The 263,332-nt window shown below is 37.2% G+C and overlaps 25 protein-coding genes and 1 long non-coding RNA gene across 32 annotated transcripts; 5 read left to right on the forward strand and 21 right to left on the reverse strand.

The window, feature by feature from the left end:
* The first annotated feature begins 453 nt into the window (after positions 1-453).
* rmdn3 (regulator of microtubule dynamics 3) lies at positions 454-17,152 on the forward strand. The gene is made up of 12 exons (XM_007259862.4): positions 454-1,069; positions 3,593-3,761; positions 4,130-4,270; positions 6,390-6,717; positions 8,402-8,504; positions 8,737-8,797; positions 9,677-9,752; positions 10,852-10,929; positions 11,068-11,166; positions 11,870-11,923; positions 12,115-12,195; positions 13,960-17,152. The coding sequence occupies exons 1-12, from the start codon at positions 883-885 to the stop codon at positions 14,029-14,031; spliced, it is 1,449 nt and encodes a 482-aa protein (XP_007259924.3). The 5' UTR covers positions 454-882; the 3' UTR covers positions 14,032-17,152.
* A 2,055-nt stretch (positions 17,153-19,207) lies between these two features.
* On the reverse strand, positions 19,208-26,421 carry rad51 (RAD51 recombinase). 3 transcript variants are annotated; one of them, XM_007259860.4, is made up of 9 exons: positions 26,337-26,421; positions 24,984-25,083; positions 24,337-24,474; positions 23,920-24,037; positions 23,414-23,600; positions 22,841-22,954; positions 21,964-22,093; positions 20,958-21,079; positions 19,208-20,658 (listed from the first exon to the last, which is right to left on the reverse strand). In XM_007259860.4, the coding sequence occupies exons 2-9, from the start codon at positions 25,071-25,073 to the stop codon at positions 20,535-20,537; spliced, it is 1,023 nt and encodes a 340-aa protein (XP_007259922.3). In that variant the 5' UTR covers positions 25,074-25,083; positions 26,337-26,421; the 3' UTR covers positions 19,208-20,534. The 3 variants fall into 3 exon arrangements, with proteins under 3 accessions (XP_007259922.3, XP_049334325.1, XP_007259923.3); XM_049478368.1 differs by lacking the exon at positions 26,337-26,421 and adding an exon at positions 26,303-26,330; XM_007259861.4 differs by lacking the exon at positions 26,337-26,421 and adding an exon at positions 25,832-26,134.
* A 1,276-nt stretch (positions 26,422-27,697) lies between these two features.
* Positions 27,698-44,114, reverse strand: adgrg11 (adhesion G protein-coupled receptor G11). Its single transcript, XM_049478308.1, has 15 exons — positions 44,082-44,114; positions 42,919-43,053; positions 42,730-42,780; positions 41,150-41,215; positions 40,811-40,958; positions 40,554-40,716; positions 37,684-37,818; positions 35,321-35,431; positions 34,468-34,507; positions 34,248-34,351; positions 32,968-33,095; positions 32,529-32,794; positions 31,181-31,271; positions 29,650-29,957; positions 27,698-28,598 (listed from the first exon to the last, which is right to left on the reverse strand). Exons 2-15 carry the CDS (start codon positions 43,016-43,018, stop codon positions 28,468-28,470), a joined length of 1,842 nt encoding a protein of 613 aa, XP_049334265.1. The 5' UTR covers positions 43,019-43,053; positions 44,082-44,114; the 3' UTR covers positions 27,698-28,467.
* Positions 44,115-53,759: 9,645 nt separating this feature from the next.
* On the reverse strand, positions 53,760-61,671 carry LOC111196213 (uncharacterized). The gene is made up of 4 exons (XR_002652028.2): positions 61,596-61,671; positions 54,820-54,923; positions 54,059-54,169; positions 53,760-53,810 (listed from the first exon to the last, which is right to left on the reverse strand). It is a non-coding gene; the product is annotated as an uncharacterized LOC111196213 (long non-coding RNA).
* A 38,025-nt stretch (positions 61,672-99,696) lies between these two features.
* bmf2 (BCL2 modifying factor 2) lies at positions 99,697-108,963 on the forward strand. 2 transcript variants are annotated; one of them, XM_049478401.1, is made up of 3 exons: positions 99,697-99,964; positions 100,441-100,649; positions 104,352-108,963. In XM_049478401.1, exons 1-3 carry the CDS (start codon positions 99,697-99,699, stop codon positions 104,460-104,462), a joined length of 588 nt encoding a protein of 195 aa, XP_049334358.1. In that variant the 3' UTR covers positions 104,463-108,963. The 2 variants fall into 2 exon arrangements, with proteins under 2 accessions (XP_049334358.1, XP_049334359.1); XM_049478402.1 differs by having other exon boundaries at positions 100,462-100,649.
* A 5,369-nt stretch (positions 108,964-114,332) lies between these two features.
* On the reverse strand, positions 114,333-142,329 carry flvcr2b (FLVCR heme transporter 2b). 4 transcript variants are annotated; one of them, XM_007259857.4, is made up of 12 exons: positions 141,871-142,329; positions 141,155-141,765; positions 130,914-131,055; positions 127,572-127,712; positions 126,542-126,609; positions 126,321-126,424; positions 124,102-124,212; positions 122,120-122,225; positions 121,660-121,771; positions 121,291-121,346; positions 117,104-117,219; positions 114,333-114,523 (listed from the first exon to the last, which is right to left on the reverse strand). In XM_007259857.4, the coding sequence occupies exons 2-11, from the start codon at positions 141,731-141,733 to the stop codon at positions 117,151-117,153; spliced, it is 1,488 nt and encodes a 495-aa protein (XP_007259919.2). In that variant the 5' UTR covers positions 141,734-141,765; positions 141,871-142,329; the 3' UTR covers positions 114,333-114,523; positions 117,104-117,150. The 4 variants fall into 4 exon arrangements, with proteins under 4 accessions (XP_007259919.2, XP_007259917.2, XP_022541148.1 ...); XM_007259855.3 differs by having other exon boundaries at positions 141,155-141,768; positions 141,871-142,328; XM_022685427.2 differs by lacking the exons at positions 141,155-141,765; positions 141,871-142,329 and adding an exon at positions 134,267-134,995.
* A 4,787-nt stretch (positions 142,330-147,116) lies between these two features.
* LOC103039151 (trace amine-associated receptor 13c-like) lies at positions 147,117-155,349 on the reverse strand. Its single transcript, XM_049478399.1, has one exon. The coding sequence runs from the start codon at positions 148,570-148,572 to the stop codon at positions 147,601-147,603; it is 972 nt and encodes a 323-aa protein (XP_049334356.1). The 5' UTR covers positions 148,573-155,349; the 3' UTR covers positions 147,117-147,600.
* A 1,193-nt stretch (positions 155,350-156,542) lies between these two features.
* On the reverse strand, positions 156,543-158,069 carry LOC103038841 (trace amine-associated receptor 13c-like). The gene has a single exon (XM_049478394.1). The coding sequence runs from the start codon at positions 157,760-157,762 to the stop codon at positions 156,788-156,790; it is 975 nt and encodes a 324-aa protein (XP_049334351.1). The 5' UTR covers positions 157,763-158,069; the 3' UTR covers positions 156,543-156,787.
* A 1,158-nt stretch (positions 158,070-159,227) lies between these two features.
* LOC125801576 (calphotin-like) lies at positions 159,228-160,289 on the forward strand (the record flags this gene model as incomplete). The annotated part of the gene is made up of 1 exon (XM_049478400.1): positions 159,228-160,289. A coding segment is annotated over exon 1 (630 nt), but the record flags the coding sequence as incomplete, so codon positions are not given.
* Positions 160,290-160,424: 135 nt separating this feature from the next.
* On the forward strand, positions 160,425-166,384 carry LOC125782660 (calphotin-like). The gene is made up of 5 exons (XM_049467399.1): positions 160,425-163,619; positions 165,002-165,074; positions 165,756-165,897; positions 166,028-166,046; positions 166,187-166,384. Exons 1-5 carry the CDS (start codon positions 160,425-160,427, stop codon positions 166,382-166,384), a joined length of 3,627 nt encoding a protein of 1,208 aa, XP_049323356.1.
* A 661-nt stretch (positions 166,385-167,045) lies between these two features.
* LOC103033783 (trace amine-associated receptor 13c-like) lies at positions 167,046-168,199 on the reverse strand. Its single transcript, XM_015608502.3, has one exon. It carries the CDS (start codon positions 168,027-168,029, stop codon positions 167,046-167,048), a length of 984 nt encoding a protein of 327 aa, XP_015463988.2. The 5' UTR covers positions 168,030-168,199.
* A 1,405-nt stretch (positions 168,200-169,604) lies between these two features.
* On the reverse strand, positions 169,605-172,484 carry LOC103033459 (trace amine-associated receptor 13c-like). Its single transcript, XM_049478373.1, has one exon. It carries the CDS (start codon positions 172,419-172,421, stop codon positions 171,435-171,437), a length of 987 nt encoding a protein of 328 aa, XP_049334330.1. The 5' UTR covers positions 172,422-172,484; the 3' UTR covers positions 169,605-171,434.
* Positions 172,485-173,689: 1,205 nt separating this feature from the next.
* LOC111191800 (trace amine-associated receptor 13c-like) lies at positions 173,690-175,090 on the reverse strand. Its single transcript, XM_022667798.2, has one exon. It carries the CDS (start codon positions 175,052-175,054, stop codon positions 174,068-174,070), a length of 987 nt encoding a protein of 328 aa, XP_022523519.2. The 5' UTR covers positions 175,055-175,090; the 3' UTR covers positions 173,690-174,067.
* Positions 175,091-179,776: 4,686 nt separating this feature from the next.
* Positions 179,777-180,779, reverse strand: LOC111191802 (trace amine-associated receptor 6-like). Its single transcript, XM_022667802.2, has one exon. The coding sequence runs from the start codon at positions 180,777-180,779 to the stop codon at positions 179,796-179,798; it is 984 nt and encodes a 327-aa protein (XP_022523523.2). The 3' UTR covers positions 179,777-179,795.
* A 4,263-nt stretch (positions 180,780-185,042) lies between these two features.
* On the reverse strand, positions 185,043-187,625 carry LOC103033136 (trace amine-associated receptor 13c-like). Its single transcript, XM_015608504.3, has one exon. The coding sequence runs from the start codon at positions 187,126-187,128 to the stop codon at positions 186,142-186,144; it is 987 nt and encodes a 328-aa protein (XP_015463990.3). The 5' UTR covers positions 187,129-187,625; the 3' UTR covers positions 185,043-186,141.
* Positions 187,626-191,628: 4,003 nt separating this feature from the next.
* On the reverse strand, positions 191,629-193,122 carry LOC111191805 (trace amine-associated receptor 13c-like). Its single transcript, XM_022667812.2, has one exon. The coding sequence runs from the start codon at positions 193,120-193,122 to the stop codon at positions 192,136-192,138; it is 987 nt and encodes a 328-aa protein (XP_022523533.2). The 3' UTR covers positions 191,629-192,135.
* A 1,844-nt stretch (positions 193,123-194,966) lies between these two features.
* Positions 194,967-196,071, reverse strand: LOC107197466 (trace amine-associated receptor 13c-like). The gene has a single exon (XM_015604389.3). It carries the CDS (start codon positions 196,048-196,050, stop codon positions 195,082-195,084), a length of 969 nt encoding a protein of 322 aa, XP_015459875.3. The 5' UTR covers positions 196,051-196,071; the 3' UTR covers positions 194,967-195,081.
* Positions 196,072-197,932: 1,861 nt separating this feature from the next.
* LOC111191808 (trace amine-associated receptor 13c-like) lies at positions 197,933-198,919 on the reverse strand. Its single transcript, XM_022667828.2, has one exon. It carries the CDS (start codon positions 198,899-198,901, stop codon positions 197,933-197,935), a length of 969 nt encoding a protein of 322 aa, XP_022523549.2. The 5' UTR covers positions 198,902-198,919.
* Positions 198,920-203,479: 4,560 nt separating this feature from the next.
* On the reverse strand, positions 203,480-204,610 carry LOC103038525 (trace amine-associated receptor 13c-like). The gene has a single exon (XM_007259852.3). The coding sequence runs from the start codon at positions 204,570-204,572 to the stop codon at positions 203,583-203,585; it is 990 nt and encodes a 329-aa protein (XP_007259914.3). The 5' UTR covers positions 204,573-204,610; the 3' UTR covers positions 203,480-203,582.
* Positions 204,611-208,705: 4,095 nt separating this feature from the next.
* LOC107197913 (trace amine-associated receptor 13c-like) lies at positions 208,706-211,056 on the reverse strand. The gene has a single exon (XM_049475007.1). It carries the CDS (start codon positions 209,768-209,770, stop codon positions 208,787-208,789), a length of 984 nt encoding a protein of 327 aa, XP_049330964.1. The 5' UTR covers positions 209,771-211,056; the 3' UTR covers positions 208,706-208,786.
* Positions 211,057-211,289: 233 nt separating this feature from the next.
* Positions 211,290-213,224, reverse strand: LOC103038198 (trace amine-associated receptor 13c). The gene has a single exon (XM_007259851.4). It carries the CDS (start codon positions 212,929-212,931, stop codon positions 211,927-211,929), a length of 1,005 nt encoding a protein of 334 aa, XP_007259913.3. The 5' UTR covers positions 212,932-213,224; the 3' UTR covers positions 211,290-211,926.
* Positions 213,225-216,548: 3,324 nt separating this feature from the next.
* Positions 216,549-229,109, reverse strand: stx7l (syntaxin 7-like). Its single transcript, XM_007259850.4, has 10 exons — positions 229,002-229,109; positions 226,001-226,109; positions 224,708-224,777; positions 224,442-224,532; positions 223,531-223,671; positions 223,258-223,307; positions 222,860-222,956; positions 221,826-221,898; positions 220,444-220,526; positions 216,549-218,290 (listed from the first exon to the last, which is right to left on the reverse strand). Exons 2-10 carry the CDS (start codon positions 226,071-226,073, stop codon positions 218,195-218,197), a joined length of 774 nt encoding a protein of 257 aa, XP_007259912.1. The 5' UTR covers positions 226,074-226,109; positions 229,002-229,109; the 3' UTR covers positions 216,549-218,194.
* A 3,045-nt stretch (positions 229,110-232,154) lies between these two features.
* LOC103037243 (trace amine-associated receptor 13c-like) lies at positions 232,155-233,555 on the reverse strand. The gene has a single exon (XM_015608500.3). It carries the CDS (start codon positions 233,517-233,519, stop codon positions 232,446-232,448), a length of 1,074 nt encoding a protein of 357 aa, XP_015463986.3. The 5' UTR covers positions 233,520-233,555; the 3' UTR covers positions 232,155-232,445.
* Positions 233,556-236,508: 2,953 nt separating this feature from the next.
* On the reverse strand, positions 236,509-238,395 carry LOC103037563 (trace amine-associated receptor 4-like). Its single transcript, XM_007259849.4, has one exon. The coding sequence runs from the start codon at positions 238,246-238,248 to the stop codon at positions 237,208-237,210; it is 1,041 nt and encodes a 346-aa protein (XP_007259911.3). The 5' UTR covers positions 238,249-238,395; the 3' UTR covers positions 236,509-237,207.
* A 3,016-nt stretch (positions 238,396-241,411) lies between these two features.
* Positions 241,412-243,188, reverse strand: LOC103032818 (trace amine-associated receptor 4-like). Its single transcript, XM_015608503.3, has one exon. It carries the CDS (start codon positions 243,112-243,114, stop codon positions 242,080-242,082), a length of 1,035 nt encoding a protein of 344 aa, XP_015463989.2. The 5' UTR covers positions 243,115-243,188; the 3' UTR covers positions 241,412-242,079.
* A 1,439-nt stretch (positions 243,189-244,627) lies between these two features.
* LOC103032515 (trace amine-associated receptor 4-like) lies at positions 244,628-246,787 on the forward strand. The gene has a single exon (XM_015608501.3). The coding sequence runs from the start codon at positions 244,798-244,800 to the stop codon at positions 245,821-245,823; it is 1,026 nt and encodes a 341-aa protein (XP_015463987.2). The 5' UTR covers positions 244,628-244,797; the 3' UTR covers positions 245,824-246,787.
* The last annotated feature ends 16,545 nt before the right edge of the window (positions 246,788-263,332 follow it).

Consider the following 263,332-nt stretch of genomic DNA (forward strand, 5'->3'; position numbering starts at 1 on the left):
AAATGATGCACACACAGGACTTTAGTTTTATATTTCAATAGAAAAAAATGTGGCAATTAATGTAATGATTGCCACATTTGATGATGCGTAAAACAACAATTGTGCCCCTTTTAAAAAGTTGGCTCATTTTAAGAGCTGTTTGAAGTAAAAAAAAAAAAAAAAAGTAATAAACATTTACTGTATTTACTGTTGATTTAAATTTCTGAACAAAGTCGAAACTGTAACTTGTTAAACTCTTTTACCATATAAGGACACCAGGCCCTTGTTAGAGTTGTGGTCTAGACAACCCAAAATGTAATATCCACACATGTGGACGCCAGGTCCTAGAAGGTTAAACATTGATATAAAGTGTACTTTTTACATGAGGTGGACTCCCCCTGTACTCTTTAAACTCCTCCAGTACTCTGGGCGGCGCTGTTCCGCAGCTGTTTGTTTACGCCCGTGTCACAGTTTATGATTTCACCCTGTTTTTCCTCCACAGAGTGGAGTAGTGTCCGCTGTGTCATTAAAAGTGAAAGTGAAGAAGCACGTTTTAGAAGAGACGCTCTTTTAGTTTCGTTTAGGTTTTAGTTTTTCACATCATTCAGTCTTAGCCTTTAGCTGGTTCAGTTCTCTGTAACGTTAGCTGAAACACAGAGTCACTGTAGCACGTGCAGTGCGCGCGCTGACAGGAGCTGTAGCGTAGCAACGGAGCATCTATAGCTACCCAGCTAATGTCAGACAGCTATAGCTGATTCTATCAGATAGATCAATAAATAAAGGTATTCAATCAGCGCTGTGCGGAGGATAAGGATCAGTGAAGCCGGTGGCGGATGACCGAAGAGCAGAGCTCCGTGGTGTTTAGCGGACTGACAGTTCCACGCGAAGCCGAGGTTGGGCGCGATGAGCTCGGCCGGGAGGAGCGGGCTGATCGGGCTGGCTGCCGGGGTCACCCTGAGCACCGGGGTGATCGCCTTCCTCATCATTAGAGAAATGCTGAGGCGGAGAAACCAGCGGCTCTTACTGGAGACCGGCGGCCCGGGGCAGCTCGTGGTGGACGGGCGCCTCCCCTTAACGCAGCACGGCCGAGGTGAGGCTGGAACTGTAACGTTACTGATGATATAGCTGGTTACTAACGTTGGTTAGTTTGCTTAACTAAGCTAACGCTAGCTAGATAGTTAGCTAACTAACAAACCAACTAACCTAGCTTAGCTAACTAAATATACGGCTCTAGAAAAAAAAAAAAAAACAATAATCATGTTTTTCCTTAATTTTACCAAATTGAAAACCTCTGGAATATAATCAATATGAATGATCACAAGCCATCAAACCAAACTAACCAGCTTGAATGTTTGCACCAGGAGTGGCATAAAGTTATCCAAAAGCAGTGTGTAAGACTGGTGGAGGAGAACATGCCAAGATGCATGAAAATGCTGTAATTAAAAACAAGGGTTATTCCACCAAATACCTTTTTTTGTTACTTCAGTCATTTCTCATTTTCTGCAAATAAATGCTCTAAATGACATTTTTTAAATGTTAGAAAATGTTGTCTGTAGTTAGACTAAAACAACAATGTTCATTTTACACAAACATATACCTATAAATAGCAAAATCAGAGAAACCTGTTCAGAAACTAAAGTGATCTCTTTATTTTTTCCAGAGCTTTATATAGCTATAGTTATAGGTCTAAAAGTATTCATGCATCTTTTCTACTGAGTGAACTTACCTACTGTAAATAGATCATACTACATCATCCTGATTTGTGTATTTGTGGTAATTTTCGACCCCCAAAATGGCATAATTCTTATTTGATATAGTTTATGTGTCTAGCTAGTTCTCTGGAGTAAAGGGAATCCATCCAATACCTTCGGGATGAGTTAGAGTGGCAGAACCAGCTTATTACCCTACATCAGTACCAGATCCTGGTACCGAATGCAATCAAATGCCTCACAACTATGTTCCAACATCTAGTGTAAAGTGTTCTGGAACAGTTTAGCAGAAAAAGAAGAGGTGAAGGCTAATAAATCAAATAAAAACACAGGACAGGTCACATTTTCATAATGGGTGTAAGAAAAGTGCTGTAGTGTGCATGTCTGTGTCAGTTAACTGTGCAAAGAATATGTAACTTGAACTGAAGCAGAATACAATCAGATCCCTTAAAACAAACTTCTAGTATGTAGCTAGTGATCCCTGAGTATAGCAAAAAAAGAGAAGGAGTGAAGGCTAATAAATACAGTAAAAACACAGGACAGGTCACATTCTCAGGATATGTGTGAAAATGTGAACAGTGCAGTAGACGTAATGTCTGTGCCAGTTAATTGTGCAAAAAATGAGTAAGCTTTAATTGCAGAAGAATACAATCAAATTCCTCACATCAGTTTCTTCAGCATCTAGTGTTAAACTTTCCCAGAATAATATAATAAAGAAGGAATAGTTGCTAATAAATACTATTAAAGCACAGGACAGGACACAGTTTTAAGATGTGTGTAAGGAAAGAGCAGTAGAATGCGTTTCTGTCTCAGTTAACTGTGCAAATTATATGTAAAGTTGAACTGCAGCACAGCAGAGTGCAAGCGATAGGTAGCCCAATTCAGATAACAGCAGCAAAGCTACAGTATCTAATTGTAGTAACTGTAATAAAAATACAAAGTGAAGCAAATTAGCCCAAGGAGTGACGGCAAGTTATGTAAAAATGAATATAAGTACATGGAAATGTACACATGTACAAACTGGGGGTTTCTAATATATGTGAACCAATTGATGTATCCTGTTATGACTGTTGGACTTGCATTGCAAGTCAAAGCAACAAAATGGTTCTATATTGCCAGTGGGGAATAACCTTCTAGGTGTTTAACATATTAAACGAAATCAGCCTAGTTGAGTTTGGTGTTTGAGTTTTATGGCCTAGGTCTGATGATCAAGGTTTGCCACTGTTAAATACATTGCGCAAAACCATTCGAGGATTTTCCAAAGTAAATTATTGATTTATTATGTAGATTATTGGCCAAAGAAAATTAAAGCTGTCCTCCTAATTGAATGCTTGTTATCAGATTGTGGCATGGTGTAATAATATACTACCACAGTACTTACTGTAATGATACACTATTTCTTTCCTGTATTTCAGCACAGATTATTTCCAAGGAAATACACAGTAGGAAAGCACACAGTACAGGACAGTATATTTGTATTTTGCATATGCTGTTCTCTTATCATTATTTCACACCAAATGCTGATAAAGTGTCCAGAATTAACACTGAGCATGTTGCTTTCGTGCTCATGCTTGCTGAACAGAACCGTCTTAAAAGAAGCAGTATGTGATAGAGACATAATGTCTTTATGGAGTTGACTTTAATAACAAGCATCATCTCAGAAAAGATCATTTGAGTTATCAAGCAAACAAGTTTTAAATTTAATTTAAAAAGAAAGTTTCCCAAATGGCATAAATAAATGTAGATGTGCTCCTGTATGCCAATGTGTTGACTAAGTATTATATTTATAGAATATTCTTTATAACAAATACCAAATATACATTACCACTGTATAAAAAAGAGTTCTGAGATGAGAGTGAGAGAGAAATATAACAAACAGATCAAATGTGTTTGCATGTATTTAGACCCGGCCCTGTTGGCATCTGCCCTGCGTGGTTTGACGCCAGAGCAGCACACTGAGCTGAGGAACACTCTGGATGAGGTGATGATGAGTGTGTCCAGCCTGAGGAACGAAGTGGCTGAGCTCCGATCTGGCCTGAGCGAAATCGCTGGCACCATTATTGAGGATGTTCGGTGAGTGACCAGCTGACCACCGCTTTTAATGGGACAGAGACCACTGGCCACAAGACTGGATGCACTCGATGCAGGTCCTATAATAGCCCATAGTGAAGTTAACTCCCTATACACATCTGTATCTCGTCTCAACTTGTCTGTCGTTGTTGATTAATATATAATGCTAGTTAACACTATGCTAATTGATAGTTGATAGAGTGTAGCCATGTAGACATTTTTTTGCTATGTTAGTCTTGTTGCTTCAGTGTAAAACTAAAAAAGTGGATTTTAGAAAGATTTTTCAAACTGATATTTTAAATGAGAACTCTCTCTCTCTCTCTCTCTATTTCTCTCTCTCTCTCTCTCTCTATTTCTCTCTCTCTGAGCAGTAAAGGAGTGGAGGAGAGTCAGAGGTCACGGCGGCGGCGGCACTTTTTGCCGCGGGAGCGCTCTGACTCCATGAGTTCCAGCTCTATCTATTTCACTGCCAGTACCGGCACAGCCAGTGCTTATGATGACAGTGAGGGAGGGTATGTAACAAAGTCAATCCCTATATGAACGGTGATGGAGGTTGTGTAACACTGTTGGTCTTTATGGTGACAGTGAAGGAGGTTGTTTCTTCTCATTTTCACACCACAGAACGTGTTGTCTTGTAATTGTGAATCATTTAGTGGTTGTGGTTTGAACACTACATTAATAAGCAACATAGGGTCACAAAATACAGATCTTTCATCAGGAGGAACACACACAAACTGATGCAGTGTCGTGCACAAGATATTGGCGGAGCAAACAAACAGTAATTTTATGTTTACTGTATTAAATACTAGGGGTGTCACGATTCTCTAAATCCTCGATTCGATTTCATTTTCGATTTGAGGGTCACGATTCGATTCGATTCTCGATTTTCTTGTTTTTTTTTCTTGTTATTATTTTATGCCTCATAAAATTTAAATAATATATTTATTATTATTATTATTATTATTATTATTATAAATATTATAAATATTATTATTATTTATTAAGATATATATGGTAATGCCATCTAGTGACTTTTTTTGGTAGCAACAGTGTGCACTATTAAAACAAGCAGTTTATCAGAGCTGTGTGTGGATGGCTGGTGAAACTGCTCATTACATGAAGCTGCAGTTCTTCATCCAACCACTAGCAGCAGCAGCACAAGCCCCGCTCTCTTCACTCAGTCACTACTTCAGTACAGCCCAGCCACGGGCTACAGAGCTCAGCCAGTCCGTTTTTACTGTTTCTGTAAACAAATAAAGGTTTTAACCCCACTAACCGGATAATACAGCTCACTACAGTTCATCTTTCAGCCCAAGCAGCTAACAGCAGCAGGTTAGAACAGCCGACACGGAGGCACTGCTCGGATTACATTATAAACAGGTCAGTTAGCGCGCTGCTAACCTCAGGATGTTTATAACTACGGAGTTTAGTGGACACACCACGGCCGCCAGGTAAGTCTTTTAAAGGCTACTGAAGACTATTAAAGGCTATTAGAGTGTAACCCCTGGCTCCCAGGGGTTACAAGAGGTTATTGAAAGCATTATTGGGGGGCAGAAATCAGTACAGGCTGGTTAGATAAGTGATGTGGGTATTGTCTTATAAATATTTACACATAACTTATATCTCTCCTGAAAAGCTTTTATTTTAGTCAGAAACACGCTTGTGTTTACTTTATCTGAGAGAAAGATGTTTTTTTAATTCAATGGAAAGCAACAGGTGTAGTCAATTATAAGTTTAAGATTTTTAATCCACCTCACTGTGATCTATAGTCAGTGTTCTCAAGTCACACTGACACACGCATTTCAGCGAGTTCACACGCTCTCACCTGCGCGCACCCACCCCTCCGTTAGATACAGATACAAAACCTGCGCGCCCAACCCCCGCCCCCCCTCCCCCGTTGGACAGATAAAAACAGTGATCACACTCCCGCCGACTGCGCTCATGCAGTGGCTATCTCTATTTAAATGAATAGGATGCGCTGTGTTGGTGCCGCGCCATTTGCGTAGCGCGGGAGGGATCGTCGATCCTCTTTTTGACTTCGATACTCGAGATCGTGACCTCATTTCGATTCGATTTCGATAAAATATCGAGATCGTGACACCCCTATTAAATACCAATAAAGTAAATGTAGTAGAGCATTTAGCATCACTTATCATGCCTTGTATCAGTTTACTGCCTATTCACAAAAAGTGCTGGTTTCCAGCTGAAAGATAGAAGCTGTACAGGATAGCAGCGTTATCTGAGCTAACTTTGCCATAGGTTTAACATATAATCTTTTTATGTTCTATGTAAAAGTTCAATAGAGAGCTTAATAATCTTACTGAACCTTGTTGTTTTTTAGAGAGTGTCTCTGCCGCTAAGTTAGGAAGGTAGAATATTTATTCATTTATCACTCTCACTACCCTTCTTTGTCTCTCATATATGCACACTCACACTTTTCTTTATGTGTGTTAAAAATAATTAACCTGTTAAAGTTTCCAGATGAATAATATGTGTTAAAGTGTTAACAAAGACACCACTAATTAGTAAGTACAGTTTCATTGTTTTTACTGAGCAAGAATATTTATGTGATGTTAATTGATGTGCAGTGTGTGAATATTTGTTGTAAACTTTTGCTCTTGGTTCTTATAGATATTCTACAGCCTACTCCAATGTTGAGTCGGATTACACAGACAGAGAGACGGATAGAGAGTCAGATAAAGAGGGAGAAGCCGATGAAGATAACGATAACTCGGACGATGATGAGGAAAAGAGCTGTGTTACAGTGCTGACACTCAGACAGGACGACTCTCAGCAAGAGGAAGATGAAGGAGATGATGATTATGTAGAAGAGGTTGCAGTAACGGAGGAGCCGAGCCCTGAACTCGCTCTTCTGCTCACCCACAGTGACCTGCTGCACAATGGAGACTCTGACAAGAAAGCAGAGGGGTTTAATCTACTGAGAGAAAACAAACCTCTGGTGAGGATCAACACACACACACAATCTCACCCTCAATCTCAAACATTCAACCAGACAACACATTGATTTCCCTGGAGCTTCGAGGCTAACGTTGCTAACAAGAGGCAGACTGTAAATTTCACCAGCTAGTATGGTGCATGTCCACATGATCACATGTGCAGAAGACCTTGGGTGTGCTCTGTTAGATTACACACTGCAGTGAGCCAAAGCAACTCCTTCTATAACGGCTCAAAAGAAGACTTCTAATAATGATCTGTACCTTTTCAAAGTGTCTCAGGTCTTCACACCAGCCATTACTTTCATTCCAACACAACACCAACTGTTAGTTATAATCATATTTACATTTAATCCGTTTAGCTGACACTCTTTTCTAGAGCGACTTACATGGTTGTTCCTGTTAAAGAGGTGGGCCAATATAGTGTTGCAAGTCTTGCCCAAGGAATCTTATTGGTGTATCACAGTATAGTCACCCAGACCGGGAATTGATCTCAGTCTCCCACATGATGTGGTAGCTCACAAGCAGCCATTGGTGTTATCCACTGCGCCACACCAGCAGTTAGTATTGTTTTCTTTAGTTGGAAGAATCAGGAATGCTATGGCTTATGTATGCATTTGTATTAGTTAATAGATGGGTGTTTACTGTACTATATATAATTTCTTTCGTTTTTTTGTTTAACGTAATTTAATTGATTAATGAACATTCATTCCAGCATTTTAGATTTGCAACACTTTGCAAAAAAAATATTATAATAAGAAATTTACCATTTTTTAATGAGCTATTTCATCTCACAACACTTAAAAGTTGTTTTGGCACTGAGGATTCCAAATGTAAAAGTGTAAGACTTGGAAACAAACCCAGTGATTTTTTTATTACTTAAAAAATCGTCTGCATTGTAAAAAAAAAAAAAGTCATTGAAACTTTAGTAAATTAAAACGTGTTAAACAAACCAGACTTATGTTTTATATTTATATATTTTAGATTCTTTAAAGTAGGCATCTCTTGCTTAGATGTCAGCTTTGCATCTTGGCATTTTCTCAGTTAGCTATATGAGGTTGAGTCACCTGAATTGGCTTTCAGTTAACAGCTGTGCTGAACTTATTTGAGTAATGTTGTAATGCATATTATGGCAAGGACCATTTAAAAAAAGTAAAGAAAAACATGAAGTGAAGGATTGTGGTGCAGTGCAGTCGCAAAGACCATCAAAAAAGTTATTATGAAACTGGCTCTCATCAGGACCACCAGGAGAAAAGGAAAACCAAGAGTTGCCTCTGTTGCACAGGATAAGTTCATCAGAGTTACCAGCCTCAGAAACAGCAAGTTAACAACACTCTAAATGCTTTAGAGTATTTTGGTTTGTTTAACACTAGTACATTTACTGTATGATTCCTTATGTGTTCCTTCATTGTCTGGATGTATTCATTTATAATGTGGGGAAAAACTAAAACCAGTGAATGAAGGTGTGTCCAAACTTTTGACAGGTCCTGTCTTTGTATATTAATACAGACAATACATCTTTCTCTGTCTGCAGTAAAATAAAAATTAAAGTAAATATGAGAAACACTCCATTTTTGCATTTCCCATACATGCTGTCTGAGCTTTTACTAATGTAAAGTTGTATAACTCTTACTTTAGATATTTTATTAACAATTTCTGTATTTCTGTTCTGTGCGTGTTTATGGTCAGTATGGCAATAGCGTAGAGTTTCTCTGGCGACTGGCTCGAGCCTACAATGACATGTGTGAGCATGTGGCAGATCAGGAGGAGAAGCGGAGCTATGCAGAGCAAGGTGAATGCACACTTTACACAATAACTACACTACACTATTTCAGCATATTCTTTAGCACATTTTACACACATTCAATTATATGTACATTTATTGTACTGTATTGTAGATACAGCAGGAGTTGCACACTCACAACTTTACCCCAACCTGAAAAAAAAAATTCTAGCTTTGTTTTATTTCCACAACATCCTGTTGAAATGCTAAATTACTGTAACAAAAACAATATTGATTGTAGGTCGTGATGAGGCAGAAGCAGCACTTCAGCATAATGGACTTAATGCAGAATGCCATAAATGGTGAGTAAAATGAAACACATACAGGTACTACTACTTACTCTGCATTTACACTGCTCCGTCACGTCAACGCACTGAAAACACTGCCCCCCTTCAGCTAGTTGTATGTAGGTGTTACAAAAGCGTTTCCTGCATTAAATCATTTTGATTAAATTGATGTACATGGTTTTATACAAGCTTTATATCCTGTAAACTAATACATATAAATGTGTATTTATAAATACAAATGTTTGCTTGAGCTTCATTACACTGTCTAGTGAGCATCATATAGTCTAAAAAAGCAAACTTGTACAATTAAATGATATATATATGAATGTTTTTAAAACCTTTTTCCACACTGTATGAGTATATACACTGATAAGAGTCTGTTAATCAGCAGGGATTTAAGATAAAGGAAAGGGAAGCCTGAAAATTGTCTTTTTACGCTTCTCTAACTTGCTTGAAAGTGGAGCTAAAATGTTTTCATACACTGCGCTGAGGACACTTATCAGGCAAACACCTGCTCTCTGATTGGATAGAGTGTTTGAGGGAATTATTTGCATAAAGCTTAATAGGATATATCACTGTGCGTTGTGTAGTGTAAATGCATATATATATATATGCAGATATATATGGTGAATATCACCAGAGCCACAATTTGATCAGTAGGTATCTCGACTAACTGTGGGTCTTTGCTAAAAAATCGACAAAAATGGAGATGTGTATTTTATTGGACAACAGCAAAATAATATTGTCACTTTCTTTAAGAAAAAGAAGAGTAAAGTGAGCAGTTGACCTGAGTTAGCTGCTGTATACTGTTTCCTGATGTAGTGCATTTCCATGTTGTTCATATTATAAATGATGTAAATATCACTCTCTCTCTCTCTCTCTGTCTGTGGTCAGGTTTGCTGTTCTGACTGGTCAGTCATCACAGTATGAAAGCATGCATGGTAAACTGAAAAGCAGCCATATTCTGAAGGTGAGAGGTCTGAATGCATTTCTGTAACTTGTTTGGGGTTGAACAATGAAACTGAAACACCTGTCATTTTAGTGTGGGAGCTTTCATGGCAAAATTGGAGCAGCCTGGTGGCCAATCTTCATTAATTGCACATTGCACCAGTAAGAGCAGAGTGTGAAGTTCAATTAGCAAGTAAGAGCACAAATTATTGCAATGCACACAACATTATGGGTGACATACCAGAGTTTAAAAGAGGACAAATTGTTGGTGCACGTCTTGCTGGAGCATCTGTGATCTGTGATCATTTGTGATGTATCAAGAGCCATGATATCCAGGGTGATGTTACCACTAAGAAGGACCAACCACATCCAACAGGATTAACTGTGGACGCTGTAAGAGGAAGCTGTCTGAAAGGGATGTTCGGGTGCTAACCCGGATTGTGTCCAAAAAACATAAAACCACGGCTGCCCAAATCACGGCAGAATTCAATGTGCACCTCAACTCTCCTGTTTCCACCAGAACTGTCCGTCAGGACAATAAATTATTGTGTGTTTCAGTTTCATTGTCCAACCCCTGTACTTGTGATGGGACTAGTGAGTTTACATATCACCAGGATTGTGAAAGGACATTGATACTTGTAAATTATTGTTAAAAGGCTATGTAACAGAAATGTTAGAGTATAAGGTGCGCATGAGTTACTTATCTGTGAGCCTTGTTTTTGTTCTGATCCTTGGGGGAGTCCGGGCACCATCCAGTGCTTCCACTTATACTGGCCGGTAGGGGTGGGCGATAAGCCCTAAAATAGTATCACGATATTTCATGGTATTTTCGCGATAACGATACTCTTGGTAATATGACAAAACACTGAATTTAAAAATATAAATATTTCAAGAATACACTGCAACAAAATGACAATTAAATTCAATAAATATTATTGATATGATATGGTACACCCCTAACTGTGATATTGAAAAAATACATGAATTGTATCAGTTATGTAACAGAAGTCAATGATCCAGAATGATACTAACAATGCACTCCAAATATCTCCATATATCCAGGATTAAAGTAAAATAAATAATTAATAATTTTTTTTTTATTAACCTGTTTCTTTCTTTAGGAGCATCTAGACAGAGCTCTGTCTCTCCGAGATGACGACCCACTCTGTTACTACCTGCTGGGCCGCTGGTGCTTTGAGGTGAGATCTATAAACTCATATACACCAATTACTCTCACCTGGAGTCACGAGTGCTAACTATACAAGTTTACCTAGGACATGTGTATGTAGCATCAATGTGGAGTGTTTGATATTTTTTTTTTCTGATTAAATCTGTAGATAAGCCGACTGAGCTGGGTGGAGAAAAAAACAGCAGCTGCTCTTTTCGAGACTCTGCCTGACTCCTGTCTGAACGACGCTCTAGAGAATTTCCTTAAGGTGCATTTTAGGCTAAGCATGATTCTGCTTTTCTGTTTCTTTAAAACGGAAATTTTCCTGCCTCCTTATTATAAAGTTTTATTTTATTAGTTAACGTGCAACTTTATAATTGTGTACTTTGATAATTAAATGTATTATCTTATTTCTTTCTTTTGTATTTTTGCCAGTTAGTATACAGCCCTAGAAAAAAGGAACCACTTAAAAATGATGAATTTCTTTGATTTTAGTAAATTGAAAACCTCTGGAATATAATCAAGAGGAAGATGGATGATCACAAGACATCAAACCAAACTGAACTGCTTGAATCTTTGCACCAGGAGTGCAGGCATAAAGTTATCCAAAAGCAGTGTGTAAGACTGGTGCCAACACACCAAGATTAATGAAAACTGTGATAAATAACAGAATTATTCCACCGAATATTGATTTCTGAACTTAAAATTTCTCATTTTCTGCAAATAAATCCTCTAAATAACATTTTTTTTATTTGGAATTTGGGAAAAATGTTGTCTGATGTTCATAGAATAAAACAACAATGTTCATTTTTCTTCAAACATATACTTATAAATAGCAAAATCAGAGAAACTGATTCAAAAACTGAAGTGATCTCTTAAATTTTTCCAGGGGTGTATATATAGATGTATATAATCTGTTTACTTCAATGTGTTTTTGAATGCTGTAATATGCTTTTTATTTGTTTATGAAGGCTGAGGAGCTGAACCCAGGTTTCTCCAAAAACGTGAGATTGTACATTGCGAAGGTAATTCACCCTGGAAACACTGTTTAAAAAAACAACAACAATCTGAAACACATTAACTTAATGCACAATTATCAGTTCTGTCACAGGATGATTTGACACATTCAGACTCAGTGCATGGTGTTACACAAATGAATGTGTTCAAGGTTGTTAGTTGAATGATGGTAACAGTGTTTCTGTGTGTGTGTTTGCAGTGTCATAAGGAGCTTGGGAATCACTCAGAAGCTCGAAACTGGGCCCAGCTAGCTCTGAGCATGCCTAGCAACAGCCTCCAGGTATAACTTCCCTAACCCAAGTTCAGAGAATATTGTGTTTACTTTGGTATTAAAGTGAGAGTTTGTTATAAAATTACATTTTTATATTTTGCCTTTTTACCCTTAAATGTGACTGATCAACAACAAGACATGTTAGTTTATTTTGTTTTACACTGGAACTATGAGGCTCAAACTGATTTGTACCTCTACCCTTTGTTTTCAAGTGCAAATTCAAGAGGAAGTGGTTGAAATCCTCTCCCTAAAAAAATGTAACAACCCTTTAAGAACACGATATGCTGCCAAAATAAGTATTTATATTTAGGGCATCATCATATCTTTTTAAACGGTAGACAATGATAAAACTGTTATTTATAATCATCCACCCAGTGCTGGACAGTAATTCAGTATTACATGTCAGTGTTCTGACATTAATAACGGAAGACCAGAGTAACGTACAGATATAATACACACATTACATATTAAACAGCAGAACCACTCTACTTTATGTAGCCCAGTAGTACCATTCTGTTATCAAAAACAGTGCTTAATTTTCCTCAAAAATACAGTTAGCCATCTCCATACAGCAGCAGTCTGTTAAGCCAGCTAGCATTGGGCAGACAGCTGTATTCCGGTGTTGTGAGTTCAATAAATATGGACCTGGGTAAAATTATAACCATAATACACACATTATACCAAACCACAGGATCTACCTACACTATCCAGCACAAAGACAAAAGACAGTTGTGGCTTTTTTTTTAACTTTACATAGTTCAGCACACAATGTAACAGCTGCAATATTTAAGGAAATTTTGGTAGCTATTGAGGTGTACTACTAGCGATAATACATAAAAAAGGGAAATAATACATACTATATTTAACTTTTTTTTTTTATGTCAAGAGTCAGATACAGGTCTACAGATGCTGTAGCGACACCACTCGCCCAAAACACTGGTTGTAGACGTGATGTATTTTAGAAAACCCCATCTATTATCTGCAGACGATGCTCGGTGTCAGCAGCAGCAGCACAATGCAACCATAGTTGGCCAGTGTCCAGCAGAGTGAAAAGCAAAGCGACATACCACTGGCACTGTGAAAACTTAACATTAAAATCACACTCTTCTCAAACCACATAAAATTGTTCTGTGATACAGGGGTTGGACAATGAAACTGAAACACCTGTCATTTTAGTGTGGGAGGTTTCATAGCTAAATTGGAGCCGCCTGGTGGCCAATCTTCATTAATTGCACGTTGCACCAGTAAGAGCAGAATGTGAAGTTTCAAATAGCAGGGTAAGAGCACAGTTTTGCTTAAAATATTGCAATGTACACAACATTATGGGTGACATACCAGAGTTCAAAAGAGGACAAATTGTTGGTGAACATCTTGCTGGCACATCTGTTACCAAGATAGCAAGTCTTTGTGATGTATCAAGAGCCACGGTATCCAGGGTAATGTCACATACCTCCAAAAAGGACCAACCACATCCAACAGGATTAACTGTGGACGCTGTAAGAGGAAGCTGTCTGAAAGGGATGTTCGGGTGCTAACCTGGATTGTATCCAAAAAACATAAAACCACAGCTGCCCAAATCCCGGCAAAATTCAATGTGCACCACAACTCTCCTATTTCCACCAGAACTGTCTGTCGGGAAAATAAATTCATGTGGTCTAAAACCAGATGTTTCAGCTTCATTGTCCAAACCCTGTACACTTGCTCATGTGGTTTTTGATACTTCTGATGGAATGACATGAGCTACAAACTAATGTGACTCCAATGTGCCCACAGGATTCTGGCGTATCTGCTCTGGAGGCAGAGCTACAGATTTTGATTGACCGCACAGCAGACCTATCGGTGTGAAGCTAGAGATGACTGAGTCGGGGCTTGGGTAAATCTCTTTGATCTGCGGGGTCTGGCATTGCAGGAGTACAACATTCAGCAGCTCGCTCTGTTCTACAGGGCTCATCTGTGAGGAATCCTTCAGGAAGTAATGGTTTCATTTATTGAATGAATTCCTGCATATCTGGGGCATTCTCACAGTCATGACAAATACTGTGAATTAACTGACTAAACCTTCTTGGAGGTGTAAACACCTAGTGGAATTAATTTAAGGAAACCTGAATGATTAAATTGGATTTAATTTAACAGAAAATATTTATACACAGATATTGTATTTAAACCTTACGCTGTGGTAAACATGTGTTAAGAACTATTAAATACTAAGAATTCCATATATTTAGTTTTATCTACATTTTCTTCAGAATGGATGTCTGGAACTACGAGCTCCTCAGCAAAAAAGACCAGTGCGCAGTGTTTAGTGTTTAGATTGGGAGTTATAAGGCTTTTTGGCAGTTTTTGGCTGTAGTTTGAGAAGCTACTGTTGTTTTCCAAGTGTTCTATTCTGAAATAAATGACAACAGTGATTGCTTAGCATTTGTTTCTACTGTAGCTCCTAAATACCAAGTGTCACAAAAGTGAGTACAGCCCTCACATTTCTGCTTTTCATGGAACAAACCATGACAAAGTGAAAAGTAGTCTGTGTGCAGCTTATATAACAGTATAAATTTATTCTTCCCTCAAAATAACTCAAAATACAGCCAATAATTCTAAACAACCTGCAACAAAAGTGAGTACACCCCTTAGTGAAATGTACAGACTTCAGAAGAGTCCTCCTTCTGGGGTGACAGACATCTAGACCAATTTGATGTAGTGTGCAGTGTATGGTCTCTGCAGCAATGCTGACAGCACTCCTGCATCAATCTTTTAAAGACTGCACATGCTCAGCGTCACGTTCAAATGCTCTCAGCTTCTTTAGAAGACCAACGCAAGGTCTGTTCTTTGAAAATGCTGGATGATCTTGGCCACTGTGCTGCAGCTCAGTTTCAGGGTGTTGGCAATATTCTTGTATCCTTTGTCATCTTCATGTAGTGCAACAATTTGTCTTTTGAGATCCTCAGAGAGTTCTTCGCCATGAGGTGCCATGTTGGAACTTTCAGTGACTAGTATGGGAGAGTGTGAGAGCTTTACTACAAAATTTGAACACACCTGCTCCTTATGAACACCTGAGACCTAGTAACACTAACGAGTCACATGATATTATGGGGGGAAAATGACATTTAGGGATAAAGTCTCTTAGGGGTGTACTCACTTTTGTTGCCGGTGGTTTAGACATTAATGGTTGTATATTGAGTTATTTTAAGGGAAGAATAAATTTCAACTGTTATATAAACTGCACACAGACTACTTTTCACTGTGTCAAAGTGTAATTTTGTCAGTGTTGTCCCATGAAAATATATATTTAAATATCTGCAGCAATGTAAGAGTGTACTCACTTTTGTCATTCACTGTTTGCTTGCAATACAAAGTTTCTAGAGACATTCGGGAGACAGAATGTATGTTTTTTTTTTCTTTCCTTTCTTAAAGAAAATGTGTGTTTACCACAGTGTGAGACAAGGGACATTTTCTAAAATTCTGAAATCCAGCTCAGACTGACTTGTATACGTATATAAACAAAATAGAAAAACTAATAATATAATATAGAAACATTGTTTATCTGTGGGATGATTGACTGGGACTGACCCATTAAGTGTTACTGGAAGAGACTTTGTGGTTATGGTCACAAATTCATAATGATCTTTAAACCAGGTCAACAGTGTGTATGCATGTGACCTGAATGCATCATTTGTGTGTCTATCTACGGGTTATTTTCACAAATAAGTTTACAACCGAGTGCAAGTGTTTAGGTACCCTTCCTAACTTCTGATTCTGTGTATAATTGAAATTCGGACTGTACATAAACACAGAGAACACATTTCCGCACAATTACTGTTTATTTAATAAATGCATTACACATTAGGTGATAGTAAAACTATACACTTAGTTTTTCTTCCCTGGTGTGTTACATTTAGTAAATAAACAAAACTATTAACTATTCCAACATGGCATTGAAGCAGGGGTGCAAAAACTTTCACATGTATCTATTGGTCCAAAAGGAAGGTCTCACCCATATCTGGTTAAGTGAGAAGTCCTGCTTGGTAGAAAACTGATGCATCATTCCAAACAAAATGCATCGGTGTTATATCAAAGCCACCACCGTTTGAAAGCTCTAGCTGCTCTTTCCATTATGTGAATAGACCAACAGATACTTTGACAAATTTGTGACCAAAATGAACTTCTATTTATTTAGGAAAGCACAGATATGTTAATTGTACACTTCGATAGAGCATTACTCATGTACTTTAACTTCATAAAGCCCAAAATTCTATTCCCATTAGTATAGTATGATTACTTATCAGTTTGGGTAAAACTGTTATATATAGAACTGGAAGATATATCTTCTTTTATCTGAAGCTGAATATTGATTTACAGCCACAGTGTATTCAGATGCCAATATTCACTTGAAGGGATTATCAGCAAATAATTGAAAACACCAAAATTAAATCTTAAATTGTTGTTTAATTTTCCTGTAAAACATTACAAGGAGTTACAAAGGGTTTTATTACAACAGTGATGTAAAATCTAAATGTAAGGGGAGAGTATCAGTAAATTGTACTGCCCAAAAAAAACTCAATTAAACCCAGAATTCTGAACAGCAGCCGCATACGCATACATCATAGAGCTGTATGATTTCTTTTTGTTCTTTTGTCAGAAATTCTGCAGATCAGCATATTTGATTCGTTAAGGTTTATCCTAATGAACACTGTGTATTTATGTTCAAGTGTAACTTATATCAGGACATCCTGAGATCAGCCTTCAGGCAGTGCTAATGTTAAAGCTCAATTAAAAATTTCCTCAGCTTAATTAATTTACTTTTTAAATAAAATGTATTTATTGTTTTTATTTTAAGTTAAGACATTCCTGCCTGATTGGTTCTAATTGTTTGCTGTTTAGTAATGAGTGTGTGCGTTCAGTTATATACAAACTGTTTTAATGTGCTTTTTCACTTGTTTGCCTCATTAAACATTTTCCAGAATGCCTGAAAGTGCCATCTTGACCAGTGGTCATTCTTATAAACATATGAAATGCAAAATTAATGTTTCATTTAAGACAACATAAACTCAAGTTTACTGGTAAAGCATACATTCTATGCACTGTTATTTCTATGCACCGATCATTAGTTCAGTGATGAGCAGGGGCTCTGCAGCCTGTTTTATTTTTTTCTTATATATGAGCTTGATGTTCAGGATTTAACAGTTTAAAATCTGTAAACCTAAACACTGATTGTTCTGTAGTGTTGTTTGTGCTAAACATATACAGTGCCGTGATTCCTTTTGATGTGTCTTTTAATGATCACCTTCTCACTTATCTGCATTACTAATGCAATTAATTTACTTTAAATGTCTTATAGCTTGCTTTGATGTTTTTATTGACTTTGGAAAGGAGTTAATGTTTCTTTTTTTGACTCGACAAATGAGCAGTCAATAATATTAACACTACTAATAGTTTGCTTTCTACGTAACAATCCGTCTTACAGAAAATATTGAGCTGGGGTTCAGCTCACCAGGAACGGCCTTCAGAAACAGTGTCCGCAAGGAAGCATCAGCTTTGTGTTCCTGAATCAAGTCTTCACAAGAGTAAATGTGTAAATAAAGTAGACAGTGAGGTGGACCCATCCCCAGCAGGTTCACACTGCTCATCTACAAAAGTGTCTCCAGACAAATTTCCACCATCATTATCTTTGTTTCCCTGGCAAAGGAGCAGAAGCACCATCTCCCTCCACCTTTAGCAAGACTCCACTCTCCTAAGTCTCATTGTTGGCAATAGAAATACAAATAAAGTGTCCATTAGATCTTCATTATCTAAACTTCTTACTTGTGAGAAATTAACAGTACAGGAAGTGACATAAAGGGTGCATGTCTGTGTCAGTTACCTGTGCAAACTATGTAAACGTGAACAGAAGCAGAATACAATCAAATACCTCACAACAAGCTTCTAGTATCTAGCTAGTGATCCTAGAAGAGTATAGAAGAAAAAGAAGGGGTAAAGGCTAATAAATGCAATATAAACACAGGGCAGGACACATTTTCACTAGATGTGTGAGAATGTGAAAAGTGCAGTATAGACGGCATGTCTGTGTCAGTTAATTGGGCAAAGAATGTATGAGCTTTAACTACTTTCACTGCAGCAGAATGCAATCAAATTTCTCACATCAGTTTCTTCAGCATCTATTGTTAAACTTTCCCAGAATAATATAATAAAGAAGGAATAGTTGCTAATAAATACTATTAAAGCACAGGACAGGACACAGTTTTTAAGATGTGTGGAAGGAAAGAGCAGTAGGGTGCGTGTTTGTCTCAGTTAACTGTGCAAATTATATGTAAAGTTGAACTGCAGCACAGCAGAGTGGTAGGTAGCGATAGGTAGCCCAATCCAGATAACAGCAGCAAAGCTACAGTATCTAATTCCAGTAACTGTAATACAAATACAAAGTGAAGCAAATTAGCCCAAGGAGTGACGGCAAGTTATGTAAAAATGAATATAAGTACATGGAAATGTACACATGTACAAACTGGGGGTTTCTAATATATGTGAACCAATTGATGTATCCTGTTATAACTGTTAGACCTACATTGCAAATCAAAGCAAAAAGACAGTGCTATAATGCCAGTGGGGAATATCCTTCTAGGTGTTCAACATATTCAACAAACTGTTTTTAAAAAGAGGGGGTGATTTTTAACAAACAATATTTTTCAGAGTTTGACTTTTTTTCATATAATTTTTTCCCCCCGGTTACTAGTTGATTTGTTTTCCTAAAAGGCTCAGGCAGTTTGGTGCTAAATTTTGTACATTGAATTTTCTAACATTTCAGGTTTTTGACTGGACCTGCATGCAGAAAACTAAATATTGATGTTAGATTTTTTTTATCCAGTATAAAAAAGACACAGGTCATAATTAGTTAAATCATTTTTGTTTAAATGGCACAGCCCTAAAAAACATAACAGAAATATTTTAAGTTATTTTTTAGCATTTTTATTTGCCCCAAATATACCATCTCCTCTTGGAGGTCTGTTGTACAATAAAAATCACGGACAGCAAATTAGTGTGAGATAGAGGATTTTATGTACAGAAAGGACAGATACAATTTAAACAAACAGCAGTCACACAGAAAGTACAAACAGGAAAAAGAACAAATAATATGGCTAGATTCACCCAATAATTCTAAATATATTTTGCCCCAAAATGCTGTAAGACCAGTGTTTGTTTCAACTGTGGTCCTCGAGGCCCTCTGACCTGCACATTTTTGTGTTTTCTCTGTTCCCAACACACCAGTTTAAACTAATCAGCCCATTACTAACCCATTTTTGAGCAAAACGGCTGTGTTACAGCATGAAAACCCAAACATTTACAGGGAAGTGGGCCTCAAGGACAAGGGTTGAGAAACACTGTGTTTAGACCACAATACACAAACCTGCAGTACTCACTCTCGACCTACAGGTGGCAGAGTGCAGCTTTGCCTGCTCCAACACACCTGACTGGGTAACTTTGTAACTTAAAAGGAACAGTTCCATCAACAATGCTAAGGTTGCTAACAAAGAGTGAAAGCAAATAATGTAAAATGAGCATAATGCAAATATCATGGTAACTTGGCTACTAGTTTCCATCCACTGTTTACCATATTAGCATTAAATTACTTATTCTTGTGAGTCACCCTTTTAAATGTAGAGTAGTACAGGTATAAAATGGGATATTTTATGTGGACATTATTCAAACTTGCACAACTTAAAAAGCACAAGTCTCATCTAACTGCAAACAAAAGAGCTTTGAGGAGAATTTCACAGAGTAGGACTTCAGTTCAGAAAAACAGCTTAACCTCATTCCTGTTGGATGGAATGTAAAGCTACAATAAGTATTTTTTTTTCTGTAAATTACTTGTATAATAATTGTTTAACCAAATTAATATTACCCAACACTTCATACTGCCATATTGTGAGGACACAGGACAACTTAAGAAGTCATAGAGGCTGCAACATGTCAGTAAAACCTAACAATGTATTGTGACCTGTAGAGAAGACTACATATTGTACCTTTAACTTGGAGTTAAACTGGTGTAGCTGTTCTGCTTTGTGAAGTTCTCCTACTGGTTCAAAACAATTAGCTTTTTTTTAGGTTGTGTGTGTGTGTGTGTGTGTGTGTGTGTAGCATGTGAACACAGAACAACTCTGGTTTATGTGCAAAAATCAGGTTGAAACAGGGTCTTGAGCACAGTGCTGTTTCCACATCATTCAGTCATCTTACTCGTCACTTAATAACAGCAGGATTTTTAGCACAAGAGAGAGCAAGTATGTGATGGTATTAGCTACCCTGTATTTCAGGGTCTTCTCTATGAATCCACAGTGCTGTAATCGCTTGCTGTCTCTCTGTTCTCAGTCTTTGGCATCTCCCACTCCATCTGCATTGATTGCAAACATGGCTTCTGCCTCGGGTAAGCAAGGAGAGTCGTAGATTTTACAGATTCTAGTTTCGCCTCTGCCCTTCCTCAAATACAGCCTAGGAAAAAGAGAAGAGGAGAGTGATGTGGCATGTATACGGTAGCAAGAACGTGTCAGCATTGATCTTTTTTGACCATGGAGGGTATATTGCAAAGCTCTAATTAAAGACTTAGCATAAACAAGTTAACAAGGAACACAGGAACAAACAAATGAAAAGAAACCATTACGTGCCTGGGGCATTACCAGGGTGTTATTTAAGCAGATACATGTTATATAGCTGTGAATACAGACACTTGCATTGCTGCAGGGAATAAGAAACACAGCTTATGCTGCTTCTACACACTATTCTCTCTATACCTGGTAGTGGAAGCATGTGCCAAGATGTTTCCTCCAATGGGTTTTTTGGGATCTGCAGAGAACATGGCTGCCCCATCCACCTGAGCTACAACCTGATTTGTGATGACAACAGCAACTCCAAACTACAGAAAAAAAAAAATAAAAAAACATAAGACACTTTACACCTGTTCCCCAGTAATCAGATACACTACAGTCACTACATAAAAAAAGTCTAACTATATTTTATAATTTTTTATTTCTAATTTATCTCATTTTCTCCCCAATTTACACGGCCAATTACCCAACCCACTCATTAGGACTACCCCCATCACTAGTGAGGCCCCAACACACCAGGAGGGTGAAGATTAACACATGCCTCCTCCGGTACATGCGAAGTCAGTCACAACCTTTTCGAGCTGCTGCTGATGCAGCATTGCCGAGGAATTTCCTTGGAGGAAAGCGCAGCGGCTCAGTTCCGGTACATCAGCTCACAGACGCCCTGTGCTGCAGACATCACCCTAGGAGTGATGTGGGGAGAGAGCGCCATCTACCCATCCGGAGGGAGCAGGCCCAATTTTGCTCCCTCTGAGCACCGGCAGCTTGATGGCAAAGCTGCATGAGTGGGGGTTCGAACCTGCGACCTCCCGCTCATAGTGGCAGCACTTTAGATCGTTGGACCACTCGGCACCCTGTCTCACTATATTTAACGATATTTTTATGACAGAACGTTTGTCATGATATTCTGACACCAAGACACCCATTGTTCAGCACTGATATCCACAATATATTAAAAAAATAAACATTTTCTATAATAGAATTTTGTGTGATAAGATAAAAGTGTCACCTTGCCCATCACTAATTTAACTATAAAAGACTGCAATAACAACATAGAATGGATACTAAACTTTTATATAACTAAAACTTCTAATCTAAGAATTTATATATTTGATACACTAAAATAATCTTAAGAACTCAATCATAAGTAATTTTGGGCAAAATAAACAAAACTAGTTTTCCTGTGTTTTACCTCGTCAGCAAGGCGCAATAACATGCGGAGGAAGCGTCCCAGGTGACCCTGCCGGGCAGACAGCTCTCCTCTTCCAGAATAATCTGTTCTGTAGAGCGCAGTTGCGCTGTCCACTATCAGCAGAGCATACCTGTTTGGAAGGCAAGAAGAGAGAGAAATGAACAGATCATAAAAGAAAAACCTTCAGGTTCAGCTTTTGTTTTCCAGTTTCTGCATGTAAATGTACTTGCATTGCAGTTTGAGCTTGATATGGCAAAAGTACAAAAGGTATAAATGAGAATACTGAACATCTGGGAAAACAGTGCAACAAATATTTTGTTTTTATAAACTAGATGCATGGTACCAAGAGGTTCATGTTTATTTCCTCCCAAGAGTCCTGTTCTAATGGAAACACTTCTCTAAAGGAGATAGACAATCATTACCACATCTGTGTCAGAGCTGCCATCCTTGGAAATTGTTTATGAGTACAAATAAGAAAGAGAGAGAGAAAAAGAGAGAGAGAGAGAAAGAAAAAAAAGAGAGTCTTTAGCACAGCAGCGGTGTTGACGATTTGGGTTGACGATGTGTTGTCAATTTGGAGGAAAATGAAGTCTGGATGAAAGTAGCAGGTGGCACGATAGGTAGCTTGTTTTCACACAGCCAGTGTGAAATCGCAAATGACCATGAAAACACACTCACACAGACACACTTGGGACGACATGGCAAAATGCATGATCATACAATATGCTTATTTAAGAACATTGAGTCGTACAAGTCGTACTAAAAGTTCAAACTTCCTACATATTACGCAAAATGCGTACATGTTGGCCGGCCTGCTGTGTCAGCAATGGGTTCCATGTAAATAGTGTTTGTGTGCACAGGTGCACGATTTAGGTACCTGGACTCTGCCATCATAGCTGAAGCCTGGTACAGCAGCTGTGTTTGATGGTCTGTGTTGAAAGCTCGTGCGTATGCTACATTATCCAGGACATCGCTCCCGACAAGCCCATACCTAAAACACATTGGAGAAAAACATTTTAACTGTACAGTTCAACAACACGCCAAACCAACAACTTTAGAAGGACTAATCTGAAGCTTCAAGACACAAAGTAAAAATTGGAGGGTTATCAGCTTTTAGAATATAACTTAAAATACAATGGAAATTAATAAATCAGAAGATCATTCCAATGAATCATAATTCAGTATACACACAGTATATTTTTAGCAGCAAAACTGAACTACCATACAACAAAACCACGGAATTACACTGTACCACCACAACAAGCACTACACGTATTAAAGAACTCAGTGTATGTCTTTATTCCACTCGGTTAGGGCAAACACAGAACAAACACAGACAAACAAGGCTGTGACTAGGAGTTGTCTATCAGACTACAAACACCGCACTCTACATTCATCACCTATCTGCTTATCTAGATATTTTTTCTGCACAATGCTACACTGTTCTCACCTCTCAGCAACAGCCAGAAGTCTCTCTGGACGGAACGTGCCCTCGGTGTCGATGTACATGGCTTTGCCTTCCCCTCCTCCCTGATCGATAGGCAGCTGACATGTGACTGCTAACGTGTGACAAAGCTGAGTCTTTCCTGTACGAAATTCCCCAAACATCTCTGTGATGGAACCTGTCTCAATACCACCTATAGACAGGGAAAACAAGAGAAAGCAAGAAAGTGGCTCTATTAACAAAATACATGTTGGCTACATACAAATGCAACAGACATCACAGTGGTGAGTGGCTGGAGCATTTTTGTGCAAAAGCGTAGTAACATGAAGTAATGAAAAAGGTTTCATTTTATATGTATGCATTTCATCTTAAATTGTGCTCTGCTGTTTTTACTTACTTTTTCTGCCCATTTAATTTGTGATTTATGTAAAGAACCTTGAATTGTGTACTAAAAAAACATTTCAATGTTGTTTTATAAGCTACATTACAACTGAGGTCAAACAATTCCTCACCCTGCAGAAGCTTGTCCAGCTCTTTGGAACCAGTGGAAATCTGAATGATCTCAGCTCTCCGCTGGTGAAATTCTGTTGCTGTTGTGAAGCCCATTGGAACCAGTTTAGCAGCCTCTGCCTGCAGGAAACAATAAAAACATAAATTTAAGGATTTAAATATCAAGGAGATTTTATTGTCATTTCACATCACATGTGGTACATGAGGTGGAACAAATTTGTATTCCCACGGTCCAGTTTACACTCAAAGAGCAATTGTTTAAAATAGAAGAATAAAAAGACAAAGTAAAAAGTATAATCGTAAAATAATAAAATAGAGAAGAAAAATACACAATATATAAAGACGTAGAGAAGTAGCAGCAACACGAGTTCCAAGTTGCTATAGCAAAATGGATGATTATTAAGAAGTGCTGAGCTCACCAAAATCTTGTCAGCTTTGGCCTCACTGATGCCCTTAATGTTGATCAGTTCTTTTTTGGGGGCATATGCTACAGCCTCGATGGTGTGAAATCCCGCATCTTCCAGCTTTTTCAGGTCACTGGCACTGATACCACATTGCTGCAGAACACAGAAACAAGCACTTCATGAACAGAAAGGACTATCGACAGCTTTGTGACACCTATATGTTACAAACAGATCCAACAAGCAAAATTTCACACTCTCTCCATGGGAAGGTAGTATTGCACTAGTAAGAGACTGTTGCACATCTGTTGACAGACTTTATGTAGTGATTCTCTAGTCATTCGTCAGTGATCAGTTCTGACCACAGAGCAGGTTTCAGCTCTTGCCCAAAACTAAAACACACCCATTTCAACCAATTAATGAATTTTGAGATCAATGATTAGTTTGAGCAAAAGTCTGCATAAAAGTAGCTCTCCAAAAGGACAGGCCAGATTGAAGACCACATATTTATTTAGCAGGTGTTTCTGATAAATCGACCAAAGAATAAAGACTCAATTAAAATGTAACAGCTTATGAGAAATCACTGCACTTCACTCTTGCATCTGGCTCTTTAAAAGAAAAGAGGCATTGCTCATGGCTGAATCGCTAGTTGTGTTAAATCATACCTCCAGGCGGTTCAGCGGCTGTGGTCCAAAACTATCCTCTTCTTCAACTTCTGCCTCCACCTCCACTCTGCTTTCACTTCTCATAGCCATCTTCAATTACCTGGACCATATTTACAGACATACAAGCACAAATCAAAGCTAAAACACTAATACTGGGGGTACCATCAACAAATATTTTTTTTTATTTAATTAAAGAATTTAATTTAAAAATGTTACAACTAGTCTGCTCTGTTACACACTACACAAGCTCAATATTATTTATTTTAATAATATCGTAATAAATATTGTATTTTGGTAAAAAGTCGTGATATCCTAAAAAACAAAAGCTGGAAGGTTAGTCACATTCATTTGATTAATTGGATTCTTGTTACATTGCATTTATTTTCAAAATGGGACATGTTTACGTACAGAACCTGCCAGAGGGAATCTCACTAGATAGATTTGTTTTTCGGTCAAAAAGAAACTGTAAAAAAACTCTAACTCTAATGTAACAGTATTTTTAAAGGGAGCTGCTTCATAATCTTATAAGAATGAATGGTTATAATTATGACTTAGATTGAGAGAGAGAGAGAGAAATATATAATTGGTCACAATATCTCCCAGCTCTAGTTACACAATATGTTTACCATATCTGGCACAGCTAACCTAGCTAGCGTTAGCTAACCCATAGAAATGGAATTTATCCACTTGAACATTTGACAACTTTTCTGCCCTGTTTGCCCGCTGTGAGAACATTAAGATAAATTTAAAACTAGCAGAAACTAAGAATAAATCGGTGTTAAAACCAAACACGAGAAAAACAAAGAGAAAACAGTAAAGAGAAAATCACTAATCGTGAACAATCGTACCTAGTTCACCTAACTTAGCTAATCTATAGCTATAGCTAGCGTTAGCTTAGCTACAACAACAGGGCGGTAGTAGCTTTCGCTAGATTTAATTTACAAAGCCAGGAGAGCTTAGTTAAGTTAGCCAAAACCAAAATGACCCGAGACGAGTGTGGTCGAGTGTGTTGCTCTGCTCTGGTGTGCTGCAGTGTTTCTGACCGCAGAGCGTCCAGATAACCCCGCGCTCCTGTTATTGAGTTAACTCAGCTGTATCTGGATCAGTTCAGCTAGCCTGCACTGAATCAGAGCGGCAGCGGCAGCAGCAACAGTAACAGTAACAGTAACAGCTAACGCGCCTCTCCTCTTCTAACACGTTAATGCAGCTGAATCCGCTGAGACCCGCCCCGGACCGGCGCTGTCAGAGGTCGCCTACTGTTGCTGTTTCTGGGGCTGTATTGATATATCATTAATAACTGAATAAATAAACTGAATTACAGATAAATAAACAGAAGTAGAGGAGCTCTCTCACCGACTGGCCTCACAACCGAGTTTCCCGCGCCTGCGTCACCGGTCACGTGACACCGAGCGACGTCACAGCGGGCGTGTTTTTTATCTTTTTGCCAAAAAAATATTATTTCTATAAAAAAAATGCACCCACGTCAGTGTAACCTTTAGCAGTTTAATTGCCTAACTATAGCTGAATTTATAATGAAGAATAAATTGGGTTTCACCCAATTTTCCAATTATCAAGTTTTTAATTTCAGCATTTTGCAAACAGAATTTCAAGAAAAATTAAAAGTTGAAGGTCAATGTAACGTTTATTAATTAAATTTTCTGACCATTTGAGGCTAAATGCAAAAATTGGATGTAAAAATTCATTATTTTTTTATGTTGTTTAATTTTTAATGTAGTGCATTGTACAAGAAAAGGTTTTAATATTTTTTTCCAATTTTAGTTTTTTCATCTCTGCCCTTCACAATCGTAATTTTAGGAAAAAAATTAAATATGAATATTTTATTTTCAGATTTTTTAATTTTGCAAGTTGGATTATACCATCAGATTTGTGTTAAAAGATACAAAAATGGACAAATCTGGAAATCAAGAGATTCAACTTTTAATTGTTCTTGAAATTCCGTTTGCAAAAGGCTGAAATGAAAAAAAAATTGAATGAAAACACATTCTTCTTTATTTCGAATTTAGTTTGATACAGTCATACTTTCATTTTTCAGATTTGTCAATTTTTGTAACTTGTAAACACAAATCTGATGTTATACTCCAACTTAAAATGCAAAAATTGAAAAACCAGAAAATAAAGAAAATATTTTTTTTTTCATTAACGAGCCTTGGGATCTCTTTCCCACGCCTTTATTTTTTTTTTTTTTTTACATAATGTCACCTTAGGGGCTCCGTACGCTTGTGAGGGGCAGAGATGGAAAAAAGTAGATTGGAAAATGGATGAAAACGTATTTCTTGTACACTGCACTACATAAAAAAATAGTTTTTACATTCAGTTTTCTATCTTTGCATTTGTTCTCTAACAGTCAGAAAATGTCATTAATAAACGTTTCACTGAGCACCCACACCTGGCAAAAATGCTTTAATCGCTGCGTCCTATGATAAATATCTCGAGTCGTTCCAGTCATGATCGCTAGGTCTGAAGAGGAGTATAACCGTCTGTTTCCAGGAGGTGGCGCCAGCAGCACCCTGTCCTCTGGCTGTGCCAAAGCAGCTGGTATTTACCACAGACTCGCTCTGGAGGCTCTAAATTTAGTTATAGCAGAGATTTTGCATTGAAAGGAAAATGTAATATGTGTCTAGGCTTAATCTCTGTCTGGGAAACTGACCCATAGTGTAGAGTGGACTGTGTTGGTGGAGTTGTGGTGCAGTAATCTGACTTTATGCCAGTGCCAGTATAAAGCATTTTATTTAATATTTAAACTCAAAATAAAAAAAAATAATAGTTAATTACTAGCACTTAAAGTTACAGCAAGACTAGAGACAATTCATATTCACATAACAGACATTACAACATTAACAGAACAGAAACATTACATCACAAAGTATATTATTTATACATTAATAATCATTTTCTGCTGCATATTTACATCACTGTACTCAATAAGAATTAAACATGCAAAACCTTTTTAATGTAAATCACACATAATTTATATCATGTAGATTTTGTGTAAAAGCAATGCATCTGAGCTTTATGTACAAAACCCCTTACACAGCCAGTCACACATTTCTTTAGATTTAAATATTCACCCATTTTGGTAAAGGTAAGGGGTCTATAAGGAACTCTGACAATAATGACTCAATAATGTTTTGGGTGTGCAAATGATTTTTCTAAACTATGTAAACTGTACAGGGTTCATTACATAACATCTGTGCTTTTACACTGCATGTCCTCTACACTACTTGACTTGACTGAACTCTACCCATTCCGACTCTATTCGACATCATTAAAATGTTTCTGATTTTTGTTGTACTCTGAGACCCCCTTTTAAACTCCATTGTATATAGTCATAAAAATAAAATTTCTTACTGATCAAAGATAAACATGTCAAATATTCATGTTACGCATATTATATACATAATAAAAACAAAGAACTAGAGATAGTACCTAATACAGAAAAAACAACAGATTTAAAACATTTTTTCTAAAAGTTTTTCTGCTTCTCGTAGGGGTTTTCCATCTGCGTGGCCTCTGTGGTGTTGCTGGTTTCGGCTGAGATGGTTGAATCCCCAATGAACTTGCTGGTTTTGTAATAATAAATGAACAGGAAGAATCCTGAGGAGAGACATGAAAAGTTCCTAAATAAGCAAATAATCAAGTAATCACTTAATTGTATTTTTTTTATATGTGTGCCTTGGACAAATATTTTTGAAACTGAGAGGAAGTAAACTTCTCAAACTAAAAATGTATCTAAATCTCAGTCTGTTTCTCAGTCTTTATTAACATAATATAAATCATCAGCGTTACCTGTACAAACACATAGGTGTGATTTGAATCAGTATCCTGTTTGATTTATTTGATGTATGCATCCAGGATTTACTGGTATTTTGTTTAATTCAATCTACTTTCCATATGTGCAGTGTCAGTGCTATGATGGCAACATCTAAATATAATGGGCCCTATTTTCACCTATCTATAGGTGAAGCGTCAAACACGCACCATGCAGCTTGATTTAGTGTAGATTTGGTGTAGATATATTCACAATCACTGTTGCTATATAAATGATGCAGGCAGAAGGCGTGAAAATAGACTGTCGATGGGGTTAATTATGTGTAAGATAGCAATGAGCATCATAACGCACCTTGTGTAGGGTCCAAACAGGCCCAAATAGTTGTGTCAGGAGCATAGACTCATGTCTCATTTTTTACCTGACTTTGTGTAATCTAGTATTGTATAATGGTCAGAGACTCTAAACTGGTCCCCTTAATATCCAACGAAAGCCGAGCACAAAAAGTAAACACAGGAACTAGTTTTCTTTTTGTGCTCAAATGAATTCAAACTGCCACCACATGAAGATGAAGTTTACTTCTTATGTTCTAATGTTTTGGGGCATTTGTTTCAGTTCAGGAGCAGGTTGGAGTTGTAAAGCGTACCTAGTTTTTTTTTTATGTGACAGACATTTTCTATTTCCCCCCAAAAAATCAGAAAACTGTGAGAATCAGGCTCAGTCTTTTATAATCTGTAAAAACAGTTGTTCAAAATGTTGTGTAGTGTGCACAAGTCTCAATAATATCTGGCATTGCAGATACTTTTAGAACATGGCTGTTTCAAAAGCAGTGTTAGTATTGTAAAACTGATTGATACGCTCTTTGCTTTCATGACTTACCTTGGAAGGAATTGAGAATTGTGAAGATGTAGTACGATGGGAGGCGCAGGGCACCATAGGCGAAGAAGGCGAAGCCCCAAGTGACTCCAAGAGTGAAGCACAGGCCCATTATGGTCAGGATGTCCGAGGTGCCTGTCCCTGTGCGCTTACCCGAGCCAGAGGCTGCCTTTTTGTGGCCTGCTGTGGTTCTTTTGAGGAGGACGATCCACCGCAACATGACCACAAAGGTCGTGAAGGTGAAGGCGAAGATTACAGAGTAGTAGCCGATGTTCACAACGTAATGGACAGAAGAGTCTATGATCCAACACCTTTAGAGCAGAAGGCAAAGTTAAGATCAAAAGAGTCATATGGAAACTTCTGACTTACTACTGGCACCCACCCACTATCAGGGCCTAGCTCGAAATCGAATCATGTATTTATTGCCTTGCTATAAGCATGCAGGCAACCTTAATCACAAAATAGCACCTTAATGATCAATTTACAAATTACTGCCATCCCAAGTCTTTTTGTGCCAATAAATATATTCTGACTAACAACTGAGCCGAATTTACTTTTGTCTGTAAATTAACCAGGAAACTCAAAAGGACTCCAAGGAAACACTTTTTTTTTTTTACAAATTAAACTTAAATTTAGGGCCAATATGTTAGCTAACTAAAATAGAAAAATGTAAATTACTTTCCTTTATCATGTTACAGTAGGAACCCCTAAATTTAAAATCTCTCTGACAAAAATAAAAAGCGTTTTAGAAAATTTCTGTCTGTGAACAACAAAGGTTCCAAACCCGAACCGTTAAGGCCTGTGCACATTTTCCCCCAAAATATCTATGGATTGTCTAAATTAGGAGCCCATTAGCTAAAGAGGTGAAAATGTGCAGCAGTGCTAGCTTAGCATGTGGTGGTTTCCATATCTCACCTTCTTTTATAAATGTAACTATGTTAATCCGGAAATTTAATGTACTTTTCTTGACAAAACAAATATAGAGAAAATATGAGGAAAAAAGTAATGGATGTGGCATCCACCACTATGTAAACCAGAGAAAAGTCTTTACTATGTCATTAGTAATAGACAGAGGCCTGCATTTGGTGAGATATTTGGGTGGTGAAGTATTTTGAACCCCAAAAAGAGGCCACAATGCAACAATGATAATGTGTTAAAATATCTACAGATTAATGAGCTACTAGGAAATTCCAGAGACATCCAGATAAATGTAAGTGTGTAGGAAATTAAGCAGGACTAAACAAACAAGGTGTGAAACTTATATGCACATAACTTTACCACAGTGGGAGACTGCAGAGATTTTTTTGCCAGAGACATCTCCAGATTAGGCCTAAAATTGCGTATTATTAGACTCCTAAAATGTGCCTAGTGGTCACTATATATTGAAATGTCGACAGATGTCTATCATCTGAACAGAAGTTAACGTTTTAGCATCAGAAAATACTCAGCTAGGTGTAAATCAGAACTGTACTGAGCTGTATGTAAGTGAGTAAAGGAAAGTAGTCAATGCACATGATGTATAAGGTACACTTACATTGCAACATCCTTTCCTGTATCAGTTTGTATGACAAGCCTGTTGTACTTTTGCATAAAGAAGAGCACAGTCACAACAATGGCAGGAGGTGCTAAAGAGAAAATGTAATATTAATAAAACACTGTACAAGAGAGCACATTAAACACACACATATTTGATATAATTACTTGTTATAAAAATGATCCAGGAGTGCTGTATATTTATTTTAACAGGTTCATTATCACAAGAAACTCTCAGGGTCCTATATTATACCAAGCACAAGGTGCATTGCGATGCTTATTGTCATTCTATTCCCTGCTAACAGTCTATTTTCACGCTTATGTCATTTAAATAGCGATGGAAAATAGCGGCGGAGCTTGTGAATATATTTACGTTGATGGGTGTGGTTTTCTAAAACTGAGGTGTGTTCAGGTAAATACTGCTTTTTGCTATCTTGGAAGCGGAAAAGACAAGTGCAGCACTGACTGATTTAATTCGTCAGACTTTTATTGCTATCTTGGCAATGCAGGTGTACCGCGCAGGCTCAACACACTTACACCCCCGCACCTCACACATGCACAAGGACACAAAGCAGTGGACAGACCTAATTGCTAACTGTGCTAAATGCTAGACTGCAGCCTGCAGCTAACCCCGGCTAGCACTGCTGAAGCAGCATTAGCATTACCCACTAACTGTGCTAAGCGCTAGTTCTTCTGCCATTCAGAGGCGAGTACATTGGACTGTTGCCTGCTGCTAACCCCGGCTAGCACTGTTGGTGCAACATTAGCATTAGCTGGTAATCCTGCTAACTGCTAGTTTGCTCTTTCGCTGTTTAAAGGTGTGTATGTCGGACTGTAGCCTGCTGCTAACAACCGCTAGCACTGGTGGAGCAGCATTAGCATTACCCGCTAACCGTGCTAAGTGCTAGTTAGCTCTTTTGCCGTTCAGAGGAGAGTATGTAGCCAACCCCGGCTAGAAAGTTCTTGTTGTTATGATGGCAAAGACACATCGACATGCCCTAAATCAAGCTGTGAGGGGCCCAGTTGATGGTTAGTTAAGTAGGGCATAATGTACACAATGCTTGATTTTCACAATTCACCATTTATTTCCTTGTCCATATATGGATGCAAAGTCACAATAAATGAATAAACTATATATGTGAAGTCACGAAAACAAATGTTGTCACATATCATCACAGTCAGAACCAAACTTTGTGTCTTGTTTATGATGTTCAGCTTGTGCTCTTATCCAGAGTGACTTTATAACAATATAATCGTTTAAGAATATAAGTTACTAGGAGAGAATATATATATATATATATATTAGCCCTTTGAACAGCATGTCTAAGTGTTTTTACTTTGGAACTCACCCCAGCCGGCAATCTGGACCTTTAAGAGGTAGTGAGTTTTAGGATTGGAGATGGTGGCCAGCTGCAGACAGAGGTGGAGGGCCTCCAGACCGAACCATGTGAAGGTGCATAGCAGGCAGTAGTGCATGAAGCCCGCCATGAGCTTACAGCCTATTATATTCCCCGTGTTCGCCACATACTCATTGGTCAGGAAGGTCAGGTCTAGCAGGACCAGCGCCACCAGCAGGTTTATGAGGATTTGGGCTGCTTCGCTTTTTCTTGCCCTCCTGTGAAGAAATAGTGTAGAATTTTATCCTACTGTTTTTCCCAGTGTTTCTAAAGTCCTGCACATAATTGTTTTAAAATGGGGTTGAGGGAGTATTGCCTCTGAACAGCAAAGGGATTCTCAACCTTTCCCATCATCCACACTCATTCACACTCAGGCCTTTTTACACCATACCTCATCAGGAAGTGCATGAAGAGAGCGACACACAGGAAGAAGACAGACAGTCCGCAGCCAATGGAAGTGATGTAAGTGAGGTTGCTCAAGTCCGCGCTGGAAATTATGGAAGTGTTATCAGTGTTGGGCTGTGGAGACACCAAAAATAATTTAGCACACTTTCTCACACACTTCCTTTTCTGACATCAGAAAAGATCAGTTTTTGTATATATCTCATTCACTAGCGGTTAAAAGTTTTAGAACATCCCCGTTTAAGGTTCAGTCAATAACTGGAAATGGTTCAAAATCCAGTGTACAACATTTTGCATTAAACTGCCAGAGCCGTTAAGGAAAACTGAAAAAAATATTAATGTCCAAAAATATATAGTATATAGTAAAAAAAATCATATATTGTTTTAAAAACGGGAAATTACTTTTAGCAAACAATTAATTGGTTAAAAGCTTATAGCTATAAGGAAACAAACATTTACAAGCTTTTAAAATGGATTTGAATAAATTCCAAATCCAATTTACAATGTCTGTAGTAAAGCAATGCTGGAACATATCATATTACTGCACTCTCTACTGCAGCAGCACTTACATACTTCCATCATCATAACTATAAAAAGGCAGATAAATACTTACTTACTAGTAACTATTAAAAGTATAAGTCTTTTCTTTAGAGAAATTACAGATTAAGCCAGAGAGTGCTGAGTACACAAATGGAGTCAAAAGACTCTTGGCACATAACCATGCCTCAGTTTCAGCAGTGAAGAGAAGAGTTAGAGATACCTGACAGGTTTGTTTTAAATTATTAATCATAAGTCATAACCATAAGTCATTGCTAAGATGAGAAAGTAAGCTTCTCTAGACCATACAGCACTGTTACTGGACAACTAAAAATAGGGGTGTTTTAAACGTTTGTATATTTTTGGTATATTAACTCTACTCACAATCAATGTATTTTCTGACATAATGGCTGTTTATAGGCTCAATAAGTGTAACCAATAGTTCAAGTAAAACACAACCCCACTGCCATATGAGCACCATAAATAAGAAACTATATATATCTATTTTTACTGTTAACGTGTTTGTTGGCCTCAGAAATGTTTGATTCTGGACTGCCATCTAGTGGATATATTTCTTAACATCCACTGAAACATAAAGGATATATAAAACTCTGTGGGTAGTTACAGAAACATTCTTCAAAACAGATATTTTAATGTATACGCCTAAAAACAGTATAAATGACCCTTAATAAAGTCTGGTGTTAATTGTAGGTAAAGAAAAAAAAATCTCACTATCATCAACACGGCAAAGAACGTCAAGTGTTCACATTCACAGGTGACACTTTCACCAGTCCCTGTAGTGTTACAGCCCTCAGTTGTCCAGTTGGGTTTGGACCCTGTTGACAGCAATGGAAATGGTCATTTTTACATAACCAGTTAGTGTGTTCTACTGTAGTGAAAACAACGTTTACACGATTAAACGAACCCTTTTGCAATTGTGAAATGTACTAACCTGATCCACTCCAAGAGAAACAACGAGGTGTGGCAGATTTCTGTAGAAGAAAAAGACCCAAATAAATCAGAGCTGAGTTTTCTTAAAAGCAAACCTGTCAAACTTTGTGGTTTAGAAATTCTCTCATATGGAGAATTATAACAAGCTGCTTTTAATTCTGCTTTCCTCCTGTATAATATGATTTCACTATATTGTTAAATAACTAAATAAATAAGAGTTACAGAAAGTTAAATTATTAGAACATACTGAAGATTCTGCTCTATTTCTAGAAGAATATTCACAATAAATGAATAAAAAGCTGCTGAATAGGTTACAAGAGACTATATCCTTATTTAGTAGACATGGAATAATTTATAGTGAATACTGAATTTATTATGAATAATAATAATAATAATAATAATTAAGAATCAGTAAAAATGAATAATTTATAGGACATTCAAGATAAAATATTAAAATATATATGAAAAATGTTAGCTACTAAATTGTACATTTGATACATCATAGTAGGTAATATTTATATCTTGGTGGATACTGAATTATAAATAGTAGATTTCAATTCATGACAACTTTTGAATAACTGATAGTAGATAATTTAATTGCACTCAATGAATAACATAGTATTTAATGAATACATTCCTTTGAACCTATTAACTAAATAAAACATACTGTAATAGAATATAATTAAATAATGTATACTGAATAATTAGTAGTTACTGAACTGGTCTTAAAATAAAAACTCCACTTTAAATACACTGCTACATGCGTTAATACTATTATAAACATATTAAAAATGAAGCGATATATTGATATATTTTTCCTTTGGGCTTATCATTAGACAAATGTTTTAAATGACCTTGTCAACGCTTTTGAAGGTGATGTTAATGGTGTTGGTCAGGTTGGCTATTTCTGCTCCCATATCAATGGAATACACTTCGTCTTTTAGAACAGTGCTGTTCATCTCATCCTTATATTAAAACACAGAGAGAGAAAGAAAGAGAGAAAGAGTGTTATTGTCTTTGAAAGACTAAACTGCAATGTTAAATTTCTCCAAGCATGTGTATATAATTTTAAACACATCAAAATGAGACAGTGCTTCACAGGAGGTTAATTGCTTTCCATTGCTTCTCCAGTGACAAGTGGAAAGCAGTGCTGGACGGTATGACCAAAAATGTTATTTTTCAGGATTCTGATGGTACTTATTATTATTATTACTATTATTATTATTTTTTGCATGATTGATTGTTAATATAGGTTTGTGACTCTACTGTTAGAAGCACATATAATACAAAACACAAGGCCTTAAATTAAGGCTTTGATTACTATTTGGTTTACTTTGTCCCACAAAATGACACAATATATGAAGAAATTAGACTTCATTAGCAGAAAAACAGTGGAAGAATGTAAACAAAAGGAGATACTCCAACCATTTTATCAAGATTTCCTTTTTAAAACAAAATATTCCTCATAATTCCTTAAACACTATAAACAGACCAAAAATACTCATGACGTAAGTATTCAATGAGATATTTCTATATAAAAAAAAGCTCTATTACACTATTTACACACAAGTTTAATATAAACTTACAATATGTTATTATTGAAGCCATTGAAAAATAAATTCAGTTCAGTGTGTATTAAAATTATCCTTTAAGCTACAGTATTAATATTTCCAAAAGGGTCTCTTTTCTGAATGAATAATTACTGTTTGCTTTTGTTTTTCTATTTTACACATAAAAACACTTATACAATGATGGACAGCAGCAGGAGCCCCTCAGATAAAGTGCTGTTCTCATTTCTCTCCAGGCAGGACAGAGCTAGATGAGCATTTGTTTCCACAGAGCTGAGCTACCATAGACCACTGCAGTCGTGCGTCATTCTGTAGTGCTCGTACGGCTTCTGTGTCTAAGCATTTTTTCCCTATGAGAAAAATGAATGAGCTTTGTCACATTCTGTGGTAAATAAATCTGTTCAGACCCCTGTACGTTTTATTCTGTGTACATTTTACTCCTGAAAAACACTGGATCCTCTGAATGACAAGATCATTTAAGAGTCGTAATGAGAAAAAAAAACTTTAAGCTAATTCTACAGCGGAGTGAACTGACCTCCCGGCGCCGCTGCAGAGATTAGCAGGGGACTCTTTTCTGCGCAACACCAGAGAACTCCGGCCGTAAGTTAGGAGCTTTTTACACACAGCTGATCAAACTAATGAACTAACTGCCTTTACTGAGGAGAACTGAGAGTGTCACAGCCTAAAATCACTAAAAACAGGTCATTGATACTCCAGAACCAGCTGTAACACGTTTTAACATTTACCCTCTTTATTATGCAGTGAAATAAATTAGTGTTTCTGGTTCGTTGTTGCCTCAGTGAGGGTAGGTAGTTAGTTGATTAGTTAATTACTTAGTTGTTAGTTGATTATTTGGGTCAGGTGTTGTAATTAGTATAAACTAATGACCGTAATTAAATACTAAACCCTTCGAGGAAGCGCTGCCGAATTGAGAGCCATTTTCTCTTATTATTTGCCTTTTAAAGCTCTAACACAGACTACACTGCTCAACATTACACTGCTCAACATTACTGAAAGAGTTTTCACCTGTTTAAATGCTTTAATGATCCTCTGTGAAGAAGCATAATAATCCAAAACGCGATCCGACCGGAGTTCACTGGTGTTGTGCAGAATCCATTTTCCAGCCGCAGTGCTGTGACGTCAGTTAAGCATTAGCTTAAAGTTAGCATTTTTCTGATTACTCCCCTTATGATCTCGAAATTCAGAGGATCCAGTGATATTTAGGAGGTAAATGTACACAGAATAAAACGTACAGAGTTCTGAACATATTTATTTACAACAGAATGTGACAGTGGCCAGTTTTTTAAAAGCCCATTCAAATCCCGTATTGACTTGGACGGCTTAGACACGGAACCCCAAAGGAGCCCCAAATATGGGCATAAACAACATGGCGCCGACTACAAAATGACGACACGACTTCAGTGGTCTATTGCTCCAGTGTGTTAGCTTGTTATGCTAACTGGCTAGCGTTAGCTTGCGAACTCAACCACTTGCCAGTGTGCTTCCTTGGTGGTGCTGTTCTACGCAGTGCTCCACAGCACTATAGTGGTATGGCGGTATGTGAAAAATGCATACCGGTTTTAATTTCCCCTCTGGTATACCGGATGAACCGGTAACCGGCCCAGCACTAGTGGAAAGACGATGAGTACCTTTGTGAAACTAGGGATTCGGAACACAGCTGTGAAGACAGTACTGATGTTTTGGCTTTTGGCTTTTTCAAAAGCCTCCTTTGGGACAGAGATCAGCGTTGGATATGTATCCATTTGAGTTTTATCCTGGATGATCTGCAAACGTGAAAACATAACTGTTAACAAATTACTAAAAAAATTTCATAAAATAAAACCAATTGCTTACATTTTGATACACACATTTGATAATGATTTCATTATGAAATAAAATGGTAGTACTGGAAAATGTGTATTTAACTACCATACAACTACCATACTATACAAATAAGTCATTATTATTAATTAGAATATGCAGGACGCTGTTTCTGTAGAGGATGGGAACTTTTTTTACACACAGAAAATCAACAACATAGTATGCTCAAACTTCTGGACATGACTGAATATATCTAGTAATAAGAATCATTGTATCAAATATCAGGTTGTTTTGATGGTTATAAAAGTATTAACAGCGGTGAAAACCACTTTATTGATGACAGGCCTGTGGGTTTAATACCTGTGTATGTGGGTGTGGCACCGTGTGTATGCTCATTAGTGTATATATCGCTGCAATAATGGTAAAGGCAAATAAATGGCTAAAGGCAAAGGCCACTTTTCATTTGTGTTTAAAAATTGGAGTATAGTAAAAATGATTGTCTTGAAAGCTCTTACATGCATAAGTAAGAGTAATTTGAGTTTGAACAATTAGCTGGTCTGTCATAACCAGTGTTGGGCACGTTACTTTGAAAAAGTAATTAGTTATAGTTACTCGTTACTTCTCCAAAAAAGTAACTGAGTTACTAACGGAGTTACTCCACTATAAAAGTAATTAGTTACCAGTAAAAGTAACTATCATGTTACTTTTTATTATTCGCTCGTCAAAAAAAGGAAATCAATTATGCATTTACTATTATTATTAGAAAAATAACAAACGAAAATAAACCCAAAATGTTGACAAAAATATAATCTAACGAATTTCAAAAAAATAAAACGAAATTCTCCACACAACCAAAGAAAATTACTAAAACTTGTAATACTGAAAAACATGAAAAACACGTCGCCACACTCAAAAGAAATATGTATATATAAAACAAAATAATGGACAAAAACAACAATTTAATGCCCGTTAAAATGGTATTAATATAACAGCTTCACCAAAAGGGAATAGAGCTTAGATCGGGCCCAAAAAATCCGATCCGACCCAGCCGGAGCCCGTGCACGTTCTGACCAAGCCCTACCCAACCCGAACCATAAACTGTCATTATGAGCCCGACCCGATCCGCCCCATAAACTGTCTGTTTTCGGGCTGATTGAATGAGCGAAATATAATCAGAATTATGTTAATTAACACTGTAACATAGAAGCATAGAACTATTATTTAATTTAAATGATTTTTAAGAACAGCTACACACAGTGCTGCAAGTCAAACGCGGAGGCGTTCACGTGCGCCCAGAGCTACGTGATTACATTTTTCATTTTTATTATAGTTTAATTTTATTTTGTTTTTATTTTTTCTGTTCAGTAAGTTTTTAGGGTGGGCTTGCTAGCGCGAGCGCTTTACACAAGAACTAAAGGACCACGAGGTGCCGCGCGCTCGGCACAACACCGCCCGCTGTACAACTCCGCTGTACAACAGCGCTTATAAATAAATTAAACACAAAAATGAGGGTATTCTATCAGTAATTTCAGTTCGTTTTAGTTAGTTTTATAAACACCACATACAGTTCGAGATAGTTATGTTTTTTCCTTTTAATTTCCGTTTTTATTAGATTCAGTTAACAAATGTTTTTTCACTTTCAGTTTTCGCTATTTCGTTCGCTTTAGTGAACAATAATAATTGGTTACTTAGCAACATTGTTATTATCACACCAGAGCTTTATATAAAATAAAAATAGGAGCCCGATTTCGGGTCGGTCCTCGGGTCAGGTCGGGTTCGGGCGGAGAATCTAAGCTCTAAAAGAGAAAGCAGCAGCACCACAAAAACCGGAGCAGCTAAAAAGAGCGTAACGTCCTTAATTCGGAACTTGGGCTGTCCACGGCAATCACTGAATTTATTAGAGCACGCAAATCGTCACAATTGTGCCTCACTTCACCACGCCAAACCACAGGCACAGCGGCCAGAAGCTCAAGTTCATCGGACAGAGGAGGGGTTAACCAGGGCAAAGCGAAGTAAAAAAAAAAAAAGTTCATAGAGCGGCTAAAGTAACGTGCAGTAACGGGGTGTCGGAAATGGTAACGGCGTTATAGTTACAGTCATAGTAATTAGTTAGATTACTCGTTACTGAAAAAAAGTAACGGCGTTAGTAACTCCCAACTCCCAACACTGGTCATAACCAACAGGTTGAACCAGTGTGGTCAACAACTGCTACTCACACTGGACTTGCTACAACCACTCGACTGCACTGGCCTGTGTGGTTGTTCAGACATTCAGTCAGTGTTATAAAGTCAGTTCAGTGTGCAGTAACAATGGCTTACATGTTCATTTCATCTCTTCAACAAGCTTATAATTCAGAGAATCCAAACAAATGCCCCTTGGACACAACATATAAGGTTTAAAACAGTTCAGAAAATCCTCTTATAAGTAAATAAGGGGTATATCCATGTGGCCCCAACCACAGAATGATGACAATTAAGACTTCACTGGTCTGTTCTTTTATGTTAAACCAAACCTCCTGTGCCACACTCTGTTCATCCCTGCATTAAACTAACCAGAGCCAGCCTTCTGGAGGAGGTTATTCTACTGTCCTCTTAAGGTCTTGGTTTAAGAAGAACCGCCAATGCTATCACTCACCTGCTCCTTCATGATTTTGCCAACAAAGAGCTAATAGTAAAACTAACTCATACGATTTACTTACACTGAGCTTTGTGTCAGAGGAATAGACAAATGAGGCGGTTTCCGGATTATTCTTATCCTTAGGCTTCACAAAAATACCTTGCACCTCCCCTAAAGACACAGATGCTGTGGTCTTGTTGCCCATCTGTGCCAGGACATCAGAGGTTAAATTCTTCATCACCTCCCTGATGGGTTGAAAATCAAAGAAAAAAAAGGGTGAGTTTGCAAGAGTTAGATAACCATGAAGTAATAAAAGCTCATTATAAAATGAGTTCTTACGCCTTATCAGTATTCGAGTCCTTCCCAAAACTGATAGTTGTATTTGAGAGCTTAATCTCTAGTTCTACTTTTTGGACAGGAGTTCCACACTTTGAACAGTTTGGTTTTTGACCTTGAAACTCAATGAAGTCATCATTGGTAGTTATATCTGCTATGGAAACAGAAGTACATTTCAGTGCAATTACTTTTTCCAACAAAGCAGCTGTCTTATACTAGGTTGGAGCTGTTACACAATGTCACTGTGATTCTGTATCTGCTGAGGACCTAAAATATCTGCATCATTGTCTGTATTTAGATGTATTAATGTGGTGTTAAAATTAAATGAAAACATTTTCTTACATGAACAATTCTCGTATTGGGCATTGGTGCAAGCACTTTCTGTATTTAGGCAGGTAATATTACAATCTGCAAAATATGAAACAGAAATTTTCACCATTAACAAGGGAACAAGGTCTTGAGGGATTTTTTTTACATTCATCCTTTCATGTGTAACAATTAATATATTATATATAGTATAAAACAATTTAAAGAGTATTTGCACATTATGTTGAAATTACACCACTTTTTTAAAGTCACTCTCATTGAAGGGCACCATAATGTTTGGGACATAGCAATGATGCAGTATGAAACAGTCCTGTTTACTACTTTGTTGCATCTCTCTTGCATGCAGTGATGAGTTGGAATCTCCAATTCATAGACATGACCAGGTTTTGAGTGTTAAATCCCTGAACACAGTACATGGCAAATTAGCACAATCTTAGAATGAATTTAATAATTTCATTTAACACTGCAAAATTCACTGTGTATCTTATCTGGTGGAGCCATTAGTGCAGCCATCTTCAATTTTTGCTTGTTTTGGGCCTTTGGATTTCCTTTAAGTTTTCTCCTCAGCATTTAGTAAATGCACAAATCAATTTGGATGACAGACAAAATCCTTTTTTCTACTTACTTAAAATGCCTGTTACTGTTTGTGCAACAGTTTGGACACCCTAAGCAAGCCTAAAGACTTACTTTATTTTTGACAATTAGCAAATTAGGCCCTAGCCATGTGACCAATTATAATTATGAACAAAGCAAATGTTGAATTTCTGATTTTTCAGAACTTTAACACTCTATTAAGACAGACAGTTGTGCTTGAGGAAAATGTGAGACCATCTTTCCAAAACTTGAAGCTGAAGCAGAGGTGGACCATGCAACATGACAATGTCTCAAAACATTCCAGAGAATCTTTTAATGAATGGCTTCAAATAAAAACATGGACATTTCTGAAATGGCCATGTGAAAGCCCAGATTTTAAATCTATTTAGATGCTGTGGGGTGATTTGTAACAGGCTGTGCATTTAAGGAGGTTTAAAATAATTATGCATGGGGTGAAATATTTACACATGGGGGAGTTAGAAACTTTCTCCCAGTCAATTTTAGGCAAAAGGGCAAATACCAGCAATTAGGTCATAGGGTGTCTCAATTCCTAACATAAAACATGTACATTTTTGTCCATTACACTTTACAACCTATGATTAAAGTTATTCATTTTTAATTTGTTTTAATGGGGTGCCCAAATCAAATTGCTCCAGAGAATGAAGGTAAATAAAAAAATGGGGGCTATGTTTCCACACTGGTTTTATGTCAAACAATTAATTAATTCAATTTATTAACATATGAATGAAATAGAAAAAACTCTGGTTGTCGGATGTGGTAAAATGGGAGATTTCCAGCATCACAGTGATTGTAGAAACATCTACAGGAAATATGTCATGCTATCATGTCAACATTGATCAGTCAACACCTTGTGGAATCCATGCTATGAAGAAGTAAGACCAAGCTAGAATTAGTATAGTCTTTTTATAATAATAAAAAGAAAGAACTTGGTGAGTGTAAAGAATAATGCAATGGTTTACAGGTGGTTGAGTTTTAAATACCTCCATCCTGGTAGACTTCAATCAGATCGCTTTCACACTTTGAAACATTCACTGAAAAAAAAAAAAAACATGCTTCTAAAAATGTTCTATTTAATCTTATTTTTTGCCTACTAAACATCAACATTAAGGACTCAAAACAGTCTATTTAAAACTAACTAATGGATGAAATGCCATATATTCTTAACTTACCTTTAGTCATGTTGCATTTACCAGTCACAAAGAAAATCTTTGCTTTGGGTCTAATGTCATTTCTGGTTATATTCAGTTGGTATTGGACATTGTCATTCATAATTAGCCAAAAACCTAGAGTTTCATATGTACACTCTAAAGGAAAACAAGAACAAATAGGTCAATTCAGTGCTGTACGATATTATAACATTCAAGAAAAACAAATAATAAAATTATTCAGAGAAAGATGAGGAAGCTTTTTTCGCATCATCACATCGTTAAAGAGGATGGTTTGGAGGAGTCTGTTTTATTTAAACCTTCAACATTTGTTTGTTTTGCTGTTGACTGTTAATAAGAGTGTTAGCATCAGCCCCAGACCCAAAGAGAGTTGTAGATGTATGTACATCATTTAAAAAAATCTCAGAACAATTAAAAATCAACCATTACACTGTCCAATAAATAGAGTGAAACAACTGCCAACATGGCCAGGCCAGGCGATCCTGGTTTGGTCTCTTTCTGATAGTAAATACTGTACTTTGACACAACTTGTGGAAAGAGCTTCCTGTAGGTCCTGTGATGAAATTTTAGGACTGTTTGCTATACTAAATGACTATCATCTTAATCTTTTCATAACGAATGACAAAAATGGATCTTGTGATTAAAAATTATTCACAGATGCATTGGAAGACATAAGGTTTTGCTATTATAATGGCTGATTCATCATGCACTGAAAGGTCAGATGATGCTCACATTTTTAATTTAATTTAATTTAGGTTAATCTACTGTTGACACACAGGGCTCAGTAGCATATTAGATTTAATACATTGAATTTGATTTTTTGTTTTTCCTAATTGTCCTAAATTTCCTAAGATGCACATCCAAATTAGTTGCTGCAAAAGCGTTTTTCCACAGTACATTGGAATGGGAATTGGAACTGTTCATGCATTTTAGATTGCAACACATTCCAAAATAAATTGTGACAAACAATAATGAAGTGACTTCAAATAGTAGTTATGATCATGAAATTTACAGAAAAGCAGTATTCACAAAAGATCACAAAATCTTAAAGTTGGGAAGAGGATCTCCAGTTTGTACCAAATGTATAAGTAAATTATTAAAATACTTGAAAACAATGGATATGCACAGTTCTTGGGAAAGTGAGAGGGAAGATCTTGGATACCCACTGTATTTGTAAGTCGTGTTTTCTGGTAACCTCTGGATGTCTGTATAAGAGAAAAAAATATATACAGTGATCAGTTATGGACATTTATGATTAATTGGAAGTTTGTTGTTGTGCTACAGTACTGTTTTCCAGTCTCTCTATGGTATCTTATTTTTGATCTTTACTTGCCCTCAACATAATTTTAAAGGGACTGTGTAAGTTATTATCCTCACAAATATCTTGCTGCTCTCTGTAACTGATGACTCCCATATCACTTAATGCTCCTACCACTGAGAGGGTTTAATGTAGCATGTTCTTCTTCTGAGACATGGAAAGCTCAATTTCATTTGCATTTACATTATTTTTAAATTACGTTTGAAATGATGTGCCTGCCCCAGGGAAAGTGGTGTGGTTTCCACTTTGCTACATAAACATCATGGCACCTTTTCAAACTGTACTGTACATCTTTTCATCCATTGCACCACATAATCAAATTGAAATTTCTGTGTTAAAATTTCACTAGTTACAATAATACTAGATGCACTTTTGTTTTTTACCATTGAATTGTAAGTGTAGAAGGACTTGTTTACAAAAACCTTGAATATTTCACATTTATTCATATTGTTGCTGTATAAAAACCTTTAGGTGTTAAATTTAAGTGGCCAGTACCCCCAAAAACAGTGGAGTAGAAAAGGACCCTGGATTCAACATGATTTACATAAAAAAAAAATGTTGACCTGAAGAGGTTGAAGAGAGAGAATGAGAGAGAGAGAGAGAGAGAGAGAGAGAGAGAGTAAACACATTTTATTTTCAAAGCATTCATCATAGCAAGATAAAGGGAAAATAAATACTTACTCAAGGCACTATAGATCTTTTGTTTTTCCGTCTTATTGTATGCTATGGAAAAAGAAGAAATAGAAATAGGCATTAAATAAGTGTAAACTATTATTTTCATTTAATATTTGATGTGAAGTATGTATTACATTTGGGGGCACATAAATAAAAGAATCACGTATAACAAGCGTCTACAAGCAAGTGTCTCCAAACAGTTTGTACTGGGTGGTGCCAGCTATTTTATTTGTTAACAATCCAAAACATTACAATCGCATGTCTTATACACTATTGCACTGTTTTTCCTAAATTCAGCTCAAAATGCAAGAGTTATTTGTTATTTGTTATTTAAGTGCCTTTCACAGGTAAACAGCACATTTTTACCTGGTTGTCCACACATCTCCATACACAACAGGGGGCACTACACTGTGTATTGTGACTTAGTACTCACTTAACGTTCATTAAACATTTCACATATGTTATACAGTCTCCTCCAAAAGTATTGGAACAGTGAGTCCAATCCTGTTACTTCTGCTGTGGATTAAAAACAGCTTTGCCATTGAAAGTTTTGCCATTAAAAGATAAATATGAGAAAAAATATTATTATCAACATTTCAGCTGTTATTTCCAGGTATTTACATCTTAATATGATGCACATATTAAAATATAGCACCTTTCACATGAACCCATACATTTTTCTTGTGAGCAAATTATTGAAACTTAAAATAGATTAAAGTGAAAGTGAGTATTTAGTTACACATCCTTAGCTTGCAATAACCATCAAATCTGTGACCCACTGACATCACTGAACTTTTGCTTTCTTTTTTTTGTGATCCCTTTTTGGGCTTTCACTGCAGCCTGTTTCACTTCTTTTTCTCATTTGCCTCCTTTATCAGCTTTTTTAGCTTGCCAGTGTGTTGGGTCATTATCTTGCTGCATAATGAATGATCTCCCAGTCAGTTTGGTTGCATCTTTTATCTAATTGACATACTTCTGAGTTAATTGTACATCCACGGATATTACTAAACCAGTGAAAGTGCTGTTAGAAAGTGCCTTGCAAAATTCAGCCCCCTTGAACTTTTTAACCTTTTGCCACATTTCAGGCTTTAAACATAAAGATATAAAATATTTTTTTTTGTATATTTTGTAAAGAATCAACAACAAGTGGGACACAATTGTGAAGTGGAACGAAATTTATTGGATATTTAAAACTTTTTTTAAGAAATAAAAAACTGTGGGGCGTGCAATATTATTCGTCCCCTTGCGATTAATACTTTGTAACGCCACCTTTTGCTGTGATTACAGCTGCAAGTCGCGTGGGGTATGTTTTGCGGTAGTTTTGCACATCAAGAGACTAAAATTTTTACCCATTCTTCCTTGCAAAAAAGTTTTCAGCTCTTTCCACAGATTCTCGATTGGATTTAGGTCTGGACTTTGACTTGGCCATTCTAACACCTGGATACATTTATTTGTGAACCATTCCATTGTAGATTTTGCTTTATGTTTTGGATCATTGTCTTGTTGGAAGATAAATCTCCGTCCCAGTCTCAGGTCTTTTACAAACTCCAACAGGTTTTCTTCCAGAATGCTCCTGCATTTGGCTCCATCCATCTTTCCATCATTTTTAACCATCTTCCCTGTCCTTGCTGAAGAAAAGCAGTCCCAAACCATAAAGCTGCCACCACCACGTTTGACAGTGGGGATGGTATGTTCAGGTTGATGAGCTGTGTTGCTTTTACACCAAACATAATGTTTTGCACTGTGGCCAAAAAGTTAGATTTTGGTTTCATCTGACCAGAGCACCTTTTTTCACGTTTGGTGTGTCTACCAGGTGGCTTTTGGCAAACTTTAAACAGGCTTTCTTCTTGCCACTCTTCCATAAAGGCCAGATTTATGCAGTGTACGACTGATTGACAGAGTCTCCCACCTCAACTCTAGATCGCTGCAGTTCATGCAGAGTGATCTTGGGCCTCTTGGCTGCATCTCTGATCAGTCTTCTCCTTGTGTGAGCTAAAAGTTTAGAACAAGGGTATTTAATTAGAATTCAGTATGGTCCAGTTAGAGAAAATTTCGACAGGCCAAGGTCCGGACCGATTGTTAACTTGTGTTATAATTTAGTGCTATATCCTGTAAGGTTGCTTGAACTGAATAATAATAATAATAATAATAAATGCCTCTCTGGTCAGATTTTGTATACATTCCTCGCCTGTCTCTCTGTCCGCCCGTTCTCCTTTTTCCGCCCGTTCTCGGGCTCACTATCTCTTTATAAAGGCGTTTTTTCATGGCCGCGTCCCAATTCAACCGCAGGAGCAGCGGGACCGCGAAACTGACAACACGGTTTCGATCCCGCGCGAGGAGTGGTGTGTTTATTTATTTATTTTGTCACACTACAGGAGCGAGGTGAGCCGCCTGGCCTCCTGGTGCAAACACAACAATCTCTCTCTGAACGCAGGGAAGACCAAGGAGATTGTTGTGGACTTCAGGAGAACTCACACACAGCACACTCCTCTGTCCATCAACGGAACTGCTGTGGAGAGGGTGAGCAGCACCAAGTTCCTGGGTGTGCACGTCACAGAGGACATCTACTGGAGCACCAACTCAGCACCACTGGCCAGGAAGGCAAATCAGCGTCTCTACTTTCTCCGCAAGCTGAGAAGAGCTGGAGCCCCCACCCCCATCATGACCACCTTCTACAGAGGGGCCATCGAGAGCATCCTGGCCTGCTGTTTCACCGTGTGGTATTGGGCCTGCACAGCATCCTGCCGCAGGACCCTCCAGGACCCTGTATCGTGAGAGCAGCTGAGAAGATTGTTGGCACCTCTCTCCCCTCCCTTCAGGACTTGTACAGCTCCCGCCTCACACGGAAAGCCCTCTGTCTGGCAGGAGATCCCTCCCACCCACTACACAGCTTCTTCATCCTGCTGCCATCAGGGAGGAGACTGCGGAGTCTCGGGGCAAGGACCAGCAGACTGCAAGACAGCCTCATCCATCAGGCTGTGAGGATGCTGAACTCTCGCCCTGCTCTACCCCCCATCCCAATCCTGCTCCCAGCATACACTCACTCAGCATCCTGACCCCCCACCCCCCCACCAATACAGTACTGAACTCTGTACTAAAATACACAAAGCACTGGACCCTTTCCAACGGACTCGCACTAAACACCCAATACCTGCAATACTGCTATACTTGCACTGTCAATACACACTTTAATTCCCCAAAAACTGTGAACTTTAAGAACTTTACACACTCATTCACTTTACCAGCCTTAAGCTATATACCATATACCATATTTTCACTACTGTTATATACTATTTATACTGTCATTCCATCTCAATCACCATCAATATTGCACTATTGTCTTCCGTCTCCCGTATGTTTATTGTGTCTTGTTGTATTGTACATATAGTGTCTCCCACTCTTTTATATTATATATCTATTTCTTTTTTTACTTATATTTATATATCTATTTCTCCCCCACCACTACTGCACCTTGTTTCTGTCTCATGTATGTCTGTTTGTGTCCCTGCTGTATTGTACACATAGTGTCTCACATTCTCTTTTATTATATCTATTATCTGTACTTGCTGTAATATTGGGAAGGAGAGTAACGTAATTTCAATTCTCTGTATGTCCTGTACATATGCAGTATTGACAATAAAACTACTTGACTTGACTCTTATTGCACAGGTGTACCTTGGGCTATAGTTCCAGTTCCTGAAACTTCGCACAGCCATTGAAGAGGAGTGGACAAAAATTCCACAAGACACAATCAACTCTATGTGATGGTAGTTTACTGAACCCCCCCAGATTCTCACAATACTGTAAAACAGCACATTTAGGCGTGGCCTTTTATTGTGGCCAGCCTAATTCAGCATCTTGATATGCTACACCTATGCATATCTCAGCAAAAATGCACCATTGCTGTTTAAACAATGCAGGTGTAAAGCGTGAAAATACTGTTGGTGGTGTGCAAGATAGCAATGAGCATCATGACATGCCTTTCACAGGGTGTAAGATAGGGCCCTAAGTCACAATGTCAAGAAAATGAACATGATTTAAAATTTGCAAAAACATGGCAAACAACAGTTACAATGTACTGAATGGCAGCTTTCATAAGGCTGCATTTTATGTACAGTCATCTAAATTCTACAAATACACAGTAACTGAAGTAAATTTTCAGCTTATATATTCTCTTTATTTTTCTTCACTAATGTATGTAACGATTCTTTTGGAAGACTCCTCCTATGGATGTTTAGAGTGTGTGTTTTAATATTTCCAGATGTATACCATAACACCCTATATAAGCAGATCCCCAAGTTCGGGGAGGGGAGAAAGAGAAGGTACATAAAATTTGGGCAACATCTCTCTCCATGGCTGCCCTAGGACCGCAGCCTAAGAAGATTTTGTCTTAGTCTTTGTAATAAATAATTGTAGTACACCTAAGGCAGTGTTTGCAGTGTCTTCTTTCTCATCTTCAAGCATCTTGGCAGCAAAGAGACAGCGATAAACAACACAACAATTATAAAGGGTTGAATAAGAGAGAAAAGCACTAAATACTTACATTTTCCACGGAAGAATTCTCTCAATTCTTTAAGTGTCTTTGCTTAAAAAAAAAAAAAAAAAGAATATTAAATGAATGTAATACGTCATTGTGTTCAAAATATCACTGGGTGTAATGTATGTTTTGTTCCCTTTAATATAAGCCTTATAACAATACTTATAACTTATAACAATGCTCTTAATAAGCCTTATCAAACCTTCTACTAATTATTATATCCTAAAGTTGGGTATTACATTAACATTTTTAATTGTATTAGGTGTATTAAACATCTTATCTTATACACAGGATTTATCTGTGCATTGGTCCTATAAATGTTGTTCATACATCACCAGTAAGCTCTAAATAAAGACAGTCTGGAATAATTATATCATAATTATGATGTCATGAAGTAATACAGGGTAGCTGGTTATCAAACAGAATTTGGCTTGATAAGTCATAAAAGGAGCACTATTAGGTGTATAATGATGTCCCCTGTTACTGATATTTTACAACGATAGTGTTGTGCCCAACTGAAAAAGCGAAATTATATATATTCTATATATAATATATAGTTCTATATATTCTATATATATATTTTTTAATTCTATCCAATTTCTATTCCAATTTACCCAACCTAAAATTAGGATTCATCCCAATCACTAGTGATCCCCAAAACTAGAAGGGTGAAGACTTTGTGGCTCACATGTGAAGGGAGTCACCGCCTCTTTTCCAGCTGCCACCGTTGCAGCATCTAAGGGACATGGGCGTGGTAGCCAGGGAAGAAAGGGGCCCCGAGTAGTGAAAGGGGCCCATTCAAATTCTGATTTTAATTTTTTTTTGTGATGTTTTTGTTTCGAATGAATTGGGCCCTCCAATTAATTATTTATTAATTAATACTTCAAATACATTGATAAAATCAGCTGAGGGAATGAACTTTAGTCACAGTCAGGCACATAGCAGCAGATTCTGGGCACTGTACACTCTCAATGTCAGTGGGCCCCTATCCATGCCAGTACACAAGAAAAATGCAAGCAATATGGTTTAGTCTGCCCGACAGCGACCAGTGCCACATGTAACATCAGTGAGCCCAGATTGAATGACTTGGGGGCTAGAGACATCATGCTGCCCAAAAAGCAGAAATCAGGTTATCAAAAGAAGAAAGAAAAAAAATAGAAGGCAGAATGAGGGGAGGCAGCTGTTTCGGCTTTCTTTCCCAAAGGTCAACCAAGTTTGTTTGTTATGCAAAGTCCAATTAAAGTTAACGTAGTGCACTCCAGAAAGTTGTTGCTGAGGTTTGTATGCTCACATGAAATTGTTAGCTTAGCTAATAGAGATGAGCAAATCGAGGTAAGATCGAAGGCTGCTGACTGGTAGAATTGCTACCTAAATTCGAGTTGTTTACCTTAAGTTTAAAGTAAGTTATTCTTTTGGTTCAGTGCGTGCGCTGTAGCCTATTGTCTACTAACCACTGAAAGTGAAACAATATTTTTCTGATAATTTCTACTGTACCTTCTCATTACAAAAGTAATGTAACTTATTTGATTTGATTCTGAATGTACAGTTGTCTCCTGTTTAAGAGTAAATGTTTTTATCATTTATCATGGATGGTTTTGTCATGGATCAAACCATTAGTACACAAAGCCAAATGTTTTAGGTATTTAAGGCCAAATGCATAAATACAGGTGGTAAATATAAATTACCACTCATCAATATAATCTGATCTGATGATATCTTAAAACCTGAGAGTGTACAGGGCCCAGAATTTGCTGCTACGCCCCTGCTCAGGGAACTACGACTGCTGATGATCTGGGATTTAAACTGGAGAACTTCGAATTGTTGATCTTCGTCACAGTGCCTTAGACTGCTAGACCACTCAAAGCCCAAAAATGATATTTATAATGCTAATGAGAGGTCTCTCCTCTAAAGTGTGATAAGGGGATTATGAGATTTCAAACAGCTGCATTAAGGAACTGCATGACTGTTTTAAATTAAAGCACTTGTAAACATCAAGGTTTTCAATTCAACTGATTATTTACACTAAATAAGGTGATATTATTTGTCTGTTCCTAGCCATTCTTTTACACTTTACAATGGTATTCATACCCCTTAAACTTTTTCATATTTTGTCACCTTACAACCACAACCTTACATGTATTTTATTGACATTTTAAATGATAGAACCACACAAAGTAGCACATAATTGTGAAGTAAAAGAAAATTATACATTTGAAAAGACATGCAAAAGTATTAAATATCCCTTAAATAAAAAAAAACCTAAATAAAATCAAGTGCAACCAATTGCCCTCAGAAGCCCTTAATTAGTTTAATTAGGCAATAGAGTCTAGGTGTAATCTCATCTCAATATAAATACAACTGTTCTGTGAAGGATTCAGCGGTTTGTTAGAGAACACTAGTGAAAAAAAAACAGCATTATAAAAGACCCCAGGTTAGGCTAGGTTATATTACAGCATTTTCATTCATCATTCATCATTCAAAAATGGAAAAAGAATTCTACAACTACAAACCTAGCAAGTCATTGCCGCCTACCCAAACTGACAGATCGAACAAGGAGAGCACTGATCAGAGAATGAGCCAAGAGCCCCATGGTCACTCCTGAGGAGCTGCAGAAATCCACAGCTCAGGTAGGAGAATCTGTCCATAGAACAATTATAAATCATGCACTCCACAAATCTGGCCTTTATGGAAGAGTGGCAAGTAAGAAAATGTGGCCACTGTTGAAATAAAGACTTAAGAAGTGCTGTTTGCAGTTTGCCACAAGCCATGTAGGAGACACAGCAAACATGTAGAAGAAGGTGCTGTGGTTAATTGAGACCAAAGTTGAATGAACACTGCTCATCACCCTGAATACATCATCCCCACTGTGAAACATGGTGGTGGCAGCATCATGATGTGGGGATGCTTTTCTTCAGAAGGGACATGGAAGCTGGTCAGAGTTGATAGGAAGATGTATGGAGCTTTACAGGTCAATCGTGAAAGAAAACTTGTTGGAGGCTGTAAAAAACTTGAGACTGGGAAGGAGATTCACCTTCCAGCAAGACAATGACCCTAAACATACAGCCAGAGCTACAGTCAAATTTGTTTAGATCAGAGAATATTCATGTATTAGAATGACCCAGTTATAGTCCTGACATAAATCCCATCGAGCTTCTGTGGCATGACATAAAAAATTGCTGTTCACAGAAGCTCTCAATCCAACCTGGCTGATCAAGTTAATTTACAAAGAAGAATGAGCAAAAATTTGAGCCTCACAAAGCTATGCAGATGCACAAAGCTAGTAGGGACACCCTAATTGCAGCAAAAAGTGGCTCTATTAAAAAAAAAAAAAATCACATAGGGGGGCTAAAAACTTTACCATCTCACACCTTTTAGATTTATTTTTGATTAACATTTTGAAAACCATGTATCCAATTCACTATTATGCTCTAATTTGTGTTGGTCTGTCCCTTAATCTCAATAAAATATATTTAAAATTTGTATTGTAAGGTGACAAAATTTAAAAAGTTCAAGGGGTTTGAATACTTTTGCAAGACACTGTATTCCTTTGCTTCATGTATGGTATAAAACTTTAATACTCAAGTTTTGAACTGTTTATAAAGGTTTCCAAGTCGCCTAGATCTGTTCGTTGAAGGAGTATTGGAGGAGCAGAAAGAGTGTGTTGTTTGTCTAATAGGTTGAGTAAACAAATAAAAAAAATTGAATATTGATAAATCTACTAATGATAAATGTTCAAACTTATTTACTCATTCCTGTGCTTCATAAATGAAATGAAATTGTGGTCATGCACCAAAAATATAAATGTAACATTTAAGAACCAATAATATTAGCTTATTTATTAACATGTATCTTCTATTAAAATAATTGTCAATATCAAACTATATGTGTTGTTTACAGAGTTGAGATGATAGTCTGAGCTCAGTGTTTAACTATGTTAGTCTTTTTTCTCTTGTAAACTAATCAACATTGAATTGAATGAAAATATTCATAAATATTTAACCTAAATGTTAAGTCAGTATGATAATGTGATTTTAAATAATATTTTAGAATTTTGTGGTTGGTATTTATTGTATAAGTGCTAGAACCTTACAAAGACAGAATACATTTTTTAACTACAGAAGACACACCTTTTAGTAGATCTAGAGACGTAAAATTGGCGGTGACTGAAAGGAAAGGAGACACACAAAACATGATTTAACCACTGAACAGTTGTATAAATATGATCATTTGTACTGATAGATTTAAGAAGTAGAAAGTAAGAAAGTGTGAAGTGACCCATAAAAGTGATCAATTCCCAAAAAAAGGCAAACTTACTCAGTTCATCTGTTTCAAAGGAGAAAGCACAGGTGTTTGATTCTGATACACCTGAAAGAAAATAATATTTTCACTTTGACTGCTCAGCTTAAGTTTAATATCACAAGTCAACAAAAAGAAATTCATACTTCTTACATTTCTTTATTTAGTCAAAAAATAACTTCCTAACTTCCTCATAACTTTCTAGTTTCCTATTATTTATTATTTTTTTGTAATAATTTAATATTTAGCTGAGAACATGAATGTAATGTTTTGATTGGCTGAAAGGTTAAAAAAATGATTACAACTATTTTACTTACGTGACTGATTACTACAGGTAGAATTTGGCAGTGGTACCGGTCCAGTATAGTCACCATCAAACAACACAATGATAGTGCAGTTTTCATTTAATTTACAGTTGGTACAAAAACCTAGAAAGAGAATACAAATGTTTTACAGAGCACAGTGATGCCTCCCATTGTACACATTCACCTGTCCTAAAAACACTGGAAGAACTGTCATTTGAAAAGAGTTTTTCAAATACAGTATATGGTTACTTTGACCCAGCATTGGGTTGTTTTAACTTTTTTTTGTTCACAGTCTAGGTTCAGTGTTTGTTAGCAATGTTAACCTAGCAATTCCTCTTGTAAAGTAAAAAAGGGACACATCATTTACATTGACTGCATCCAGGGTCAGTGAAAAAAAATCTTAATATATCTGTGAAAAATCTTTTTTTTCAAACAAATAGGTACTGTAACACAAAAAACCCAGTTGGCAAATGAACTGTCATATAAAAGCATTTACTTACTATAGATTAACTGTAAATTTAGATTATTTCAATGTTATATTAAAAACAATCATTTATAATAAAATAAAATAATAAAATATGTTTAAATACTACTACAGTACTAAAGAAAAATAAAATGACCACAAAGAAATTTTAACAGCAAAGACTTAAACAACACAATTTACAAAAATAACAATGTTTTCCTGTTTTCCTCTATATACCCAAGTTATATATAAGCAATAATTGTACATATGTGCATATTAAACAGCTACATAGTGACAAAAAACAACTCACCCAGTGGAGTCAGTCCCGAGAGAATAGTCATGACCACTAAAAGTCCAAACTGCATTCCTGGTATCCAGTTCATTTTTGACTTTACAGACTTTTACTTCTTAACACTAAAAATGAAAAAGAAAAAACACTGTTATGATGATGATTCGATTGAACTTTCAAGAATTAGAGTTATATAATTACTTTTTAAAATTATATAGTATTATAATCTATTTGGAAATAACTAAGCCAATATCTTTTAGTCTGTGCAATTATCAGAATCACATCTATATCTGTACTGGACTTATGATTAGACTGTTGTTCACAACAGTTTATATGCAGTTTACAGTATAAATGTTTGTGCATGTAAGTACATGAAAATATCAGCAATGGCTCACGGTTTCTGTATCAGTGCATCTCTGTGTCAAAAGCTTTTTGAGTCCTAAGAACGCCCCCTTAAAGAGGATCTTTAGACTGCTAAACATGAGTGGGTGAATGAATGAGTGTATGTGGAAGTTACAAACCAAGTCCAAAAAGACATTTTCACCTTATTATACTACAGGAGGGGGCGGCACAGTGGCGCAGTGGGTAGCACTTCCGCCTCACAGCAAGACGGCCTGGGTTCGATTCCCGGCTGGGGCGACCCGGGTCCCTCTGTGTGGAGTTTGCACGTTCTCCCTGTGTCTGCGTGGGTTTCCTCCGGTTTCCTCCCACAGTCCAAAGACGGCACGTTCAGGCTGATTGGAACTTGACTGAAATTGCCCCTTAGGTGTGAGTGTGTGAGTGAATGTGTCTGTTTGTCTGTCTGTGTCCGTCTGCCCTGCGATGGATTGGCGGCCTGTCCAGGGTGTATCCTGCCTTCCGCCCGATGCCTGCTGGGATAGGCTCCAGCCCCCCCGCGACCCTTCACGGATTAAGCGGTTGACAATGAGATGAGATGAGATGAGATGAGATACTACAGGAGAACAGGACTGGTTCAAAATTGGGGTGGTCTCACAAATATAAAACATTTAATTTATTGTGTATTAAATGGGGTGGGGTTGGATTGTTTTTACAAGCAATTTATTATCACTGTCATTAAGCCTTAAATCTTATTTTGATGTAATTTGTACCCGATTCAATATTTCAGTATTTAAGTCATGTAATGAAACAAACTAAAAAAATACAAGTGTATGGCAGGATGGCAGTCAATTTTTCACATAATTGACATAAATGATCACATAAAGGAAGACCAAGAGTTACCTCTGTTACACAGGAAAAGTGTTCCTTCACAGTCTAAATTATTTCAGTGTTCATTTATAATGTAGGAAAAAAAATTAAGCTACCACAGATTTTTCAAGGGTGACCAGTGATCTGAGTTATGTGCATTCAAGGCTCACTAATGCAAACAATGGAGGCCCTTACTTGCATTTAAGATTTACTGCTTTTATTTTGATATCAGACACAGGATACCTTCAGAGGTCTTGTGGAGTTCATGCCAAAAAGGGTCAGAGCTTATTAGCTGGCACAATGGAGACCTACATCTTATTAGGCATATTATGGTTTTAATGTTATGGCTAATTGGAAGTAGGTGTGATTCAGAAATGTTTTTGAGGAACTGCTTTTGACAGTCTTAACAATTTGCAAGTGATTTGCTTAGACGGCTGTAGATGACTCAGGCTTTGCTTATCAAAACATAGGATATCAGATGAGACCAGCTTTAAAAAAAACCCACCAGAAAATAGAAAACCTGTTTATTGGATGTAATTCCTTGCAACAAGCTTCTATGCAAATCCTTTCAGTGTGGGACCTGCTAATTTACTGGTTCCACAAAGATAACACTGTGTCTATGGAAACATAAGCTGTTTTGTTTTATTGTAACTAGGAAACATCCCACTAAGGCTAAAGATACTTTATAAGAGACATTCTTCCTGACAAACAGAGTGGCATTTACAAATATGATCTGCAAACGCAAAGTACTACATACAGTAATTATTGTGGGTGTCATGATGGTAAAATCCAAAATTAAACAACAAATTAACTTTTTTCTACACATTAACTAGTTCAGTTAACTAGTTTCAGAGATGCAAGCTCAGTCCTAGCTAATTATATTGTGTATAATGATATGATCAACCAGAATATAACAATATTACACTGAAATATCTTGAACGGTTTGAGTTATTAACCTGCTAAAAACTCCAGGTTCTAGATGATGATAGAAAGGTATGTGTAATGATTAGGGTGGGTGATAAGCCCTAAAATAACCCTTTCAGGCCTGAATTATGTGCCCAGTGACGGAAAAATATAAAAAATAATAATTATGTGTTTTTATCTGTAATGCACACAAAGGAAGACTCTAATATTCTAATATAAAATATCCTATATTCCTAATATTAAATCATTAATAATTAAAGCTGTTTATTTATTTTTTTACGTCTATTGGATTAGAAGCAAGTCCTTAACATTTTTATTTTAGATTTGATATTGCCCTTTTTGTTCACAAGCCATCCTTAAACATTAAAATAAATACACAGGGTAAAAAAACGTGTTCTAAAATCACACACAGTTAGTAAAATAATAGCTATTGTAATTTGACTCTTTGGCTCTGGTGCTGTTTTTATCTAAAGCAGTGGCCAGGGCTAAGCTACTGTTTCATTGGCTCGTTAATCAGTGTTTTATTTTAGGGGTAGGGGTGTCCAAACTACGACCCGCGGGCCATTTGAGGTTTTGGAAATAAAATGAAAGTTGTCCCGCTATTTTTTTTAATAATGTGAGATTCAAAGTTTGAACGCTAGGTGTCACTATCACATAAACCCAATCTAAAACGCTCCTTATCTCCTTTCCTTCCTTCATTTTGCCTTTATTAAAGTTCCTGAGCTATTGGGAGAAAATAAATCAAAGAAATGGAAAATAGACAGTGGAAAATAGGAGTTTAGGCACGTTTGGGCAAGTTCAGAGGGAAGTGTGTATGTTTAATTTGTCAGGAATTAGTTGCCGTAATGAAGGAGTATAATATTAAGAAACATTAATTTGGAAAATCTTAGTTTACATAACACTGTCAAAGATAGATAAAGATAGTAACTCAAGTAAAATGATATGTTGATGAAAGTAATTAAGAAAATGTATTATTATAGTAAGTAGTATATTTCATTGTTTATTCTGTTTTCTTTGTTTAGTCTGTGGCCCATGTCTGCACATATATTTCTCCTTCTGGCCTCCAACAAGAAAAGTTTGGAGACCCCTGCTCTAGGGTGTCCTATATCCTGGGATAAATTATGATGATGAGCCTCTAAAGCAAGAAAATCTGATAAAAAGTTGTAGTAAGTGACACATATATTGTTGCTCTTTCAATAGAGATGCATTATTAAGTGTCCTCTATTTTGCCCTACTATAGATAGTGTCTCACAATGAGTCCATTCCAATAATTGTGCAGGGTTCTCCTACAGTTTTGCTTGATAAAGTGCCTGGGGCCTTTCTGATAAAAAAAACTAATGGCAAAATGCACATTTAGGTGAATAAATTAATAGTACTTATGACAGAATGTCTCAATTAAGTATTTATTGACTTTAGTTTAAGGAACAAATAGTAATTAATGTGAGTGAATGTGTGAAGTGTCCCGCCCGCTCATCCCCAGAGGTAAATTTTACACAGGTTGCAAGATTGACACACAGTGGCAAGAGACAACGAGTTTTAGTCTGTAGCTGATCAGAAAAAAAAAAAAAAAAAAAATATATATATATATATATATACACACACACATACATACATACATATACATTTCAGTGTCCAATATGCTCGTCTCAATTACTCTAGTGGTGGTGGTGGTAAATTCCCCAGCTATGGTTAGCAACCTTACTGAAGCTCATGATTACCTGTTCAGCAGAAACATAGCTAGCTTACCCTTTTCCATAGCTGCTGCGCACTGTTTGCGTGCTGCTGTCTATACCTGGCAACCCTGAGTGTACTTAACAACATCCTAACAACCATCTAGAACACCTTAGCAACTGCCTAGAAACAACTTATCAGCAATATCAGGTTTGATAGAAACTGCTTAGCAACCAGTTATTAACACCGTAGCAACCACCTGTAATACCTTAGCAGCTTCCTAGCAACACCTCAACAACAATCAGCAACATCTTAGCAACCACCTAACAACACCTTAGCAACCACTGTTTTAGCCAAAATATAGCCAAACATTTTTGGACTTTTGCATTTAGCCAAAAGTCAACAGCATAGAAACCCCTCTTCACATTCTTCAGACAGAAACAGCTTTTCCCGAACCAATTTAAGTTCGTTCATGTTCACTTTCCCTTTCTAGATAATCATTACAGTTTTAAACTCATTATTGTCTCATTATTCATTATTATTTACAACGTTCTTAAGCATTACAATTTAGTAATGTTAATTATACCACAGTTAGTTCCGGCCCTGCAATGTGATTGGCTGAGAGGAGATTAATGAGTGACAATATTAGCTGATAATGTACTGTAACCGAAGCTCTCCATATATTACTCCGCCGCATACAGGTAACCTAGCAACGATGCAGCGCTTAAAACCCAAATGCAATATTATTAAACACCACTGGGAGGCGCTAGATGCTATAGGCACAGTACAGAAATGCCATGTCTCCAATAGGGGGCGCTGGCAAAGACGCGGTCCTACAAATAAATAAGCCCAGCAATTAAAAAATATGCATATTACACACATTATCAGCCTCCAGTATCAGTTTAAGAGTTATTATTAAAATTAAAGCTTAAGTGTATGTATATTCCAGTTAATATAAGGTATTTTAAGCAGAATGTAAGGTGGACTCTGGTGGGCGCCGAAGTAAACAAAACTTTAATTCTTAAAAAAACATTTTCTTTTAGTCAAACGAGCACTGGGCTTTAACCTACACAGATTTCTCTGCTGAAACCGTTTATTTGGTTGAGTAAAGCGCTTCTGTTTATTTACAGTAAACTTAGATTTCAAATTTTTGATAATACAGCTTACAGTGCAGCTAAAGCAGAGCAGCTATGGAACTATTTTAACACGCCGAGTTTTTTATAACCAAACTGATCGCATTTTCTCGTCCTGTTTAACTTAAAATCTTTCAATAAACAATGATAATTGAACTGTGGTATAATAGCAATAATACACTCGAGGTTCATGCTATAACCTGTCATATTGGCACTGCTGTGCTGATCTTCGGCACTCTTCAGCCGCTTCGACGTGATCAACTCAGCAACCAAAATAAAAAAGCCATCTGATCCATTCAAAGAACATCTTAGACACATCAAACAAAAACAAGGATGATATGAAGTATAGAACAAGTGTGTTTTGGAGCTTAAATAAATTTTCACATTGTCAATTTCCAGTTATTGATCTAAAAGTCCAAACCATCTAGAGAAGTGCTTTCACACTGGAAACACCTAGCAACATCCAAGCTACTATTCAGTAAGGGCACATTAACAACTATCTACTAACACCTCTGACAGTAACCAGAAATAATACATTAACCAATTTGCAACATCTTAGCAATCCCCAGAGTTTGCCCCCCTCTACTGACAGTAACAGCCTCCACTCTACTATAAAGGCTTTACACTGGATTTATATAAAACTTACTGTTAAGATGATTTGATTGCATTCAGCCCTGAGAGCCAATAAAATCAGTAAGGTCACGTTCTGATGTTGGATGATTGGCCACTCCAACTCATTTCAAAGGAACTGGATGAAGCTTTATCTCTCCATGGAAATCATTTCCACTGTACACAACCCACTGCTTGGGGAACGCATGTTTTTTTTTTAAACTTATGGGTTGCGTCAGAGTGTCCTGTTCTCTTGGCAATTCTTTACATACTGATTATTCAAGCTGCAACTGAACACATGCACCAGCAGCTAAACCCCTTCAACGAATAATTATATATGGACCTTTTTCTCACTTTGGGGAGGAATTAGTTGTTTTCTCTACTATTATAAGGCATTGTTATTAGATTAGATAGATAGATTAGTTTACTTTAGTTTTGTACAATGTTTAATAAAAACAGATCACATGAATTTAGCTTACATCCAAGCCAAATCTATCAGTAAACAAAAAAAATCATTCAAGCCAACTAGTTTGCAGGCTTTCTCATTACCTAAATAATCCAAGGATGGGGCTTTTTTAAAAAGCAAGTCATTAGCTAAGTATTCAAGAGCATTCAATAATAACTTCAAGTGATACAGGACCCAAGTCAACATCCGCCACCTAACCAACAGCAAGAGCAGACAAACACAAAAAACTACAAAAAAAACCAAAATGAGAACAAGAAAAACAAACAAAATAGCAAAGAAGGAATGGAAATGCATGCTGTATTTACAGTATTCAGTGTAGTTCATAGTGATAGACCATGCTGCCTTGAATACCTAATTTTATTGGGGCTCATGTTTTAAATAATAAAAAGGTTGGTCTTTTAGATCAGATGAGAATGCCTCCAAAAGAATGATACTTGTTACAGATTGGTGCCAATGAATTACTGAAGGAACTTTGTCTGTTATCCAGATACTCAAAATACAATTCTTAGCATAATACAGAAGAAGTTATTTTAAGAATCATCAGTCTAAATAAAGCACATTTTAGTTTTTAAATGTATAAAGTTGTCAATATAAAATTCTCGTAAAAGAGAAATGGTCTATATATATTTTTGCTGGAAGGGCTCAACTGACACGCACCTTAAACTACCTTAAATTAACATTTCATGCCTCTTAGATTTGATTTGGATCATACAGTTTACTTCTGTTAAATTAACTCAAACCCCTGTATGTCAAAATTAATTTTTATGTTATTAGGATATGCCTCTTACCTGTTTAGGTGGAGTTTAGTTTTCAGTGACACAAGCAGATTTCAGCCAAGCCTGCTGTAGCCCGCAGATTCTGACCAGGATAGCTTACACTGTTAGCGATAAGTAAGTACATAATTTGCATGTGTGACATATTTCCTATAAGCAAACACACATAAGCAGGGAGTCTGATCTCTGGATGCAAATGATCCTGAAAAAGGACAGTTGATCCATTGGCTCAGCGGATTAAACAGGAGTTACAGTGGTACATTTACCTGAAAACATTCTCCTTCTTTCTTTTTGTTCAGTTCTTATTCTTAGACTCTTTATACAGGCCAAAATAACAGGAACACTGTATGAAAGCAACTGGTATATGAATTCCTCAAAACTATCACACATTCACACATTAGAGCACACTTACCTTACTGGTCTGATGTTTTTATATATTATTCTCACTTAAAAAGAACAGTCTATCCTGTATCTGTGAATATTCACTGCTGCTATATTTGTATTCTATATATTCTTATATTGCAAAGAATACACGTTTATATTAATTTAGAAAGAACAATGGTAGTGTTAACTTCAGAAATCAGTATTTGGTAAAATAGCTTTGAAATAACTTTGATGCACAACATATACACACCCTCTAAAATGACCCGCAATCCTTTTCTATGTTACTTCATGAGCGTTTCTATGATATATTTTAGCAATAAATTTAATTAACTTGTTTTTATTATAGAAATCCTCAGCTATACATGAAGTTATATAGAAAATCAGTGTGACAATGGGTCATTTTTGACCCATGTTGCGCATTAGAGTTGTAGTGATACAAAAAGGGCTTTTACTCAAAAACTAAGACAGGAACAAATAAAATTAGGATGTATGATGATCAAAAACTAGTTCATTGTGAAATACCTTAAATTCCGGATGACTGAAATAATTTATTGCTAAGATATATCATGAAAACACTCAGTCATACATTAAGTTACATAAAAATTAATGGGTAATTTTTAACCCATGTTGCACAATAAAGTCAAAAAAGACTTTTATTCACAAAGTAAGAAAAAATAAAATAAAGATGTACTAGGATAAAAACGAGTTAGTTGAGGAATACCTAGAATACTAAAAGATTAATTTTTTTTAATGTATTAATTTATTTATAAATCTCAGTGTTCCCCAACTCTGAGGACAGTTTTATGCCAGCAGGAGAATGTTTCATACCACATAGCTAGATCAATGAAGGACCACCAGATCAAGACCCTGTAATGGCCAGCCCAATCTCCAGACCAGAACTCAATTTAAAATGTAATTAAGAGGAAGATTGATGGACATAAGCCATTATACAAAGCTGAACTGCGAGCCAGGAGTGGCATAAGGTCACCCAGAAGTAGTGTGAAAGACTGGTGGAAAGCATGCCAAGACACAAGAGAATTTTGATTAGTATTTCACAAAATACTGATTCTTTTGGTTTAGATTTTTTTTATAATAAAATAATATAATAATAATATCATTATTTTATTATTATATTTTTTGTTATTATTTTGACCATTTCTCATTTTCTGTAAAAAAAACGCTGTAAATGACTAAAATATTTTACTACAAATTTGAGAAAAATGATGTCAGTATTGTATAGAATAAAGCAACATTTCTTTTCATAAATATACCTATAAATAGTAAAATTAGAGAAACTGCTCTCTTAAGTGGTCTCTGTTTTTTCCGGAGCTGTACACATGACTCCACAGGGGGCTGCTGACTCTTTTTAGTAAAATTTTTGTACATTTATTTAAAAATAAGTTAGTTAAATATTTATACAATACATTCTTTTTTTTAACCAGGTAATCCATGTAAGCATTCTCATTTGTTTATTCATGTTTTTACAGTTCTGTGTTTGACCACTGCCAAGTCCCTTTAAACATTTTGGCTGAAAAGGTTCTGTGTATCATTAGAAAAGGTTGTTTAAGTGGATCTCTTTTAGGAACTACACAATTATTTTTAGAAAAGTTCTTAATGTCACAGAGACATTATAGGAAAACAAGTCAGGTCAAGAGGCTTATATTGTTGTGTCATCTGTCATTTTGTTTATTACATACCCCTAGGAACATGAGCAACATAGAGCAGCACTACACAAGGCTATATAATGTGCTCATGCAAACTTTCATGCAAACAAATATTTGCATGCAAAACAGAACTCGAGCAAGTCAATAACGTACTATAAATACAATGCATATAGCAAACTTTAATAGATGGTAAATAGACAGAAGAGTGCAGAAGCAACACTGTTGTACCTGGAGTAATACAGTGGTGTGAAAAAGTACAACCCCCCTACAGATTTATTTTGTTTTTGCTTTTTTGTCATCCTGATATTTTTCCGATTATTAAACAAACTTATCAAAAACTAATTAGCAAAGCAGGCCCAGACCATCCCACTACCACCACCATTTAACGTTCAGTATGATGTTCTTTTTCTGAAATTATGTGTTAGTTTAACGCCAGATGTGACGGGACACATACCTTCCAAAATGTTCCACTTTTGTCACGTCAGTCCAAAGAATATTTACTCAGTCTTGGTGATGATCAAGTTGTTTTTTTTGGCAAATTTGAGATGGCTCGTTGTGTCCTTTTTGGTTAGCAGTGTTTTTGCCTTGGAACTTTCCCCAGAGAAGTAAAGTAAGGCAAGTGATACCTGCAGTTCTTTAAACATTATTCTGGTTCTTTTGTGACCTCCTGGATGAGTTATCCATGCCCTTTTGGAATAATTATGGTCGGCCGCCCACTCCTGGGAAGGTTCATCAGTGTTCCATGTTTTCTCCATTTATGAATAATAGCTCTCACTGTGGTTCATTGGAGTCCGAAAGCTTTAGAAATGACTTTGTAACCTTTTCCAGACTGAGATTTCAATGACTTTGTTTTCTCATCTGTTTTTAAGTTTCTTCAGATTGCGGCATAATGTGCTACTTTTTTGTTGCTTTTCTTTTAGCTGCTTCATGTTGTCAGACAGGTTCTATTTAATTGATTTCTTGATTCTACAGGTCTGGAAGTAATCAGGCATGGTTAGGTTAGTAGTAAAATTGAACTCAGCTTTCCAAAAAGTGTGATTCATCACAGTTCATTTATGGTGGGGCAACACTTTTTCACAAAGCGCTAGATTGGTTTGGATGGTTCCTAGTTTATAAAGTGCTTTTTATACTTACTCAGTTTATGTTTGTCTGACATTAAAGTTTGTTTGATAAAAAAAGAATTACATGACAAAAATGCAAAATCAATAGAAATCTGGAAGGGGCCAAATACTTTTTCACACCACTGTAGGTATGTAACACAGGTATGTAAGTATAATGTATTGGTGATTTCAGCTGTCAATTACATAAGAACATATGAAAACAGCAGTTACTGAGGTAGAAGAATTTAGTACTTTTGTGAATACAGAAACAAATCAGCAATATGGATGAAAAAGTGAGCAAAGATGTCGTAGCAAGTGTAATTGTAGTGTGAAGACGTCAGTTCTTTTCATGTATTGAGGGATCTAAACACTTTTTACTGTAGTTCTTTGGTTTGCATATCAGCAGTGATAATTCACATTTTTGCTGACTGCATATTGAATGTGCGGTTTACCTTGGAACATCTCTTACTGTTAAGGTCAAAAATAACCGACGCAAGAGTGACCACTGATCTGACAGAGTGCTATTCTTTCACACAGCGTACGGGTTCAGTGTAGATTTTCATATAGACCGCAAAAAGATTCATATCTAGTGTTAGGCAGGAACAGCAAAGGGATAGTACAGTCTTTAATAAATAAAGTTGTATCAAAAAATTGTATGGCAAACCAAATTTAATACGACATTTTTTGGCACAAAATGTAACATATTTGAAAAATATGCATGTTCCATAATATTTGTGTACCAATTCAGTAACTAAAAACATATGTCTATTTAAATGTAAAGAAGATGTTGTGCTGTTATATCAGGCACAGCCGTGCTGCTTCAGTTTTCACATCCCTCAGTAGGGTTGGGCGGTATTGAAGTTTTTCATACCGTCGTTAGATTATATGGCGATATACGGTATTACCGGGGGGGAGGGGGGTGGGGTTATTTTTGTACCTGAGCGTTTTGATATTTTCTCACTATATGGAGAAGATGGAAGGCGATGGAGTGGGAAGACGGGGGCCGCCCTACGAGTTTGCAGGGAGGCGGAGCCACAGCCCGCCAGCGCAAGTATGTATTGCTGCAGACTGGAGCACCTCCAAAGGGGAGGGGCTTACCTCCAAATGGGAAGTCCACAGCTCCAAAGGGGAGGGGCTTACATCCAAGTGGGAAGTCCACCAACAGTATACGCTCGAGACCTCTCTCACCACGGCTCCGGCGAATGTCATAATAAAAGTCTTCCGTGATTATTATTAATACTTTTATTCTATTACATCAAATTTAATGTTACATAGAATGTACTATCACATTATATTATATTATATTATATTATATTATATAAAAGTCTACATCGTAAGGCAGGGAGACCTCACTCAACACAGCTCCATTTCTCTGCCGAATGCCACAAAAAAGTCCTCCGTGATTAAAAAGCTCATGGATGTCAATAAATATATTAGTCAACAATTATTGATTATTTATATTTCTTAAATGTCAATATAATAAAATACGTGTAGTGTGTATGTATTTATAATATTATTGGCTATGAATAAACAACTGCCTTTATTATTTAGATCTTTACTATTTTATGATTTGAAATATTCACAGCATGGCAAATGTTTAAATGTTTTAAATAAATAAAATGTGGTTGCAATGTGCACAACATGCTTTTAGACTCTTAGAAAATGCATTTTAAAATAAATAAACATTTAATAAACGAAATAGATTAATTAATTAACCTTTGGGGTTATTTACAAGCACAAAACGTCGTGAAAAACACCATACCGCGTAACACCAAGCCCCATCAAGCACCATCCTACTTGGAGGTAGGCTCCGCCTGTTTGGAGGTATGTTCCTCCCCTTTGGAGGTGCTCCAGGCTGCAGCTATACCCTTCTCCGCCAGCGGGCCGGGTGGAAGAACGCAGGTTTGAAGGGGAAACAGGGAAAAAACGGGCAGCGGCGTGGGCGCTGGTAGCGGTAACGGCGCCGGGAGCGGCAGAGGTGAGAGAGAGAAAGAAGTCGCCGAGAGAGAGTCCGGAGGGAACCTTTCGGTAGCGGCCAGACCGGGCTGAGGAGCCCGACCAGGCCGAGGAGCCAGGAGAGCAGACACCAGCCGCGGCGGTTGGGGAAAGACGCACCGTAATCAGGGCAGGTAGCCGGCAGCAGTGGCGGTGGAGGAGTAGGTGTGGACGAAAACAGCTGGCCGTGCGAGGTCGGACGCCAGCCGCAGGAGACATAGAGGTGGAGTACCATTGTGGACCGCAGGCGAGGTTGTTCAATCGCGGGGTCATTCAACTGCGAGGTTGTTCAACGAGCAGGTAGAGAGGAAGTGACGGTTTAAATAGGGAAGAAAGTGGGAGGAGTGAGGCCGTGGACCAACTCCCAAAACTAAGCTTTAGCAAAATACATAGCTCCACTTTGTAGAGAAACAGAGAAAAAGTGCTCATAAATGGAGAGTAGAGCTGATACAAATGCATAATGTGTGTAAAACAAGTATAATAGCATAATATTATGCTTGATCAGTGTATATTATGGTGCACACAAGTTAACAGACCATTGTCCATGAATATTATGGCACTAACATGTCTTGTCATGGCTTTTTTTATTTCTTAAACTTAAAATTATGTGGTGGAAAATGAGGGAATATTTTAATAATAGAAAAACAACAGAGAATTGCACATATTTTAATGTGCAGTGTTCAAACATAGATTATTAAATTATTGGTCTTGAAAGTTACAAAATGGAGTGAGCGCCATTGATAAATATCAATTATTTGAACATACAGTCAGATTTGTTTTTTAAATAAAGACTTTCTTGAGAAAAAAATCAAAAGAATAAGTGGACATGCTTTTTAAATGTCATATGAGTTTTATAACCATCTTTGGCTTTGAAACAATGTACAACATAAATAAAGCTGCTTGAGATTGACCAGTACATGTTTTGGAAAGTTAAATGTATGTGTTATTAGCTTTAGAGCTGAAATAATATATATTTTTTAAGTTTAATTTGTTAGAGTTACAACAAGCAAATGGCACGCATTCGGTGAATGGCCCTTTAATGATATCATGGCACTTCCGATTTTAAGTTACCTTTTATGCACTACTTCCTTTAAAAGCAGTAGTCTCTCTGCTAGATATGAGCATTTAGCTGTGTTGACGTTAGCTGTTAGCATCAGACACAGCAACTAATGTCACTTTATGACCAGTAGATGGCACCAAAAGTCCAGTACAGTCGGTCAATAATAATTTCAGCCTTTAGTGTTAAAAGTAAATCAATCTGTGTTTAAAAACCAGGACTGTTTAAAACTAACAGACAGATTGCCACTGAACGAATCTACAACATACAGAAATCTCCTTCAACCAAAACCCACTGAATGTGTTGTTTCTATTAGACTATAACAACTTCTGTCTGCTGTATATATTATTAGAAACTCATATATGTGCTTCCACTCACTAAATCCCTTTATTTAAAACACTTATCCCGTGCTTCCACTCACTGGCCACTTTACTAAACACGTGCCACTGGCCACTTTATTAGAAACACCTAAATCATGGCCACTTTACTAAAAACACCTACAGTTCATTGTTTATTGTGCTTTCACTCTCTGGACACTTTAGTAGGAACACCTACACCTTGTGCTTTCCACTCTCTGGCCACTTTAACAAAAAACACCTTCCCTTTGAGCTTCCACTTACAGTCCACTTTATTAGCAACAACTACAGTACCTTGTAATTCCACCCACTGGCCACTGTATTGGACACACCTGCATTTTATATTTTCACTCACTGGCCACTTTGACAGAAACACCTTCCCTTTAAGCTTCCACCAACTGGCCACTTTATTAGAAACACCTACAGAAAATTGAAAAAAGAGACCTGGACATATGCCTGACATTTTTTACTTTCTCCTAGCTATTTGGGATTACTAGGACCTAAGAAGTATAAAAACTAAACTTTGTCCTTGTACAGGAAATCATTTTTGCAAAAAATCATCCAAAAATCATGTGGGGACGGTGGTTTATTTTAACATTTTAAAAAGACCCTTTCCATTTAGGATCAGAAGGACAAAATTAGTGCAACAACTAAATGTTAGCTTTGTACGAAAATAAAATTAACTAATTTCAAACATAAACGTGGAGAATCATTTTTACCTGGCCCATGTTTCTGGCTGGAATGGCTGTAAAACCTTTTAACTGGGCTTCCCACCAATTGGTTTTCAACCAATTTAGTGTTAAGTTGTCATGTTGTGACCACTAGATGGTACGGGCAGTGTCTCCATATGAGGCCAAAGGGTCAATGTTTTAAAAAATTAAGTATCTTGGTGCAGAGAAATGTAATGTCCCCATATGAGGACACTGAGTCTCAAGAGGATATTCATTTCAATCTCTTGACACTTTACTAGAAACACTTACATTTTGTGCTTTACCTACTTGCCACTCTATTAGAAAATATATGCACCACTGCCCAGTGCAATCAGTATAAATCCAATGATGATAATGTTTCTAATAAAATGGCCAGTGAGAATAACCAGCACCTACGCAATAAACACTTAAAGGGCCCAACATTGGCAGCTCTGTGGCATGATCTTAAACAGGACGTTCATACTGGGAAATCCTCCAATGTGTCTGAACTAAAACAATTCTGTAAATAAGAGTGGAGCAAAATTCTTCCACAGAGATGTGGATCATGACCAGTTATCAGTAAAGCTTTTTCACACAGGGTTTTTAGATTAGTTATTTCCTTTAATAAATAAAATTACTAATTTCCATTTATTTAATTTTATTAGTTATTTCTTGTTAACAACATATGGGCAACGACATTAGATATTTTGACGAGTCCTATTGGAACTGTAACAACCATACCAAATGTGGTGTGGTATTTACAATATAGTGTTTAAGCACTCTCTATTTTATGTAAATCTTTCTATATCGTGCCTAGAAAATCAATTAAACAATGTTTTAGCCCTGCACTTGAACCCATGTCCTGACAGAACTCAGTATACTGAAGCATCTCTTGATTCTCCTTCTCTTAATATCATTCTCTCTGTACAAATTTCCTGTCACAGCTGACTGGTTTATAAATCTACATCACTATCAGATCAGGCAGCATCTAGACTGGGAGATTTTAGTGAATGATTTGTATGCAGCTGGATTGCAGAACTTCAGTCCTGTAGCGTGTGCTAAAAATGCCTCATTGATTTCAGTAGAACCAACCAGAAACTATCCTAATTCAAAATTTTGAAAATATTAATTGAAAAGACAAAAAAACGGTTAAACTTTTTAACATTTAAACAGCAACAAATTGTAAAACATTTCTAGCTAGCTTTAGGGACTTATTTAGGGAGCTATTTTGCTGACTGAAATACAGACTGAAAAAAACACAAAAATACTTAATATTTACAGTTGCAAGAAAAAGTATGTGAACCCTCTGGGATTACTTGGATTTCTGCATAAATTAAATAAAAATACATCCTGGCTCCAATCAGCTTTTAGAAAAAGTCATTAGACTAGGGATTTACATACTTTTTCCACTCTCACTTTGAATGTTAACATGTTGTTTAATAAAACCATGCAAACATGTAAATTTTTTGTGTGGTATTAGTTTAAACAGACTGTGTTTGTCTGTTGTTGTGACTTAGATGAAGATCAGAACACATTTAATGACCAATTTATGCAGAAATCCAAGTAGTTCACATACTTATTCTTGCAACTGTCTAACCTTTAGCCTTTATTATTATGAAATAAACTTTATATTATAGGCAAAATCTCATCACTTACCAAATGTGGACAGGCCCCGAATCATGGAGATTAGTTCAGTGAAGGTAGTAGCTCTTGGAAAGCGATTAAAATAGTCACAGTTGATTTCGACTTAAACATAATAAATTTAATCAAATGAACTGATCAGCTGAAGGTGTAGGTGATTTTTCACAGATGGCCAACAGCATCACGAGGAAATGATTTAAGCAAAAAATCAGTTTAGCAAAAAAAAGAGATTATTTTAGGTGAAAATATTTCCATTCAAACTGGCCTCAATCCTGAAAAGAATACACACCCATCTGGCAACCTGGAGAAACATCTGTCTGACAAAATTGGCAGTCAGCTTTGCAAAGTAATTAAAAATATATTTTAACTTAACCCACATAGCTACATCAAAATAAGGTGTGTCATTTGACCTCACATTAGTTTGTTCTGCTTTGTGTAATTCCACGCTTGTTTTCATATTTTCCATGAGTTCAGGAAGGAAGTCTTACTGGCTTTGTTTTTTTTTTCCTCTCTTTCAGTTTCGCCTCTGCCTCAGCATGTGTGGAATTAAATTTAGCTCAGTCAGCTCAAGTTTAAGAACTTTCGCTGCATATTCCACACACACACACACACACACACACACACACACACAAGGCAATTGCGGCTGTATCCGGGCAAAACTGTTACTGCAAAACCACTAGCATCAGTGTTGTCAGCCAATCATGTAAGACACCCACTAACCTGCCCCACAGCTAAAATATAGCATATCACCACTTACTCCACTCACACCCATCACAGAGCAGATGAGCACATGATCGAGTACAAAAAAACACACACACATGAAAATTAGAGCAGTGGAATAAGAGTGCAGTGAGACTTCTGCTTTAACACCACCACTAACAGATCTGTATCTGTTTAGAAATAAAAGCCTGACAGGATCTTTTTTCCAGTTCTGTGGTCAGAAACTATTGCTTGTCTTTCCATTCTTACTGTACATACAGATTCCATGGAAGACTGATTTAAGGGGCAAATATGTGCATTAAAAGGCAGATCTGTATCTGTAATTTGCCTTTAAAGCGATAGTTTGAGAAGTAACATTCACAGTCCCTTGGTTATTTAATTCTCCCATATAATGATTATCACTACCTGACATCACTATATAAACTAAATCTGGATAGTGTAAATTGCTTATAGGTATTGTATTGTGCGTTGGATAAACAATCTTAAGTTGGTGCAGTTAGACTTCTGCTTTAACACCACCACTAACTGATCTGTATCTATTTGGAAATGAAAGCCTGACAGGATCTTTTTTCCGGTTCTGTGGTCAGAAACTATTAGTTTTCCTTTCCATTCTTACCACACATACAGATTCCATGGAAGACTGATTAAAGATGCAAATATGTGCATTGCCTTGCCTTTAAAGTGATAGTTTGAGAAGTAACATTCACAGTCCCTCGGTTACCCCATAATAAACATTTCAGTCAAGAAATGTTTGGTGCCTTGATAGTTTTACCACTGAAGCTACAATCTAATGTAGGTAAATTAGTAAAGTTTATGTACACAATTACCATAATTTTACCTGGAGGGTAACTGTGGAAAAAAGTGTATGTCATAAAACGCTGGTCACAAAACATCCCACCTCTGCTGGAAGCTGCATGATTCTCCCATATAATGATTATCACTCCCTGACACCTGCAAAATGTAAACTATATCATCTAAATCTGAATATTGTACATTGCATATTGGTATTGTATACTGTGTATTTTATATAGGGCTTGTGCGTCGAATAAACAATCTGAACGTCGGTGCAGTCAGACTTCTGCTTTAACGCCACCACTAACAGATCTGAATCTATTTCGAAATCAAAGCCTGACAGGATCTTTTTTTCAGTTCAGTGGTCAGAAACTATTGCTTTGTGTTTAACAGCCTTTTTCATTCTTACTACACATACAGATTTCATCCAAGACTGATTTAAGGGGCAAATATGTGCATTAAATGGCACAACTGTCATTGTAATATGCCTTTAAAGCTATAGTTTGAGAAGTTATATTTACAGTCCCTCCTAGTGCTGGGCGATAAAACGATATCGATAGTTATCGAGGAAACTATATATCGCGATAAGTCGGGGCGAGAAATTCGATAAACTAAATTTTCTATTTCCCGTTTAAGTAGCGTTGTGAAAAGGCGCAGCACGAGATCAGGCAGCACGCTGAACTGCTGCTCAGCCCAGTACAACCCCTCCCCTCCCCTCTCCACCATCCCCCTCCGCCCCACCCCCCGAGCCCCTCCACTCTGAACTCCTCACATAGCGGCTCCTTCTCTCCCATTTACTGGATAAACTTCATTTATACTATTCAGCGGCGCTACACTGGAAAACTCACCTTTTAAATATGAGGCATGCGTCTCCAAGATATTTAGAGAGGTGAGCTTGTTCAGATTTCTGAAGGCAGGTAAACGCTGCTCTGTTTGCTGCTAGTTAGATTAGCTTGTCTCCAGTTTAAAGTTAGCGATGTTTAGGTGTAAAAGGGATCTGTGCAATCTGTCATCATTAGCTAAGATGCTTTCACTGCTTTTTACATTCTAATAAACTAATGGGTAACGCACGTTAGCCGTGTTAATCCACGTTTCGTGTAAATTAAGGTTAACTTCAGCACGAGTGAGGGGTTAGTATATAAACACACAGAAAGGAAGCACTTTCCATCTTTTTTCCTAACTCTCACTGTTTCTGTTAGAAAACCCTGAGGGCAGCATTCTCCTCTGTCTTTGTGTTTTATAGTTTTTAACAGATAGAGAGTCTGTTATGCTGGATATTTTACTAAATACAGAAGATTATATAATCTGTCTAGCTGTATTTGAACTGAGCTAAACATTGCTGTTACTGAACTGGAGTTTTAAATACACTTAAGTAATGTAAGTCTAGTCTACTGAAAGCCAGTAATGTTAGTATAAATCTGTACTGCAGTAGAAGTGGATCATTTCAGAAACTTGACTTTATTCCTCCCACCTCCATTATAGGCCACTTTTTTTTTTTAAATATTTAAATGTTAGCTTAATTTAAATGAAAAAAAAACTAAAGGCTCTTATTTAAAAAAAAACATAAGCAGTAAATTATCTAAAATTACAACAAATAGAAAATAGAAAAACAGTAAAACATATGTAATACATACTTTTTATATGACCAAAATTAAACTAGACTGAAATCTGACTAAAACTAATAATATCCGATAGACTAAAATGTAACTAAAACTATTATACATTTTAGTGAAAAGACTAAGACTGTATCAAAATCACCTGTCAAAATGAACACTGTGATATACTCTTGTATTTTGCTTTATGTAGTTGCCTGCATTCAGGGAGGGGAATGATCTTTTGATTAAATATAATTTTATAAAAATAAATAAAGTGTTATTGCAATTTAAATTAAACAGACATATAATGTAAAGGGTCTTACATATTTTTTAGTTTATATATTTGTCCCCTTTTTAAAATTAATTTAAAAGCTGTACCCACCTGGCAAGATGTTAACATCCTAGTGTCTGTCCACAAGGCTCTGAGCCTGCTAGTGATTTTGTCCATAACTCCCTTATTCTGTCACTTCTGAGTAAAAATAGAAACCTTTAAGTGTAACAGAAAGTGATTTGATTTATATCGTGATACATATCGATATCGGCTGATATGAAAAACTATATCGTAATAAGATTTTTTTCCATATCGCCCAGCCCTAGTCCCTCCTTTACTATTTCAGTCAAGAAATGTTTGGTGCCACATTAGTTCTACCACTGAAGCTACAAGGCTAATGTAGGCAAAAAAAAGTTTTATGTACACTAATTATAGCACAGTTAGTTCCGACCCTGCAATGTGGTTGGCTGAGAGGCGTTTTATGAGTGACATTATCAGCCGGTAATGCACTGTAACCAAAGCTCTCCGTGTATTACTCTGCCACATACAGGTAACCTAGCAGCAATGCAGCGCTTACAAACCAAATGCCTTGTCATTATAACACCACTGGGAGCCAATGGATCCAATAGGAACAGTGCAGAAACGTCATGTCTCCATGCGCAGACTAAGATGCGGTCCACACAAATAAATAAGCCCAGCGATTCATAAATCAAGTTAAATGTTGTTATCATTAAAATACAAGCTTGTAAAAAAAAAGTAACAATTAAAAAAGTGTGATTTTTGTCTGAAATATTTTTCAGTTAATATAGGGTATTTTAAGCTGAATGTAAAGTGGCTCTTGTAATTCCACAGGTCTTGCCGCTGGGGGGCGTCGAAGTAAACAAATGTTTAACTATTAAATAAACTTATAATGATTTATTACTACCTGAAACCTGAAAATTAAACACTATATACACTAAATCTGAATATTGTACATTGCATATGGATATCGAATACTGTATACAGTATACAGGGTGAGTGTGTCGCATAAATGATCTGCACCTCTGTCTTTCTCAGAGAAGCTGCATGCAAATCTTAATACCAAGCAATGCAATTAATTATTTTGGGTATTCCATATCTAGTACTAGTGTACATTATTTTTTCACTAGACTGTATATGGATTGGGATTCTTATAGTGCACAGAAAATTATGCACTGTGCTTTAGGACATTAGTACAAAATGAAAGTAGTGAACAAAGTAGTGAACAAAATAGTAAGTAAGTAACAGTTTTAAACACAGCTATGCTACCCTATTAAGGTTTTTTTTTGCATCATAAAAAAGCCCTTTCATATAAATCTCTTCATCTTTATAAATTGCAGTTGGATGAAAAGTATAAACACATACCAGTCTGACATTTGCATTGCAATAAACTGCTTTCTTTTTTTTAATTGACATATATGCAACTAAATCACAAAGCCTACTGCATCACAAATTTATCAACATTAACATTTTAATAAAACATTATAGTCATTGTGGCTTTAAAAAAATATATATATATTCTTAATGACATTTTTCTTCTTACATTACTTTTACTTTTATACATTAAGTAGTTCTAAAACCAGTACTTTTACACATTTACTCGAGTAAAAAACACTTTCATTTGAGTAGAGTTGATACACTAACTTCTATAAAAGTATTTTAAATCCCTATGATCTATACTTTTACCTGAGTAATGAATGTTAATCCTTTTGACACCTTTGGATAAGATAAAACTAGTTATTAGTCCCACACTGGTGACAGTTACAGAGTTACAGCAGCAAAGACATAGAATGCAAACACAAGTAGAAAGAGGCAATAAACTAATTATTAACATTTACATTATAACATAACATAACATTTAAAATAATGATGTTATGCTTATTTGAAGACTATATAATAAAAAAAAACTTAAATCTAAATTTTGTAAATCAGTACACTACTATAAGCTTTGTTAATCTAGTGACACGCCTGTGTGAATTTCCACACAAATATTTTATTTAATTTTGTGTTCCATTTTGACATACAAAATAAAACCTTTAGTCGGAAATGGAACCAAGATTTGGAGGAAAAACTTACGTCCAGGGTCCTTATTTAGACATTGAGAAATCTCCCACCTCTGGAATGTGTGACATCATACTTTTGTGTTAATTTTGGGGCTTAGAGGAGCACAAGCTGGTGGGTGGAGATATGTTTACAGGGTCTCATGTGCGCGCACACACACGCACGCACGCACACACACACACACACACACACCGATGCATGCAGACTCCTGGTCTAAGAGCAGGTGGCAGGGTGGGTTCCCGTGGGGATGCTATTGGATGCCAGTGTGATGACATCACCAGTCTCTATCCTTAACTGGGGGGCTTTTAGTAATGAAGCGAGAAGAATTTCCTTTGATCTGCACATGTGCTGAAACACACACTTACACACACACAGACATACCAGTCCCTGGGTTTTCCACATTCTTACTACCCAAGTAGAACCAGTCTAATAGGGAGGGGGAATCTGGGGTGTTTTTGCTGCTATTTTAGGGCTTCCTTCCCACATAACTCACACCAAACATCCACCCACACCCTTAAAAACAGGGTTACACCTTCCAGAGCAAGAAATATGCCCCAGTAAACCCCAAAACTAGCTATTTTCAGTTTCTGTGTCAGCAGAGTGTCAGTCATAGGCCTGTGAAGTCTTTGCAGTCTTTGCACTGTGTGAAAATGTGGATTTTTTTGTTGCATATTCTGCTACTTTTGACAGCCTTGCGGATCTAAAAAGTAGGCCAACATCTACTGTAACAGTTTCAAGTTTGTACACACCTCTTCTCATTCATATGTTTTTTTATTTCTTTATTTTTTACATTGTACACAATATTAAAGACATGAAAACAGTTTAGGGACACATAAGGAATTACGTAGTAAACAAAAAAGAGTTTGTCTTCCACAGTCCTCTGACCTAAACCCATCTGAGATGGATGATTTGGTGATTTAGAATGAGCTGGATCACAGCATAAAGAAAAAGCAGCAACTACTGTTCAGCACCTCTAGGAACTCCTATAAGACTGATGAAGCAAATGCCAAGAGTGTGCATATCCAGTGTGGTACTGTGATAGGATGCCACCTGTTATTCCTAGCTATTAAAGATTTCATAGTCAAATGTCAGTGATGTTAAGAGGGGGTCAGTGGATGCTGAAATTCATAGTGCTCAGATATCACCAATTTTCTGCAGAGTCAATCTCTACAGACCTCCAAATTCAGTAGAGCATAGAGAGCTTCATGGAATAGGTTTCCGTAGTGGAGCAGCCTTACATCAGTAACAAAAGGCGAGGGAGCAGATACTTTAGGCATTATAGTGTATATTGAGTAATATAAGCAGTGCTGGGCACGTTATTTTGAAAAAGTAATTAGTTACAGTTACTAGTTACTTCTCCAAAAAAGTTACTAACTGAGTTACTGCACTATAAAAGAAACTAGTTACCAGTAAAAGTAACTATTGCGTTACTTTTGTGTTACTCCGCCCCCCTAACCCCCCCCCCCCACACACACACACACACCCCCCAGCCCCCACCTTCTCAGAGCATGTTTCATAAGCCAGATGAATAGAGCGCATGACAGCAAAGACAAGTACCTGCATAGAGGTTTGTCCATGAAACAATTTTTCATTCGGTGTCATAATGTGCTCTCGACATGCACATTTTCACCTTTGACCTCAGTGAGTTTGAAATCGTGTCGGTATTTCCATCTGGAAAAGGCTGTTTTGCTACTGGAGTCCTCCTCACTCGCCATCTCTCGCTATACGCTGTAAACACCCCCCACTATGCATGCGCTCTAAACACCCACCCACCTATTTTCTCTGATTGGCTGAAGACGTAATCTTAGCCAATCATTGCTTAGGCGGTTATCTCATCCTCCCCTCCCTTGTGACTCACAAACACAACGCACACACTTGCACCTTTGTTTGTATGCGCAAAGTAAAAAAATAAGTTAATTGAGCGGCTAAAGTAATGTGCAGTAACGGGGTGTCGGAAATGGTAACAGCGTTAGTTACAGTCAGAGTAATTAGTTAGAGTACTCGTTACTATAAAAAGTAACAACGTTAGTAACGCCGTTTATTTCAATCACTTTCTTGTTCTCATCACTGAATATAAGACCCTAATTTCTAGCAATAAAAAATATATTTGATTGGCACAGTCATCTAACAATGCCAATATCCTATTTTAGAAACTGTAGGAAAATACTACATAATTTAAATTTTAGTGAAATAAAATATGGTACTTATTTAAATATTTTTAGATGGTGTCTGATATGATAACTTTACACTTCTCTTGTTTGATAAAATATAATATATATTAACAATACATCCTACCCAAAAATGTTTAAAAGCTCTATAGGTTATTAAAAAAAACATTTTGAATGGCAAATAACCTGTTTTACCATAAAAATACAGTGCCCTCCATAATTATTGGCACCCCTGGTTAAGATGTGTTCTTTAGCTTCTCATAAATTGAGTTTTGTTCAAAATAATATAGGACCACGATGGGAAAAAAAAGTAAAGTCCAACCTTTAACTCAAGTAAATTTTAAGGGGGAAATAAAATCCCTGACTAAGAAATAATTATTCTTCATAAAATCACCTGTTCCACAATTATTGGCACCCCTAACAATTCTTAGGAAATAAATTTAATAAAAGTATTTCTGTCACTTCTACAGTAGTTTACGAAGTTGATCAGAGTATGTAGGAACATTTAATTAGTAATTCACAACTTCCTGTTTCCCTGGGGTATAAATATGACGTGACACAGAGGCCATTTATCTTCAACATGGGAAAGACAAAGGAACATACCATTCAAGTGAGGCAGATGTGTGTTGACCTTCACAAGTCAGGCAATGGCTACAAGAAAATCGCTACTCGCCTACACCTGTCCATATCTACTGTCAGAGGAATTATTAAGAAGTTTAAAACAACTGGAACAGTGGTAAACAAGCCTGGACGAGGACGCAAGTTTATTTTGCCACCACGCACAGTGAGGAGGATGATAAGAGAAATAAAAAGTTCTCCAAAGCTCACTGTTACAGAATTGCATCAAATGGTAGCTTCTTGGGGTCACAAAGTCTCCAAAACAACCATCAGGCGCTATCTACATGCCAACAAGCTGTTTGGGAGGCATGCACGGAAGAAACCATTTCTCACTCACAATCATAAACGCAAACGTTTGGAGTTTTCTAAGCGGTACTATGACTTCAACTGGGACCGTGTGCTTTGGTCAGATGAAACAAAGATAGAGCTTTTTGGCAACAAATGCTCTAAGTGGGTCTGGCGTAACACAAGAGCTGAGTATGCAGAAAAGCACCTCATGCCCACTGTGAAATACGGCGGGGGTTCAGTGATGCTGTGGGCCTGTTTCTCTTCTAAAGGCCCTGGGAAACTTGTTAGGGTGCATGGCATCATGAATGCTCTAAAATACCAGGACATTTTAAAACAAAATCTGGTGGCTTCTGCCCGAAAGCTGAAGATGGGTCGTCACTGGGTCTTTCAGCAAGATAATGACCCTAAACATGTGGCCAAATCTACACAGAAATGGTTCACCGCACACAGAATCAAGCTCCTCCCATGGCCATCTCAGTCCCCAGACCTCAACCCCATTGAAAACCTGTGGGGTGAGCTGAAGAGGAGAGTGCAGAGGAGAGGACCCAGGTCGTTGGATGATTTAGAGAGAATGTGCAAAGAGGAATGATCAAAGATCCCTCTTTCTGTATTCTCCCATCTTGTGAAACATTACAGGAGAAGATTAGGTGCTGTTTTGTTGGCAAAAGGGGGTTGTACAAAGTATTAACATCAGGGGTGCTAATAATTGTGGCACACATGATTTGATGTTAAATAATTATTTCTTAATGTGGGATTTTTTTCCTACTGAATAAATTCACTTGAGTTGGTTGTATTTTACTCTTTATTTTGAACAAAGCTCAATTTATGAGAAGCTAAAGAACACATCTTAACCAGGGGTGCCAATAATTATGGAGGGCACTGTATATATATAAAAATGTCCCCTTGTATGCAAAAAGCCAATCAAAATTGTTGTTGAAGTTGTCATGATTCTGTATGGAACCACTGGCTTTACTAAAGAACCTTTAAATAACGTACATTTTTTTTAAGCACTGTTACATTACACACTGAAAAAAAGCAGAAGGACACATTCGAGCAGAGGTCAAACCAATACTGCAGAGCACAATCTGTTCATAATGGAGACTTAACAGCGGACATCAGTCTTAGAATGTACCTGTGTGTGTGTGTGTGTATGTGTGTCTGCATTTGTGTGTGGTTTTCACCTTCATTAAATTGCTGTAGGTTAATTGAGACTAATGTTCCTGTCACAGAGGTTTGCTAAGGTCAAGAAAAGTAACAAACACCATTAAAGAGAACTTCTACAACAGTGGTAAAGAAAGTTATACTCTACTCTGGAATGTATGACATCAGCCTTTTGATAATTTGGGGGGCTTATAGGAGCACAAGCTAGTGGGTAGAGACATGTTTGGTCTTACGCGCACACATACACATACACACACACACACACACACAAACACACACACACACACACACACATTCAGGCTACTGAAATGTTGCCTTCTTATCTGAATGCAGGATATTGCAGGCAGCACTATATTGCTATTCACTGGCTTCTTTTTCCACTTCTTAGGATCAATAATGCAAAAACAACTAACGTTTACTTTTTTCTATGGTGTACTTAAGTCTATGGTGTAGCCTGCTCACTGTGCACTTTAAATTATGAGGGTGGGAAGGGGGTCTATAGTGTAAACACTAAGAAACATAAGTAAAGATTTTGTCCTTAAAAGAGTACAAAGCTTGTCGCTGGGTCTGTACCTTATATTGAGGTACAATAAAGTACCTTTCAGTAAAAGTCTTTTTTTTGTACCTATGTTTTTATACCAGTAAAGATTATAAACATTATCATCAGCTAGATGTGTCAAGAACTTGATGATCCAAAATAGTCTGGCTTTCAAATGAAAAATGTATAATTAAAATATATTTTTTTATAAACACAGTGATACAGAATATTGAATGTAACTTTTGGCTGGTTACATGGTTCAAATTTTGACTTCCTGCTGTTAGGAAAGACTTTGTACTTCAGAGAAAACACATCCAACCCTGTAAGACCCTTTGAGTACAAGAAAGTACTTATATCGTACCTGTTATTTTTAGTGTGTAGGGGATAGCGTAGGGTACATGCAGGGTACACATAGGCTACAGCGAAGGTTCAACCTGAAAGTATGCATTGGCCTTAATATTACTTTAATAACATGGTTAGTACACAATAGTAATTACTATGTAGTATCATTGTAATTACACAGCAGTAATAACATGGTGATTGTGTTGTAATTGTGTGAATGTGGTCATAATATTTTAATACCATGACAGCCTTGAGATGCAGACACTGCACAGAGAATCTCTGGCTGCGATTTTTAGATTTTTTTTTTTGCTTAGATTCCAATGCCTTTAAAAACAAATAAAACATGTAAAAAGTCTTCTTTGTGTCCAGAATTGTCTGATATAATCCGGATCTTGATCCTGTTTTTAAAGTCTAGTATTATTCTTAAACATACGTTATGGTTCAGCACTTATTTCACAGTCTATATTTTGTAGTGGAGGAAGAGTAAAGCAGCCCATGATCCATTATAAGTAGTTTAAAAGTTACTTACAATCGACTCAATGTCGATCTCAGTATGTGAGCTGGTCAGATAGCTGGGTGCCTGATCACCACTGAAAACAGAGTACTGTATGTGATGCTAGAGAAGCGTGTGTCATGGTTGTAACTGAACTGCAGGCCTACTATTATTATGTCAGAGACACTTGCCCCTGAATCTCCCTCAGTTTCCGAACAGGAAATTATCTCATCGTTCTCGTGATAGCTTTGAAAACCACTATGCACAAACACACTCACACATGACTTTACTGTTCTTCCTCTTTCCTCTCTCGCTCTCTACTGTCAGATGTGAGCTCAGTGTTCACACTAAGTAGGAAGCCAGCTAATGTGAGAATTCAGTAAAAAAAGGAAACAAAAGAGTCAAATACTGAAACACTGAATCACATCCAATAACAGACATTCAGAGCAACTCACTCACCAGTAATTAAATTTATGCCATAAACTACAGGCGTTTTAGATGATTAGACTACAAATCATTCAGTATCTGCTATGTGTTATTCAATATCCACTACAAATCATGCAGTATCTGCTATGTGTTATTCAGTATCCACTACAAATCATTCAGTATCTGCTACGAGTTATTCAGTATCCACTACAAATCATTCAGTATCTGCTATGTGTTATTCAGTATCCACTACAAATCATTCAGTATCTGAAATGTGTTATTCAGTATCCACTACAAATCATTCAGTATCTGCTATGTGTTATTCAGTATCCACTACAAATCATTCAGTATCTGCTATGTGTTATTCAGTATCCACTACAAATCATTCAGTATCTGAAATGTGTTATTCAGTATCCACTACAAATCATTCAGTATCTGCTATGTGTTATTCAGTATCCACTACAAATCATTCAGTATCTGCTATGTGTTATTCAGTATCCACTACAAATCATTCAGTATCTGAAATGTGTTATTCAGTATCCACTACAAATCATTCAGTATCTGAAATGTGTTATTCAGTATCCACTACAAATCATTAAGTATCTGCTATGTGTTATTCAGTATCCACTACAAATCATTCAGTATCTGCTATGTGTTATTCAGTATCCACTACAAATCATTCAGTATCTGCTATGTGTTATTCAGTATCCACTACAAATCATTCAGTATCTGCTATGTGTTATTCAGTATCCACTACAAATCATTCAGTATCTGCTATGTGTTATTCAGTATCCACTACAAATCATTCAGTATCTGCTATGTGTTATTCAGTATCCACTACAAATCATTCAGTATCTGAAATTAAGTGTTCAATATCTACTGTGGTTGTTCTATGAGATATTTGGAATGAATTGCTAATTTTTCATTATCTACATAAATATAATGTTTTAGTGATCTTTTACCTCAACAGCTGTTGTGACTATTCAATTCAATTCAATTCAATTTTATTTATATAGTGATTTTTACTACAGAAGTTGTCACAAAGCAGCTTTACAGAGAAAAACAGGTCCACGCCTCCACAGAGATGCCTATTATTGTGGTGACACAGTGGCAGGGAAAAACTCCCTTTACACAATTTACAACTATTGCAAAACAATATTTATGTTATATTACATTACATTACATTACATTTAGAGGACGCTTTTATCCAAATCGACCTAAAAAATAATACAGTGTTGATTTAGTTCATAAATGTGTTGATTATGTGATTAATTACATTATTTAAAAAGTTCCAGAGCAGATGAAGTTATAAAGTTGTGTGTGGGGTCAACATGCTGACTTGGTGGGATATTTTATAAAACTTGAGCTAAATATGGAGTGTTTGCTCAGGTTGCCGCCCGGCCTGGGATTCTCAGCCACACCTGGGCTAGGTACCTGTGGTCTCTGTGATGACTACCTTTAGGAATGCTGGGGTTTTGAGTGAGGTGGACATGCCCAAATCTATGCTTGGGTTTAAAGTGACCTTTTAGGTACATTTCAAATTTAAACAAATTCCTCCTCTAACAGGAAGTTAGTGTATTAAGATAATGTATCTACTAAAATATTTCTTTTTTAGGCGTGGACTAAATGAGCAAACGTAATGACAAGTGTCAGACTTATAGACTGCTACTCTGATTTTTAGCTCCGCTAGCATCCTTCAGGTCATGGAAAATAGTGAGTCATACAGTGTCAGTATGTGATTATTTAGATATGCAGTTAGCATCATGTAAACTGGTGGGGTATAAGCTTCCATTACAGCTTAGCCACATTTTGTTTCCAGTTCTTTGCCAGTTTTTGCATTTTATTTTAACATGCTGATGTTTATCAGCAGTCTGATACATAAAAAGCAGCATGGACAACGGAGGTTTAGGAAACACATGTGCAGTAACAGATAAAAACAGTGTTGTGATAAATGTATCAGTCTAAAATCCAGTTCATAATATCATACTTTGTAGTTGATCAGCCAATAATAGTCAGAGTTAGACAAAGTCGTTGGCCATAGAAACAAACAGGATGAGAAGCCTGATAAGAAATCAAACCAAACAATGAATTCAAAAAGGGGCACCAAGGGATGACAAAATGCTTAATATGTTTAGACTGGTAGGCAATACTTTGCAAAGGGAGGAGGTAAATAGTCAGGTTGTCATGTCTGGTGCTGAAAGCGCTCCTGTGCATCCCACATTCAGCCCTGTCTGTGATTCTCACATCTACAACTACAATACCCAGAACGCACCACACCATGACATCTCACACACACCTGTCCACCTGACACCCCACATGACTCCTCCAGAAAGTCAGGAACATTAATCTCCGGCAGTATTTAAGGAGCACGCTCACTCCTCGCCGAGTAATTGTTTGGTTTACCTGCATTACAAAGCGTTTCCTTGCCATTGTTTGATTATTCTGTGTATGATCCTTTTTCTGTGTTTTTCCGACCTCGATTTTTGCCTTCGCCCTCTGATTGGATTTATCTTGTGTATGACCTGGACTGTGCTTATCACTCTGCCTTTTGCCTTTGCCCTGTGTGTTGGATTTACTCTCGTGTATTACCTGGACTGTATTATCAACTCTGATTTTTGCCTGCTCCCTTTCACCGCCTGCCTGTGTATGAACTCTGGACTGTTCCCCGTTGATGGTATGGTTTCTCCCTGTTATCCTTCTGTGGTTTTGTACCTGCTTGTGCTCATAACCCTTGTTACTTCTAAGCCTTTTAATAAAAGCTGTAAACTGTGTCCGCACCTGTCTGATTCCTGTCTGGCCCTGACACAGGTATACATACACAAATTTCATTACTCATAAAAGGGGCCAGGTCTGTTCTGGGAAGCCCACTAGACTAGTGCAGGTGGTAAGAGACAGGAGGATGTTATCCAGCATTATCCATGCTGGATAATGACTCCCACCCCGTGCATAAGACTCTGGCATCACCTGGGCAGCTCCTTCAGCGACAGGCTGCTTCACCCGAAGTTTGTGAAGGAGCGGTGTCGCAGGTCCTTCCTTCCTGCTGCTGTTAAACTCTACAACCAGCACTGCTCGCAGCTGACCACATATACACAGCGGACTTCATAAACACACACTTAAACGCTACACACTTACAGAAAAAAAAAATTCAACTGCAACTAAGAGGCAATGTGCAATTATTTGTAAAAAAAAAAACTAAAAGTCTTTATCTTATCTAGGTATTTCCATGTTGGGGTTCCAGAGTTGCGGGACTCAAAATTCTAATATCATTATAATTAAGCAGATAGACAGTTGTGCCACTCTAAAGCTACAAAAACATGTACATTATAATGTTAAAGAAGGAATACAAATGTAAAGGGCCCCTGAACAGGTTCAAATCTTAGTAATGCTTCAGCACTTCATGATCAGATCTGGAGATTGGGAGTTCTTTGTTGATTGAGCTCAATCTCAATTTTATTGTTGTTGTGACTGTGTTGCAGAATAAACCCGAGTGAGTTAGGAGAACTTTAAATGGAGTTAAGAGCATTGAAATATGTAATTAATTGTCATGGTGAGCACAGAATGCAGACACGTGCAGATACTGATAAAAACGTGTTTATTATAAAATAAACAGATGTAAGACGTAGTCAATACAGAAAAATGGGTAATCACCAATAACCAGAGCAATGAAGACAAAACCATACCATAAACGAGTGACAGTCCAGAGTTCATACACGAGAGGTCCAATGTCAGAGGTAATCCAAGAGGCAGTAGTGAAAACACAGTCCAGGTAATACACAAGCAATCCAATATCAGAGGCAAAGGCAATAATCGGTGTCGAGAAAACAAAGGCAAGGTCATACACAAGATAAACTGAGACAAGAGATATAGAAAGCTTTGTAATGAGGAGAACCTACAATACGCGGCGTGGGTGTTTGTGTGGAGTGCTCTTTTATAGTGCCAGTAATCAGTATTCGGGGCTTCCTGGAGGAAGCAGGTGAGGTGTCACGTGATCAGGTGAGTGTGTGATGTCAGCGGGTGGTGCATTCTGGGTAATGTAGTTGTTGACCTGAGAACCTCCGTTAGAGCTGGGTGTGGAAGGGACAGAGGAGCTAACAGCACCAGACGTGACATTAATCAGTTATTATCATGTGTACAATATTTTGTACAGTGTATTTTTCATAATAAAAGTTATTCATATAAGCAGAAAGTGCATTTCTCTATTGAGCACTTTGGACAAAACACATAAAAAATTACCTTTCATGCTTTTAATAAACAGAATTAAAATCTATGAAAAAAAGGGCAGTATAATAATGAGACTGGTTACTATGACAGTGCTCCTGGGGATGCTGAATTACATGTTAATTCATTACAGGGTGATGTCATGCAGTCTCAAGTCATGATGTAATCTCTTCCTCTTGAGATTTGGGGAGCCTCTCTCTGTGACTGTGTGTTTGTATTTGAGTGTGTGTGTGTGTCTGTGTGTGTGTGTGTGTGTGTGTGTGTGTGTGTGTGCGTGCGCGCTCAGTCATGTGCCATTCATTCGAAAGAATCATTCAGGGACCGAGTGACTCACCTGCAGTGGTACATGCATATGTGTGTGTGTGTGCATGTGTGTGTGTGTGTGCCTACATGTGTGTTGTTAGGGGATTTCTGCCAGTGGAACTTTACCTAAAATTTTAAGTCTCTTACTGAATGTATAGCTGAACTATGGGTGAACTCTTTAAACTGTCAGAAAAGAAAACTTTTGAAAAGTCAAATACTAAACCTGAACTAATGTTGAGTGTTTTGGCAATTAACTAATTGCATAAAGGAATATTTTAGAAGGAAAACAGAAAATATGCTGCACACGTATGCAAGTAATTACCTTAGCATCTGCATTTCACCACCGTCCTCCTCATAGAAACTACAGGTGTGTGCTGAAAATGTCCCTTGCTTATGGCCTGCAGATAGCTAGCCTAAAATAATGTATATTTTTAAAATAATCAATTAAATTGGTATAAAGTTGATGTCATAGCAAATGGGACCACACTCATACTGTATAAACATGACCTATAAATTTAGTTAATATAATAATGGAGTTTAGGTTTACAGCTAAGATGCCGAAAACAAAAACAGAGAGCACAGAGGGACCCAGGAAATAGATGAACAGAAAAACAAAACTGAACACTAACCACAGAACACCTAATGAGAGAACTGAGAGAACTGACAAAAAATACATGACTTAAGAACCCATGCATGGCATCAACCATTTGGAGGTATCAGACAATCAAACTGTCACATGCAGAACATAATGACAAATACAAGAACCGCTAGCAAGCAGACTGAAAAGAGAATGGGATCAGTGACATGGGGTTAAGAGGTAATTCTGCATAAAAGAATGAGGCAGGGCCAGGCATGGGCTATCCAGGGCCTTCCAGGGCAATACCAGGGCCTTCAAGGGCCAGTGCAAAAAATGCTGTTTTGAAATACTTTTGAGATAAACAGTTGGCCTAAAATAGTGGCAAATCTAATACATCAGTAAGACATATGAAATCAATATGAAAAAAAAAAATGAAACCCACAGGTGATTTTTGAATAATAAATAAAGTGGTTACATGTTTGTTGTACTCTTAAAATATCCAAGGGCCCAATTTTAACTACCTGTGAGCCGTCAACCACCGCACAACCCTGGTTTAGGGCGTGTCAGTGTGTGTTTGGTTTTATAAAGGCAGGAAAAGTGTGCCTTTCATGGCTTGAAACATGCAATTTTCTTAATTAGTAATGGGTGTGTTTTGGGCATAACATGAAATAAATAAATCAGTGTGTCACTTGCCATACCAATGATGCTGCTCTTCTCAGCAGAGAAAACTGACCTGTATGTGCGATCATGCTGTGAATGTACACTGACCAGCCACTTTATTAGGTACATCCGCCCAACTGCCCATTAACGCAAATATTGAATCAGCCAATTACATGGCAGCAACTTAATGCATTTAGGCATGTAGACATGGCCAAGATGATCTGCTGCAGTTCTAACCGAGCATTAGAATAGGGAAGAAATGTGATTTAAGTAACTTTAAATGTGGCATGGTTGTTGGTGCCAGATGAGCTGGTCTGAGTTTTTTAGAAACTGCTGATCTACAGAGAATGATCTGAAAAAAAGAAAATATCCAGTGAGCACCAGTTCCATGGGCGCAAATGCCTTGTTGATGCCAGAGGTCAGAAGAGAATGGCCAGACTGGTTCGAGCTGATAAAACGGCAACAAAAACTCAATGACCACTCATTACAACCGAGGTATAAAGAAGAGCGTCTCCGAACACACAACATGTCCAACCTTGAGGCGGATGGGCTACAGCAGCAGAAGACCACACCGGGTGCCACTCCTGTCAGCTAAGAACAGGAAACTGAGGCTACAATTTGCATAGGCTCACCAAAATTGGACAATGGAAGATTGGAAAAAACATTACCTGGTCTGATGAGTCTCGATTTTTGCTGCGACATTTAGATGGTAGGGTCAGAATTTGGCATCAACAAAATGAAAGCGTGGCTCCATGCAGCCTTGTATCAACGGTTCAGGCTGCAGGTGGTGGTGCAATGGCGTGGTAGAGATTTTCCTGGCACACTTTGGGCCCATTTGTACCAATTGAGCATCGTGTCAACGCCACAGCCTACCTGAGTATTGTTGCTGACCATGTCCATCCCTTTATGACCACAATGTACCATCTTCTGATGCTACTTCCAGCAGGATAATGTGCCATTTCATAAAACGTGAATCATCTGTTCTCACTGTACTCGAATTCACTGTACTCGAATGGCCTCCACAGTCACCAGATCTCAACCCAATAGAGCAACTTTGGCATGTGGTTCAAAGGGAGATTTGCATCACTGCTGCGTCTCGTTGTTTGTGTGTAACGAGCAGGGTTGTGTACATGTTAAGCGTCTGTCGGTTGAAGTCCATCTAGGCTTCTTTCAAACAGTGGCGCACCTGTGTTTACCATTACCAAGATAGTAATACCCCAGAACTTTACCTGAACTCTCCTCACTTCCAGACCACCATGCCCTTTAGAATTGATGTGTTCGTAAGCATTCTTTCTATTTAAACAACGCAGGTGCAAGGCGTAAAAATAGACTTATCGCATAGTTTAAGATAGCAATGATCATCGTGACGCGCATTGCACAGGGTGTAAGACACTTTAACATTTTCCTACACTACAAAGACCAATCGTTCTATCCTACTTCTATATTTTTCTCTTTGATGCTTGTGCTCACAGCTGGGATAAAATCACTCTTTCTTTTGATCGTACAGTGTGACAGGGTCAAGAGCAAACAGTAAATTACTGCAGGAGCTCTCTGACATTCTGACAAAAGACTCTCAGGGCCAAGTAGTGTGAAGGACTGGTCACAGAGTGTGACACAAAGTAATAGCCGGCAATCTGTTGTTTTGATATTTAGGTTGATGTCCATGAAATAGAACAGACTTCACCAACTTTAGTTTGACTTCATTGACAAGCTTTAGATGATACTGTCTTTTACTAGTAAATATAACAAATTAAATCGTTAACTATTAAATACAGTTACAGTAGTCATTTACCATCTCAGTCATGCAGTAATGTGTGAGAGCTTCTGTGTGTTGGTTTGCATTGTCTGCTTAACTCCTTATGCAACATTTTGCAGCATGTTTACATTAAAGTAGCAGTTTCTTAAAATAATAATTACTTAATTTTAAAAGGGAGAACAGCATCTCTACCTTTGCTGCTCCAGGCTCGGTATATCGGCCACTGCACTGTGTGCAGTAACATAGTGGGACACCAATCAGGATAACTGCATTATGCTGCATAACTCATATTTTCAGTAATGTTTTCAATGGTAGTGGCTTTGAAATCGATAGAAACATTAGTGACCTACTATGATCTTGCATTAAAGAAACTATTTGGACCCAAAAAATCAATTTAACCTGATTTTACACTTATCTCATATGTCGTAGATCACAGAAGTTATGCATCGCTACTTAAGACGGAATCTGAAAGAGTGAAATTGAGCAACAGATGTTGGCTTGATAGCCAAAATCCAACCTGTTTTATGATGCCTGGAGTAGTGGCTAGTAGTAGCTAGTAGCCTATTGTTACTTAGTTAGCTATGCTTTTCTTAGCTTAGTTATTGAGCCAAAAGTGCCATGAACCTCTGAAGCCAATTAATGCTTAAATGACATGTTTAAAGAACTAATTACTAAACCTAAGGAAGGTTTCACACCTAAAAGTGCAGACCAGGGTACGTAACAAGGTTTGTGTCTTTGTTATATTGTGTATATTCAGTGCGGATTTTGGTTCACACTGCAGTTTAGTAAGCAGAATAAGAACTTTACTACATGCTGTCTTCATCGGTTATATGAGCTGCATCTCTGTTTACTTCATATTTATTGGTTTGTAGAATGCTAGTTATGAGTTTGGCGAGTTGCTTTGCCGGGTGTGGTGTAAAATTCTAGCTCTATCAGAATCCGACTCTCCTTTGCGCACATGCGCCCCACAGCAAAATAAGTGTAAAAGATTTTCCTCAGATTAATTTTTTTTATGTTCATACATAAGAATAAATCTACTTCTACAATAAATAAATTAATTCCCAGTCTAAGCATTTGTATCCAAACTGCTTTGTGGTGCACCTGCTTGCAAAGGGGAGTCTGATTTTGGCACAACACCAATTCTTTTTTCCTTTGGTTTGTTTTAAGACTGTCTCAACTTCTTAAAGTTGGTCTGAAAGTCTGAACCATCTAAAAAAATGTTTTTACACTGCAGATGAACTGGACCAGGGTTCAGTAGATCCAGACCGAGATCCAGGCTACTTTGTTTCGGACCTAACAGAAAAGTCTGAAAGTTTGGACTAAACAAGGCAGGTATGAAAGCACCCTCTCTGAAAAAAATAGAATGTAATTGTGCTCTGCGATGTGTGTAGCTGTGTCATGTCAGGTTATATATCAAATAAATTTAGAAATACATCCCAAGTGTAATGCATAATGCATCAGCTTTTAGCAGTCAACTATTTATTTTTACTAGGCTATTTGGGGGAATTTACATCATTCTGCAAGTTGCTATTTACTATTTATTTTATGTTGTATAGCTGCACCACCACATATTCAAATGCCCATTACAGTATGGGATCCTGCACAATGCACGATTACAGTTCAATTGATGTTAAAATTTGATCTCATGGCATTGCAATATTCATTCATTAACCAGAGTTTTACTAGTTTGTAATGTATCTCTCTGTAAGTTATGTCCTTCCTTGGCAAAAGCTTTGGAAATGACCAAACTAGCAGTTTATCAGTTGTGTCCTTGCTTTTTCTTAAAATATCCTGAAGTTTTTGCACAAGTTGGCTTTAAAACGTCAACAGATTTACATCTTTCTTTACAATTTTCTCAGATGCTTAAATGCCATTTACAGTACTTTACTAAAAAGAGCAGCCATAACACTCCTCTATCTTGTCTTGTTTTTTTTCCACGTCTTGTTTAAAAACGCCCTCCCCATCATTTATTTATGCCTTGAACTGCGCCTGAATGAGCAGCAACAACTCCACGTTTGGCCGGCTTCAGGATGATTGACAGCAGCTGACCCCGCCCACTCTCGACAGCTTGGGTTTGTTACTAGGAGTACACGCCGATTCTCAGCCAACCAGAACGAGGCCTTGTGCGGTGGGCGTGTCCCTCAGTAGATCCGAGCGGCAAAATGTATGAATGACCAGGAGATTGTAAAGAACAGCCAATAAGAAGTCGAGCCTAGTTCTTCAGCCAATCAGAGCGCGGCCTACCGATCTGCCGGGCAGTTACCGGGTCGCTGTTACTGCCTCGTTCCGACCGCGCCGCCTCTGATTGGTCCAAAGTGACGCGCACCCCGAGCTTAACTGGCTGAGTAAGCAGAAGCCGTTGCTAGGGGGCTGGACCAATCAGAGCAAGGCGGGAGACGGCTCGCACGGTTTCTAGGCAGGATTCACGTGCTGAGATGTTTTGGCGGGACAGAGCTGGCGGGAAAGAGGGGGAAGTGAAGTGGAGCGTGTGATGAGTGTGTGTGAATGTGTTCGTATTTGCCACGTTATGGCGACCCCAGATTGTTGAAAATAAGATATAGGACGCTGCGGGGACACTTTTATTTGTCAACTAGACTTGATTGTTTGTTTAGATTAATTTATATGACTATAGCCTATTAACAACAGATAAAGGAGCCAAAGCTGACACAGTGGCATATGGAGATGTCCCACAAACACAGGAATACAAACACGTGTGTAAGCGAGACCATGCTTGTTTGTGTACTTAGCTCTTCCTCTTGTTCGATCTTTCTGATGCAACAGTGTTGTTTGGGGGGGGGGGGGGGGGGGGGCGTCTCCTGGGCTGCTTGTTTTGGTTTTCTTTTTCTTTTTTCATGTCTTTGCTGGAGCCAATGATGGGGCTGTTGCCACGGAAGCAGCGCCAGGATTTGTTTTGCCTCCACTCTCATCCCTTGTTCCTACCCATCCTCAGTTACCGTAGAAACAGAGTCACTGTGAGTCTATTTCAATCTGTCCGCTTGCTTTGGTCCGCTCTCTCCTGTTGCCGAAATCATCACAACACTGTGCTTTCCACCAAAGTGACAGTTCTGCCAGCCCTGGATCCGTGCGCTGCCTACCTAACTTACTGCAGCTTTGTGCGAGTCAGTCAGACAACCACAGCTCTGTCAGCTTAAACACGGCTCAATATTACAACAGAACACCATTTCAATTTCAACAGGACTAAAGAGTGTAACACCTTTTGAGATTTATTGATATAATAAGAATTGTCTAAAAATGAGCCTTTAATAGCCTTAAATGTTTCAGTTTTCAGTTCATTAGTGTCTAACACTCTAAAAGTGCAATATCTTTAAAAAAAAAATAAGAAACTAGAGTTTTAGGGTCTCTAGTCGCTAAAGGTACACTTTAATTCAAAACAACATGACATCTCATAAAAAAAACTGTATAACTGTATAAGGCTGTATAAAGTTTGTATGATTCACAAAGTCATTGTGGCAGACTGTAATACACTACAGGAAGTGTAGGGGGAGCCCTATAATGCTAATATGGGCCGCACTGTTATTCTGACAGAATGCAATACAATACAGAAAGTGTAGGGGGCACCCTATCATTCTCAGTAAAGTTCATATAATCCATATAGTCATTCTGACAGACTGAAGTGTAAGTGGGTGCACTAAAATGCTCTGTATTATCCAAATGGCACAGGAAAAATCTTGATTTTTTTTTAAATGGGTATTTGGTAAATTAATTTGGGACAATAATGTCACTGGTTCAATCCCCTGGACAGGCAGGGGAGAAAGATTTTCCTCTCTCAACATTCATGGCCTGTCCCTGAAAACAAAACCTAATTTCTTTCCAGGCATTAAGGTTGCTGCCCACTGCTCCAGGTGTATGGTATTATTGTCCCAATTTAACAAACCTTAGTGTGCGTATGTTTACTTTAACAGATGGGTTGAGTGCAATTGCTAAATTCTGTTGTATTGCTGTGCAATGTAAATAAAAGGTGATAGTAAATAATGGCAATTTTTCAATTGGTAACATGTTCTCTTTAGAAAAGTCGAACATACCAAGGGAGGTACAGTGAAGAGAGACTGAAACTGAGAGAGAGAGAGAGAGAGAGAGAGTGCAAGAGAGAGAGAGCGAGAGAATGTAGTAATGCTGGCCATCAGAAAGATGATGTCATCACAGAAGTGTTGGAAAGAAGAACATGATGTGCCTGTTGCTCAGGTAAAGGGGGGATTAATGTGTGTGTGTGAATCCTCCAGGGTGGGGGAGCCCTGCTGTAAAGATTAAGAAATCTTGAAGAAGAATATGGGAAAACCTGACAGCTGACAAGCGTGAAATTGGCCTGGTGGGGTGCCGAACTCATTATGAAATTCAGGATCGTCTACACATCTGGAAGTAACTCCACAGCCACTCTGAGGAGTCCAATTGAACAAAGAAAAAAAAAAATTCTCCCAACAAAAACAATTGAGTGCTGCTTATTCCCTCTTTATCCAGCACACAAAATAGGAAAAGTGCTTTAAGCATAGTCTTAGAAAGAAAGAAAAAAGAAAGAACATTTAAGGGAGGGTGTCGAATCTGTTTCTTAAAAGCCTGTTTTAGTGCCTTCATGGTTGGCTTGCTCAATGGGAGAGATGGTGGATTAGCAAAACACCATGCCAGCTTTTTTTCTTTCTGCAAAAATCTCATTTGCATTCGTGTATCATTTGGAAATGCATCAAATTTACAATTAAATGCCTTTTGAACATGGTTTATCAAATTCTTACTGAGGGGGATCCCAAATGTGTCAGCTTTACCTTTAGATGAACTCAGAGAAACTCCACTGGGAGACTTCCTCATTGTATTGAATGCACTATGGAACTGTTTCACTATTTGTTCAGTAGATCTACATATTTTGTCTAATATAGTTAACTAATTTTGTTTTAATAATTGTCAATTAGTTACTACTTCACAAGAAAATACTAGATTTATTTGAATTTTTAAGAAGAAAGAAAGTAAGAAACAAAAAAGTAAAAAGCAAAAAAACAACCACAATCTTTTTTGCTTTTTGAGTTTTGTTTTTAGGACTCAATAAAGAACAACGAGGAAGATTATATTAAAAAGAACACAATAATTGCTAATTATTGGTATAAAACTCCACTCACAATAAATATTTAAGCCAAAGAAAAATAAACTTATCAGCTGCCGAATCCCTGAGAGTTTCCTCTGAGTACGCTGTGATGCTACTCGGCAATCAGTTGGAAAAGAGGCGGAGGCTAATTTCACATGTGTCGGAAAAGGCATGTGCTAGTCTGCAACCTTTGGTGTTGTGGCATTACTAGTGATGGGGGATATACAGCTTTACAGAGACAGAGTAGCAGCTGAGTGGGTGAAACAAGATAAACTGGAGAGAATAATGTGAGAAATTTTGAAATTAACCTTTAGACCTTCATTTTTAAGTGATCAAAACCTCAGTTGCATTATGTATGTGAATCTTAGTTGTAAAGGTCCTTTACATACAAAAATAAATATGTCTGTTTCTTATAATGTATCCATCACTGCCCACATACATCTGTCTGTGATTCCGTCTTGTGATTATTTAATTCACTAGCTAATTATTGTGTGCTCCTTGTGTTAAAAAGCAAATAAGACAGATGGCAGGACAACAAAAAATCTTAACTAGCTGTAGTTGTAGTTGTTGTACATCTTCTTTCTATAATCCAGTTTGAACTTGTGTTGGGAAGTACATTGGGATAAGGCATTTGAACCTGTTCTGTTGACTAGTGTGTTAAGGAAGGGCATTTGAACCTGTGCTGGGGTGGAGAGTTTGAACCTGTGTTGCGGTGGAGAATTTGAGTCCGTGTTTGGTGTTGGGTAGTTTACTGGAGTCAAATATTTGAATCTGTGTTGTGGTGGAGAGTTTGAGTTTGTGTTGGGTAGTGCACTGGGGTGAGATATTTGAACCTGTGTTGGGGTGGAGAGTTTGAACCTGTGTTGTGGTGGAGTATTTGAGTTTGTGTTGGGTAGTTCACTGGGGTGATATATTTGAACCTGTGTTGTAGTAAAGAGTTTTAGCCTGTGTTGGGTAGTCCACTGGGGTGAGATATTTCAACCTGTGTTGTGGTGGAGAGTTTGAGTTTGTGTTGAGTGCTGGGTAGTTTACTAGAGTCAGGTATTTGAATCTGTATTGTGGTGGAGAGTTTGAGTTTGTGTTAGGTAGTGCACTGGGGTAAGATATTTCAACCTGTGTTGGGGTGGAGAATTTGAATTTGTGTTGAGTGTTGGGTAGTTCACTGGGGTGATATATTTGAACCTGTGTTGTAGTGGAGAGTTTTAGCCTGTGTTGGGTAGTCCACTGGAGTGAGATATTTAAGTTTGTGTTTGGTAGTGCAGTGGGGTGAGATAATTGAATATGTGTTGTGGTAGAGAGTTTGAGTCTGTGTTGGGTGTTTGGTAGTGCACTGTGGTAAAAGATTTGAACCTATGTTGTGGTGTGAGCATGTGCTCGGCAGTTAGTTGGTGTGAGATATTTTGAACCTGTGTTGTGGTGGAGAGTTTGAACCTGTGTTGTGTTGGAGAGTTTGAACCTGTGTTGTGTTGGAGAGTTTGAGCCTGTGTTGAGCAGTGCACGGGGGTGAGGCATTTTAATCTGTTGTGTTGGGTAGAGTGTGTTGGAACAGAGTGTTTAGTGAATGTTGAGATCTGTGTGGAACACACACACACACACACACACACACACACACACACACACACACACACACACACACACACACACACACACACACACACACACACACACACACAGAGGAGTAACGACTCCTCTGGTAAATTAGCATATCATGTGATCAGGGGCGTGTCTTGTGCTGAACTCGTGTCCAGGCAAAACACGCTCAGCTTCTTCCAGACAAGCTGAAGCTGAGTAAAGTGAAGAGCAGTGCCGCAGGAAATTACGCCCCAAACTGGAGATAAGGGTGGACATTACGGGTCTGTCAGCACTGGGAGAGATTTAATAAAAGGAGGAGAAGAGGGGAAAACCTGGCGGTAAGTCTGTGCGCGTGTTTTTGGCGTTTTCAGTGGGCCGGTGGGGTTTGTTTACATCAGGAATGTGAGAGTAACTGCTCTTAGAAGTGGAGTGTGAGGGTGACCGGGGCTGTGATATTAGCTGGGGAATTGTTTATTAGTGTTTACAGTGTTTAATGAGAGTTGTGGGGGCTAATGTGATGTTAACAGGGGTTTTGACATGGTTTATTAGTGTTTACAGTGTTTAAGTAAGAATTGTGGGGTTGGTGCTGCTGGTGGTGTTTTGTATTGTTGTGTTTTGGAGAGCTGGGGTGAGGGGGAGGGTGTCCAGTCTAGTGTTGCTGTATGATCCGCTGTATAAACTCCACTGTGGGCTATAATGCTTAATATAATGAAGTCTCGTGCACTTCACAACAAGCCCAGGAGGAAGGAGAGCTCATCTCGCCTCTACACGCGGGGGGATAGTTTACTTCAGGGCGGTCCAAACCCAAATACAGCCCCCTATAAGAAGCCGCTCACTCCCCCAGCCGGACTGGCCCGGGTCCATGCAGACAGCCGGGCTGTGGGTGTGGGATGCAGCAGGTCCGCGAGGGTCTTTGAGCTGAAGCTGTGTGTGCAGGTCCAGCTGCGAGGTGTGGATGGAGATAAGGACGGGTTTCAGACAGTGAAGCGGGTGCAGTGACCTCAGATACACATGATTAAAAGCTTTTATGAGCGTGTAACCTAATCTGTTACAGTGAAACAGTGAATGAATCTGTGTTTGCAAACTGTAGTGTGTAGGTTAACAGTCGTTTGTGTATGTGTGTGTGTGTGGGTTTGTTTATATACATAAACCAAACCATATAATGTTTATATACAGATTTAACATTTGTGATATCATTTAATTTAAAGTGTTAGTTGTCCTTTGCACTGTGTGAACAATTCATGTATTTAACTTTAAAATGCATATGTTTTACCACTGACAAGATTAATATGGGTTTTTAAGATGTGGTAACTATATCTTTGATATATGTTTAAGATTCACTGGAATAAGTCAGCAACATATGTGTATTAGCACTGTCCAGCGAAAAACATTATCTCAATGTCAATTTTTAGTATGTCCCTTTAGATTTCTTAATGAGTGGACCAATAGAAATTCCCTAAAATGACCTAAGATAAACTTTATTTTATTTTAAGGGTTTTAAAGGTTTAAAGTCCCCTGTAAAGTTGCTGTTTTGGGGATACATGTGTTTCATTGGACAATGACCATGTGCTTTAGAAATGTGCAGAAGTGTGTCTCTTCTAGAGGATGTGAAATTGTTAATACTCACAACTATGCATGGACTCTGACCAGGGTGTATCCTAGAAAAGGTGGAGGTTTGTGTCATGCTTAAACATGTATTAGTTCACTGTGCCAATTGTCAATACATGCTGTATTTATTATTACCACACTGTTCCAAGACTGTCCCTGCTTCTATTCCTTTTTGACAGAGGGAACACTGTTCTTATCAATGAAAACAAGCTGGAGGACAGCCAGCTTTAGACTCTAAGAAAAAAAAAGTATAGAAGTCAGAAAACCAAAGTTAACAAAACCAAAACAATGAAATATTTGTCCAAAGAAATGTTTTAACCATGTCTTGCTTTTCAAAAAAGAGAAACAAAAAATGTTTGGTATGAATCATACAGTCTTTTTCCTTATTTGGCCAAACACTGGAAGTGCAATTTTGGCTGAATGATTTTAATAGCTTAATAAATATAAATATTCACTGTGTCCTTAATAATGGTGCAAGAAATAAACAAGTGCTAATAATGTAATTACCCCATGTAAAATGCTGCTAAGCGTAAGAATGTCTTTTGACTCTTTAGATATTAATCTAGGTCAGTTTTAGACTGTTGCTATCCGCCATCTCGTAGTTTTATTGCATTTGGTAATGGTTTTGCTCTAATATCATTCATACAGCTAACAGGCCTGTAATAGCTGAGAGTGGGTTGTAAATCTCACATGCTCTGTAGAAGCTGCAAACTATTGAGGTGTTAATGTGTGAAACCTGAAGCAGCCAAACGAGCAGTTTAGTCATTTCTCCCACTCATGTCTTCATTCAGACACTCAACCCATTCAGCATTCAGTGCATCCTGTCATGCTTTCATCTTTCTTGTTTTGTACAGAGAGAGAGAAAGAAAGAGAGATTTGGTTGATGTTTATTTCCTGTTTTGGACATATTAATGTACCAGTTTTGTTTATTAAGAGGTCTCAGCTCATAAGATTCCTAGACTTCCTTTCAAAGTTTTGCCACCTGGGTCTAACTCTCTTGTGAGTAGACCAAGTTAAAATTGATTCTTCTTTGTCTTCTGGGACATGTTGGAACTTTCCCTCATTTGAAAATGACTTCTGTGAAATTCTGTGAAGTTCTGTGGTTGCACTGATGCTGGTGGCTGATTTCGGATAAGAGATACCATCAATTTTAGTGGGTTTCGCTCAGAACAGCAGAGGCTCATTTATAGGAACTTTTCACTTCATGAAATATGGCTTGTTGGCACCAGTTACAACATTCTCCTTAGCACTATCTGGGCCTTTATGTGAAGTTTCTCTCCTGTAGGTGACTAGAAGATATGTTATTGAACATGCTATTTTTAAAAATTATAATTAGTAAAAAATAAAGTTTTATTAACCCAACCTCTATTTATAGACGTTACCACTGTACGAGTGCACCGTTTTGACTCAGATGGACACGGTATCTACATTAAAAGTCTTTTTATATTACATTATATTATTTATATTATATAATATTTTTATATTATATTCACCCTAATTGATTTGGGTGAAATATGATTCATGAAAACGCATATAGCAGCAGGTTCTTTAAGTCCTGTGAGTTGGAGCCTCCATGGATCACATCAATGTCTTGGGTGCCCATGACCTTGTTGCCAGGTCACCAGTTGTCTTTACTTGAAGCACTTTTGGTAGGAACTATCCTCTGCATACTCTTACCCTGTTTTGTAGTGCTTACCATATGGTCCTTATGCTTGCCCATTTTTCTTTTTTCCAACACATCAAATTGAAGAATTGCCTAAAATGCATATCTCGCCTTTTGACAGGTGCCACTGCAACCAGATAATCAGTGTTATTTATTATTATGTATAACAACTTAAATTACATGAAAGAGAAAATAAATTAAATGAACAGAATAGGTGTAGCTGTACACTTCTATTTGTAAAAGTCATTTTTGGCCGTTTTGGTCTCCTTTGTGTTCCAGGGCGATTTCCGCTGATGGAGGATGAGGAGGAGGACTTGCCTGTGGTGTCTCAATTGGGAAAGCCGACTGAAGACAGAGGAACGTACAACAGAGCTACAGTGAATGATAACATGCCAGTGGTTCAGACTGTTCCACGCTACAGGGCCACAGGCTCTGGCCCGGATGCATCACCCTCTTGTGGGACAACTGGGCCACTCAACCGGCCTCTGCACAGTACAGTGGGGTTGGGGTTGGTGTCAAGTCCGACTGGATCTGCAGAAGAGACCAGAGCACTTCTTCAAAGTAAGAAGAATTATAAAGATCTTAACAGATTTTCTCTATGTGGCTTGAGTGCACTTATAGAATAAAGAATTTCAGTAGAAATGGCTGGTCTTTGGTTGGGCTGCTGTTAGCAAATAAGTGTATAATTGACCATTCAGTTTAGCAAATATTATTAAATTCAACATTTAGCCATTACTGCTTATTTGGTTATCCCCAATTGACCTGTCACAGTGATACCAGTTTTTAAAGATTTAAATACACAGTCATATTGGAACATTAAACTTAATTTCTTCCTGTAATGTATTATAGTCTGTCACAAAGTGCGTGGATCATATAAACATTATAGAGCATTAAAGTCCAAGGTTTGGGTCCAGTGTATTGATCCATAGTCAAACAATGGGACAATTACTTATTCTGTCAACTTAAATTAGTGATGATGATGATGATGATGATGGTGATGGCAAGGATTATAATGAATGGTCTTAACATGCACACAGGTTTGCTCTTCTTCCCTGAAGACTTCCCAGCCATGTCTGAGCCAAATCTACCTGCAGCAAGAGAAGAAGAGCAGGAGGAAGAGGTGGAAGATGGAGGCAGGCCAGACAGAAAGGAGGAAGATGCTCAGGAGGGGATGAGTGTGGAGGTGCAGATTGGACGAAAGCTACGTGAGATAGGAGACCAGTTTCAGCAGGAGCACCTGGAGATGGTGAGAAAGTGTGATTTCTTTTGTTATGAGATGAATACACACACATGATTTTATACACACATCACTTTCCTAAATTCCTCAGAAACATCTTCAAAAACAGAAAGCGAAAAAAAAAAACACCCCACCAGTGTAACAATCCTTGCTGGGAGATATCTATGTAAGTTTACTTAGCATGTGATTAACTGTATTTTTACAGTTTGTAATTATTGGCTTGTTTTACTTGTAGGGATTATCTTACTTTTACTAAGCGTAGATATTAACCTTTTTACTTTACTAGTAACTGTAGTGAACTGTTAGCCAGTTTACTCAGTGTAGTTATAGTAATAGTAATAGCCTGTAACAATATTTTTAAGTGTTAATCAGCCTCTTATACTTAGTGTTGTGATTGACCTGGTTTATTGAGTGTGGTGGTTAACCTGTTTTTTAATGTGATCTTCTGAAAATTGGACTGTTTTATTTGTGCAGTTACTCACATTATATTACCTTGTAGTGTTTTCTTATTTATTTTACTTTCTTTTAAATTTAGAGATTAGCCTGCTTTAGTCAATAGGACAACTAGTTTGGTTAACTGAGTGTAGTGAATAGTCTGATAATGAATGGTTTTTTTTTGTGATTATCTGATTGCAGAATGAAGTGTTATATTCACTGTAACAGTTAACCTGTTATGCTGTGTTCCATTTGGATGTTGGAATTCCATTTTTTCAAGAAGGAATTTTAATCTGGAAGAGCCTCATGAGTTAGATTTTCTACTCACAAATTTAGGAGAGCCACACCAACCCTAGTTCAGAATCCAAGATGGATGCGCCTCATATCAACAGCAGTTGTGGTAAACTCCAAAGTCTTACATTAAATTTAACATTCAATGATCCCATGAACAAGGCAAATATTTATTCTGTTAGTAAAAGCCAGTACATTTAGCTCAGGGTTAAACATAATGCTGTAATACCTCTTCCTAATTTTTGTACCTAATGTAAAGTGAAAATACATATGTAGTCCAGAAGACAGGGAAATCAGAGTCTGTTTCGTGACTGTGCTAGATAGGATGTTTTTTGTCTGTTAGTAGCGGAAACGCCTACAGTGCCGCTTTGAGTGCAGTTGACCTTGCACTTCATTCGTTTTGTAAAGATGAGTCACAGACTGCCTTGAGGTTGAGTGTCGGTTGTGAGGAAGTGTCGTATCACTGTTAGCATTACTACACTATAATATAGTAAACCAATTTTACATAAAAAGGCAGATGTGTAATGCAGGGTGTGCATTAGGTTAACATTAGAAGACTGAACAAACTCACTCATGTTATGCAGCTTTGAGCAGGAGCTGTGCAGAATCTACTATGGTACATTTTTTACTGCTTTGTTTGGAACACTTTTTTTGTTTTGTTTTCTTGTGTACCTTTTTGTACAGGAGATGTGACGTGTAAATATACAAACATGTAAAGAACAAAGCCACGAGAACAGCCACACTGCACACTTACTTTCGGTTCAACATGACTGATGATGATTCGCTGAACGCTGTCTGTGTCAGTAGGTTTACTGTATATCATATCAAGTTTGTTTTGTCTGATGAGGTTTGGCATATCAGGTTTGTGGTCTGATCAGGGCTTTATTAATTTACCCTTTTCACCGTTATTTGTACTGGTGACCCAGCTGAGACTCTTTTATCTTGTCTGCAGTTGGAACTCCAAGTACATGATGTGAAGCATAAAAAAACACACTCATACAAGGAACAAAGAAAAAGAACATCACGTTTCTACACAGAACGTTCAGTCCTTAGTGAGCTGGTGAACACGCTAACCCAGCAGAGTGTAAAATAAAGTAATGGATGTAAATAATGTGTTAGTGGTCTTCCATATGTTAAGTTTAGGGGACCGTTTCCTAAGAAAGTTAGCTGATGAAGGATTTTAAATGAGGTCTTGTATTATGAAGAGTTTGAAATTGTAAGGAAGTCTTGACAAAGTTTCTTTTTATAAGTTTGTGCATGTGTAGGTTTAATTGTTTAATACCTGTGTTATATTTAGTAAAGTGTAAAGTAGGTCTTTTATAAAGGGTTAAGAAGAATGGTAGTGTAACAAGTGTAAATATTTGGTAATAGAGCTAATAGATGGTAATAGGGCTAAGATTGTGGATTAAAGGTTGCTGTAATGGTACAGTAGCAGTAATAATGGTGTGGTAGGAAGTTGAGGAGGGCTGGGTGTAATAGCTGTACTGTGCTTGTGGACGGTGTTGCAGCTGCTAGTGAAGCCGGAGGTTGCTGGGGACAGACTGGAGATCTGAATCGGCTGTATGTGTTTATACTGCAGACTAAATTTAGACTATGAGTCACCCGTGACATCACCAGCAACATGACTGCCCAGTTCAATGTAGACTAACATGAACTTGCTTTGTGTGTGTGTGTATGTGTACATCAGATACACATAACATTACGTATTATTTCTGTGTAACACTACTTACACTACTGTGTGTGTGTGTGTATATATATATATATATATATATATATATATATATATATATATATATATATATATATACACACACACACACACACACACACACACGTGAAAACATGGCTGCGTGGTTTCTCTGTTGTGTGTGTATGTGTATGATGTGGCAGAGAGGAGGGGCCGTAGCTTATGCAATACACTGCAATTCTCATCCGCTCCTCTAACAGATATTTCAGAGACCCTGCGCCTGATTGGACAGATCAGACGTTAATCTCTAGGCTCCACCCCTTTCGCCACAAACTGGGCAGTTAAATAGGGGCGGAGTTAAGCCGTAAAGCAAGTACTGCGAGGAAACAGCGCCATCTAGTGGCCGTTTCTGTCTTTTTAGTTAAGGTCAGGAGTCTTTTTATTTGTTTTGGTTGGTTTTGAATGATAAAATTTTATTCATTTTTAATTTTATTGTTATCTATTGTTGTCTTACCGTGTGACTTTTGTGATTATATGTCATTGTCGTGTATTATTTAGATTTTAAATTGGGATTTTGTTTATAATTTTAATACATAAGAATTAGAAGTCTTTTTAATAAAGGCGAAATTGAATGATACAAGTTAACATTTTTTTTTTCAGAAATATTTTTATTTGGATTTCCAAATACACCCCAAAGACATTGTGTTATAATTAAGCACATGTTGTGATACACATACAAAGAAAAACACACAATAAGACATTGTAACACACAGTTATAAGGGAATAGTAAAAAACCTTGAACTAAAGACTGACACATACACAGCAACATTCTTTGCCTACAAAGGCAGTGAACGTAACACTTAACGTTGCATTTTTTGATAGGGTGGAATAGGTGGAAACATCACATTTATCTATATGGCCACGAAATAACATTTTTAGCTGTATGAAATCAAATGTGATTTTTCTTTCTCAGTTTCTATTCTCATAGTAATCACAGTGTTCTTTTGTTGCCTCTAAAAGTCTAAAAAAAATGTTCAGTTGCATTTTATTATCTATATTAACCAACAATGACATCATGTTTTACCTCCTCCGCCAATCATAAAGAGATAACACTAATACTACACTCTCACAAATAGAGTAACCCATTTTGTTTTCCCACAGAAACATTGATGTGCATAACTGTGAAAACACTTCACAAAATGTTTACATGCCATGAACAGTGACGTTCATTTTAAAGGAAATGTTCATGATTTTAAGAGGAATAAAGACATTTACCTTCTGTTTTTCTTTATTTCCAGTTCAGGCAGTATCAGCGAGCCCAGATGCCAGGTTGGTGGCGTTTAGCATCAACACTCTTCAACGCCCTGTTTCCGAGAGAAGCCGCGGGACCTGGTGGAGCGCTGAGATGAGGAAGCACTTTCGCTGTGGGGGCTAGCGCAGAACAAACTGATTGAAAATGGAGAGAAATAGAGAATATTAAGCGAGTCGCCGCTGGACGGTGACTCCTTTTGAACTCGCCTTTTTTTCTCTCTTTGTGGAAAAGCCATCCTCAGAATGGGGGCCGAAAAATTATTGTTTTTCTTTTTGCCTTATTTTCTTTCCGATTTTTCACAAACGAACGGACCTCGTCTAAAATCTGTGAATGCCTTACTTGAACCTAAAACATCACAGTGGAAAGATTTTATCCTGATAAAAAGGCAAAGGACTATTATGAATTGTTCCATAATCTTAAAGCCAGAGTCAAGACACTGGACACATTTCTCAAAAATTCACATGTTCGTTTTCTCTTCACTGGCATGGTTATTTTTTTCTCTGTGCTGTGCTCGTTCAGTTCCGTTTTTCCTCCTCAGTTGCTGGTTTGGATTCCTGCGTTATGTCCTTGAGACTTCACTCAGTGCTCTCAATGCCATCAGGAGATTCACTTTGACAAACTTGCATATTGTGAGAATCTGCAGACAACTCTTTCTCTAAAGATGATCCATCTGAATGTGGTCAGGGATGGAGCTTTGTCGCCTTAAGCCTGCAGTCTAAGCCTTTAAGATCCGATGCTGATTTGTCCCTGAGAGACTGAGAAACCATCTCTTTCTCAGAAGAGGCGGAAAAGTCGACTAAGCGAGGTCTCCGCGGTTCACAGAGACGTTTCTTCTAAACTGTTTCTCAGTCTAAGCTGCACGATTTTTAAAAGTGATGTTTACTTAAAAATGACTGAATTTTTACATTGCATTCGCTTTTGTAACGTATTTAGTCCTTCTTGAACTTTTTATCATCATTTGGGCTGTGACTTTAAAACTGAAGGTGCTAAGGTGTGAAGAATGGCCACATTTAGCAAGTATTTGCTTGGAAAGGCACAAAACAAAGAATGTACTACTTGATTAAATTTAAGGAATCAAATTAGGATTGACAGTAGTGCGCCTTTTTTGAGTGTATACCTTAAATACTTGGTTAATGTGGCCTTGTTGAAAAGGTTAAACCATGCATTCAGACACTCTGCTGCAATCTTATAAGACACAACTTCAAATGGTTTAAAATATTGCTATTTAATATATATCATCATTGTCATTATAAGACCACCAAATTTCTCAAAATGACCTCATGAAATGTTAACATGACATACATTAAACATAGGAAAGTTTTTTTTACTTCTCCTATGAAAATGAAGGCTTCTTTATGACAGCAATGATATATATGTTGTTACTGGTAACATAATGGGGTTGTATCCCTCTCAGGCAGTCAGACAAAGGGTTTAGGTGATATCTGACTGCAACAATCATCTGGTAGGTGTGACGTGGAGCTGTAAAAGCAATACTGTTGCCACTGAAGTTCTAGAACCAGCGCCTGCAGCAGATAATCTACAGCAGTTAGCGACCACACTGCAAATACAATGTCATGGCAAGTAAATTACTTAATTTTGAGTATAATATGAAATTAATTTAACTTATTGCTAGATGATATTTTATGTGCTTAAGTCATTTTATGTAGTACAGTTGCCTTATTCTTTTGATAATTACATATCATTTATAGAAGTGGGCAGAAATACCTGCCAACAAAATGACAATTTCTCTACAAAAAGTGACTTAATCCAAGTAAAATCATTAGGAATAAGCTGAATTAAAAATATTTTTAATTTATGGTGTTTTTACTTGCCAAGATATAATTTGTTGCAGTGCAATCAGAGCGAGACAAGCAATCACTGTCAAAGTGCTTAGAATCCTACGCTTACTCAGATCTACAAGTTTGTGGTTCTAATGACGACTCAGTTGAAGAGGTTTGAGGAACTGTGTTTCAGTGTATATAAGCGCCACTGCATTTCTTAGAATGGATTGTAAATGTCTAAGGCTTTATTAGAGACCCCCAAACAAGGCCAGTACAGTGTAAGGAATTTTCTTACATCACAAGGTTGTGCCGTTGCCATTAAAATCCGGCGTAATCTGAGGATTTGTGGAAAAAAGGAGGGAAAGCGTGCACTAGAGAATCTTCCTCAAAGTATCCAAAGCCATTATCAGAAGATCTCTAATGCATTTCTACTTCTCTTTTTTTAAACAACTCGAAAATGTACTATTGCTCTTCCTGGTATAAATTTTCTTTGTTGTGACTGTACAAGAGGCCATTTGTGACTGAAGTTTCAGCCTTTGTGTTATAAATTCTGTCAGGACGTGACTAAGATTTCATCAGTGTCCAATGAGAAGGCCAGTTGTATGTCGCATGACTGGCTCATGATTTGGGCCTGATTTATATTTGTGTAGTAAAGAAGGATGGCTGTGCAGGAAGGGGGAGGGGGGCTATAATAGATGAATAGTATTTATTTATTTTCTAAATATACATATAAATAAATATATATATATACCTTTGGAAAAGTGAAAGAAATTGATTGAGATGAATTCTGATAACGATGGATATAAATGTCAATGAAATCTGCAAATCAGCACCATTCCATTTTTGGGACCACTTGCTTTGTTCAAGAGGCTGTTTCTGACAGTTAAAACTGTCCTTTTCACCATTAAGACTTGTTGACAAAAATGTTGAATATATTAGTAATATTTCACATCAAAGTGTAACTATTGGTGATGGTTTTTTTATTGCACTGTTTATTAAGACCTTAAATTAATCATTTTATGTTGAACCAGGGGCTAAAGATACAGATCACAGTAAATCCATGTTACACTCTAAAAAAAGGCAATTTTTGCTACAAAAGTACCTATGAAAACTGTAGCCTTAATTATTAGTGCTGTTAAATGTAACATTTAATTAAAATTTAATAAGGTTTATTAAAAGGTTTATTACACAGTCCCAGCAAAAAAACGCTAAATGTAACACTGATTCTAAACAATGTCCTGAACAAAGCATTAGGATTCTCTTCCTCCTCTCAATCAGGTGGTTTTAGCTTCTCTCCTCAGGCCCATTTGCTTAGGTTGTGCTTTTCCTTCTCTTACTAGCTTTAATGGAGAAGTTAATTGCGATATTTGGAGACTCTGCTCTTAGCCATGTAAGTGTACATGGTAAAACTTTGGAAAAAAATATGTATGTATTATTTACAATTATTGAGTCCTTTTTTACTACAGGATACTACACAAGTATTGAATATAACTGTAATTATACAGCGCTATATCTTAAATATTACATATAGATTTTTTGATTTTTAAAGAACAGAAGTGTGCAAAGTATTGTAATCCTCCAGTAATGATGAGATAAAGAAAGGTAGCTATCCTAAAACCCAATATATTTTGTTCATATGTCTGTAAGCACAGTTAGACCATGAAGCTGTAGATGATGGTGGCCCTCAGGACTGAAGCTAAAAAGACCCCCTTTCAGATAACTGTATTTCCATTCCATTCATAATCCTCCTCCATCCGACTGATCTAACTTCAGTGCTACACTGCATTACTGTTGTTGTCCGAGCTGAGCTAGCTTGCGCTAGGCGTGCCTCTGTACTCGTGAATCGCTCTAAATGATCTACTTTCAGACAATCAGACTGCTACGCGTGCCTTAGGGCCAGCACACCAGCTCAGAAACCAGGCAAACTGACCTTAACACACACACACACACAAATAAAAAACAGAAATAGATGCTATTAAAGTCAGCTTTAAGCGTGAGCACATGCTGGTTTGCCACAGATCATATTGCTGTGAACCGTCCTCTAAGGGTCCAAGCAAAAGGCTATTTCACTGTGGCTAACTTTAATATAGTCTCATTATTAGGGGGAATTATTAATATCTGAGAGGCACATTTGTGTCACTCACTTCTTTATCTTTTACAGAATCTTTATGAAAACAAAACATACGCAAAACCAAATGCTAATATTTAAAATTCACATGCAGAAATGCTAGCTGGCTAGCATCATCAGTTAGCTAGCAATGCAGAGGAAATTCTGCACAAAGGAGAGAAAAACAACTACAATAAGGTATTTTAAAGCTGTTTTGAAAAAAAAAAAAAAAAAACCTTAAATGTGCAAATATCGGGGGATCTGTGTACCAATGAAAAGCACCCACCAACAAACCTCTGGGGTTTAGATAGCTAAAGTATCTAATAGTCAGACTGAATTCAGTGTTTTGCTTGGACCAGGAAAGAGCTGCCTATGTCTGTTTTCAAACATTATAATGCCCTTTTAAAATGCACTCTTTTAAAGAAAAAGTCTTGGTGAAGAAGTGTTTCATACGGTGTATACAACCCCTATTTTCCTTTTCTTTTTGAATGTGTTAAATATGAGGTACATTCTCCAAACTAATTTGCTTTTGTAACTTATGTTTTTTTTTAAATAAATGATTATAAAATCCTAATGGACAAACTCTGCTATAAAATGTGAAGAATATGTTCTTTTTTATAGATTAAATGCTATCATAAATGCTGTCATATCACAAATGCTGTCAATCCTTTTCTATAAGAATCACTGCATTAAAGATGTTAACAAACTCACTTGTTTTGACTGTGCTTAAGACTTGACACCGCCTGCAGGTCAGTGGTGGTGCTGCAGTTGCAGTTCAGTCCATGATTTAAAAAATGCAAAGTCAAATAAAAACAGAATTTATAAACGAACGAAATCTACACTTGACTTTTATGTAAGAGGTTAGCATTTCAGTAATCTCAGAAATATGATAACACCAGGTTCTCCTAATGTATGTAATTTAGCTCTGTTCTACTGATATTTAATTTATATTTTATTATTTACACCAACAACTTTATTCATACAGAAAAGAGAGTTTGAGCAGGTGTGCACATTTTAGACATGTTACCAAAGAAAGCAAATTTGCAAAATAAATAAATGAATAAAAATAAATTATGTTAATGTCATAGTTAGGATTCCATGTAACAGCATTACATAATCAGGATATGAAAACATTAAAAATAGGGTTATTATTAGCAAAGGTCATCATATGGAGCCAAATCAGGGACAAAAGAAAAACTGAAAGTTTGACCTTTTGTCCCCCTTGACCTTTGAAAAATACTAAAATATATTCAAGATAAGTGTATCAAATGTTTTAGCCTATGTATATTTTTGTTTTAATTGGGAAATTATTTTTTTTTTCTTGTGTATTTTGATTTTTGAGATATATTTTTCTGGTGCAGATTTTATCTTTTTGCAATCTTGCATCTTTTTTTCACTTTCAGATCACAGTTTTGGCCTTAATCTTGCGTGGGGGGGCGTGGTATCTTAGGAAAGGAGCGTGCTGTACGGTTGAGGACCTACTTCGGAGGACCCTGTTAATGTGCCTGAGTGAAATATGTAGGTAACCCGCTCCCCCGTGAGAGACCACAGTAAAATTAGATTTATTTTTGATATTCAACTTTTCGGCGCTAATAACATTTAAACGGAGGATGATATCCGGCATACTTAATGATACTTAGTTGTATCATACACATTTGTTTTTAGTTTTTTTGTGATATAGTTTACATTCTATTGATTTTTAAAATATCTGATCAGAGTTCATCTCCCCGTTATAAGAGGCTCCTTCCCGGCCCGGTAATCGTGTTAATCCCTAGGGCCAAAATAATCTCAATAAGTAACAGCGCTTCATGGAGAACACAATAATAATTCCATGATTTACACATTAAATCACTCAGTTACAGGTTAATCTACAGTTATTCCGTTTACGTTTGAAACTTTTACACTGTGCGACCGCCTGATGCTGCTAGTGCACTAGCACGTTTAGCTTAGCATACTAGCGGGGTTAGCTTAGTGTGCCAGCCGTGTTTGGTATTCGGAAATCCGGCTAGCATTTTAGCTTCCCCTGTAAACCGGCTAACCCGCTAAGCTACCGGTAGCTTTTTAATACTATGTTTTTGTTTTAACTCAGAAATAAATAAAACTGACCTGAGTATGAAGTGATGAAAAGAGTAAATCATAAATATTTAAGTGTAATATTTGGATGAGTAAATTGCTGCAGAAGTGCATTAAAAAGAGAAATAGCTTCCACTGTTTGAGATTTATCCTGAGGTAAGTTAGTAAACTTAGTAAACAGAGCTCACGAGCACAGCGTAACGACTACCTAGGCAACTGCCTTTAGAATGGACTGCAGATATAGTCTCATTATAAGGGAGGTTAATATCTGAGTGGCACATTTGAGTCATTCACTTCTTGACCTTTTCCGGAATCAATATGGAAACTAAATGGCTAGCATCAATAGTTAGCTAGCAATATAAAGGTAACTCTGAATAGCTTGTTTGCATTAGATTATTTTACTTTAAAAATAGTAATACATTAGATTATGTTACAATTACATTGTTGAACAGGTAATCAGTATCAGATTACATGTATAAAGTAAGCCAACCAAATAATTATAAATGGAATCAAACTCTTAAGATTAATATTTTTTTATTTAAAATTGTACCCATATGTTCGTGTGGCTTTACAGCTGGTAACATCAACATAACAGTACAAACATATTTTACAAAAGCTCCAGTTTGATCACAGTTTCATTATTTTATCACAAAAAGAGCTTAGAGTTCAACATCACAAAAAAACACACATTTTATGGCACCAGTTGAAAACAACAAAACATGGCTAAACAAAAGAACGTTAAGAAGAAGAACAAAAATTCACATTTAAAGTACACAAGTACATATAAGAAGTGATTCTCTGAGACATTAAATCCTGAAAAATACTCAAAACTGTGCAAAAGTCTTCGGACATCAAAGAATATTATATATAAAGCTATTTATATGGGCAGCATACATTTAATCACATCTGGGGAAAAAACTTTAAAGTTCAATAAATACAAAACATATGATATGACATTTTTACAAATGTAACTGTTTGTCTGATTTAAAAGGCAAATAATTATGTTCAGAGAACATACAGCGCAAAACTTGTTTTTGTTCCAAATCATTTTAATTCAACCATATCTGATCACCTCAAAGTGTGATTTGTCTTTACTGCATAGTGAATTACACTTTCTTCACTTGGGCCCATGAGCACCAAATACCAATTCCCTGTAATAGATTAATGTTTGTCTGAATAAATGGTTCTTAACACACAAAAAAACTACACTAAACAATACCAAACAACCTCCACTCACTTCCACTATCATAACAAACGCCTTTTAATTCTTGGTGGCCTTAGACTTTTGCACAGCACTAAATACAGAGGAGGTAAACTACACCGACACAATGGGGTTAGAACATGATAATCAGGGCGATGATCATTACTGTATTCCAGTCTTCTAGCCACGATAATACTGATTGTCTCTATTTTTTTTATTAATTCTATATGTTACAGAAATGATACTGAATTGGTTTGTCAGATCAGACAGAATTTACATCAAAAAGAGTCTGCAGTTAAACAGTCTTTAACATATTATTCTCCCATGGCTCATGTTGCCTTTTCAAAAGCAGCTTAAAAAAACACACACATTTTTATTTACATTTAGCTTTGTGAAAAACATGTGAAAACAGTTTTTCAACCTAATGTCTCTCTGTATTGCTTATTTACATGCTTAAAAAAAGTCAAAAGAACCTTTCAGATTAATTACATTTTGCCCAACGTGAACATTTTTGTAGAATGTCCCATATTCTACATTTAAATGGCTGCACAACATTATAAATGGAATGTACCATTTATCTTGCTCCCACCATCAGGCCTGGCTCGGCTCGAACTCCAATAATTCACGTACCCTTGCCATATACATGTGTGGGCTAAGGTCCCATGAGGTAACAGCTAATTATCTATTTACATCAGAGGCCAATTTTAAGTCTCAGATCCTTTTCAAATAAAATAAACTTATTGCCCTCTATATCTACTCAATTGGCAAAATCGATGCCTCAAAGTTTTTTTATTTTTATTATCTCCATCTATTGATCTGTCCTGTTATGACAGGTGTGTTGTTTTCGATTCAGACCCTCACTCAGTAAGCAGCTTGGAAGCTAGTAACTAACTTAAATTACAATTAGGTTAACTATGGAGATAGGAGAGTTTTTCATGAGGAGACAACCACAGTCCTCAATCCCTGAAACACATTCAACTTCAGCAGAATCAACATCTGCAGATGAACAGCGGAAAGATGTTTCAGGTAAGTCAACAACAATGGGGCTGTGGTTAGCATAATTAAACAGTAGCTGCGGTTAGCTCACTGGCTAATATCAGAACCTTTGTTAGAGAGCTCTGGTTAACGCTAGTTTTGTTTTACCATGCACACGCTGGACATGAACATATTCTAAAAATTAGTTATTTACCACTGTTATTTAAACTGAACCTAAAATGAAACCTAATCATATTTAACATTTGCTGTGTCAGGACATGAAAATGACAGACAGACAATGTATAAATCTAAACTAGTAAGTCAATCTCTACAGAATGATTAGTTTGTTTAGGCTTTTTACTGTGAAAATATTTAATATAGCTGCAGTGAAAGAGAAAAATAAATCTTTGGGCTAAGCCCTGGATGTTTAAAATGTTTGGCTCTGCCTGTGATTTACATAAAGTTATCCCATAACTTTGGCATGCATGTTTGCATCATTAGCTAAAATGAGTCTGCATTAAACTGGCTGTCTCTGTGTTTTCCCCTCCTCTTTCATTAAGAAAATTACAGGTTCAATCAATTCAGGGAGACACAACATATTAAGTGGAGAATGGTCATATGACCACATGAAGAAACCATATGGATTATGTGATTTGATGATTTTATTGATTTCCACATATTTGTTTTATCACAGAGGAGAACCCAGTAAGACTATTAACACAGATGAGAGAGATTAGGCTTAAAAGTTTTGACCTGCTCATTTAGTGCTGAGAGTTTGATATCTGCAGCGGGTCAGTACTTTGTTGAGATTTTGGAGTAAAAGGAATAAAGCGCCTTTTTTTATTATAATTCCGCATTTACAAATCCCAGACACTGTCTGTTAAAAAATAAGAAACACTATGCAACTATGAATCAGGACGAGTTTGTATAAAGGTGACTTTATACCAACTCATCATTTCTTTTCGTGTTGTTTGGGTTACAGGGCTAAACTGTCCTGTAAAATTCTAGCGACTAGATTTTGTAACCTGTGCAGTATAAGTATAAGTCATTCTTGATTTTACAAGGATTTTCATGAAGCTCCTGTCAATTTAAGTAGAGTTGGATTGGAACAACACAACACAGAGCTTCAGCTAAACTACACCAACTAAAAGTCACTATTATACGAGCGTATAGGTTTTAGGAAGAGCACCGACTGTATCTCCTGATGTTTTAAGTATGGTTGTGTGAGATACTACCAACAAATCACTACTGAGACACTTTAACCAGCCTTGGTTAACACTGCTACCAAGTTTCAGGCACTGTAAATTATTAATGGCATCCAAAGAAATATGCCACTGTCAACTTCAAGGTCCACTAGTAAAAGACATGGTAGTTGTGGTGATTTCATAATCAGATACTTTACACTACTGGTCTGTAAAGTATCTGATTATATCATATCAAATTATATATATCATTATAGCATATCAAACCCACCTGATCTAACTTAAAACCGCCTTTAAAAGTAATTACTGGGCTAAAATGTGTTAGGCTTGGGTTCAAGTTGATAAATCAAAGAGGATGTTTAAAAAACACTGCTTTACACAGTCTATGGATCAATTTCAGTTATTTGACCATTTATCACTGGGAAAATAGAATTAGAAAAAAATACAGTGCATTTGCTGTAAGGCACAATTGTGTAATACCATTGTGGAAAATTAAAACATAGGTTTAGTATTATCAAGAAACATAATTTAGCCCATAGAAATATTATATAAATATCAATATAAACAACTCTTTTAATAAAACATGGTGCTCTGGAGCTCTGAAGCCTAGGGTCACCTAGCCTAGGGTTTAATCTATTAAAAAGCAGGAATTTTGTTCAAAATTCATCTTTAAGTAAAATTCTAAATGAAGGCCTTCCAGGAGTGCAGGAACATAATGATCACTGTGCTTTCAGTTCATGTGTGTGTGTGCTTTTTTTACAGTTTGGTAGCAGGCACATTGTGAGCAGGAGTGTTCACTGTTGAGCCATTTGCATTGTCCTGTAAACACAAACAAACTTATTAACACAGCTGGTTGTACACTATAAAAGATTTTTCAATTACAGTGTTCTCATTAGGGACCTGGGAAAACAAAAAACAAACCAACAAAAAATACAAACAGAAGTATTAATGCATGTATGTATTAATATGTATTAATAGCAACTCTCAGAGTTGCTATTTCAATACATTTCAGTAAATAGAATTAAAGAGTGTACACAGAAATGTAAAATCATAATTCAATATTAACAAAAAGAGATATACATGTACATTATTTAGCACTTTTATCAAGCAAAATATTAATAAAAACAGTACTGAATCTTTAACTTTAGTATTATAAATGATTAAAACCTGAAAACAGGAGCACTGTTATATTCATAGTGTGCATGCATGTAAACAAAAAAGGGGAAGCTGGGGAAGAGGAGGTTGTTAAGGGATTTTTTTTAGGCAGAAAATGTACCTTTTACCTGTTATTCTCTAATTATATTGATATGCCTACTTTTCTACTACTACAGAATGTTTGCCCAAAGTTCTGTTTAAAGCTTTATACAATGCTGGTACAGAAATCCTGTTTACACCTAAGGAGATTTGTATTTGGTGATGTGAGGCTTGGATGCACCTACACGGCCATGGAATACCATTCCATGAAGCTCTTTTTGCTCTACTGAGCTATTCTAAAGGCTACATAAAGTTTGGAGGTCAGTAGGGATTGACTTTGAGGAAAATAGTGACCTCTGGAATTCACTGAGCTTCTGAGAGCGACCCGTCGTTTCACTGTTTGTAGAAGCAGTCTGCATGACTAGATGTTTTTTACACTTGTGAGCAAATATTTTCGTCAATATATTGTATTAAAATTCACCTCTTAGAATTTTAATAAAGCAGGTAATAATTCCAGTAAATGATTGATAACTGTGATATTCAAAAACCATGGTAATTCAGTGCAATGCAAACTATTAAATAAATTTCAGGCATGCATGTGGGTCTCATTGGATTTAAATCACAACAAATTTAATATGAATTTATATCTATTTATTATTTTTTACGTAACTATGCATGGGAATTTCCTGAAAATATTCTGATTAACATTTGATTTGCTACAGACTTTGTGGTTAATGTTCTAAACACTTGCATAAGTCTGCATCTGTACATATAGAGTTGTGTTCAAAATTATTCAACCCCTGCAGCATTAAAGTGTTTTTGGAAGTTTAACATTTATTTTGTATCTTGTTCCTGTTCAGACCAAATACCGACTTTTATAAGGATTTTTTATATACCAACAAATGTCATTTTTTTGTGATTTCCTCATTGACAAAATTATTCAACCTCTTAAAAACCACCACTCTAAAGAATAGAAATTTCAGACAGGTGTTTTCAATCAGGCAATAAAAGCAACTGTAGATGTGAACAAAATCATAACGAGCAGTAATGCAGATTTAAAATTTTAGATAAAGATTTAGATACTCAGCTGCTTCTAGACTGTTAATAGTGTCTTTGCAACATGGTGAAGTCCAGGGGATGGTAAAACATCTTTAAAATCTATAGAGGAGGTAATTGCTCTTTGTAAGCAAGGATATGGATATAGACTTTAAACATATTAAGAGACACAGCCTGAAGCATAATTCGCAAGTGGAAACGCTACCTGGGATGCTGTTGGCGACTGCTGTCTGGTACCTGAAACAAAAGGTGGAGAACAATCCCTGATTGACAGCTGAGGAACTGCGACAGGACTTGTCAGAGGGGGATTCTCAATTTTGGACCCAGACAATAAGGCGCACACCGCGGACTATAGACAAACCACAAAGGTTTTGGGATACTGTTCTCTGGATCGGCGAAACAAAATTGAAACTATTCGGGACTATGGCTCAGCGATATGTCTGGAGGAGGAAGAAAAGGCTTATGCAGAAAATAACACCTTGCCTACTGTGAAGCATGGTGGTGGGTCAGTCATGCTCTGGGGCTGTTTCACTTCTTCAGGTACAGCTAAAGATGTAGCTTGGGAGACATTGGGCCTTCCAACAGGACAACAATCTCTAATCCCATAGAAAATCTCTGGTGGGACTTGAAGAAGTCAAAGAATGACAAAGAATTTGAGGCCTTTGCCCATGAGGAAAAGGCTAAAATATATGTTGATGGCTGTCAAGCTATGTTTTACGTCTGAATGACGTCATTACTGCCAAAGGGAGTTGCACTAAGTACTAATGTTGCATGTGATTATAAGGTTGAATAATTTTGTCAATGAGGAAATCACAAAAAGGACATTTGTTGGTATAACAGAAAAAATATTGTAATTTAAATGGCATTTGTTATTGGATCTGATTGTGAACAAGATAAAAAATAAATGTTAAACTTGATAAAACTCTACTGCAGTGAGGGCTGAATAATTCTGAACACAACTGTACATGTCCCTTTCACTCTTTTTTTCGCTTGCTGACCAGAAAAAAAAACAACCTTAAAGCAGTGCAATACAATAGTCAAACAATTTGAAGCATGTGCAGTAGGTGCATCTTATACAATCAGTGTCTCACTACACAGTGAGTGCCCTGCATGCGTGTGTGATTGGGTGCAAAGCGGTGGCTGTGGTACCTGTCTTAACGTGCAGTGGTAAAAGCAGAATTAGCAGTGATTACTGATCAGGGCTGTGAGCTGTTAAAAAGAGCCGTAGAGCCGTAATCCTTAGCCTCATGAAGACCGGCTGCAGCCTGGTGGTGGTGGTGGGGGGTAAAGAGTATTAGATGGGGTGTGAGGGGTGGAAGAGGTAACAGACATTAAGCTTCACACATCAACACAAAGAGCACATGCAACTTCTGGGTGACAAAATGTTTAAGATGTTCAATGCATGTTTGAGGTTCTTTAATTAAATAATTATGGTGAAATGATCCTCATTCTGATTCAAGCAGCAAAAGCCCTAACTTGAATTGAGATGATGTTACTGCTGAACACTAGGGGGTGCTGTATGTTTCTGGTCACAGAGAAGTCATTTACCCATCCACCTATGACAAGAACTCACTACTGGAGAGGACTGCAGACCAAGTACTCTAAATTTGCAGAATTAACTAGTGTTGGCTTATCATTGGCTACTTTTGTTTTCAACAAAGCAGGCTAGATATTCTCTGATACTGGTAATAAAAAGTCTTAAATTACTCTAAAAACAGTACCAATAGTAAACTGTTCATTTGGGTTCATGATTTATACAAAGGCCCAAAGCATTTCACCCACTGCCCTACCACTTAGTGCTACCCTCAATTTCACTCTTTAACATTCTCTCTTTTTTTTAATGGCTAATAGTACATCTTGGTAGCTACCTAGCTAGCTACATTTCCTGTTCCACCTTAAATGGTGCAGCACTTACATTCTGTTACCTGAGACTGCTGTATAATGTATGGTGGAAAATTATTACAAGAAGCTAGCAAATTGCTAATTTAATCTCCGTATCAGAGAAATTAGGGATGGACAATGATAAATAATAGGCACGACCAGGGGCGTAGCAGCAAATTCTGGGCCCTGTACACTCTCAATGTCAGTGGGCCCCTGTCCATGCCAGTACACAATGAACGTGGATTTTCATGGGCCCCTCTTTTTACTCGGGCCCTGTGTAGTCAGGTCCACTTTTCCCCCCACTACCACGCCCATGGGCACGACACACCACACTCCCCTAACTTTTTTAAAGAGCTAAAATTCAGCATCAAGGTTTCTGAATTCTGCTCCTCTGCTACCTCAACAGACTGGCAAGGACACCTACAGTTGTGGTCAAAAGTTTACATACACTTGTAAAAAAACATAATGTTATGGCTGTCTTGAGTTTTCAATAAGTTCTACAACTCTTATTTTTCTGTGATAGAGTGATCGGAACACATACATGTTTGTCACAAAAAACAGTCATAAAATTTGGTTCTTTCATAAATTTATTATGGGTCTGCTGAAAATGTCACCAAATCTGCTGGGTCAAAAATATACATACAGCAACAAAATTTGTCAATTTTGGTGATGTAGCGAGTTGTGTCAATCAAATTAGCTTCATGTCATGGCCTCTTCACTTCTTGTAAGTGATTCTGATTGACTACAGCTGTTGACTTCTCATGAGCCCATTTAAATAGGGCTCATTTGACCCAGTGATTAGACTCAGCTACAAAAGCTACAATGGGAAAGTCAAAGGAACTCAGTGTGGATCTGAAAAAGCGAATTATTGACTTGAACAAGTCAGGGAAGTCACTTGGAGCCATTTCAAAGCAGCTACAGGTCCCAAGAGCAACTGTGCAGACAATTATACGCAAGTATAAAGTGCATGGAACAGTTGTGTCACTGCCACGATCAGGAAGAAAACGCAAGCTATCACATGCTGCCGAGAGGAGATTGGTCAGGATGGTCAAGAGTCAACCAAGAATCACCAAGAAGCAGGTCTGCAAGGATTTGGAAGCTGATGGAACACAGGTGTCAGTCTCCACAGTCAAGCGTGTTTTACATCGCCATGGACTGAGAGGCTGCCGTGCAAGAAAGAAGCCCTTGCTCCAGAAAAGGCACCTTAAGACTCGGCTGAAGTTTGCTGCTGATCACATGGACAAAGATAAAACCTTCTGGAGGAAAGTTCTCTGGTCAGACGAAACAAAAATTGAGCTGTTTGGCCACAACACCCAGCAATATGTTTGGAGGAGAAAAGGTGAGGCCTTTAATCCCAGGAACACCATGCCTACTGTCAAGCATGGTGGTGGTAGTATTATGCTCTGGAGATGTTTTGCTGCCAGTGGAACTGGTTCTTTGCAGAAAGTAAATGGGATAATGAAGAAGGAGGATTACCTCCAAATTCTGCAGGAAAACTTAAAACCATCAGCCCGAAGGTTGGGTCTTGGGCGCAGTTGGGTGTTCCAACAAGACAATGACCCAAAACACACATCAAAAGTGGTAAAGGAATGGCTAAACCAGGCTAGAATTAAGGTTTTAGAATGGCCTTCCCAAAGTCCTGACTTAAACCCCATTGAGAACATGTGGACAGTGCTAAAGAAACGGGTTCATGCAAGAAAACCATCACATTTAGCTGAACTGCACCAATTCTGTCAAGAAGAGTGGTCAAACATTCGACCTGAAGCTTGCCAGGAGCTTGTGGATGGCTACCAAAAGCGCCTAGTTGCCGTGAAAATGGCCAAGGGACATGTAACCAAATACTAATGTTGCTGTATGTATATTTTTGACCCAGCAGATTTGGTGACATTTTCAGCAGACCCATAATAAATTTATGAAAGAACCAAATTTTATGACTGTTTTTTGTGACAAACATGTATGTGTTCCGATCACTCTATCACAGAAAAATAAGAGTTGTAGAACTTATTGAAAACTCAAGACAGCCATAACATTATGTTTTTTTACAAGTGTATGTAAACTTTTGACCACAACTGTACATAGCATAGCTCTTGTAGTCCACATAAGAAGCAGTGATATTTTCTTTCTATTTATTTTGATAATGAATATCAGTTTTTGAAGAGTTGTTCTATTTCCTAGATGGAGAATTTCAAATCACTTCCTTTTGTAACTCAGTTTCAAGGGGAAGAGAGACACTCCAAAACAATGGGTAGAGGTACAAAAGAGAAATGGAATTGGGCCTAAATGATAAATACTGTATGATAAAAAATATTTGATATTTTTTTAAATCAAGAGTGAATGATAAGATGGTAAAGCCAGGCTGATAAAATGCTGGAGCAGACAGACTGACATAAAATATTATTCTAAATGAGCAGACAGCAAAGTCAAATATGAAAACATTCAAGCATAACACACACATACTGTATATCAACAGAGCACTAAGAGCATAAAAAAACCTCAACCAAAAAAAAACACACAAATGAACTAGTAAATTAAATCTTATTTTATTTAAAAAAAAAATTCAATATTCATGAATAATTATCTTATTCAGTCTCACTTTTTGAGAAAAAAAATTGCCATTGCTTATTTTAAGAAATAATATATAAGAAGACAAATTTGCTTACCCAAATGGCAAGATTTTTTAAATAAAAAAAATATATATGTCTCAATCTACATATACTTTGTCTAGTTTTTGGCAACAAATTTTGTTACACTGCAAATGTTCACAAATGTACAAACGTGCCTCCAGTTACTATTCATACAGACAAAGGCAGTTTTTGTCTTTGGCAAGCACAAATAGAACACACAAAAACCCCAACACACACTGTATAAAATTGATCTGACAATTGATCTCTGTGTGCGTGTTTGTGGGTATATCTGAGGGCAATATCCTACATAAAGCTTTTTTCCACTTACAACTATGTGATCAAGAGTAATTATGTACATTCTAAAGTCTAAAGCTAAATTTCTTAGTAGTAACACAAAAAAAAAAAAACAATCCGGGAGAATAAAGTAATGTATGCAATACATCAGCACAAAGATGATGTTTTTGTTTTAATGTCAAGCTGTTTTTGTTCCGTCATTTATTACTAAAATTCTTCTTACTTTATTCTACATGTTGCTGTAAATATTTTGGCTAAACTTATTAATAAAGATTTTGATGATAATAAACTACCCCTGACCCCCACAAAATTCTCTCTTTTACAATCCTCAAAAGTCTTTAACCACGTGATAAACCACACACCAACACTTGTACACATGACAAACACACAAATACACAAACACTTAACGGATCTGTGTTGTGTGTAACATCAAACGTTAGTTTACACTCAAAACATGATGTGGTAAATATAAACAAACCACATGGGAAACTAATATTAATAGTTGATATTTGACTTTATAATATTTTAAGTACTTACGGCTGTCTTGGCTAACTGGTTTGCCCTCTGTCTGCGTAAGTCAGACTTGATCAATCCTAAGAAAAGGGGTTAGATGAAAATGAAACTCCTTCTTCCAATGGCTTTAATTAGAACAGAGCAAAAGATCTTCAATGTAAAATTGTCAAATTTGCGAGTTTTCATGCAAATGGTGTAAGATTAACTACACTTTAAAGTAAGTCAATTGAAGCACAAAAAAACATCAAATATCTGACTCTTTAACACGTTCTTATTTGACACGTTCCACCACTAGAGGGCATGCATGAATAGGCAACTCTAGCAATAAACTTCTCACTGGAAGACTTAAAGCCAAATTGAGACAGACAGACTGGGATTGAATAAAGGATGTACCTGTTATAATAGTCCCTACCAGCAGGAATACACACAGAAAGAGGTTTCCAGCCAGTGTTCCAAATTGATCAATGATTTTCCCCTGACAGATGGTAAAAATTATTCCAAACACCTATGATAAAAGGTGTTAGCACAAACAGAGAAATATTAACATAAAAAGTATGGATTTTAACATTCATATAAACTTTAATGCAGGATGTGCAAAACGAAGGAAGCAGATAAAACCAGTTATTTTTATTTAGTTTGAATGTCACTACTGTTCAAGTATACAAATGTTGAGGTATTTAAATAATTCCACCTCAAAAAATCCCCAGATTTAAAAAGGCTTTAAAAAGTCAGGTGTAGCCAAAGGCTTTACTAGGTATAGGCCTTTGAGGCATGCTTACACCCACACCCACCCACCCTCACACCCACACACTTACGCACGCGCACGCACATGCACACGCACACTCACAAATACCTGAGCAGAGCAGTTCAGTAGGCCAGAGGATGTTCCCTCAGATTCTGGATAGGTCAGCTCTACTGCAAACTCAAAGCCTAGAGGCAGATACCCAGTCATAAAGAACCTGAAAATCACACACAACCACACACACACACAGATTATAAATGTGTATTTATAATGTAGTGGTATTTTTCTAATTCATTAATGTACACATCTGTTGATGGTATATGTTTATGGTAGATGAAGCTCATATGCTGATGGTGATTGTTCAATTATTTACACACTGTGAATGTCTTTACTTTGACTTTTATCAAAATCTTTAAAACACAGTAACTGTACACAGGGGTTGCTCTATCATGGGGTAAGTTGGGGTTGAGTCCAAGAGAGCATGTTTCGGCAGCACTGTCAGATTTAGGGAGCCCTAACTAGCAGGCTTTAGGAATTAGCCATGACTAATATGGGATGAAAGCTTATTAAAGCAGTAAACAATAGAATATTAAGGATTTCCACTGTGAATTAACAGTTATTTATTGGTTTTCTATAGCCACTGTGCTGCCAGACTTTGCAGTGCAGTGCCAGTGCATGTGAGTAAACACAAATCCAACAGTTCAGGGGTCAAACAAGAGAAACAGCAATTTTTATGATATACAATTTTCCCCATTAACATGCTAAAAAAGGATTCTATTTAGGAGTTAACATGATTATCTGACTTTCAGTAATAAGGACACTCTTCTTTTACATACCATATTTTTTGCACTGTAAGGCGCATCTAAAATCCTTTATTTTTTTCCAAAAATCATCAAGAAGCAGTAAAGCCACTCCGCTGAAGTACAGAGTTATACAGGAGTTTCAGTTTAGTTCTCCAGCACCAAGACTGGTTCAGTATTAGCATTAGCTGCTAACCTTGCTAAGCGCTAGCTCTTTGGCCATTCAGAGGCGAGTATTATCGGCCTGTGCCCTGCTGCTAACGTAGCTAGCGCAGCTGGGGCAATATTATACATTAACCACAGAGCTAGCTCTTTTGCTGTTCAGAGGTGTGTATATCGGACTGTAGTCTGCGTGTCAACTGTGTTAAAACAAGCTATGTGGGACAAACCTCTAACAAATACTGCCCTGGCTTACAGGAAAATTAATTTAGGGATCCTCAGTGTAGCACTGATGGGTGGCATTAGCCGCTAACCGTTCTAGCGGTTAGCCGCTAATGATAATACTCCAGCTTTAGTTGAAATTTGGAAAGCTAAGCCTACTGTAAATAAATGGTAGCACTTTACTCACCCACATGAACAGTTTTCAGGAGATAAATCTGTGTAGGTTAACATCCAGCGCTCGTTAAGACTTGTCTGACTCGTCTGAAATGTTTTTTTTTTTTTAACTACAGTTTTGTTTACTAACTTACTTTAGCTTTACAGGTCTCGCCACCCAGCATTAAGACCTGCTGAATTTAGAAGGAAAACATGGCGACACACCTGTTTCTACTGCTAGTTAACTATAGTTCTTAGTGTATTAATAATCCACCTTATAATCTAATGTGCCTTACATATAAAAATAGACGTTTATTGACGGTGCGCCTTATAGTGTGAAAAATAAGGTTTTTCCTTGTATGTGAACAACCAGGCAAAGTTGAAAATGTTTTTTAAATAGTCATGGTTCAAAATAGAATGTGTAATATTTGTAGAATATTTCACGTCTTCCTGTTTCTACTCTTAAATTATATTTAAAATGAGTATTTAATGTATGTATGTCATTTCCAGTGCATCCCATTAGCTAGGCCTCCTCTTATTACATGTGCCTGGAAGGAAAATTTGAGCTTGTGCTTCATCATGCGACTCAACACATTTGGAGGACTACATATATGGCTAATTCTCTGACGTCAAAACAGTTCACTATTACTAGCACAAACTGATTTGAGGGATCAGTTATGCTCTCTGATTCCTACCTATGTAATGTAAACAGCATGTATAGCAACACTGAAAAATGTGAAAAAGCTGAGGGTTATTCACCCAAGTGCTCCAGCAGTGATGAAGACAACCCAGAGATGACCCAGGTTCAGGGTGAAGGCGTACACCACCATGCCGACCAAAGACATCACATATACCGCCAGAGTTGTCTGCCTGGGAGTGTGAAGGGGAGAAAAAGATAATGAAATGACCGACATTCTTACTGAGGAGCACCTCTGAACCTGTTCCAACCTGCACTGCAACCCTTCTGTACTAATCTGTTTGAACAGCTTGTTTGAGGTTTATCTAAAAACCAAGATCTTTCTGATAACAATAAGCACAAATAGCATATTACTGTACAGTCTCTCGTCTTTTAAAAATACATCTGGCTTTAGAATAAACACCTCTGGGGGACACTGGGTGTTCTAAAATTTGACCTTTTATGTAGTTGCTATAAATGAAATAAATAAATCTCCCTGTTGTGCTTTTGTAAGGTGATTTTAAAGCAGCACTATTTAAGGCTTCGGGTGTGTTTAAGGTTATCTCACAGCTTCAGGCTCTTTCAGCCTAAAGGTGTTACAAATACCTGAAAGGTCTGATTGCTGAAGAGAGCAAAATTACAACAATAGGAGAAAAAGGGTGTGGTACTGTGACTTATATAATTATTATGCCTTTGATTATTTTTTTTTCATAAATAAGCCTGAATAAATGTTGAGTATATATATATATATATATATTAAAAATATATATTTGACGTTCACAACCCTCCAAAAATAATGTCTCGTTGGAGCATAGTCACATTATCCTAGTCTGTCAAATCATGTTTGTAGGGTGTAATTATAATCATGCTTTAAAATTGCATAGTTTTTCTGATTCTGGACTTTTTCTGATTCTGGACTGGGCATTTTCACGGCCCGGAAAAAAAGATTTGTTTAGTAGGTGAGGTGTGAGAATATGGAATGTAATTCGGAATAATCCGGATTTACTACCTGGACATCCCATTGAAAACCCTGCGTTTTAAACACAGCAACAATATTTACTAAAGTTCATTGTTAAAACAGCTTCATACTGTACAAAAATATGCGCTGGTCTAGAACACAGAACCTTCTTGCCATAGTTACTTTCTTGCACCATATCAGACAGCTCTGACCAATCAGAGGAGACAACGTGCTTGTGTGGTTTGTTTTGATGTTTAGGTTTGTGCCTGTGTAAAGGCAAACCAAACTGCAGGGGAAAAATGCTCCAACTAAACAAAACCATCAACTGATTTGGACCAGATAAAAAGTACATGTGTGAAAATGCCTAGAGATTACATCCACAATTTAATTTATGTGCCCTCACTTTGTTCTACATTTAAATAAAGGTTCTCCTGCAAGGACTGTTATTTTCTCAGCACTTGTGTATGTATATGTGTGGAAATATACTGTAAACATGTGATCTTGCCCTCATTTCACAAGAATTCCTAAACAAAGGTCATCTGTTAAAAATGTCAAATTTCAGCAGTAAGACTTCTGATAGTGCTGCCATCTGGACAAACAAAGCTGAACACAGCAACATGCTGAGATTTACTAGTGGCAGATGTGTGTGTGGGGGGTGTTCATGCACACACATTCTGTCACCACACACTCCGACTCATACCATGATACCAGCAATGGAGTTCCTAAGATCTGTTTCCAGTTTCCCTAAAACATCTTGGTGTTATGTGACCTTAACTAGCAGACGCTACTCAGACTCATCTCTGCTAAGATGCTTAAATGAAACTGAGTCCAGTGTTAATCCACTATGAATCTGAAGTGTATGCAGATTTTACATGTAGACTTAAACGTCCTGAGATTTTGCATGGTGTGCATTTTCAATTTCTTAGCTATTTGGGATTAGAAGGACCTAACAAGTAAAAAACTAAACTTTGTCTTTGTACAGGAAGTCGTTTTTCCTTAAAACAGTGTCCTCATATGGGGACAAAAGAGTATTTTAAAAATTATCCTTGCAATTTGGGATCAGAAGGACCCAATTACTCCAAAAACAAAATGTTAGCTTTTTATAAACAAATAAATAAACAAATTTTAAACAAAAAACTGAAGAATAATTTTGACCTTGCCCATGTTTCTGTCCGGTCTGGCAGTAGAAACCTTTGACTGGGATTCTTGTTTTCAATCGAGTGTAATGTTATCATGTGACCACTAGATAGTACGGGTCTCCATATGAGCCCATGGGTCAATGTTAAAAAAAATAAGCATCATGGTGCAAAGAAGCAAAAATGTAATGTTCCCATTTTATCTTACTTGTATGTCTTGGTCTTGTCCAGCCAGATGCCACAGATAAGTGAGCCGACCATGCCGGCAATGACGATGGTCAGGCCAATCCTGCCAGCATTTACCTCTTCACCCTAATACAGCAAATACACTTTAGCAAACACACTGTAACACACACCTCAGTTTATAAAAGCACAATACCTACATGCTAACCAGTGTGAAAAAACTGTGATTTGGGAGGATGGACTTACTGGATAGTGCTCGATGATCATGCGGTTGAGTAGTGTACTGACAGCATAAAAACAACCAACATTTAACCCTGAAGAGGCAAATCATAGCAAGAAGCCAATCAGCAGGCAGGAACTAAAAGAGTGTTGCATATTTCACAGAAATAAAAGATTATATTTTAAAACATTAAAGCTCACAATTGAAAGAGTGTTTAATTTTCTAAATGTATTCTTACTTATTTTCAGCCTCAAGATCACAGAAACAATGCTGACATTTGTTTGTAAGTGTGTCCTCCAAACATACAGTACTAGTCAAAAGCCAGTCAAACCCTTAAATTATAATAGTATAGTAAATATATAATAGTGTTTTATCATTATCAAAAATGTTTGTTTTTTTGAGTTGGTATACAATGAAGAGCCATATTTGAATAATGTTCTAATCCTTATTATGGCAACTCAACTAAGTAAAAAATAAAACTCCTTAAAAAAATGAAGGCCAGTCATTCTGGGGGAAAAAAAAAAAAATCTTTGAAAGGTTGCTAAAGTGGAGTCCAGGGCCACCACAGGAAAGGAACAGTTACCCTTGTTACACAGCATAAGCTCATCAGAGTTACCAGCCTTAGAAACCACAAGTTTAAACCTAAATGTTACACAGAGTATCTTGGTTTGTTCAACACTTTTGAGTTTAATACATGATTCATTTTGTGTTCCTTCATAGTCTGAATGACTTCAGTATTTATTTACAATGTAGGGGAAAAAAAAACACTAAATGAGAAGGCGTGTCCAAATTTTTGACTGGTACTGTATATGACATGTGTGTGTGTGTGAAGTCAGGAGTAACTTAAACAGACTTCAACAGAAACTCAAATCCAGGGAACAAATTTCCATGTATGTTTCATTAATATATTTTTCCAGTGTGGCACTGGCTTAGGTTAGGACAAAATGTCAAGATGACCTTTAATAACTGTGTTTTACTGTAGATCTCTGAAGTAGAAACAGATTAATGCTGTAAATGAGCATCAGTGTGTAAAATCATCCATGTTCAAAATGCTACCGTAGCTGATGATGAGGAGGATGAAGGGTCTGTTGCGGAGGAGGCAGAGGATGGAGGCTGTGTAGGAGTAATTTTCTGCTGGGATCAGACGAGCTGCTGCCTGAGCCTGAGTGGGGGGAATATCTGGCCTTTCCTGGAACACTGAGAGAGAGAGAGAGAGAGAGAGAGAGAGAAAGAGAAAGAGAGAGAGAGAGAAAGAGAGTGAGAGATGAACCTGGCTCTTTTAGTACACCATGGCTCCACAGATGCGTATGTTTATTTGGCCACAGAGCTCGGCAGGGAGAGAGCTTTCCTGCAGGCACACTCACTGCCATCCACTGATGGACTCAGCTGTCCCATCAACAGCTTCAAACAAACACTTGGAGTCAAAAGAAGACACAGTCCAAATGAACTGCCTTTTGAAGTCCAAACCCCCAAAGCTATTAGCAATGGGAGCACCAGACAACCCAACACCATTCAGCAGGTCTCCTCTTAAAAAAAAAATCTCTACATATTGAAAGTGTTGGTAGATAAACAAAATGTAAACATACTCTAATTACTTTGATGGGAGTAAGGTTTAAAAATATGATTAAGAAATCCGATAAAGAGAGCTAGACTTTAGTTCAGCAATCATTTTTCTTGGTGGATGTATAACCTTAACCAGAATATTATCAGATTTCTCAGTTTGTGCATTTGTGAAAACATATCCTACTACCGAATATAAGCAAGTAGCATTTATCACAGCAGCCACTGATGGAATCCACAATATACTCAAGAATGATGCATATCATTTATCACAACAAAAAAATTATCATGACACAATAAAATCTTGTCCTATTGCCCAGCTTTTTTTCCTTGCACAAACAATGAAACCTGCTGAAATAATTGTGGGATTGTTCTGACAATGCTTGAATGACGTTACTACTGCAGTATGCGAAGAACCTGTTTCACTAGGTTCCATCCCACATCTTAATATAATCTCCACCTTTCTCTTTAAAGTTTCGTTTTAGTTTATTGTTTTCTTTAACATGCACAGTAATGTGCAAAAATATTTGGACAGTTCCACAATCTTAATCATTTGGGATCTGCATGCCATTACACTTTCAGAGAGCTCCTTTGACTGCATGTTGTGGGTTCACAGAAACAGCTCCTTAATGCCAACGACACACCTGAAATCAGCTCTAGACCTTTAACCTGGTGATGAACTGATGTATTTAATGAGTAGCTTTTGAGTTATGTTGTCCATGTTATTAGACAAATTAGTTATTGTGTCACTATCCAAATATATTTGGGCCTATGTATGTTCTTGGAGGTTTAAAGGATTGATTCGGTTCTGTTTATTCCGTGCTTTGATTAATTTTCAGTTAAAACTATGCTGGCTAAGGTCTTATTTCTTCTTTTTTTTGTTGATTAAACCCTGCTTTAGTGTCTTTGTACCTTGCTATCAGCCACCTTACTACACAAACAAAAGTAATCCTGTGATTTATTGTAGTTTAGTTTACATATTTTATTTGGATGAATATGAAAAATTGATTTGTGTTACATTATTACAGTTATCTTTACTTTAATAAATGGTTAAATAAGAACAGTAATAAATACTTTTAGATGACCACGCAAAACTGCTGTATCCGCATTTCTACATGTTTACATTTTAACATGTCAAATAAAATATCAGAAGACATTTTTTTAGTCATTGAATTTTGAGGTGTTAGAAGTTCATTGCAACTGACCACATTTAATTAATCTTAAAAAGAAATATAAAACAACAGATGCTAAACAGACTACATGCATATGTGCAGTCAGTGTTTAAACTCCTCTAATCTTGATCACAACTTCGTAATCTCAGTTGCACATCTTGTGGGTTCTTGTTACCGTGGAGGTTCTTGAGAAGAACTGTAGCTCTTCTCTGCTACAGCTTTTGTTTTTGTTTTTTTTGTGACTGTTTGATTTGTCCTCAGGTGCAGAGGAACACTATCTAAAAGCCATTGAAACTGTGTTTGAATGAGAGAAGCTACAATCTCAAGCACTATCAGATTGACATACAGAAGGGCATGAGAAGCTGGGCTTCATTGTGCACTGCTACGGATGGGATAGAGGGTAAAAGTAAGAGAATGCACTGTTACACCATGAGTGCAGTTAATGATTTATGCTCACAGCCCTCCACTCAGTTTACACTAATTTTCTTTACAGCTTCTATAAAGTGCTTCTGCACATTTTTTTAACTAATGTAAAGGAGCATCGTGAGAATTATGTGGATCTTCTTGAGACATTTTGTACCACCTTCCCTTTTTTTCGAGTAATGTACATGCAAAGTAATGCATGGGTAAAGTACAGTTGAATGCATGCATATGCAAAGGGTAGCTTCAGTGGAATGTGTGTGTGTGTACTATTTGTCTTCTAAGTAAAAGATTATTTACACAGCTGCCTTTGGGGACAATAGTCTTCCATTCATGTGATTCCTCCTCGAGACGTGACTTGGGTGTTTCACAAGTGCTATGTGGCTGTGTGTCTGCTGCTGTGTCTGGAGGAATGTGTTGTATGCATCTTGTAGCTGTTAGCATTCTTTGACAAATGGGAATGAGGAAGAAAGAGAGAAACTGCTGATTGAGAGAGAGAGTCCTTGGTTCTCAAAGTTTCTGTAGCCAGGAACAACCTATCCAGACATTAGAATGTTCTCTTTAGAGTTAGATTTAGGTTTAAAACAAGTTAAGTTGCTGGTGTATTCAGGGTGCTTCTGTAAACAGATATAACTCGATTCACAGCCTTGTTTGCTTGAGTCTTGGGACAAAAAAGCTTGGTCTTCTCTTTGTGTTCTCACTAAAACCAGACTAGAGAATGTCATCATTTTACAAAATTCAAGTTAATTTACTAAGTGATGAGCGTAGTAATTATTTGTTATCTCATTTATCCTAAGTATGTCAAGGACCCTACTTCATGTAAACAGTTTTCGAGACTAAACTTGGTCAACAAAGCCCAATAACTCAAACTAAAAAGAACTGTGTAAAAAGAAACAGAGAAAGACACACAATTAGTGAGAAATGGAAGAGTGGAATTAAGAGATACCTGCATTTAAAGGAGAGATTATATCTTTCACATTAAAAAGAGAATTAAGCATTGCCAATTCCACTCAATTCAGAGAGAATTGATATATCCATGCTCTGCCCAAAACACATTAAGTCCCTTGTAAAAAAGGATAGTACCTAAATTTAGAACCTATAATGTACATATTGTGATATAAACAGAGCTGTGTTTTACAGTCTCTCATAAGAGCTGAATGGGATATTTACCAGCATCCTGTAAATCTTGCAAAACATTACATATGTAAGACAACTGGAAAAGAAATTAAACAAGGTTCCATCTTACCAATCACCACCAGGATGAAGAGTAATGTGGCCACCCCGGCTGTGATGTAGAACATTACTCTGATGTGGCCGGCCAGCTCATCCATGTCTTCAACATTTGGTACCAGTATGGGCGGGACGAGGAACCCAATGGCAATTCCAAGCTTTGGAGGAAACAACGAAAAAAATAACAATATAAAAAAGATGTAAAGTGAGACATGCAGAGTGAAATGTGCTATTGGGTTACGCAGACACTTAGGACCATATTGAAGTGCAATGCATTTACATGATTATTAAGAAATAAACTAAATTCATGTATTGCATTATTTCATATAGACACTGATACAGTGTATGGATATTACATTTAATAACTGCAATAAAACTAGTTATGTAAGTAGTGTTCTCATTTGTGGACCACAGTCACTCGTGTATGAGGCCATATATCTTAAACGTTACTAGCTGTTCAACAGTGGACATCACAATCTAGGATCCTGCAGGGTGTGTCCAGCTCTGCTGCTCCAAAATAAGACAAGCAATCAATGTAAGAGTTAACTTCAGAGTGTATTTGAGGATTAGCTGTTTTTCTGAGTCATTGGTAGGTGTGGAAGGACATGGAAAGCCCTCTAGGTTGGTTTTAGGGGATTATTTAACCTATCTAACATACTTCATTCTGTTAGAGAGTTTATGCCCAAGAATAGCTAGATGTGTAGGGTAGAATTAAACAAATGAAGAATAAAGAAGGCAAGGAAGCTACATATCAAATATAAAACAGAAAGATACAAGTTATTAGCACCACAACTGGTGAGTATGTAGGCCTGTAACCATATCTAATCTTATTGTCCTAGAAATAAATAAATAAATTATATGTTGATAATGATTTAAGATATAATGATACTAAAATAGCAAATATTAAATGAAACTAGCAAAAAACTGTCATGCCCATATATTGTACTTAGACTGTCAATCGATTTAGAAAAAATATAAACTAATTGCACAATTTAGATAATGAATTTTAAACACAAAATAAAAGAATCGATGTAAATAAAATAGTCATAGTAAATAAAAAGTAATCTACCTTTGTAATTCTACAGTAGTTGCATTGTGTAATTAGCAAAAATTACCAGATTAATCACATGCGTTAACACGTTACATTCCTAAAAGTATTGCAAATGTAGATAAATAAAAAAAATACGATTTTTCCATGGGTCTTTATTGCTCAATGTTTCTTATCCTCCACTTACTTATGTTGAGTAATTCAATGGGTGGCACCTAATGGAATTTCCTGAATTTTGCAGACTTGCAAAAGTACATTGAGTCATCTTAGATAATAAAGAATGGTTTATTGATGATGGTGCTGGTATCTTGAGATCAGAGAGAAGGACAGGTCAGGGCCTAGACCTGGACCTGGGAGAGAAGGTTTTCTGCTGCGTGCACCTCTGCCATTTAGGTCTTGCTCTCACCGGCCTTGTGTGTGTGTGTCTCGAATACAAAATTAGCCCCTCCCAAAGAGACATCTGTTAAAGGTATTTTCCATGGACCTGTCGTGCAAACTAAAAGACCAGATAAAGATCAAGATTACTCAACAAACTCAACACAAGTTCCTTCCATAAAACCTGTCGTAAAACAATCACATTCCCATAAACCAGAAGTGAAACTTAGGCCACCATGCCCAATATCAGGACTTGGGTAGAGGGGTGTAAACCCCCCCAGCATTGGGCTGAATGAGGAGATCCACCCAGTATCTTTCATATGAGCTGAAGTGGCAAAACGAATCATCCAACCAGTCAAGACCTGACACCACTGATGCCCTTGTAGGGCAATCAAACCCCTCATCAGAGCAATGTTTCAACATATAGTGAGAAATGTTTCTACACGTTAAGTCTTCACAGAAGCTTAGATGCTGTAAAATGGGTACAAACTCCTTATGAATGCTCTTAACTTGAGAAGAAATGCTGGAGTCTACAATAGTATGGATGTTAATTGTATTTTTCAGCTGTTACAATAATTATATTTGTCCGTATCAGTTAATAAGTATCTGCTCACACAAACTATTATTTAATATCTTGCTGTAAAAACTGCTAACAGTCAGCAGGAAAGTGGGCTATTGTTTTCATGAACAAGCAGTCACACCTCATCAAATTAAAGGTTGTAGCTGAGTAACACACTGTGTGGGAAGTGAATGGGGAAATGGCAAGGAGCCTAATATTTTGATAGGGTCAGCAAATATGTCAGCAAATGATTCGGAGAAACAGAAAATCTCTTTGCTGCAACAGTTTCACAAATTCAGTGAGCCTTGCAAATTATTGTCTTACTTTTAAAATCTACTTTAATTTACACTAACATGCAAAAGTCATAGGTTCAGAACTAGCATTACACTCAATGTGTTTTGCCATGGGAGAAAGTCACTGCTCTGTTTGCATGGACACTTCTAACCAGATGCCACCAGTCATGATCATTACCACCCACTGTGCTATCCAATATGGGTGGTAATGCTTTTAATGATGTATTTCTAGTTCAAACAATGCATGTGAAAAAGTGACAAATGCCAACACTGCACAAATTTGGAAATGGAATATCCCATTCATTTGGCACCCACTATCAGGATGTGATGTGCCATAAGCATGCTGGCCAGTGTTCAACTTATTCTTAAGTCTTCTCTGAGGTTCCTCTTCATGAATAATTTACATGATTACACTGCAAAATCTAAATTCAAATGAGTGTAAAGCAGCAATACACCAACTAACTAAATGACTGAGTAAATAAATGAATGAAATGAATGAATAAGTGGTGTTGTGTTAGCAGTAGTTTGTCAGGAGGTTTAGAAACTAAGACATGTAATAACCAACTATTACTAAAAAACAAAAACAAAAAAACAGGAAAACACACTAACATCACCACAATTTACCAATACAATCACAACCATGGTTGTAATGGTAGAAGTACATAGTGATGGTAATATCATGCTTGGCGATTGATGGGTGGATGATTTGGTATAAGCCGTTGTTTAGTTGGCTCAGCTTTTGAGTTCTCTTCTATGTTGCTTCCACATCGCCAACTGGACAAGTTAGAGACACCCAACTACACACCTGGTAGTAGTATGTTTTTAAAGAAATAATACTACATGAAAACACACAGTGAATAAAGTATGAATTTAGCTAAACAGAAAAATAACTAAATGGGTTAGAGCTTCTAAATGTCCATTTCAATTCATTCTCAATAATTTGTTCAACAATACAGTGAGGACAATGTCGGTAATGCTCGGTATTCTAAAAAACAATGTTCCTTAATTTCTACATTTCATAAGTGATTGACTATCAGTATCATCACTCAGCCAACACTGAATATGCCCTAGACTAAAGCGTTAACCAAACATACCTGATTGCCCAGCACCCCAATGGAGCAGGCGGTGGACACTTCTCTCTCTCCGAACCACAGCGATGCAAGACGCGGTGGAACCCCAAGGATAAACACCATGGCTACTGAACACACAAACTGACCAAAGAAGGCAACAGGAAACAGGTCCGGTTCCACTCCTCCAAGTCTGATCCACGCACCCAGGCAGTTAAATGCAGCGCCAATCAGCACAGCCTCCCGGAGCCCGCGAGAATCCATCAACCACATCCCTGGCACAATCAGTGGCACGTACGTCAGCATGTAGATCATGGAGAGCCAGTCGATGGCCATGGAATCAACACTGTAGAAGCGCATGAAGACGTTGCTGATGATGCCATACTGCAGCCACATCATAGCGTTGCTGGTTGAGCAGAAGCTGAAGATCAACAGCATGACCCAACGCTGGCTGTACAGCTTGGTATCTGTTTTGGGCATCAGCTCAACAGTGTCTAGCTCCATGGGACTCAGCGAAGGGATGCTAGGTGGAGGTCCATCATTCCAGCATTGACCTTGAGTAGGTTTGGAAGAACACGGACATGGAAGAAGCCCTGGAGCACTGCTGGCGATGCCATTGTCAGCTGCATTTGGGAGATGCTTAAGTCCAGAGTAAGAACCTTGGACCGCCAGGTCTTTGCTTTGAAGCATAGTTTGCACCTGGGGCTGAAAAACAAGCTGTTTAATGTTAGTGCTGGTCTTCCACGTCTCTGAGCTCTGGCCACATTTTCAGCTATTTATCACTCCAAATTCTTGTCACTTGATTCCTCTCAGAATGTCCCACCTCCTCCAAAGAGAGCAAATATTCACACACCCAGACAAAAGATCATATCCAAACATAATTGTGGACAAGGAGTCCTCTATAAAGCATGCAAATATCTATACTTCTTCGGATGTAGTCAGACTTCGAGAGATCAGTTTACACATTATGCTATTTTTCATTGTCAACACTGTTGCTGTTGATTCTTCTCATGAAGTCCCACCCTACTATATTGAGAAAAGGCCTTCATGCTTACAGCCAAATTTACAGAAGCAACAGAGGCATATAGCTGTTCTTACTTCTTAAAGGATGTGCACAGATAAGTGTGGAAAAAAATTGTCTAATATATCTCCAAAGTCAAACTGATTAAGGATGGGTTAAGATGTCATTTAAATCTAAAAGCAAGAGAAAAGGCTACAGCATTATCAGACAAAAAAAAAAAAGGAAAGTGCAAACTAGACACAAGGGAACATTAAACATGCTCTCTAGAGCCGCTCTCCAGCTGAGTGGAACAATACTGGCGCAGGTTCATATCAACAACAGTGCTCCAACACAGCAGGTCAGCGGAGACCCCATTGAGCCTGAAACACCATGAAAGACCAGGTGGCCAAATTTGAACCCAAACACACAATAAACTCGATCTGAACACAAGATCTATGATAAAATTATATAATGTACAATTAATGAATTATTGCAGATAATAAAAAACATATTTCTGACACTTTCTGCTTTTAATTTATTGCGTAATTTTGTGTTGCTACAAATGTGGATAAAAGTTATGTACTTTAATTCTGTCTGTCTGCTAAATAAGCCAATTCTGTAAAAAATAGTCTGTACGTACATACTTTATCTATGTGTGCACAATATCAATTTCCTGGCTTTTCTGTCACAAATTAGCATTAACGCAGCCAACATGGGTGGAATATGGGCTAGATGAGTCCCAGATGGGCATGAGCCAAATCTGACTGGGTTTGTAGTTTTTTGGTAGCTGTGTCCATCATTACAGCCCACCTTAATCTCACATGGGTCCCACCTAGGCGCCAGATGGGGCTCATGTTTAACCCCTACTCGTCCCATCACTGAAAACAAAACATTCTGAGACTCAGTTGGGCACACATACAGGCCCCACATGGTCATGTTATCTGGGAATGTTTTGATGGATGACTTTGACAAACCATTTTTGTCCATATAAAAAAAAATCAACAGTATTGCCAGTGAGAACCATTTCTGTCAACTTCTTATTTTTGAGCATCTCCAAACATTTCCTGGCTCTTTACAAATCAGTTAAAACCAAAGAGCTGCACATTGCCAAAAAGCTGGATTTGTGGTGTAACAGTTTAAGGATTTAATTTAATCTTATCTCTGTTTGTACACTTTGAGTCTAAACAGATGACCAACCACACTGTGAAAACTGTACCACACTTCAGATAATAAATTAACAGAATGCTATTCTCCATCTAAATGTTACAGCCCGAGGGAAGCACTGCACTAGGTTACAGATTAACAAAGCAGGTGGATGAGAATTTAGTAGAAGGGAAAACATTTACCCCACAGCTTTCATTTTTTAATTACGATTTGTTAAAATGAAATCATTACTATTGCTAATAAAGTTCAAAGTATGGCTAGGTGATACTGAAAGTTAAAAATATTGATATTTTTTTAAATACATGACTCTCGATTACATTTTTTTGTTTTTACATAACTTTATTTGTCAACAGTCACCAAGCTATTATTCCTTTAAATTCAATTTCCTTTTTAAGAATAGTAACCAACCCTCATCAACCTTATATGCAGCTTTTATATTTATATGAAAACATAACGTCCATATAGTTTAGTTAAGGAAAAGTTTGAAATATGTTAATCACTGCCACAGAAAATAGTCCTTTACAGGTTTCTGACAGAAGAAAATGACTATCTGCTGAGATTCACTCTGGCAGCTTCTATATCTAAAGATCCCATTTTGTAAAAGATTTGATTAATCAAAGTATTTACTTAACCTTCCAGCACTGGTTAAACGTATTCTTTAAAAAGTGTTACATAAATAAAAAAACTCTACAGTGTTACAGTGTAAAAGTGTGACACACTAGTGACACTTTCAACTGTGAAGTTTCCATTGCTTACTAATGTCACTAAAATTTAACATTTAAATGCTAATGAGGTGTTTTACACTTGTTTAAATACAGCCCTGTCTATATATACTGAAATCCTTTTTCTTTCAGGAAATGCACCACTTTTCCCAGAAGACTGATGGAATTGCATATGCTTGTATTCACATCTTTATTTAGCACTTTGTCTTTATTTATTTTGTTTACATTAAAACAACAGGAAATTTAGAGACGTCAACTCTGACATTATTCCAGACAGAACTCTAGAAATGGACTGAACAAAATGAAGAGCCTGGCTTTATACCTGTCCACAGGATGTGAGGCCTGTTGGCTTCTCCAGTCAAAGTGCAACAAGTGGATTTTAAAAAGATGAAAAACATTTTGTGTAGTCCGTTCTGTGTGAAATGATATATGATTTGACTTTTTCTTGTTTATGTTGTTTAAGATGTGAATTTAGAAGCATTTGTATTTGTATTTGTAACTGTCTTCCGGGAGCCAAGTGGCCATATTTACTTTACTTTACATTACATAATTTACTATTTATTCAGAACTACACATGCTAACTATATTTAAATAAGCACACTAGACACACAACTTGTACAGCTAACCCTAATAAAACAGAGATAGCATTGCTATAATAGTGGACATTTTATTGAGCTGATATCAGCGGAATCAAATATCAGCATAAAACCAGAATCCGATGACACAAACAGTAGTACAGAATTGCTAGTCAAAAAAGCGTTCAAGATAATTAAGGGACATAAAGAAATGAAACTGATAATTGTTCAGCATATAAATGATATGCCAGTATCTACGCAATTTTAATACATAATATTCACAGTACATAAGTATATTTAGAATGTTAGAGAGGAATGTTTATTGTAGTTAATGTAGAGACTGATTAAAAAAAAGTATTTTTTTACTATATATAAGCTGGTCAATTAAGATCTAAGGAGAAATACACTGTAAATTTGCCTTACAATGTTATTACTCAGCTGAAGGGTCACGCTGTTCTTTAATTCACATGATTCCCACTGCACATGAAGGCATTCCGGCAAAAGTTCAAACCACAAACATATATCTGTCCCACTAAACATGTGATCTCTGAACTGAATGCACCGAAAAACATCCGAACCCCATCGTTCCTCAAGCCCTACACTTTCGAAACTTCCCGTAAGGATAAATGAATTTCCAAGCTCGTAAAAAACACACACTTACTATCCTACTGCTATAAACAGCTCTGCCAAAACAGATTGTTCTTAATGAACTCATCAAGGATACAGTTATTGGTAATGTTTAACTTGCAATGTTTGTAAAAATCACATTCCTCAAACTTAAGGAACCCCTCACTGAAATGCTGAATGATTAATTCAAGCTACTAGGTACAAATACAATCTGGCCTGATGAAACCTACAATAGCAGATAAGCCCCAGATAACCGCTGGACTGGTGATGCTAACAGTATTTCCAAGCTGGATTAATTGATATTTTGTCCCTGATAACATAGAGAATGTTTAGCTGTTTGTGTGTTTTGTGAATCAAGCCTGTATCAACCTGTATCTTTATGAAGCTCAGAACACCGGCATGCAGATTGCAGCTCACACAGGCCTATAATAATGGGGTAGCTGTAATACTAGCTAACATCCAGACTTTTTAACTGGAGGTTTAAACTGTCATGTGAACAGACACAGCAGTCGACCTCAACAATGTTGTGGACGATTAGCCACAATGCACTCAGCCTGGAGTGTGTAAGGCTAGATGCAAACATTTTTTTCTGAGCTGGATTATTCACTGAATGTTGATACAGGTTGATGTCAGTGTACGATTAGATACCCTATGATTAGGGTATGTTGTCCTGTTTTATATAATATCTTATGTGTATAATGTCTGTAGTTGGGCTGCATGATATTGGAAAATTGACATTGCAATGTTTTTTTTTTTTTTCCCGGCGATATATATCTTGCTATCCGGTGTCAGAGATCAGTGCTTTAGAGTTAGCTTATCACTCAAAACCAGAGGAAAAAAGCAAAACAAAAATAATCATCCCTTTAATCAGGCATTTAAATGGCCTTTTTAAAAGGTAAATAAGGGCATATTTCTCGGATTAAAAGCATGATTTTCGCTGTAACTGAAAATACCTGCGCAAAACTGTGAACTGAGGTCCACGGCTTTCAACAGGCTGTCATCAGTTGCTTTACAAGCACGTGCCCAGCCATGTGGAGGCCATGCGGTTACCTTGTGTTTAAGCCCCACTCCCCCTCACACTTCTCAAGCAGTAGCCTGTCACTTACACAGAAACAGACACACAACACTGTGTATCTACTTCTTGTGTCAAGAATTCAAACACTGCAACATGACGTGTTTGATTTAATTGCCTTAGGTGACGTCACATGTTCTGAGATGTGACTATTGCGCATGCGCACATCGCGATGACGATGCTTAAATGATATATCGTGCAGCCTGTCTGTAATTAACTGTGGTCATTAGTTATGAAGCTTACTGAGATATTAAACTGTGTTCAAATATCATCCATTATTACTGTTACTAAAACATTTTCTATTGTGACTAATTCTGATATCAAATTACTGTCCAGCTCTCCCATCAGAAATTCCAATGTATGTTCTTCTTACAAAGACTAATCTTCAAGGCCACAGTCAGATATCAGTGTTGAGTATTGCTGCATTTGTGGTGGTCCTTGTAGATACCAAAAATCCTTAAACACAGCTTTGTGTTTAGGGTTACTCCTCAGCCTTCATGCGCTGATTCAATCGATTTAATTACTGTTCCCATGCACGTCTATATCTAGATTTCAGCAAGAGGAGTTTGTCCTGCTTTGCTGCATTAACAGCATCTACTATACTGTAAACGGTTTGCACAAGATGATGGAATATTACTATGAAGACAATTTAATGGCGTTTGAATAACGGCAAAAGTATTGAATGGAGCTTAATCATCACTCCAGAGAACACTGTACTCCACAGCCAAATCAGAGGGAATTTTATACCCCTCTGGTCCACCCTCAGTTTGGGTCATGGTGACCTTATGCTCATGTGCAGCTGCTCTAGAGTGTCCCTTTCTACTGGTCAGTGCTTTCAGAAGAGATTATACAGGCTCTGTGCCTGTGCGTCTGAACACCTGCGTCACCTGTTTTTTTTTTATTAGGGATCATAATCGAAATTATTTGTTTTAGGCTGAAATCCAAACAAAACTAATACTTTTATGCAGCTTTTTAAAATACATATTGCTCTGTATTACTATCGCATAACCTAAGACAGTACCAGTCTAATGTTTGGACATACCTCTTCTCACTTAACGTGTTTTCTGTCTTTCTATGAAGCTATACAGAAACACTTGTAAAATTATTTTGTAAACAAGAAGTGTTAAACACACCAGAATATGTTTCACTTATTCTTCATAATTCTGGTTGTAGGATGTCTTGTAAATCCCTCTATTTTGTATATATTTGTAGTGCTTTAATTTTGCTTGTGCTTCACTGTGGTAGTTTTCAAAAAGCACTCGGGGCTGAAACCCTCCTTATAAGTAGGCTTAGTAGGTGGACGTACAAATGATTTAATGTATTGGACGTTTTTGACATCACAAAAACAATGAATGTGATTTTTTTTTTTCATGGTTATAAAATTGGTCTGTGATTTGTTTTAATGGAGATTACTCTGGCTGTTTGTACACAATGGGTGCAAATTGAAGAAAATAATTTGAAGTGGTGGACACACTTCAGGTTTGTACAGTACAAAGTAAATTAGATGACGTTATACAGTATATACAGAAACTATTAGTGATTTCCTGCTCTAATACACTTCTCAGCTCAAGAAGAGCTTGTTGATCAGTTGAAAAGCTTTATTAAATGTGAAATTTTGATTAGGGTCAACACTAAATTTTGCAGGGCAGTAAAGTCCATCAGGACCAATTTTTGTCGTTGGGAACCACTGCTATGGGCGGGTGGGAGGGTTTTGTGAAGTTTTACACACTTGTTTGACTTGATTTTCTGACATACCTGATTTCCAAACACGCCAATGGAGCACGCAGTGGACACCTCCTTGGACCCGAACCACACGGACGCGATGCGAGAGGGCATACCCAGGATGAACACCTGGGCCACTGAACAGATGACCTGTCCGAAGAAGGTCACGCCAAAGAGGTCGGGCCTGCCACTGGCCACCTTGACCCATGTTCCGGCACAGTTCATGGCTGTGGCAACCAGTGCGATGACCCTCAGTCCCTTTTTGTCCAGGAGCCATGTCACAGGGAAGATGAGCGGAATGTAGGTCAGCATGTAGATCATGGACATCCAGTCTATGGTGAAGGAGTCTACATTGTAGAACTTCATGAAAATGTTGTTGATGATCCCGTACTGTATCCACTGGTAGGAGTTGCAGAGGGAATAGGAGCTGAACAGGCACACTATCAGCCATCTCCTCTTGTACAGGTGAGTGGTGGCCGTGGTTAGATCCCTCTGGAGAGGGGCACTGTGTTCAGTCTGAACTTGGCTGTTGTTTGCTATGGGGACCTTTAAGTGACCATCAACAAAACACTGGTTGTCATTCACCTCTCCCGGACTGGACTCGTCCCCCATATTCTCCAGTCAAACATACACAGTGGAAGCTTCTTCTGAGGAAAAAAAGAGGAAGTTGTGACATTTTAACCACTTTATGTTCAACATAAAATGATTTATAGAATAAAATAGAATTCAGTAGTTAACCCTTTACCCACCTGTTAATGGTAAAAGTGTCACTCTTGCTGGCAAAACCGCGGTTAAAAGTACATACACTGAAAGACTGTCCCTCTATTCTCAAACAACACACACAAACCTTACAGCAATGTTACTGAAAAACTAATGAAACCAGTGTTATCCAAATAAAGAGAGCAGCACTGCTGAAACTCTCCATACAACCAAAGCAAGCCTGAACACTTAAAACACTACAAACTTTAACTCAAACCCTAAAAGCTTCCCAAAATATAAAACTACACACTGCTGCGTGAGTGTGAGCAGCGCCGCTCCTCTCTCAGTCCTGCCGGCAGGTTTCCACGCTGTAGTTCTGCTGAAAGTCAGCTGGACAGTCACGTTAAACCCGGTAAACTGAACTTCCGCCGCTGACCAAAAGTCTTTCACACCGGACTCGCGTGGGCGGGGCATACAGCAGGGAAGCTGTCAATCACCTACATCAACCAATCACGTCGCTTCTATCACCGTTCAAACGACATCTCCTATTGGCCATTCGCGGATTCCTTTACTCCCAGTTGCACATGTTGTACGAGTTCGCGCCAAAGGTCTTATATCATTAATTAACATTTTCCCAAACAGATGAACCGTTTTTAATTTATCTGTTACTATTGAATTTTATTTTATTTCAATTTTACTTAGTGTACGAATCTGTTTTTAGATCGCTAATAGAGAGAACACCCACTTAAGCATCTATTCCGGGTTTGTTTGACCACTAGAGGGCGATCCCAAATGAGTCCAAAATGAATGGGTTCCTATCGAGCATTTGCGCAAAATCAGTGTTTATTAATGTTTTAAATGTTTACTATTTTTCATAACAAAAACAATACATATTTTCTCTTTTAAAAGCTTTTAGACTCCAGTTATAAGCCTCTGGCTGTAATTCCAGCCTCACCTCACCTGCCAGTCAGCATCGACTGACGCCACCATATTGGAGGAGTCAACCATGTGCCCCCAGTGCATTTTTAGTACTGAGTAAGGTGTAAAATACAACTGTAATATTCACAACTTCACCAATTTGTGTATGTGTGTATTTATGTATATATGTACATGTGTATGTATGTACATATAAATATAGAATTTATTTATTTATACACTTAATATGCCATACCATATGTCTGTCTTTGTTAAAGAGCATAATATTAAGTATTTCAGCATGAAATCACATATATGTAATGTGTGACAGCGTCCTGAATCATTAATACATCTCTGCTGTTTGTAACAAACAAACCAACAAAAGTTGGTAGAGTTGAGATTATTATAGGTGTATTAAACACCTTCCTCAATGTAAATAAATGCACTGGGAGCGCATGGTTGACTCCTCCAATATGGCGGCCGGCTGATAAGCCAGAAGGCAGGCTATCAGGGCACAGTAGCAGGAATGATAGCACCTTTACTGCATAAAACCCGTTTACTGAAGAAACACTAAAATATATGAGTATATATTTTGTCTTTTTAGCAAAGTACGTCATCATACCTTCCAATATTAAATGAATATTCTGGGAGAGTGATGATTTACTATTTTTAATTTCAGTTTTTAGCCGTTTAGCTCCATTCACCCCCATAAATTTTGGACTCACTCGCGGGCTCCCTCTACCGGTTCACAGTCACTTTCTGATAAACGGAGGAGATGAGGAAGGTGGGTAGACTCTCCATAAATCAGCTCTGTTTTTTAGGAAGTGTCACTCCCCGATCTGTACCCCCTGCCCGATTTGTGCCGCGCATGCGCACTGCACACTGAGCAGGGGGCGCAGATCGGGCAGCCACGGCTGTCAACAGTTGTCGGCGCTGTGAGATCGCTGATCAAGCTTAACTTCCGTTTTCTGAATTCTAGATAGACAGATAGGTGTTTAAAAATAATTAAAAATCGAAAATAATCTGTTAAAATGTGTGAGCCTACGGTGTTTTTATTTATTTTTTGTTACATATACCAAGTCTGTAAATTACTTCACATTTAAAAATTCTTTTTATTCTTAAAATACACAGAAAATTATTATAAATAACACATTCATCAAAATATCAGTTTATTTTACTCTCAGAAAAAGCATGAGAGCAAACCCATATCTCTCTCAACACACACAGTGTGGGCGGAAGTACACCTTGGCATTACCTACCCGATCTGTGCCCCTGCTCATCTCGCTCAGTTTGCAGTGCGCATGCGTGCGCATGCGCGGCACAAATCGGGCAGGGGGTACAGATCGGGGAGTGACAGGCAGCACACAGCACGCCGGAGGAGGAAGTCCTCTTAAGCCACGCCCCAAGCGGGTATATCCAGTTTAACGTAATGACAGTCGTACCCTACTCCCTAGATAGTGCCCTAGGTCATAATATCATTAAATTTTCAATGAACAAAATAAAAAAAATGTCAACTAAAACCACATTCGTGCTGCTAATGTAACAGTATGAAGACTTGTATTATTTTTTTTCTTAAAACATACATTCATTTTATATGAAATTGCAATTTCAACGTTTTTTCATCCCTATCACACCATTTAATTTACCCCTATAAAAAGAATGATCAGTTCTTGTGACATCATTATTGAGGAAATAACACATATCTTCTGCACATGTCTCCTAAAAGACAGGCTACAAAAAATAGCAAGTGTCACTTTTTGCTTAAACTAAACTCCATGTTTTTTAATGTCAGATTGTCAGGCTCAACATTTCAACTCTGTTATATTGATAAATTATAGTAACAATTGTCTAGGAACAAAAAAAAAAAACAATAATGAGGCAAAATATAAAATTATGCTAAAATAGAATATATAGAATATATATATAGAATAATAGCTAAAAACCCCGTCACATTTAACCCTGTGACATTCAACCACATCACACTGGGAATGTCCATACATTTGTTATCCAGGAATAATCATTGTAAATGTTTGTTGAACTGTATGCATAATTTACAGGACCTTCATAAAAATATTAAAGCCAAATAAAATCATAACGTTAATACATTTTACAGGTATATAGATAAAGTATACACTTTAGTAAAATGTTGATTGTACCTTGAACCCTGTTATATTTTCAACCCTGTTATGCTGTTATTTAATAGTTTTATTAATATTTTTTGAAGATAAGAAGAAATATGAGGTTAATGTTTATTTGACTGTATGTATTATTTACAGGACAGCCATAAATATACCGAAGCATGCTGTATTAAATATGAAGGAGCTTGTGAAAATTGTAATCATGCCTGAGGTGGGAAGATGTATGAAATTATCAAAAATTGCATTGGTATTATTTTCATAAAAATATGCTCTAAAACACTTGTCTTAAAGAAACACCTAGAAATAGAAGAATAATCCCCTAAACAAAAAAATTATACTGTTAGATATAAATAGCAGCCATTATCGGCTATGACCTTCAGGATTCTTTGAAAGCTCATTAGGCTGAATCTAGCAGGTAAACAAAAGTGCTAAACATGAATATTTCTAATTTAATATACTTTTTTATGATATACATTTTAAATGATTCAAAATACAAAAGCAAAATTAGCCTTTTTTAACAGAGACAATCAATTATCACATATTTAGGGACACAGTAAAATGTTAAACTGGATAGATCTGCGCCTACCTTGAACTCACACTGATATTCATATGACAACAGCACACTCTGCTGGTAATATTTGTAATGACAAAAATCTAGCAAAATAGAGGCCTACACAAGCTATGAAAGCTGTGTCATAAGTGAACAAAAATCTTTAAAATGGATAGACAGATGTCAGAATATACAGTACCAGTCAAAAAGTTTGGACACATGTCCTCTCATTTAATGTTTGTTTTTTTTATTTTGATTATTTTCTACATTGAATATTATATTGTTTATAATATAATATTATATTGTTTACATGAAGTAAACAAAAAGATTTAGACGTAGCACATTGCCCAATTTTTTGCAATATTCTCTCAGTCAGCTTCATAACGTAGAACCTAAAATGGTTCTACTACTGGGTTCAAGAGGTGCAAAGCTCTTGTTAAATGCTTTTCCTTCACTCTGTGCTCCAACTCGTTCCAAACCACCCAGGGCTGGGTTTTTATATCAGGTATTTGCATGTTCCTAAAGACTTTTAATATTTAATATTTATCAACAATATAGTAAATAATACAAATAAAGAAAAAATCTTAATAAGAATGTGTGTCCAAACTTTTGGTACTATATATTGTGCAATTTTATCTGCAGTTTTTTTGAAGAAACAAGAAAATCAAAAGGATTTTTTAAAACAGGAAACAAAATGTTAATAATGGTCTACACCACATGGCACACTGGTTTACTTACACTGAGCATCAGAATAAACTATTCCTCCTAAAACACTCCTCTTTAAGAACTAATCATTTATATCATATTTATATACATTCATACATGTGTTCAATAAAGCGGCGCATTAGCATTACCGCTAGAAGTTAGCCGCTAATGCTCCATCTTTAGTGGAAATCTGAAAATCTAAGCTTACTGTAAAAAAGGGAGGCACTTTACTCACCCAAATAAACAGTCTTCAGGAGAGAAATCTTTGTAGTTTAACATCCAGCGCTCGTTTGACTTGTCTGACTATGTTTACCTAAGTTAGCTTTACAGGTTACCAGCTGAATTAGAAGAAAAAATGGCGACACTCCTGTTTCTTACTAAAATGGTATAAAATGCGTCTTATAATCTGATGCATTTTATGTATAAAAATAAACCAGAAAATAGTCACTTATGATAGTTCACCTTATAATCCGGTGTGCCTTATAGTGAGAAAAATACAGTATCTTAATAATGTATGTATAGTAAGTTGTGTGTAAATTCTATATTTCTATTTGTATTTTTTGTGATTATTTGATTTGATTTGACAGAAAATCTAAGTTTGATTGCATATATAGAACCATGTTTGTAATGAATTTGGGGATGTGAAGAGCCGAAAAGCTTTCCCTGGATATATATTCTTTACTTATTTTAAATGATTCCAATATCTATTACTGTACATGCTTATTTATAGAATCAAACACTTTTTTATTATTTCAGAAAGAATCTTAATTGGTGCACTGTCATGTTAAGACTGTGGACAAAGACAAACTGTAACAAGTGTAAAGCAGTTGTGCCTCTTAATAATATTACTAGAAGCTCAGATGTATGACTCACAGAATAGAAAGACTGTATTAAGTCTGAGGTTTATTATTTATAAGACAAAATCAGTGTCAGGAAGTCTCAGTAAGTCATTCCAAGTGACAGTAAATAATAAACAACAGTGCATCAGTTTTAAGTGTAAGAAATTTAATAAAATGATACTGTTAGGACAAATCCCACAAAAAAAAAATTGCAGTTGCTTAAAGGTAAGACATGACCTTTGAACTTATTCAGTTAAAATATTGGGAAAAAAGAGCGATTCCTTCATCTTGTGGCTAAATATTTAAATACACAGATATTATTAAATATTAAAATATTAAAACACAGCAGGACAGATTCAATACATACTACAACAATACAAGGAGGATGTGCAGCAGCAAGAAAAAGGGGGGGGGGTGAGGAAATAAGAATTAATGGTTTACATTTACCTCAAATAATCACATTAAATCATTCAATAGTTTCACAGAGGTTAAATTCTGCTAGGTTCAGTCTGTTCTGTTGGTATTTAATGCCACTTAAAATGAGCCACATGTATAGTAAATGCAAATAATCAAGGTTCTGTCAACCTGTATGTGTAAAAACATTCACAAGTCAGTGTTCTCCAACTTCATTCATTAAAGTACTTTCATTAGTGCTGAATCTGTTCTACATATTTGAAGAGTTAAAATGACTTTAGTACACTTTCTAAACCATGGATAAAATAAAGCATAAATCACAGGATTGATTGTAGAGTTTAGATATAAAAGAATCACTAAGTGATGGAATGAAATTGTTTCTATGGCGCTACTAAATAAAGTGTTTATAAAGTATGGAAATAAACATGCCAAAAACACAGCCACTAAAATGCTGAGCACTTTCGCTGCTTTTCGCTCAGATTTCATTGAGTCTGCCATGTTCTTTGAGCCATGAGCTGTAGCTTGTACATTAAGGTCCCTGATAGCATTTGCATGTTTCTTGGCAATAACAAAAACCAAAACATAAAATATAATGATCATAGAACAAGGAATTACAAAAACAAATACAAGATCAACCAGAGACCAGACCTCATTTAACACAATGAGGCACTGATCGGGACACATTATCAGACCGGCAGAGTTTCCGTTGAAATAAAGAAGTGCAGAGTTATAAGAAAATAGCACAAACCAGTTACACAAAACTACAATGCAAACATTACCGACAGATACCTTCTCCATGTAGAGGAAAGGGCTAGAGATGGCAAAATATCGATCAACAGCAATAAGAGCAACATTGTAAATTGAAATGCTTGTGACAAAAAAGGAGATCAGAACAAAAAACATACAGATTGTCGGCCCAAAAATCCAACATGATTCAGTCAGTCTGTTTAAATGGAACGGCATCACAAAGACTCCAACCAGAAAGTCTGATACAGCCAGAGAGAGGATGAGCATGTTAGTTGGAGTGTGGAGCTGCTTGAAGTGACAAACAGAGATAATGATGAGCAGATTTCCAAACACTGTTAACAGAACAGCAGCAGCTGCACACACACACAGAAACACATACAAAGCAGATACAGATCTCTCTGGACAGGAAAACTGCAGGCATTGATCAGTGAGGTTAACCTCCATTAAGGTCAAGTATCCTGTTCAATTGTGCTTGAATTAATAATTTTGTAGATACTAAAAAATATGGAATTTTACTGATAACAGTTCAGCTTCATAGTTAAAGGAACTGTAGAGTAAGAAGACAAAGGCTCGGTTATTTATAATGATTAGAACATGCTCACTCCCACTTGATAAAAAAAAAAAAAAACCAGAGAGCAAGAAATTACATCACTATGGTACAAACCTGAATCAAAGGATTTACACATACACTTGTCATGGACAAAAGTGTCATGGGATCATTAGATTTTTTTTTTATTATATTTAAACTATTGGAAAACCTACACATTATACCCACAGCTGCTTTTATGACATCCTATTGTAGATACATGAATTCTGGGAGCTGTAATGAGCCTGATGTAGTAGTTAGCTGCCGCAGACTTAAGCAGCATGTAAACTTCCCTCTTGTTTTTTTACATGACGACATGATTTTATTTTTATTATGACAAAACTGTCGGCACAAAAAGCCCAGCAGCTTTTTTAAATCCTGTTTTGACTCCAAAGTGAATTTTAGCATGCTAGGGTCAATACCTTTTTAAGGTTTTGGGGGAACCTAGATCAACATCAATTCTGTCTAAAAAAGGCCTAAACTACAGGGTCTTGTTTTGAAGATACACTTCTCAAAAAATAAAGGGAACACTTCTGTGAAATCAACCTGCTGTTGTGCACATGGACCAGTCAACAGGTAGAAATTTTAGGCAATTAGCAAGACAACCCCTGTAGAGGAATGGTTCTGCAGGTGGTGAGACCTTTTCTCTGTTCTCATCCTTTCTGGTTGATGTTTTAGTCACTTTTGCATTTTGTCAGCTCTCACACAATAGAGGTAGCATTCTACAACCCATAGAAGTTGCTTAGGTAGTGCAGCTCATCCAGGAAGCCACATCAATGCGAGAAATTTGGCTGTGTCTCTTAGCACAGAGCATGGAGCAGATACCAGGAGACAGGCCAGTACACCAGGAGACATGAAGGGGGCCGAAGGACAACAACCCAGCAGCAGGACCGCTACCTCCCTCTTTGTGCAAGGAGGAACAGGAGGAGTAGTAGCAAGAGCTCCAAAATGACCTCCAGCAGGCCACCAATATCCATGTTCCTGCTCAAACTGTCAGAAACAGACTCCACGAGGGTGGTACGAGGGCTCAACGTCCACAAGGGGGGACTTGTGCTTATAGCCCAACACCGTTCAGGGCAATTGGCATTTGCCAGAGAACACCAAAATTGGCAGATTCACCATTGATGCCCTGTGCTCTTTACAGATGAGAGCAGGTTCACACTGAGAACATGTGACAGAGTCTGGAGATGGCATTAAGAACGTTCTGCTGCTGCAGCATCCTCCAGCATGACCGGTTTGGCAGTGGGTCAGTAATGGTGTGGGGAAGCATTTCTTTGGAGAGACGCACAGACCTACATGTGCTTGCCAGAGGTAGCCTGACTGCCATTAGGTACCGAGATAGGATCCTCAGACCCATTGTGAGACCATATGCTGGTGCAGTGGGCCCTGGGTTCCTTCTGATGCAGGACAATGCTAGACCTCATGTGGCTGAAGTGTGTCAGCAGTTCCTGCATGATGGAGGCACTGTAGCTATGGACTGGTCCGCCCGTTACCCAGACCTGAATCAAATCGAGCACATCTGGGACATCATGTCTCATTCCATCCACCAATGGCACTTTGCAGCACTGACTGTCCAGGAGTTGACTGATGATTTGTGAACAAGGGGAACTGCAGGAGGATGACAGTAATAATTGGTGTGGTTCATTGTCCAGAACTCCCATCCACCAAGTCACAATGTAACACAACACAGAGTTTTAAGCAGCTGATTGAGCTTCGATCACAGGTTGATGCACCTTGCTCATCATCACACCCTTAGTGTCCACCTGGCCTTTGAGCCTCCTTCAGTCATATCCATTTCTACTGGCTGAGGTGAAAAATTACTACCAGTGCGAACTCACCACTCTGTGTAAACCTCCCCTACCTCAGCTTCCCATAATCGGCACCCCATTTGAGCGGACAGGAATAGAGTTCAATGAGTATATTCTAACTATACTGGACTAAAGAAATTCTCATATTCGCTTTCTATATGCCACCCTTGTCCATATCCCACCCTCAAACCGACAGTCTCTTTAAGCGTTTCAACCAAACGCCGGACGGTGGAAAAAGATGGCCATGGGATCTTCTCTGCTACCACATTCTATTTGCAGAAGGGGACATTACACACGTTCCACAGGAGAAATTCCAGCCAGGTGCGGATGGCAAAGTAAGACAAAGGAGACATTTAAACAGAGACTGGACATTTGAACTGGAAAACACAGGCAGCTGTAATACATGCTGCAAGTGAGCATAAATGAGTGTTTGATGCAGGGAATGCTCACCCATTTCACATGTATAAACACCATCCTTTGGTGCAGGGGTCGGCAATAAGCATGAAACATCTGGCTCGTGAGGTTGTTATAAATAAAATGCGTTTTGGGCCAGATTTTGTGTACATTACTCCACTGTCTCTCTGTCGCGTTCTGCATGACTTTAGTTTCCAGCCGTTTTCGTTTTTTCGGGGGTTACGAGGGCAAGTAACACAAAAGTAACGCAATAGTTACTTTTACTGGTAACTAGTAACTTTTATAGTGGAGTAACTTTTTTGGAGAAGTAACTAGTAACTATAACCAACTACTTTTTTAAAGTCACGTGCCCAACAAGTGCCCACTGCCTCAGCTACATAGCTGAAGCAGCGCCCACCTCCAGCCTTCTGAAAGACTGCGCCAAACCAGGTTTTCCAAACCACTGCCTTTGCTACAGTGTATCACAAAAGTGAGTACACCCCTAACATTTCTGCAGATATTTAAGTACATCTTTTAATGGTACAACACTGACAAAATGACACTTTGACACAATCAAAAGTAGACTGTGTGCAGATTATATAACAGTGTAAATTTATTCTTTCATCAAAATAACTCAATATACAGCCATTAATGTCCAAACCACCCACAAGAAATGTAAGTACACTCCTTAGTGAAAGTTCCTGATGTCAATATTTTGTGTGGCCACCACTATTTTTCAGAAGTGCCTTTTCATGGAGTTTACCAGAGCTCCACAGGTTGCCACTAGAATGCTTTTCCACTCCTCCATGATGGCATCATGGAGCTGGCAGATTTTTGGGACTATGCGCTCCTCCACCTTCCGCTTAAGGATGCCCCAAAGATGTTCTATTGGGTTTAGGTCTGGAGACATGCTTGGCTAGTGTTGGGAAAATCCGCACTACCCCTTACAGCGCCATTTCCAGTGCGTTCCCCCTGAATTCTTTTAAATGGTTGAGATGAGTAGAGAAGTCAAGAGGAGTCAGGATACCAAAGTCTTCAGCAAACTTAACAGTTTATTTCAGAAGATCTTCCGGGAACAATGCTCCGCTCAGAGAGTCAAGGAGAATGTTTGAAAACCCAAAGACATACACAAGATTATATAGATCATCCCACTATGGTGTGAGTGAAGAAGGCTGGACAGTCCCCCAAACCTTTTTTGGGATTTGTCCTTGGTCCCATGAACTGTATCTTATCTTAACATGACGCCATGTCTCCCCACCACCTGCATCTCCAGTATAATAAATCTATTGTCCCCCCGTCTGGTTCTTGCAACATAATTTCAGTTGAAGTTCCCTGGTTATCTTGGTCTGAGGGCACAGGTCAGCCATCCTCACTCACTCTCAAGGTCTAACCGCGGGTGGCTACACACGTGTTATGAAACAATCCTGTGCAGACTTAATTAAACTACATTTGTTATATGATTCTAAAGAGTACTGTGTCTGTTAACATATGATCACCAACATGAATAAAGATTACAAGGGGCTAAATAATTCCCTTTTGAATACAGATAACATATTGATTGATTAACATATTGATTCAACCTTATTAAAATCACTAATGGATTATACTGATTGGTTTTTCATTAAGTATTTTGTATGATTATAGGGCAACAATGTTTTAACCCTTAATTGATAGTTTTCATGATTATAAGACAATGTTTTAACCTTTTCATTCTCAACACTAGTCCATCACCTTTACCTTCAGCCTCTTCAAAAAAGCAGTGGTCGTCTTGGAGGTGTGTTTGGGGTCATAATCATGCTGGAACACTGCCCTGCGACCCAGTTTCGGGAGGGAGGGGATCATGCTCTACTTCAGTATTTCACAGTACATATTGGAGTTCATGTGTCGCTCAATTAAATATAACTCCCCAACACCTGCTGCACTCATGCAGCCCTAGACCATGGCGTTCCCACCACCATGCTTGACTGAAGGCATGACACACTTATCTTTGTACTTCTCACCTGATTACCGCCACACATGCTTGAGACCATCTAAACCAAACAAATGAATCTTGGTCTCATCAGATCATAGGACATGGTTCCAGTAATACATGTCCTTTGTTGACTTGTTTTCACATGGCTTTCTTGTATACAGACTTCAGAAGAGGCTGATCTTCTAAGGTGACAGCCATGTAGACCAATTTGATGTAGTGTATGGTCTGAGCACTGACAGGCTGACCCCCCACCTGTTTAATCTCTGCAGGATTGCTGACAGCACTCCTGCACCTATCTTTTAAAGAGAGCATTTGGACGTGACACGGAACACATACACTCATTGTTGGACAACCAATGCGAGGTCTGTTCTGAGTGGACTCTTCTCTTTTAAAATGCTGAATGATCTTTGCCACTGTGCTGCAGCTTAGTTTCAAGGTGTTGGCAATATTCTTGTATCCTTGGCCATCTTCATGTAGCACAACAGTTCGTCTTTTGAGATCCTCAGAGTGTTCTTTGCCATGAGGTGCCATGTTGGAACTTTCAGTGACCAGTATGAGAAAGTGCGAGAGCTGTACTACAAAATTGAACACACCTGCTCCCTATGCACAGCTGAGACCTAGCAAGACCTACTACCGTCACCTGCCACCTCAGCTCCAGTGCCAACGCCACCACCACCTTAGTTCTAGCCTCAGCTCCAGCCTCAGCTCCAACTGCCTCAGCTCCAGTGCCAGTGGCACCAATGCCTCAGCTTTAGCCTTCTCAGCTCCAGCCACCTCAGCTTCAGTGCCAGCGGCGCACGCCCCCATAGCTTCAGCCTTCTCAGCTTCAGCCGCCCCAGGGTTGGGTTTTTTAAACTGCTCCAACCAGGTTTTCCCAAACCACTGCCTCAGCTCCACTGTCACTGCCACCTTAGCTTCAGCCACATCAGCTCCAGCCACTTCAATTTGAGTGCCCTCTACTGCCAGTGCCCCCTCCAGTGCCAATGGGGCCCACTACCTCAGCTTCAGTCTGCTCAATTCCAGTGCCAGTGGTGTGCGCTGCCTTGTGCCCACAGTTCCTGTCACCATGTTCCTGTGCCGCCTCTATGGCATCACATCAATGTCAAAAGTCCGGGGCGAAAAAATAACAGGTAAAAAAAAAATAACCAGCATGTTTTAACAATTTGCATGTGTAAATTAACTTCTTGTGAGCACAAATGTGAAACTCGCAAGCAAAAAAAAGGGGATCAGGTGCGCACTGAACAGAATATCGCTCTCCAGCTTAATTTTCTCCTCTTTGTTTTTTTTTTCCTCTCAAATTTACAGTTCTCCTCGTGCCCCATGCAAATTACCTGTGGCAGCAGTTTGTGCTCAAGTGAGTTTTTTGTGCTCAAGTTTTGAAAGGAGTGGTTTTGACAGTTTGGGGGTGGGGTCAGGTTTGCCTCCCACAGCGAAGGCTACTGGCTGATATCTCCAGGGTTAGCGCCTGGAGAGACTGCCTCTCACCTGGAGCGACCGCACTGAACCCGGACAGACAGAGGCGGTGAGCCGATCACTCCAGGCACTGAACCCGGACAAACAGAGCCGATCACTCCAGACACTTAACTCGGGCTAAAGAGCCAGCGCACCGGAGAGCAGGTTGTTTGGATGTTAGCGTAGCCAGCTAGCTAACTCATTTGCTGTCCTTCTTTGTCTGCCTTCCTCCGGCTCTTAGGAGAAGGTGGTCCGTCACAAACCCTGTATATCAGCCAATAGCCTTCACTGAGGGAGAGGACCCTGCTTCACCCACCACCTCATCTCCCACCACCGTAGCTCCAGCGGCCAACAATGCACACCTTTTCAGCTCCAGTGCTAGTGGTGCCTGCTGCCTCAGTTCCAGTGCCAGTGGCATAGACTGCCACACTGCCTCACTTTAACATGGACCGTCACATTTTTTTTTTAACACTTTTCCAAACCACCACCTCAGCTCCACTGCCAGCAGCACTTGGTGCCTCAGATTAAGCCACCTCAACTCCAGTGCCAGCGTTGCTCGCTGCCTGCGGCTCCTGCTGCCCCTGTGCCTGCGGCTGTCCCTGTCCCTGGCTCCTAATGCCCCTGTTCCTGTGTTTGTTGGTGTTTTTTTTATAATTTTATTTCAGATTTTTCCCCATTTTCTCCCAATTTGGATATCCAATTGTCCCACCCCTTTGTGCGTCCCCATCACCGGTGACGCCCATGACTCTTGGAGGATGCGGACAAGAGTCCGACTCGTGTGAAGTCAATCGCCCCTTTTTTCAAGCTGCTGCGGACGAATCATTGCCTGAGCAGCTAGCGCGCTTGGAGGAAAGCACGGCGGCTAGGTTCCGATTCATCCGCTCACAGACGCCTCGTGCCGCCCAGCGCCACCTTAAGTGTGATGGGGAGAGAGCGCCATCTACCCACCCCAGAGGGAGCAGAGCCAATTTTGCTCCCTCTGAGCACTGGCAGCTGATGGCAAAGCTGCCTGAGCGCATTAGAACGCTGGACCACTCGTATGTTGGTGGTTTGGCTTCTGCGTTTTTAGGCTTACTATTTTGTTTGTTTTCGATATAGCTAATAACAGCCTTGCATTGATATTCTGCCTCCAAATCTGAGAGGTTACATCTGCAATGTTTTTATTTTTGCATTTGTTTTAAGTTCATATAACGTTGTATAGTTTGAACATAATTAAGCTCTCAAATTTTACTCTTAAAGGAAAGCCCTAAAGGAATTACATTCTGCTTTCAGTAAACTTGTATATGGGTGACATGACTTTAAGCAGTAAGCAGCGGTGCAGTTATTTTACTGTGTTTGGCCTTTGCCATGATCATGCAGCCTTTTTTTCATCCAGTGACCTCCATCCTAATTTATTTATCCCCCAAAACACAAAATGGGTTTGATTAAATATACACTTCTCTGCATTCTAGAAAAGTTTGAGCTGTGGAATAATAACATTGTGGAAGAATGACACTACCCTCCTCTGACACTGAATATGTCTCTTGTAGAGAGCAAAATATTGTCGCTTTCATCCTAAACCTCTAAACAGCTATTTCAAAATGACAAAAATTAGAGAATAACTGACAGATTCAAAATTGCACACTTTAACACTAGAGGCATTTTTAAATCTGAAAAAAAAAACACTGTGATTTCTATTGCCTCCCTTTTACACAACAGAATATATGTGCCTTTTTATTTTTTATTTAATAAACTGGAAACTAAATATTTACTATATAATACCACAAGGTAAACATTTTTTCAGAATTATGGACATCACAATTTAATTAGGAATCCACTAAATATTCAGCAACAGATATTATTTTGGTTAAAAAGAAAAACAAAGCAAAATAAATGAAAAGATTTAATAATTTAAACAGAAGAATTATGTTTTTACTGATTAGCAACATAAAAAAAAACACAAAAAGTGATGACATTTATGCAATGGGTAAAAAGTTGGAAAAATGTATGAAAACTTGCAAAAAAGGTTTAATTTTGTTCATTTTGAGGCAGAAAATAATATTTTGGTGCATCCCTAATCATCATAGATTAAGGCAAAATTCCTTTTTTTGTCAAAAGATTGAGGATGTTGTAAGTGCATCAGTTCTTTTTTTGCCTTATGTCATTACTACAGATTAAGAACTGAGCAACAATTGTTGTTCAGTAATAGTATTGTATTTACTAAATGAAGATGAAATACATTTTTTTTTTACGTTTATAGGTTTATCGAGGTGTAAAATATTTCAGCCACTAAAACATATTTCATGTGTGTGATTTCTGCACAAACAGATGTATCTTATTATTTAAGAACAAAACCAAATTAGTGTTATCTGGATCACAATGACATTTTTATTGATGAAATAACTAAACATTGCAGTTTAGCTCAAGCCTAGCTTTTAGCAATGTTAAACCAGCATTTAATTGTTTAAATCAGCGGACATTTATGAATACAGAATCATTACTGAGTATTTGAAGGGTTAAAATGACTTTAGTACACTTTCTAAACCATGGGTAAAATAAAGCGTAAATGACTGGGTTGATTGAAGAATTTAGATATAGAAGAAGCATTAAATACTCTGCTAATATTGTGCCAGTACCTACTAAAACATAAACAAAGTACGGAAATAAACATGCCAGAAACACAACCACTAAAATGCTGAGCACTTTTGCTGCTTTTCTCTCTGATTTCATTGAATCTACAGCGCTGTTTGAGGCTTGATGTTTAGTTTGAGTATTAAGGTCTCTGATAGCAGTTGCATGTTTCTTAGCAATACAAAAAACTAAAGCATAAAACAGGATTATTAGAGAACACGGAATAACAAAAACAAATAGAAGGTCAACCAGAGACCAGACCTCATTTATCACAAAAAGACACTGTTCAGGACACATTATCAGACCTGTAGAGGATCCATTAAAATAAAGAAGTGAAGAGTTGTAACATATTAATAAAAACCAGTTACTCAAAGCCACAATACAAGCTGTGTTTACAGACACCTTTTCTGTGTACACAAATGGGTGTGAAATGGCAAAATAACGATCAACAGCAATAATAGCAACATTATATATTGATGAGCTGGTGCTGAAAAAGGAGATCAACATATAACATGTACACAGGACTGATCCAAAAATCCAACAGGATTCAGTCAGCCGACTTAACTGAAACGGGAGCACGAATACTCCAACCAGAATGTCTGATACAGCCAGAGAGAGGATGAGCATGTTAGTTGGAGTGTGGAGCTGCTTAAAGTGACAAACAGAGATAATGACAAGCAGATTTCCAAACACTGTTAACAGAACGACAGCAGCTCCGCACACATAAAGAAACACATATAAAGCAGATACAGATCTCTCTGGACAGGAAAACTGTGAGCAGAGATCAGTGTGATTAACCTCTGTAAGATTCATTGATCCAGCATTTAAACTGTGCACAAAGAAACACTTCAGATCCTAGTCTCTGTCACTAGTGTCAGTCCAGATTATGACAAAAAAAACTGCAGACTGAACAGACTAAAGCTCTTGTATTTATATTGTTCAGAATCTGTTCACACCCACTTGTTTCATATGATGTAATGGACTTGTTGTATCTACTTAGGGAATTATAACAGTGTTTCTCATTCGAGTGAAAATGGCCTTATGATAAATATAAATATTACCTACATCTTTTTAACATAATATGAGCAGTGTTAAATTGTTATTACAATTGTGTCTTTCTGGCTGGATGTGCACCAAATAAAGTAAAATATATCTTTCCTTTACCCATTTTTACATACATTTTAGAATTTGTTTATATGCATTACAAATGTAAACACATTTTTTGAAATGGTAAGAAAAAATAATCCGCTGTACAGAAACAGTTGGCTGTAGGGAATGGGACTGGCAGGAGGTTACATGTACAGTGATGTTTTACGACATCAGTAAATCAAGCAAAAATCAAAAATGTACTTGCCATTCTACACATAGTGCCTACTCGAGTGCTGTTTGTGATATATTCTGTCTGCTTTTTATTATGTGTTCACTACAGAAATATTTTAATAACAATACCTTTTGTGCAGCCCTAAGGCAGAGTACATATTACTATTAAATTTTAAGAGTTGAAATTAAATCAATTACAGTTACATTTGGGTCCAGAAGTATTTGGATCGTGATAAATGTAATTTTGCTGTCGCGTCCTTGTCCTGTCCCTTGTCAGCCTCCATGTTTTTTCCTCTCCTTTGTTTGTTGAAAAAAAAAAAAAAAAAATCATCAGAGTCTCTCTTCCCTCCATCACTGAGATCTACACCACACGCTGCATCCGCAAAGCCACCAGCATTGTGGACGACCCCACCCATCCCTCACACGGACTCTTCGCTCTGATGCCGTCCGGCAGAAGATACAGGAGCATCCGAGCCTCCACTACTAGACTCTGCAACAGCTTCATCCACCAGGCAGTCAGACTTCTCAATGCACAGAGACAGAACTGAACCCCCACCCCACCCACCACTCACCCAACACACTCGCACAAAACTAAACTGTACACCCCCCCCCCTTTACACAAAACTAAACTGTACACCCCCCCCTTTACACTCACAAAGAACTGAACTTCACCCACACACACCCAGTCAGCACACAGAGGCTGACATGACTTTATTTGCTGCACTCTTAAAAACTATAAACTCTACCTCAGTAACTGCTGTGATTATATATGTTCTATATGTTACAGTATGTCACACATCTCTGCACCTTATCCCCACTATACACTTTATTATACCGTATCGGTACTGCACTGTCCTGTCTTTAAATTGTCTCGTCTTTTGTATTTATTGTATTTATTGTTATTTAGTATAGTATAATAGTATAATTTTATAATTTTATGTTGCACTGTCGTCACTCCTGCACTTTATGTTGTCTATTGCTTGTTGTTCTATGTTGCACCATGGTTCCGGAGGAACGTAATTTCATCACACTGTGTACCTGTACTCAGATGTAATGACAATAAAAGCCTCTTGACTTGACTTGATTTGTTGCTTATAGCACATGGCTCCCCGTGTCTCTTTGTCTCCGCCCATGTCTTCAGTGCTCCCACCTGTGTTAATTTGTAGTTCTGCCCCCTCATTAGCAACCCCAGGTGTTTCCTCCATGTGTATTTAAGCCCCTGTGTTTTCAGTGTTAGGTTTTCTGGTCTTGTGCTTGTTTCACGTCAGTCAGGTTGCTGTTTATTTGTTTGTTTTCTTGTAAATAAATTACCTGCGGTACATCTACCTCATGTCGTTCCTGCTGCATTACCTGACAGAAGACAAAACCTTACCATGCCGCTTCAGCTCCCATGCCTGCGGTACCTGCTGCTCCCAGCTCCTGTCGTTTAATCTGTTTCTGTGCCATCACCGCTCCTGCTCCAGTGATCGCGGCTCCTGTCACCGCTCCTGCTCCAGTGACCGCGGCTCCTGTCACCGCTCCTGTTCCAGTGATCGTGGCTCCTATTGCCGCTCCTGCTCTGGTGATAGTGGCTCCTGTTACCATTCCTGCTCCGGTGATCGCGGCTCCTGTTGCCACTCCTGCGCCAGTGCTAGCAGCTCCTGTCACCGATCTTGCTCCAGTGATAGTGGCTCCTGTTACCGCTCCTGCTCCAGTGATAGTGGCTCCTGTTACCATTCCAGCTCCGGTGATCGCGGCTCCTGTTGCCACTCCTGCTCCAGTGCTAGCAGCTGCTGTCACCGATCTTGCTCCAGTGATAGTGGCTCCTGTTACCGCTCCTGCTCCAGTGATAGTGGCTCCTGTTTACAATCCAGCTCCGGTGATCGCGGCTCCTGTTGCCGCTCCTGCTCCAGTGCTAGCAGCTCCCGTTACTGTTCCTGCTCCAGTGGTAGTGGTTCCTGTTACCACTCCTGCTCCAGTGGTCGCGGCACCTGTCATCACTCCTGCTCCAGTGATCGCGGCTCCTGTCACCGCTCCTGCTCCAGTGATCGTGGCTCCTGTCACCGCTCCTGCTCCAGTGATCGCAAATCCTGTTACTGCTCCTGCTCCAGTGATAGTGGCTCCTGTTACCATTCCAGCTCCGGTGATCGTGGCTCCTGTTGCCACTCCTGCTCCAATGATTGTGGCTCCTGTTGCCGCTTCTGCTCCAGTGATCGCGGCTCCTGTTGCCACTCCTGCTCCAGTGCTAGCAGCTCCTGTTACCATTTCTGCTCCAGTGATAGTGGCCCCTGTCACCGCTCCTGCTCCAGTGATCGTGGCTCCTGTCACCGCTCCTGCTCCAGTGATAGTGGCTCCTGTCACCGCTCCTGCTCCAGTGATCGTGGCTCCTGTCACCGCTCCTGCTCCAGTGATCGCGGCTCCTGTCACCGCTCCTGCTCCAGTAATCACGGCTCCTGTCACCTCTCCTGCTCCAGTGATCGCGGCTTTTGTGACCGCTCCTGCTCCAGTGATCGCGGCTTTTGTGACCACTCCTGCTCCAGTAATAACGGCTCCTGTCACCGCTCCTGCTCCAGTGATCACGGCTTTTGTGACCGCTCCTGCTCCAGTGATAACGGCTCCTGTCACCGCTCCTGCTCCAGTGATCGCGGCTCCTGTCACCGCTCCTGCTCCAGTGATCGCGGCTTCTGTCACCGCTCCTGCTCCAGTGATCGCGGTTCCTGTTGCCACTCCTACTCCAGTGATCGCAGCTCCTGTCACCGCTCCTGCTCCACTGATCGCAGCTTCTGTCACCGCTCCTGCTCCAGTGATCGCGGCTCCTGACACCGCTCCTGCCCCAGTGATCGCGGCTCCTGTCACTGCTCCTGCTCCAGTGATCACGGCTTCTGTCGCCGCTCCTGCTCCAGTGATAGCGACTCCTGTTGCTGCTCCTGCTCCATTGAAAGTGGCTCCTGTTGCCGCTCCTGCTCCAGTGCTAGCAGCTCCTGTCACCACTCCTGCTCCAGTTATAGTGGCTCCTGTTGCCGCTCCTGCTCCAGTGATGGCGGCTCCTGTTGCCACTCCTGCTCCAGTGCTAGCAGCTCCTGTCACCGCTCCTGCTTCAGTGATCGTGGCTCCTGTCACCACTCCTGCTCCAGTGATAGCAGCTCCTATTGCCACTCCTGCTCCAGTGCTAGCGGCTCCTTTTGCCGCTCCTGCTCCAGTGATTGCGGCTCCTGTTGCCGCTTCTGCTCCAGTGATAGAGGCTCCTGTCACCGCTTCTGCTCCAGTGATCGCAGCTCCTGTTGCCACTCCTGCTCCAGTGCTAGCAGCTCCTGTCAACGCTCCTGCTCTAGTGGTAGTGGCTCCTGTTACCACTCCTGCTCCAGTAATAGTGGCTCCTGTTACCATTCCTGCTCCAGTGATCGTGGCTCTTGATACCATTCCTGCTCTGGTGATCGTGGCTCCTGTTGCCACTCCTGCTCCAGTGCTCGCAGCTCCTGTCACCGCTCCTGCTCCAGTGATTGCGGCTCCTGTTACCGCTCCTTTTCCAGTGATAGCAGCTCCTGTTACCGTTCCTGCTCCAGTCATCGTGGCTCCTGTTACCACTCCTGCTCCAGTGATCGTGGCTCCTGTCACCGCTCCTGCTCCAGCAATAGTGGCTCCTGTCACCACTCCTGCTCCAGTGATCGTGGCTCATGTTGCTGCTCCTGCTCCAGTGATAGTGGCTCCTGTCACCACTCTTGCTCCAGTGATAGTGGCTCCTGTTACCGCTCCTGCTCCAGTGATCACGGCTTTTGTGACTGCTCCTGCTCCAGTGATAACGGCTCCTGTCACAGCTCCTGCTCCAGTGATCGCGGCTCCTGTCACCACTCCTGCTCCAGTGATCGCGGCTTCTGTCACCGCTCCTGCTCCAGTGATCGCGGTTCCTGTTGCCACTCCTGCTCCAGTGATTGCGGCTCCTGTTGCCGCTCCTGCTCCAGTGCTAGCAGCTCCCATTACTGTTCCTGCTCCAGTGATCGCGGATCCTGTCACCGCTCCTGCTCCAGTGATCGCGGCTCCTGTCACCACTCCTGCTCCAGTGATCGCGGCTTCTGTCACCGCTCCTGCTCCAGTGATCGCGGTTCCTGTTGCCACTCCTGCTCCAATGATCGCAGCTCCTGTCACCGCTCCTGGTCCACTGATCGCGGCTTCTGTCACCGCTCCTGCTCCTGTGATCGCGGCTCCTGTCACCGCTCCTGCCCCAGTGATTGCGGCTCCTGTCACTGCTCCTGCGATCACGGCTTCTGTCGTCGCTCCTGCTCCAGTGATAGCGGCTCCTGTTGCTGCTCCTGCTCCATTGAAAGTGGCTCCTGTTACCATTCCTGCTCCAGAGATCGTGGCTCCTGATACCATTCCTGCTCCGGTGATCTTGGCTCCTGTTGCCACTCCTGCTCCAGTGCTCGCAGCTCCTGTCACCACTCCTGCTCCAGTGATTGCGGCTCCTGTTACCGCTCCTTTTCCAGTGATAGCAGCTCCTGTTACCGTTCCTGCTCCAGTGATAGTGGCTCCTGTTACCACTCCTGCTCCAGAGATCGTGGCTCCTGTGACCGTTCCTGCTCCAGTGATAGTGGCTCCTGTTGCCACTCCAGCTCCAGTGATAGTGGCTCCTTTTACCACTCCTGCTCCAGTGATCGCAGCACCTGTCATTACTCCTGCTCCAGTGATCGCGGCTCCTGTTGCTGCTCCTGCTCCATTGATAGTGGCTCCATTTGCCACTCCTGCTCCAGTGATAGTGGCTCCATTTGCCACTCCTGCTCCAGTGATAGCGGCTCCTATTGCCACTCCTGCTCCAGTGCTAGCAGCTCCTGTCACCACTCCTACTCCAGTGATCGCGGCTCCTGTTGCCACTCCTGCTCCAGTGCTAGCAGCTCCTGTCACCGCTCCTGCTTCAGTGATTGCAGCTCCTGTCACCGCTCCTGCTCCAGTGATAGTGGCTCCTATTGCCACTCCTGCTCCAGTGCTAGCGGCTCCTTTTGCCGCTCCTGCTCCAGTGATTGCGGCTCCTGTTGCCGCTTCTGCTCCAGTGATAGTGGCTCCTGTCACCACTTCTGCTCCAGTGATCGCAGCTCCTGTTGCCACTCCTGCTCCAGTGCTAGCAGCTCCTGTCACCGCTCCTGCTCCAGTGGTAGTGGCTCCTGTTACCGCTCCTGCTCCAGTAATAGTGGCTCCTGTTACCATTCCTGCTCCAGTGATCGTGGCTCCTGTTACCACTCCTGCTCCAGTGATCGTGGCTCCTGTCACCGCTCCTGCTCCAGCAATATTGGCTCCTGTCACCACTTCTGCTCCAGTGATCGTGGCTCATGTTGCTGCTCCTGCTCCAGTGATAGTGGCTCCTGTTACCACTCCTGCTCCAGTGATCGTGGCTCCTGTCACCGCTCCTGCTCCAGTGATTGCGGCTCCTGTTACCGCTGCTTTTCCAGTGATAGCAGCTCCTGTTACCGTTCCTGCTCCAGTGATAGTGGCTCCTGTTACCACTCCTGCTCCAGTGATCGTGGCTCCTGTCACCGCTCCTGCTCCAGCAATATTGGCTCCTGTCACCACTCCTGCTCCAGTGATCGTGGCTCATGTTGCTGCTCCTGCTCCAGTAAGTCACCTCCAGTGATAGTGGCTCCTGTCACCACTCCTGCTGCAGTGATCGTGGCTCCTGTTGCTGCTCCTGCTCCAGTGATAGTGGCTCCTGTTACCGCTCCTGCTACAGTGATAGCGGCTCCAGTTACCGCTGCAGTGCCAGCTTGTTCTATCTATGTCATCTATGTCTTCGTCCTATGTCCAGTCTCATGTCCAGTGAAGTTGCTGTTTCTTTGTTTTCTGTTTTGTTAGTTCATTCCATGTTTATTCTAGCAGTCCTGTTGTAACCTTCAGTTGTAAATAAATTACCAGCGTTACATCTGCCTCGTGTCCTCCTTGCTGCACATCCTGACATTGTAGTAAATATAATCAAGTAATTGTCCAATTAGTAGACTGGGGAAGAAAAGCGTGACAGAGTCACATGCTCAGCAGAGTCATTGTAGTTCATGGATGGAGCATGCTGGGAATTAGTCTTTGGGGCAAACAGGGACTAGAGCTAGCAGACTCACAGCGTCAGGCATGACACTACACCAAAAATGGATGTCTGGCCCCTTTGATCCAGTGCGCTTATTCTTCACCACCCGACTTCACCACCCGAAGCTCTGTTAGGGTAAAACACACAGAGGTGTAGCCACTGTGCTAAACTGACGCACAAAGCGGCAAACCCCAAGAAAGACTGGACCTGGGCACAGCCAGTCTTTGACAGCCTTGATCTTGGCTGGATCCATGCAAAGGGTGTCTTTGGAAACATTGAAAATTGAGGCCTGCTGCAGTTCCACAAAAGCTGTCTGCATTAATGAAAGGGGGTAACAATCCTTCACAGTGATAGTGTTCAGTCCCCTGTAATTAATGCAGGGACGCAGTCGATCATATTTTTTCCCAACAAAAAACTCCAGCCCTGGCTGGAGCATGGACTGTTTTGTTCGGAACAGCTCACAGAGGTCCCGGGACTCTAAATGTGGTATGGGTGACTCCTTTGGTGGAATCACCTGAGCGTTTGCTTCTTTGTGCTTTAACCAACAAAATGGGCCCAGCGTAGGCTGAGCGAGTTGATTAATCTATCCATGGGTTGTGGAGTTCCATCCAGGGGTACCCGAGCATCAGCTTCAGGTGGGTAGCTTGGGTGAAGTATAGTTTCACCTGTTCTCTGTGGACCCCCACCTGCAGGATTATTGGTCAAGTACAATGGGTCACCATGCTGGAGCCCACAACCCTTTGGGAGGCCCTCCCAAAGCCGAGGGTGCAACAAAAAGCTCAACCCTGTGCTAACTACACACACGCTGAACACAACTTTAGCATTGTGGACAGGGAGCTACTGGTTGTTATATACCCTACTTCTAGAGAAGTAGAGACATTGGTTGGAGGAGGCCAAGTAACTATTTGTGGTGTGGACTGACCACAAGAACCTGGCCTATATGCACCAGGCTAAGCAACTCAACTCTTGAAAATCCATGCTAAGTTTGTTCCAGTTTTGGAGAGAGAGGTGGTACAGTTCCCATACAGGTGCTGACAATGCTGGATTCCTGGCAAAAGACTCATTCCAACTTGCCGACTGGTCAGGAATGTCCCAGTCTTTTTAGAGCCTTGCCACACCAGCTGTTTGGGATAGGATCATTTATAAATATACAAATAATATGCGATCCACCAATGTGCCTTAAAGTTCATTAAGTTGGCTTGGAAAAGCCAGGTTACTGTTGTTCGTAATATACTGGTTGTTTTGCGCTTAACATTTATTCACTCCCTCCCCCCTTTTGACATAGAAACACAGAATTTTCCTAAATTGTGTGACCTATACCTGATTAGTCTGCTTGTGCTTTTTGAGATGATACATCATATGTTTTTGTATAATGGACGTTTTTAGGCTTGGACATTTCCCCATAGGAATCCATTCAAAAGTGTCCATAAACGTTTCACATTTCAGTGGACTTTGTAATGGGTTTGTCCCCAACTAAGGGCAACACTGTCATCGTGGTCATTGTAGACCACTTCTCCAAGGACTGTAAGTTTATGGCACTGCCCAAACGTCTGCCAAGAAGACAGCAGACACTCTTCTCCAACATGAGGTATGGGTTCATGGGGTGCCAAATGACATGGTGTCTGACCACATTCAGACCCAGTTTATCAGCAGATTCTGAAAGGCTTTCTGCCAGCTCATGGGGGCCATCATAAATGTATCTTCTGGCTTTTATCTAGAATTGAACAGTCAGACTATGTGAGTCAACTGCCTGCACTTGCAACAGAATATGTGGATGCGCCTAAACTTGGGTTTGAAACCATTCCTGTGTGGTGCTCATGCCCCAGGAGCAGGGCCCCTACTTCCACCACTCATAATTATTGCCTCTGTGTACACAGTTCACTGCTTGCTGGATAATCATTGAGTACAGGGAAGTACCCAGTACCTCATTGACTGGGAAGGCTACAGGCCTGAAGAAGGGTCATGGGTTCCTGCCTGCCACATCTAGGATCCTGCCACATTGTCACCGTGCTGCAGGCTTAAGGACTTCTGGAGACACCCCTAGAGGACACAGGCCACCATCATGGCGCTTATAGCGCGTGCCCGCGCCACCCCCCCTGCACATTTAAGGTTATGCTTTTTGTCCTGCCTCCACTCAGACAGAAGGCTGCAGAGCATCAAGTGCAAAACAACAAGACAATAAACTTCATTTTTAGAAGCTGTAAGACTCTCAAACCCCACCTAGGGAACACACCGCACTAACACTTTACAAGAACAATACATATTAAAAACACTAATATAAATGAGACTTGAAGCTGTCTGACCATGAATGTTTGTGACAACATCAGTTGTAAAAAGTGCCATACAAATAATTTTGATTGGATATACACTCATATAGAAAATACATTTTTGAAAATTCTTTGATTGTTCTAACATGTCACACAATATGTTATGAATGATAAATAAGTCAGACTCTATAATCTTGAATTAACCAGCAATAACCTTGCTTGGGACATCACCTCCATAGTTTATCAAAGATGTTTGTGGCATTGCATGCCATGCCAACAACATAATAAGTGAAGGTTTGAGTTAGATAAATACCTGAGACTTCAAGCTCATACCAATACTTGATTTCATTTATTGTTTGTAGATGCATAATTACTTTAATAATAAAACAATATTTAAGTAAAATTTACATATTTAATGTTCAATGTAAACATTTAATAAAGTCAAAAGCGTTAAGAAATAATATTGATGTTACATAACTTTAATTAAAGTACAATCTTGTTTAAAGATTTGAAGTGTTAAAACAAGTTTGACACACTTCCTAAACCATGGGTAAAACAAAGCATAAATAATTGGATTGACAGTAGAATTCAAATAAACAAGGATCAGCACTTTCTGAAATAATTCTACTTTAACTTCAATGGCCTTGCCCAATGAACTGTAAATAGAGTATGGAAATAAACAAGCCAAAAACACAGACACAACTATTCCCAGTACTTTTGCAGCTTTTCTTTCAGATTGCATTGAGATAGTTTTATGTGATGTTTGAGTCTTTGTGTTCACATTAAGCTCTCTGATAGCAACAGCATGTTTTCTTACGAGAACAAAAACTAGACTATACAGAATGATAATTAGAGAACATGGGATGACAAAAATAATTAGATTATCAACCAAAGACCAATTCTCATCCAAAGCAAGGTAGCAGTCTCCAGGACACATTACTAAACTTTTGAAGTTTCTGCTGAAATAGTGAGCTACTAAATTATAGAAGAACATCACACACCAATCGCATACAACCACAATGCATAATGTTCTCACAGACACTTTGTTAGTGTACAGAAATGGATTAGAGAGAGCAAAATACCGATCAACAGCGATCAGAGCGACATTATGTATCGATATGCTTGTAAGAAAATAAGAGCTTAACATGTAACAGAGACAAAATTCTGCATTAAAAATCCAACATGTTTCAATTGTCCATATTAATAACATTGGGATCACTAGAGCTCCAACCAGAAAGTCTGATACAGCCAGAGAGAGGATGAGCATGTTAGTTGGAGTGTGGAGCTGCTTAAAGTGACAAACAGAGATAATGATGAGCAGATTTCCAAACACTGTTAACAGAACTACAGCAGCAGCAGAGACATACAGTAATACATACACAGCGGATACAGATCTCTCTGGACAGGCAAACTGCAGGCATTGATCAGTTTGGTTAACCTCTGTATAATTCATTAATCCAGATGTTAAAATGTTCTTAAACAAATTATTTCAATCATATAATCTCTCTACTCCATCCCCTTAATCAAAACATTTACGAGATAAGCAGCTGGCAGCTCTTTCATTTATAAAGCTCAGAGGTGGTCCATGTTAATGTATTAATGACAACGTGATGTATATTCAATAGTGGGTGGAGCATGGAAAAACTGGCATGTATGTGCTTGAAATGCATTTTATATGATTTCACATAATGCAGCACTTATGAAAAGTAATATTGTTATTTACAAGATTATTTATAGATTTTTCCCCTCAAATCTAATGCTGTAATTGAGCAAAAAACATAAGATATTTTATTAATGTAGTGTCTTTCAGATTTTCCAGACAATGAGATAACTTACTATTGATCTATTAATATGTTGCACTATGGAGCTGTGATGATGTTGTAAAGGACAATGAGGATCTTGTGGACTGCACAAGTAGAACACTTTTTATGGAATATTACACTGTGCCTATCACTTTTGTCCAATGTATAAATATCCACTGAGAACCAAGATGTAAGGTCACCTGTGCAGTGTTACCTTAGCAATTTATGCATTTATTTTCCTCTTTAAAAGTGTAGCCACAGAAGCACTGAATGTGGACATTTAATTAATGTTTAGCTGTTATCTGGAATATGATTTGACATATTTGTTGTGGTTTTCAATCAGCATTAGTCTGCACTAATAAAAAAGAGCAAAACATTGTAACCTCCAAAGTTTCTTTTTGCTGTAGGATTTGCTATTTGCTATAGAAGTTATGACAAAATGACTAGTTTTTAGAAAAACTAGTAAAAATGACAGATAGCGCAGCTCCTAGTACACAGTATACAGTATTTATACAGTGACAGAAGCAAATTAATGGAAGATGTTTAGTAGGGCTCATAAATATCAATCCTCTTGATTTGGGCTCTGCATGACAACACTGGATTTGAAATTTTAAAAAAGAAATGGAACTGAAGTGTTGATTTTTAGGTTTAATTCAAGGGGTTGAACAAAAATATTCTATAAAGGATTATGATTTGATTAGGAATTCTACAAAGCCTTCTCATTTTAGGGGCTCAAAAGTATTTGAACAAATTAACTTTACCATACATTTTTTTATTTTTTTTATATTTTGGCAGGCAACCCATGGACATCACCAAACACTGGGGTCTTCCTTTATGACAGACCCTGGCTTTTGCATTTGTTGCTGAGAACAGTCTGGATGGTCCTTTACATATTTGATTCGAAACACATCTCATCCAGTTCTGCAATACTGAAAGGACTTACTGAATGACAGACCTTTATGCAGTGCTGTCTGAGGGAGCTTTTGCTCTTGCCCTTTTACACAATGACATTCCTCATGATTCTTGAAATGTTTTAATGATATGATGCACTGGGGAAGAAAGAAATATGCAAAGGCTTTATATCTGTTATTGAGACTCATTGTTTTTAAACATTCCATTAATGTTTTGCCCATCTTTGCTCTTTAAGGACTCTTAATGGAAACTGCTTTAGTACCAAATCGTTTTAAGACCTGTTGACGTCATCTGTTTGAAATCACTTTTTTTTTTTTTACCTCGTAACAAGCCCTACAGTGCCCCATACTAAATCTTCTTTGGAATGTGGTTTAGGTGTGAAATACAGTAATGGACGTTTATTAATAAATAAAAAGTTGACAAAAGCAGACAAAACATGAAATATATTGGGTTAATACTGTCTGCAAAAAAATTCCATACTGTCCATACTGTTTTTAAGATTGTGGTTGTAATAAAAGTTTTCCTGAATGGTAACCTCCGAGTAACTGAGTGCCCTCCTGTTCAGTCCGATACCGATGGATGTTGGACCCTCAGGTCCTCCTGTCTCCTGTCCGGCCAGACCGGTGGAAGTTTCTGGAACTCAGCCTTCCCATCACCCACCACAGATCAGCTGCCCATCATCCAGTTTTGCAACAGACCTCGGACTAGTTGCCACTCTCCACTACAAATAACATTCAAATTTACTCTAACTGCTTTCATCTGAATATAACTTTTTAAATTTAATTTAAAGCTGTTTGACCAGTGGTAGGATGTTTCCCCCCTTATATATGTAAGCCTAGGTTTCTTCCTCTTTCAGAGAATTGTTCCTTTCCCTCTGTGCTCACTGGGGATTCTGAATGTATTTTTTATGTTTAATGTTTTGCCTGATTCTCTGTCCTGTGATCACATTTCTGTAAAGCTACTTTGTGACAACATCAGTAGTAAAAAGTGCTATACAAATAAATTTGATTTGATAACCAAAGGCAAACTGGGCAATTGGAATTACTTTCAGGCATTTTACTTCTTTAATTTGTCAAGTAATGAAAAGGGAATATATCACATGTAGACACATAATTACTCTTGAGCTTGTAAAAATTTATGTTAAAAATGCTGTTCAGGTGTGAAATAATGTGTTATTTAAAAATGTTAGAAACTGGACTGTATATACTGATATATAACTCATGTCTGTGCTTACATTTTCTGTTCTAAAGTTTAGAGTTCATTCTATTTATTTAAGTTCTCAAATAGCAGTGACTGTTTTTTTTTTAATAACAAAAACTAGAACACTTAGTATGAGTAGGACACCAGACTCCACACAGCAATAGAAAGCACTGAATCTACAGAACATGAATTGTAATGCAGTGCTCAGCTATTATATTGTCACCTTTTGTAGCAACACAGAATGCATGATTGTTTAACCCCTTAAAATGCCTTGTCCTGTATACAGGCTTTGGGTTTAGGTGATATGAAACCCTTATTTTGTGCAGTAAAATAATTTATTTACATTCTGAAAATGTTGAGGGTTTTAAAATCTGCTACAGGACACTTGGAAAAGCTGTCTGTTTTCTCTCTACTTCACTTAATAATTCCAGATCAGTAACAGGAATCAACCAAAATTCTGCATGTTTGAAAATAGACGCAAAAACCAGACAAACATAACAAAACTAAAGGTCTGGAGGACATGAACTGTTTGATTTGTATTTAGGAAAATATTGATTTTAAAATTAAGTTCATGAAAGGGACAATTTTATGATTTTTTTCATTATGTTTTGACATTGAGAGCAGATTTACTTATTCACTTAAACATTTTTTTATATATTCTATTACAATTACAATTATGCTTGACATTAATGTTCCTTATCAGGCATGAAAGCTTTTTATGTAATGCTTGAATAGAAATCCTCAAGATTTAGTGGTGTAATGTCAGGCAGACAAAAATCCTGGTCTGTTAAGGGGTTAAGTTGCCTGGTATGTGACAGTGCAGCAAACTATATGTGTATAGTTGATTTCATACAGACATTAATATGACATACACCAACAAATTTTTGTTACATTTGCAACTTTACCTGCAAGCCTCAAAACAGAAAACAGTGTACAAATATGTATTAAACAACTTTTATCAATGCAGAATTTCTTTTGAATATTTGAAATGTTAACACCAGTTTGACACACTTTCTAAACCAAGGGTAAAACAAAGCGTAAATAACTGGATTAATAGTAGAATTTAAATAAACAAGGATCAGCACTTTCTGAAATGATTCTACTTCAACTGCAATGGCTTTGCCCAAAAGACTGTAAATAAAATATGGGAATAAACAAGCCAAAAAACCACAAACTACTATTCCAAGTGATTTTGCTGCTTTTCTCTCAGATTTCATGGACTCTGTTGCATTCTTTGATGTCTGAGTCTTAGTATGAACATTGAGATCTCTGATAGCGGTGGCATGTTTCCTTACAAGAACAAAAACTAAACCATACAGTATAATTATAACAGAACAGGGAAAAACAAAAATGAATAGAAGATCAACCAGAGACCAAATTTCATCCAAAACAAGAAAGCAGTCTCCAGGACACATCACTAAACTTTTAAAGTTTCTATTAAAATAATGCACGCCTAAATTATAGAAGAACAATACACACCAATCACAAACAACCACAAAGCATATTTTGTTCACAGAGGCTTTGTTAGTGTAGAGAAATGGGTTAGAAAGAGCAAAATACCGATCAACAGCGATCAGAGCGACATTATATATAGATGTGCTTGTAAGGAAATACGAGGTTAGTATTAAATAAATACAAAACTCTCTACTAAATATCCAACATGTTTCAATTGTCCATATTAATGATATTGGGATCACTAGAGCTCCAACCAGAAAGTCTGATACAGCCAGAGAGAGGATGAGCATGTTAGTTGGAGTGTGGAGCTGCTTGAAGTGACAAACAGAGATAATGATGAGCAGATTTCCAAACACTGTTAACAGAACTACAGCAGCTGCAGATACATACAGTAACACATACACAGCAGATACAGATCTCTCTGGACAGGCAAACTGCAGGCAGTAGTCAGTTTGGTTAACCTCTGTATAATTCATGAATCCAGCTGTTAAAGTGTTCTTAAATAAACAATGTAATAAATCTCTATATAATCTATCCCCGCAAACAAAACAATCACAAGATGAACAGCCAGCAGCTCTGACATTTAAAAAGCTCAGAGGCACCACATGTTAATTAGTTTCAGTTACAACATAATACATATGCAGTTATGGGTGGAGCATGGAAAAGCCTCCACCCACCATATTATTCATATTCAGAAAGAATTTAACTTAGCATGTAATTACAAACATTATAATCATGGCTATACATATTTATAAACATGTATAACACATTAAAGATATGCTTATTTTGCATTATTAATTGTGATTATAATGCATCATGCGCTGTGCTTGTAAATTTACACATCTGGGTTAAATTATCATATATCTGGGGGCCGAGAGGTCCAGCGGTCTAAAGCTCTGGCACTATGAGTGGGAGGTTGCAGGTTTGAACCCCCGCTCATACAGCTTTTCCATTAAGCTGCCGGCACTCAGAGGGAGCAACATTGGCCCTGCTCCCTCTGGGTTGGTGGGTGGTGCTCTCTCTTCCCACATCACTCCTAGGGTGATGTCCACATCACAAAAATCATTAATGATCTGTCAGTTTGGAAAAGTAAAAAAAAAAAAAAAGGGCATTTCTAAGGTTTTGGGAATCCAGTGGACCACAGTGAGAGCTTTTATTCACAAATGGAAAAAAAAAACATGGAACACTGGTGAACCTTCCCAGGAGTGATTTTCTACAGACAATCCTGAAGGACAATGTTTTGTCACCGGTTTGTGATCTTAAGTTTAGGTGTAGTTGGGTTCTGCAGCAGGACAATGATCCAAAGCACAACAGCAGGTCCACCTCTGACTGTTCATGTTCAAAAACTGTCCAATTCTCTGGACCAAAACAAAGAGTGGACCAAAATTCCTTAAGATGTAAAAGACTCATTGCCAAATATCAGTAAAATTTGATTGTAAATGATGCCGCTAAGGGTGGAAAAACCTAGTTATTAGGTTTAGGGGGCAAATATTTTTCACAAAGGGCCAACATGGTCTGAATAGATTTTGCCCTTAATAAATGAAGTAATTAAAAAAAATAATAATGCTTTGTATATTCACTCATATTCTCTCTGTCTAATATTAAAATGTGTTTGTTGATCTGAAAAATGTAAATCTGATAATATATATAAAAAAAAAAAGAAATCTGTAGGATGGCAAATATCTTTTCACAGCACAGTGTATTAAAATATATTTGCATGTGTAAAAAGAATACTTTATTTTCCAGTTTCTTTACAATTCACTCAGTTTTGTAATGATGTTCAGGATTATGACAAACATTCTAAATGGCTTAATAACACTGTATTTTCTCATGCAATCTGCCAGTTTTGGATGTTTAAAATACAGTAAGTTCTGTGCACAAAAAAAAAACAATAATTTTTTTTTATTAATTAAATAAAGTTAAATAAGGTCTTTTTATTATACATTTAAAGATTTGTTAGTGTGGAAGTTTAATAACCATACTGGGATTTTACTTAAAAGCTGAATCCTCTGGTTAAAATGTCATGCATATATTTTAAATGCTATGTAATATAACCACATAAAAATGATTTGAAAAATAAAATGAAATGAAAATGTCCCAATAATAAAATGTTCACGGTTAATTAAAGGACATGCATCAGTGCAGAATCTGTGTTGAATATTTGAAGAGTTAATGTTATTTTAACACATTTTCTAAACCAAGGATAAAACAAAGCATAAATAACTGGATTAATAGTAGAATTAAGATAAACCAACATCAAGACTTTCTGAAAGTTTCCTACTTCGATTTCTATTACATTACCCAACACAGTATAAATAAAGTATGGAAATAAACAAGCTAAAAACACTGACACTAAGATGCCCAGTACTTTTGCAGCTTTTCTCTCTGATTTCATCGAGTCTGTCACGTTTTTTGTCTGAGTCCTGGTCACAGTATTAAGCTCTCTGATAGCGGTGGCATGTTTCTTTACAATAACAAAAACTAAACCATACAGTATTATAATAACAGAACAGGGGAGAGCAAATGTCAATAGAAGATCAACTAGAGACCAAATTTCATCCAGCACCAGAAAACAGTGACCAGGACACATCACTAGATCCGCAAAGTGTCCATTGAAATACTGAAGTGCTACATTATACGCCAACAATATAAACCAGTTACATAACACTACAATACACATGGTTCTCACAGAGACAGTATCAGTGTAGAGAAATGGATTAGAGAGAGCAAAATACCGATCAGCTGAAATAAGTGCAACATTAAATATAGATGTGGTGGTGAGAAAATAGGAGGCCACTATAGAACATTTACAGAAAAGTGCATTAAACATCCAACATGATTCAATCATCCATATTAACGATACAGGAATCACGAGAGCTCCAACCAGAAAGTCTGATACAGCCAGAGAGAGGATGAGCATGTTAGTTGGAGTGTGGAGCTGCTTAAAGTGACAAACACAGATAATGATGAGCAGATTTCCAAACACTGTTAACAGAACTACAGCAGCTGCACAGATATACAGAAACACATAAACTGCAGTAGATACAGATCTCTCTGGACAGACAAACTGCAGGCATTGATCGGTTTGGTTAACCTCTGTATGATTCATTAATCCTGATTTAATCCTTTGTACAGTCTGAAAAAGAGTAACACATACGACCCGTTATACTGTGAATAGTTAAAGGTATTGTGGCCTGATTCAACAACTCTGCTATTTATAGGATTCTAAAACTGCACACGCCACCCTACTTGAATCACAGCTCATTACATGATGTCATACACTGCTGGGTAGACCACAAAGGGGTTTGGACATACAGAACTGTTCAAAATTAAATTAATTTTGGCTGCTCTAACAGTAAAGAAAAGCTACTGTATCAGTGACAGCTATGCCTAGCACGGCAAACGTTAGTGTTTTAAAAAATATCTGGATACCTAATCACTTAAATAGAACCTTCCCAGGAGTGACCGGCTGACCAAACTTTTACAAAAGGGCATGGGCAACTCATCCAGGAGGTCAAAAAGGAACCTAGAACGACTTTAAATTTGAAGAACTTAATAATGCAATAATAAGAAAGAGACTGGTAAAATGGTCTCATTGGCAGAGTTGTAAGGCAAAAACACTGCTGTCAAAAAAAGAACACAACGGCCCATCTCACATTTGCCAAAAATATCTTGATAATCCATAGCTAAAGGCTGTCTCCACATAATTTTAGAAAAGGAACATCATACTCAATGTAAAACATGGTGGTGGTAGTGTGATGGTCTGGGGCTGCTTTGCTGATTCATGGCCTGGACAAAAAATGGAATCAGGGATTTTGCTGTTTACCAGACAATCCTGTAGGAAAACGTCAGGCTACGTGTTTGTGTTTGTGACCTCAAGCTCAGGCGTACTTGGGTTCTGCAGCAGGACAATGATCCAAAGCGAAAAAGATGCATTTTACATTTACACAATGTTCTATGTCGTAGGTGAAGGAACTCTTCACGTTTAACTGCATGTTTGTATATAAGAGGCTGTGGGATTTTTTGTATTTGTATTGAATTATGATTCATATAGGGATATCAAGGAATTATAGAGATAGAACTTCGAAAATCAAAGAACCACACACCAAAATGCCATACACCTTTTGTCATGCCTGACTTAACAGGCAAAAAAGGAAATAAGAGACACTGCTGAGATGTAAAAACGAAGCAGTAGAATTTAATTAAAAATAAACAACAAAACTACAATAATAAAGCTGAATAGAGCAACACACTAAAGTTGGGCAAAATAGGAAACAAATATAAAAACTGACAAAGCAATCTGGACTGGGCCAAAAGAAACAAGAACTAAAGAAACAAGGAATAAGTGAAACTGCCAAAACAATATAACCAGGAAGTAGTATGGGGAATGGGGAAAAACAATGGGGCACTAGACTAGAAAATGGCAAACAGAAAACTGCTAAGCAGAGCTTAGGAAAACGGCTAGACTAAAAAGTAAACTGGGCAAACAAACACAATCAATTAAACAGGGATACTTTAGCAGGGAGGAGTCCAGGGAAACACCAGGAACTAGGGCGAAACAGGCTTGGGAACATACCTGTCAAGTCTCCCGTTTTGGCCGGGAAACTACCGGATTTTACTCCTCTTTCCCGCCGTCCTCCCGTTTTAGTATTTTCCCGTAAATTTCCCGTATTATATTAAAATAAAAAGATATAGAGACAGGGCACTGACCGCTCTGTGTCTCCTAAGCAATCGTGGAGCCGGATCAAAGAGAAAGTCCCGCCTTTCAGGAGAAACAGCCAATCAGCTTGCAAAGGGGGGTCAGTGTGGGGAAGCCCCTCGTCGCTGTGAGTTCAGGCAGCTAGTTGGAGCAGCTGATGTTAAAACAGATCTGGATATACAGCGATTTTTCTAAAAGAAATGTAACGGTAGGCTAATCATGTAAACTGTGATGAGATTTGTCTGATAGCTGCTTAAAATACCTGTCTTAAAATGGAAGGGATACTGAACCTTCGTTGGGCTGGTGGGACGACTTTAAGCGGACAGAGGAAAATATCCCTTATTTTTAAATCTAAAAATTGACAGGTATGCTTGGGAATAAGAACGCTTTGTAGACATGCAAACAGGCTGGAACCACAAGGAACCACAGACCATGTGAGCGACCAATACTCGGCGACAGCAGAGAGAAACAGCGTGCTTTTAAGCAACTCTGCCCAGGTGAATCTGATCTCTAATCAGGGCTGGATGGCTGTATGTGCATGCCCTGATTAGAGAAAGTCCTTATTTGGGCATGGAGTGCTTCTCAGAGTGTGTGTGTGCATGCTCTAATTAGGGGAATGTCCTTATTTGAGAGGGGTCTGTGTACAACAGGGGCTTCACAGTGCACATGCACTGTCAAGCCCCGGAAATGCACTCTCAAGCGCTACACTCACAATGCTTTTAGACAAACTCCCTTCAAATAATATATAATTTATGATTTTTGTTTAGATTCCCCTTTATAGACCAGAATGTCAGTACAAGGTATAATAAAATACGAAGATGTACATGTTTAATACAAATACATTTTAGTACAAACAATATAAAACATATAAAACCATAATGTTGACGCTATACCATGTTGTTCCCCCAGTGGTGGAAAAGACTGTAGCGGAGGCTGTACAACAAAACAGTTTGTGTCCACTAGAGGGCATAATAAGTGCTTGGTAATGTCATATGGCCTGGCCTGTACTCTTCCTATTTTACAAGCATTTGTGAATGAAGCACCCAGAGACATGACAGACCAATGTTAGATTGTTTATGGGTCATTCCACCGACTCAGTGGCATTTGCTTATTGAAGCTCTACCAAATTAAACTTATATATAAAAAATATTTTTTTAAATCTTTTTTTCAACTCTGAATCTAATAACACATGCATCTAACTATTCAAAACATGCACTGGACAAACTCAGGCAGCTTTACGTAAGTACAGTCTTTATTTAAAAAAAAAAAAAAAAAGGTTGACCAAATGGTCAAATAATTAATATTTATGACAAAAAAATCACTATAGTTAATGACACTCACTCCTGTTACTGGCACTCATTCCTTTTCCTTTTTATGTTTTGAATAACAGGAATTGGCATCGAATGAGCAAAAACATGAAAAACAGCTAAATGCCGGCTATGCTAATAGCATGAGGACACTAAGTACGTTCTAGTGATTTTCCCAAAAAATTGTATTTTAAAAATAAACAAATAAGATCAAAGAATTAATTCATGTGTGAGGACAGAGCATTGAGATTGACCTCCTCAGTCATAGTTACAATAAGATCAAATATAGAAAAAAAAAAAAATGAGGGAACTTAATTTTAGTTTCGCATGATCTTCAGAAGAACCTGCTGATGTCACTTCCTGTTGTAAATGTGACATGTAAAATGTTCCAGATGTTTCAGATGGGGTAATGTGTTACGGTAACAGGACTGAGTGAAACCCAGGGACACAACTAAAATGTGTATATTAACTTAAATATTATAAAGTTATTATGAAAAAAATAATCTTAAAGCATAGATGAGATTTGGAATCACACAACAATGCAAAACAATAACATCTCTGAAGGATTTTAGAGAGTGAGGACAGGTAACTAATGCTATTGTTCCAAGTAGTTTTTATCAATGTTTCTAATTACATATAATACTTTAGCAATTATGTCAATGTACAAGGCACTGTGCCTAATAGTAAACTATTTAAATATTTTAAAGTTATTTTGTGTGCACATTTATACACCTAATTCCCTGGGGACAGAAACTGCACCCATTCGGTGGAATGAGTTCTGAGGAGACTCTCAGATCATCAGTTATTTTTCAAAGCCAGAAAAGTGAATTTTATGTTCAGGAAATTTAATTTATAGGAGTGAGTATGAACCCTGGCAAAGTATGTATGGTAATAAACTGGAACACATATATACTGATAATGAGATCCAGTGAGAACAGGTCATCACCCCCAAGAACTGTCTTTCTGGAAAAACCTAAGTTACACATCCTTATTATGGTGCATTCTATCACAAATACTGGTGGCCCACTTCCATGGAGGATACTTCACGATTTGTACAGGATTTAGAGATATATGCTTAATGCTATGCTCAATGCAAACATCTTGTTCACCACCACTAGGTGTACTGGTTGGTAACTTTTGAAATCCCAAGATGCTGATTGCCAAATTTGGGCATTGCCTGTATTACTGACCATCAGTAACTGCAGTTTTACAACAATCCTGGTCATCATTGACAGGTAGGCTGGTTCACCTAAAGAAATTGTTCACTATTTGGGGGGAAAAAACAGCTAAATTCAAATAAGGAACAGTTCAGGTACAGGGCAGTGTTACATGGCTCACTGTGTTCATTCTGTAATAACAAGATTCAAACATTGCTTATCCATTAAGCAAAATATGTACAAAACTCTTTGAGCAGTTCATCTATTTGACTTATGCCTATTCGGTGCAGTTTAGGCCTTCCCCTCTTCTTCCTTTAGACAGTGAATCCAGCAACATACTGGCAGTTGATAAGTGGATAAGTCATGGGTTCCAGCATGTGATATCCTTAACCACTGCAGTTTTATTTGTGATTAAATTATGTTTATATAAATTAAAATAAAGATTTTAAAATAGCAATCTACAAAAATAGACATTAATTTGCCTTTACCTCCAGGAAGTGTGGTAATGTAATACTTTTACAATTTAATTGCACTATTGAAGACATTTTAGTGTAAATGTCAGAGAATTAATGTATTCATTTCAGAGTTTATGTCAAGCAGTACAAAATCTTTGCAATTCTTTTAGAGCTAAAACCCATCATCTAGTGCTCATATAAAGTGCTGTAATATATAAACACCCATTTCTTTTCATGAAAGCACATTCATCAGTGCAGAATCTGTTTTCAATATTTGTAGTGTTAAAGTTAATTTAACACACTTCCTAAACCATGGATAAAACAAAGCGTAAACAACAGGATTAATAGCAGAATTAATATAAAGAAAGATTGTGACATCTTGAAGTGATTCAAATGCAACAGAATCTCCTAACAATGTGTAAACAAAATAAGGAAATAAACAAGCCATAAACACAAATATTAAAGTAGTAACAGCTCTCGCTGCTTTTCTCTCTGATACTGACTCTGATGTATTTCCTGATGTCTGAGTCCGTGTTTGAGCATTAAGCTCTCTGATAGCAGTGGCATGTTTTTTGGCAATAATAAAAATGAGAACATACAGTACAATTATAACAGTAAAAGGAAAGACAAATGTTACCACAAGGTCAACTAGAGACCAGATCTCATCTAATAATAAAAAGCAGTCTCCAGGACACATCAATAATTTTACAACTGGTATATTGAAGTATAAGAGTGCTAAAATATATACCAGCAATATAAACCAGCTACATAAAACCACAACACACATTGTGTTCACAGAAACTGATTCAGTGTAAATAAATGGATTAGAAAGAGCAAAGTAACGATCAGCAGCAATCAGAGCGATGCTATAAATGGATGTGCTTGTAAAAAAGTAGGACGTCAGAAGAAAAAAAATACAATAAACTCTCTTAAAAATCCAACACGATTCAATCGTCCAGATTAATAACATCGGCATCACAAAAGATCCAACCAGAAAGTCTGATACAGCCAGAGAGAGGATGAGCATGTTAGTTGGAGTGTGGAGCTGCTTAAAGTGACAAACAGAGATAATGATGAGCAGATTTCCAAACACTGTTAGCAGAACTACAGCAGCTGCACAGATATACAGTAACACATAAACTGCAGTAGATACAGATCTCTCTGAACAGACATAAGGAAGACACCCATCAGTTTGGTTAAACCCAGTAATATTCATCCTTCTATAAGGATAATTTAAAGTAATAAAAATCTGTAATATATAATTTAGATCAGATTTCTTTGCAACACTATGACTATAATAGGATCCAGCTTCATGACCAAAGGAAGTTTGGTTGAGCAGAGCGAGCAGATCAGAGGTTTATATAATTTCATAATGTTCACACCCCCTAGTAACAGAACAGTATACAGATACAGATGTTTGTCTGTAGGAGTGTATGTTAAGCTGTGATGTCTCTGATTAAATCAAATGTTCACTAGAAACGAATATATAGCTTTTTTTTTTCATACATAACGTGTATTGGTCTGGTCTTTATAGTTTTGAATGTCCATTGCACATTGGACATAATGCATTACTTTCTAAAAGAGCCAAAGTAACACAATTGTTTAGGCTGGAAGTCTTGCTACACAGATAAATAGTGGTAATTATAGGATTTTAAAAATGCACATTTTTTCATAATTTTAATTTCATACTTCACATATGAAAATACACATTAAATATCTCTTTATCTACATACACCTATGTATGTATATTTAAGCAATATGTATTAAATTACACTTTAGTGTATTGATAGAAAATATATGTACTTCTAAACAGTGGCGTGCTCAGGGGGGGAAAAGGGCACTTTTTAGCGCACATGGAACACTTCATTATAAAAAAAAAAGTTATCTATCATTGATTTGGGCTAGAGCGGCTAGTTTACCTGGGGACCAGTCGGCTAAAGATGCTTAGTAGTTTGGTGCTGTATGAGACATTTTACTGCACAACAAAATGATTTCACGTTGGGCTTAGAGGGCAAACAGTAGGATTTTACTTGATGTGTATGTTACCTGGCTGGTGGGACACAGGGGAGAAGAAGCCTATCTGTTGCTGTGCGTGCTGTGCTGAAGACTCCCTGAACTGAACTGCTGCTGCAGCAAATCTAGTGTGCCTTGCGCGCGACCACGCGGGGTCATGTGACAGAGGAAGAGAGAGGTCGGGTGTGTGTGAGCTGATTTCAGGGCATTCTGTTTTCACTCGTTTTTAATCACTCAGGTTTTCAAAAAATAATTTCAAACCGGCCTCAGTAAAATCTTAATAATAATAATTTTCAGTTTCAAAAGGGCACTTTGGTTGATAAAGGGCAGAGTTGTCTATGATGTCTGTGTCTGCACACCTCTGCTTCTAAACATATATAAAACCATTTTTAACATTTTAATAAGAATTAAAATGTATTATTTGAAAGAATGTTAAAAAAAATAAACCTTAAAGTGTGCTTTAGTAGAACTTAGGAAGTACACTTAAATGAATGTATTCCTTCCATATATATATATATATATATATATATATATATATATATGGCCAAAAAAGTACGTTCTTTTCATGTAATCTGAGTTGTTTCAGCATAAAATAGTGACATTTAGGTTGTGCCAAATATTTGGCCAATCTAGTGTTAGTGAGTAACTTACACTGTTCCCATTGGCTCCTGGCACCATATATTTGCATACTGGGCGTGACTTTCCCTCCTGTACTTACCATCCAGTGTTGCCAATTTAGCAACTTTGTCGCTATATTTAGCGACTTTTCAGACCCTCTAGAAACTTTTTTGTATAAAAGCGACTAGCGACAAATCTAGCAAGTTTTTGTGGTGTTATTGCAGACTTTTGGAGACTCTGAGATGAACACACATGCTCTTCACTTGCTGCCGTGAGCCCCGCCCCACAACACTCACACACCGCTGCACGAACACACTGCAAATGAACTGCACATCCACAAAGCCACCGCTGACTGACCCCTCCCCCTATTTACAGAGCAGGATATAAATATAAATAAAATGTTTCTTCAGTGTGACACGAAAATAAATTACTGAATTTAATTTACATGGTATCAGTCAGTCACTCCCCTCATTCACCACATAGCCTGCCACTCACCTCCCCCACAGGGTCTGCCTCTTTGTAAAAAGCTAAACATCTAGCAGTTAGTGGCTAGTGCCACCTGACAGAGCTACACTGAGGAACCCTGAGTGTTCCGGTAAGCCAGGGTGATATTAGCTACCGCCCCACATAGCTTGTTTTAACATGGTAAATGCGCAGACCACAGTCTGATCTACTTATCTTTGAACAGCAAAAGAGCTAGCACATAGCGCGGTTAGCGGCTAATGCTGCTCCAGCAGTACTAACTGGGGTTAGCAGCAGGGTACCGGCCGATAACACTCATCCCTGAATGGCCAGAGAGCTAGCGCTTAGTGCAGTTAGCAGCTAATGCTAATGCTGCTGGAGAAATAAACTAAAACTTCTGTATAAAGCTGTACTTTAGCAGAGTGGCTTTACTGCTCCTTACAACCTGACTGATAAAATTCATACACTGCGCACTGGATTAAAAGGCGCACTGAAGATTTTTAGGAAAAGGATTTAAGTGTGTCTTATAGTGCGAAAAATATGAAACTGTTGGTGAGAGTGAATGATGAGTTTTATTATTGTCATTTGGGAAAATAGGATTTATCAATATGTGAGTAAATAAAAATGGCATTAAATACTGCTTAAAGGGGACATGAAACACTTCAATTATTTAGTATAATTCACAAGATGTATTTTCACTCAGATTTTATAAGTTTAACAGTTGTCAGTGAAACTGAATTAAAATAATAAGCAATCTAAATGTCATTTTCTTAAGTAAGCCCAGCGCCATCTTGTCCCAGCGCTGAAAGTGACCTCACGAGGTTGGTTCTCCAACGCCTCACTAACATAAACTATGAGCCTACAGTAATTTAGTTCCTCAACAGATAATAAAATCCAAACCAAAAATCAATGCAAAGCGGGGGGCACTTTTGTATTGCCCCTGGGTGTAGTAATACTGGGTATAGTAGACTTTTATAGGCTGAAGAATGAGAAAAAGATTCACTTTCACTTTCATACCTCGCCTCTTAAGCAGACAGCTGTTCTTCAGCGGTGGCTAGCTGCGCTGAAGCGCGACAATCCTCCGGTTAGCTGCAGTGCTAGGGGTTAGGAGCGAGCACTTTCTAGACCAGGACTGTGTGGAGGAGAGGGTTTTTGGGTCGGGAGCATTAGTGCCGGACAAATAAACTGAAGTCCGAGGCTTTTTCATCCGTTTTAATTTTTCCTCTGAACAACTGGGATGTACAGACCGTCCGACTGGAGGTACTGTAACAGCAGCAGCTGTGAGCCGCAAGGAACCAGCCAAACGACGCGCTCACCCAGCAGAGCACCGAGAGGTAACTTACCGGAAGTCTAGATAAGCTGACAGTTAAAAGATAACATAGCTAGCGTTAGCTACTTATCTAGCTATCTTACCATAGCTATCCAACGCTAGCTAACTAACTAACACTAAGTAGATGAAGCTAAGTACCCAGTAAGCCTTCTAACTTCCAAACTGAACGGTTTATCAACCAAACAGCACCTGTGTTTCAATATCCACTTAAATCATGTACGTTTCATTCAGTCTTAATGGACTCTGGACTTTACATGTTAAATAGCTAAATGTAAGTTATATAAACAAGCTAGTTAACTGGATGGCAGTACCTGCTGTGGACGCGCTGCAGGATTTCTGCACGGCTCCACGTAGAGAGAAAATATACACCTCCAAAACCTCTCGCTCTCAGAAAAGCATCTAAAAAGTTCTGGTCAGGTTTCTGCAGGAAAGGTCTCTGAGTAAATGCTCCATGTTAGCCTAGTTCAGCTTCGTCTTCATCCATAATCTCCACAAACAACAAGCTCTTTTACGCTAGTTATGTACCTGGGCTCTTCACTAAACAAACTCGTGACGTCACCAGTGCTGCACGGGCAACATGGCGGCGCCCTAGCGCAAACGTAACAAACATAAATATACTATAATTTAGTGTGTAAACATTTTATATAAAAATTACCCCCCAAATAAATTCTATTATATTTAATCCCTTAGAAAACTTGTACAAACTGAAATGTTTCATGTCCTCTTTAAAGTGCACTTAAAGGTGTACACAATATGTGCATCAATACACAATGTAGCACATTTACAATATACCACAAGTGTATTAACAAATATGTTTAAAAAAACACATACTTAAATCTACTTAAGATCACAGAAGTTGTACGAAAAAAGCACTCTAAAGCACAACTTTTAATAAACCTTTAATATTGAATCATATGGACATTTAAGCTTTATTTAAACAATATTTAGAAATGTAGCTTATTTAACTAAAAAATAGAATAGATTACTTTTTAAATTGTTGTAAAATGTAATAAAAATTTTTTTGAGATGAAATAAGGACCCCATTATGTTATTCAAAAATTGAAGAATGAATATTTTTGTATGACTCTATGTTTAAGGCAATACAAAATAGGCATTCAATAATTAACAGTTCAATTATGTAAAATGTTCCAGATTCTTACACACACACACACACACACACACACACTTTATTTTAGACATAATTTTGATCACTCACTTGAAATACTTGAATACATCAGGTCTTGAAGCTCTGTAAGAACCCAACATTTAACAAGTTCATAGATATTTGTACATATGTGCAAGTAAACAAACAAAACAGTGATTCCACTGCCTTACCTTAAAGAACATACAGAAGTAAAGATCCATTAATAACTTAATCTGTAATTATATTTAATAATGTGTGACTTTCATTTTTATTGCTTAAATGGGAGACTGCATTGGATCACAAAGTTAACAGACACTCACCAGACATCTTCTAAATAATCTTCTGAGGTCTGAATGATCAAACTGATATGTACTGATTGGCAAAACATCCATGTATCTTAAATTTAGTCTGCACAATAAAGCATTAAATTATTGAAAAATGGAGTGAATGAAAAAAAACATTTTCATTACTGGACTTTATGAGTATGCTGTCCTGCATTTAGACTAAGTAATGCTCCTAATGTTTTCCAAGCATCTATCAATTGTATGTCTTTAGGGACTTGCTTTGTCATTGCCTACACTGATAACAATCATCGGTAACACTTTAAAATAAAGGAAGATTAATTAACAGTACTTACAACAGAAAGTCTAAACAAGTTATTAATTGACAATAGTTGAGGCATTATTCAACATTACATGTAGCTAATGTCTCAATTCATTATTATTTACAGCACTGTTAAGTATTAAAATTTAGTAACATTTAATCAAGTCTTTACTAGTGCCAATTAATAATTAATTAAGATGTTACTTAACCATTTAACAGTGTTTTTTTACTGTCTTAAGAACTATAACTTGTGACGCTTATTATTAACTTATTAACTTTACTCACCCAGTTTAGTGACATGCTTAACATGTTCACCAGGTCCTTTCCAGGTTAAAAAAAAAAAACATTTAATAATTTAAAAAAGTGTTCTCCTGATTCTCCTTCAAACTATAATAGCCTTGTAATTCTTCAGAGCACGTTCATTAGTGCAGAATCTGTTTTAAATATTTTAAAAGTTAGAAGCAGTTTAACACACTTCCTAAACCATGGGTAAAACAAAGCATAAATAACTGGATTAATAGCAGAATTTAGATAAAGCAGGATAAATACATTTTGAAACGAATTAAATTCTATTTGATCAGTATCTCCTGACAATGTGTAAACAAAATAAGGAAATAAACAAGCCATAAACACAAATATTAAAGTAGTAACAGCTCTCGCTGCTTTTCTCTCTGATACTGACTCTGATGTATTTCCTGATGTCTGAGTCCGTGTTTGAGCATTAAGCTCTCTGATAGCAGTGGCATGTTTTTTGGCAATAATAAAAATGAGAACATACAGTACAATTATAACAGTAAAAGGAAAGACAAATGTTACCACAAGGTCAACTAAAGACCAGATCTCATCTAATAATAAAAAGCAGTCTCCAGGACACATCAATAATTTTACAACTGGTATATTGAAGTATAAGAGTGCTAAAATATATACCAGCAATATAAACCAGCTACATAAAACCACAACACACATTGTGTTCACAGAAACTGATTCAGTGTAAATAAATGGATTAGAAAGAGCAAAGTAACGATCAGCAGCAATCAGAGCGATGCTATAAATAGATGTGCTTGTAAAAAAGTAGGACGTCAGAAGAAAAAAAATACAATAAACTCTCTCAAAAATCCAACAGGATTCAATCATCCAGATTAATAACATCGGCATCACAAAAGATCCAACCAGAAAGTCTGATACAGCCAGAGAGAGGATGAGCATGTTAGTTGGAGTGTGGAGCTGCTTGAAGTGACAAATAGAGATAATGATGAGCAGATTTCCAAACACTGTTAACAGAACTACAGCAGCTGCACAGATATACAGTAACACATAAACTGCAGTAGATACAGATCTCTCTGAACAGACATAAGGAAGACACCCATCAGTTTGGTTAAACCCGGTAACATTCATCCTTCTATAAGGATAATTTAAAGTAATATAAAACTGTAATGTAAAATTCAGATCTTCTTTTGCAACACTATGATAATAATATTATCCAGATTCATGACTTCATTAAGAAAGTTTGGTTAAGCAGAGCGAGCAGATCAGAGGTTTATATAATTTCATAACGTTCACACCCCCTAGTAACAGTGTGGTGAGCAATTGGGTACCTGATGCAATCACATTATCCTTAAATAATCATACAGCCCTCGTTTATGCATATTGATTGTTTTGTGTCCTATAGTCTGCTGTGAATGTCCTTTGCTTATTATTCATTTTTTTATTATTTTAATTTGATCTGCTCTTATAAAGCTGCTCATCATTGAGTTAATCAAGCGATCAAGCTGATCTTTTTAAAAACATTCAGTTCTTGATTAGAACATTTTAGAATAAACTACTTGCAATACTTAAGTTCAAAAATGTTTGTTTTAATGTGTAAAACTCAAAGAACACTTCTACTCAGAACTTCTACTCAGGACACTTTTTCCAATAGAGTACTTGTATTTTTACTCAAGTCTGGGTCTCTAGTACTTTATACATATCTGATTGTGTTTGGATATATCCAGATAAGATACGTACCACATGCATTTACACTTCAAATGCATCTTTGGTTAGTCAGAGTGAAAAATCTACTTGTTACAGTTTTTTCTGTGCTGTGCTAAAGATGGAAGGCAATAGCTTCAGTATTCAATCAGGAGAAAACAGCTGTTTAGATTTGAGTGCAGCCATTGCAAACACATTTTACTGCTGTTGTTCTTGGTTTAGGTTCCTTATCCTAATATAATTCTGATACTCAAGTGACCAGGTGTAAACAGGGTCTTGCCGACCTGTCTTTTTAAAGTCACACTTAAAAAAACTGGTAAGTGCTTAACATGTGAATTCAGAGTTTAATAAACTCTTAACTGAGTATCAGTAACATATTAACAACATAATGCAGTAGTAGTAGTGAAGCATCTAAATACACTGATGTAAATATTGTAAATATGTGCTGTTGATGCCTTACTTACATTAAGTACTGTTGATTTGTTACATGAAATAGCCTTAATGCAGTATGCTACTTCCACTAATGTGCTCCATCCACTTACCTAAAACATAACCCTAACCTTAACCTTAGTCCAAAACCGAACCTTAACTCAGTACAAAACCTAAGTGTGATCCTAATCATAGTAGCAGGTCTGTAAAAGTTTGTTGGGAAAGTGTAGATGGTCTTTATTTGAACTGCTACATGATCTCTGATTACTCAGGTAAACATCTACAGATATTAATTTTTTCACTCCAAAAAGTAAAAAAAAAAAAAAAAAAAACCAAAGAATTGCGTTTTAGTCTTCTGATCGTTTCTAAGTCTGTTGATGATCTAGCGAATGTTCAGAAGTTGCTACAACTGTCCTGGCAACAAAATGGGCAATACAAGGCGTAGTCAAAATGAGCAGGGCAAAACCAGTGAACAGCAGCAAGAGAAAGAGAACATACCATAAACTAGAAACAGTCTGAGGGGTCATACTCAGGCAAGGAGGTATCAGAGGGCAGGCAAGAAACAGCGTGAAGAAACAAGGTCATACACAAATGGAAATGACAGGCAAAGAAACAAAACTTGTTGTAGAGTGAAAAATCCGACAATACTCAGCAATGAGTAAAGTGGAGTAAAGTGGGTTAGTTAGGCCAGTGAGCAGGTGTTCAGAATTCAGGTGATTGACTTCCTGGAGGTGTGCAGTGTCATGTGGAGGTGTGCAGTGTCATGTGATTGTGAGTCAGAGTAAGTGTGTGGTGCATCCTGGGTAGGGGTGGGCGATATGGCCCTAAAATAATATCACGATATTTCATGGTATTTTCGCGATAACGACACTCTTGGCGATTTAAAAAATACACTATTCACTGCAAGAAAAAATATATATTATTACATATAATATAATTTTGCACACCCCTAACTGAGATATTAAAAAATACAAGAATTTTATGAGATTTGTAATAGCATTAAAAATGTAATAGCCTGTAATAATGCACTCCAAATATCTCCATATATCCAGGATTAAAGTAAAATAAATGATACTGGACAGATATAATATGTCTCTAGTAGATCTATAATGGGAAAATGGGATGGGTGATGTGGCACGATTTTTTAGGGTGTAATATCGTTTACGATATAAAAAAATTGTGATGATATTATCGTATACGATATGATGGCACACCCCTAATCCTGGGTATCGTAGTCTGGAGACTGGAGATCACTCCCGGTGATGTGATGATAGAGCTGAACGGGCCCACACAATGAGTCTGTCAGGTGGATGACCCGAGTTACTGAGAGTCTTATGATTATTCATTTCATTTAAAAAGGAGAACCCCAAAGAAAACCTGTAACCTAAATGTCTCTGGCTCAGTACAAAAACACATTTAAGAAATGAATGCAGTTCATATTGCCAACAATAAAAGCACCGTTAAATAGTACCCACATCTAAAATATCCTTGTAAATATTCTACAATTTATGTGTACTATAAATTAAGTTAGGTATTAGTGTGTGACTTCTTTCCCAGGCAGTGTTTAGTATCCTCACATAACATCTAGCTGGATAAATAACATATAGGCAGCTATTAAGGAGTTTTTCTAGCTTGTGGCATTGCTAACTAAGTTCTTGAACATGCTTAATTTATGCTATGATGAATTTGTAACTAATAAGCAGATTTTTTAAAATGCATTTTTATAAAAAATGTATTTTTTCCTACTTATACTATTACTACTACTATATTGAATATAATAGAAGAGAATCTACCGTATTTTTCGGACTATAAGGCGCACTTAAAAACTTTTAATTTTCACAAAAATTGACAGTGCGTCTTATAATACGGTGCGCCTTTTGTATGGATTTTACTCGTCAGGTTGTAAGGAGCAGTAAACACACACTCCGTGCAGCGTTATACAGAGTTTCAGTGCTATACAGAGTCCAGAGCCGTGCAGCTCCGAGGCTGGAGCAGCAAATAGCATTAGCTAGCTTATTCACTGTTCAGAGATCAGTATTATCTAAATTTTACCCGTCAGGTGTAAGGAGCAGTAAACACACACTCCGTGCAGAGCCGTGCCGCTCCGAGGCTGGAGCAGCAATAGCATTAGCTAGATGCTAACCGCTTAGCTAGCTAGCTTTTTCACTGTTCAGAGATCAGTATTTTCTAAATTTAGCACTTTTAATACTGCTGGAGCAGTATTATTAGAGTTAGATGCTAATCGCTAAGCGTTCACCGTTCAGAGGTGAGTTATCGGCCTGTAAGTCTGTGCTGCTTTGCCTGGCTAGCATTAGCTAGATGCTAAGCGCTAACTCTCTCAGAGGTGAGTTTTATCAGCCTGTAATCTGCTTGTTTACCGTGTTAAAACAAGCTACGGGGGACGAATCGCTAGCTAATATCTCACTGTCTTACCAGAACACGCAGGATTACTCAGTGTAACGCTGTCGTTTAAGTTTGGGTTAACTTTACTAGTTTAGGTGACTAGCTAGCGTGCTAGCGGATAGCTATGCTAACGCTGGTGCAGCAAGCCTTAGTGGACATCTGGAAATCTAAGCTTACTGTAAATAAACTGAAGCACGTTACTCACCCAAATAAACAGTTTTCAGGAGAGGAATCTGTGTAGATTAATATCCAGCACTCGTTTGACTTTGAAAGAGCTAACGTTAGATTTGTATACTGAGACGCTCCACCGGCAAGCGACCACCCCCGGTGGGGGAAGGGAAACATGGCGCCACCCCTGTTCACTTTGATATAGGCACCCTTTCTAGTGTCACTTAACGCGCCTTATAATGCGATGCGCCCTATGTATGGAAAAATAGCAGAAAATAGGCGTTCTTTGATAGTGCGTCTTATAATACGGTGCGCCTTATAGTCCGAAAAATACGGTATGTTAATAATGAAAATAAAGGAGGTGTATTTTTAAATAGCATTTCTTTTTGGACATAGGCTAATATCTTTTCTAAATTGAGGTTACTTGTGGTTTGGTTCTCTTGGTCTGGACCGAAGCATTAACAATATTTGTTTTATTTATATATTTATTTTTTTATTAATTTGACATTCACAGTACATTCTGTAACACACAATGATGCTCAAAACCAGAAGCACTGTACATAGTATTATATTTATAAAAATAAATTATCCATTGATGGCAATAACAAGGCAATAATAATAAGTAATAGTTTTCGAAGATGTTCCATCTTTAACATGGCTCTGAAAGGTCATCAGAAGAACACTCCTCAAGGATGTGAAAAGGGACACCAATATTAACATATAATAAAAAAAAAAAAAGTTTAACCGACCTAAAAAGCTGCTGGTTCTCTAAAGTTTCTGTTCACTACTGATTTCTTTTTTCATTTGCCAAAATGATTTTTTAAAACTTATTTTAACCGTGTTTTAGTGCTGTGTAAACAACTACAAATACTAATTTGGGTCCGTCTGTAGTTGTAGATGCTGAAAATTCACTCTTTTGGAGGCCCATCTGCTTAAAAGTTGCTTTCTTGGTTATGTACATACATTTTATTATACTTCATAAACCGTGAAAAAAAAAAAATACTTGAGCTCGTTTTGCACATAGCCCTTCCATGTTATGAGTAACTTGTATATAACTGGACAACCAGTTACGCAGCATGTTTGTTTCTACATGTAGAAGGGTATAGAAGAGCTGCTTAGCATTTATAGATCTCTATAGGTGGTGCAGGCAGAGATGTTTATAAAGGTTTTAGAAACATTTATAAAAGACAAAAGGTTGTTTGTCTGTGAAAAGTCTTGGGCTGTATATGATTTCCAGCAAAGAAATTAACATTGCAATGCTACTTGATATACGTTTAGATTTATATCATATATATATAAAATTAAATTAAAATTGGCATTTTTGGAATTGAACCTGAGAATACAGGGCCCAAAGCAATAAGAATTGTTTTTTTTTTTCATACTTGTTTTCTCCTTTAGAGTCAATACTTAGAGTACAAATAGCTTTTTTTCTTTTCAGAGAATGTTTATCAGTGCAGAATCTGTTTTGAATATTTGAAAAGTGAGAATTAGTTTAACACATTTCCTAAACCATGGGTAAAACAAAGCATAAATAATTGGATTAATAGCAGAGTTTAGATAAAGCAGGATCAAGACATTCCGAAAAGATTCAAATTCCATTTTAACTACACTTCCTAACAATGTGTACATGAAATAAGGAAATAAACAAGCCATAAACACAAATATTAAAATACTGACAGCTCTCGCTGCTTTTCTCTCTGATACTGACTCTGATGTATTTCCTGATGTCTGAGTCCGTGTTTGAGCATTAAGCTCTCTGATAGCAGTGGCATGTTTTTTGGCAATAATAAAAATGAGAACATACAGTACAATTATAACAGTAAAAGGAAAGACAAATGTTACCACAAGATCAACTAAAGACCAGATCTCATCTAATAATAAAAAGCAGTCTCCAGGACACTTTATAAAATTTACATAGGGGAAGTTTAAGTACAGGAGTGCTAAAATATATGAAAGCAGAATAAGCCATTCACATAAAACCACAACACACATTGTGTTCACAGAGACTGCTTCAGTGTAGAAAAATGGATTAGAAAGAGCAAAATAACGATCAGCAGCAATCAGAGCGATGCTATATATAGACATGCTTGTAAGAAAATAAGCACCTGAGAGAAAAAACATGCAATAAACCCTCTTAAAAATCCAACACGATTCAATCGTCCAGATTAATACTATTGGAGTCACAAAAGCTCCAACCAGAAAGTCTGACACAGCCAGAGAGAGGATGAGCATGTTAGTTGGAGTGTGGAGCTGCTTGAAGTGACAAACAGAGATAATGATGAGCAGATTTCCAAACACTGTTAGCAGAACTACAGCAGCAGCACAGATATACAGTAACACATAAACTGCAGTAGATACAGATCTCTCTGGACAGGCATAAGGAAGACACCCATCAGTTTGGTTAAACCCAGTAATATTCATCCTTCTATAGCTTTGAAAAGTTCACTGTAATATATATAATATAATAGTATCCAGCTTCATGGTCACATAAACTAAATTGAACTGAAGGGCTGAAATGCTCAGCTCAGAAATTTATACTCTTTAATTGGTGTTCACACCCCCTTTGTAAAATGTTTAGCTAAATGAATCATGTTCTGATGTGATAAAAAAAATTAACTCTCATCTGATGTAATCCACTTTAGGATTCTTAATCTGGCATATGAAATCAGACAATACATTTTTAATTTAACTAAAGGAGTCAACTAAAGGAGTGGTGAGTCAAAGCAAAATAACTATTCAACAAGACCAGGTCTTGTCCCCATATAGAATATGGTTATGCTATAGACTTAGTATACAATCAATTACACATGCAGATAAATCAGATAGGGATGAATATGTACATGAGGCTCTAGTACAAGCCCTAATCTGTTCCTACAAGTCATACACTGGAGCTGATTTTACAATCTTTGTCCATGTAAAGATTACTGTGGTCTAAATAAAAAAAAGAAAGCTTATTCATACATATTACTCTTAGTACCAATAACACCTTGACCAGCTCTGATACACCTCCATAGCACTTACAACCTCATTTAAATTTAGGAAGGAAACTAAAGGATGAAACTGATTTTTCTCAAGTCTTGACGATTTTTTTTATATGATTCGAATAGCAAAACTTATCAACAACATCCTCCAAGACCATGTTAGGCAACGTCATAATTGCTTAACTTAACATAATGGCTTAATCCTCATTTATTCACCTGGTTTAGAACTTCATGTCATTTAAGAAAAAAAATGATTGTGGAAGTTGAAGTATAAATGTGCTAAAATATATGAAAGCAAAACAAGCCAGTCACATAAAACCACTACATGTAGGCCTACTGTGTTTACAGAGACTGCTTTAGAGTAGAGAAATGGGTTGGAAAGAGCAAAATAGAAATCTCATATATAGACATGCTTATAAGAAAAAAAAAAATAAGCACCTGAAAAAGTAAAACATACAATATACTCTCCTAGAAATCCAGCATGCTTCATTCATTCGGATTAATAACACTGGCATTTCAAAAGCTCCAATGAGAAAGTCTGAAACAGCCAGAGAGAGGATGAGCATGTTAGTTGGAGTGTGGAGCTGGATAGCAAGCTTAACTACAAATATCCACACATTTAAAAAAGCTACTGCAATACAGCTAAATACAATGAAATGCAATTAAACACCATAACTATAACTATGATGAGGGCTTAAAAAATGCTAATAAGCTTATATCCAAGTTCAAGTTCATGCATCACTTTATATTACGTATACACTATTTAATCACTGTGCTGAGTAAAACAATCTAAAGCTTAAACAATATTAATTTTATAATTTCTGGTAAACGTTTCTTGACAGACACATATCTCAAACTAGTCTTTTTTTTCTTAAACAACATAGTGGCAGAAAAAGGTTCTAAGATTTCCAGTAAAGCAGATTGTAAATTGCTCATATAGCACTTGTTGCTTTTTTCCTCTGGTTTGTTTAAAGACTATCTCTGCTTCTACTAATTAATCTGAAAGTCTGAGCCATCTAGAAAATAGTTTTTACTCTGCAGGTGATCTGAACCACGATTCAGTAGATCCGGACTGAGATCTCTTTTGGTTGGACCAAATTCTGATCCTTCGTTCCGTTGTCATGGTTTGCGGCCCCTTTCACACCTGCTACTGTGGTACTGTGGACTCAAACTGCAAAGTCTGAAAGTCCAGACCAAAAAAAAGGCATTTGTGAAAGCAGCAAAATATTTTTTCCCCTGACACAGTGATACTACACTTTATATGCACATCAGAATATTACTAAACATATTTGACCATTTTTAGAGCACAAACAACAGTCAGACTGAACAAATTCCCAAGCATTTATTTAAAATAATGCATAAACATAATCAAAGGGTGAACTGTTTGTTTGTTATTTGTTCATGAAAGAACATTTATCAGTGCAGAATCTGTGTTTAATATTTGAAGTGTTAATGTTATTTTAACACATTTTCTAAACCAAGGATAAAACAAAGCATAAATAACTGGATTAATGGCAGAATTAAGATAAACCAACATCAAGACTTTCTGAAAGTTTCCTACTTCGATTTCTATTACATTACCCAACACAGTATAAATAAAGTATGGAAATAAACAAGCTAAAAACACTGACACTAAGATGCCAAGATTTTTTGCAGCTTTTCTCTCTGATTTCATCGAGTCTGTCATGTGAGTCCTGGTCACAGTATTAAGCTCTCTGATAGCGGTGGCATGTTTCTTTACAATAACAAAAACTAAACCATACAGTATTATAATAACAGAACAGGGGAGAGCAAATGTCAATAGAAGATCAACTAGAGACCAAATTTCATCCAACATAAAAAAACAGTCTCCAGGACACATTGTCATTTTTGCATAATATCCGTTGAAGTACTGAAGGGTTATGTTATACAACAACAATATAAACCAGTTACATAAAACTACAATACACATGGTGCTCAGAGTGGCAATTTTAGTGTAAAGAAACGGGTTAGAGAGAGCAAAATACCGATCAACTGCAATGAGAGCAACAGTATTTATCGATATGTTTGTTAGAAAATAAGAGATTAATATATAAAACAAACAGTAACCTGCACTAAACATCCAACAGGATTCAATCGTCCATACTAATGCAGTCGGCATCACAAAGACTCCAACCAGAAAGTCTGATACAGCCAGAGAGAGGATGAGCATGTTAGTTGGAGTGTGGAGCTGCTTAAAGTGACAAACAGAGATAATGATGAGCAGATTTCCAAACACTGTTAACAGAACTACAGCAGCAGCACAGATATACAGAAACACAGACACAGCAGATACAGATCTCTCAGCGCAGGAAAACCTGTCACACTGACCAGACTGATTAAGTTCCATAAGATTTGTGAATCCAACATTTAAACTTGGCAAAAATAATTAAGGAAATATATTTTTTTTTTAGGAGCTTAGGTTCAAGGTACTGCAGATTAAAATACAGTATGAGGTCTGCTATTTGTATTGGCTCTAAACCTGCTCACTCCCCCTTGTTTGAATGACAACTCAATTCCTGATGTCACAGCTCATTCCTTGTGTAGTTAACAGAAATGGTTACTGAAAGGGTTATTGGGGCAGAAATCAGTAACGTTAAAGGCTGGTTAGATAAGTGATTCACGTCCTCCTCCTTTGCTGAGGTGAAACTGCGACTAGCGCTGTCACAGTGATGTTTATTAACGTCATTAAAACAGATTTTGTCAGGTATTGTCTTATACATATATACACATAGTGCTGAGCACTAAGCCAACAACCACTCCATTAGATGTTATGCCCCCACAGCTGATGAAGGCCACGTTTGATATCCTAGGACCAGCTCTCTAGCCACGGGTATGGTTCCTGCAGTTTTTAAACATGCTGTAGTTTCTCCTTTGCTTAAAAAGCAGAATCTTGATGCTACAATTGTTAGTAACTATCGCCCAATCTCCATATTGCCATTTTTAGCTAAATTACTTGAAAAGGTTGTGTACTCTCAGCTTCTACCATTCTTAAAACATAATAGTGTTTTTGAGACTTTTCAGTCTGGTTTTAAGGCTATGCACAGCACTGAAACTGCGCATTTTAAGGTGACAAATGACCTCTTACTAACTGTCAATTCAGGAAATGGCGCCATCCTTATGTTATTTGATCTAAGCTCTGCGTTTGACACGGTTAATCATAATATACTTAGTGGCCGATTAAAAGAGTGGGTGGGGGCTAGAGGGTGTGGCCCTGAAGTGGTTTAATCCTACCTTGAAGATAGGATTTTTTCAGACTTTTTTCATTTGGCCAACTGCTATTCCTCTTCTGCTGATGTGAGGTGTGGTGTTCCACAAGGGTCTATTCTAGGGCCCATCCTCTTTTCGCTATACATGCTACCTTTAGGTCAAATTATTAGGAAGCATAATGTTAATTTTCATTTTTATGCTGATGACATACAGCTGTATCTTCCTATTAGACCCAATGACAATGGTTCCTTTATGTCACTCAAGAATTGTCTTGAGGACATCAAGACGTGGATGGCTGTCAATTTCCTGCAGCTAAATGAAAGCAAAACAGAGCTTATTATTTTTGGTACCTCTCATCTCTGTAACAATGTTTCTAATAACCCTGGTCACATGTCATCATATGTTAAGTCTTCAGTGAGAAATCTGGGTGTTGTTTTCGACACAGACCTCAGATTTGATAAACAAATCAACTCTGTGGGAAAAAGAAGTTTCTTCCAGCTCAGAAACATTTCAAAACTAAAGCCTTTTCTCAGTTTTTCTGACCTTATGAAAGTTATCCATGCATTTATCTCTTCACGAATAGACTACTGTAATTCTTTATTCATTGGGATTAACCAGTCCCTTCTGCATCGCTTACAGTTAGTCCAGAATGCTGCATGCAGATTATTGACAAGAACCAAATAAAGAGAACATATAACACCAGTTCTCGCCTCACTTCATTGGCTACCTGTCGAATACAGAATTCAGTTTAAAGTGCTTTTAGTTGTTTTTAAAGCATTAAATTGTCTGGCACCCTCTTATATTCAGATTTGTTGGCATTTGTGAAAGCAGCCTTAATCAAAACAAAATAATTTTTCCCCTGACACAGTGATACTACACTTTATATGCACATCAGAATATTACTAAACATATTTGACCATTTTTAGAGCACAAACAACAGTCAGACTGAACAAATTCCCAAGCATTTATTTAAAATAATGCATAAACATAATCAAAGGGTGAAATGTTTGTTTGTTATTTGTTCATGAAAGAACATTTATCAGTGCAGAATCTGTGTTTAATATTTGAAGTGTTAATGTTATTTTAACACATTTTCTAAACCAAGGATAAAACAAAGCATAAATAACTGGATTAATGGCAGAATTAAGATAAACCAACATCAAGACTTTCTGAAAGTTTCCTACTTCGATTTCTATTAAATTACCCAACACAGTATAAATAAAGTATGGAAATAAACAAGCTAAAAACACTGACACTAAGATGCCAAGATTTTTTGCAGCTTTTCTCTCTGATTTCATCGAGTCTGTCATGTGAGTCCTGGTCACAGTATTAAGCTCTCTGATAGCGGTGGCATGTTTCTTTACAATAACAAAAACTAAACCATACAGTATTATAATAACAGAACAGGGGAGAGCAAACGTAAACAGAGGATCAACTAGAGACCAAATTTTATCCATCATAAAAAAACAGTCTCCAGGACACATTGTCAGGTTTGCATAATATCCGTTGAAGTACTGAAGGGTTATGTTATACAACAACAATATAAACCAGTTACATAAAACTACAATACACATGGTGCTCAGAGTGGCAATTTTAGTGTAAAGAAACGGGTTAGAGAGAGCAAAATACCGATCAACTGCAATGAGAGCAACAGTATTTATCGATATGTTTGTTAGAAAATAAGAGATTAATATATAAAACAAACAGTAACCTGCACTAAACATCCAACAGGATTCAATCATCCATACTAATGCAGTCGGCATCACAAAGACTCCAACCAGAAAGTCTGATACAGCCAGAGAGAGGATGAGCATGTTAGTTGGAGTGTGGAGCTGCTTAAAGTGACAGACAGAGATAATGATGAGCAGATTTCCAAACACTGTTAACAGAACTACAGCAGCTGCACAGATATACAGAAACACAGACACAGCAGATACAGATCTCTCAGCGCAGGAAAACCTGTCACACTGACCAGACTGATTAAGTTCCATAAGATTTGTGAATCCAACATTTAAACTTGGCAAAAATAAGTAAATAAAATTTAAAAAATAAATAAATAAATAAATAAATAAATAAACGTTTTCATGAGCATAGGTTAAAGGTACTGCAGATTAAAATACAGTATGAGGTCTGCTATTTGTATTGGCTCTAAACCTGGTCACGCCCCCTTGTTTGAATGACAATTAAATTCCTGATGTCACAGCTCATTCCTTGTGTAGTTAACAGAAATAGAAAATCTTGAAACACATCCACTCTTTTAGTTATGTACTTGATCATGTTTACTTTAGTATGGTAATATACATGAAATTATGGTGGGGTAGAGTTGCTGTGTGTACTGTGCTCTCTATAATTATTGGCACCCCTAATTAAAAAGTGTTAAACGCCTTACAATAAATATATATTTTTATTGCAGAAGCATAAACTCACTCTGAAAAAAAAAAAGCAAACTTCAACTCAAGTGAATAAAAAAAAAATATTAAATTATAAAATTACCTGTTCAACAATTATTGGCACCCTTAACAATTTCTTGAAAATAAATGTTTTTAACCATTTAATTTATTTCTACTGTAGTTCATAAACTGGACCAAAGTATTGAGGAACCTTTAATTAGCAATTCATCACTTTCTGTTTCCCTGGGCATAAATATGGTGTTACACAGAGGCCTATTTCCATTACTCAATCTTAAACATGGGAAAGACAAGAGAACACACTAATCAAGCAAGACTTATGTGTGTCAACCTTCATAAATCAGGAAGTGGCTACAAGAAAATCACCTGCAGATACACTTATCTACAGTCAGAGCAATCATCAAAAAATTGAAAACATCTGGAACAGTGACACTGAACTGGAAGAGGACACAAGAGTATGTTGCCACCACACAAAGTGAGAAAGATGGTAAGAGAAATAAAAAGTTCTCCAAAGCTCACTGTAAGGCGCATCAGCCGCTATCTACATACCAACGAGCTCTTTGGGAGACATGCAGCACAGAAAAATCCTTTTCTGAGTTATAATCAGAAGTGTATATAATCAGAACTGCTGCTGGATGTCTAGAATTTCCCCTCGGGGATCAATAAAGAATCTATCTATCTAAGCTGGTGGAGTTTAAGAAGCGGTATTTGGATTTTAATTGGGACCGTCTGCTTTAGTCAGAGGAGACCAAGACAGACCTTTTTGGCAACAAAAGATGAAAGTCTGTTGCAACACTAAGGATGAGTACGCAGAAAAAACACCTTATGCCCACTGTTAAGCAGGGGAGGATCTAGCCATTTTGGGGCCCTAGGCAAAATAAAAACAAGGGGCCCTCATTCTTGAAACACACACATAAACCAAATAACTAGAGATGGAACGATTGATCGGCAGTGTATCGGTATCGGCGATCGGCAGATATTCTTCCTATTTTAGCCGATCTGATTCAGTAGTTTAGGGTTAAACAGTTTATCAGGGCTGTGTGTGGATGGCCAGTGAAACTGCTCGTTTACAGGAAGCTGCAGTTCCTCATCCAACCACTAGTCGGAGCTGCAGCAGCAGCACAAGCCACGCTGTCTTTACTCAGTCAGAGCTACAGCCCAGCCACGGGCTACAGGCTCAGCTCAGCCAGTCCGGAGCCTTTATTACAGTTTTTAAAGTTAATCTGTGTAGAAAATAAAGGTTTTAACCCCACTAAACGGATAATACAGCTCTCTACAGTTCATCTTTCAGCCCAAGCAGCTAACAGCAGCAGTTTAGAGCAGCCGTCACGGAGTCACTGCTGGGATTACATTATAAACAGGTCAGTTAGCGCTGCTAACCTCAGGATGTTTATAACTACGGAGTTTAGTGGACACACCACGGCTGCAAGGTTAGACTGTTGAAGGCTACTGAAGACTATTAAAGGCTATTGGAGGTTATTGAAAGGGTTATTGGGGCAGAAATCAGTAACGTTAAAGGCTGGTTAGATAAGTGATTCACGTCCTCCTCCTTTGCTGAGGTGAAACTGTGACTAGCGCTGTCACATTGATGTTTATTAACATCATTAAAACAGATTTTGTCAGGTATTGTCTTATAAATATTTACAAATAACATTTCTCTCCTAAAAAGCGTTTATTTTGGTCAGTAACACTATTACCAGTAAATTACCAGTGTTTGCTTAGGCGTGGATGTAATTAGGGGAATCTGTACCAGGTTCGTCTGGCACCTGTATGGCATAAATGTGGCATTTGGCCCCGCCCAATATCGGTATCGGCGATTGGCCGATCGTGGTGAAAGACGATCGGAAACTGCCCCAAAACCCTGATCGGTCCAGGAGGTGTAAAAAGGAGGTGAATTTTGGCAGTGCATCTGCGATTCTTTCGCTCTCTGCCCGTTTCTTTCGTTTAGCAGAACCACTATCATAACTCCGCTTCATTTTCACGTGACAGCTCTCACTTTAGTCGCGTACAGTTCCCGCTGTTTTGGTTTGAAGTCACGTCGTGTGGCACATTGCTACGTCACCATATTATGGACTAGTTCAATGCAAGTAACGGAGGGGGGTATGTGTGTTTGGACAATTAGTATTTAGACATTAATTCTGTATTCTACTGATATTTCTGTTGTTTTTTTAATAGACATATGTTTTTTCTTTACTTTACATAAATAACAAATTAACATTGTTTTAGGTGTATTTACTGGAGCTGGGATGGTCTGATTTGGGGGCCCCTATGAAGGACAGATTTGGTCGAGGCCCTAGGCAAATGCCTAATTTGAACCGCCTGAACTGCCTGATTAAAGAACCGCCTCTGCTGTTAAGCATGGGGGAGGATCAGTGATGCTGTGGGTCTGTTTCTCCTCCAAAGGACCTGGGAATCTTGTAAGGATAAATAAGATCATGAACTCTGAAATATCAGGATATTTTGAATCAGAACCTGGTGGCCTCTGCCCAAAAGCCGGAGAGCGGGTTGTTAGCATAGCCAGCTAGCTAACTCTCCAGCTGTCTATCTTTCTCTGTCCTCCTCTGTCTCTTGGGGCTAGGCGGTCCATCACAATCCCTGGAGATATCGGCGTTCCCTGAGGGAGGCAACACTGACCCCGCCCCCAAACTGTCAAAAGCACCCCTTTCAAAACTCGAGTGCAAAAAAAATCACTAGAGCGAAAACTGCAGCCCCAGGTAATTCGCATGGCACACAAGAAGAGCTGTGAATTTGAGAGGAAAATAAACACCTGAGAGGAGAAAAATGAAGCTAGCGAATGATAAATATTAAAACACGCTGGTTAATTTTTTTCACCTGTTATTTTGAGCTCCCAACTTTTGACATTGATGTGACGCCATACCATAGACTGTGTAAAGCTGGACAGATCATCGTATCTCAAAATGAAGCCACGACAGGCTGTTCAGTTGCTGAAAGTTGTGTAACCCCACCATCCCCATAGGTTTCAATGGCAAAACAGACAACTTTCAATCACGTTTTTTTTCCAATATACTGTAATTCTACCTTCATTATTTAAATGCAACAGCTAGTGTAACCTCTGCTTATATTGTCAAATTTTTATATCCCCACAGAATTTGTTTTTTAAAACCCTATTCAGCTCTATTCTAAAGAGGTGTGGTTATTGTAAAAGGGCTGGTTATGGGCGGGACCAATAACAGACCGTCAGCTCTGCTTCGCTCTGCAGCCTGTGACCGCGAGACAGCCCTTAGGGGTGGGTTTATTTAAATGAGTAGGCTGTCTCTCCACAGTCTTTCTCCCTCCTCTGGTACTGCGCAGACTCGGGTATCAGGATCGCCAACATGGTGGAAGATTTTGGCTTCATTTTCATTGAATGAATAAAAAGGCGACACGGCGTCCATCTTTTTTTACAGTCTCTGCGCCATACTGTGACACCATCTGCATCTCCACTTCGGACCTTAACTAGAACTGTGCCTGTGTTTGTTCCATTTCCTCACTATGTTCCTCACAGTGGAAACTGACAGCTGAAATCTCTGAGATAACTTCTTGTATCCTTACCCATGATGCTGAACAATCTTTGCCAAATCTTTGACAAAAAAAAATGAGTATTTGAATTAGGAACACGGTCCCATTATCATCTGTGATTCCAGTTTGATTTCAAACTTTAAATTTTAGCATTTGTTGGCTAGTTACCACAACGATGGGACGTGATGTTTTTCAGAAACTATATTTTGTTAAATAATGTAATCATTAGCTGACTAACAAGCTGAAACAAGTTAATTTTTTTTAAACTAACTCAGTAACACCGTAATATTCAACTGCAGCTCTATTACTACTACTAGCTGTAAATACTGCTATGGTTCACTTTGAGGAGAGAGAAGGATGTGATTTGTGATAGATCTGTAAATGTTAGTGAGCGAGGAGCAGTGCTAAACAAACTGCACACTTTTCTAACAAGCAGATAAAATAAACGTAACATAAGAGTGGTGGCTTTGCTTTAAACATTTAGACTCATTCAGTAATGTTTGGGGCTATACGTCCGGAAGGGAAGCCCAGGCCAGACGATGCCCCTGGCATGGTGTGATGTGCTAAATAAAAAATGTCTTCTACCCCAAAATAGCTGTCTAGACAATAAAAATGTACACTAAGTTTTTTTGAGTGCCCATTGCTGTGGTATTTAGGGAATCATGTTGATTTTTCCCCCCATTCATTAGGTGTCTAGAGATTTGACATACTGTGCCCGTTATTGTAGATAAATCTATTTTATTCATCAAAGAACATTTATCAGTGCAGAATCTGTATTGAATATTTGTAAAGTTAATGTTATTTTAACACATCTCCTAAACCAAGGGTAAAACAAAGCATAAATAACTGGATTGAAGGCAGAATTAAGATAAACCAACATCAAGACTGTCTGAAATGATCCTACTTTGATGTCCACAGCATTTACTAAAACAGTATACATGAAGTACGGCAACAAACAAGCTAAAAACACTGACACTAAGATGCCGAGTACTTTTGCAGCTTTTCTCTCTGACTTCATCGAGTCTGTTGTATTAGCTGATGTATGATCTCTAGTATGAACTTTAAGATCTCTGATAGCGGTGGCATGTTTCCTTACAAGAACAAAAACTAAACCATACAGTATTATTATAACTGCACATGGAAAGACAAAAGTTAAAAGGAAATCAACCAAAGACCAGATCTCATCCAACAGCAAAAAGCAGACTCCTGGACACATATCCAGATTTTTGAAATGTCCATTAAAATACTGCAAGGATATATTGTAAAAAAGCAACATAACCCAGTTACATAACACTACAATACACATGGTGCTCACAGAGACAGTATCAGTGTAGAGAAATGGATTAGAGAGAGCAAAATACCGATCAGCTGAAATAAGCGCAACATTAAATATAGATGTGGTGGTGAGAAAATAAGAGGTTAATATGTAAATCAAACAGTAACATGTATCAAATATCCAACATGATTCAATCATCCATGCTAAAGCAGTCGGCATCACTAGAGCTCCAACCAGAAAGTCTGATACAGCCAGAGAGAGGATGAGCATGTTAGTTGGAGTGTGGAGCTGCTTAAAGTGACAAACAGAGATAATAATGAGCAGATTTCCAAACACTGTTAACAGAACTACAGCAGCTGCACAGATATACAGAAACACATAAACTGCAGTAGATACAGATCTCTCTGGACAGGCAAACCCAAGGCATTGATCTGTTTGGTTAACCTCTGAAAGATTCATGAATACAAAATTTAAAATATACACAGAAAATAAAGCAGATATTGGCTTTGCCTGACAAAAAAGTAGGTTAAACAATAGTATGATACCAGTTCAATTCATGATCAACAGCATTATAGTTTCAGGCAGCAGGTCTGCTATTTGTATCATTTTTCCTCTGGCCATGCCCCCTAGTTTGACTGACAGTTAGATGTGTAGAGAATGAATTGTGTTTGCACTAGAAAGGCACATACTGTTATTAATCTTGTTTAATGATTGTAACCTTGTTTGATGACTTTTTTATATAAAATACGCTTTATAACATAATTGTTGTAACATAATTTTATATTCCAATACATGTTTAAGGCATTATGTCATAAGTAATTAAGCAGACTCGTCTCAGATAAAACTTACATGTAAAAGCAGATACAGGGACGTTTTTCCCCCGCTTGTGCTTTGTATCTTTGTCCTACTAAAAATAAATATTTCCCCAAGCTTTAGTTTTTGCAGTTTCTGCCTTTTTTGTGCCACCTATCCTGGTGATGATGCAAAAGTCACAATGGCGAAAGAAAGGTGATATGGTAAAATTTTGCACACCAGTATCCCAAAGCCACAACATATATAATAAAAGTAGCTAGAAATAAAATGTATTCATTTTGCTTTTCTTTTTAAAATGAGACCAATGTTAGACCTAACTGCTCACTGTTTCTTCATTCCATGCTGAATCCCCCAGAAACAAATTCATGTTTAGACCTTTAGTTTCCTGCAAGTAATGAATGTGTTGAAGTATTAAACAGCTTTGGTCAGCAAAAACCCAAAATACAGTCATTTATATGTGCAAAAAAGAAATGTATTCAATAACATTTTGTTTTTATCCCATTCCATTCATGTTTAGGCAAATTTTATAACTAAGGTCTAATTTTTAATCTGTTCCTTTCTTAACAAACTCTATTTGTTTTTATTACATTTCCAGTCACCACTCAGAAAAAACAATGAACAAAAACATGTCACCCCCATACAAGTCTCATTTAATGTTTAAATTTTGGGCAAAAAGCTCAGATTATCTTATAAAAGCACAAAACGTCCTCCAACATGGTAGTCAGGTTAATGAAATGCTTTCTAGAAAATCACAGATGAGCTTTAATGTGTTTTTTCAATTATGGTTTCTTTGTAGTCACCCTCAAATACAGAGCAGTTGTATGCAGAGCTCTTAATATTGTTTACCGATGTACATTCAGTCCTGCCTTAAAGGAAAAATCTGGTGTGAAATGGACTTGGGAAATGTTTATTTTTTATGAAACATTTAAAAAATGTTAAATATGTTAAATATTATATACAGGGCTCTAAACGACCTGACTGACTTAACACTGCATTTTTACAGGTTTACTTTTTTAGTACTGTTCATCTAGGCAATATTGACTTGTAAATAATGAACTAATAATCTGTTTAGCACTTTAGTTCTTATAATTCTTTATTTGAAGCACAATTCTACAAGAAAGGTAACATACTGAAAATGTGTTGGTGCTTAAAGGAGAAGTCTGGTGTAAAATTTACTTTGGGTGTAGTAAAACTTGATAAAAAGTACTTACCACTGTTTACATCCCGTGCCGCTAGCTTTCAGCTCCTGGTGCCCAATGCATTTATTTACACTGAGGAAGGTGTAAATAAATGCACTGTGTGCTGGGAGGCAGGCTATGCAGAGTCTATGTATATATGCCTGTCATTATCAGTACAGTGATGGCAGCTCCCTGAGCTGAAGCTAGCGTTATGGTATGTAAACAGTGGTTTTTAATTAGTTTCTTGTGCACTTTTTAAGTTATTAATGCCTAGATTTAAATGTCAGGGCTCTCCGGATTCTAGCAAAGAAGGGTGGAGCTACTTTGAGCCTGGATAACAGTGTAAAAAGCAATTTATCAGGGCAAAATATGCCCTGATATGGCTGTTGTAAAGAGTGCTGGGCAAAAAGCACAAAATGACTGTATCTCAGGAAGCTGTAGTAGAGCGGAAGTGGGCTATTCAACAAGTTTAATCCTTTTTTATCATGTTTTACTACACCCAAAGTCAATTTTACTGTTCTCCTTTAAAGTGCTTGACTGAGCTTAAATTTAAGCTTAAATCTCTCAAGATAAATAAAATAAAATAAAATAAAAGTATTTAAGAGCTTTTAACTGAACATCTAATAGCTCAATATCTTATAAATTTATCCTCCATGACCCAAGACCAATTTTATATAGTTTGATGCACCTTTATTCATCTAAATGACAAGAATATTTGGTCAACAGAATATATATTTTGACAGAAATGTATTTTGACACGTAGCATAGTAAATTACCTGCAATGGCTAACCAGCTAACTGTATTTCCTAGCTGAATTATTCACTGTTTTTAATGACAGATTTTTTTTAGTGCTGGTTAGAGTGGGTAGGATCTGGTGTTTGTTATTCAATGTGGATTATGGCTGTAGTTCACTTGAGTTAGTTTGCCGGACTGCAGCTGACGGCTCAACGCTAGTTAGGCTAACAGAATGCAGATTTTACTGAAGATGGCTAACAGCTAACTAGCAATGCTAACTGTATTTCCGAGCAACACTAATCACTGTGTTTAATAACAGATAGGTGTGTTTGTGCTGCAGCTGCTGTCAGTCCAGTGCTAGCTAGGCTTACAGACTGCTGGTGTTAATCTGTTCACCTCTCTGACGCTGACTTATATTATAGTTTCAATTATGCTTATAGTTATACAGTTATAATTATACTTACAAATATTACATGTAGCCGTTCTGCTGTTCGGCGTTTCCAAAATGAAAACTCTTCAGACAATTTGCATTTTTTAGTAAAACCTGGGGGTTCAGGGTAAACTGTGGAACTGGAATTCGGATCAGAGATGCGTATCATGTTAATCTTACAGTGGGTTTATTGTCCAGCTCAAGTTGCGGACTGGAATATGGATTGGTAAATGGATCGGCCGTGCTCGCCCGGTATCTGATACGTTAAATTATGTCTATGATTATGTCTCTTCCCCGATACCGATATTGTATCGGATCGGCCCCATCTCTTCCCCATTCCCCCTATTAAGAAATAATGCCCCAATTTCCCCATGAACAAATAGCAGCAAGATCTTCTCCCCAGTCAACAAATAGCACAGCAATTTCCCCCCTTAAAAAATAACAAATCAACAAATAATGCCGCGATCACTCCCGTTAATAATTAGAGCTGCTATTTCCCCGTCAAAAAATAGCACCCCAAACTCCCCTTGTTAAGAAATAGCACAGCAGTCTTCCCCACAAACAAATAGTGCTGCAATCTGCCCCCAATAAGAAAAGCTTAATGTGCATGATATTATAATAAGAAAGACACTAGGTAAGAGTTGCCTCCATCAGAGGGTTGCAATTGCAAATCACCCCCGACTAAATGCCTCACCACATCTTTGAGCTTTTGACTAAGACAAACCTAAAGGATTTCTACAAGATTTTTGAGATACTGTAGACTAATGTGTCAAATTCCAAAATTTCCTGTCAAAGGTGAAACATTTTAAAATATGTGCGTCTTGCTACATCTGGCATAAAGCTAATATAATTGATGCAACCATGAATTCTGCTCTATATTAAAAAATAATGAAAGAGAATGTCAGTTTGTCAGTATATTTGAAGTTCCAGGTTTTGGAGTGGCCAAGACAAGGACCTAAATTGCTAATAATCCGATCATCAAGATGCTGAAAAACACTTAAATGGACTGTTTGCTCAAAACCCCTTCAATGTAAGCAAATTAAAGTAAATGTAAATGACTCAGTGTAAATGACTTATTATTGGTAAGTTAGGACAAATGCTTAAATACAGTTGCCTGCATTGATTCTGCCATGGTTGGGAAATACTGTTGAAAACATGTGATATAGATTTTTAAAACATACATTTATCTGCAATAATTACATTGCTCACTTAAAAGCTACATTGTTTGTTTACTCATATTTTCACAGTAGATTAAAACCGATACATATGCAAAAAATAAAATGAAATTAAGAAGGGGCAAATACTTTTTTCACAGCACGGTACTCATTGACAAAAATACAATTCTCTGCACTCACATAAAGATATTCTGACAAACGGCACTAAGGATGTGTTTGTTCCAGAGGCCTAATAAATGTTATGGCCTAATAATTATTGTTTAATAGAGATAGAAAACTTCCAGTCGTTCATCAGAACTCCAGTGCAAATACATCATTTATTTTTTTACATACATATTTTATTTATGAAAGAACATTTATCAGTGCAGAATCTGTGTTGAATATTTGAAGAGTTAATGTTATTTTAACACATCTCCTAAACCAAGGATAAAACAAAGCATAAATAACTGGATTAATGGCAGAATTAAGATAAACCAACATCAAGACTTTCTGAAATGGCCCTATTTCAATTTCAATTATGTTACCCAACACAGTATAAATAAAGTATGGAAATAAACAAGCTAAAAACACTGACACTAAGATGCCAAGATTTTTTGCAGCTTTTCTCTCTGATTTCATCGAGTCTGTCATGTGTTTAGTTGTCTGAGTGTTGGTCACAGTATTAAGCTCTCTGATAGCGGTGGCATGTTTCTTTACAATAACAAAAACTAAACCATACAGTATTATAATAACAGAACAGGGGAGAGCAAATATCAATAGAAGATCAACTAGAGACCAAATTTCATCCAGCACCAGAAAACAGTGACCAGGACACACTGTCAGGTTTGCATAATATCCATTGAAGTACTGAAGGGTTATGTTATACAACAACAATATAAACCAGTTACATAAAACTACAATACACATGGTGCTCACAGAGACTCTATCAGTGTAGAGAAATGGATTAGAGAGAGCAAAATACCGATCAAAGGCAATAAGCGCAACATTAAATATAGATGTGTTTGTTAGGAAATAGGACACCAATATAAAACATACACAAAAAACTGCACTAAAAATCCAACATGATTCAATCATCCAAGTCAATGATACTGGTATCACTATAGCTCCGACCAGAAAGTCTGATACAGCCAGAGAGAGAATGAGCATGTTAGTTGGAGTGTGGAGCTGCTTAAAGTGGCAAATAGAGATAATGATGAGCAGATTTCCAAACACTGTTAACAGAACTACAGCAGCAGCACAGATATACAGAAACACATAAACTGCAGTAGATACAGATCTCTCTGGACAGACAAACTGCAGGCATTGATCGGTTTGGTTAACCTCCATAACATTAAGGGATCTGGTGCTAAAATAAATAAATAAATAAATAAATACAAATTCAGATGTCAGCTTTACATTAAAAAGAGTAGAAAGAATGAATAGTTCAATTTTGTGGTGAAAAGCATAATGGGATGAAGTTCAGCATTTATATGCTTTTGACACTGATCCCTCCCTCCCTAGTGTGAATGTCGGCCCATTTGAAACAAGACGCGTCTCTCTTTAAACAAAAATAGAAATATAAATAATTCAAAATAAAAGCACAAACTAAAAAAAAAACAAACACACCAAATGAGTTATTACTACCAGTAAGTTAAACCTAAGTATTTTAAAATTAAAGTTTTTTTTTAAAGCAGATTTACCCCTACATAGGTTCTGTGATCATGAGAGGACCATCATCAACAGCATCAACACTTTGATTGACTAGCATGGCAAACATGTTCAGCTTGATCAGACAAGAAAAAGAAGCATTGGGCAGCCATCGCTGCAGCACCTGGGGAGCATCGGGGGTTAAGGGCATTTCTCCAGGGCCAAACAGTGACAGCTTGCTGACCCTATGAATTGAACCAACAGTAACACTTTACTTGATGGATGGTCCATTTGATGGCCTTGTTGATGCTCAACTGACATTCAACTAACATTTAACTGAGTTAAACTATTAACTGCAACTTAACCATATGTTGAATTTAAATTATTCAACATAGAACATAACTCTACACCTAACCCTGACCCTTAATCAACCCTAAAATCTAACCCTACACATAACCCTAACCTTAACCCTTAATCAACCCTAAAATCTAACCCTACACCTAACCCTAACCCTAACCCCAACCTAAACTTTAAACCCAATGCTAAAATGTTAAGATTAGAGTTTGGAGTTGAGAGTTGGATGTAGAGTTACATTCAATAGAGAATCATTTACTTTTACCTTTCAGTTCAATTGCATTTAATAGACATGCTGTTGAGTGTCAGTTGAGGATCATCAAATGAACCATCCAAGTAAAGTGTTACCAAACCATCAAGCATCAATAACCTGGTGCTTTAACCCTTGAGCCACCACTGCTCTAAGGCTTTTGCACATCACAGCTCAGAAATCTAGGGCAAAAGTACAGGATCAGTTATGCTACAGTGCTGCTGGAGCTGGGAGCTTGAGAAGGCCCAACAATGGGAGCTTGAGTGTTGAACCTACTAGATTGAAGGACAATTTATAGGCCTAGGAAACATTTAAAGGTGTTCTGTGTTGAACAGCTGTGATGCCATAAGTGTACAATATTTAACCTTTTTTCCAATATTGTAATTTTCTGAGATACTGATGGTTGGGTTTTACCATCTGTAAGCCATAATCATCAACATTACACTAAACTCTGTTTCAAATCTATTAATAATAATAATAATAGTAAAAGTTTCACTTAATTGTGGGACATAAACTTTTTAATGATATACTTATTTACTGAGATGCACCTGTATGCAATTACTTTCAACAGTTAAATGCAGTAAAGCGCACCAGAAACACAAGAACAAAAAAAACCACAAGCAAAAATAGACATTTTTATTTGGCTTATTTAACTTTTGTCATGAATTGGCCTCATTAAGTTTAATTACAAATGCAGGAAATCATATCAAATGTGAACAAATTATTCTTATTATGTATACCCTAATAACAATACAAAAAAAAGACCCACTGCTAAATACACATCAAGGTATCACAAACATGATGGGGTGAAATTAGATAAGGGAATATCCGAAGGCATGACATTAAATAATGTAATACACTGTCCCTTATAAAAGGAAAATGAGGTATAAATAATTTCCACAACTCTGCTCTTGCACAAAACTGATGCTTCTTATGAACATAAAACATTACAATTGTGAAAAGGCCTTTTAATGTGATGCATTTACTTTTTTTTTAAAGATTCTTTAGCCATGATGCACAGAATCACAACAAATTCTTAACTGTACACCTGCATTTTAACAAATAACATGATAAGATTAAAAAGTTGTAATAAGTATAGTGTTTTGTACACTTTAATTATATATTCCCTAAATGAAACCAACATAGTGTAAATTTTAATTGTAAATTCATAAAAAAAAAACAGAAAAAAAGTTATTTTTTCTTATTAAAGAGTATAAAAGGACAACTTTCGCCTGCACTGGTTTTGATGTAATCAGCTTTTTATTCCGACCACATTTACAAAAGTGCAATCTGATTGCAGTATTTTACAACTCAAGATCATTTTGGTGCAGTTCTGGAACCACGAATAAAACAAGGCGTAAATGACAGGATTTAGAGACGAATTCAGGTAGAAGAGAATTAAAACGTTGTTTACTATAAAGTGAGAAGAATCAATTGTGGTCGTAGAAGTCATCAAACTACAGGCATAGTATGGCACTAAACACACCAGAAACACAATCACCAGAATCCCAAGAACTTTGGCAGCTTTTCTCTCAGATTTCATGGAAACAGGGTTGACTTTGGAAATGGTTTGGATATTTTGATTAAGTTCTCTAATAGCATTGGCATGTCTCCTTGCAATGACGAAGATCTGCACATAAAGAACTACCATTAGAGTGCACGGAACAATAACTACAAAAAGCAGGTCAATCCATGAATCTGTTTCACCAAGAAAATAGAGGCATTCTCCAGGACACATAACTAAATCAGTGAAATTTCCACCTACATAAAACATTGCAAAGTTGTATAACAAGGAAAAGAACCATGCCAGTACTATGACTGTATGAATAACGGTTGATGTAATGCCCTGTGAGTAGAGAAAAGGGTGACTAAGAGCAACATAACGATCCAGAGCAATGAGAGCGACACTGCCCACAGAGACACTGGTTAACTGAAAACTAACAAAATTAAACAGAACACAGAAAATGTGCCCGAAAAGCCAACAAGATTCAATCAGCCATATAAAATGGAACGGCATCACAAAAAGCCCGACCAGAAAGTCTGATACAGCCAGAGAGAGGATGAGCATGTTAGTTGGAGTGTGGAGCTGCTTGAAGTGACAAACAGAGATAATGACAAGCAGATTTCCAAACACTGTTAACAGAACTACAGCAGAGGCACACACACAGAGTAACACATACACAGCGTTAGGTGCAGATCTCTCTGGACAGGAAAACTGCAGGCAGTAGTCAGTCTGATTAAGCTCTGTTGCATTCATTATTCCACCATAAACATAAACACAGAGGATTAAAAAGTGTGTTGGTCTTAATTATGCAAGGTTTCCTGTACGGCAGAACAAAAAGATAATTATCAACCAGTAATACTTCCCTTGCTACTCCTAATGGCCTCTCACACTTATACATTTTTGTCACTTCTTCTCCAACCCCCAGTGATTTGGGCTCCTCCCACCCCAACCCAAACCCCCCAACCTGGTTAGAAGTCTAACTTCACAGCTATGAAAACAGCTATGATGAAAAATCCCAAGACTTTTCAGAGATTTTCATTTTTTTTTTTTTTACAGCTTTCTCACAGAAGCAAATGTCCATCTACTGAGATTCACTCTGGCATCTTCTATATGTAAAATTATCCATTTCTCCATTATCCCATTTTGAAAATGGCATTTAAACAATAATTTGAATAATTTAACTAATTCACCCTAACACATACACTGTATTAGACCAGTGCCAGTTGAATCAATCAAAGTTAATAGGATATCCTTGCAAGCTCAGAGTACACAACAGATCCTGGTTTTGAGGTCATGAACTGGATCATATTAACCATATACTGAAAGACCAGTCATTGTAGACAAAAATGTCACCCACTTCTCTGAAGAAGTTACACTTAGAAAAGCCACCTCAAATGCGATGGCCCTGCATATATGGACATGTTTTAAATGATAAAGATTATAAAGTCACTATAGACCTGCAATGTTTGACCTGCAAAATGGAGACATCCACTTTTTTACACATATATTTTTTCACATTTGTTGAAATGACAGGAGATTTGAAATGAAAACATTGAATATCATTTATTAAAGCATGGACTATGGAACTATAATTTGATTCAAATACAAGGTGTTTTCAAGGCTGGATATATTTTCAAAGAGTTACAAAGTGAATTGCTATAAAAATATATACACTGCTCAAAAAAATAAAGGGAACACTCAAATAACACAATATAACTCCAAGTAAATCAAACTTCTGTGAAATTAAACTGTCCACTTAGGAAGCAACACTGATTGACAATCAATTTCACCTGCTGTTGTGCAAATGGAATAGACAACAGGTGGAAATTATTGGCAATTAGCAAGACACACTCAATAAAGGAGTGGTTCTGCAGGTGAGGACCACAGACCACTTCTCAGAACCTATGCTGTCTGGCTGATGTTTTGGTCAGTTTTGAATGTTGGTGGTGCTTTCACACTCGTGGTAGCATGAGACGGACTCTACAACCCACACAAGTGGCTCAGGTAGTGCAGCTCATCCAGGATGGCACATCAATGCGAGCTGTGGCAAGAAGGTTTGCTGTGTCTGTCAGCGTAGTGTCCAGAGGCTGGAGGCGCTACCAGGGGACAGGCCAGTACACCAGGAGACGTGGAGGAGGCCGTAGGAGGGCAACAACCCAGCAGCAGGACCGCTACCTCCGCCTTTGTGCAAGAAGGAACAGGAGGAGCACTGCCAGAGCCCTGCAAAATGACCTCCAGCAGGCCACAAATGTGCATGTGTCTGCACAAACGGTTAGAAACCGACTCCATGAGGATGGTATGAGGGCCCGACATCCACAGATGGGGGTTGTGCTCACAGCCCAACACCGTGCAGGACGCTTGGCATTTGCCAGAGAACACCAGGATTGGCATATTCGCCACTGGCGCCTTGTGCTCTTCACAGATGAAAGCAGGTTCACACTGAGCACATGACAGACGTGACAGAGTCTGGAGACACCGTGGAGAGCGGTCTGCTGCCTGCAACATCCTTCAGCATGACCGGTTTGGCAGTGGGTCAGTAATGGTGTGGGGTGGCATTTCTTTGGAGGGCCGCACAGCCCTCCATGTGCTCACCAGAGGTAGCCTGACTGCCATTAGGTACCGAGATGAGATCCTCAGACCCCTTGTGAGACCGTATGCTGGTGCGGTTGGCCCTGGGTTCCTCCTAATGCAGGACAATGCTAGACCTCATGTGGCTGGAGTGTGTCAGCAGTTCCTGCAAGATGAAGGCATTGAAGCTATGGACTGGCCCGCCCGTTCCCCAGACCTGAATCTGATTGAGCACATCTGGGACATCATGTCTCGCTCCATCCACCAACGTCACGTTGCACCACAGACTGTCCAGGAGTTGGCGGATGCTTTAGTCCAGGTCTGGGAGGAGATCCCTCAGGAGACCATCCGCCACCTCATCAGGAGCATGCCCAGGCGTTGTAGGGAGGTCATACAGGCACGTGGAGGCCACACACAATACTGAGCCTCATTTTGACTTGTTTTAAGGACATTACATTAAAGTTGGATCAGCCTGTAGTGTGTTTTTTCACTTTAATTTTGTGTGTGGCTCCAAATCCAGGCCTCCATTGGTTAATAAATTTGATTTCCATTGATTATTTTTGTGTGATTTTGTTGTCAGCACATTCAACTTTGTACAGAACAAAGTATTCAATGAGAATATTTCATTCATTCAGATCTAGGATGTGTTATTTGAGTGTTCCCTTTATTTTTTTGAGCAGTGTATATATATAAAATAGTAAAAATAAAGTAATCATTTTAATTTAAAAACTGAAGTTCGATGGCAGAGATATAATATGGAAAAAAGTAGCAACAAAGGACAAATCTGCATGTATATTTTAATTTGTTGACTTTAGACTACAATCTGTCAGAGACAAGACTGACTAAGAAAGTGTGGACTTGTGGCTTGTGATCAACAATAAATACACATAATACAATAAGTGTGCATACACTGATCAGCCATGACATTAATATTTTGTTGGTCCCTTTTGTTGTGCAACTACAGCAGTTCTGATCCATTAATAAACAGACTCAGGGAGAGATAGCCAGCATTAACCGTTTCACACATTCGTGATGCAGATTGCTCTTGGTCTGGGTGAGATCAGACCAAACAGGCTAGCCATTTCCCCACAAGTGCATCAGTCGTGCAAACTATTACTGCTGGAGACTGTTCCTTTTTAAGCCACTTTTGTAGATACTGATTACATACTCAAATACCACATGACTTTCCATACTGTACATGCTTTTAGTCTTTTAAGGACTTGTTTTCCTCTACTTTTGGCCTTAATGTTGTCATTATACTGTCATTTTTTTATTTTAAACTTTGATTTAAAATCAAACATTAAATACGATTTTTGATATGAAAGGCAGATAATATGTTTATTTGGATATAAAACATGCATTTTATATGAATAGTTTGTAATGGGTATAAAAATAATATTTTTTTTTCATATAAACATTGCTCAACAGCATGTTTTTTTATTACAGTGGTACACAATCAGACAATATAGCAACTTTATTAAGTTGTTTTTTTACTGACCATAAATGTAAAATACTAAATATATTAAAGTCTGGACAACTTGGCAGTATTAATGTAAAATAATAGCCTCAGAGTAGCTTTCAGATTCACATATTAACTTTTTTGGGACAAATTATGGGAGCATACAATTATTGACAGAGACAAGAGACAAGAGTCATATCTTTACTGACAAGGGAGCATGCAGTTCTTAAAAATGCCTGACTTATAGAATGCAGTGTGGGTGGTTAAAAAAAAAAGGCAAAACAGGAAGCAAGAAGGCATGTTTTTTGTCAATAGTTAGTGTAGATAATGTATATTGTACAGATTCAGTATTGATTCAGTTTTTATTTTAATTTATTTTTACAATACTACAATACAGTTTATCCCAGCCCCTGACATGTGTCCCTGTAATCAACATTATTCACTTCATCCAGTGGTTTTAAATGTTAAGACTTAGGTTGTATAATTACAAACTCTGCATATTGTGGTAAAAATGCTCTTTTAAATGGCACTTACATAAGCTTTGGCAAAACAGTTCATCTTTTTTAAACAAGCTACTTGTTTACAGTTTCAGGAATTAAACAGTGTGATTAAACAGGTGTTTAGACACGATTAAACAAACAATGTAAATTTAGTTAGAGAAGTTCAGACAGATTTGGCATTAAAGTTAGTCATTATTTAAATTTCTGCTGAAATGCTACATTATGTGTAGTGTTGCATAGTGTATGTATGCCTGAATCATTTGCTGCAGTTCGACTGTTCATAAACTACATTAATTGATAACAGATGAGTAACAGTATAAAAAATTAAGTTAATATAGATCACATGTATATAATAAGCTTGCATGCTTTGTACAGCCAAAATGAATTCACTTCACTAGGCAATGCTCTCCAGCGACACTGCATTATTAGTTTACCCTTAATGAAAACTGTACATAAAAGCTAGCTAGGGGTAATTCCCTTTAGTATAAAGGTTGGCTTTAGTATAAATGCAGGTTTCGTTAAGACTGGATGATTTGGACCAGTTTACAGAGAAGTTAATGTAATAAGAGTTATATCTGCAGCTTGAGCTTGTTGGTCAATTCTGACAAGATCCAAGACCTTGTCTGTGAGTGCAATCTAAAACTAGAGATGGAATTTCAATATTAGCTGAAAAACAGAACTAGAGGAACTAGCAAAAACATCTATAAACCCAATAGTCCTTTTCCATTTAAAATTAACAATAAGAGGAAATTCAGTCTCACATTCAGGTACTCAAAACAGAGCATAGCCAGTTCACACCTAAAATTCAAAGCATACATAACTGTTACTTCAATTCACAAAGTTACTGTTATTTGACACAAGGAAGATCTGTGAAATTATAAAGTCACATTCTTGATGAATCTCTTTAAGGCCCCCTTCAAGTTAATTATAAAACTGGTCCAAATAAAGTTTTGACTTTTGGCACAGAAAAGAGAAAGTGGAATTCATAATGATCCTACATTCAGACGTGTATCTTCAACAGGAGTGCAGTACTAAATCTGTGATTTTAAATACTTATTAAATAAAAAAATGGTCCATTAAAATATGAACAAACCTAATTAAAGATTTATTCTAAACTTTCATCCATTTAGAGATCCATGCATGAAACAGAACCTTACATTGCCCTTCCTCAATAAAGATATTAGATGTAATGAGCATGAAATCTTTGACTTTTCTGCTTCAAAACTTAAAATACCTAAACTGCTTCATATAAAGCTGTTGTGTTTGTACTTTTTTTTTGTGGTGTTTCAATGGCACACATAAATCGTGACTTGAAATGGCAGAGAATGACAGACAATTTATAATGACAGTGTAATTTAGTCCAAGATTAGGTTTTAGGAAAAAAGGCCCTTAATCTTTGGGGCAAATCTCATATAGTGCGTTTCTCCTCTTCCTCCCACTGGAAGTCATGTCAGTAGTCACCTGTTTGGATCCAGGTGAATGAAGAGTTTTATTTCTTGACTGAGCCCCAGATGATCAGGCCCACGATCACAGCCACCACCACCAGCACAACGATCAGAATGCAGATTTTCTTGCGAGATTTTTGCTGCAGGAATGAGGAAAAATTATAAACATGACTCTTCTTAGAATTATTTTTTAATAGTAACCAAATTAAGCGTAGTAATCCATATTCTCAACATGAGATGCTTGGGCAAAGCTGCTCCATTACAGGTTGTTTTTGGTTAGTGGACCACTCTTAACTCAAACACACAAAAACCTGAGCAGCACTGCTTTAGTAAAGGAACACCAACACCATATGTGGTCATTGGTCTTGTGTTAAAGAAAAATTGTCCATCGCCAAATAATTTATGGTCAGCAGTGGTCGTGTGTTTAGAATCTGCCCAATAACGTATGGTGTAGAGCAGCGATCCGATTCTCTGCCCGCGTCTGACGCTGACCCGATGTCCAACCTGAACTCGGCCAAACACTTTCCTCCTCCCTTTCCAGTAAGGCTCAAGAAAATGGACTGTGACGTAGGCCTACAATTTTAATGCTATTTTTATTTTATATAAAGCTACGGCATGATAGTCATAATAGAGCAGGGTAACAAATCACACTGTGATAAGAAAAAAGTTAGAATGTTATAATCACGCAGCACTGGACTGCGCAGTGCACACACACCAGCTTCTCTACTTGTTTGCAGCAGCAGCCTTTTGGCGATTAACATTAACTTTAACATTGGCATGTTGGCCAATCGCGCACCTCAAAATTTTGCACTGGGCTACTAACTATGCGGGGCTGTGGACGAGGCTGACAGGCAAGACAATGGAAAATATTGGTGGCGGAAATTACTAAGTACAGGCACCTACTACTTAGAACTGTAGTTAAAAAGGTCCATTTATTAAATAAAGCTCAACTTACTAAGAAAATGTAGGTTTTAAAAGCAAGAAGATGCCAGGCAAAACAATACAAACTTTTGGAGCAGAGATGAGGAAGTACAGACATCTACTATTTGGAATTGTTTTTAAATATGTTTTAAGGCTGTACTTAATAAACAAAATTGTGGGGTTTAAAAGCAAGAAAATGCCAGCCAAGACAATGGAAACTTCTGGGTGCAGAAATTAGGAAGTACGGGCGCCTACTACTCAGAACTGAAGTTAAAAAGCTCCATACTTAAGCTCTACAAAAAATGTGGGGTTTAAAAGCAAGAAGATGCCAGGCAAAACAATACAAACTTTTGGGGCAGAGATGAGGAAGTACAGACATCTACTATTTGGAATTGTACTTAAAACTGTTTTAATGCTCTACTTAATAAAAAACTGTGGGGTTTAAAACCAAGAAGATGCCAGACAATGGAAACCTTTGGGTGCAGAAATGAGGAAGTAAGGGCACCTACTACTTGAAATTAAAGTAAAAAGCTCAGTTTTAATGACCTACTGTGGGGTTTCAAAAGCAAGAAGATGCAAGGCAAAACAGAAACGTTTGGGGCAGAAATGAGGAAGTACAGGCACCTTCTATTTGGAATTGTATTTAAAAAACTGTTTTAATGCTCTATTTAATGAAAATATTGTGGGTTTTAAAAGCAAGATGCCAGATAAGACAATGGATACTATTGGTGGAAGAAATTACAGGCACCTACTACTTTTTACTAATTGTTAGTAAAAAGCTCAGTTTTAATTTTCTACTGTGGGGTTTCAAAAGCAATAAGAAGCCAGGCAAGACAATAGAAACTTTTGGGGCAAAAATGAGGAGGTACTGGCACCTACTACTCAGAACTGAAGTTAAAAAGCTCATAATAAATAATGCTCTACTTACTAAACAAATGTGGGGTTTAAAAGCAAGACAATGCCAGCCAAGGCAGTGGCAACTATTGGCAGCAGAAATGAAGTACAGGCACCTACTATTTGGAATTGTAATAAAAAGCTCAGTTTTACTGCTCTACTTAGACTTATAAAAAACTGTGGGGTTTATATCGGGCTTGGGATCATACTGACAGTTTATGGGGCAAGACGGTATGGGGCAGAACAGAACAGAACGTGCACAGGCTCGGGTAGAGTCGGGCTGGACTTTTGGGCCCGATCTAAACTCTAGTATAGAGGGGTTATAAAAAAACTGAGCACAGATGGGTTTAAAAAAAGGGGCCACTGAGTGAAAATACCATGTACAGGAAAGTAAAATAATGAGCCTGTCAGTGATGTAAATAATGTGCATAGGTAAAATAAGTGATATAATCTGTGTTTTGAAAGACAAGTGGTTTACCTGGTATTCAGAAGCCCTGCTCAGCTGCTGTGTGGCAGACTGCACGTTCACCTCAGCGCTTTCTACGTTGGCCTCTATGCTGTCTGTGAAAAACAACAGGGAAGAGAAGCTTTAAATGTTAAATGTTAATCTTCTCTAAGTAGGGTCTAAGAGACAATACCTAGGGTTTTGTTCAAACAGGTTAGTGCATAACTGACCTCTCTCTTTAACCTAAAATCAACATTAATTCGATTTTAGATCATATTAACATATTAAATGTGCATTTGATTGGGTTTTTATTATTTATTTTGAAAACCATGACTCAGCCCTTGCTAATAAAGATTGTCATTTAATGTTGCAAACAGAGATTGTCTGTCTGCAAGATTCTCTTCTGTCTTTGAATTACTGTTACAGTATATCACTGTTAGCAATCATAACATTATATTAAATATTTAATTGTACACCTAAACAGCAACACATTTATTATGCATGTATTTATTATTATGTATGTAATTATTATTTTATAAATGTACAGCAACATGAAATAAGACCTTTTTATTTACTTTAGCTCATATTACTAGGCTTTTACGAGGCCTCTGCTGCTTTGCCATTCAAAGTTTACTAGATAAACAAAGTGAAGATGTCCACTGTGTTTCCCTGAGCTGCTCTCAGAAGACTTCATTAAGGGTGTTGAGTTCCCTTTTAACACCTCTGATTGCTCTCATCCATCTGTGGAGTTGCATCAGTTTAACGGTCATAACAGACAGCTTAAATGGTTGCATGCTTTTTGTTTGTGTACAACTTCCTTGGGCTTTCTGCCTTCATTAAATGAACACACTATAATACCTCTGGGCTTAAAGTGTGAAAGTTTAACAAAGGCAAATCACTGGAGATGCTACTAGGTTTAGAGTGTCACTGTGTGTGTGTGTGTGTGTGTGTGTGTGGTAGTTATTAAAATGTAAAACAAAAAGGCCTTCTGTTAAATGATTCTCAAAATACGCTAAACAAACCCAAAGTTTGTGGTCATTTTATTGAAACTACTAGGTTTAAAAAAAAATAAGACCATTAAATGCCAGCATGCTTTTAAATCTCTGTGCCCTACTTAAAAAGGTCCTTATCATCGGACTTTGACTTCACATCGCAGGCCTGTCCACCTTCTAGTTTGTGCTGCTACTTGTGCATATCAGGTTGGGCCCAGGGGCCTTATCATACATTTCTTAATAGACCCATAATGCTGAAGTGCTGTTTACTCTGGGGTTATGCAGTAAAGCTATGAGCATAATGTGAACTCATGTTTATATCAGGCCTGACATCAGGTTCCTAGATTGTGAGAGAGTATGCATTAGGTCAGATACATTCTAACATCTTGGAAGTTCAAATAAAAAAGCTTTAATAGTTCTTACCAATCATGTCTCCCTGCTCGTGCACCATTACTGCTAGATCTTTGAAGATTTCATTGATGTCTGTGATATCCGACTAGAAAAAAAAATCATACAATTCCTTTTTAAGCTCAGTTTATGAAATGAGCTGGAAAAACACACAGTCTTACTTTTCGAACATGTATAAACAATATGATTCCGTTGTAGGTTCCTGAACCCTTCCAACTTCAATTCAGAAAAAAATTGGGGCAATATTGAAAATGGTAAAATACAAACTAACAAAAAAAAAAAACGTTTTTCTTATTTTTTTGCTTTTATTTGATTTTAGACAGTATGAACCCAAAACAATGCTTGTTTTCGCTGGTCAACTTTATAACATTTGTTAATAGACATCTATTCCTGCCTTCCAGACCTGTAACACATTGTACACATTGAGACTGGGGCAATTTGTCCATGATTTAGCACAAAATCTTTGATGAGAAAACAGGAATGTTGAAAGGTTTAAAATCAATGTTACTCAAATACAGACAATGATGTATTAGTGTATTTTACTGGCTACAGTGCAAAATATAATGAAATGATTCAAAGAATTGGCATAGTTACAGTCTGAAGGGCAAGGCCACAAGCTTAAGCTGAACATCTGTGACCTCTGATCCCCCCCTATTCACATTTTATATTCTGCCCCAATTTAATTTCTGATTTTGGTTGTATATGATTGTCCACAGTATGAATGGACATAAAAATTGATTGCGATTCTTCAATCAACCTCTTAAAATGTGGGTTTTTCCACCTTTTAGGTCCTTAATAACTACAGAACCTACATATTAGATTTGAAGTACTGACTGAATAATGTATACTTACAGATTTAGTCTTAAGACTAAGATATTAAAAACAAAGCCTATGATTCAAGTGAAAGGGTGAAAAGCTCCAGGCCAATTCCTGCCCAGTTTGGGTTTTTTTCATGCTCATCAGTTGGTTCTGTAATATTGTCTAATGTGGCACATTCAAGCTTTAAAAAGCCTCTTTGTCTACTTCACACACTGGTATAAATGTCTTACCTCCAGGTTCTTAATTGCTCTCTCTCTTTCGTGAATGAGATGCAAATCCTCCTCAGTGATGCCATCCTCAAAACTCTGTTTCTGACTCTGGTTTTCACTAAGCGAAGAGACAGAGAGGCAGAAAATTACAAAAAAAGTAACTGCTATAACATGCACCCAAAAAGAGAAAAAAGGCATAAAAGAATATCAAGTGTAAAAACAACTTGTAATTTGTATGTGTAATACCATCACAATGAAAAAATCTTGCAGTTCTCCAAATGTGTGTAAATGTAAAAAAAAAAAAAAAAAAATATATATATATATATATATATATATATATATATATATATATATATATATATAATCTGCAATTCTGTGATGTGTTGACTGTATGACATAAATCTGACGGAATCTCTAACCTCTCAAAAGGTGAAGGACTTCCTGCAAATGCGTCGTCAGCAAAGCCACCCTGTGGACAAGATGAGTACTGCATTTAAAGACAGGTCACGTGATATCAACAACCACACCATACATGTGGTGTGTAATGTGGTGTGTTGACAGATTACACCAAATTATGTTTCTAAAAACTAATTTACTATAATAAAGTCATCATTTTCACCAGTTAAAAGGACAAGCACAACATTTTAATTTATTTTTTAACCACAGCTCCCAAAAATCTCGACTCTACTTACCGAGACTCTTGAGTTGGCTCGAACTCTGGCCACAAATTCTTTTTCTTTCTCTGCTGCCTTTCTCTGGGCCTTCTGGAATATGGCCAGTGCGTTGGAGAAGTCGTTGACAAGCCGTTCTCTCTGTATCTTTCTTTGGCGTTGCTGGTAAAAAGGAGTACAGATAAAGTAAATACTGTATATCTGCACCACTACAATTTGTGTCAATTACAATGTTAGAGTCTTGTGTAAACAGCTTTCCATGTAACTCTAGCATGTTTTAAGCATTACTGGTAGTCAGTAATACAACAGCCTATTAATATAAACAAATTGTCTAAATAAATTGTAGTGCCATTGGAATTGCTTCTAGTCTAGGTCTAGCTGTAATGTAGGTCTAAAAAAAGGGGCCTGCTTATAAAATGTAATAACCAACACTGCTTAACCTATAAGAGCCCAAACCCAGAACTGAATCAGATTAATTTATAATGACTTTATATTTTAAGGTTAAAATCCAGATTTAGCATAAATGTTACAAAAATAACCTATATTTTAACATTTTGTTTTGGAAATCGTGTCAGAACTAGTTATATGGAGAGTAAAACATTAAATTAAAGCATGTGAGTGGTTAAATGGTTAATACAGATCTGTATATGCTAAAGGCAATATTTAAAAGAGCTAGATTTATCTCAAACACACCTATATTCTGTAAATAAGGCCAGGTGAAAGAACACACATTCACACTGTCCTGTGATGCTCTCAGTATGTTCAGTGGGACTTCATAAGTTAAAGTAAAGGACAGAGGGTATAAGGAACTTTACACACCGTTTAAAGGCTCTGTGACACATACGTCACCATGGGCTCTTTTGGGTTAAAACAAGGGAAATAGTTTTGAAAAGAAAACTGAAATTGTAGAAAAGCTGAACTGAATTTAGCACCTGATCAGTGGTCACCGGTAAAGATGTGAACTCCTTCATGCACTTATCTGTTTCTTTAGCCAGCTGGTTGACTTGCCGCTGTTTCTGCTGCCTGTATGTTTGTGTATGATAACAGACAGAGTCAAAGGGTCACACACTGTACAATTCACTTTATTACTTGAGTCATTTAGCTGATTTATGTAAAAAATCTTCTAATGTTTGTACAGTGTAGTTTGTATTTTGGGTGATGTGTGTTTGTGTGGAAAGAGGACAGTGACATGACTTACAGTCTCTGTCTGAGATCCGGCGTATCCTTGTCTGTTCCCAGTTGAGTCACTATTCTCTGGATTTCAGATGCTGGTGGAAATAAAGGCACAATATTATGACAAGCAACACAGACACAGCAATCACTGCTGGAGTTCTTCATTTACTCCAGTCAGACATAGTACATATTAGGGCTAAATAATGAATCAGCAGAAGCAGATTTTTTTTGGCTTTTGCTGGTTTCATACTGCAATGCTTAAAGTTTACAATTTACACAAACAGTTCATGACCTATTATAGTAGGAAATCCAGAAGCAGTCCCATTCTTACACTAGACAAATATTAGTAAGTAGATTAAGTAGAGATCCTTAAACTGCACATTTAATCACAGGTAAGACATAAACCACAGCATGTGACAAATTCTGACACTTCGCTATTGGACAGTTGTTTAATAAGTCAAATATGTGGACAGTAGGGGTGAGCGATATGGCCCTAAAATAATATAGCAATATTTTATGGTATTTCTGCTATAACAATCCTCTTGGCGATATGACAAAACACTGAATTAAAAAAAAAAAAATACATTTTATTATTGAATATGATATGATATGGTACCCCCTTAACTGAGATATTACAAAATGCAGGAAATTTTTTCAGATATGTAACAAAAGTCAATAATACAGAATGTCATAAAAATAATAATAATAATTCACTCCATATATTTCCATATATCCATAATTTAAGTAAAATAAATGATACTGGACAAATATGATCTTTCTCTAGTAGATATATAATGGGAAATGAGAACAGTGTGATTTTTTCTTTTGCTAAAAACAGCAAAAAGTATTACCCTGAGGTGGTAATTAGGGGTGGGTGATATGGCACGATATAACATCATTAGAAATATTAAAAAATGTTGGAAATATTATTGCGTATGATACGATATGGCAGACTCCTAGTGGACAGCAATGAAAAAGAAAGCAAGCTCTGATATTAAATTTAGTGTGATGTGGAACACTGTAAATATGTGTTTTAAAAGCAGCACACTGAATCACAGTTCATACAAAACTGGACAGAGACAAAAAAAATCAGGTGGTAGGAGTTTTCACACCTGTCAAAATAATTTGAATCAAAGAAAACTGATTGGCACTCAAGCATCAGGGCCATTGAGGTTTACTCTATGCATGTCATGCAATTAAAATGTGAATAAGGTGAATAAGGAGAGTATGACCATTTCAATTATTATTACATACTAGAAACTGCATTAAAAAATAACTAGTAGTTCACAGTCAGCGCTAATCAATCTATTCCACTCACTCTGCTGTGTGATACTCTGGATGTTTGCGCCGATTGTCTGAGCAAGTAGATTCGGGTCTTTGAATCCAGACATGGTGAAGATTAAACCAGCCTTTCAGTTCCTCCAACTCTAGAATTTGGTAGAGGATACATAAGTAACAACACATTAAGAAGCTCACAAGCCACAACTGACAAATACTTGTATTTTTCACAGCAAGAGGAACAAAAAAAGACAAGATCACGGCATGATTTTTCAGTATATGTATATGTTTTCTGTTTAGTCTACTAGAAACTTTTCTCAGCACTTTTATTTTAGTCCCTCATGTTTAGTTCCCAGTTCCTTTTTGACTTTAGTTTCATTCGATTTTGTTTATTCAGCAACTGGACTGCTCTACACAAAATAAATACTGAAATTGAAAAACAATACATTTTACTGCTTACATTTTTCTTTAAACATTTAAAGTACTAAGTGTGACATGATACTGATAAAGCCTATGTTATTGTGTGTTATACCAAATAGGGGTGGGAATCACAGGGCAGATCCCAATATGGTATCACGTTACGTTGCCCATGGTATCGATAATATCATAATACTGTGACTCAATATAATGCAAGACAATTCTGTACAATAGAGGATGAAGAGAATAAAATACAAATATCAGGAATGATGGATCAGTTTTACAGAATTTTACAAACAATATTATTTGTCACAGGTATACCCTTTTTATTTGATTAGCGCCCCCACCTAAAAAAACAGTGACTTTTGTAAGTCAAATTGAGGGCCGAGTCTTCTTAGAGCCCCTATGTTTCAATAAAATATAAGAAAAATAATGATAATTGACGCCACATCAGCATATGTTACAGTCAAAGCGATATGATAATGTATTGTCCCACCACTTGTACCAAACAGTTCCACACATGAATCAACACATCATGTAACACCAAAGAAAGTATATACTTTATTGATTTATAGTTGTCTATATAACATTGTCAATATAACATAACTACATTATAGTTTATATTGTGGATGTCATCAATTCTTTTAAAGTGTGCCAACACATGCTTTTATTTATTTCATCTGCAATGTTTGCCACTATTGTGATACATCAAATATTGTGAAATTGTCTTGACATATCATATGGCATTTATGCCACATTTCCTACCTTAAAAAAACAATACTTCACTGTCTTGCTGTTGACGGAAAAGGGATACCTGATAGCATAAATAATACACAATCCATTAAATTGCCATCCGTAATTTACATACAGGTCTGGAAAAAAACGCGAGACCACTTAAAAATTATGAGTTTCTTTGATTTTACCAAATTGAAAACCTCTTGAATATAAACAAGAGGAAGATGATCACAGTCATCAAACCAAGCTGAACTGCTTGAATTTTTGCCCTAGTAGTGGCATAAAATAATCCAAAAGCAGTGTGTAAGACTGGTGGAGGAGAACATGCCAAGATGCATGAAAACTGTGATTAAAAACCTGGGTTATTCCACCAAATATTGATTTCTAAACCCCTAAAACTTTATGAATATAAACTTGTTTTCTTTGCATTATTTGTGGTAAGAAAGCTCTGCATCTTTTTTTTTGCAATTTCAGTCATTTCTTTTTTTTTTTTTTTTTTAAATAAATGCACTAAATGACAATTGGTAGAAATATTGTCCGTAGTTTATGGAATAAAACAACAATGTTCATTTTACTTGTACCTATAAATAGCAAAATTGGAGAAACTAATTTAGAAACTAAAGTGGTCTTTTAATTTTTTTCCAGAGCTGCATTTGTTCATATTATTTTAGTAGTTGTGCTGCTTCATGATTGATCTCTTTTGATAGCTACTCACAGTAAATGAAACTACCGACAACTACCTCCCCCTGAGGATGGACCTGCAGACAAGAGGGTCCTTCCTATAAGTAAATACAGAGCCAAAATATACCAATACTCTGTACTAAATAAAAAGTAAGTAGGTTATATACTTTTATTTAATTGCAGTTTCTCATAATTAATAAAGGGACACTCTTATGGAGTTCGTAAATCTCAATACTTTTTTGATGACCACTAATCCTTTTTATGCAGGTCTTTGACACACTTTAGTGTGTTTTAGTTTGAGCATGGTACAAGGTATAAAAAGTTTGATAAGCACCGGTTTAGAGTTTGTCCTTCTCCCAACTCATCTGTTAAAGGAGGAAAACACTACAATATAAAGAGCAGAATGTATCACATTATTTAAAATCACATGCATGTGTGTTTTAGTTTGATTATGGGTGGTACAAGGTGTTTTAGAGATTGTCCTGCTCCCAAAACATCTGTTCCAGCTACTCAGCAACTAACCAAGCTCCTCCTGACATGAACTTGGTGTGTAAAGGAGGAAAACACTATGATATGTACAGCAGAAGTTCTCCAGGCCACACTGCAGTCCTGTAGGAGAAGACTGAACCCGGGCCTGAGAGCTGTTTCTGACAGCTGTTCTTACTCTTGTCTCTAAAATACTTTTACTGGAGGATTTGGGAGATTGTACTTATGTCATTAGACAACCTGCTGAGCTTCACAGTCTCCTCTAAAACTCACCTGCTGAACTTAGACAACAGCAAAAATGCGGAAACTAACAAACACACCCAGAAGCAGCTGTCACCAGGTTCAGCTCTCAGACCAGCCTTACACATGTGTGTATATATACAGTATACATACACAGTATATATAGGCTTTATAGGATCTAAATATCAATGTAAGTTTCGCAGAAGTCCCTATAAAGACCGAAACTCACTTATTTAAGCTCTAAAGTCACAAAAAGAAACGAAACCACACTGGCAGCGAAAGTGTTCACGCACCAGAAACCTCCAGCGTCAGTTAACCTAGAGTTAGTTACTGACGCGACACCTAATATACAATACTCTGCACTATTTAACACATTTCCGGATATTTTCACACCACTGTACGTCTCTTAAAGCCGCTCCACATTAAACACAGTCAGTCTCCGGGTTTATCAGCTGTATTAAACGCGTCTTTTTTAGCTTTACCTCGGTTTCCTCGGCTTTGGTGAAAGTATTCTCCACAGCAGACTTCCTCACAGCTGAAGTCCAGCCTGTCACGTGAGAGTCTGTCGGGCGGTGATTGGAGGATTTCACGGTTGTTTTTCCGCACCCGTTTTCGGACAAGGCCCGCCCTCTCCTGCGCTGAGATTGAATAGAATTGTCACTTAAATTAATAAATTAAACTACTTTTTTGCAGTTTAGATATTTTTAAATGTCAAGACAAAATCTTCAACGATAAACTAAACACTAAAAACTAAAAAAGACACCAAGCCCAGTTATCATTGCTTATGTCAAAGGTTCTCAAACATTTTACAACCAACCTGTTTATAACCAAAGGTGTCAAGACAGTATTCAAATGAATGTGATTATTTACAATAATATGTTAATTCAGAAGCCCAGAAAGAAACTGGACAAAATTAACACCCTTTTAAAATGGCAAGAAACAACTGGATTATTGTCATACAGTGCTTCTGTAATTAGCATTTGTGGCACATAACAAATGCAATATACACTGATAAAAAAAAAGGTCACACACTCTTATATTTTGTTGGACTGCATTTAGCTTTGATCGCGGCACACATTTGCTGTGGCATTGTTTCTGTAATGTCTTAAGATTTATTTCAATCCAGTGTTGCATTATGTATATTTATTTATTATAAGTTTCTCATTGGAGCAAAGTTCTGGACTCTGGTGAACAATCCATGTGTGAAAATGATGATCTCATGTTCCCTGAACCGCTCTTTCACAATTCCAGCACCCTGAATCCATGCATTGTCATTTTTGAATATGCCCGTTTCATCAGGGAAGAAAAAATCCATTGATGGAATAATCTGGTCTATATTCTGTATGTTCAGGTAGTCAGCTGACCTCATTCTTTCAGCACATACTGTTGCTGAACCTAAACCTGACCAACTGCAGCAACCCCAGATCTTTTGCTTAGTTAAATCCAGGGGACGACTTGTAGAAAAAAGATCACATGTTCAGCCAGTTTTAAATAGAACAATTTTGAGTGCTTGTATTTTGTTTTAAGACATTATCTGCCCATGGCACTATACAAAAATATGTGGACAGTGAGACAATCTTTAGTAATTGGGCTCTGCATGCCACCACACTGTATTTGAAATGAAACAAATGAGATGCAACTGAAGTAGACTTTCAGGTTTGATTTAAGGTGTTGAACAAAAACATCCAATGAAGTGTTTAGGAATTAAAACTATTTTCTAAAATGACTGCCTGGATTTTGGAACCCATCAACATCCTATATGATGCTTTACCAGACTGCTACTGCAGCTGTTTTCAGTTGTTGTTTGCTTGTGGGTTTTGCCTTAAGCAAGTGAAAGGCACCTTGATCGGGTTGAGATCTGGTGACTGACTCGGCCACAGCAGAATATTCTACTTCTTCACCTCAAAAACTCCATGTTTTGGCTCCATCTGTACAGTTTAGCCCTGTTTAACTAACCTTTCTGCATTTGGTTGAATCTAAGCATAAAGTAAATCTCTGTACACTTCAGAATTCATCCTTTTGCTTCTGTCTTATCTTCAATAAACACTAGTGAACCAGTGCCACTGGAAGCCATGCATGCTCATACCACCACCATGTTTAAAGCGGCAGTGCGTATTATTTTGTTTCTAAACTAAAAGCAGAAGCATTTCTGAGTGAAGAAGGGATAAAATATTGTGTTTAAAGGTACCAGTGTGCTGGAACGACCATCCCAGCTTAGCCTAATATATTCATTCTAAAAACTAGGGTTTCGGGTCAATAGTATATATTATATGCAGAACCAGAGACTGCAGTTTTAGGACCGCAGTAGTTTCAGGACCGCAGTTCTAGAACCCTATGTTTTCGCGACACTGCCACCTAGCGAAATTAATGACTTACTACTCCTTAATATAATATCATCACTTTATCTAACAACTTACAGATTTGAAGTCTTATCTCACCCAAATATTACCAATTCAGCTAACTACTTTTTAATGTTTATTTCACCCAAATATCACTTTGTCTCAGAATTTGTCTTAGAACTCCCAACCACATATCAGAGACACAAGGATGTCTTTGGGCTCTATTATGTATTTGATATCTAAAATGGATTCAAACTACTTTTCGAAAGATTGAAATCTTTTTGGAACTTCAAGTTAATATATAATAATATCTAAGAAACTGGTCAGGCAAAACAAAAAAAGAGTGGTCCAAAATTCCAGTATAGAAGTGTTTCTGAAGCCTGTGGTATGAATATTTTGTACAGTTTCTTTCTGCAGTTCTGTGTGGAAAGATGCAACATTTTTCTTTTTGCTTTTTTGTGTTTTGGTTGTTTATCAGCGTAGGTGGTGCATTTTCTGTAAGAAGTGCAGAGATGGCAGAATTTTGGCCATTTCTGTAAATGTAAATGTGTGGCAGTAAATTGCACTGTCCTACAAGCCTGAAATGTGGTAAATACTTGACTTCACCTATTCAGAGTCCTGCCATCCCCACAACCCCACATTTTAATTAAACAAATTAATTTTTAATTTGATCACTAACACGAAATGCTTTTGCCCCAAATTATGGCACAATGTTTCCTTTATAAAACTGCAACCAGACAGTTTAATGATTAGGATGTACTGTTTAAAAAGAGAAAAAGCGGTGTGGTGAGAAATTTTACATTCTAAAGATATTGTTCATAGGTGATAAATAGAAGAGTCCACAGAGTTCAATTTAAGAGAAATAAAGTTTAAAGCTTCACCACAGAAAGTTATTTAAAGAAAGTTTTGAAATAGTTTACATAGTTATGAAATAAATCTTTGAAAATGTATTCAAGGTGAATGAATACATGACAGTGCATTGTGGGGCAAAATAGTCCCCAACAAAAACCTATTTGTTCAGATTTGCATTCTACCATTGTCATTACATAGATAAACATATAAGAGGTTCTTTGGTGTTTTTAGATGTTAAAATGTAAAAATGATGATTAATTAAAATGATTTATTTTGTTTTGTAGTCATTGTGACATTTGTTTCCCATAACCACCATTGTAAAAACATGAAATAGTATGTATAACATAAAAATCTAAAAATGAAAAAAAAATAATATATATATATATATATATATATATATATATATATGACAGTGTTCTCTACTGAAAACAACAAAACAGCTAGTTTGATAATCTGATCCTGAATCTGTTCACATTCCATAACACAAAAATCAAAAATAAAATATTTCACATTAACACATTTCATTTTCTTACATTTACTTAATGTAACACATTCTATGCATGTGCGCATCTAAATATGTAAGTCCAAATGCTATTGATCAGTGTTAAGCAGTTTAAAATGCAAATAAATGATGAAATGTGACATACATTTTATTTATTCATTATAATACAATATATTTTACTCTTTAGAAGAACTAAAGTACATAAATAACACAACCTGCTATGCTAAAGACATTTAAGCTAGAAAAATGTTTGTGTCAGAGGAATGAGGAGTAAATATTCTCAGTGTAACAATAAGATAGAGGGATTTCCTGAACCACGGGTAGAAGAGGCCATATATTATAGGATTTAAAGTTGAATTAAGGTAACCCAGCCAGACAAGCACTTCAAAGAGTACCGCAGGTGTGGAGAAGTTGATGTAAGGATCAACTATAGAGTTAACAAAAAAGGGCATCCAGCAAAGAATAAATGCACCTACTACAATGCCGAGGGTTTTTGCTGCTTTGTTCTCATGTTTCACACTTTGAGACACCGTATTCATGCTGGTCCCTTTCTTGCACTGCTTCTTGCCTTCAATTTTCGTCGCATGCTTTTTTGACACCAAAAATATTTTAGCATACAAACAACCCATGACCGAGCATGGCAAAAGGAATCCAATCAATGTATCCAAAGCCCCCCATAGTGCATTAAACAAAAGGTCACAACTTCCCACACAGAAAATTGACTCCATATACTCTTCCAGATTTGCTACGTTTGCTTTTGAATACATTAGACCATATGAATACACCGCAGCTGTAGTCCAACTCAGAGCTACCATTAACCATGCAGTGGGTATAGTTATTCTTGTGGGGTAGTGAAGAGGATGGCACACAGCCTGATAGCGGTCTGTCGCAATACAGACCAGGTGGAAGATAGATGCAGAGGTCAGAAGCATGTCAAAACTAGAGTGCAGTAAACAAAAGCCTTGTCCAAAGTACCAGCAGCCATCCACAGATCGGATCGTGCTGAAGGGCATGACAATCATGCCCACAAACAGGTCGGCCAAGGCTAGAGACATCACCAGAATGTTTGTGGGTGTATGGAGTTGTTTAAAATGTGCAATGGAGACAATAACCACAAAGTTCCCAAGAACAGTCACTGCCATTGCCAAAATGAGTAAAAAATATAAAACAGATTTAGCTCCTACACTGTAAAAGCTTTTTACACATGAGGCATTAGATTCAGGATAACAATATTGGCTTAAATCTGCTTCTTCTGTTAAATATGATTCCATTGTAGATGTAAAACTTGAATTTGTGGCTTGTAGCATCTCAAAGTCCCCCTTTACATAAAGAAAAAAACCTGAGAAAAAAAGAGAGCCGTCTTCCTCTAGTCTGCACGTTCAAGAGGCGAGGTACAGAATCAGCCCTGCTAAGAAAAGTGAGAACTTATATTGGCTTCCTTCCTGAGAAAAACTATTCCCACTGCTGCCATGAAAAACCTTTTCCCATGATGTTAATAATTACAGGTGCATCTCAAAAAATTGTGAAACTATATATTATAAAGCTGTATTACATAGAGTGTTTTTAGCCGCTTGGACTGTGTGACTCTACACTCTTCCTCCGGACTCTGGTCCCTTGATATCTAAATGAAATGCAAAATTAACTGATGATCAGTGATGGTGTGTAGAGCCATGTCACCTGCTGGTGTTGGTCCACTGTGTTATATCAAATCCAAAGTCAGTGCAGTGTTTTCCCGGAAAATCTTACAACACTTCATGCTTCCTTCTGCTTCCTTCTACTTTTATGGAGACACATTTTAAAAACTAGCCTAGTCCATGTAGGAGATAGATGTTCTACTAGATAGATGTTAACTGTTTTCCTGTTGGCTGTGCTAAAGCCCAAAAAGATTGAGGGAGGCTTAAACACAGCAAGCGCTCTGTCATGCCTGGTTCACACTACATGATTTTGGACCCGTTTTTCTGTCACCGACAGTTTTTCCATTAATAAATCGAGAATCACTCTGCACTCGTGCTGTTGCGTAGTGTGAACTACTGAAAGACACTTGCCGATCTGTCGCTAATGGATTGCTGACAAGTCGCAGATGCCCGGCAAATATTCAACATGTTTAATATCTGACTCAGTCGGTGACTAAAAGTCAGGAGCAGCGGCCACATACTGCCAATGAGATCACAGAAAGAGAGAACCACGGGTCCAAAACACACCAGAGCTGTTTATGGAGAGTCTGACCACCCTACCATTCCCCCTGTTAAATCAGTAAATGACTGTTAAACTCTAGAGGGAGCCCATGACTGAGTCCTCTATGAACAGAAATAATTGGAGCTAAAAAACTTTCAATTAAAAATAATAATGAGCTGATTGGTTGGCAAGCTGATCCTGGAGATACAGGTAGAGCATGTTTAAAAGGCTTATAACTGGATTTCCAAACGATAAAAAAATGTCTGCGGTCCAAGACATTTCATATAGTTCTGTGTTGAGGAGATAAGTAAATAGTTCAATATAAAACTGATCAGACATTTATAAACTCTGATTTTGCTCAGTTGCTTTATATGAACCCATTCATGTTGTACTCATTGTTAGTGCGTATTCTCCTCTATAGAGATTCTCTGGCAGTTTTCGTGTGCATTTAGTTTAGGTGTGTTCTCGTGACGAAACGTGTTTCTGGGGAGCAGCCAGGTGAGTCTGCGATTTCCCACAGTGAGAAATCGTGTAATTTGTGACCCCACGTCGCTGATCAGTCATGTAGTGTGAAAGTCTTAACAACGGAAGGGATTCACTATTACAGCACAACCAGTCGTGTAGTGTGAACAGCACAATGACTGACAACTCAAAAAGTCGTGTACTGTGAACCTACCATTACTATGACTATGACTGTATCTGACCTTATTCTTTATTTGACTCTTATTCATTTTTGTTCATGCCCAAACCCTAGAGTTTCACTTACCAGGAAACTGCATGTGCTGCTTCTAGGCAATTTTAGGCTCTAATCCACAGCAGAACTGATTCGCATTTATCAGTTTGTCGTTTTTCACCTTTAATTCTGTCCACTTTCGCCGCACGACCAAGTAAACAAATTTTTATGGGTTATTTAAACGTAGTCTTTTGTGTATTCTGTATTTGTCTTGCATATTATGATGCTTGAGCACCAACTCTTCTAATCTTATTCTTTTAATTCAATAAAGAGCCTGTGGTCACTGGCTTTCTCTACAAAGAGAACATGGACATTGTCATCTTCTTAAAGAAAAACTTAAAAATATTTAAAAAAATAACAGTCATTTTGTCTAGCCTCAAATATGTTAATAGTTTTGGTACCTTAAGGAGCATCTTTCTCTCGAATAAAGTTAATAATATATCTTTGTTGAAGAAAAAAACTTGTCATTCTCAAGTCTTATTTTTCATGTTTAACTGTTATAGTAGGATAGAGTTCTGTTAGTTAAGGCTCTAATTGTTCTATTATTTTGTACATGACTGTTCCTGTATTTTTTATTATTTATTTTATGTTGCACATTGCTGTTTTAATAGTGCACACTGCTGCTACCAAAAAAAAAACACTAGATGGCATTACATATATATCTTATTTAATTTATTTAAATTTGACCATTAGTGCCTACTGTGGTGTATTACAGATCACTTGTATCACTTTGCATCACTTATATCAAGCCCACCTTTTGAAATAAGCCTCTCTGCTGTAAAAAAAGAAAATCGAGAATCGAATCGTGACCCTAAAATCAGAAATAAAACCGAATTGAGAATTTAGAGAATCATGACACCCCTATTCTATACATAACATTTTTAAAAGGAATCCCAGCTTGGCACATTTAGATTCTCATCATTCTGTGTTTTGCAATTTCTGCAAATCTGATAAACAGTACTAATCAATGTAACTGGATCCATTGTCTTCAGCTTTCTTGTCCTGTAACTTTAAAAATTAACCCTTACCTTGCGCTCTTTCTGAAGCTTAGCAGTGCGTTGGCCATCCAAACTAGTTACAAACTCTTCATGGGACACGGAAGCCCGCACTCAGTGAGAAGCAAGAGTTTTGCTGCTTAAATCTCTTTATTCTAAGGCGGACATGTTGAGACTCTTGCTTCTCATTGAGTGCGGGAAGAGTCTGTCCTGTAACTTTAACAGTATGGGCATGACACAAAATACATTATCAAGACATAATAAAGAAACAACTGCTCCAAAGATAAGTTTTAAATGTCAAAGGACTGTTAGAGCTTCATGAAGCCCAAGAATTTTTTTTTTTTTTTTTTTTTGTATAAATTTAATATTTTGTCTGTTTTGTTCAGTGGGTCTCACAGAAAAGGGTTCCATACGTGAATGCATTTTCAAGCTAAAATATCACCCTGGCTTTCCAGTAATGGGGACTTTCTTGTTCTGTAGAATACAGTATACCAAGATTTTGTCATGGTCTTCTATGTGTGAACAGTAGTGTTATCCTCTGGCCCAGCTGATTTTAATTTTCCAATAATATCACATAGCACCATGCACTTCCATCACAGGCAGATACAGTGTGGAGAGACAGTTGAACAATAGGTATATTATTACAATGGTAAACCTGATGCAGAATCTATTATGAATTTTTTGGTTAAACTATTTGGTTTAGAATATCTGTGGAACCCCACAGGGCACTATTTTTGGGCCTATGCAACTGATGTTAACTATGAAAATAATACAGTTGTAAGAGTTAAGAACTATGGGGGTTTATGTACAGGGTCTAACAACTTAAATTATGGGTTCTAACAATATTTATTTATGGTTTTAACCTCAGCAGCTTTTTACTACTTGTGGTAGTTACACATAAATGCTGCCTTTTTTTCCCACAAACTCTTTTAACCTCTTTGCATCAGATGTACAGTCTGGCATCTTACTGGTTCCTTATGTTCATTGAGCATTTGCACACAGATATTTGAATACAAGAACAACACAGCAAGATTAGGTATTAAGTATTCCATGACCTTTATACATAAAATATATATGTTTGCCTTTACAGAATTACTGAAGTACTAAGTTGCTTGAGTTCGTAAAGCGGCAAACATACCTTAATATAATAATTCTAAATGCTTTCTGAAAGCGAGGATAGAAAAACCCATAGATGAGTGGATTAAACATGGAATTAAAATACCCAAACCAAATCAAAGCATCAAAAACATCAACAGGAGTTGAGAAACCAAGGAAGGGATCAATTACAGTGGTGAGGAAAAACGGCAGCCAGCACAGCAGAAAGACCCCCATAACGATGCCCAGGGTTTTGGCTGCCTTTCTCTCCCTCTGTTCTGACACTTGGTTTTTCTCACCAGCCAGCCCCACCGCAGTTCTGTCAGATATCATCTTTGCTTGTTTTCTTGCAACATGAAAGATTTTAAGGTAAAGGCAGCTCATTATAGTTCCTGGAATATAAAAGTTCAGAAGTGGTGCAATAACACCCCATTCCTTATTAAAAATCAAAACACAGTTTCCCACACAGGAGTTTAGCATTTGTTCATCCAGGCCAATGAGGTTTACTTTGGAAAACACAATTCCAAAGCTAAACAAACATGAAAATAACCAAGTGACAACAATCCACACGGCAACACTGCCGTTAGTCACCTTCATTCTGTAACTCAGAGGATCACAAATGGCCATGTATCTGTCAACTGATACCAGACACAGGTGCAGAATGGAGGCAATACTGAGGGTCATGTCTAAACTTGAGTGTATCTGACAAAAGAAATCCCCTAAGAACCAGCAGCCTTCCACCCATCGCACCATACTGAAGGGCATGACCAGGCAACCCAACAAACAGTCCACCAAGGCCATGGAGAGGATGATGAAGTTGGTTGGAGACTGCAGCTGCTTGAAGTGAGAAATTGAAAAGATGACAAGCAGGTTTCCGAAGACAGTCATGAGGATAGCAACCAGCATAAAACCATACATGGCCCCTTTGAGCACAGAGAAGCGTTGCAGTCTGGGGCAGGAGTCAAGCTGGTTTGGGAAGCAGAGTAGCACATTGTCCACATCAGTTTTATTCATGAACAGGGTGTCCATCCAAGCCATTCAAAAGTGCCTTTCTTTAAAGTACAAAAAAAATGCCCAGACGATATGAGAACAGCATTCAAATATCAAAGAAATATAGATTTCAGCTTTCAACAAATAATAAGATAATTTACCTCAAATATAAACAAAAAAACAGCCAAAAAATGATAGTAGATAATCTGTGCATGCCCACAAATAAAATGGATGCACCCCTCTGCACGATGGTTTATAAGCACCTAGCCTTCTGATGTTTAAACCAATAGAAATGCTGCAACTTGACACCTTCCTCTTCCATGAATCCACAAGGTCGTTAGCACTGGAGGATGGGAAGGGGTCTAACCAATCAATGGCCTTGAATGTTTGTTTGTCTGAGCACTGGTGTAGCACACAGCTAGTCAGGGCCACGTTAAGACTACTGTAGAAGTTGATTCTAAAATGTAGTACTGAAGTACGGAATATAAAATCACAGTACTGTGTAATTTAGTTATTACAGAAAGCAGTGGAGAGTTCTCAGAGTGAAAGGCAGAACGGGAGCAGCGCGGCCTTCTTATGAGATCAGCTTGATCACTTTATTCACTCAGTGATGAGGAGCTTCATCAAACCCAGTGACAGTGCAGAGCGTTTACCGCTCCGGCTTTAGTGATAATGTGGGTTAGGAATGATTCCTAACATTTTTATAATTGTAACAAATAACAATGAACCGCATAAAAAATGGATCAGAGTAAAAAAAAACTCAAAATAAAAAGGTGGAAATAGGAAAAAAAATAATAATCCAGTAGCTAAAGATACATAATTTTAGTACTTCATAACAGAAGTAAAGTAGTTGTTGATTACTATATATTTCTGCCGATGGGCGTGGTGGTCTGAAAGTGAGGTGTGTTCAGGTTAAATTTCTGGCGTATTGCTATCTTGGCAACTGAAAACACAACGCAACAGGCATCTACTAATTCTCTTGCATAAAAAATAGTGGTGCCATTAAACTCAGAATTCATCCATTATTTGATTGTTAAATATACAGCACAAATTTACAGAACAACAAAAATCTTCTCTTTGCATATCTCATATTTAAAATCTGATGTCAGACCACACGGTCAGACATGCTCAGAGGTGTCAAGTAACAAACTACAAATACTTGGTTGCCTCACTTAAGTAGAAATGTTGGCTATCTATACTTTACTGGAGTAATTATTTTTTAAATTACTTTGTACTTCTACTACTTAAATGTTTTACTCAGTTATCTGAACTTTCTACTTCTTATACTTTAAAAATAGCCTTGTTACTCCTATTTTGTTTTAGGTTGTTTTTAATCCAGATAAATCTCTACATCCAGAAAGAGTAAATATAAAGAATTGTATCATTCATCATTATCAAATGCATTTATTTTCAATGGGCACAAAAAAGGTGAAACAGGGAGCCAAGTGCATACCATTTTTTTATATTATAGTCATTTTAGGCTTTTAGAAAATGTGTTTTGGGGAGGGGGAGGGGGGCAGTAGTGCACTATATGACCCTGTGGTGTGGCCTAAGCTTTCGTTCTTAATGACATTTTGTCCTTATAAAACTATGTACAAAGTTTTGAAAGCAGTACTTTTACCTGAGTAAAAAGCTTGAGTTGATATTTCAACGTCTGTAGAAGTATTTTCAACCCTAGTACCTATACTTCTACCTGAGAAATGAATGCAAATATGTTTGACACATTTGGCCATACTACAGTGTGCCAGGAGCAGAGAAGGTTAAAGGCCTGGCCCTGGGCCCAACAGTGGCAGCTTAGTGAAGCCACACATCAAACCCACAGTCCTGTCCTCAATTACCCCAGTGCTCTAAACTCTGCCCATATGTGGAGATTGTTTGGACAGTGGGTTATGTTTTGTAGTGATCTGATTTGATTTAAGTGGCTCAACCATATATGATCTGTTTAGTTTCCTATAGCCATTTAAATTCTTTCTAACACAATATTGATTGTATACACTGACGTGAATTGCATGTTATCATATTGCCGGAAAAAAATAGCTGGAAAAGGGGAAATTAAAAAAATATTATTGTGATTTAAAGCCGAAGCAGTAATAAAAAAATAAAGGGTAATGCATGGTGACAAATTTTTGTGATTGATCCATGCTTTACATAAATGGTAAACACAATCTCTGTCACTGTCTCTGTCACTACTAATACACACACACACACACACACTTAAGCTAATGCCAAAGAGACCATTTATCACCTTTCATCTTTATTGACGTAGTCCCTCTCACAGGTCTCTGACTAATCAAAGGTGTAAAAGAAACAAAAGATTTTAGCTTTTGTCTAAATTGAGTTAAATTGCACTATATTAGTTTTACATAAATATTACACATATTACACAAATGAAATGTATACGTTCTAGTCTTGCATAAATATCTTCTATATGTAAACTTCTTGCAGGAGATGTCTCTTTCCAGCTAGACTTCAGTTCATGTCAGAATCAAGAACAGATTTTAACAATCAACACCTAGCAAGAAACACAAAAAAAAACAATACTAATGCAATGTTCTTTATTAGTGGTCTTGTTTTAAGTGGTTTATTAATGTATTTACTTTGGCAATACTTCATCAAATTTGTGTGGGACTGGTACTAACTGGGCAACACCATAAATAAACCTCTCATCTCCTTTTCTACACTCCAAAGCTCACCTTTGCATAGGAAACATATATTTTAAATGAATTTTGGCCACTTCACATTACGGATTGTGAAGGTAGTAAAACACTAGTTACGTCTAAACTTTGACCACAATATTTATTGGCTAGGCAAAAGCTTACACTGGGGGCTAGGGGTTTAAACCTGCTGACCAAGTGTAAGCGTAAATTAAAAACTAAACAAATAAATAGGTAGTAATACATGGTTCCAACAAGATTGAGATTAGCACCACAGCTTTTTATTTTACATTATGCTGCTAATTCCCTTTAAACGGCTTACTTTTAAACAATTTGTATAAAGCATTTTTACATTTACATTTATTGAACATTTGAGGATTTGAATGTTACTATTTACAATGATCTCTCCTTCACTGTGGATTAAATCTTTAAGTGGGCCACAATTTTAGTGAACATAAATACAGACAAAGGTGTATAAAGACAAAGAAATTTGATCCTGAAAACAGCATAACAAAATGACGACAAAACTTTTGCTCAAGCCCAACCAGAGACATGAGTTGTATTGTACTGTTTGTCTTGTCCTCAGACATCCAGTGTGTTTAATGTTATTTAAAGTTAAGTAATATAAGATAAACAAATAAAGAAATAAAGAGAAAAAAAATAACCCATTGAATGTGGATGACAAACAGAACCAGAAAAAAGAACAGGAATAGAACATTTCAGCTGTAAAATACATACATGGCTACAAATTCAAGCAAGAAATGCTCTTTCTGACAAATGAAAATCAGGCATTCACAGTGCTGTACATTTACTTTTAAAATATATTTTATAGTTTACACGTCTAATAGTTTACACGTCAAATGCAATGTCTGCCTTCACTTAAAGGTAAAGGTAAGTCTACAATTGGGCCAGAGTTTGTTTTTATTTATGTTCTTTGCTTAATCCCTAAATTCATCAAGCGTATACGGTTATTATTTCTGTCACTGTTGCAATATGTCTGTATAAAACATTACACAGCACTCACATTTACGAAATATGAAGATTTGTGGAAGAATAGGCATTTCTAAGCTATGTCCTTTTATGGTGTTATATGTGTTATAGTGATTAAAATAACAATGTTCCTAAGTTATCCATGGATTGTATAATGTTTTCCCCTTCCAATATACTGAGTAACTGACTAAATATGTAAAACTCATTCCTGTCTGTGAAATAAGAAAAATTAGAATTAAAGTAATAAATTATTTGCATTATTGAGGTGTAGAACTTTTGATATGATGATCTTAAATGCTCTCTGAAAGCGTGGATGAAAAAAGCCATAGATCAAGGGGTTAAACGTGGAATTAAGGTACCCAAACCAGACCAGAGCATCAAAAACATCTAATGGTGTAGGAAACCCAAGCAGTGGATCAGTTAGAGTAACTAAGAAAAATGGCAGCCAACAAAGTAGAAAAATGCCCATGATAATTCCAAGAGTTTTAGCTGCTTTTCTCTCCCTGTGTTCTGATGAATGGACTGCTGTTTCAGAATTAGTCTGTCTCACAGTTGCCCTTTCAGACATTATTTTAGCCTGTTTTCTTGCAACTTGAAAGATCTTAAGGTACAGAGTGGTCATGACAGCTCCCGGAACAAAAAATCCAACAAGTGCAAGAGAAATTCCTGACTGTAAGTTAAAAATCAAAGCACAGTTCCCGACACACGGAGCTTGTACTAAAAGGTTCTCCAGACCTATAACATTTACTTTAGACAGAACAACCCCGAAACTATATGTAAGTGAAAACAGCCATATGACAGCAATGCACACTGACACACTGCCATTTGTCACTTTCATTCTGTAACTCAGTGGTTTACAAATGGCCATGTATCTGTCAACAGATACCAAACACAAGTGCAGTATAGAGACAATACTGAGGGTCATGTCTAATCCAGAATGTATTTGACAGAAAATCTCTCCCAAAAACCAGCAGCGTTCCAACCATCGCACCAAACTGAAGGGCATAACCATACAGCCCAACAAACAGTCAACCAAAGCCAGGGAGAGGATGATGAGGTTGGTTGGAGACTGAAGCTGTTTAAAATAAGAAATTGTGATGATGACCAACAAGTTCCCAAAGACCGTCATTAGAATACTAGCCATCATTAAAAAGTACATGATCACTTTGAACGCAAGGAATCGGTGTGCTCTGGGGCAGGAGTCAGGCAGGTGAGGGAAGCAGAGGAGCACATTTTCTGCAGCAGTCATATTCATTATGAGGGAGTCCATTCAAGGCTTTCGGATGTGTTATTCCACAAAATAAACCTTAACAGCTAAAACTGTTCTTTTTATGTGCATCCAAGAACAAAATGAAGATATAAAGACTAAATAATGACATGTTTGCTTAAATAGAGTTTAGATTTAAAAAGGTAACACACCTTCACCAATAGGATTACTTTAATGTGACATAATTTCATGGCAGCATGTGCATTGGCTGTTTGTTAAAGTCCCCATGGTTGGTTGGTGGTCATGTGATGTTGCTAAATAAGTAAAGTAAATCAAATTTATTAATTTTAAACTTCAATCAGTATTAATCAATATGATATAATTATAAATTCAAAACAGAGATTTCCTTTCGAAAAAAGTCCTTTAAACCAATTTGCATGGATTAAAGGATAAAGAAAAGCATTAAAAATAACCTGAAATTAGAGAAAGGTGGGACAATGTAGAAAATGCAAAAAAAAAAAAACCAGTGTCTCTTACATTTACTGTGACATGTATTTCACTGCAGTAAGTATGTACTCGACATATTTCATACTTTCAGGCCTGCAACACAAACAAGAATGGGATGGGGGAAATTTAGAACTAGTAATGAGGTAAAAAAAAAAAAAAAAAGCTACACAAAACAAGTGATGTCAACAGGAAATTATAATTATGATTTTGAACAAAAGCACAATTCACAAAATTCTTTTAAAAGGAAGGCTACCAAAACATATTTGTGACAAGGGCATTAGTGCTCCCATTTTTTGACATCTGTTAATTCTCAAATAAACAACTCTCTGCCTAAAGACTCTCCTATGTGGTGAACACATTGTTCAGAACCAAATGGAAAAAAATGAAGAGACCACTTCAGTTTCTGAATCAGTTTCTCTGCTTTTGCTATTTATAGGTATAGTTATGTTTAAATAAAATGAACATTGTTGTTTTATTCTATAAACTACAGACAACATTTTCCCAATTTAGAGCATTTATTTGCAGAAAATGCGAAATGTCTGAAATAACAAAAACAATGCAGAGCTTTCAGATCAAAAATAATGCAAGAAAACAAGTTCATATTCATAAAGTTTTAAGAGTTCAGAAATCAATATTTGGTAAAATAACCCTGGTTTTTAATCACAGTTTACAGTGTACTAGTCCTAAAACTGCAGCTGTGGCTTTCTTTTCCTTTTTAAAGTGTGCATTGATTAATTCTATTTTTTGTGTTCAAAATTATAGCTGAAAATGACATAATATACATACATAAATACTGTATACTATAACATACACATATGTTTTTTTCTTACTGTTGTGCTTATTAAATAAGCATTACTTATTTACTTACTACCACAAATGATAGCAATATCACATGACATCCAACCAAAGAACAAACAGCCAATGGAAAGTTTGGCAATGGAATGATGTCATATTAAAGCAATTCTATTGGCAAAGATGTGTTACCTTTTAAATCTAGAATCTATTTAAGTGAAGATGCTACAATACAGCCTTTATTTTTTTTAGTTTTGTGGGTGTACGTTAGAAAATTACTCTCTATTATTAGTGACAGCTTTAAATAAGCCAATAATACTATACTACTATTTTAATAGGCTATACTTTCCTATGTGTTATAATCTCTTTTCTGGCTAATAATTTTGTTTTTGATTTTTTTTTCCTGTGGAAAACCATATTTAAGTGGATAGATTGGACTCCCTCATTATGAATCTCACTGATGCTGCTGCAGACAATGTGCTCCTCTGCTTTCCGCACCTGCCTGACTCCTGCCCCAGAGAACATCGTTTTCTTGTGCTCAAAGTAGTCATGTACTTTTTAACGCTTGGTACTATTCTTATGACTGTTTTGGGGAACTTTTTGGTCATCATAACAATTTCTTATTTTAAACAGCTTCAGTCTCCCACCAACCTCATCATCCTCTCCATGGCCTTAGTGGACTGTATGCTGGGCTGTTTGATTATGCCCTTCAGTTTGGTGCGATGGTTGGAACGCTGCTGGTTTTTGGGAGAGATTTTCTGTCAAATACATTCTGGATTAGACATGACCCTCAGTATAGCCTCTATACTGCACTTGTGTTTGGTATCTGTAGACAGATATATGGCCATTTGCGATCCTCTGAGTTACAAAATGAATGTGACAAATTTCAGCGCGGCAGTGTGCATTGCTGTCATATGGCTGTTTTCTGTCACGTTTAGCTTCGGAGTTGTTCTGTCTAAAATAAACATTGTAGGTCTGGAGGAGCTTTTAATGCAGGCTGCATGTGTTGGAAGCTGTGCTTTGATTTTTAACAGACAGTGGGGTGTTATAGTGTCACTTGTTGCTTTTTTTGGTCCGGGAGCTGTCATGAGCGCTCTGTACCTCAAGATCTTTCATGTTGCAAGAAAACAGGCTAAAATAATGTCTGAAAGGTCAACTGTGAGACAGACTAATTCAGAAACTAAGGCCCATTCATCAGAACACAGGGAGAGAAAAGCAGCTAAAACTCTTGGAATTGTCATGGGCATTTTTCTACTTTGTTGGCTGCCATTTTTTATTGTTACAATAACTGATCCATTCCTTAATTTCTCAACCCCAATAGATGTTTTTGATGCACTGGTCTGGTTTGGGTACCTTAATTCAACCTTTAACCCCTTGATCTATGGCTTTTTTTATCCCCGCTTTCAGAGAGCATTTAAGATCATCATATCTAAAGTTCTACACCTCAATAATGCAAATAATTTATTACTTTAATTCCTGTTTCACAGTTAGTCAAAGAAGAATGAAGGAATGATGTACAATACATTTAATGAATAAAATTGTATTGCTATCACTTATTAAAATAAGATAAACTTAAATCACTGTTTAAGGTGTGCATGAATCGTTGATATAATATACAAAACAAATTAAGAACTGTATCTTTTCCCACAAATTCACATCTGTATCAGATATAAGTGGTGAATAAACTTGTATACAGACATCTTTCTAAACAGATGGGCCAAACAGGCCCAGCGCAAGTAAGAACTTAAAAGTAAGTTTGTCATACAATAAAAACTGTTATGACTGTCATGTTGTCAGTCTGAAAGATTGTTTCAATGAAGGTTTAATCATAAAAAAAGCTTATTTTGGGTGGCCTATATGTAATATAATAGTTTTTTTGGGTTTTAAATATATGTAGACTACATATAGAAATTATATATCATATAATGATCTTTTGTCTGCTCACAATATACTATTTTATGCTGTTAAGGCTGTCATTGTGAGACCCACACAGCAACCTTTGACGCAAGACGTGGGCCATATTCTTTACTATAGATGTTCTATAATTTTGTTTATATAAAAGCATTATAAGCATAATAAAACATAGTAACTAAAGCAAAATTTAACCATTACATCAGCCAAAGTCAGATACATCTATTTCCTTTAATGAACACGCTAAGCTTCTCAGGATAAATAGGTCCTGGAGTGTGTTTCTTTATAGTGCATTTAAAGGCCTTGGCATTTGCGTTTTGTATTGAGTTCTGGCCTTTCCCAGGATTTTTAAATATTACTGCTTAAATTTGTAGCTCAAATAATAAACATTTTCCATAAACGTCTTTTCCATTAAGGCAAAACAATATTCCAGTCATCGTAGTTAATGTAGTTTCAGTGATAAAAAAAAAAAAAACATTTCACTTGAATTAACTACAATTAATTTATATTCATTAAAATTATTTTCAAGTCTGATATCCTGCTCCATCCTGGCAATTGGCATGTCATAAAGAAAGAGCAACCAGGACAAGAAATAGTAATTTAACATTAAAGAGTTGGATGTTGGGATATGCTGAAACAGACACAATAGAGAAAATTTGAAATGTATGGTGTGAATCACTCACACTGAGCTTTACAACAGCTCAGTCTGAACTTCTGCTCCTCCTGGACTCTGTGAGAAAGTGCTGACCTTTATGGATGACAAATGTAGCAAACTGCATAGTTTTGCCTCCCTCTTGTGGTGAGAACATGAAAGAAAGAAAGAACAATAGCAGCTCTTCTATCCAGATTTAGACATGTAGTCAATTGTGTCAGTTCTTTTGGCCTTTTTCATATTTCCATAAAAAAGAACAAGTAACCAAACTGTGATTTCTAATGTGTAGCTTCATTAAACTCTACAAACATTTTTACAAATATAAACATGATCTTACAATTTTTTCTGCTTTTACATTTTTTTTGTTTTATACCAATGTACAACATAAACAAAAATACGTAATTAAAATATGAAAAACATTTAAAAGTCAATTGCCATTAAAAATATTACACAGTACACTTTTTACTGTATGTATTGTATATAGTGTAATCTATAAAAATAACAAATCAGTTTAAGTGTAATGATTTAGGAAAATATAATTTGTACAGTGTGCACTACTGGGATATACTCTTCATTTTTTGTTAGATATATCAGTTTCATAGCTTCCTGCAGGTCTGGACGGGCCATTTGGCAAAACAGTAGAATTCCTGATGTCTTCCTTTTTAGTTGGCAAATGTTGAAAATGTCAAAACTAAGCTTTTTTAATATATTTGCATTTTAATCAAATGCATTTATTTTCAATGGGCAGATATGCGCCTGAAACAGGGAGCCTAGTGTATCTCAAATTTTTCAACATTAATATTTTTATATAACATTATATTCAGTATGCTTTTAGAAAAATGTGTTTTGTGGAGGGATAGTGTACTATAGGCTCCTGTGGTGTGGTTTTTGCTCCTAATGGCATTATTCCCCCTTATATTACTTTTACTTTTCTACGTTAACTATCCTTATTGATCCTCAAGTTTACTCTGGTCCAGACCAGTGACAACATCTGTAACAAATCTGGCAAACAAATCTGGCCCAGCTTATTTTTGCAAAGCAGCACAATGCAGCACAGACGTTTTACATATCTGATTTGAATTTGGGCAGAACTGGCACAACTCTACATTAAATTGTATTACACTTGGCCCAGATTTGGCTCAGATCTATGACTCATTTTTTAATATCTAGTCAAAAAGACTCAATAATAGACCACTGAAGTCCTGCGTCATTCTGTAGTCCTGCTAGTGTGCTGTAATGTCCCATAATTTTTTTTCTTTGACCAGAACCTCTAAGACACAGAACCACAAATATGGGCATAAACAACATGGCACGGACTACAAAATGACCACATATTGTCTATAGTTATACCAACACTGAACCAGCTCCACCCACCTGCTCTGCAAAACATTTTCGCAAACCCAAAGCGGATATAGTGCAAAAAAACCCTTCCTACAACCAACCACTCAAAATACAGTTCACATACATATTCTGACACATATGAACAAAACAAAAAAAGGCAAAATTTCAAAAGCATTTGAATTTTATTTTGTAGCTTCACAAAATATAAAACCTTTAACTAACAGTACGTTACTTTATGAGGAAAAGCATTGTTTTAATAACATTTAATAAACTGTTTTAACCAGTAAATTATGCACAAAACTACTCTAAATATGTGTTAGCTATGCTTTAAATATTTTGCTTTTCTCTTGCCTGCTGTTGTTGTGCTACAGGTAACAAGCAAGTTAGCATTACCACTAGCTAAGAGTTAGCTCAATTAGCTACCTCACAATTGTGTAAAAAAATGTGCAGCTACAAATGGGTTGTTTCTTTAATAATAATACCAAAAAATACAGCTTACCTGATCAACAGCAGCTGTTTTTTTTTTACTTTTTGGGTGAACTCTTCTATTTTTCTCCCTCAGTTTTTTCTTCCAGCCAAATTGGTGCCTAAATTATTCATGCACTGCGACCGGAACTATTTAATTAATTTATATGCTTGTAATTAGAAATAATTACTACATTAAACAAAATTACTCTAACAATTAATTATATGTATATTTATTAGCAACAAATATTGTTTAGGCTTTATAGCTTTATTAATTTAAATGGCGTGATTGGGCAACAATTTTCCCTACATTTTCACACGTGGAAGAATGTTAGTACTGATTCTGGCTCAAACATGCAGACCAGATTTGACTTTCCAATGCAGACAAATCTGTAACAGACAATCCTGTATTGGATCTGGGCCAAATTTGAAAAAAAAAATGAGGTGAAAGGGTAGTTTTGAAAGCAGTACTTTTTATACTTAAAAAAAAAGCTTGAGTTGAGACTTCTACAGAATTATTTTAACCCCTAGTATCTATACTTCTACCTCAAAAATGAATGTTGATACTTTCACTCAATTCAGATCATTAGTAGTGCTGATTAATCATAATGGTTAGCATCCAGGCTAACACGCTGCAATCCTTACAGCTGAATTCGGCTATTAGCTAGCCACTAGCTGCATTTCTGGTGTTCTGGAGTCAAGAACTAAAGACAGGAGTGAACGCTAAACACCCACATATCATATTAAATCACATAACCTACTATCTGTTATCAAACTTTGGCAATTATTTCAACTTGGAAAACACTTAGCATCGCAAGTTATAATAATAAAAGTCCCATGGCAAATCATATTAAAACCTACTAAGATAGTGAAAATCCATTTTATTTGGACCTTGTGAACTTTTTATCAAAATATGGTCAAATGTATAAATTCTGTTAATATTTGCCTCTTATTCTAAAGCATTTTTAAACAGGCTGGGTACAGAGCAACCAATTGCACCTATTCATGTAAAAATGTATTATGTAACAGGGAATTTACTCTTTAAGACATACAGTATGTGCATAGCCTGGAATAATTTTTAGGTGAATAAAAAGTATATATGCATCAAAGTATATAAACTGGTGTAGGGTTGTAATAGACATAAGTACAATATTTACAGCTCTGTTACTGACTGATATTCATTGCAACAAGTTTTTATGCCAATCTTTGACTATTTAACTTTAAACCATACTTTGATGATGAATGTGATTAAAAAAATGATTTATTAATCCCAGAGAATGTAATTATATATATGTATATACATATACAAACCTACTGCATGAGGGCAGGTAATGAATGTGTTTTTTTAATGCAACATCATGGACATTTCCATATTTGTGGACATTTCTAAATGTGGTTCTGATATAGCTAGAGGCATTTTAACATACATAGTGTTAGATACATTATGCATAGATAAATTTTTAGATAAGCTTTGTGTCTTTCTGCTGCTGTAGAGAAAATAGACATAGACACATACAAGTTCAGAGATAGCCCCAGATACAGCTATATGGTAGGTCTACCTAATTATAAAAGAACAATACATAAAATAAAATAATATATTATTTCATATAATATGTTACCATTATATATCAGGGGTACTCAGTGTGGAGCAGTTCCAAATCTGGAACAGTTTATGTGACTGAGGAGGTAATTACCAAATGGGCAGTTATGTAGTTTACTGTATATTGCCTACAATGGAAAAGAATACTAAAAACCTATTTAGGCAGATGCAGTGTCTGTAAGTATGTGTATGGCCTGGAATGATTCCTGGCCTGAACATCTGTCCCATATAATAATATACAATAATGGGAGAATTGTTTTAAAGTGGCTGTCTGAATAATTATGTGATTTAAACTCACGGTTAATGTAGGCCTCGACTGGTGTTAGCAAACTGGGCCTACAAGCCACAGTCTTCTAAATTTGAGAAATTATAAAAAAATGTTTTAGTTGACGGTCTTGTTTTAGTTAGTTCCCTTGTGTTGAATGATATAATGTGCTGCAACACTAATGATCAATTAAATGTTAAGGATAAACAAACTGATGCAATTTTGTGCCCAAGGAGTTAATCTTTGGTTTCAGAAGGACAGAATTAGATGAGAGTGTGAAGCATTACGCTGTTGTGTTTTTAACACCTTTGATTTGTGTTTTTAACACCTTTGATTAGACCCATACCTGAGAGAGGTGCTCCATCATTTAGGTGGAGTGAGAGGTGATAACTGGTCTCTTAGAGATTACTTTAGATCCTAGCAAAAACAAACATTACATAATTGTGTGACCTGATGCAATACACATCTTTTATTATTTTAGCTGTCAATCATAAAGCCATGTTTATAGTAAATGATACAGGTTTTTCTTTTAAAGTTGTCTCTTCTAATCTATAAAGCTATACTGTAATTATTGGATCAGATGTAGATTAGATGCTAGTAAAGACAAACCTGTGCTGAACATGATGCAATACTACAAATGTCGGTCATAACATATCTTTATTCTAAATCATATACTGAAAAGCTTTTTGTTGGTAATTTGCAATCATTTCCGAACCTTTTTTATAATTTTAAATATAACAACAACCTATATTCAAGGCTCCTTATTTAAGTCCTCCAATCATCTTCTTTACATAAATAAACTATAAAAAAGGAAAGGATAAGATGTAAAGAAGTAGCACTATACCAGATGGCTAAATAGTCATGTGTGAGGAGAAATCTTTATTTATTATTATTAATGTATTGCATGCTAAAAAATATATTCACTTGTTTAAACCAGAGCTGTAATCATGAATTAAGTAATAACCCTATCCCTGAAACCAGGCCTGCAAATTCTCTCCAAACCTGACCTATGATCTCTTTGTATTCCCACACACACAGTGTTGGCCTTGTGTTGACCCTTGCTGCCAAATGTGGCATTTCAACATGATACACATTTAAGAAATTATGTGAACCTAATACTTGACCAAATACTTGACATGTATATCAGGGTCTTTCAGATAAACATCAAATACTGTTTATAAGGTTTATGTTAAAACTGACAATCATGGATATGTAAAGTATTGAGTGTTTCTTGCTTAATCTGACAATTCTACAGAAAATTATAAGAGAATTCAGCTTATACTTTCACTTAATTAAGGAATATTAATAGACTTGATCCTGGCTAATAACGTAAACCATTACCTTACATGCTTTACTAAACCGTAGCTGCATACTTGCAGCATAAAAAAATATTAAATTAGTTTACAGGTATAGAAATATATATGGGTTAAACTTGTTTTAATAGATGTAATAGATTTAATAGGTAGAACAGATGTACCCTAGTTTTGCACTTAATGCTTACTACACTACACCTAAAGTATACATAAGTGTATACTTTTATTGTCAAGAAAATTGACCAGTACGAATAGTACATTAATGTTATTTTATTTACATCATAAAGTATATTTGGGATATTTAAACTTTATTACCTTTAGTTAACTTAATAAAATGAAGATCTATGTAGTTTTTTTTTTTTTTTTTTTTTACTTATCTCATAATTTTCACCCTGACACTGGTGGACTCTATGTTGGGCTGTCTGATAATGCCCTTCAGTATAATGTGTTTAATGGAGGTTTTCTTGGGTCACATTGTTTGTAAAGTATTTGGGTTTAGACACTAGTCACTGTACATGGTCTTTATGTTCTTAAAGTACATGCTCATGAATGTTTCAAATTGCAAATAGGCAAGCAAAGGTTTAATGTAAATAAAACATGATTGCCAGTAGGTGACTCCACATGTACAGGTGCTGGTCAACGAATTAGAATAATTTGAAATAGTGCAATCATGAAATTCTTTGAATGCATTTTTTGTGCAGAAAGCAAATCAGGTGTTCACCGCACCTGTCCTACTCGTTAGACTAATCACAGAACTCGTTACCTGGAAAAAAATTTGCTCAGCTGAGCTTTCCAAAAGGCCCATTTAGGCCATTTAACTGTGACACTGTTGTTTTATTGAATTAGAATAATGGAGAAACCGTTTCATTGAATTAGAATAAATGCTCGAATTTTTGTTTTCTGTGAAGAGTGTTCACTGTGCAGTATAAAGTCAGGGTTGAGTAGAATTTCTAAGTTGTAAAATCAATCATGGGTATGCAGCGCAACCTCTCAACCGGACTAGTGGCTCAAATTCAAGCCCTTCACCAACAAGGCTTGACCCAAACTAAAATTGCTGAGCAGCTCGGCATCAGCCAGTCTTCCGTCTGCAAAGCTCTCAAGAAAAACTGCAGCAAGCGCACCAACTGTTCCGGCGTCCGAAAAACTTCTGCTCGCGACAACAAGCAGCTGAGAAAGATCGCAGTCAGCAACCGGTTCAAGTCCACTTCCGAGCTCACCGACTTGTGGAACAAGCAGACCGGCGCTGACGTCTCCAGATCAACCACTTACCGTCGTCTGCGCGAGCTTGGCTTCAAATCTCGCGTTCCAGCAGTAAAACCGATGCTTTCTGCACAAAAAATGCATTCAAAGAATTTCATGATTGCACTATTTCAAATTATTCTAATTCGTTGACCAGCACCTGTATTCTGCAATGACACTGAAGCAGCAGGAAAAAAAAAATCCTTTGACAGTGTTCAAGGCCTACCAGATAACCAAAATATAGAAAAATGGTTGCTCTGAATCAGGCCTCTTTTCACTAAATTTAATCAAAACATGGCCATTCACATTTCTTTGTTGATCAAAATATGACGTATTGCTCCTGGATAATTTTCATGTTCGTGTTGCCAATCAAAAGGTTTTGCCACAATTAGATACAGCTAATGTGTAATAACTGTATAAGTCATCAAATCCCATCTGTTTACATTCACAGAAAATACATTGCAGTGTTTAATGTTGATAGTCAAATCTGAATAATGATTACAAAATTGTTTTAATAATGACAATAGGGGCTACTATATTTGAAATTAAATACACATTAGGGAAAGCAAAACTTAATTTATAAATCATTACACAAGCATATCATCACTGTTACTTAAACAATTTTTGTCATTTTAGATATTTTCATTCAGTTTTGGAAGCTTTAATGGGCCTACTTATTTGTGTCATCAGCAAAGAGTAATCTTATCCGTATGTCTAATGCTTCCTAAAAATGTGATAAATAACCATTTTGCCTGTATCATTATAATTTTGGTTTAATTGTTAACCAATCCTAAACTAAAAGTACTTTTCTGTACTTCACCATAGCCATTGCAATTAAGCCCAAGACAACACGTTATCCATATAGAAAATAGCTAACAACATTTAGTAGAAATATTTTGTTCAGTTAAATTTATTGGGTAAAAATATATATTTTAACTATACTGATCGGTTTTGAGCTTTCAGAAACCATTTATCTGGTTGGACAAGCACACAAATTTAGGGTAGTGGTTTAGCAATCACAGTTTGAGCCTTTACTTAGTTGGAATATTCACAAAATAATTGAATACTTTGAAGACAGATTAATACGTATTCATTAACAAGCTATTCCTTGTTTATAGTGTCCTGAAATACATGTCAAGTGTAATTTCTCACATGTGTATCATGTAACATGGCCAGCTGGACTCACTTGCATTGTTGGCAATAATATAAACAACAGGATTTGCTTTTCTTTTGTAAGTGTTCATGTCAAAATGTTTGAATAGAGCATTAAATGTATAGGCAATAAATGTAATATGAATACTTAGTCATTTTGTATGATAAAACCAAATATTCTACTGTTATCTGCATCTGATCCAGGGATTACAGTATAGCTTTATAGATTAAAAGAGGCAACTTTAAAAGAAAAAACTATATTATTTACTATAAACATGGCTTTAAGATTGACATATAAAATAATAAAAGATGTGTATTACATCAGGTCACACAATGATGTAATGTTTGTTTTTGCTAGGATCTAAAGTAATCTCTAAGAGACCAGTTATCACCTTTCACTCCACCTAAATGATGGAGCACCTCTCTCTGGTATGGGTCTAATCAAAGGTGTTAAAAACACAAATCAAAGGTGTTAAAAACACAACAGCTTAATGCTTCACACTCTCATCTAATTCTGTCCATCTGAAACCAAAGATTAACTCCTTGGGTACAGTATTGCATCAGTTTGTTTATCCTTAACATTTAATTGATCATTAGTGTTGCAGCAAATTATATCATTCAACACAAGGGATCAAACCAAAACATGATCAACCAAAACATTTTTTTTTCATCAGAAGACTGTGACCAGTAGGCCCAGTTTTCTAACACCAGCTGAGGCCTACAGCGACCATGATCTCAAAATCAAGCCAGGATTTTGTTTAATCTGATCAGAAACCCATTTAAAAGCACATTCCCCATTACTCTACATGTAGCTGATCAGCCAAGATGTCTTTTTTGCAATAAAACCATGAAGCTGATGTAGCTAAGAAGAAAGAGTATAACTCTATAGTGTACACTGTGCAGCTTATATTCCTAAACATCACGCTCAGCCTATGTTAAGATATTACTGGAATATTTAGAGCATTTAACAGCTGTAATGCTTATTTTATGTAACTTGTCTGTCTGTAAACATCTGTAACAGTGATACAGAATCTGACGTCAAATGACTTTGTCTATTTCACACATTCTAATTTTACCTGAACTTTTGGTCCATTGATTTTTGTCCATTTTTCCTTATATATGTTGACACAATGTAAAGAGTTTTCAAATAGACGTTTGCAGTTTGATGCGTGACCAATTTTGACTGTGTGTTGACGTACTTGTGCTGTAGAATTGTGCTAATTAAATGTTAATATGCAGTCATTACTTGTTTGCTATACTAGCATTGTGGCTCTTGAGTAAATGTAAAGAAGAAACGTTTAAACACCAAACATGTCTTAGTCAATTATTTACAGTTAAAATACTAGTTAAACTATGCATTGTGATAAAAAAAAAAAACTTAAATAACACATATATACTTATATAGTACATGCATCACAGTCTGGCATAGGATTTATGGACATTTTTCACATAGACATTACAAAGCACATGTTCTTTGTTGCTATCTTCCTTCATTTTTTATGAAAAAATATGTTAAATGTTCAAGTGAACTGATCTGATTGACCAAATGCAACTTTCTGTCTGAGTGCTCGTTTCACACCACAAGAGGGCATCAAAACTGTGTAGTAAAGCCCAGTGTGAGTAATTTACATCATACATTTCACATTTTATTTATTGAATATCCTTTCAGAATATCCCAGAATCCCACTGTTTAACTAAACAACAGTAGTTTCTTAATCTCACACTATTATTGTACGTTTCCCTACTGTTTTAAACCACTTACAGATAGAGATTTGTTGAGAGGTTCTGTCTGCTTATAAAAAATATATATGATAAATATTCATTTTAACATCAAAGGACTATTTGTAGACCTTATGTTTTAGATAAGTTTACACTTTGCTATTTTCAAGTGAAACACCTTGCTGAATATTATCTTTAGCTGCTGCTGGTAAAGCAGAAATGGCAGAAATGGTCATTTATTTCTAATGGTAAAAAATAAAGTACAGATTGATCAAACTTTACATAGTTGTATTGACACTAACCTTCAAAAACCACAAACAACTTTAAAAATGTTTTTGTTTTTTCCCATCGGCCATTAAGACCTAAACCAAAACTTGAGTATAAGTCATATCCTGGTCAGTATACTGGACATTAAGGTGTTCCTTTAGCACTTTCGTGGGTAAATATTGATTTAAATGGATATTTTGCTATAGTTCTACAGTTCTCTATCACACTATCACCATACAGCTAATATATATAAACTGTAGCATTAAAGTCAATGTGAAAAAAGACCTAAACAATGATACTATATAAAATAATTATATAGAATGTGAATAAATTCTAGTAATTACAGATTACATGAAAGCTTTTGAGGAGTTTTCTTAAATGGGATTTCAGTCAGGGCTGCAAAAGTTTGGCCTAACAAAATGTGACCATAACCCTTAGTGTCTCGTCAACTAATGAAAGAGATTTCTAAAACGAAAAAAAAATAAAAAAAATCAGTTCATTTATTTATAAAGTTCCTTTTAACAGTTTTTTGTGTTTTAGAAACTTGAGTTATCTAGTATTTACAGCACCACAAGAATGTATTTTTGTCCCTCCAATATGAAATGTAACGGAGTACACCAGCAGTTACTATGATTGATCTGTTGATTTCTGAGGAAAATGAAAAGAAAAATAAAGAAATGTCAAGCATATTTACCTGTACCAGAGGGATGCAAATCTGAAACTGTGGTGAAATAACTGCTTATTATATTACAGGAACTGTGGCTTTGTTTACTTAGGATTTGATGGCCGATGGCCAAAGTGGACAAATTCGGATGCGAGCAGAAGCATCCTAACTGCACAAGGCCCAGTTCTCTGGGCTCTTTAGAAATCACTTTTCAGCTGCTTTTTTAATACTTTTATAAAATCCCTCTCAGATCCAGTTGAACACTGTAAGTTTACCATGTTTTGACTATGAATCATTAAATTAAACAAATACTACAGTTACAATGATGTGTGTTTGTAGAACTACCTTATCACATATGTGAGATCAAACAAGACGCATAGAAACATAAAGCTGAAATCATTCATACATTTTTACACAAAAATATTTGTCACTGTTGCACATATATCATATTTCTTATTTCATAATTAGAGCCTGAAATTGTTATTCAAATTGTGTCAGTTCATAAAAAGCCAATAATAATACTTCTCTTCACTTGATTATGTAGCATTTTTATCTGTAAGCCAAATATTATATTCTAATCTATATAGTAACAGTACCTGTATCTGTATTAAACCCTTTGTTCTTTTCATATTAATACTTTAATCTTTTCAACAAAGTGACCGTAAGACTTATATATGAGTTGTGATCTAGAGTTTATAGTAAAATATCCACAAAGATCAAATAAAGATTATAACTGTATTATTATAACAGACAGTTTATAAAAAGTGTCTTCAATTCTACAATAATAAACTATTCAGTTTATGATTTACTATAGACATGGCTTTATTATTGACAGATAAAATAATAAAATATGTGTATTACATCAGGTCACACAATGATGTAATGTTTGTTTTTGCTAGGATCTAAAGTGATCTCTAAGAGACCAGTTATCACCTCTCACTCCACCTAAATGATGGAGCACCTCTCTCTGGTATGGGTCTAATCAAAGGTGTTAAAAACACAAATCAAAGGTGTTAAAAACACAACAGCGTAATGCTTCACACTCTCATCTAATTCTGTCCATCTGAAACCAAAGATTAACTCCTTGGGTACAGTATTGCATCAGTTTGTTTATCCTTAACATTTAATTGATCATTAGTGTTTCAGCTAATTATGTTATTCAACACAATGGAACAAACTAAAACAAGACCTTCAACCAAAACTTTTTAAGTCAGAAGACCGTGACCTGTAGGCCCACTTTTCTAACACTAGCTGAGGCCTACAGTAACCATGATCCATTGCATTAAAATCTAGGTTTTGTTTAATCTGTTCAGAAAGCCAATCCAGACAAATATTTTATTGGTTTATTTTGGTTTGGACATTGTGTGACAAGTGATGTGTGTCTGAGAACTACATTGCCACATACTGTATTTGAGTTCAAATGAGAATTCAGAAAATATGAAGCTGAACTTAGAAATGATTCTGCATATCACCACTGTCACACAAACGTCTTCTATCTCCATTTTTGCCATAATTAAAATCAGGCAGTTGTTCTTTACATTGTGTTAGTTCATAATAAATAGGCCAATAATAATATTTATCTTCACACATGATTAGGCCAAATACTATATTATAACCTACTGTAGTAGCAATAATAATTTGCTTTTTCTTCAGTATTTGTATTAAACCTATTTTCCTTTCCATATTTATACTTTGTTCATGTCAAGAATTTGACCTGGAAATATGAAGCTTTGTATATGGGTTGTGTTTGATAGATTGTAGTCAAAAAGCCACACAGATCAAGCTTATAACAAACTAACCCATTTATGTTATAAAATAAACATTTATATGTAATTTATAGTTAAAAGACCTTGACTAGCATTAATGAGAAGCTTATTTTATGTAAATTGACTTTACTAGTCATACAGAATCAGAAACAGAATGACATTCTAAATTTACAGGAATGAACAGTTGCTATATGTTCACACAATCTAAAGAGTTTTCGAATAGACTTTTGAAGTTTGATACGTGATAAATTTTGACTGTGTGGGGACTTGTTGAGCTGTATATACGTATATATATATATATATATATATATATATATATATATATATATATATATATATATATATATGTGTGTGTGATTACTTGCTTGCTCTGCTCTTGGTTAAATCTAAAGAAAAAAAACACCAAATTGTACAAATTATTAGTATTATTATTACAATGTCTTTTTCTTATCAAACCAATTTAAATAGTTAAACTATGCATTTTTGAATAATTTAAAAAATGATTGTTTATCTATTTTCTCTGCTCTTATCTTCCTTTGTCTTTTTTTTAATAATATAAAATGTTAAAGTGTGCTCATTGACCACGTACATCTGTCTATATCAATATCTAAAGAGCTGCTCCTGTTATTTCTGTTATTTTCTTGCTTTTCACCACAAGAGGGCAGCAGAACTGTGCAGTTTGCTAAATCTGTCAACACTAAAAGTCAGCACTTTCTCACAGAGATCAGGAGGAGCAGAAGTTCAGACTGAGCTGTAGTAAAGCTCAGTGTGAGTGATTGACATCATACATTTCACATATTCTCTATTGTGTCTGTTTCAGCATATCCTGACATCCCAACAGTAATTTCTTAGTCTCACAGTATTAATGTATTTTTCACTACTGTTTTACACACTTTACAGACATATATGTGTTCAAGGTTCTGTCTGCCTATAAAAATATCTAAAAGAAATAGTAATTTTAATGTCAGATGACTATTTGTAGGCAAGTTTAGACTATTTTTCAATAACACACTTTGCTGAATATTATATTATAATTGCACTGGTCATTTATGTCTAATGGCAAAAAAAATAAAGTCTTTAAAGTCTCTAAAATCTTTGCATAGTTGTTTCTATATAAACATTTGAACTCTCTCAGCTGCAAAGTGCTAAAGATTATTCTTACTGTAACAAACAACTGATATATAAATACTGCAGCACTGTAGTCCAAACAATCTCTGTAATGGAATAATTTGATAGATTTTGAATAGATTCAAATAATTACAGATTCCACACTGGCAGATATTTATGGAAGCTTATGGAAGTCATACTTTTTTTCTATACTTCTTATGGCAGTAAAACACATCAAAATGTGTGCTATATTAAACTGTCTTACTTTGTTATTTAGCTAAATAGAAATATCTAGATATGGTAATGTTACTTTGATCTGAAAACCCCAGTAGAACACATGGACCAAATAAGTGTCTGTGTCAGCAAAGGTGGCTGAAAAAAATACATACCGTTTTTTTTGGCATTATCAATGAACATCTATTTTCTGGTCTAGTTTCATACATAAGTCGCAATGGATTATAAGGCCCGTATAAAGTGACCCTAGTAAGGAACAGGAGGGGATGGTGGGGTAGTAAACTAAGTTAAGTAAAGCTAAGCTAACTAAACAAAACTGCAATTCTTAAAAAAACTAAATCTTTAAAAAGTCAAACGAGTGCTGGATGTTAATCTACACAGGTTTTTTTTCCCTGAAAACTGTTTATTTGGGTGAGTAAAGCGCTTCCGTTTATTTACAATCAGTTAAGATTTACAAATTTCTCTGGGACTAAAGCTGGAGCATTAGCATTAGCTGCTAGATGCTAGGATTAGTGGCTAGTGCCACCTGACAGCGCTACACTGAGGAACCCTGAGTGTTCCGGTAAGACAGGGTGATATTAGCTAGCAGTTCGTCCCACGTAGCTTGTTTTAACACTGTAAACATGCAGGCTACAGTTCAATATACTCACCTCTAAACAGTGAAAGAGCTAATGCTTAGCAAGGTTAGCGGCTAATGCTAATACTGCACCAGCCTCTGTGCTGGAGCCATTAATACTTACAATGCTGCACTTCAGCTGAATGGCTTTACTGCTCTTTACAGCCTGACTGGTAAAATACATAAGGTGCACTGGATTATAAGGCACGCTGACGTTTTTTGGGAAAATTAAAGGATTTTAAGTGCGCCTTACAGTGTGGAAAAAACAGTAAGTCAAATAGCTGAACAGAATAAATTCACATGTATTGGTGTGGCCCGTGGACCAAATGTGGCCACAACATTATGACCAAAGTGGTCATAACCCTCAAACAATGAAATAAGAAACAGGTTTTGTGGTTTTCAGGTTTTTTATTTATTTTTTATTTATAATACGTATTTTTTTAAGTTTTAAGTTGTAAATATGTGTCAAGAATGGCCAGAATGGCAAGAATGGTGGTTCATCTCCAAGACACAAACCTGCATTTGGTCCTACCGTCCTGTCTTATGTAACAATATGAATGTTTAGAATGTTAAAATAAAAAAACATATGAGATTTTCCCACTTCATTTGTATAGATTGTTCTGATTTTTAGGCCACCAAAAAATATTTTGTCCTTCTAAGAAAAAAATATTTTGGATGTTTTTGTTTTTCACAAACAGAAGTGTAATTCATTTATTGAATTAAATGCAATAATAAAAAAAAGAAATGTTCATGCAAATGTACATGAACCAGTGCTAATTATCCAAAGCAAACTTCCTTCACTTAAATAAGGAACTAACACAAGATTAATGAGAATTCGATGGCCGACATCAAAGAAGTGAACAGAAGTATTGAAACTGTACAAGGCCCAGTTTTTAAAAAGCACCCTTGAGTTAAAATCATCAAAAAAGGTTGTTTAGTGGATTTTTTTTTACAAAATTCTCTTTACAAATCACATTTGAGCTGCAAAATGCTTTTGTAAGTGCCGACTCAAATCTATTTACTATTAACTTAATTGTTTGCAGTTTAAATATTCGGTGTAAAAGGGATACATAGTTTGAACTGATATTCAGTATTTTTGTGGAACTACACACTCACATTTGTGAGATTTAACATGAATTCAGAAAACTCCTTTATAAATGATTACGCCAGAATATTGTTACTGTTGCACAAATATCTTGTGTCTTAATTAAAAAAAAATACACAATTGTCCTTCCCATTGTGTCAGTTCATAATAAATAAGCCAAAAATAATATTTATCTTTGCACATGATTATTTTGCCTTTTTTATCAGGAAGCCAAATATTAAAATATTCTACTTTAATCTACTAGGATAGCAACAGCTTTTTGATTTCATCAGTACTTTATTAAACCCTTTGTCTTTTGCATATTCATACTTTATTCATTTCAATAATGTAACTGTGTAATATTAAGACTTAATAGACAGATCAAAAGGATAAAAAACAGTTTATTAAAAATGTTTATATGTATGTTTGTACAGTTATGAAATAATAAACTTATATGTTTATGATTTACTATAAACATGGCTTTAAGATTGACAGATAAAATAATAAAAGATGTGTATTGCATCAGGTCACACAATGATGTAATGTTTGTTTTTGCTAGGATCTAAAGTAATCTCTAAGAGACCAGTTATCACCTCTCACTCCACCTAAATGATGGAGCACCTCTCTCTGGTATGGGTCTAATCAAAGGTGTTAAAACACAAATCAAAGGTGTTAAAAACACAACAGCTTAATGCTTCACACTCTCATCTAATTCTGTCCATCTGAAACCAAAGATTAACTCCTTGGGTACAGTATTGCATCAGTTTGTTTATCCCTAACATTTAATTGATCATTAGTGTTGCAGCACATTATGCCATTCAACACAAGGGAACAAACTAAAACAAGACCTTCAACCATTTTTTTTTATCAGAATACTGATCTGTAGGCCCAGTTTTCCAAAAATCAGTTACAGAGGCTTACAGTTACCACATAGTAATTCACAGTCAGATCCCAATATGCTTCAGTGGAAATCTGGGCTTTGTTTAATCTGATCAGAAAGCCACTTTAGAACAATTTCCCCATTACTCTACATTTAGCTGATCAGTCCTGTCTAGTGTGAGGATGATACTTGGCTCATGAACTACTTGCAATCTGTTATCTACAAATTTGAATAAAATAAAAAAATGCAGTTAAGAGAAGTGCAGTTTTCCAGACTATTGCAACATAAAGGCACATACATATTAACACATATTAGAGTTTCAAGAGCAGATTTATACAATAATAAAATAAAGCACTAAACAGCACCATGCAAATGTGCTAAAGGGTTGTTTCACTATATTGTGTTGTGAAATTTGTTGCTTAACCGAATGTTTAAACGTAAAATGTTATTTAATTTGCATAGAGAGTAATAATACCCTAGTCAATGTACTATATGTTCTGAAACATACACTTATCATGGACTTCAATGTAGTTCAAATCCACCACCATAAATTAACTTGTGTATCAAGTAAATAGGTTGTCGCTCTTTTTGCCCCAGAAAAAAAAGAATTCAAATAAATTATTAAATGCCCAAAAGTTACACAACATCAGTGTCATTAATGAGTGTATGTAAATGTCTAGTCATAACTAAGTAAATAAGTAAATCAT

This window comes from Astyanax mexicanus, chromosome 1 (assembly GCF_023375975.1).
Source record: "Astyanax mexicanus isolate ESR-SI-001 chromosome 1, AstMex3_surface, whole genome shotgun sequence".
Classification (NCBI taxonomy): Eukaryota; Metazoa; Chordata; class Actinopteri; order Characiformes; family Acestrorhamphidae; genus Astyanax; species Astyanax mexicanus.

Bases quoted from the DNA above. Each gene is read 5' to 3' on its own strand.
- rmdn3 (XM_007259862.4), top strand. From the start codon at position 883: ATGAGCTCGGCCGGGAGGAGCGGGCTGATCGGGCTGGCTGCCGGGGTC. The intron at 1,070-3,592 runs GTGAGGCTGGAA...GCATGTATTTAG, and splicing joins CTTAACGCAGCACGGCCGAG to ACCCGGCCCTGTTGGCATCT. The intron at 8,798-9,676 runs GTGAGTAAAATG...GTCTGTGGTCAG, and splicing joins AATGCAGAATGCCATAAATG to GTTTGCTGTTCTGACTGGTC.
- rad51 (XM_007259860.4), bottom strand. From the start codon at position 25,073: ATGGCTATGAGAAGTGAAAGCAGAGTGGAGGTGGAGGCAGAAGTTGAA. The intron at 24,475-24,983 runs GTATGATTTAAC...TGTGTTCTGCAG, and splicing joins AGCCGCTGAACCGCCTGGAG to CAATGTGGTATCAGTGCCAG. The intron at 20,659-20,957 runs GTATAGAGAGAA...TCTTTTTCCTAG, and splicing joins GCACATGCTTCCACTACCAG to GCTGTATTTGAGGAAGGGCA.
- adgrg11 (XM_049478308.1), bottom strand. From the start codon at position 43,018: ATGAATGACAATGTCCAATACCAACTGAATATAACCAGAAATGACATT. The intron at 42,781-42,918 runs GTAAGTTAAGAA...TTTTTTTTTCAG, and splicing joins TAAATGCAACATGACTAAAG to TGAATGTTTCAAAGTGTGAA. The intron at 29,958-31,180 runs GTAAGTGTACCT...TCTGCTCTAAAG, and splicing joins ACAGGAAAGGATGTTGCAAT to GTGTTGGATCATAGACTCTT.
- bmf2 (XM_049478401.1), top strand. From the start codon at position 99,697: ATGGAGGATGAGGAGGAGGACTTGCCTGTGGTGTCTCAATTGGGAAAG. The intron at 99,965-100,440 runs GTAAGAAGAATT...ACATGCACACAG, and splicing joins GACCAGAGCACTTCTTCAAA to GTTTGCTCTTCTTCCCTGAA. The intron at 100,650-104,351 runs GTGAGAAAGTGT...CTTTATTTCCAG, and splicing joins AGCAGGAGCACCTGGAGATG to TTCAGGCAGTATCAGCGAGC.
- flvcr2b (XM_022685427.2), bottom strand. From the start codon at position 134,929: ATGCTTCAAAGCAAAGACCTGGCGGTCCAAGGTTCTTACTCTGGACTT. The intron at 126,610-127,571 runs GTAGCATTTTGA...TTGCCTCTTCAG, and splicing joins CCTCCTCATCATCAGCTACG to GGTTAAATGTTGGTTGTTTT. The intron at 121,347-121,659 runs GTACATCCTTTA...CCCTTTTCTTAG, and splicing joins GGTAGGGACTATTATAACAG to GATTGATCAAGTCTGACTTA.
- LOC103039151 (XM_049478399.1), bottom strand. From the start codon at position 148,572: ATGGAGGTTAACCTCACTGATCAATGCCTGCAGTTTTCCTGTCCAGAG.
- LOC103038841 (XM_049478394.1), bottom strand. From the start codon at position 157,762: ATGAATCTTACAGAGGTTAATCACACTGATCTCTGCTCACAGTTTTCC.
- LOC125782660 (XM_049467399.1), top strand. From the start codon at position 160,425: ATGATTGTGGCTCCTGTTGCCGCTTCTGCTCCAGTGATCGCGGCTCCT. The intron at 163,620-165,001 runs GTGATCGTGGCT...CCCCACCTGCAG, and splicing joins CTGTTACCACTCCTGCTCCA to GATTATTGGTCAAGTACAAT. The intron at 165,075-165,755 runs GTGCAACAAAAA...TTCACATTTCAG, and splicing joins AGGCCCTCCCAAAGCCGAGG to TGGACTTTGTAATGGGTTTG.
- LOC103033783 (XM_015608502.3), bottom strand. From the start codon at position 168,029: ATGAATTATACAGAGGTTAACCAAACTGATCAATGCCTGCAGTTTGCC.
- LOC103033459 (XM_049478373.1), bottom strand. From the start codon at position 172,421: ATGAATTATACAGAGGTTAACCAAACTGACTACTGCCTGCAGTTTGCC.
- LOC111191800 (XM_022667798.2), bottom strand. From the start codon at position 175,054: ATGAATCATACAGAGGTTAACCAAACCGATCAATGCCTGCAGTTTGTC.
- LOC111191802 (XM_022667802.2), bottom strand. From the start codon at position 180,779: ATGAATATTACTGGGTTTAACCAAACTGATGGGTGTCTTCCTTATGTC.
- LOC103033136 (XM_015608504.3), bottom strand. From the start codon at position 187,128: ATGAATGTTACCGGGTTTAACCAAACTGATGGGTGTCTTCCTTATGTC.
- LOC111191805 (XM_022667812.2), bottom strand. From the start codon at position 193,122: ATGAATATTACTGGGTTTAACCAAACTGATGGGTGTCTTCCTTATGCC.
- LOC107197466 (XM_015604389.3), bottom strand. From the start codon at position 196,050: ATGGAACTTAATCAGTCTGGTCAGTGTGACAGGTTTTCCTGCGCTGAG.
- LOC111191808 (XM_022667828.2), bottom strand. From the start codon at position 198,901: ATGGAACTTAATCAGTCTGGTCAGTGTGACAGGTTTTCCTGCGCTGAG.
- LOC103038525 (XM_007259852.3), bottom strand. From the start codon at position 204,572: ATGAATCTTTCAGAGGTTAACCAAACAGATCAATGCCTTGGGTTTGCC.
- LOC107197913 (XM_049475007.1), bottom strand. From the start codon at position 209,770: ATGGAGGTTAACCAAACCGATCAATGCCTGCAGTTTGTCTGTCCAGAG.
- LOC103038198 (XM_007259851.4), bottom strand. From the start codon at position 212,931: ATGAATGCAACAGAGCTTAATCAGACTGACTACTGCCTGCAGTTTTCC.
- stx7l (XM_007259850.4), bottom strand. From the start codon at position 226,073: ATGTCTGGATTCAAAGACCCGAATCTACTTGCTCAGACAATCGGCGCA. The intron at 223,672-224,441 runs GTGCTAAATTCA...CCTTTTTACCAG, and splicing joins TACCGGTGACCACTGATCAG to CAACGCCAAAGAAAGATACA. The intron at 220,527-221,825 runs GTAAGAACTATT...TGTTTTTCACAG, and splicing joins CGAGCAGGGAGACATGATTG to ACAGCATAGAGGCCAACGTA.
- LOC103037243 (XM_015608500.3), bottom strand. From the start codon at position 233,519: ATGCTACAAGCCACAAATTCAAGTTTTACATCTACAATGGAATCATAT.
- LOC103037563 (XM_007259849.4), bottom strand. From the start codon at position 238,248: ATGGCTTGGATGGACACCCTGTTCATGAATAAAACTGATGTGGACAAT.
- LOC103032818 (XM_015608503.3), bottom strand. From the start codon at position 243,114: ATGGACTCCCTCATAATGAATATGACTGCTGCAGAAAATGTGCTCCTC.
- LOC103032515 (XM_015608501.3), top strand. From the start codon at position 244,798: ATGAATCTCACTGATGCTGCTGCAGACAATGTGCTCCTCTGCTTTCCG.